General features: G+C 36.5%; 6 protein-coding genes and 2 long non-coding RNA genes across 10 annotated transcripts in view; 6 read left to right on the top strand and 2 right to left on the bottom strand.

Annotated features, from left to right (window-relative positions):
* The first annotated feature begins 2891 nt into the window (after positions 1–2891).
* Positions 2892–7422, top strand: LOC583503 (WD repeat-containing protein 25-like). Its single transcript, XM_030999690.1, has 6 exons — positions 2892–3023; positions 3848–4746; positions 5241–5371; positions 6218–6388; positions 6706–6846; positions 7173–7422. The coding sequence occupies exons 1-6, from the start codon at positions 2959–2961 to the stop codon at positions 7404–7406; spliced, it is 1641 nt and encodes a 546-aa protein (XP_030855550.1). The 5' UTR covers positions 2892–2958; the 3' UTR covers positions 7407–7422.
* An 887-nt stretch (positions 7423–8309) lies between these two features.
* LOC115929552 lies at positions 8310–19741 on the top strand. The gene is made up of 2 exons (XR_004066536.1): positions 8310–10724; positions 19549–19741. It is a non-coding gene; the product is annotated as an uncharacterized LOC115929552 (long non-coding RNA).
* Positions 19742–26780: 7039 nt separating this feature from the next.
* LOC100889010 (tight junction-associated protein 1) lies at positions 26781–128330 on the bottom strand. 2 transcript variants are annotated; one of them, XM_011677353.2, is made up of 8 exons: positions 127956–128330; positions 108349–108413; positions 86406–86575; positions 65452–65518; positions 57973–58005; positions 44353–44460; positions 36262–36348; positions 26781–33500 (listed from the first exon to the last, which is right to left on the bottom strand). In XM_011677353.2, the coding sequence occupies exons 2-8, from the start codon at positions 108388–108390 to the stop codon at positions 32166–32168; spliced, it is 1842 nt and encodes a 613-aa protein (XP_011675655.2). In that variant the 5' UTR covers positions 108391–108413; positions 127956–128330; the 3' UTR covers positions 26781–32165. The 2 variants fall into 2 exon arrangements, with proteins under 2 accessions (XP_011675655.2, XP_003723448.2); XM_003723400.3 differs by lacking the exon at positions 57973–58005 and having other exon boundaries at positions 127956–128327.
* On the top strand, positions 71657–73750 carry LOC115929572. Its single transcript, XR_004066551.1, has 2 exons — positions 71657–72212; positions 73045–73750. It is a non-coding gene; the product is annotated as an uncharacterized LOC115929572 (long non-coding RNA).
* Positions 128331–133303: 4973 nt separating the features above from the next.
* On the top strand, positions 133304–146006 carry LOC755057 (26S proteasome regulatory subunit 10B). Its single transcript, XM_030998606.1, has 12 exons — positions 133304–133396; positions 136816–136895; positions 137474–137513; positions 138271–138391; positions 139008–139122; positions 140468–140555; positions 141030–141091; positions 141502–141687; positions 142527–142647; positions 142970–143050; positions 143885–143956; positions 144466–146006. Exons 1-12 carry the CDS (start codon positions 133312–133314, stop codon positions 144582–144584), a joined length of 1170 nt encoding a protein of 389 aa, XP_030854466.1. The 5' UTR covers positions 133304–133311; the 3' UTR covers positions 144585–146006.
* Positions 146007–146578: 572 nt separating this feature from the next.
* LOC578485 (26S proteasome non-ATPase regulatory subunit 8) lies at positions 146579–154985 on the bottom strand. The gene is made up of 7 exons (XM_778649.5): positions 154840–154985; positions 151344–151416; positions 150794–150896; positions 150211–150304; positions 149859–149957; positions 148691–148876; positions 146579–148137 (listed from the first exon to the last, which is right to left on the bottom strand). Exons 1-7 carry the CDS (start codon positions 154945–154947, stop codon positions 148006–148008), a joined length of 795 nt encoding a protein of 264 aa, XP_783742.2. The 5' UTR covers positions 154948–154985; the 3' UTR covers positions 146579–148005.
* An 88-nt stretch (positions 154986–155073) lies between these two features.
* Positions 155074–166519, top strand: LOC578423 (protein FAM98A). The gene is made up of 10 exons (XM_030998605.1): positions 155074–155202; positions 155807–155955; positions 157631–157765; positions 158426–158511; positions 158923–159114; positions 160781–160897; positions 162497–162596; positions 163427–163509; positions 165328–165417; positions 166297–166519. Exons 1-10 carry the CDS (start codon positions 155147–155149, stop codon positions 166420–166422), a joined length of 1134 nt encoding a protein of 377 aa, XP_030854465.1. The 5' UTR covers positions 155074–155146; the 3' UTR covers positions 166423–166519.
* Positions 166520–221369: 54850 nt separating this feature from the next.
* LOC100889329 (ras guanyl-releasing protein 3) overlaps positions 221370–264829 on the top strand; it is a 50677-nt gene continuing 7217 nt past the window's right edge. For both annotated transcript variants that reach the window (XM_030998569.1, XM_030998568.1), the window contains exons 1-12: positions 221370–221525; positions 225098–225203; positions 241450–241560; positions 254950–255081; positions 255601–255751; positions 256229–256402; positions 257112–257228; positions 258924–259021; positions 261423–261600; positions 262299–262379; positions 262837–262941; positions 264476–264594. In XM_030998569.1, coding sequence (XP_030854429.1) covers positions 221378–221525; positions 225098–225203; positions 241450–241560; positions 254950–255081; positions 255601–255751; positions 256229–256402; positions 257112–257228; positions 258924–259021; positions 261423–261600; positions 262299–262379; positions 262837–262941; positions 264476–264594 — 1520 coding nt within the window. In that variant the 5' untranslated portion in view covers positions 221370–221377. The remainder of the gene's footprint in view (positions 221526–225097; positions 225204–241449; positions 241561–254949; positions 255082–255600; positions 255752–256228; positions 256403–257111; positions 257229–258923; positions 259022–261422; positions 261601–262298; positions 262380–262836; positions 262942–264475; positions 264595–264829) is intronic.

Raw genomic sequence — 264829 nt, 5'->3', positions numbered from 1 at the left:
TATCTCTTCTCGTTTACTTCATCAAACGTTGATATACCAACAATGGTATGATCGTGAGTTTTATAATAAAATGAAAAATTTGAATATTTTCAATTTGCGTGAAGGTAAAACATTGATGATTGGGTTCGTTCAATTTTGTTAAATCTTTGCTGTATGTACTGTTTACCGACAAACAGCAATTGCATAAAATGTAATGTTATGACAAATTTCAGGCATCCAAAACTAATTATATGCCGATCTGTTCACTTACTTATACCTACTAGTTACCATTCTTCCTTTTAAAGCGTACTGGACGTATGTATAGCCGCATCCCCTCCATTTACCCCTATCAACTACTTTCACAATATCAATTAAGCATTAACTGACTTACCCAATTTGAACCCATTCGAAATCTGATTGATGAATTGTACGAGAATAACAAAAATATTGTCAATTCACCTAACCCCCACACCAAACCTGGCTTCTCTCTCTTTCTCCCCCCCCCCCCCCCCTCTCTCTCTCTCTCTCCATCTGTTTCACACATTCAGTTGTCCATGCAATACATGATCCATATAATTATGTGAACAAAATGATTGAAGAAGCAAGCAAAGGATTTAGGTCAATGTGTTTATTACTAGAACATTAATGGACATTAGGCATTTGTCTCAGGCTACCAAAAATGATGAATACTATGAGATGCCCTAAGCATCACCTTTCGACTTAATTTCACGTGAACGCCGAACTATCAAGGCGAGAGGGGTATCATTGATATTTGTATTCGGAGGACCTGTTTCAATTAAAGCGTAGCATTAATCGATACAACAGCGGTGTTGTACAGAAGCTGAGCCCCTTGATCGGGATGTATATGAAAGAAGCATTGGTTCTATGCAATGGCATTGTTATAAAGGTCTTATAACCTTCGGTCAAAAGCATAATTCAAAATGTCAAGAATAATAATAATGTGTCAACACTCTGTTCGTGAAGTGAGATGCAGATACTGCGTGCAGAAACAGGAGGCGTATTCGGTACAGGGTCTAATTAGCATCCTCCTCTCCCTTTCCCGTTTTCAGGATCAGAGAATAGACCAAAATAAAAACAAACAAAACACTGAAAACAGCAACAACAAGGAAATCAAAAGAGTAAAAAGAAGAAAAAAACACACACACCAACAAAACAAAACAACACAAAAACAACTGTACCACCTCCCCTCACAAGGGGGGGGGGGGGTGCGCTGTAGTACTAGTAGTGGCGATTCAGTGGCAATTAAAAAAAAAGAGATGCTGGTGGAAAGACAATTAGATTTGTCATAGACAGGCTTGCTCAGGGCGGTTTCAGGAATCCAGGATTGACAGAAAATTGGAGGTCGAAATTGAAGGTCGAAATTTCCAAACCTTAACACCCCCCCCCCCCCCCCCCCCCTCACAGGAATGGTAAAAGCAGCAAGCAGTAGACGCAAAGCCTCGATCATACATGTTTGTAACAGAGATGAAATACAAGTTTGTGCATTCTGTCTTGACATTATTTTTGGTTCTCTCTGGAAATGGTAGGAATGGGTTGTTGTTGTTGTTTTTTTTTTGGGGGGGGGAGGATCAAATGTAAAAAAAAAAAAAAAGATGAAGGGACATTCAGCTGATAATGCGCCGCATTAAAAAAAAATTATATTTATTTATCTTCAACTAGCGCTCTGCCCACTGAAATGTGTATGTGCACTCCACTATTATTTGAAAACCTTTGTATTCCTAGGGGGGGGCTCCACATCAGTGATGTTCATTGTATGAAAATAATATGATATATGAATAAAAGAATATAAACATAAATGAATAAATAAATACATAAATAATTTGATAATTTGATAAACAGATGAATAAATAACAGAAATCATAAACAAATAAATAAACAAACAAATAAATAAATAACTATATAGACTTAAATGATTTTTTTTTTTTTTAAATAGGCCTACTGGTTGGTTGGTTGGTTCTTCGTTTAGATGGCGCTCTTCAATCTCAAAGATTATTTGCGCCAGTCAATTTCGTGTATAGCTTTGGCGTGGGCTTCGGAAATCAAGCCCACGAGCGACTTTCCTTGGTGAAATGAAATTAATAGTGATATGGTTTTATAAAAAAAAAAAAAGCTGCAATATCAAAATTGCATAAAATGCACATAAAAGGCGAGATGGGAGTTAGTTGCAATTGTTCATGGAAAAACCGCAAATACTTCATTTTATATATTATTATTACAGGATCGACATAAGTTAAGGGGATCCCTGATAGCTTTAAAAGCTATCTAAAACGATTAGTATCGTATATGTAACCCAATAATTCACGAGTAAAAATTGGGTTAGACATCAATAATTGTTTCAGATTGGGGTTGTTCAATTTAATCCTTTCTTTTAAGAGACGTCTATCTTTGTCGTATTTTGTACAATAGAAAATAAAATGTTTAATTGTTTCATCTTCTTGACAAACTTCACAAAGACCAGTATCGTGTTGGTTAATTTGAAAAAGGTAATAATTTAAACTACATTTACCTACTCTTAGTTGTTGTATCAAGCATTCTTCTCTGCGAGATAGGCCTTGTCTATGTATGGGCTTTGAAACGTCGCTATGCAAAGCATATAAAAATCTACCGTGTTCTGCATTGTCCCATTCTGCTTGCCATAATTTGTTATAATACTGTGTGTGTGTGTGTATTTGGGTTTTTACAGACGTGTATCAATCAGATATGATTATTTACGTCTGGGGACCGACTTTTAACGTCACCATCCGAAAGACGTGACTCAGTTTCGAACCTGCGTTCTCGGCTGAATCAGTTTGTAACTTCCACTGATAGCTGGATTACAGGCGCACGCCACAACGCCTAGTTTGCGATAAAATGCAACGCTTGAGGGCGTTGTGTGAAACGATCGCTCTGGAAAAAGTACGTTTTTACGGATGGGCGTCTATTTCCTTCTGGAGAAAATGATCATCACAGACTCTGGAAATGGACAGAATCCAATCCTATGCAAGCTCAGATAGCGAAAGTGGTGATGAAGCATTTCATGAAAGGTATTTTCCCTCAAAAATTGCTTTCCTGTAATGCGATCATAAGCATTAAAGTATTATTGAGATCAAAGCTATAATGAGCCCATGTCCGACTCGTAAGGTTTCACGTTGGACATTTTGTTACTTCTAAACCGCGCGTATATGGTATCGCCTATCGGAGCGTGGAATGGAATGGGTAGGCGTGTGTTGGGGGGGGGGGGGGGGTGTAGAAACATGAACTATAGAAGCTTTTGCCTTGAACAGTGAAAGATAGTAGATTTTGAAATATGTTTTTATACAGATGAAACAAGAGTTATCTTTGAAGTTGTGATGCTTATAATTAATATAAATTATAATGATCGATCAATGTGTGATTGAGATGATTGTTAGTGTTTAATATTCTTGTCAGAAATTTTGATATGAAGTTTGCAATGAAGACGACATGCAGCATGGCACACTAGTTCACAGCTCTGCACAAAAATAAGATACTCTACCCAGAGGATTGTACGGTATTATCGTAGACTGCACTTGAGTGTATACGTGCAGATGAAATAGCATTTTTTTTAAAAAACATGATATAGCCTACTGACTACTTTAATTGCACTGGAAGCAGAAGATGATGATGACAATGATCATGATGATGCAGATGGCTAGATCAGTCTCAGTTTGTTTAGCATAGTCAATCATCTTGACTTAAGAAGTGTGTCAGGTCAAATAAAACTCCTGGCAAGAAAGCCACCTGTGAAGGGGGTAATTTTTAGTAAGATTATTGTGTATTAATTAAGTTTGTTTACGCACTGGTAGGGATGAAAGTATATCTTTGTACAATATTTTTCTTTCTATCCCAGACCCCGGAACAGGAACAGGCATCCCAGAGTGAAAATTGCACTTCAAGAATCTGTCAGCAACGAACAGTCTAGGTTTCATTCAGTCAATGAAACGAGAGGATATAGTACTTTCCTGCATGTCCACAAACCAGAAAGTGATAAACTATCCAATAGAAGCATTTATGGGATAACGAGGAAAGAGAAATCATCTGTTTCTCGTCAACATCATCTTTTACCCAATCATCGGACTGATGGCTGGCAAGGTCAAGAGGTCAGAGACTTCTGGCAACAACCCCCTCCTCTGAATCACCAGTATGACGGCAGAGTCCAAAATGAGATAATTTTTGACAAGCGAAACCAAAGACCACAAGGATATCAACAAAGTCCAGAAAGTATGCAACATCAGGTGCCTGTGAATCAGCAGGATCCACAGCTCAATCAACAATGTCAGAGACAGGAACAAAATATGAAAAGACAAGGTCAGGGATCTGGACTGATGCCCTATGTCCCCAAAAGGTTAAGAAAGTCCAATGACGGTAGCTCAGATGACCATCAAGGACATGGCCATTGGACAAAAAAGGAAAACCCTGACTTTTATACAGCTGACCCTGTCATTGAATCCAACATTGAACAACCCAAGACCGGTTCAAAACCACCCAAACGCCTCTTTTGCAACTTTGTTCTCCATGAGGGACCTGTTACCCATGTTGAATGGAACATTCCACAGTTCAGTCATCTCTTGCTGTCTAGCTCTATGGATAAGACTGTAAGGGTATGGGACTATTCTACTCAGAGGAAGTGTGTGCAGACCCTGAGAAGTCATGAGGGGGCAGTGAAAGATGCACAGTGGAATGCAGATGGTCAGCTCATTCTTAGTTGTGGGTTTGACAAGACGGCTCGACTCTCTGATGCTCGGAGTGGTTAGTCTTTCTATCGTTTTTGTAATCTTTCAAAGAGTATCAGAAATTGTTTGTTTTTTCCCCTACTTTTTCTTTAGAGAGTCATGTGAACTTTCCTTAAAATTACAGCAAATATATATTGTGTATATATTTTTTTATTAGTGTTGATTTGATATTTGTGGCACATTTGATAAATATGATATCCCCTTTTAATCTTTTACAGCCTTCTATCATTTTCCTGATCGTATTACGTAATATCTTACTATTCTTATTATGTCCAAGTCATAGCTGTTTATAATTAAACCCTTAATACATTTTGTAGAATAATGTTAGTGAAATATTAATTCTACATTGTTGGTATTATGATAGGTACAGAAAAATACAAAGTCTATACACTTTTCCAACAAAAATCCTGTTTGAGATTGTTCTCACATTTTGAAAAGTGATTCCGTCTCATAACAGTTATGTGAATTTCCCTTTCTTTATTGCTTTGTATCTTTATCCTTCAAATATAGGAACAAATTTCCAGGTCTTTGACCATTCATCATATGTGACATGCATCAAATGGCATCCTACCGACCCTCAGATGTTCATTAGTGGATCGTACGGTTCCACTATGTACTGCTGGGATACAAGAACAGGCTCTGTAAGTGAAACCAATGTAAATAGAGTAATATTCTTTTTTTTTTAAATTGGTTTTGTAAGTCATCAAGAAAATGCTTTTGCTGGTAGATTGTATTGTGTAGTAATCAATTAAATATTCTGTCCCTGAGAAGAACTAATGATTTAATAAAGTGATAGGTTGAACGTTCATCGATCCTGATATTACATATATTCATTCCTCCAATATGGTATTTATAATTGTCATTGTTTGTCAAGAATGCAAAAGAATCTCCACAAAGTTCTACTGTCAATATTATGTTTGCAGAGGATTGAAGAGATTATCCTTGAAGTCAAACCTGATGACATATTGAAATAAAGGAAATAATATTCAATGGGAACTTGTCCAAACGATATAAGCCACTGTCAGCTTAAATAAGTAAAGAAATTATTGCTGAAAGGAATGATTTTTATTCCATTTATCCACCGTGACATTAAACTCCAGTTCTGGTAAAAAAAAAAGAAAATTAATTCTCACAGAATCAAACGAAACTTACACTGAATGTTCAAGATTACAAATAAATGACATGTGCCAAACAATTTTGGAAGAAAATGTATACTGGCTGAGTAATGAGCATAGAAAGACAAGGAAATCAAGGTAGTACTAGCCCCTACATCATGTGTGTTGTCCCATATATAGCTTTCTGTGTACAGTGCTTGTTACTTTACCAAGACTCTGCCAAATTTATTATGTTTTTGATGACTCCAGAACCTTGCAGTGCACACCTATACTTACATGCTACATGATCAACAGTTTTTTGATCCATTCCACACCTTTTCTTTCACAATGCAATCGCATTACCAGAATTCACCTTTATCTTTAATCTTTTAGGTTGCTCATCAATATGCAGGCAAACTTGGTCAGATCCTCGCAGTGGAGTTCATCAACAATGGTACTGAGTTTGTAGCTACATGTGACACTGTCAGTCGAGACTCTACTGATAGAACCATCATGGTGTGGGATTCAAAGACTGCTGCTCTACTCTCAAATCAACTCTACCATGTAAGTTTGATATTCCATTGAATCTAAGAACTGAAGTGTTTTGTATCCATGTATTGACTGTATTGAATCCCTCTTTCGATTTACATAGTAAAGCAAAAGTAAAATCTTCCATAGTAATGAAATTTATAGCCAACATATGTTCAGAAGCAAAATTGTCACTGGCACAGTTTTCCCTTTCCATATGTTTCAGGGTCTACCTGCTTTATTGGTAATATGTTCTCAATCCAATGTCTCTTGTAATATTTGATATGATAGATATGATTGATTTAGATTTAAAGCTCATGCTTTGGTGATGATTTCTCTTCCTCTTACTTCAGGAGAAGTACACCTGCTGCAGCTTGAGGTCTCATCCTACAGACAGTGTCTTCATGGCTCAGTCCAATGCCAACTATATTGCTCTTTTCTCAACGAAGAGGCCCTACCGACTCAACAAATACAGGCGCTTTGAAGGTCACCAGGTGGGTGTTTTCTATTGTCTCGTAGGCCAGTCTTCTTGAAAGTGAGCTAACTCAGGCCAAGTCTAAACCCTATTTTAGGCTTGTTCACATATGCTGCTTTAAAACGCTTACAGTAGAAAATGTGAATGAGCCATTAAGTGGATTGAGTCAGTATGAATGGGTGCCAAATGCCAACCTCTTTAGCTTGTGCAAATTACCATTTGTTAACAATTGCAAGCTGTCCATGTAAATGAAAAACAGTGGAGTTAAAATTAGAAAGAAGAATTTGTCTACCTTGATGATGCATGTTTCATAGTATAGCAACCCATCTCTCTTCTGCACTGCAGGTTGAAGGGTACAGAATTGGTTGTGACTTCTCTCCTGATGGCAGTCTGGTGGCCAGTGGTAGCTCTGATGGCAAGGTTCACATCTATAGCTACGGAAGCACCAAGCTGATCAAGACCCTTGGAGGGGGCCTGGGGCAGCAGGATGGGGCGTGTACTGATGTGGCCTGGCACCCAGTCCTGCCTGGTGTCCTAGCCAGCTGCAGCTGGGATGGCAAAGTCAATGTCTGGACCTGAAAGGTATTATTTTTTCCCTTTCAAAGTTTATATCTAACGTTAATTTCCCCTTCAACATGTCCGTAATTATTAAACAAACTTTGGAATCTATTTACAGGCCTATAGTAATTACAAGCTCTTGTATTCCTTTTCCTTTAAAAAAAGTACAATAAGAAATATTACTTTTTTTGTTTTTCAAAGAGAAAGAGCTTCAGTAAAAAGTTTTGTTCATGCATAAAGGTGCAAAATATTTTGTTCAAAGTATATGCTACATAGTGCTTTCTTCACCTAAAATGTTAAACTCCACTATAAATTTAGCATTTTAAGTCGCTTGAATTGCTTTCTTATCCCTTACAGCGCTGACATTGCTGCTTTCATGATGCAAGTTCCAGTTCTCAGCACGTTCTCCTTGCAACGCTGGGCAGATGAAGATGATGACCTGCAGCATCTCCTTTGCATAGGCCATCACAGAAAACAAAAGGGTGCCCATCTCATAGGAAAGGATCATCACTTGAGCCTGGAGGAGCATCTCACATGGCGACTCACCACGATATGGTGTTCACAGGTGTAGATTCCCAAGGCCATCAGGGTTATTCCTACATGGGGGTGGAGGCTGTTTGAAGACCAATAAATGCGGGTAGAGGAGTTCTAGGCCTTGTGTATTATTAAGAACTAAAAGATGAATTTATATTGTGCGGTTACAGTATGTTACAGCTTGGTTCCTCTGTGAAGATAAGTGTGTGACAGGACGTCCAAAACAACCCAGTCATCATCAGATTGTTTGTGTGTTCAAAAATTTCATCGTGATTTTCTCTCACCTCGCCCTCGTAACACCCCTTCCTTAAAGATATACTTGAGAGTACAATGACAAACTATGTACAACATACGTGCACTAGTTCTAAATGCTAGGTACAATAGCTTTACATCTCCTTTTTATAACACAGTCATAATATTGCACATAACTAAAGATTTTTTCTTTGTCCTATTTTCTTCTTTGGTTGTGATTTGACCTCATCTTTTACATTTGAGGTGTTTTGTTATGCTGTGTCTTCTGTTCCTACTGTAACTTATAACTACATTACAGAATCACAACAACCAATATCGGAGGCTTACAATCTTGAGTTACTTTGGGTTCAGCCATTTAATCTGGATCCATCTTGTGCACTACACTGTGCCTCACCACAGATGGCGCTATTCCATAACATCCTCCTTTGTTTATAAAACAAGAGAATTTTAGATGCATTGACAAGATTAAACATCTTCATTTTAACTGAGTCCATTCCGTATTAACTGAGTCTGTTTGCCACTTTTCATTCAGTCCATTTTCGACTTTCATAAATGAATCCTGCTGCTTCCCAAGATGATACTTGAACAAGTGATCATTATGATGTCTGTCCATACTGGGTGTCAATTAGCAAAGCCATTTACTTTTTCCTCTCATCCAGTTAATCTAGTGGGATTTGTTGTAACTGGAGGTTGCGCTCCGCGATGCCCTCAGTACCTCTGCTGGTGGTTCAAACCTGTAACAGGGCTCCGATGCTGCCATCTTGATTGTCATGATGGAGCTGAGCATTCCATCTAAGTGGAGGGCATTCCTGGTCTCTGTCTTGTTTAGACCGATGGACGAAAAAACCCTCTCAGCATCAGCATTGCTGTGGGGAAGACAGAGCACCAGCTGAGCCACCTTAGCGAGCCTCAAGAACCTCGGCTGCCCCGTTACCTCGTTCTTCAGCGAAGAAAGGTGGACCCAGAGCTTGTCAATTCTAAGAAATTCAGCTTCTGCATCTGTAGAAGTAAACTCCTTTCACTGCTTGAAAGACACCTCATACATCATCTGATAGTCAGTAAACTCTTCTTGCACCTTGTCCTGATCTCGTGGACTATTAAAGGGCAGTAGATGCTGGAACCTAAAATAAAAAAGAAATGAAACGCAAAAAAAAAACCTGAAACAAAAATACACCTCTTTATTATTGCCTATTAGCATTATTATGAGAGATAAAAATGCACATTCTGAAAATGTATTTGTTTTATTTTGCAATGAAATCTCAGATCTGAAGTAACAATATCTCAAGATTCAAATCATAGACTGATTTGATTTAAAATTAAAGACTAAGACAGGCATCTCTGCATTTTTGATATGGCAATATTGACATACCTGTCAATGAAGAAGAGCACATCATCAATTGACGCTTCCATCTTCTGGTGCCAGTCAACGAAGGTAGCATGTTGTAGGACCGGCTCATCAAGGGGGAGACGTGAGAGGGCGTATGAAACTGCCTCACAGAAGAAGCTCCTTACACCACCAAGGAACTTTTTAACCTGCGTTTCACTAATGTCGCCACCTTCCAACAGTCAGTTTAATGTCCCGCGAGTAGTATGAATTTCAATATTTCAAGACAAGAGTTTAAACTCACCTGTACCGGCTGAAGCCTGAAGTACTGTACCATATGGCCGATCTGGTCGTAGAGGGCTAAAGAGGACGGCCCAGGCCCATTATCCGATCGCAAACACTGAGCCACCCGGGCCGGGCCGGGCTGGGGGTCGGGCGCGATGTACAGCGATGACAGGCCATGGCATCGACACTCGCTTGTCATGTCTCGCACAAAAAAAAACCTCGCTTCATAGTAAAGTGACAACGTCACTCGCACACGCAGGATAAGCCAATCGCAATTCACTATCTTGTCTTTGCGCGGCAAACCGAAACCAATTTGCATTGATGGATTAGCTTTGCGCATGTGTGGTTCAAAACATGTTGAAACTTTCGGCAGGGATATTGAATATCCTATATAATAGACATTCTTTTTTTTTAGTTTCTATTTTCGGGGTTCAGCGTGAGAATTCCTATGATCAGCGTGAGAGCGTGAGAATTGGGTGAATTGCGTGAGACTCACGCAGATTGCGTGAGAGTTGGCAGCCCTGTGTTTTGATATGCTGTGTCTTCTGTTCCTACTGTAACTTATAACTACATTACAGAATCACAACAAGCAATATCGGAGGCTTACAATCTTGAGTTACTTTGGGTTTAGCCATTTAATCTGGATCCATTTTGTGCACTACACTGTGCCTCGCCACAGATGGCGCTATTCCATAACATGAGGAACTTGTTTTCTTATCCTTGTTCCATTTTCCACTTTTCTTAGTTTCAGTGTTTCTTTGTTGTTAGGTATGAGGGTCAGTAAGATTCTCGTAGCTCTTAGCATCGGTATTAAGATCTTGGTAGGTTTGTGCCTTTGTGCCTCTGTGTGTCAACACATAGCCATCAGTAATTCTTGCTCCTACATGGAGACTTTCAAGTCTTTGTTCTTCAAGATATATTTGAACATCCATACACATGCTCAGGTTGAATTCTTTGAGAAGATGTATTTCTCTCAGATCGTCAGAAGTCTTAGCCTGGAGAGACTTACTCCATCGGTCAAACAGCTGTTGTTTTAGTACTGCAGACTCTAAATGAGACTGTGAGTCTTCATCACGCTCTTTGTGAAATTGTTGGTACGCTTCTGGTACAACTCATATGGTTTTAGGATGCTAGTCATGACCTGGTCATAATGTGTAACAATCATGCTCAAAGCTCTATGAAAGGTTAGGGAAAAGAAGAAAATCTTCCCTAAATTCTTCCTTTTTCCTTGCATAGCAATCACCAACTCTAATGTTGAGCGTAGCTCTGGTCTAAATATGTAAGCCCTCGTTTAGAAACTGCACACATTTAATGTACACATTTATCACATGTCCACTTACCAGGAACGTCACTTACTCCTTGGAACGTCACTTTCTGTAAGACCAACATATACTATATGTTAAGAAACCTGGCAAACTATGCATTTCAGACCATTGTCAAAATCTGTGAGAGGATTCTTTATGTGTTTAGGCCACAAACTCCACACAGAAAAACATGGGGCAATTTAGACGTTTGCATTGCAATACTTTTCAAAGGTTAAACTGCATCTTTGCCATTCCTCTTTATCCTCTTCGTATGATGCTCTTTTTGTAGATGATGTGATGTTGAACTGCCTCTTCGCTACTCCGCTTCATACTCTTTGTATGGTGCTCTTTGAGAGGTTCTATGTACAGCACCTCATCTGCCACTGACGGTCCATATGAGAAATGGAACTGTTGAACATAGCTTATCATGGCATATGAATGGTCAGTGATGTCTTGATTCTGCAAGGACCCTTGTAGCAACACAGAACATAGATGTCTACGCCAAAAATATTCAGCATTTGCCGCCATTTCTGAAAACAGCACTGAACCAAATAAAAAATTTGCCAAAAACTGTTTCCAAATGAGAATGGATTTTGTATATCCATTGATACTATGGTGTCAATGATGGGGCGAATTCTATTGCCAGTTTCTTTGACCTTTTTTTTTAAGCTGCTCTATTCACTTGACACTGTATGGATGTCTCTTGTGCATTAGCTATTTTCAATAAGCGACTTGCGCTTGCCGCACATCGCTTATGGTATTCAAGTTTTTCATGAGCTCTGAAGTTCCCAGTAGCCTTCTTCCAATTGGTGTAGGGCCCCGTCACTAAATTCTGGAGTCGTTGGCCTCCAATATTGACTGGCCCGAACAAGGCACAATGTTTGCAAAATGCACGATATTGGAATACGCTGCATTGCCAGCCAAGGCCAACGCTGAAGCCACCAATGCTGAAATTCTAGGTTTCGCTTATTGTCCTCTGGAAAAGGGTGGTCTTTTTCTGGCACTCCGCTTCATTCTCTTTGTATGGTGCTCTTTGAGAGGTTCTATGTACGGCACCTCATCACTGACGCCACTGACGGTCCATATGAGAATTGGAACTGTTGAACATGGCTTATCATAGCATATGAATGGTCAGTGATGTCTTGATTCTGCAAGAACCCTTGTAACAACACAGGACATAGATGTCTACGCCAAAAATATTCAGCTTTTGCAGCCATTTCTGAAAACAGCACTGAATCAAATAAAACATTTTCCAAATGAGAACCAAAGGAAGTGTGAACAAAACAAAATCACAAAAATCTGCTCCCTCAGTGCCCTTTTGGGAATGCACCTGAAAATAGTATGTGGATTTTGGCGACAATTTTGTATATCCATTAATATTATGGTGTCAATGATACTATATAGATGTCTCTTTTGCATCAGCTATTTTCAATTAGGTAGTGACTTTTCGAGTACCCATCTATCTAAGCAAACAGCGGCAAATCCAGGGTGGGCTGTTATGCAGTCTAGTTCTGCTTCTTCATAATTGTCCATCTTGGTGACCACCCGCTCGACTTCCTTGCAACATATCGACTCCACCACTTTCGGCATAGGAGCACAGCCTCCACTACACAAACACCTGCCAGATTCGAATCCACAATGAAAAAATCGATATAAATGCCATACTTTTCAAAATAGACGTGTCTCTATTTCAGGTATCCTTTAAGTTCTCAGTGGCCTTCTTCCAATTGGTGTAGGGCCCCGTCACAAAATCCTGGAGTCGTTTGCCTCAGTTTCCCCGTTCTGTAACTGCCTTGGGTCTCTCTTCCATGGATATGGGACCATCCACTGATTTCCTACTTTCTTGAAAGAATTTCTGATGACATCATTTATACCCTTCCCTCTCTAGCTTGCTTATCTTGCGGGGCTCACATTGAAAGCCAGTTGCTTCTACTCCTTTTGCCAACTTTTGTGAAATGTAACTTTGTACACCTTTTAATCGGCCGCTCATTGCTGCTACTCCATCATAACCCTGACCATGAAGATGTTGGAGGTTAGCCCTTTACCCCTACAATCAAGTTATTACAATTAAACACCTTAAGTTCTTACATATCAATTTATGTTAAGATGTCTTTGTCGAAACAGTATTGGCTGGAAATTTGAAGGTCAAGATTCATTATCAGTCTTCTTCTGGTTGCTCAAGGGACGGACAGGTCTTATACTTGTAGAGAACATGTAATATTCCTCCGCTAAGATGTGGATTGCTTATGAGGAAAGAACCAATTACTTTAGAGAGGTATGGAAATGCATTAATCAGTGTAAAGCCAATTGAAATCTGCATTTTAGTGGTAACTATATTATACACACTTGCCAATCAATATTCATCCACACGACTACAAACCTCCATAATTGCTCTATTCAGCTATTTCTTTTCTTCAAAATTTTAACTAACAAAAATGATCTCAAACACATAATTATACATGTATGACACTGAAAATTTATTTTGTAACAAGTTTCTTTACATAACATAAATACATATATCTGTGGACTTCCCCTTAAAGAAACATTGCAGATTCAATATCCATGTACCGGTAAGTGGACTACATGTACATATATAGTATGTGCTCAAATTGAAGATACTTTTTCTCTAGACATAGAGAAACAAGGACAAATTCACTTGTAGCATCAAGTTCATTGGATCAGTGTGTAGTCAATTAGGTGCAAATTGATGTTGACGTGAGAATGTCTTCATTGATCTATAGATCCATTGATGGAGTTCTGGTGCTGACAGTTTATTTAGAACACTAACAGGGAAGTCTGGAAATTTCAAGACGCTCGATCTGCCAGGTTGTTCTTCAAACATTCTCTCTTAATGCAGCTCCTTAGCCAAAGAGGACACGTCTCTCTCTTAATGCAGCTCCTTAGCCAAAGAGGACACGTCTCTCTCTTAATGTAGCTCCTTAGCCAAAGAGGACACGTCTCTCTCTTAATGTAGCTCCTGAGCCAAAGAGGACACATCTCTCTCTTAATGTAGCTCCTTAGCCAAAGAGGACACGTCTCTCTCTTAATGCAGCTCCTTAGCCAAAGAGGACACGTCTTCTTTTCCAGTTGTTTGATGCTTGGAAGAAGCTTCCCTCACTTCCAGTTGTCGGTCTACATTGTCAAGAGCTTCATGTACCACCTGTGCAGACCGGCTAAGTCTGTCCACACTCTTTTGTGTCACGTTGCCATGGAGTCCTCGAGAATGCTCCTTGAATATCTTGTTGTCGTGTTCCAATGATCTGTCAATCTCTGCATTACTGTCTGCTTGGCCTTTTGTGTTCAAGGTTCCAGATAAGTTCATATGCTAATCTGGGCGTTAGAAAGCACTAACTTGTGCTAGAAATCGCAAAATCTGGTAGCTGTATTTTGGTTTGTTTCCAGCTTTACAATGAAGCAACAGCAATCTGTAGAGTCGAATGATACGGCCTCCGTCACCTACTTGCCTGGCATCATTGAAATCAAGAGCGATCATCCCCATTCCAAGTGCACACTTGAGATAGTTCAGAACTCCATCCTGTGCGTCTGAGGCTGCACCATTTGAAGCCCTACCGACAGCAGGAATCCCATGATGAATACTCCTCTCATGACGGAGAAGGCCTTTTCTTGACATGTACTTCTTGTCGCACTTACTACAGTGGAACACCTTGTCCTCTAGCTTTATGTCATGACTTGCGGGGAGCATGTATGAGTCAACAAACTTGGCCATGACAGCTTCTGCATATTGCTTGTGATCCCCATGTTCCTCAAGATTGAATGTGTGCTTGGTCGGTTCATCAGGCTAACAATATGCTCATCAGTTTGCGTACCCCTTCTTCTATTGTGAACTTTTGTGAAAGTGAACTCTGTACAACTTTTAATCGGCCGCTTATTGCTGCTGCCCCGTTGTAGCCCTGACCATGAAGATATTGGAAGTCGACCCCATACCCCTTCAGACTTTCAATCAGTACGTTGGCCAGACTCTTTCCTGTCAGGTCATATATCGGAACAAATTCCAAAAATTCTTCATGAATGCACATCTTTTCGTCGAAGTATCTAGCACTTGGAGAGAAAAATTCCACGTTCGACACATCGGTGGTTTCGTCTGCCAATATGGAAAAGCACTTTGCAGCATTTAATCGCTTTACAATTTTATGTCTGACATAGATGTTGCAGCAGTTGACTATCTCGTTTTGGATCCTTGGACTTAGGTACGAAGAATTTCTACTGCAACTTTCAAGGTTGGGTTTCCGGGGAAGGTGCAAGTGTAATACAGTCATCAATGTCCACCGGGATGGTGTCCTTAATTGTAGAGATCATAGATGGGGTAGGAGTCAAGGAAGGAAGTGAGCGGGCTCTGTGAAATCCAGGAAGGATAGGGCGAGTGAGGCGATGAGTGATGAAATCCGGGGTAGTGAGGCGTCTTTGATACGGGCTAAAGGCTGATTTGATTTGGTTAAAGGAGGTTCGGAGAGGGGAACGGCTTCGATCTCTAGGCTTACTGTCGCCATGTCTCTCCTCTCTGACAATGGAGTTCTGGTGCTGACAGTTTATTTAGAACACTAACAGGGAAGTCTGGAAATTTCAAGTGGCTCCTGCCAGGTTGTTCTTCAAACATTCTCTCTTGATGCAGCTCCTTAGCCAAAGAGGACACATCTACCTTTCAAGTTTTTTGATGCTTGGAAGAAGCTTCCCTCACTTCCAGTTGTCGGTCTACATTGTCAAAAGCTTCATGCACCACCTGTGCAGACCGGCTAATTCTGTCCACACTCTCTTGTTTCACGTTGCCATGGAGTCCTCGAGAATGCTCTGTGAATATCTTGTTGCGGTGTTCCAATGATCTGTCAAGCTCTGCATTACTGTCTGCTTGGCCTTTTGTGTTCAAGGTGCGGTTCCATGTAAGTTCATATGCTAATCTGGGCGTTAGAAAGCACTTAACTTTTGCTAGAAATCGCAAGATCTGGTAGCTGTATTTTGGTTTGTTTCCAGCTTTACAATGAAGCAACGGCAATCTTTTACCTTTTACATCATTTGTCTTATCCCCTTCCTTCTCAGGTACCCCCGCAGCACGATATTGTCCCTCCTGGAATACTGCTCGATCTCATTAATCGCTTTCTTTTTGTATCGCATTGTACTTCGGCAAAGGCCAAGTCATGTTTTAATTCATGTCCCCTATGCTAACAAATATTATGGATGGTTAGGGTGGATGAAAATTTGAAAACTTGATGTTACGTGTACATCGGATGCAAACGTGAATGAGGCTAAAACTATAATCATATGATACACTGAAATACAATAGGTTCGCAAAGCTCTGACAAGCTTTGAGAGCATAATAGGCTGGAAATTTGAAGGTCAAGATTCATTATTAGTCTTCTTCTGGTTGATCAAGGGACGGACAGGTCATATACTTGTAGAGACCATGTAATATTCCTATTCCTATTCCTATGCTCCCCCGTCAGCCTCCGTGGGGCTCTCCACCTTCTCAGCCATGGTATTGTGTGGTCTTCGAGGAGATGTAACTTGGGGGGATTGGTTTCTTTTGGCCAGGTCTCTCTGAAGAACTGTAGATAGTCTTTGATGTCCTTTTCTGAAAAATTCAAAAAAATCTGCTCCCACAATGCCCATTTGGGACTGCACCTGAAAATAGTATGTGGATTTTGGCGACAATTTTGTATACCCATTAAAACTATGGTGTCAATGATGGGGCAAATTTTGTTGACCTTTTTTGAAGCTGCTCTATCCATTTGATACCGTATGGATTTCTCTTTCGCAACGGCTATTTTCAATAGATGACTTGTGCTTGCCGCACATCGCTTTTGGTACTCAAGTTTTTCATGATCTCTCAAGTTCTCAGTAGCCTTCTTCTAATTGGTGTAGGGCCCCGTCACTAAATTCTTGAGTTTTTGGGCTCCAATATTGACTGGTGCAAACAAGACACAATGTTTGCAAAATGCACCATATTTTGATGCGCTTTATGCAAGCCAAGGCTAACAATATGCTGATCAGTTTGCTTATCTTGCTGGGCTCACATTGACAGCCAGTTGCTTCTTCTTCTATTGTCAACTTTTGTGAAAGTGAACTCTATACACCTTTAAATCAGCCGCTCATTGCTGCTGCCCCGTTGTAGCCCTGACCATGAAGATATTGGAAGTCGACCCCATACCCCTTCAGACTTTCAATTAGTACGTTGGCCAGACTCTTTTCTGTCAGGTCATATATCGGAACAAATTGCAAAAATTCTTTATGAACGCACATCTTTTCGTCAAAGTATCTAGCACTCAGGGAAAATGTTTCCACGTTCGACACATCGGTGGTTTTGTCTGCCAATATGGAAAAGCACTTGGCAGCATTTATCCGCTTTACACATCTCATTTTGGATCCTTGGACTTAGGTATGAAGAGTTTTTACTGCAATTTTCCAGCTTCTTCAAATCTTTGTCACCATGCAGCCTGCAACCAATAACGGAGGAGAGCTCTGAAATTCCCTTCATTCGCCAACGGTCTTTCGTCTTTATTTAGCAGGCCAGAATCTCAGCGCCCTCTGAGTTCTAGCCCTTGCCTTCCACATAAAACTATGGTGTCAAGGATATTGCATGTAAATAAATTAGACATATCTCCCTTGTTAGCAACACATGATTTAGCACACCTATACATGTTCCTTATAACATTAAAAATCTTGCCTTTTACTCCCATTTTAAACATTCTAACCCACAATGCTGCACGGTCAACCAAATCAAAGGCTTTCTTATAATCAATGAATGCTCAATAAGGCGTTTTTAAATTGTTAAATAAACATCAATAATAGACTTTAAAACATACACGTACAGAGTGTAGGCTGAATTTATGTAGAACACTCAAGAATGGAATTTTTTTATTAAAATACACATATAATGATAACCACAAAACTTCTGTTTATTTGAGCTCTATTGAATGCTATGATATTCATTTGCAGATAAGTAAGTATTTAAAAGATCGGGTGTATCCATTTTTGTTTCATTGAGACATATAATATCAAACTTTTTAGAGTATATATCCAAAAGTCCAGTGTCAACTTTACTCTTTAAACCGTTAATATTAAGATTGAGCATTGAAAGATTTGACAGAGGGCCGTATACTCCCTAGCTGGAGACTTCAGTAAACAGGCCAGATTGTTTCAATTTATCTTTCTGAAAAGGTCATCCGGCCTTGTTGCGGTGTTCCAATGATCTGTCAAGCTCTGAATTACTGTCTGCTTGGCCTTTTGTGTTCAAGGTGTGGTTTCAGATAAGTTCATATGCTAATCTGGGCGTTAGAAAGCACTAACTTGTGCTAGAAATCGCAAAATCTGGTAGCTGTATTTTGGTTTGTTTCCAGCTTTACAATGAAGCAACAGCAATCTATAGAGTTGAATGATACGGCCTCCGTCACCTACTTGCCTGGCATCATTGAAATCAAGAGCGATCATCCCCATTCCAAGTACACACTTGAGATAGTTCAGAACTCCATCCTGTGCTTCTGAGGCTGCAGGAATCTCATGATGAATACTCCTCTCATGACGGAGAAGACCTTTTGTTGTCATGTACTTCTTGTTGCACTTACTACAGTGGAACACCTTGTCCTCTAGCTTCATGTCATGACTTGCGAGGAGCATGTATGTGTCAAAGAACTTGGCCATGACAGCTTCTGCATATTGCTTGTGATCCCCATGTTCCTCAAGATTGAATGTGTGCTTGGTCGGTTCATCAGTCAAGTCTGCAAGTCCAAAGAACTGCATTGCAGCAGCAAGTACGAGGGCAGTTGTGCATTTCTCAATGAGGTCTGCAGCACCATTGATATTGGTCATCGGATTCCGGTCAGTGGTGACATTTCTTGCCTCCAGAAAGTTCCAAGCAGCATGCAAGTTTACCTTATCACCTTCAGAGGCAGCATCATATAGATCTTTCCAAATCACCTGAAGGAGTAACAAAAAAGAAAAAAATGAATCGGTTTAGAAATTCAAGATGACCTTCTTTTTAGCTGCTCTATCCACTTGATACCGTATGAATGTCTCTTTTGCATCAGCTATTTTCAATAGGTGACTTGCGCTTGCCACACATCGCTTATGGTACTCAAGTTTTTCATGAGCTCTGAAGTTCCCAGTAGCCTTCTTCCAATTGATGTAGGGCCCCCTCACTAAATTCTGGAGTCGTTGGCCTCAGTTTCCTTGTTATGTAACAAATTCATCTCATTGTACCAGTAAGAACTTGAGCCAAATTACATATTGCTTTATTTGACAGACGCTAAAAAGATGATTGTCATGGGCTTTGACACTTTCTTATCATAGCCTTACCCTCCTTTTTTATACACAGTCATAATATCGCCAGGAACTAAACATTTTTTCTGTGTCCTATTTTTTTGCTATTTACTTGGTTGTGATTTGACCTCATGTTTTACATTTGAGGAACTAGTTTTCTGATCCTTGTTCCATTTTCCACTTTTCTTAGTTTCAGTGTTTCTTCGTTGTTAGGTATGAGGGTCCGTAAGATTCTCGTAGCTCTTAGCATCGGTATTAAGATCTTGGTAGGTTTGTGCCTCTGTGTGTCAACACATTCTTCTTAAACGCACATCTTTTCGTTGAAGTATCTAGCACTCAGGGAAAATTGTTCCACGTTCGACACATCGGTTGTTTCGTCTGCCAATATGGAAAAGCACTTTGCAGCATTTTTCCACTTTATAATTTTGTGTCTGACGTACCGTAGGTGTTGCAGCAGTTGACTATCTCGTTTTGGATCCTTGGTCTTAGGTATGAAGAGTTTCTACTGCAATTTTCCAGGTGCTTCTTCAAATCTTTGTCACCATGCAGCCTGCAACCGATAATGGAGGAGAGCTCTAAAATTCCGTTCATTCGCCAACGGTTCTTCATCTATATTTAGCAGGCCAGAATCTCAGTGCCCTCTGAGTTTTAGCCCTTGCCTTTCACATAAAACTGTGGTGTCAAGGATGGGGCAAATTTTTTTTGCGATTGTATTTGACCTTTTTTTAAGCTGCTCTTTCCACTTGATACCGTATGGATGTCTCTTTTGCATCAGCTATTTCAATAGACTTGCGCTTGCGGCAAATCGCTTTTGGCACTCAAGTGCTTCATGAGCTCAGAAGCTCTCGGTAGCCTTCTTCCAATTGGTATAGGGCCCCAACTAGAAATCCTGGAGTCGTTGGCCTCCAATATTGACTGGTGCAAACAAGACACAATGTTTGCAAAATGCACCATATTTTGACGCGCTTTATGCAAGCCAAGGCTAACAATATGCTCATCAATTTGCTTCTCTTGCCGGTCTCACATTGACAGCTGCTTGCTTCTTCTCCAATTTCACTTTTGCGAAAGGTAACTTTGCACACCTTTAAATCGGCCGCTCATTGCTGCTGCTCCGTCATAACCCTGACCACGAAGATATTGGATGTCGACCCCATACCCCTTCAGACTCTCAATCAGTACGTTGGCTCAATGCCAGACAAATCATGGCGAAGTTTGAAGACTAATCCTTCCCTTATGAACAAGGCCACCCCACCACCATTCTTACCAGAACGACAAACATGAAGGAAAGAATAACCAGGGACTTGGAATGCCTTTAAATCAGAGGAAGGCTTAGACCAGGTTTCTGATATACCAATTATCAAGAAATTATTTTTAAGACAGGACAAGAGCAATACCAGATCCTCAAAAATCTTGTTCAGGCTTCTTGCATTTACATGCAAATATCAAAATGTCCTCCTGTATTACTCTGGAAATCAGCACAATCAAATTACAATCATTTACTAAAACATTAATATTTTCTTGCAGATCGTCATCCATTATGACCAGTATGAGTAGTAATAAACACAAAAGACATCAACACAATACACAAAAAATGTAAGTTAATACCGCCAGTATAGACAAATCAGTCAAGGACTCATCAGTCACACACACAACTTCAAGCACAGCATACACACACACAATCCCATCAACACTCCAGCGCACATTGATAGCAATAAGTGTAAAAGATTCTACAAAAAAGAAAAATTTATACATGTTGGAAAAACAGAAAAAATATCCTATTCTAACTAAAAAGAGAAGTGCAGTTAAAAAGCACAAACGCTTGTGGAACACACCCAAGTTCATGGGCAAACACCAGAGCAACATAAAAAAATAAGATAGCCTCATGGTTGAGCAATATGAAGTAACGTCACCACTATTAGACTACTGTATGAAAAGAATGAAGAGCCTCAACTAACCCTAGCACCTGAGACAAATACAGTTTGAGATAATACAGTCTATAGCTTGCTTAGATCCAGCTGGGTTGTTATGACTTTCTTCTCTCCTTCAACCAGAGCGATAATCCTTCCGTCTGTGGACCACGCTGTTGAGGTTTTTTCTTGGGCTTGGGCATCATGGAGGAGCTTGAAATTCTTGGCCGTCAGGTCTTCATTGATCGTGACTCCCGATCCCTTTAGCTGACAACGATTTCTGATGAATTTCTCTCGAGCATGATATGAGCAAAATTTAACAAGAATTGCTCGTGGCTTTGCAGCACCTCCTTCAGGTTTCCTTCCCACCCGATGACTCCTATCAATATCTGCGGGGGAGACGGCAACGCTGAACTTCTTGGCAAGGTCGGAAACAATATCACTCGTTTTATCATTCCTGCTCTCCTGGACACCAAAGACACGAACAGAGTTTCGCCTAGAATACTGCTCTAGGTGGTCCATCCCTGTCTGAAGCTTAGAGATGACCTGATTCTTGTTGGTCAAATCCTGTTGAAGAGCCTCAATCGACTTCATCTTGCCATCCTTTTCAACCCCCAGGCTCATGATGGTAGACTCCATCTGATCACACCTCGACGACAAACTAACATTGATGTCGTTAATTTGAGGTTTAAGATCATGGCATAGGAGATCGGTCTGCTGAAGGGATTTCTCATCTCTATGAGATAACTCTCCCAGTCTTGGTCAGGAATCCATTCACTCATATGGGAGCCATCTGAAGTGTATTGATTAGCCTCCAAATATTCAATCACTTGAACCCTAAATTGCTCATGATTCAATTGAACATTCCTGATCAATCCCAATTGGTCCGCTAGAGCATGGAACATACAGTTCCCATCCCCCGGTGTTCTAGGTTCTCGATACCTTAGGCCCGCACTGGCTATGTTCGAATCCAGATTCTTTTGATTGTCTGATTTTGACATTTTAATGGATAAACGGAGATCTTTTACAAAATCTAAACATACCCTTCGTATTTCACCTGGGGAGGACAAATTGTATTTTTGACTTGGTTGCTTCTCGGTACTCGTAGTTTGGACCACATTGTGAAAGTGGCACCTCCGCCACTGCTTTTGACAACAAAAAGAATTCAAATTATACTTGCACCCATCTGCTGGATACCTCCGGCAATTTTTATCCGGACACATGCATGCCGATTTGCTATTAATGTGTTCTTTTGCCGTTTCTTGCCTCTTCTTCTCCTCTGCCCTGGTCAGGGATGTAATGTGATTTACTGATACACATTCGTTTACTGTTTTTTTAGCATGGTTGACGTATCTTACTGTATACTTAAAGTTCTGCCTCTTGTTGCAGAGGACGTCGGTCCGCAGATCCCGGCGGACAAATCTGGCGACGATTGGCCTTGACCTGTTTGGCTGGGGGTGTCCTATCCTATGGCTGGTGCTGATGTCAGCCCCCACCACCTTTATGCCAGTAGACGCCATCACCTCGATTACGACATCATTGGTCTTCTCCCCTTCCTTCTCAGGTACCCCCCGCAGCATATTGTCCCTCCTGGAGTACTGCTCCATCTCATTGAGTCGCACGTCATGCTTCTGCAGGGATGCCTGCACCTTCTGGGCCAATTAGTCTCGTCTGTACTCATGTCTGATGAAAATGGACGAACCACGTCCTCTGCAACCTCATGCATTGACAAATCTTTTATAAATTCTAAATCACTAGAATTACTATGAAGAAGACTAAGAAGTTTCAGAGAAGGAAAGGTCTTCTGAAGCCTTCGCTTTAAATTACAAGACTTGTAACTTGGGATTTCTTTCCCTCTACCTCCTTCACACACTTCTTGAACAATGCAAGCAATATCTGTAATATTAACACTGACCCTTCATCACTCTTACATCTACAATTGATTTACAGAAATGATCATAAGACTATTCATACAAATTCTTCTCAAGGTTTTCTTCTCTGTCCTTCTTTGTGAGAAACCTTGTATAATTCCTGTAGCAGCTCAAGTGATATCTCACTTCCAAGGCGACAAGGTCCTTCCCACAAATCTCTATCAGAATCTTCTCATCTTTGCGCATTTCTGCAGCAAGTACTAGCTTACCTGCAGAAATTGTTTCACACTGAGTTAATTTCTCCTTTTTTATTTTCCTTGTAAAATGCTTATCAGCTGTTTTGTCTCTTCTACATATTATACACTGTTCTGGAATAATATGCCGAACCCTTGTCTAAACACAATTGCTCATCTGATTGCCTTGGTCGAAGTTGTCGGATCTTCGAACTTGGGACACCGTATTCTAAGACGGGTCGAACGATGCTCAGGTATATGGTCACTAGATCATGAGGGGTAGGCCATGGTGTTTTAATCTGCGGAGTATGTAGAGGCGACTGTTGCTTCTACGGATCATTGAGTTTACATGCGTGTCCCATTTGAGATTGGACTGAATAAACACTCCTAGCAGCTTGATGACATTGCAGTGTTCGATATTGTGATCAGCAAGGATAAGGCGAGAGGGCATCAAGCAAACTCTTGCAAAACAGATGTCCATGGTCACATATTTTGGGTAAAGCTCTTGTCCTGTTCAGGACCCCAAACAAACGGCTCATTCTTCCTGACTAGCTTAGGCAAGTTCACCAGTCCCAGAAAAATCTTTGGCCCTCAGCTGATGTCTTTGGCTTCCCAGCATTCTTGAGGGCCTCAACCCTATCATTCCTCACTTTTTTCCACCTCTTACTCCCAGGTCCTTGGCCTGTACCTAAACAATGCTTCCTTCTAGCATATAACCGCAGGAGATTGTCCCAGTAAGAATCTGGTCTCCCCGTCTTCATCATTGCTAATGAAAAAACCCAAAATAAATGTACAATAATGATGGCTGCAGTTTTCATCATTAGAAGTGAGATATGAAAGGTAGTCAGTTTAAAAAAAAAATGTTATTTTCGTTCATTTCATTTCATTTCATTTATTGACCATTAGAAAACAACAAAATATACAAAAACATCAATAAAATAGAGGAATGATATCAAAGAACAACAACATAAAAAGTAATAATGGCCAGGGCCCCTGAGAAGACTGCTTGTAATCAGGACCCTACATGCAAGTACATTATAATAGAAATAGAAATTTAAATGCACACAAATATATACAAGCACACACACACACACACTCGTACACGCATGACAGAATGGAGCAAAGATATAAGGAAGAGATCAAGATTATTTAAAGATTTGAATAAATGTAACTTGCACAATGCTTTGGATCTAGACAGTGTTGTGCTATTTCTTATGTCACTACTCAACAAATTCCATTCTTGTACCCCTATGAATCTGATTGAATTACGAACAAAATTAAATCTAGAGAAGGATTTATGTACCGGTAAATCTTTTGGTTATTAAGATTCAGTCAACTTCCTTTGCAAATACTGTTAACATTTCAGGTTAAAGGGATATGATCAGGTTTAGAAGGTGCTTCAGAAATTATTAAGCAAGGTAGAGGAAATTTGAATTTGAATTGCTGAACTTTTTGATGAGATAAGCACCGAATAAATAGGGTCACCGCAGGGCACCTGCCAAAAGCTGCACTCTTGCAGGGTCGCGGCAGGTCAGCAATGGTAAATGGGCCCAGCTCCTCGCCTGCCTGTGAGCATAAGGTTGTGCGATGGAGAATACTCTTTTATTTTCTCAGTCTTGCTCAAGGTGTCATTTTAATAAATGGCTCTATCCATGTTATCATGTATCAGGTTATGGATAATCATAAAATTTGTATAAGTTTGTATAAAATGAAGACACAAATAAATGTATCATGACAGGTTATTTTGAAGGAATTTTTAAAATTTTTATGATAGGCATTTTGCCCGTTTCCACAAGGCCCTTGTATGGATTAAGAAATGGGTAATCCTTTTTTTTTTGTATTTTTAAAATTTTGTTTAAACCTGTTATCAATATGACACATGTAATTCTTTTATAGATTATCTTAATCATAGTAATGAAAATGTTGCTATTGTCTAATAAACTACATGATCAAATTGATGTCTACCAATCTGCTTTATTTTGTAATAAATCTTCTTTTTTCTTTAATATGAGCCATCATTTTGACTGATTTGTCTTTTGTTCCTTTTGTTTCCTCTTTCTAGATCAATTTTTGTTTACCAAGTTTCCTTCTCATTCCTCTTGTCTCTACATTTATATTATTAGCCAATTTTTCACTTTCTGTTCTTTTCATCAATCATGTTTTTCCAGAACTCAAATCACCCATCTCTCTCTTCACCATTCAATCTTATTTCTTGCATCACCCGCAGAACACTTCCTTTTCCTACAAACTCCCACAGCTTCCGTCCACCCACAACTCTTCATCTACATTATCACTTCTGTTTCAGTTATCCTCTTGCTGGTTCTGAAAATGATTTGCTCTCTCGTTTTATATTTTTCATTTCCATTCAACAGTCCCTTTCGTTTTGTATCGTATTGTACTTTGGTAAAGGCCAAGTCATGTTTTAATTTATGTCCCCTATGCTAACAAATATTATGGATGGTTAGGGTGGATGAAAATTTGAAAACTTGATGTTACGTGTACGTCGGATGCAAACGTGAACGAGGCTAAAACTATAATCATATGATACACTGAAATATTTTCTGTGGTCAGTCATGTATGCGACAAAATACCCTGTATTTGCCTGTGGACAAGTACTAAAAATTGTTGGTATTTTTTTATTTTTTATTTCCCCGACCCACAGTGCTTAAAAGCTGCAACCTACTTCTTATATAGTGTTCAAATAATCAAATAAGAGATAAAATAGCAGGGCCCATATTCATAAAGGCTTACCAGGCCAAGTGACGTGTTTGTAGTTTTTGCCAACTACCTGACCAAGAGCTTAGCAAGGTTTTATGAATATGGGCACTGATCACCATCCACATATGTATTTACCTCTTGTTTTCCTCTGTATTTCCTGTCACATATCTACACTCCACACAGAGTAGACTGCTCTTGAGCAAGTTATTCAGCGTCCACAAGACGAAGAAAATCATCCTGATTTTCCTCACAAGTTTGACACTTTCATAACAGTACACAACTGTCCTCAAATCTATTCATACATGTACTTCTTCCTCACGGAAAAGAGACAGAAAGAGGATATTGTAATACTCTATTCACCTGGTTCATCGTTTCAATTCACAAATGCAGGATGCCTTCAATATGTTTGCTATGCCAGGCAATGCTCTGACAAGCTATGTGAGCTAGCTAGCAACCATTGCTGTAATATCTCAGTCACACCGCCAGACTGACTCCACACCGACCAATCCTTTGGTCTGTCTTGTCGGAAGTGACTAAGGTATATTAAGGGTATGCATGAATTCAGATACATTTGTGAACTGATCAATGATATGATATATTGGACATTCAACTCCATTCCTTTCCTCAGCATTTATCTGCAACCTTTTTTACTCATTAAAAATACAAGAATTCAGAAATAAGCTAGACACAGTTCTTTCATCCATGGTTTATCTATACATTATTCATGTTTTTTATTGTGCAGAAATGTCATACGGTACAGTTTTTCATACTAACATTTTGCTGATGAATCAGATTCTCAAATGTGAATTTTACACACCTTATACAATCACATAGATTAGAAAGGAACGATACAAGATGGTAATATCTACGGTTGTGTTAATTGGTAGTCGTATTTTACAGCGGTTGTGGGAAGAATATACGTTCTACTCGTAATGGCATCATATCTTATTAAACATCTATTATATCACCAGTTATGAGAGCAAATGCTTGCAATTCTTTCTTGAATATGAAAAAACAACCTTGTTACATTGCATGAAAAAATATGTAACATTAATCTAATTTCTACTCTAGGTACTTGAATACTACTGATTAATGTTCCCCAAGCCACTACTGTATCCCAGTTACAAGTTCAATAACAGTAGAAAATGTTAATATCATGGTATTAGTATTATAACCCAAATTAAGAAATTAGCTGCTATTATATTCTACTTACTATTTTGACTATTTGACAATGAAATTACTATTATCCCTTCATACATTTACACACAAAAAAGAAATCAAATCAACGATTCAAAACAGATATTTATACATAAACATTTTGAAATATGAGACAGATTTGTTACCATTTGACCATTTATTTCAGTCCTAGAGAGTGCATTGGAAGGACTGGTATACATATTTCAATATTTTGTTATTCATCTTTAAAAAAATGTTCTCTGATATGTCATCAAATTATATACAAAACATAATGTACACATTGAAATAAAAAATATGAATACAATTTTGCAAATAAAATTCAGACCATATGACCCCACTATTCTTTTTTTTTCCTTCAATATATATACTTAACATGAGGGCAGGCAAAAACTGAATACACTATACACAGATTAAACATAGTAAATAATAAATCTCACACACAAATATGATTAAGTACTAGTGTAAAAATAGGACACTGTTAATTTGGTAGTTATGATGAAAAGGTTTGTTTTTCGTTTAGTAAATAAATAGTTGTTAGGTATTACTATCTATATGAGTTTCTAACAATTAAGAAATCATTAAAGGAATAAATCTATCAAAGCTCATTTTAATTTTGGTTAAATTGGCTACATTTTAATACCCCCATCATATAACAATGAAATTTGTAATGAATTATCCGTACAAACTTCTATAAAAATTAAGTAAATTCTCCAACAACTGAAATGCTTCTAGAAGAGTACTGAAATATTTGACAGGGTTTTTACAACAATGAAATTTGTCATAGGAGTCCAAATATATGCATTTTGCTGGTAATACTGATATTCATACAAAATTGTAAACTAAAATGTACAGAAGATGAAACAAAATACATATGTATAGACATGAGTGCACAATAGCAAAAGATATACAAACATAACTATTTAAAAGAAATTATATCTCTATTCAACAGGAATTTTTTTAAATTTTGAATTGGAGATTTAGCCAAACACCATTCTGGAATAAGGTGAATATATATTCTAAAATGTATTTGTATATTAAAGACACTCAGTAGTTGTCAATCACCAGGGTTAGCCTTCAGTTTTTTATGACCATTCGACCGGTAATTCTTTGCTTTTCCCTCACCCGATCCGAAGCGGGATCCGAAGCTAGACTCTCCGAGAGATAAGGGGCAATTCTTGACTGGCCTACGGGTTTGCTGTGTGCAGATTTGTACTCCCATTAATGGTTTTTCCACCAAGTCTGGTGTCAGCGAATTATGGCCTTCTGCACATGGAAACTGACAAATGATTCCCTTTAAGTCATCACTATCAATATCCTTCTAAATCAGTGAATACAAAGATTGACACTAAGTATTTAAATACAGAAACAAATTGGAATTTGGATTTCGAAGAAAATTTATTTCTAAAGTTTTATTTTCTATTTGTTTGTTTTAGGAATCCCACCAACCACCCCCCCCCCCAAAAAAAAAAAATGCAAATTATGATGGTAAACATCCAGAAATCTGTGATCCTTCATTCTAAATTTTCTGATAGAAAGATTACATAGAAAACAGGATGTGTACTGGCTTGTTATTGTCATAGGCCAGTGAAACCCCCAATTGGTCCTTAATGGATGGAGATGATCATGTTTATGAGCATAGTAATCAATGGCATGATTTCTCCTGCTGTAGATTGAGATATATCAACAGTATATACCTGCTAACCAACGAGTCATATGAGATGGTTTGCATTGCTGGGAGTAAAAGTGGATCCTAACATATTTTTTTTTAAAAGTGAGCCAGTCCCATTCCCTTTATCTAGTATACATAATGACACTCAAACCTTGGATGATGGGTTCAGAATTTGAACACATACATGAGCAAAATGTAACAGATAACACTAAATGAAAAGAAAATTGTCCACCCCAATATTAAACCTGCCAAAACTATTTAACTTATACAAATTGGTATATTCGTAAAAATAAATATATACATATAATGCCCCAAAATTGTGTCTTACTCCATGTTAAAAACTTAAATTTCCAACTGATAATGTAGGCTAAAACTAAACTCCAATATACAGTCTATGCTGATCTAGTGTCAAGGGGCAAATGTGCGCCACTCTTTTCAAATGAACTGTGCAGAAATTCCTTGCATAAAAACCTTGGACTAATGAAAGACTACCAAGTATAAATAATCAGTTTACAATCAATCATATTTACAGAAATTTACAACGTAATTGTCAAAATACCAAAAATATTAAAATTCTTGTCTCTTCTTCATTTGGCTAACTCAACACAACTTTCCATCTTTCAAACATACAATGTTTATTGGCATTATAATCACTTTTTGCATAGCTAATATGAACTCATCCAGATCCTCCATTGTAGAACATGCCATTAAAATAAGAAATGTAATACACCTTTACAATGTCTCCTTTTTTTTCTTGTTTCTATGAACGATACATGATTTTTAAACACATAACATCTTATTTCATTACTTTCTAGCATAGCTTTTAGTTGTACTCCGTAAACTTACATGATGAATCAATCTTTTACACAGAATAGGTCCCTACCACTATTGATGGGTACAAATCTAAGACTTTAGGATCGAGGGGAAGAAAGTGGACACACAATCTGTAAAGTTGTTAAGATGAAGGGAAGAGAGGGGAAGAGAGAGAAAGAGAGCAAGAAAAAGGGAAAGAGAGGGAGGAAAAGAGAGTTGGAGAGAGATTACAATCAATACCAAGAACAGAGCAAGTGAGAAACAGAGAAAAGTGGAGACACTTCTCTTTGTACATAATCATAACAATGAGATGTGATCTTCAATTCTGCACGACTAGCACTTGTAATATTTCAGCTACAATTCAAGACAGCATTTAGGTTTTAGAGAAAATCAATACATCATTCTTGAAAATGCTGCTCTAGAATATAGACGGATAGGGATATATTATTTATCTCACTTGCACCAACCATATCAATCAGCTTTCACCTCCCACAAACAAGTCACGTCCTCACTGATGCAACAAGTTAATCTCTTACACTAGGCCTACCCATTGCAGACAGGTACCTGGAAACTCCATTCTGCATTCAGATGTAAATACATTTCTGTACGTCTCTAGACATTAATTTTACCTCCTACACACTTTCCCTGGAAATATACCGCTACATGGCTGTAGTTGGCACTACAGGACGCAATGCGCTCTGCGTTGGGCTAAATCCAAACTTTTCTAGGTACCCTCTGTGCATTCTCTATGGAGCATTGGCTGCATGGCTCTCCATGTGGATCAGCAGTGCAATTCATCAAAACGGCACGCAGAATGCTTTTCGACACTTCCATTAAGTTGATTGCCTGCAGCCCACGGCAAGAATACTCTTTCAAAGGTGCTGACTTGTCTCTCGTTTCGATGACGATGCATCAACAGTCATGGACGTGGTAATTTATCATGAAGCAGACTCAGACAGGGAGAGAAGAGGAGAGAGTAAGAGAGAGAGAAACAGAGAGAGAGAGAAAGAGAAACATATTACATGTATATATACATAGATATATATTACACGGAGAGAGAAAGAGTAAGGGGAAGGGAGAGAGAGAACATGCCTGTGACAAAAAACAAAACAAAAACAATGCAAATACATGGGTTTTGCTCCATACTTTCATCTTAGAGTACATGATGAAGGAGTTTGAGATTGATTACAATGAAAACATGTTAGAACAAGTAAACAAAATGCATATCAAATGGTTGTTGCTCAAAAGGTAAATCCTCTATGCCTCTGTAATCTGTATAGAAATTCTATTTCTAGATCTATTTTCACAATCAACACCTAACTATCATCACCTATTTATGTGAGCAGGCAGTTACAAAGGAATATGTGGATTACTCTAACAGAGATAAACTAGAATGCCTAGCTTGATGAGAAGCAAGGACCTGCCACATTGCATTCCACCGTGGTTGCATTCATAATTAATAGGAGAACTACTCTTGCTTTAAGTGTCTTTGACACTTCATTCATTGGGGATATTTTTGTCGTTATTTCACAGTTTAACCTGCATATAAACACAGAACAAATATCTGGAGCTGCATCACAATTGTCCATGTGCCTATGCAGAGTAAAGCCTGAGAGGATTAGCAAAACTGTTTTACAAAATTGATTAAACAAGAAGCTTGTAACACAGTATAAAATCTTGAAGTAAAAGAAATGTCTTTTAGTGATCTAAAAATGGTTGTTACCATCTCCTTTCAAAGGCATTTAAATCTAGTATTATGCCATAACACTAATTAAAGTTTTAATGAGTAGATGAATACCCTAGTAGAAAATTTATTTCATATAGTAATGAAACTTTCACTGATTTTTCAATGTGCAGTTGAGTAAATTCACATAGTAACTGCACAATATAAATCTCGATATCATTATTATCACATTATGAAATCCCATACATGACATCAATAAGAGCATATTTTGCTTTTACACACAACTTTCTGCTGCAGTATGCAATGTCTTCTTTATAAGTCTTAATTACATTTCATTAAGCATCTAAGCAAACTTCACATGTTACTTTCTACCTACAAGTTTCAAGGGCTAGATCTGCATTGATGACAATAGATATTAAAACAAATGACAATGATACAGAATGGTTTCCACATAAATACTTGGGGATTACACTCTGCATCAATTTGGAATGGAAATGAGACATATAGAAGTACACGGTTAAAAGAGTCCTGATATTGTTTGGATGTCTAAGTACATATCAAAGTGGCATCAAACATACATGAAATCCTTGAACTACGCGGTATAAAAACAAGCATCGAGTATCAGAGTTGTCTTTAATGAAGTTGCTAAATTTGCAATCATGATTTCAATTCAATATATGCATGTTAACCATTACTACTCTACACAGACCCTAGCGTAGCGTCACACACTCGTCTGCATGTACGAAGCCTTTGATCTACCGATAGGTGCAGCTTGGTTGGCGGAGGCACTACCGATGGGTCGCGGCTTGTCTTTCATTGGCCCGTCTTTGTTGGCTAATTTACCTGGCCTTCCACCAGCATTTATTTGTCCATTGATTCTGGGTTTGACGATGGCCGTCGATGTACTGGTCGTCTGAGGTGTCATTGATGTAGGAGGTGGAGGAGGTGAGGTCTTTGGATGCCTTGGTGCCGGTTTATCCACAGGGGTTCGGACTGGACTTGGTGGAGGGCTTGAAGGATCATCATGTTGTCCATCAGCTGACTTGGAGTCGGAATCGCTATTGTAGTGCGAAGCTAATGGACTGGATGCCCCACCGCCGTTGACTTTGTGCTGTGGGCTGCCGTCGCCTTCGGAACCCAACCGTCTAGAGGGCGTGCTTCGTCTTGACACGTTCATTGCAGCATCCGCCTCGGGTTCAAGAGAAGCGATGTCACTGGAAGCAGCTGAATCAGAGGTATGGGTGGTTGCGCTAGAGGTTGCCAAGACATCGTCAAAAATGCCTGAATCAGCAGGGGTTGCAGCATCCTGCGGGGAAGTGGCGTTGCTCAATGGGCTATCAACAGAGGGATGGCTCATCTCCTCTGGGACACCTATAACCAGGTCAGACAAATCCACAAGTGTCTGCTCCTGGGCTGCCTTCTCTGCTTCAGGTGCATCATCCGTTGGTCCATCAAGCAAGTCAAGCAAGAGACTAGTGTTTGACGGACCTTTGGGATAAGGTACCCTGGGAGGTGGAGTGTCTGTAAGATCAAGTAGATTGACAGGAGGTGGCTCTGTATCCTCTTCAATGCTCACATCCACTAACAAATGCTTTTCCTGCTCTGGTTTCTTTTCCACCACTTCCTCCTTTTCTTTCTGCTTCTCAACGGCTGGCTCCGCAGAGGGTTCCTCTTCATCCTTCATGGTCATGCCGCACTTCACACACAACAGCGAGTATTTCTTATTCATTGTCGGCCTGGTGATGGTCTGCGTTCCCTTGTCATGCAGCAGAACGACACCGTCCTTCCCAACCTTTCGTTTTCTTGTGGTCGGTACTAGCTTCTCCATCTCCTTCTTCTCCTCCTCTTCCCTGCGCTGCATGGCCCGTGCCACCACGTGGGCAGGGACAGAGTTGTAGGTCCTGGCAGCAATCAAGCCATTAGAGATGGAAGTTCCTGAGCTTCCTAGTAGAGGATGGTTACTGGATTCTGTAGGAGATGTTGCTGAGGGTTGGTACACACCCTTATTGATCTCACCCATGATCTGGTGGACAAAGTATTGCAGGTCTTGTGGAAGCTGTAAAGACACAAAAAGTTCACAACTATTGCATTATGCAAATATACACTATTGATTATCTCAATTTTACAAATATTCAGGACTACGAATCTGTTCTTCCATTTTTGGTGTACAATCTATGTCATAAGAGCGTGGTTATTAAAATGAGAGAAAAAAAGCATGTCTAAAAATCATCACATGAAAAATACCACCAAAAGAAATCACTTCTATATATTATCCCATTTTTACCTGCATGGTACACTGTCAAATTTTATCAAATACAATTTTACAAGAAATAAATAAGTTGGTACCTAGAGATAACAGACGCAAAAGGTTACAAAAATTAAAAATTAAAGGGCATAACATTCCACCCTGAATACTTTCAAGGACAAAGGTTAAGTTAATTATGGTAGTAAGGCTTCCAGAAAATGACATCAATCCATGCATGATGAGATCTAATTGAGATTAGCAATTGAAAATTGGTGACATTGGAATAGCTGAATTGTGACAGCCTCGGGCAGAGACTATAAGACCTGTGACTGACGAGGGTGCTCTACAGAGAATCTGGGTAATTAGATTGGCAATCTCAAGTAGCTAATCTAATTGCTATTAATCCAATCCTACTGAGGCAACTCAATCTGTTAAGGAAGTGTTTGAGACCATTCAATTTAGATCCAATCAAGCATCTGCACTGCAAGCGATTTTGGGCTGTGTTTCGTCTTTTTCTTTGTCTCTCATGACCCAGATTGAGCAGAGCATGGTTGCATTAACATCTCTACATTTTTCTAACCTTTGCTTTTTTTTTTAAATAATGAATTAGAATCATACCATATCATTTGAAAGTCCAATAAGCAAGAGTGTAATTAAAGTAGCAAGGTGCCTAAAAAACAAAACTTGGGAAAAGGGCACATACTTTAGTTGCAAATGCATGTTTTAACTACCATGACTCTCATCTATAATTCATAGTTTGACAAATTGTTGTTGTTTTTCCCTTATATCAATACAGATTTCATTAACAGTTCACAGTGGTCCATTCACAAGTGATAAGCCTAAAGGTACCAGGTAACGTGAATAGGGATTCGATGAATTGAACCTCAATTCAGAATCAAAACAAATGCAAGCTGTACAAAAAACAACAACAATGTTGTACCTTTAATGTTTATATTGCTATATGTACATTGTCAGCTACAGACTGCACAGTTTCATGGGCAGAGCTCAACACTAACAGGGTTCTAGTGCACATAGGGCCCTCTAATTTTAATCCGGAACCCCCCCCCCCCCCCCTCCCTTGTGAAAAAGTTATTGTAAATCCCTGGTATAGGGCCTTAGGAGAATGTCTATTATTGCCTCACAGGATTCTTGTCTGTATATAAGCCAAATGGTTTCATAATTAAAGATTGGACAACCCCCCCCCCCCCCCCATCCTTCCACAAAAGAGAACAGCTAGCAGAGCAATATCAACCCTCTGTACACCCATCAGCCAAATTCTGACAAGAAAGCAGACTCCACATTCTCCTGCGGGTAATGAAACAAAGAGCACCGAATTGCTCAGCAGCAAGAATACATCGTCAAGTGCTCGGAAAAACTGTAGTGTCTAGGACTCGTATCATGACCATCATCCCAGCACATCGGAAGCTCTTGTAACGTCTACTAAGGAATGATTACGAGTGACATTTGCATTTGCTCAAGTTACAGGATTTATCTATATCGTGTCACTTCCATGCACCAACTTCTTTTCATAATTACCCAAGTATGGTTATAGAAGGCATTAAGGGTGTTAAAGGTAGAATCGGGCATTGAACTAGCATCAGGTAAAATTAGTATGAAATAGGTAACAAGTACATAAAATCTTGAAAATTAACTCAGTAGATAATTTGGTACATATAACTGCTTTTGACAATGAAATTATCTAAAAATGCTTTAAAGAAATAGACTATATCCTTTTATCACCATCTGGGGAAGTGCTTTTCTAATGAAACTCATGTTGTGGACAATTATTCAGGGATGGGGAAGAGAAGGAGAAGTGACTGTAACACTGGTTCTTGAAATACAGTACTATATACCCTCTGATCAGAGGTCTACATGTTATATGTTAGTATATGGATGAACTGGTAACATGAGCTGCAGGAGAAAGAAAGGAAGGAATGGATGGAGGGAGGAGAAAGAGAGGCCATCCACTGAAAAGAGGGGTGAATAGTTTGTCTGTTTGGAGTCACAAGGGCTATGGCCTTTCTGAGTTATTCTCCATTCAGCTGCAAATAAGAGTATGATGGAGAATAATATTGTGAAGCCCTAACCACTTTCCCACAAGGATGGGACCCCAGTGAATATTAAAGGTAAAGACCAATATTGGAAATGCCCCAATTTCAAAAAATGAAATGGAAGCTCTTATTACCAATCATGTGAAAGAATATGTTTTGAATATTACATGATGATAAAAATTTTGACGGGAAACCGCCTACTAATTGATATATTTGGTAAATTAGTGTATCTCGCCTGTTGAGAGATATGAAATGCACGTGTCGCTCACGTGTGTGTAGTCCCATTTACATCTTTCTGTGTACAGTGCTTCTAACTTTATGAAGACTTGGCCAAATTTCTTATCATTTTGATGATTCCAGAACCTTGCAGTACATCTATGCTTGATGATCAACCTTTTCTGATCGATTTCACAACGTTTCTTTCACAATGCAATCGCATGACCATAACTGGTCTTTAGCTTTAGAAGATGATGATGATGATGATGACGATGATGATGAAGATAATGATAATGACGACTTACCTGGCTAACTTTATGTTGCATGTATGCCCCTGACGGTGTACACTGTAGCAGCTGTACAGCTAGATCACAATCTTTCTTGTATCGATTCTGTGTGAATAAAAAATGAACATAAATAAGTTTGAATGATAACTGTCACTTAGCATACATGTACAAATTTCCTATGGTTATTATATTCTCAGGTATACTGCTTATATTAAAATAGGTTATGAACTTTTAACATATTTAAGCAGTAAACATGATTAAATTATTGATTAAGTCACTTCAATTAAAGTCACAAAAGTCACAAACATGACATACATTACACCATATAGTAATTTTCACAAAGCTCTTCTTTTTTGGGGTGATGCTTGAAACATATAAAGCTAAGCATTAGTTCACCTGAACCCAATCATGTGATTATGGGGTAAAAGTTAATTTTTCTTCATTCACACATGTTGTTCATAAGGTAAGAAATAATACCTGTGCCTGTGAATTACATTTGATGCCTCTCTCTCTCTCTCTCTCTCTCTCTCTCTCTCTCTCTCTCTCTCTCTCTCTTTCTCTCTCTTTCTCTCACATTACGTAAAAACAAAATGGATGCTAACTCTTTATTCCCCATTGACTGATTCCGTAGACTGCCATATTGTTTTTTTGTATATACTTTGTGCATGTGAAAAAAAGTCCACTGTGGCAGAACTATAAGCAGATAAAGAGTTCATGCAGCAAAAAGTACATACCTTAAAAGTACATACCTTAAAAGTACATATATCACTTTCTTTCCACAATTGATTGGCATACAACTTAGGTATCTTTATCGTTATACAAATCAACAGCCAAATCTCTTTCAATTCATACCTTCGTGGCTGTCACTAAAAGTCATGTTTTAAAAGAGAATAAACCGCAGAAGTTTTCTTTTCAAAAGCGTACATACCTAGCAGGTAAACCACCATCACCACTGAATTTTTTCACTCAAATAAAGATCAAATTGGCACGTGAAAAAAATATCTCCTGAAGTTTGATGAGAGAGTGTTTTCATATCTACAGCTGATAGTGGTGGTTGAGAGCACTAAGGGCATATCTGTGCCTTAAATATGAGTTAATGCCCTTCTGATTCAGAACAGACAATATATATGAATACAGCGGCAAAAACTAAAGTACTTTCCATTTACAAAAAATGTCTTATGGACTATATCAAACAGTATCTCCACACTAATGCTGCACGTTATGAAAGAGCACTCGAAGTATGATATTGTTCAAAGATTATTGGGACTTTCTGTAGAAATGTGAAACGACCTTTTTATTTTCTATTTTTATCCAACACCTTTTAATTCAGCTTTACAGAGGTAAAGGGCTGTTCGCCAGAATGATTTCACAGCTTACACAATCAAAATGAAACAAAGTAAGAGACAAAATTGCTCGATTTATGCTGTATATTCATATACAAACTGTATACACGTACATATATACATGTATCTGCAACGTAAGAGCATTACCATCACCAGATAGCTAAACATATTATTTCAAATCTGACTTGGAACCTTCTTTTTTCAAAGAAAGACAGCCTCCAACCATATATCTGATTTCCATCTTAATGAGTGTCCTGTAATAACCCTCTGTAGGCCGGTTTCTCTTAGATACATGTCTCATACACATATTATCTCCTCATAGCAATCAACAGTCATATTAAAGGTATCAGTCAGTATTAAAATAGTGATTGCATACCCTACCTTCTTGAACACACATAGAACAAATTTCCTTTTAATCATATAATAATAATGATATACATTTATGATGAATTTCAAAAAGGCAGTCTATTTTGACTTTTGATTTTCAATGTTACAAGTCAGATGGTTCAATATCTTACTTGCCTAAAACATAATATAGAATGTAAGCATGTATCATCTATTATAGAGCACATCATTTACAATATTCACTGCAATGCTCTTTCATCAATTGTTAAAAAGCCGAGGACAACTAAATTCAATTCCAATTCCAGCTCTTTACAAAGCTTTCAAGGTCGAATAATGCGACCTCAAACAATGGCTGCACAAGATGGACGATGGCGGATCATATAGATGTACGTGATAATGCAGGTGTACGCAAGATGGAAAGACTATGATTTATCCTGACGCTTTTGATTTCTTTTTCAACCGATTACCCGTGGCTCCTTGCGCACCACTGACTCATCAAATCGTATCTTGGTCCCCACCACCCGATGTGTCGAGTTCAGCTCTAAAGAAAACACCTCTCTACTCCCACGCCCCCCGCCGCTGAGGGGTTGCGTTGCTTAATCAGAGTGACTGGATATGGCAGAATGCATGGCTTGGGTGTTATCTGGAGATGGGAGATGTATCCCTTTCTTGCTCTTTTTTTCACATGCAACATGAATTTTGAATCTATCTGTGTCTTTGGCGAAGTTACAGTTCATGCCAAGAATCATGTGATAGAATTGTGCTTGGGGTAGAAAAATTCTGCGTGGCGATTGTTTCATCTATGACTAGCCCGACTTATGCTTTAAAACATAACAGATTAAGGACACTGAAGCCATAATTTAGCTTGAACTAAAACTGAGCTTAAACTTTACTAAATTTATAAATAAGAAAACTAAAGCTATGATTCAGCCTCAAATGAAACTGATCTTTAATTTCACCTTGCTTCCCTTATTGAGTACAACTTATCTTGGAATATACTGAAACATTAAATAAAGTTAACTTTAACTCTAACTATACAGAAGTGGTGCTTTGGAAGTAGTCGATAACCTCATTTTCGCCACTCCTAAACTATGGAATTGCTTGCCTCCCTATATCCAGTATTCTCCATCCCTGCACACTTTCTAAACCATATCAAAAACCTACTTAAATTCATATCTCTCGAAGGAACTAACTTTTCTACATCTATCATCTATGCTTTAATTTTGAAGATCATTTTGAATTAGTATTCTATATAATGTATTGTGATTTTATTCCTGTTGTCCTAGCTCTCTGGGTATTAGTACTATGCTTTACCTAAAGGCTGCTAGGACCATAAACATAGTATTAGATGCATTAATCATCTTCATTACTACATTATCAGCCTGTGGGAGTAAAATGAACAGTCGGCATGTGATAAGTGCATCTAGACAAATCACCCTTTTCCCTCTCATCAACAGCAGACAATGAAATTGAAAACAAACGAGGTCACGATTGGAATGACAGCCTCTTATCATCAGTCTCTTGGGAAATAGAAATACAACACTCATAACGTAATTGCTCCATATTCAATTACTTCATCTATATTCATGGGGTTTTTCTTCAGAAATAAAGGAAATGGGAGACAAATTTGAATGATTTCCATCACATATCCAGCTTGTTAAAAAAATTGTCTGGCTCACCTCTTACTTTCCAGAATTTTTTTTTCCTGTTTATTCTGTCACTTTCTTATCTATATCAATGTCACTTCCTATGTATACATCAATGTAATTTTCTAAACATGTACGTACCTATTTTTCCACCCACCTCTACTTTTTCTTTCTTTCTCTTCCTCTCTCTCTCTCTCTCTCTCTCTCTCTCTCTCTTATTATCTTTGTCTATCTCTATCTTCTATCTCTTTTTCACCCACTGTCTTTTCCTCTCCTAACTTTCCCTTCCCCTCACTTCCCCTCCATCCCCTCTCGTCCCCCCTCTCTCTCTCGCCCACTCTCTTCCTTAACTTCTTCATCATATGACTTTGCTTCAGGCTAAGATTGACACCTAAATCTTTCTTATTCACACATTTTCCCCACAGAAGGAAATCCCTTTAAGAATCCCTTCATTTTGTTGACTTCATAACTTGATTTGATGTACACGATCAGGTACATCCCACCAAGCGGATGTCAGAGATGTCATTGGGGTTGCCAAGGGAGATCTCGGAACGATGTAAACATCTCCGGTTTCTCCATTATTTTTACCCTGTTCATACCTCACTAATTATGATTGACGAAACCAGGGCATATCGCCACTATCCAACTTTTTGACACTTTGATTCTATTTCAGAGAAAGGATGTTTTTATATATACATCTAAACTTGTAATTTGCTGTATCCTTATCATCAGTATTTTTTTAAAGCATCACATAAAGTTGTAAACAATAGGTGTGTTTTTTTAGTGTTACAAATATTTCTTGTTTTAATGATGATACATTAAATGTCATCATTCTCTCTATGCCCTTGTAATTACATAACATACAATCCTGTTCTTTACTTTCCAATCAAACTGGAATGATTGACCCCTTTCATAAATTTGTTATTTTTTTTTATCTGGCCTATCTTCCTCAATACAGAAATAATCATTAAGGACAGTTGAACATTGATTCAAGTCCAATAACAAAAATGCAAAAGCACTTATAAATACAATTAAAATTGGAAAATTTCTACTCAAGTTTATTCTTCCTAAACTTCCTGGTACAGAAAGGTTCTGAATTTACAAGAGGCTTTCTACCACAGCTTTCCCTTTACGTACATGAGCTAGATTCCATGTCAGACTCCCACTGTGCCTACATCATAAGCCATTTGATTGCCATTGGAGATTTAAAAAATAATTATAATCTATTCAAGCTCCATCCTCAAATTCTTGACAAAACTACAAAACCAATTTTCATTTGTAATACTGCTTAAAATTCCTTTTCTCCATTCATTCAGTAATGATTTTGACATTTTCCTAGAGACTATGCAAAAAGTATTATCTTTGAAATTCTTTTTGGATTCATTCACTAACATCATACTTCAATTACATATTATTTATGGTAACATTAAACCGGTAGCTTCACCCAACAGTTCCTTCAACGTCTATGAATACATGCTTTTTGATTCTACAAATCGTCGCTGTTTTCACGAAGTGACGGTAGTGAAAACAAATTGCATTCACTTTGCGTTACGATTTTCCTCACTACCGTCACTTCGTGAAAACAAGGACGAAATGTGACCAATTTGCAACTTAACATTCAAGAATTTCAAAGCTAATTTCTGAAGTTTCCTCACAAATGGGATGACAGATTAGATTACACTTTAGGGTTTCATCTCTAATAATACATTCTAATTGATTCAATGCATTTTAATACAGAGAACACGGGCTACACGGCTATTGCTAGAGAATTTAAAAAGCAAGTTTGCATATCCGAATCCCTAGACTTAATTTAATCCATACGTGATATCAGTTTCCCAGCGTGAAAAATACTTGGAAGCTACAATGGCCCAGACGACAATGGCAAGTGCAAAAGATGGATGGATAAGACGGTAGATCAATCGTAGACGGTTGTCAAAACATGAATAAATGTGCATTACAATACGACATGTCCTTCTAATGTTTCCACTTGCCTGCTTCTCCAGGGCTCTCATCGTAATGATGTTCTATATAGCGTATGTGTGAGGCTGATGGAATACTCTGATCGAGCCTGTGGTTTACCATTTCTTCTTCCTTACAAACTCTCTCCACATCTCTCTTTCTGTCTGTCTGTCTCTCCATAGCTCTTGCTCTCTCATCTTCTGTGTAGTCTGGATCTCTCTCTCAACACTTCTTTCTATTTCTCTTTCCCGCTTCCCTTTCCCTCTAAACACTGTCTTATCTGTTCTTTCATTTTTCTTAATCATCTCATTCTTTCCAGATTGCACTCTTTACAATCTCTCTCTCTCTCTCTCTCTCTTTCTCTCTCTTCCTCACCATCTCTTCCAACTACCCAATGTCCCATTCCCTTTAATTTCTCTTTCTCCCTGTCTCCATCTCAACATTCTCTTTCATTATCTCTCTATTTGTCTGTCTTCTTCCTATCTCTTTTTATTTCTCCTTGTCCTTCCTCTCTCTTTCTCTTCCTCTCTCATTCTCTCTCTCATCCTCTCTCATTCTCTCTCTCTCTCTCTCTCTCTCTATCTCTCTCATTCCCTCTATATCTCTCCATCTTCCTTTCCCCTCTCACTGCATGATAAAAAGCCTATTAAAGACGTTCTTGCTCATGTTGCTCATAAGAGTAGCATTATGTCCATGTTACCTTATTAGTCGTGGCGACCCATCAATTACTCTGATCAATTTCCTCATTAACGCAAGAATGATGGCAATATTCTCCCCATGTATTGTTATTTGGTGTGGATGACATGCTAAAATGAATCGGGATGAATAAATAATGGCTGCAAGGGATAAATGATTTCAAGAACAGTGTGATACCTGTAACCGTGTAACAGGTAATTTGTTTTACAGGAAAAGAATCTACCCTCATTTCTGTTCAGAGGTTACAATAATAATCAAGACAAAATAAAGGAAAAGGACAGGAAATTGAAATAAAAAGATGGGCATGAGAGAGAGAGAGAGAGAGAGAGAAGGTGCAGTCAAAATAAAAAAGACAATAAAGAGAGAGAGAGAGAGAGAGAGAAAAAAAGACGGAATAAATAAGGAATAGTGAGAGAAATTAGAGAAGAAAAACGAAAGAGAACAGTTTGCAAAAGAATAACTACAATCAGTGGATTTCACATTGAGGCACTGCACACAAACGTCTCCCATAAAATGCAGGCTTTCAACAATTTTAACACAAATTACACTTTTGGTATAAAGTTCTACCCAGACGATGTACTATGAGTCATCCTTCGTCACCTGATGCATCATCTCTGACCGACCGACCACATAATGCAGCACAGGAAGGAGAAAAGACACATATTCTCATCGGTGTCTGGTGGGCACCCGATCTACAGGTTGCTGCTTTGATGAATAGATGTGAAGGATCCTATTAATAGCAGACCTAGGTGATGCATTTACTCTATAGTAGTGCTATTCAGAATGAATAAGATAAATATAACATGTAGATCACCTTGCTCTTTATATCGACTGCTGAGAGCTAAAGAAGGGTTTAACTCTGTTTTTAAGAATAGGAAATATTAAAGTTCTTGTGATTCCCAGCAGGTATCATTTAAAATGCTTTGTAGTGTACAGGCAAATATGCTGGCTATATATTTTTTAAAGTTATATACATATATGTGAAAATAAAACTTATAGTCTCCCAATCATCGTTGTCTAAGTACAGTGAGCTGCCTTAAAAGAAAAAAGCGCTTACCAGTATTTAAGCATGTGTGATAAAACACACTTTCTTACCCCACTGACATTTTGTTCTGATGCACCAAGTGACAAATGCACCACTCACGGTTTGCTTGCTTCACCGCAAAGATGTGAGAAGTATTGTGCACTGAGTCATTTTACAATGATAATGAAAGCCGAAGGGAAAGAAAAAGAGGTTTTCGAAAATGTCAAGGCCTTGTACTGCTGGGAAAGTCATGCAAAATTGCATTTCGACCCGTTCATGGATGCATGCATGGTCCAAAGCTATTTAATCTGAGTCAGATGATTTCTTCACATTTTCAGTTTCAAACAAAACATCTCTCTATATCTCTTCCTTTTTCTCCCTCTCTTTCTCTCTTTCAATCTATTCTCTTTGTTAGTTTAGTTAACTCATGCCCAAACAAACATGCTTGTATTCAGCTTCAAGAATCGTAAACTCTGCACCTTAAAAAAAGTAGGTGAAATTGTAAAGAACATGAAATAAGAAAGTCCAAAAAGGCATTAGTTTTTTATTTTTATTAATGAGAATATTCTAAATCTTTCTGTCATTCTCCAAACCTCGCTTCTCTCTCTCTCCCCCCCCCCCTCCTCCCTCTCTTTCTACCTCTCCCTATCTCTCTATTTCTAGATCTTTTATCAGCACCACAAGTGTCTTTCTTTTCTTTTTAAAATCAAGGATGACAGAATCACATTCTCTTTCCTCAAAAAGCAAAACTTCGAAAATCTGCTGTATTTTATTCTAATCCAAAGAAATAAAATGAAACAGACACAACATGCAATATTATGTACCCATGTATAAGCAAAATCAATTTCCACCCACTCGTATAACTATCCATAATTCAATAAAAACCACTGTGTCTCTGCATGCTATACGCCATGTCCACATCTTCACAAGATGCCATTGTGGGTTTTGATCACCTATACATAACTCTGATCCACATTTGTAAGAAATTACAACTGCATCACATCATTTGCAGGAACATGTAGTTTGATGCTTTGGTTCCATGACAAGAGCTTAATATAATTAAAAAGTGAATGAAGAATCAATAAAAAAAACTTACATTTTTCTCTTCCAATTTGTTGATTTCAAACTTGGTGTCTAAAAGCTTTTGGCTTAGCGTCAAGACCTCCCTGTTCAGGGCTTGCTTCTCCTTCTCATAGGCTGCAGCCTGTAGAGAAAATGAAAAATAGATTAAAAGATATTAGAATATTGTTTCCATGGGTCATATACATTCTAGAGTGGTTTATGGAGCACTTCATACCTACAAGAAAAGAGGTTATATAAAAATACTTTGTGGAATGGATTGGGCATCCTTGGTAAAGATGCTAGAGAAGAGTAATACAAGGGCAACAGAGAACATACATGTACATGTTATAAGTTTCCTTTCTTATAAATTTGACTTTAGAATAATGTAAAATATACATCAAGGTCTGATATCTTATTGTCTCATAACTCCATACAAGCAAAGTGAAATGCAATTTCATAGATAAATCATAATTTCATTCCATATATTTCAGTATTATCCTGAACATGTACTTTAATAATAATAACAATATCATAAAAATAGGCAAGGTAAAAATAGACTGAATTGAAACTTCTTCATCCCATATGACACATGATATGAACAAATTAATGAATGGATGCATGAAATTGAGGAAAATATGAATTCATATACAGAAATGATTGTAGAGAATGAAAGTACACAAGGATGCACGGAACACTGTATTTTTTGGATACACAAAGCAAAAACTCGCAGCAAATTAAGGATGCATGAAGAGTCATATGATATAGAATGATTTATCTACAAAGAATCCAGGGCTCTCATATGCATATTTTCATGCAGTCTCAAATAATTCATATATTCCCTCTTTTATTGCTACTATTCCTCAAGAGATCGAGCTATCCATGCAATCCCTAAATATATTAGAGAACGTTCTTAATTCTATACTATGGCAGCCTTAACCCCTTGGATACACTGTTGCAACATATAGATCCATACGAAAACACTGTCAAATTCAATGGGTTTAAAAAATGTTTATTCATAAAATGAGAGAGAAAATACTGCCTCAACTCAATTTTTGTTTTGCCTTTACTTCAACTTACTAGTCCTTAGTAATTATGAACTTGCTTTCACACTCATATTGAAGTATTTAGTTATCAAATTTTACTGATTATGACTGTAGTAATTATGAGTTCATAATTTCTCTAAACCTTTTCAATTTGTATGATATCATTAGAAAACATAATGAATCATTAAATTCTAGCGTGTCCATCCTTCATGTAAGTTTTTCACACATTGCAACAAAATAAGGGCATTAGCATCAACTATTTCTACTTACATCAAATTAATTGCTTCAGTATACATCACACAGTATTTAAGTCAACTTTATGACTTTATTCTAGTTATAGTTGCAATAAATTGGTATTGTGCCACATATTGCATTTGATATTCATTACTACCATCAGGGGAAAGGATAGTTATGAATAATATATGATATGCCCCAAAAGGAGGCAGAAATAGTGAATAATTTATCCTACTTGTGTTAAGTTACTTCAATGATGGATTTAGTACTTCAATGATAAGTTCTTAGAATACAGATATAAATGCCCTTGTCTTTTCTTCAATACCTGTATATGAAATTGGGAATATCGGATAGATGAGGATTTTAAAGGGTGTGAAAGCTATTATCTTGATTTTAATGAAAGTACATTTCATCAATCTTTAAGAACAAATCAACATTATATAGAATCCATACAATCTCAATGTATACAGATGTACATAAAAATGTATCCTTTCAATACCAGAGGAACCCCTTTAAAAACAATTTAAGCAATGACGATGTTGACTTTACATGCAATGCTCAGTTCTAACTTTAAAATTTATATTATAAACATGTCTTCCGTTACGAGCTTAAAAAGAGTATTACTTCCTATCGTTTAACACAGAAATCCTTCTGAGTCTCACAAGTGGATGTAAACAAGCAGAATCCATTATCCTGCACAAGAACAATACTCCTCCTAGTACATGAGAAGGCAAGATGGTTGAAGAATGGGGTGAAATCCATAATGACCTACAAGGCGTGACCAATGGCTTGCTTTTAACATGCAAGCCAAGGACGGAACGGTAAGATAAAAAGGCATCTTAGAAACCCAACACCGCCATTTCCCTACCTTCATCGGCCTCTCCACACCACAAAGGAGACGCTAGACAGGGAAATGTGCTAGCCAACCACACTTGGGCAACATAATAAATCAAGAGCAAATAGATGTAGAAATCCAGCACTTTTGTGCCAAGCAAAGAAAGCTTCTATTCATAAAGGCTGCCCAGGATTGTGACATCGGGTCAATGAACGGTATCTGGCCGGCAGGGGAAAGTACAAGCCGTTTAACATGAGCAATGGAAAGTACAAGCTGTTTATTAAACCAAAACGGTGCAACTGTAACAGCCGGGTAGGGCCTTATGACGCCGACACATTGCCCGAGAACATAAAGGCCATTAAGAGGTGTTTAAGACTATGACAAGCTGTGCCACATTGCCTGTGGACAGAGCATTATATTGAGAAGCTTATGTTCTCTTCCTCAGACAGGTTTAAATCCCAATTTCCTTTTCTCCCGCCAGACAGAACCGATTAACCAAAACACCTTCAGATAACGTGGATGCTCTCCAGGGGACATTGTGCAACAAGTACTACTTTCTCTTTATTTTACACATTTAATATTTCAAACCCTTTGTCGATTTTCAAAACTTTCTCTCCTCACTTTGCAACATATATTTTGCAATTTTTGTTTAAAAAAATGAGAAATATCTGACAATAGAAGAGTTCAACTTCTGTTTTCTAATAATTTTTTGTAATAAAACGATCCAGCACTTAAAAATTGGTTAACTTGTTTTCCTGCATCTGTACTCATATATAAATATGGGATATCAAATGACAGTAGGCCATCCCTCAACTTCTAAATTAAGTGGAGCAGAAAATTGATAGTCTTTCTGTGTTTCGTCAATATTTACATGTAACAAAAGAGTACAGTAATCCAAATCCATTCTTGTTATGACTGGTCTAATGGTATCTTGTTTCATAGGACAAGTTGAGTTTCCATTATCATTTCAACAAATACATCCACATTAGTTTTGACAATAAACAATGTATTTTTTCAGAAATCTTTGAACATCTACAAAAAAGAGAATACAGAGGTTAAAAACTTGAAATCCACTGGAAAATCTGTTGAATGAACATAATTCTACTCCAACTTTGGGTTATCAACTTTTACACACATTTTATTAAATTGTCTACAAAGTCTAACATTCTGAAAATTATGGATTTAAAAAACTATACAAAACTATACAGATTTGCTTATACATACATAATCAGTGTATGCTTAATATGGGAAATGGTATATGTTACCTTGTACGTTTTTTTGTTTTGTTGCTCAGTTATGTACATTTCTGCATATCATAAAAAATGACATGGATTTCGTTACACCTACAAATTTTTTTCACCTTTCCTAATATTGTCAGCTGCCTACAACAAGGCCACAAGAGCTTTGTAATGTATTGTCAATGGCAGTAAAGGCCTTCTTGCAGGCAGCCGCTGATATTCTCTAACACCCGTTCCTATAGCTACTATCCCCATCGCAATAGCCTCCGCATTCCCCACCGGCATTAAACACGCACAAGGTACAAAATACCAACGCCTCTATCTAACTGCTGCATCTGAAGGTTTCATCTGTATGACAATTTTCATCAACAATATCAAATCAATAGAGCATCGGCGTGAGTCCCCGCCATTAATTTCACACTAATTCGATCACATGCTTAATTCCATCGCAGAATTCATCGCCATGTTTTTCATACTCGACCTAAGAGTGAGCAAGGACGGCCCTCATTATTGGTGGATGATTTTGTAAGCTTGAATATGATGTACTATGTGACAGGTTTTTCAGCAGAAGCATGGGAGCTTTTACAACTCAAGAGGAGCGGCTCAAGCCAGCAAAATTTAATTAAAACCCAATGAAAGTCACAGTGAAGCCATATTTCAATAAATTACTGGCATGTTTGTCACCGCCACAATACATGCATGCTGTGGTAGAATGACATGAAAAGTCATTATTGTTTAATAACAACCAGTAATAACAACCATTTTTGTTTATTTATGATGATGCAGGATAAAAATTGAATAGATCAAAGGTTTCTGAAATCAATTTTGCATCGGGAGAATTTCTTAAATGTGATGCCTCAGGAATATTTTGTTGGTATTCTTTCTTTTATACAAATGCATCAAATGCATTTGGCTTTACAGATTAAATCAACATAGAATTATATTAATCATGCCTCATACTACATTAACAGATAAATTGTAATAACAATGCTTGCATTGATTAATACATGTAGCATCATATGTGACAAATTACACTGCAACTAAACATTTGAATTAAAATTCCATTCTCAAAATAAATCATTCCTTGTTTAAGAAAACAATATTTACATGATTGAGAGAAAAGCACATTATTCTGTCAAATAATCTGACAAGAATCCATGAAGGTAATCACAATTCCAAATTACTTTTTTAATTCTAAGTGGTGTCAAAAGAAGTCTTGTGTACTAGCTGTCAAAATGACAACTTTAATATGATCTTTGACTGATTATGAAGCCATGACATTTTCTGGTTTTCTACTTCTTCTAATTTGCAATATAAAAAAAATATATGTGTCAAACGTAACATGACAAATAAAATAATGAAATTCACATTTATCACCACCCCTAAGTATGAAACTTTCTTTCAGTGCATTGTATACTCCCTTCTTTTTCTTTCAGTAGTATTTACTCATGGCTCACATTAATCTCTGGATATGTAATATGTGTATATACACAAGCTGCCAAGATAGTAGTTTAATATCTCCAGTAGATCGCTGACACGTTTGTGTGGGGCATTATCATATTCATATTTTATTTTATTTTATTATCAAATCATCCCGCAAGCTGTACTATATTTGTGTGTGGGAAGATGCATGTCTGTATGTATTAATCATTAATCATATCATAATACGACTGCTCACATGCATGGAATAATGAATTCATTTCATCATCAACCCTTTCCTATGACAAAGGTGGGTTGAACCACCCACATTGTGATGGGGTATCTATTATCTTGGGAGAAAGAAAAGATTGCATTTCAAATGGGTTCCAATGATTGTGAATTTAAATATCATGGAATAATAGTGTCTGCGAAAGATGATCAATGAAAAGAGGCCCTAGCAGGTTTTATCACAAAGTCCCTTAGTGATTCATGTCTATAAATGCTCTCATGAATGATGATTTAGAGTACTTTACCGTGTGAGTCTATGAACACTAATTTATCGCAAACAATGCATCCTGTTCATTCAAGCGTGAACACATACCACACAAAAATGGTACGAAATGATTTGGAATAAAATGCTCTTTCATAAGATGTATAATAATTTACTATTCATAGATGATTTTTTAAAATTATTAGACATTTTCTAGGTGTAAACTTTTTTGGATTCACACTGTATTTGCAGAAAAAATGCATTTCAGTAGGATTTGTCTACATTTCTTTCTGTATCGTTTATCACATAATTACTAAGAATCCTTGTTTTTCATTGGGTTGTTTGAAACAGCAAAACATATTAAATGGACTCTAAAGCGCCAACACTATGTGTACATATGTAACAACTTTACTGTATGATCGATCCGCATGCCATAAATATTCAAACAGCTTGGCTACTTCACATAGCCCCATCTATTTGTCCGATTGCAGAATTCATTGAGACCTGAGAAGTAACAACTCCCACTATTTCCTTCCCACTCCAGATACATATGAGATACTAGTACTAGAATCTATAATATTATTGATCCAATGCAGTGTTGAAGAGTGCTGAAATATTCAAACAGCATCACTACTTAACGATTCACAGGCCCTATGTCTTCTCTTTGGTACTATGTTAATTAAGACTCAAGAATAAGCCACTCCCATATCCCCTCCCATTCTCCTATGCTCTCCCTCTCCATATACATCTCATGCTCTTGAATAATCTCATATTATTGATCTAGCTCCCGATATTGAAGAAAGAGGTAATATCCAAATAGCATCACTACTAGAGCCCCATCTATTCACTTTGCTGCTATGTTCATTGAAACTGAGAATGAGCACTCAGCCCCCCCCCCACCCTCATTCCCAAGTGCAACTGAGGTTCTTGAATACAGGAGATAGAGCACTCAGCCCCCCCCCCCCCTCATTCTCAAATGCAATGAGGTTCTTGAATACAGGAGATACTGTCAGCCATTAGGAAAGAGCTGACCTTTCCCCTCCCTTCCTCCTTCCCTCCATCCTTGATTCATGACGGCCATGAGAGAGAGGAAGGCCGGAGCACATTAACGTCAGACTGGAGTGACATTTTGGAATGGTAATCACGGAGGAAAGGGCCGATCGCCTTCACCTTCCACCTGTAAGCCTGGGCATACAACTTGCATCAGAAAACCGATACACAGCGATTCCCCCGTCCTGACTGACTATTTACACTAAAAGGCCTGCAACGACTGACGTTTCTCCTTCACTGCATACAACAGATCTATCAAGCATAAGGAGCAGGAATCTTGTTTGAAATTCTGGCAAATATGGACATTACTTATGTATCGACTGTTTTAAAGGGCTTGTCAGCAATTTCCAATTTTCTTCAGAGTCCCTTTTTTAAAATCATAATCCTACATAATATGTTTTCCATGATATGAATCATGCATCCTGAATGGCCATTTATAATACTTCACTGGAATAAATTTTGTATAATTCTGTTCTAATGTCTGATAGTTGTATATGCATGCATGCATTCCCAGGCTCTGTCATTGGCAGTTTTTAGTTGGACCCAGACATCGAGCATTAGGTCTCAGGGTCGAAACCAAGACGGAGACACCACAAGCAAGAGATCTCACAGCACCATTGGTTATTGATAAGCATGACTGCAGCAGTCTAAACTTTGTAATTCCACACAAAGCAGAAATCAAATCATCATTGACAATTCTGTCGACTAAGCATAAACTTAAAGTCAATGATTTCTCTATTCTCGAAAAGCAAATTTATCTTTCCGCTCTGAGCATTCGCATTCGCATTTCTATCGCTGTTCAAATTATTATGGTCTCTGGTACCAGGTACGCTCGTTTATGTAAGAGAGTCCAGACAACCACAAACATCAATTTCAGGGTTGAAAAATTCATGAATATGAACTCTCTTCAGAACCTGGAGGAGTTTTGAGCAACATTTCACTAAACAGTCATAAGTACAAGTTCGCCGACATCCGATTGAAACACGTGTATTAAAGTTTGCACGCATTTGAACAGGATGTCATTGAACTTGAACTTTTGACGGTTCCATGAAACAATGCCCAGGTGGACGCATCCCCTTCTGAGATCTAGAAGGGGATTAATTACCTCATCCGTTTGGAGCTAGAAGGGTGTTAACTCATATAGTCATACAATTAAAATTATTCATACCCTTACAAAGTGTTGTAATTTTGTTGTAAAGTATGTAATAAATTGATTTGTGCCAATTTATGTTTCTTGAGAATGTGATGTATTGAAGCTTACCGGTACATTTAAAAGTATCAACAAAGGCCCTGATTACGAAAAAATACATCAAATTTACAAGGGGGTATGAATAATTCCGTAATAGAGGTAACCAACCCCCTTCTGGCTCTGAGTGACAATATCATCTTGTATTTGGTTTATACCCTTTTGCCTCTCAACAGATGGAAAGAAGAAAAAAAAAGCATCCGATTACACAAACAATTATATTATTTTTGCACGGAAGTGTAAAAGTATTCATAATCGATGCCAATTTCTGCATATAATTCTCACAAAATTAGATTTACCGTTATAGAATTTCAGATTCATGTCATCACTCCAGGACATAAGAATCATCCAAAATCAACAACAAAAAGGCATGAGATATATATTGTGGTTTAGTGGTTTATATCAATTTCATACAAACATTTATACTTTTTGCACAGAACTGTGACAGTATGCATATTGGCAAATCCTGTATATGTATTTCACAAAGCTAGATTTACTCGCATAGAATTTCAGATACATTTATTCACTCCAGGACATTAGAATCATCCAAAATCAACAACAAAAAGGCATGAGATATATTGTGGTTGATATCTATTTCAGCCACTGAATTTGCTTTACCATCCTGCATCAGTGTTCTTGACATAGAAATTCCAACAACCAATTTTCCAGTAAAAACCAGATCATCAAAATTCATAGAACTATTATCTTTGCACTATTTTCCAGCAAAATTCTGGTTATCTTGTAGGTGATTGAATTTTTTAAGTGGTAATTTCCTTCAGGGCTTTTTTATGAATAGTAATTGACAGAACATTACCCTTTTCATAATGATGACAGCAGTCCCTAAGGAGATGTGTAAGGTCAGACGAAGCATCTCAAATTATATTTTTATAATGGATGTTATATGAGTAGATAATGTTCAGGCCAATTTTAATCATTTAAAACAAGTTTTTTAGAATGATTAAATTTCCCATTACCAGTATGCTTTATATTCATTTATATGTAAAGAAAACATCTTAAGCATGTAATCAAGCTTTCTCTGTGTAATATCCACCATCTCAGAGTAACGAAGCAGGATCTTACAGTCATTTCATAATATGTTTTTTTGATGAAACCTTTATACATTAGTTGCATGAAATTACCACAGCAATGTGTAGAATCTTGATTTTCCTGAAACTCCAGATGAAAGAAAACTTCTGCTGAGAGCCAGACCGGGGGAAGGGGGGGGGATAATTTAGAGAAGATAATCTGAGAAGATAATATGGTCTCTTTAGAGCCAGAATGTGTAACAGGATATGAGTTCCTTCAAATGCTCATCGTTGTTAAAGAGAAGGTTGAGTTCTGGGAAGAGGTGAAAAATAATTTGTGAGCGTCATCATTCTTATTATGCAAGTGTGGAAGAACATCAGATAAGACATGTTCCCTGAAAAGCATGGCTCTTCAAATGCCTTTATATTCTAAATATGTCATGTAACATCGTAAAACTCGGGGGGGGGGGGGGGGGTAGGATTTTTAGGCAACGTGTTCGTGTAGTCCCATATACATCTTTCTGTGTACAGTGTTTGTAACTTTACCAAGACTTTGCCAAATTTCTTATCATTTTGACGATTCCAGAAGCTTGCAATACACTCAAAGTCTTATATGCTAGATGATCAACCTTTTCTGGTCGATTCCACACCGTTTCTTTCACAATGCAATCGCATGACCAGAACTCAACTTCATCTTTAAAAGGAGACTAAGGTTAAGGTTAATGAAAAATCCTTTCTCTTTCTTCTATAAAGCTATCAATCAATCCAATTAAGTTCTTCTGACTACTTTTCAAATCGCCCAGTAGCCACTTCCTGCCTATATATCTTTTTCCTACCCATCACATTTAGCAAGAATCTTATATTCATAGGTTACATTTAGCTTTCACTGGATGCAGAGAGATGCAGGATCTATTATAGTATTAATGACTGCTTTGAGAGAAATAGTTGTTTTATTACGCTCAAGGGAAGGTTAGAATTGTTCTATTCCCCGAGGCTTGCCGAGGGGAATAGCCCAATTGTTACCTTCCCGAGAGCGTATGAGAACAACTATTTCTCGAATATTAAAGCAGTCATTAATACTTTTATATGCCGAAAAAAAATAGACTAAAAAATAAAAAATAAAAAATAATTTACATTTTTGTCGAAGACGGGATTCGAACTCTTGCGTACAACAAGAGGTGTATCGAAAACCAACGCTTAGACCACTCGGCTATCGCGCGCCGTTAACATGCTTGGCAGTTTTCTCCAATATATACATTAAAATGGATTGAAAACGGCTCCGCGTGAGGGATGCTTCGCAAAAGCTCCATGAAACGGACCCTTCTTTTACTTTCGCAATGCATATTGGCACGAACTTAGATCAAGATCTATCGGCAGATGTTGTTTTTTTGTTTTTGAGAGTTAATTTTCGTCTTCATGTCAACAATGCAAGATAAAATTGTCGGTAAGATCGATCGAGATTCAATTGTATTGAAATTGCCGACCAAATTTTCGCACACGTATGGTATCCTCCATCGCTCAAACCATTTTTTAACATGTAAACCTATGGGGTAACCATGGAGACTGACCTATTTTTTTAATAACCATGGTTATTAAAAATATTGAAATGTTTTAAGCATGGTTACCGGGAATTTTACAGGAACAGTTGAAGTTTATGAATGCAATTCGACCAATCAGATGGCTGGATTTCTTAAGTGAGGTATATAAAGTTTGCTAAATGACCTTAAACTAAATACCCTGTTGCGATTGCCACTTCCTGCCATCTCAGGATACATTTCCTTTATTTCTAACAACTTCATGTGGCAAGAATCTTTCATTTATGGGCTAGTTGACTTTCATAGGATGCAGAAAGCTGCTGCATTTACATTTTCCTATGCTGTCTTAGATTTCTCTTTAAAAAAATGCCTTGTAGCAATTGCCACATCCTGTAAAATCAAATTACATTTTCTTCTTCTTCTTTTTTCCTGCAGACCTCACGTATCACTTAAACCTTGCATTCATGAGCTAGTTAGTTTTCATTGGATGCAGAATTACGGCTGCTGCATCTTGAATGTGAATGAGCAAGCATTGTCAGGATGAGGTTTTGGGTTTCCCTGAATGACAACTCCCAAAGGAGGCATAAAGATGGAGACAAAATGGCAAGACTGCATGGGACCCACAACCATCAAGATTCTGTAGTCAGAACAACCCTTGAAGGGGTACAAGTACAACATTTAATCCCTACAGCTAATACCAGACATTTTGTTGTTCACCATGCACAATGCATTGACAGGAAATATACATTTCAGCATCCCCCCCCCCCCCCAAATAAAAATAAAAAATAAATCCAAAATGTTTAATTATTTGAATACTTTTTTGGGAGGTTATAATTATTTGAATACATCTATGCATCAAACTTCTGTAAACTGTCCACATTGTCCAAGTGATTTTTTAAACTTTTGCAATCTAAATTTAAATAGTCTTTGATCTTGACACTAATTTGTGCTCAACCCTTCTCCACCAGCATGTAATGATTCATGTGTACCATATATTGCCTCATCATTATTATATATTTTATTATATACCAAAAATACATGCTAAATACTAATTTAGAAAGGAATCTATGAAGTGATTATGGAAAGACTGATAAGATGAAATATGTTTTCAACTGAAAAAAATATATATATATTAACTGAAAGAAAACTCCAAGAGGGGATATAAAGATGGAGGCAAAGTGAAATAATATCCATCAATAATGGCATACAGTATTTGAATTACAATAAATCAATATCAAATACGGTAGATCAATTGCAATATGATATTTTTAAAAGAAATTGTCCGGTGGGCAGGTACACTCGATAGTACTCTAACAATTAATTGTTATGATAATGTAATTTCCACACAAAAGTATGCCATCAAATTTTCTCTTCTATATATTCTATGAATTGACTGATGATCCCCTTTTCCATTTTTTTAAAACATACCACATGAGCAGTGTAGAATAGTGGTGGTCAATAATTGAATGCTTCGCAAAGATCGTATTAAAAGCAGAACTGAGACGATCATGCCATGATTTTCCCCATCCCTGTACTGAATTTTAAAATGAAGATCCAGGCACCTCAACATGATTTTCCATCAATCTGCAAGTCAGCAGAAAAAACAAAGATACAAGCAGCGGAAACGAATACTGATGCACATCCAATACAGCCCGACCTCCAATACTGCTCACTACCGTCACATCAAAATATGCAAGAGAGGACACTGATGCTCATGCTTATGCTCATGAATCTTTTGAAAAGCTGCGTAGTACATGCTTTTATAACAACTATCAAAAGAAGAACTTGAAGAAATATGAAAAAAGGGAATTTGAAACTTCAATATATACTTTGATACTTCTTCATTATCAATGAAACTGGTAGAATCTGGAAGAATTGTTTTTATGCATGTGCACATATATATATGTCTGCTTCTAAAAAAATTGAAAGCTAAGCTGCACTAAAAATGAGATCATTATTTTATCATCCATTGTATGAAACATTGGGTTTAGCTCTCCTCACTGTTTGGCAAACTGAAATTGTACATTATTTTGCCAAGCTAAAAATACTTTACCCGATTTTGGTTCATCAAATCATGAAAGAATGATACATATTCAGTCATAGAAATTATCTGGGTTTGTTGAATAATACACTCCTAGTGTTGAGCACTTTTTATCCAGTAATTCAAAGGTTGTCAGTATCTAAATTAACAATGTTGTAGCAGCACAGTTTAGTAAATGCTCTTTTTTTGCAGTTTATGAAATAGTAAAACTAAAATAATGGAAAATATTTAGAGATGTAAAAGAGAAACATAACTGCAGTCATTCTTAGAGCACAGGCCATGCTATGATTTTAAGATATTTTGAAGAAAGTTTAGAGAAAGCTTTAATGAGAAAGGAAGTTTATAATAAACAGGGTAAAATGGTGGTGAAGATGATTCCTAAAGAAAATGGAAGAGGTGCAAATAATATAACAAATAATTTGAACAGATGTGGTATTTTTCCAATTCACAAACACAAGTTAAACTTTGATGGTAAAAAGGGAACTTAATGATTTGAAACATGTGTCCTTGGCAGGAACAAGAATTATATTCCAATACTGCATATGTTACCGAGTGATGTTAATACAGTATGTTGCATTTAAAAAGTGAATATAATGGAGGAATACATGTGTTTTTTTTAAATGAATTATTGTCATATAAATAAAGATATTTATAGAATTGTGAGAAATATATGATGAAAATATGATTAGAAGTTATATAAAACTGATATGTTTATGTTTAGATACTTGTAGATAACATGGCTCAATCAAAACTGATATACTTCTTTTGCAAATAAATAATCCCATCATGTCTTGATGAATTTTTGAATGTATGCATTGATAAAGATGTGATGAATTTTTAGGGACATTAGTATGAAAAATGTATTGTTCAAAGAATGAAAGATATGTAAGAAATATTGATGTTGGGAAAGTTGTATGTAGCCTAGCTTAACCAAGCCTATACATTTTGTGTAAATTTTACAACAAAGTATGGAAAACATTATTAAAGAAGAAAATATGAATAATATAAAAATCAAAGATACAAAATCAAAGATAAACAATTTCATAAAAAATTAGGATGAGTATCTCCATGCTTCCAACAAAATCATGACTGCAAACGATACATTCTTTTACGAATTGTCAAAAAGAGGGAAAGTGACACTGTTTTCTTGAAGACTGTAATGATCATGATAATCAGATGCATATGCTTTGAAATTCATGATTTTGCTTTTAAGATTACAAGGGTGGGTTTTCAATGGGAGTATACAGTCACACAACCAAAGATATAAAATAATACATGTTTACATTCACTGACATACCACTTTCAAGAAATAATAGGTCACACAAAAATAATATGATGTTTGAGTGCAAGGTCACAGCATCCATGGAACTTTAAAAAGAAAGTTTGAATTTTTAATTTTGAAATGAGGTAAATGAAGAATAACTTGTTTTTAACATGTGTGCAAATAAATATTCTGATAAGAACAGATATGAGGGTTTGTTGGTTTTGGATTTGTTACCTGGTCTTCATATAGTAGTTGTGTCTCCCTCTCCTGAGAAAATAAGAAATAAATTTGCGTCATAGCTTTTAAAAATTCATCACTGCTTATTCTTTCATCTCCACTTTGCAATCTTTCCAACATAAAATCAAACTGATAGTCCCAGAAATTGAAGAACAAAAATGGACCCTCCCCCCTTAATATTTTGTTCTGAAACATTCTGAAATAATAGCATGCACTCTGTGAGGGGGCATGGTGGAAAACTGTGTAGAAAATATGGACACCACTCCACCAATAATATCTTGAATGATATTAAATCAAATATTTTTCACCTTTGACATTCAAAAATAAGGAAACTATTACATACAAGCTGGATGTTTGATTTTGAACATGATCAAATCATTTGCCGTAAAATGCTAAATATGCCTTTAGTCTAAATGCCATGCACTCAAAATATCTTTCATACAAACTTTGAGTTTGATTGCACACAAACCAAAACAGTACAATCTCAAACCTGTTTTTCTAGTAGTTTAAAAAAAATCCTTCCACAAATATATTTCTGATTAAAACACCTGAAAACCTAAGACAAATCTGCATATTTAACATTTTAGAAAAGACGTCTTCTGCCAAAATATTATATTACATTCATAAATGTCAAAATATTACGTTCATCTGTAAAAAAAACAAGACAGCAAATGTCTAGGCTCTCTGTGGTGCTATTGAATTTAAATAATTGCCTATCCCTTTGATTGAACTTGTTCAAGTTAAACCTACATCAATATATGAATAAGGCCATTCTGAATGTAAATTACAATAACATTCAGGCTATGAATTCATTAAAGAAAATGATCGCAAAGGCTGACAATCCCTCAAAATAATAATTATATTATTGGCTTGGCAACAAGATTAAGTTAAAACGTCCCTAAGCTAGCTCACTTAACTACACTTAGACGTGAATACTGAATGCTATTTTGCTGTTTTGCTGTCATAACTGCTTCAACTACCGTAACTTGATTCCACAATTCAACTGCTTTTAACAAATTAATTGAAAATACATATCATCAAAATAAATATATATGAACTGATCTTGCTCTTCTAATCTTCTAATAAAAACAAAATAATAATTTCTGTTTTGATAGGGACAGGCAAAATATCAGAGTTAAATTTGGTTGTTTTTCTTGGCAAGCCTTTTTTAATACACTTTTATCTGGCAGCTGACTGTGCAGGTACACGTATATTCATTTATTCTCAGGAGATATTTTGAAAGGATATATTATTTAACACATTTCCCGGAACCATACCATACCTCGTGAAAGGAAACGGAACAACACATATGCATCAAAAATCAGTCGTACAAAGCTGCTACGATGACAATGTCCCTAAGATTTTGGATAGATACATGATTGTCTGCTTGCTGAAAGCAGATATTGCTAGTCTCATTCCCTTTTTTGCAATCAGAAATTGAAAACTGTTGCAAAATGTCACCATCTGAATTATCCTTGAAAGCCCATATACTCGTCATTTCCTCACTCAGAATCCAATCTACATACAGTGGCAGTCGGCCGGAATGGTAATTGGCTGTTGTTTTGTTTGTGTATATGTATGTGTGGATATGACAATAATTCACAATAAGAGGCTCAGACGAAATAGATTGCTACGTACCTTCTTTCTAAACCCCCCCCCCCCCCCCCCCCCCCCCCCCGCAATTCCAAGGTTTATTTTTGTATAACACACATGATGTAACACCATGTATACTGAACCGACTGCAGGTTTGTCTACGTGTTCTGTATTTGATGTGTGTATTAATCATGTGCTGGGAGGCAGAAGAGTTTTATCTATGTATTAAAGAATACGAGTCAACATTCTTCTTTTTTTTTAAGCAGACAAATCTTTTGGTTGCAAAAACAAACAAAAAACAAAACAAAAGTGCAGTACGCCACTGAATCAAAATAGGTGGTGCTGAGCAAAGTGTAACTTAATCCATGTTATGACAATGAACAGAATTTTTAAAGGTGTTGTTAAAATCAAAGTTCTTGTAACAAAGATGCATTTCAAAGTAAAACTGTTTAGAAGTCATTTTAAATTATTGTTGACCGTGCAGTTGATAGGCTGATTTGACAAGCAAAGTGAGAAAGGATTGCTCAAACCTTGTTAAAAGTAACATACATTAACACTGTATCTGATCGAAATAGAAATACATAGGACAATGCAGTCTATTCATAGGCCACCTCCATCATCTTTCTGTGCATTTTGGTACGCTACAATTTTCATTCACCCATCGTCTCAACTATTTATAGTGACCTTAATTTAATACTTTCACAAGTGTTTCATTTTTGTGAGAATTTTTTTTCAGAATCCTTTAATCGAGTCCTCAAGAAAAACAAATAGGAAGCGCCACTTTCTGTAGCATTCTGACCTGGACAAGCAAAGTGTGCTGAGGAGTGCATGACTAGTCATGTAATGGGGAAATAACGGCCTCATGGATCAATATTTGGGTGCAAGAGACAGAGCCTCTATCGTCTGGATGCATTTGCACTGTGGCATTTGAGCAAAGCATCATAAATATGCACTTATGAAAGGGAATCTTTATTACTTGTCCTCTCCCTGTCGCCAGCCAAGCTCGAATGTATGTACAAATGACATACACTGCCATGTTCTCACACATACTATGGCTCCCTCCTCTCACATTGTGTATTTCTCAAGCGTCGCAAAAGTTCCTTTTCAGAAGATTTTAATAATTTAGGAGTAAAATACATTGAAAGAGAAATACATGTCTGTCCTATAACTTCACATATTATTTTGTCTGTCATCCCTCTTGACTCCAAATACAAATAAATAACACAATAATACACTTCAATTATTGTGGGATAGCCTGACAACGACTAGAATAATTAATTTCTTTGAGCAAAATTAGTCAGTGGAAGTTGAGACAGTCACACAGAGCGTGTGATAAATACACAACAATTTTTGCCTTGCTAGAAATTACATAAATATTTTTCTGACAAATCAGATATCCTCATTCCCAAAATGGAGCCTAATAGAAACAGACTGGCAAATCAAACCCGCTCGCCCATTTAATGCTAACATCGTAGTGGCGCAATTATATCTAACGAGCCCCAATCAATGGCTCTTGCACAGGTAACGACCGCGCTTTACCGTCTCTCTAATCCCCTCTTAGCACCCGGAGTGGTGGCAGAAACACGATTGCCAGGCGGGGTGTTTGGAATACTAATAACGTGTGACAGAGAAGAGAGGAATAGATAATGGAGAAGAAGTAATCCAATCTGTTTGGCACTAGAGCGCATCAATAATGAACACGATTATGAGCAGACATTGGGAGCCAAATTTGGGTTATCGGCCAATCTTTAGCATGGATCTAAAGCCACCGTCTGAATACGATATGGACGGAGAAAGAGGTATTTCTGTCCAGTTGCCTGGGATCTGTTCGATTCTTATATCTTTTTGTACAAACAGATTACACCAGTCGATCAAGTTCGTACGTTTGAGAATATTTATAAAATGAGAGGCTTTTGAAAGGTGCACTGCCATTAATGATACCACCTTAACCAAGGAAACAATCTAGAATAATTATTCAAAACACTGTAATCTCCAAAATGAATACCACTCAGCACTTTAGCTATGATTAAGATGAGTACTGTAGACTGCCTTCAGGCGAAGGGATTTCTTTCCTGCTTTTGTAATTCTTTACTAATAACTTTGTAATATCCCAATATTCCCATCATTCCATGGATTAGTGTACCTACTCATCGACATCAATAAAAACGCCCTCCATCAAAAAGATGGCGGGAGCGTTAGAGATTATGTTATTATGCTCATCTTTTTACTTCGCAAAAAGAGCGGTGGCATGTTAATGATGTTCTGTGAAAATCATGTCAAGGACATTGTCAATCCATTTGCTATATTGTGCAGTAGTGACAATAATACATTTTGCTAGATTCCTTTTACATTGAATTCTAACCTAATAAATTATTGTAAAATTGAGATCCATTTTCATGTTTATGATAGGACAATGCTTTTAATCTTTGCCATAGCCTTTTCGTACCCTCTCCTTCCACATTCATTTTCTAGAACTCTACTCCCTCTCTCTCGATCTCGATCTCCCTCCCCAATGCTCTTTCCCCATTCCCCTCTCTCTTTCTCCCCCCCCCCCTCCCCCCCCCCCCCACTCCTCACTCTCTCTCTCTCTCTCTCTCTCCTTGTATATCAACCTCATCCCTCTTACAATATTTTTAACAGCTGATTTGCAATGCAAAAATAATGATCACATTTCACATGTTTCAGTTGTGCAGAAATCCTTATTCATCTTTGAAAACCAAACTTCTTGAAATCAGAGTTAAACCAAGAAATAGAGGCAAATCGGCTGTCTTCCTTCCTATAAAACCATCCAGCAAATTATAATCGCCATGGAAACATCTGATGGAGGAAGAGAGAGAAAAACCACAGCTGCATCAAACACTTTCTGACACATTTGCACTGTGGATGAATTCAACCTAGGCAAATTGCATCTTGGGGCCATCCTCCACCCTGTGCAGTCCAGCCGTCTATGAAGCTGCAAATTATGTGCAGCTGGGGTGCAATAGATGGAAATGCCTTGAGACGGCAACAAGATTGCCAATTTGAGATGTACACATGTATTGAGAGAAATGCAGTGATTTTCGTCAGATGAAATGCAAATCCAGCCATTAACATTTTCAACAACCATGTCCATCTTCCCCTCTTGTTTGCAGGTATTTTTGTGAATGTGTTAAAAGAGAGAAAGAACAGGTCTCTGTCTTTTATTTTCGACACGGGTTCATGAAGTTTGCAGCTTGGAGAGAAGAAGCAAATATATTTATTAGAGATCAGTTTCTTATGAGCTTCAAAGTCATAAACAGGGCTCAACACCCACATGCACCAGGGACACATAGGTGCCCAAATTTTAAGTCTAGACCCCAACATTTTTGAATTTTTTATGCAGGGGTCATGCATAAATTCTGTAAAAAGCTCGATTTGGACCCCTTCCAAAAAAGTTAGCGTGAAGCCCTGCATAAAAATATTCACAGGCACAAACATTGGTCTTGTTTCTGGTCTCATAAATTAATACATCACTTCCACGATATTATCAATAAACTATTATTAAATTCTTATTTAGCATTATTTTTAAGAATAAACCAGAGGAAAATGTCGTAGTTTTTCATCCATTTCATCCATACAGCCTTGCTAATGTATATGTGGAAATCAAACTGTGCAATTTCTGAATAAGAAAATGATGAGATCTACAATATGACTTCCCTGCATTTTTCAATGCCATCCGACCTCCCTAATGGCCATTGAATCTGTGGCCCGGCTAATATGTCACACTGATTATCTTTCAAGAGCGTGTTCGAGCAAAGCCAAGCTTGAAATATTTGCCCCAGGCCATTTTTAGCTTGTCCGTTCGAGCAAGGTCAAGTCTTACAAGAAGAGAAGGAGATAGGGGAGGGGTCGCTTCTTCAAAATATGAGGATAATTGGGTAGGGTCACGTGACTGCAACCTGTCAGGTCCTTATCGTTGAATGATGAGTAGTGTATTCCACTACAGTGACTGTACAGGGTAGGAGACAGACCCGTAATTGGATAGGCAGAGGGAGGTAATTAAACTTGACGAGATGCGCGCTTCGGTCGCGAGTGTTTTTCGCAGTCGGCTGCATTCCCGCTTGCCTGTTCTGTAATGTTGTTATCGGCTGGGCTGCCATGCGAGAAGTACACATACCCAGCGACAGAAACTTGTTGATCAAAGAAAGACAGTGAGCGGGATTAAACAGGGTTAACTATCCCAAGGATCCTGACAGATAAAATTCACTTTATCATTCTGCACACAGTAAGATGAGTCACTGTTTCTTTAACATTTTACTCATACCTCCTTTTCTAACTCTGTTTCCTAACCTATAATGTAAAGTGAGAGAATATATGTGTTCGCATAAGAATTTTACTCTGTGCTTTCAAGACCATGAATCAAACAGGTGGTTGTTAACATGAGAACACTCCAAACGTGTTTTTACTTTATTCTGTTCAGCAATTTTGCCCTTGTTTTCTAGGACTGATTATCAATATAACATTTCTGAAAAGATTTTTTCATATTTTACATACTATGCAACTATCCTACCCTTTTCATTTTTGTGTCATAATAACACATGTCTTGTTCCATCGTCTGTTATTCTACTCTGATTAAAATCAAGGCTATTCTAAATATGAGAATAAATCAATGCCCTCTTCAGCCAAACATGTTTGTATTGCTTGTAGATAAGTCCTGAATAATTGTGAACTAAAAAGATGTATATCTTTGAGCTCAATAATGAATCATGGATATTTCCATGATTAATTTTTTTTTCTGAGTCACATTTGTATAGTGCATAATACTGCATTTTTATTAAGCCCTTAACATTGTAATCATTATAACCCTGGTCCTTGGATTCAATTGCTAATTCGCACATGATAGTGTACACATTCTGCTCCCTGGGGAGTATTCTGGCTAGGAACCATTTTACAAGTGCATAAATGCCAATCCAACAACATTAATGTTCCCCATTTCTCATTCTTTCTCTCTTTCTCTGTCTCCATCTCTTCTCTCCTTTCCATCTCTATATAACAAGTCTCTCCCACTCTCCCTTCCCCACTCTCTCTCTCTCTCTCTCTCTCTCTCTCTCTCTCTCTCTCTCTCTCTGTTTTTCTATCCATCCATCCATCTATCTATCTATCTTACTTTTACATCTTTTTAGCACTTCTTACACTCCACTCAGCAAACCCTGTGGTCACAAAGCCTAACTAGTGCATAACCCTCTGAGTTTTTGTGTCCTCGCCAGCGAGTCCGTAAACCCATGCTTGAGATAACATCGAAAGGCATTCCCTGGAGTGTGCTCAGTGCACTGGACGAACAAATTCATTTTCTCACCGGCCAGCCAGCCAGCCAGCGCTTTGCTGCCCGGGTTTAAAAAAACCTGATGTGATTCAGACGAAATTAACCAGCTCAGTGCTCAGGGGCGTGATGACTAATTTTGTCATCTCGTCTTTCAAGATCAGGCACGTGAGACACCAAGGCAGAAAGTCAGGAGCGCTGGGAGATGCCTCTTTATAACCTCAGCATCGTCTCCCAGGGTATTCTAATGTTTAATTAGGCACAAACAAAATCCTGTGCTTATGGGGGAGGAAGAAATTAGCCATTGGGTCCTGGGAACGTAAATTTACAAATTAGGTGTGGGAGTCAAAGAGGGTGTTTGTTTTTCTTCCACAACAGAAACTACTCAAATTCAAGAAGTTAAAATGGGAAACCTTTTCTCAATCACGTACTATACTGTTTATTGCGAGGTAAATTAAAATAACCTCTAACCTTACATACATGTACATGTCATGTTCAAGAGATGGTGTTATTAGTTTTTATATAAAAGGGATGCTATTCGTAGGTGATATATCAAATATTATTAGCTGTTTTGTAGCTGGAAACATGAACAACTTTATACTTACCACATCAAGAATTCTCTCTTCTAGATCCTGGTTTATTTCATGTAATTCCTGATGGCTCTTTTCCAATCTGTAATGGTGAAAGCAAGGAAAGAAAGAAAGAAAAAAAGAAAAATTCAGGATAAGAAAATACTATCCAAGGAGTGCATAAAATGTAAAGACACTGACGAATTGTGTACACATTAATTTGTATACACATGAAAAGAGAACTTATATGTATTTGTTCTATCCATCTCTTTCATATTCCCACAGTCAAAGTAGCAATACAACACAATTAAATCTTTTAATGTGATCTCATATACTAAATACAACTAGAAACAGCTTTGAAGTAAGTGGGAAAAGTCATTTTCAACAAATATGTACAGTCCTGTATGCATATATATCTGTGTCAAGTATTTTTCTGTTTGGGATATAAGCAATTTTTTTAATTTCAGTATATGTCCGTCTGTTAAAAAAAACCTTGTACTACACAAAATAAGATGGACCATACAATTGCTTGACAAGTTTGTCAATATAAGCACTGCATTACCATTACGGTTAAAAAAAAAAAAATGAAATGTTAATATTCTTTGCAATATCTCACATTTGTTATTAAGCTGTTGAAGACAATTTAAAATGAAAATTTATATTTTTCACCATAAATTTCCATTATGGTTAATCCTGAGCAATCTTGGGCTAACATTTAATGTGTTAATCCATGTAAGTCACAAGATTTAATATTTGTTTTTCTCTGGACATGAAAGACAACAGCTCACTTTATAAACACTGCTAAAGAGACAGTGGATGAGGGGGGGGGGGGGTTAATGCCACATACGTCCCAATGGGAGCAATTGACACATTTTACTACCCATCAATTACTTGAAATGGAATACTGGGTAAAGACTCTTCATTCAATTGTCTTTCCCCGATCTTCTCTTCTCTTTCCCCATCAGATCTACTCCCTCTGTATATATCTCTTCCCCTGATCAGTCAAACGAACGTAAGACTTCTTTGATTCTCTGGGGCATGGGTGTGCGATGCGACAATGACAGACGAATCACATACGATCCATCACATTAGGAGCTCCGCTAAACTTGCATCGCATTGATACATTAGTGTTGACGAAGATTCTCCTACGGTAGGCATTATCTTAATTGCAACTTCTGCAAAGGTAGGGCAAGCCGTTAGTAGCACAAAATTCATTAAATGTTTCACAACTAAACTTGCATCGCATTGATACATTAGTTTTGACGAAGATTCTCCTACGGTAGGCATTATCTTAATTGCAACTTTTACAAAGGTAGAGCAAGCCGTTAGTAGCAGAAAGTTCATTTAATGTTTCACAACTCCCACCCCCTATGAAATGCCAACTGTCCACTAAACTTCAAAATAAATTAGACTTGAAAAAGCTTGTCACAAAAAACATCATTAATAACATTTTCACATTTTAAAACTTGCCATTAAAAGTATTTTCCATCACTCCCATTTGACCCATTAAGATAATTACATCCTTGAGAGAGACTTTCATAATTGATTGCCAGAGAGTCTGTTTTACTTGTCCAAGTCAAGAACATCATTTCAGATTTCACTTGGCTTGTTTCCTCCAATGCATCACATTGAAGGCCAATTTAAATGGAAAAATCATAAACGTACAAAGCCTCAATTCGTGTTATGTTTCCATTGAAATTTTACATAAAAGCACCATACTAAGAACAAAATAATGTAGCATGAAACAATGTATAACTATAGGCTATAGCACAGGTTGGGAGCTAGACTACATATACCTTCTTCATGTTAAGGCCATTCAATTCTAATTCCATATAATTTAATTTATTCATTTGATGTGCTTTCTTGTTAGCGGAAATGTTGAGCTCTTGCTGTCTATGGCAGCTATAAAAATACCAGTAATCATCCAAATTGACACTTAAAACCAACACGGGTCTGCCATTTTCCACCTTTCCTGAAATGAGCAAAATGAGTAATCCGGTGTATGATAGGAGTGACCCTAGACTGAACCTAAGTATAGAATAATGTAGTACCATGACCTGGCACTGAACCATTCTGTGCCATGTACTATCTATAAATCAATCTTCTCCTATACAATAGTAATGATGCAGAATAGGATAGCATAACATCCCTGACGTATGCTGGACTATGTTGTTTATGCATACTGGCTAAATTGGGGAGGTAGAGCCATTCCTCATATCTCATGATCTACTGACATCTATGTCCTTAGATGCATGTAAACAAAATTGAAATTCATCGTTATCTATTTTTAATTCACCATAAAAATGATTTATCCATTTTTTAAATACTACACAATTATACAAGTGTATTTTTTAATCATATATACAATTCTCTTTTCTTTTTCCCTTCTGAATAATGGATCAATAATCAATCAACAAATGAATAAAACATTTCTGGATACATGTAAATGCATCTTTTTTCAAACGCTGTCAACAAAATTTTTTGGGAGGGAATTCTACTTCCCACTTTAACATCTACTTTAGATCATAATGATATATATATATATATATATATATATATATATAGGGATTGACACTAACAGGGGTCAAAGGGCAAATTCACTTATGAGATATCTACTTGAATAATCTCAAGGAATCAACATTTCAACTATTCACTGCTTGACTGCTGAGATTCAGAAGGGCATAACTACAATAAAGTGCCAATGAACTATAGCAAATGAATTATTCACATAAGAAATACAGCATGGCCCCTTAATTTTTGTGAATTTGATTAATATCATCCCTATTCAGCGTACAAATAAAAGCAAGCCCTGCATTACTATATGAAGCATGTACATTTCATACCGCCATAGTGTCAATTTCATTCCCCCATTTTTCATATCCAGGCCTACTGCAGCCTATTCATGCAATTTACTTCCAAGTTTAATTCAGCTTCATATCCCGAGGCATACCGCCTTGTGCATCACGGTCTTAGTCATACATTTCTTATGCGAGATGGATAAAAGGTGCATTTATCTCGTTTATCTTTGGAATGTAAGACGATACGTTGGAGTGGATGGGAGGGGAAGAAAAGGGGGTCAGAGAGGTAGATGTTCATCTCTGCATCCAACCACTTGTTTATATGGGAGCAGGGCATCAGGTGATGTCTTAATGGGTTAGGAGGACGAAACGGGAGAGTGGACGGATGGAGGCAACAGAAAATGGGTTGTCTGGGAGCATGCAGGGGATGATGGAGGGGTGTGTGTGTGTGTGTGTGTGAGTGAGAAGGGGACAGAGAAGGTTAATGTAGTTATGTAATTATCTAAGCTTAATGTGCTTGTTCAAAGCATGGAGATATTCTTATATCTCCATGTTCAAAGTATAGTAAAACTAAGATTAAGGGAGAAAGTAGCGAGAGAGAGAGAGAGAGAGTGAGAGAGAGAGAGACAGACAGACAGACAGACGGACAAGAGGCCAAGTGAGGAAGCCCAACCAGAAAGAGAGAGAGAGAGAACAAGAGAGAGAGAGAGAGAGAGAGAGAGAGAGAGAGAGAAAGAGAAAAAATAAAGGAAAAAAGAAAAAGAAAGAGAGAAGGGGGTGAAAATAGAAGATATGATACTTATGACAATTAAGAGATAATCAGAAGGAAAGCAAAAGAATAAAGAGGAAAAGAATAGAGAAGGAGAAAAATTGGTTGTACAAAAACATTGTCACACATGAGCAAACTTGGAGAAAAAATAATTGGAAAAATGAATGACCAGAGAGAACGAGGAGAGAACGAGGAGAGAGAGAGAGAGAGAGAGAGAACGAGGAGAGAGAGAGAGAGAGAGAAGGGAGAGAGAGGGAAGGCAAATTAAACAACAACAACAACAAATTAAACAGAGCCACTACCTGCTCAATTTATCATAAGTTTATGCTGATCTATTTCCAATTACTGTGTTTTTCGCCCCCAGCATGGCCATAAAAGCGCCTACATCAATTTGCTCCAGAAAATATCTTTCCAACACATACTGTCAACAAGTCCATTCATCATACAAAGTGGATCAAGTGACTCATCTATCCATTAAATCCGTCAGATGATGGTGATGATGGAGAGAACCGTGATGGGAAATGGAAACCATGGGAGAATTATTGTGGGTATCATTATGTGAGCCACCAGAAAATATCATCTCATCAAAATCAGAAGGGCATTTAATCTTATCTCTTAACAAAGAGCTGATGCTGTTCTAGCTCTCAACCGACGATACATCGTCATGGCGATCGGATCTACGCTATGACATCAGAACTCCTCGACTCGTCATCATGCTAGGATTTGGGGGGATCCAGATGGGGTTATAGAGATACGACAAGTCTAATCGGGAGTGACACCATTCATCCCATCATCCTTAATACCAGAGCTCATCAAGCCCTACAAATTACCCAGCCAGATAGAAATGAAAATGGCGTACTTTTGAGAAGATATAGGGAACTACGCAGACATCTTATGGTTTAACGATGGCAATTAGTGACCCAACAACGACCCCATTACCTGAAACAACACTCTCATATCTAAGGGCATCCCCTCTTTTAAATCCCAATTTATATTCATTGACATTTGCTTTGATAAGCCTTAACTTTGTTACAATTTAAGAATTGGAGCAATAAAAATTCTTTACTTAGTAAAAAGCTGCCTGCAGGCAAAACATTACAAAAAGATCAAGGTTGTATTTATACATACATGATTTGGTCTAGATGGGCTAATGCATGCATTCTCAGTTCTGTTAGTCTACGCATAATTTCATTTCACATCCCCCACTTTATTACCGCTGAATTTTCACAGTCATTAGCCATGTGGATTGGAGTGTGTAAATCTCAAAGTCAAAATCCAGATGTCAACTTGCTTTTCTTGAAATATTGGAAGAATAAAGTACATTCTCCAAGGTTAATTCATGATGAAAGTCAAATTATATTTAAAGTATAAGCAGGTGTTCAATTTACTTCTGCAATATGGAATGTGTGTTTTATACTTTCTTCCGTAAGTTCCAGATTGTTCTTCTCAGATATAAAATTCAACTATCCACCTCATGACATTTTCTACAGCTTGCCTTGCTGCATGATATAAAATATTCAATAAGCTTGTATCACAGCCCCCTGAAAATGTTTAAAAGTACCTTTAAGATAAAAAGAAGACAATTTTAGAATAAAGGATAGGCAAGGAGATGATCATGATGATAGATTACGGGTAATCACGAAGCAATATCAAGGGAGTTGCGTTGTCAGAGACTAATTGATTCTGTCTCAAAGGTAATCTCCATTTCAAGGTCCAATAAATCATCGTGATGGAAGGAACTATTTAAATGATTCATTTATTCATTTGGGGGTTAACACATCTATTACATGTATGCAATCTTGGCATTGAATACAATCCTTATTTGCTAAATCTAACCCCAAATTGCCATTTCCTGCCACATCCTGTTGTGATGTGGGCGCAACGCAGTCTTTGCTATAGGAACGGTGTTCAGGGTCTAGCCATTCATTGCACAACCTCTGCTCTGAATAGGCTACGTCCAGGAAGGATTTCCCTGTGAATTATTTACAATGCAATGTGAAAATACACCTCGTCCCAAAGGCCACGAGGATCGCATCTTCCAGGTTCATATTATGCAACGACGCCTGTTCCTATACCCGGCTCATGAATTTCTTGTGCAAATTCAAATGCTCATGGGGGATGTTTACGTACGTGCCTTCCGCTGGGACACAGTTTGCAGAAGTGCCCCGTCGCAGCTCATCTCTCGGTGGTTGGAATAGAGAATAAATCCTGAAGCCATGGATAGAAATTGCTGGATGTGTAAATGTTTCATTTGGAGGGCTAGAAAAAGATTGGATCGGGTGCCTCTTGGGAGAAGTCAGATAAGATCAGGAACTACAGTGTGTACACATCAAATTTGTTCACCATCTATCCATGAAATTTGGTTGGACAAAGTACATATGGGTCATTCCATTTAGTTGGGGGCCAGCTGTGTCGTGGGTGGTTTTTGTTTTGAGTTCATCCGTGTGGTTATTTAGAGTGGTGTGGACATTTTTCTTAATCATAATATTTTTAAGTAAGGATCAAAGTATATCACCGGAAGAAAAAACAAAGAAAAAGATGGATAAATAAAGAAAAAATAATGAAAACATGTGACGTGTCTCCAACTTTTTTGTGGTATTTTTGGTACATGAAAAGTATTGTTACTATAAAATCCTACAAAGATCTTGGAAAACAGTTGAGAGCAACAACTTAGTGATTAAATGTATCTTCGATATTGAAGTAAAACATCGTGCGGTTCCCGTTTTTCGATCGTAATGACAACTTGTTTTTTTTGTGCAAGCAAAATTTTGTTCACAACGTAAATGTTCGTGTCGCTAGTTTTACGTATGAAACGGACCTTTTCAAGCTTAAATATTTTCGAATAAAATGTCAACAAACCAGAAGAAATAATACCTATAATATCAGGCCAAATAAGGTCTTAGAATTAAATATGAATCACATGGGTATTGCAATAAAATGAGTCAAAATATTACTGCTACTCTCTTAGTTCACAAATTGGTGTCTCGCCAAAATTTTACGATGTGAATTTTGAGATCGTTCTCCCGACACGATCTGCGCCTTGATGAACAAGCAAATCAGTTGATAAAGAGCCCTGATGAAGCTATCGCATGAAACTACCATGCGGTTCTTGCCGCGATGATACTCCGATTATTTTTTAGACCAAAATTGTTTCGTGTCGCCCATGTTTACGTTGTGAACATTGCGGACGAATGTTACGTTGTGAGAGGCTTTCTAATCAGAATTCAAAGGTAAGCAACATCATTTTTCTGTTTTAACAAGAAAATGACTAGTTTAGACGTTTTTACAAATAATAATCATCTTCATTTATTGTTTTACTCGTAAATATTGTTAATACCGTAACCGTTGTGAAGGACACCAATTCATCACTACGTAAACAAATCGACACGACGCACATCTTTTTCGTGTCTATTTTACGATGTTACTCTGATCTGATCGCTTTGCGGTAGTTTGAAACATATTCCTTTTACATTTTAGAAATATTTCCGTTAAATTATACGTATAATTCGTTCTTAATCTAAAAGATGATAATTTTGGATTGCCTAATGCTCGTTAAATGTGAATTTTAAAGCGATCAAAGTCTCATCGTAAAATGCGTCACGATCGTGCACCCAGTCCCATATATGATATTTTGTGTTGGCGTTTTCAAGTTTAAACAAATAAACAAATCGCACGGGGAAAAGGGCTTTATTTCATCAGTTGATGATTTTAACATGAGACTGCACCGATTCAATGTTGAGTTCTGTATATTTATTAACAGAATATTCAGGACATTTTTTTTTTTACTCAACGGGGGGGGGGGGGGGGGGGGGGGGGGGGGGTAGTGGGCACTTCAATTTTTTTTAATTTTTTAATTTTATTTATTTTTATTTTTTACTGAACAACCCCGCCCCGTTGAGCCCAACAAAAAGAATTGCATACGATCTCCCTCGAAGCAGTTCCCCAAAGTTGACAGCCCTGAATATTTATAAGGATGGTGATTTTAATTATAAAATCAATGGTTCACCATTTCTTTATGTTTTTAAAAATTACTCAAGTTATTGTATTCTTTACTTTTTACAGTGTCATCATCTTCCCATTCAAGTTCGATTCATGCAACAAAGACAGAGGGACCTGTACGACTTTTCATCTGAGTCAGAAGCAACCCATCCTATGTCTGATATTTTTACAGTTATGATCGACCCCTTCCCAGTATTTGATGGCAGAGCTAGCTGTTACTTACAAGTTCACCAATATGATGAACTTGATTGAATTCATTTACAAACTTTATCCTGAAATAAAAAAGCAATAATTTCAGTCTAAACAGGAACAAGAAATATGATCAATTGAAAAGGTTGTTAGTATGAACGTTATATTCTCAATATAAAACTTTTTTGTAATGATTGTTGTTGCAAAGTTGGCTCACTTGGCTGATGGCGTCCCTCCAATCAATGATGACGTCAATAAACACCATAATGTAATAATTAAACAGGAAGAATTGAAGATGGAAAATTAAAGTCAACAATAAACAAATGCTTTTATCAGCTGCGAGATACAAATTTCTGTCTGAACAGGAACAAGAATTATGATCAACTGAAAAGGTTAATGTTAGTATGAACGTTATATTCTCAATATAAAACTTTTTTGTAATGATTGTTGTTGCTATAATGTTAGTTGATGGCGCCCCTCCAATGAATGATGAGGTCTCTAAACATTTAACATAATGTTAATTAAAACATGAAGATGGAGAACTGAAGTCAACATTGAAATAAATCAACACTAAATAAAACTGCGTTTTGTGAGTCTTTATTGCGAATGTCAAAGTATAACTTGACTCATTTAACACTCCGTGGCACTTGAGGTTGAGAGATGACATCAGCATAATAACCTGTGTAAATAATCCAAAACAATATGGTCTCTTAACTTTGGGTGACACAATACAAAGGCTGACATTGTTATTATTAAATGTTGCATGGAACTTCATGAAAAGAAAAACAAAATGCATAACGATTATTTGGAAATGACCACATGGTTGCTGAAATTTGGTGTCCCTTTTACACGTGAAACATGTCAACAATTATGATAATTTGGAAATGTACAATTAATCTGATGATTGTGGAATGATAAAGGGTATTAACACAGATGATGTGATTTGAATAGAAGCAGCAAAATTTGTGTCTGTATGATTATGGAGTTACTGGAGTCGGCCAACTCTTCAATTATGCTTTTATACACTTTTGTATAGTTTTTCGTGGACTGTCACATGACCGAAAAAAACTAGCTTCAAGTACTATGAAGCTATTTATACAACTAAATGTTAATTTGATTGGAATTTGGAAGTTAAATTCAATCCAAATTCAAAGTTTTCTTTCACAGAAATACATGCATTGATTACAAAATCGCTCCACAAAGACTTTGTTTCGTGTGTAAAGGGGACACCAACATTTTTGGTGTCCCATTTACACGTGAAACATGATATTTGAAATTAATGTGTGGGAATTTGCATGTGAACTTGAAAATGAAACTTAATAAGGTGTTATAACATTTCCCAAACTGCAATTTAAAGAGCTTTTTCCAATGAATGATGGATCTCTATGCTTTTCTATCATATATTTGTTCAACATAGCCGAAAATACCCCAAATTTGCATTTTTTGTTTAAAATGCCCAAAATGTGTATTGGTGCCATTTATTTGCATCAAATGAATAGACATTGGCATTTGTTTCATGAATAAAGTGCTTACAACAAAGTATTAACCTGGCAAAAAGACTCCATGATACTAATAACAAGTCACTGATAGAGCACCAAGACACTTTTACTTTGGTGTCCCTTTTTCCCACTTTACACGTGAAACATGCCTTGTGAAGTTCTGTTTCGGTTGATATTAACATCAAGTCACGGGACAAAGGGATTAAATGACCACTTTTTTCTGAAAGTGTGGATGTTTTGACAATTGAATATGACATTTTTCATAAGATTTAAACATTTTGAAAATTTAGGTCCCATGTCACAGTTTGGTACCCTACTAAATGGAAATACCCATATGTAACATCTTGCCCATACCTTTTCCTGCTTACATTGTTTTCTGTTCGTTTTCTTGTTCTTTCTCTCTCTCTCTCTCTTCTACATTTTCTTTCCCATTTGTTCTCCTTTTTGTTTTCATATTTTCATTTGTCTACCCCAATGTCACTCCAACATTTCTCCAACAAAGTTCCTTCCTTCCTTTCCCCAATATGTTTTTCTTTCTTCTCTCTAGTGACAATAATTTGATAAGCATGGGGCAGAATCCTCCTTGAATTGAGGGTAGCATGTACAATATGTCAGCCAGCAATTTCAGTCAGCCCCACATGCCACAGACTCATTGAAAATTGTATTTTTATCACCTTTTTTTCCTCACTGCCGGGACCATTTTCTTTATTTTCTTTACCTTCTTAATACCACTCTATTGTTGAAATAAATTAAATTTCTCTATGCTCTTTCCACATCTTCCCCATCTCATCATTCTCTCTCTATCCTTTATCAGTCTCTCCATCTTTTCTCATCATTTTTATTCTCATCATTTTTATACCCCTCCTTTACTCATCGCTCAATCTTTATTGCTCTTCAATATCACAAAAGTAAATCTGTCGTGTCTGAAATAACTTCAGTGGAGATGATTTATTGGACTTAATTACAGCAATCTGCCAGACATAAACTCTCTTTACCTGCACACGGAGGCCCCTCATACCAATGAAAAACAGTTATTAAATTCAGATGAAAAGATGAGATAGCCAGTCCACCTATAGCAGATTCTTTAATATCATATCTTTTGGAAAGGCAGAATAACACACTTTAACCTAAGTCTGATATAATATAGAGAATGTTCTTGCTCAAACTAACCATACCTATACTTATGCACATTTGCATTTATCACAATTTCATTTGTATGTTATTGATTAAGTCATCAGTGGTTACTTTATACAAACCTTAAACTATTATACAACAATATAGAATTACCGGTAAATAACAAAATCAGATGTAATACAAAAATGCAAAAGCTCAGGATGAGTGTAATGCATGAAATATAAAAAATGTATTTAATTTCTTGCTACTTTAACATCTACCACAGATCAACACAAAACCTATTCGCTTCTACCCAGGAAGTATATCATTTATTTAGAAAAAGGGCATTCACTCATATACTTTTATATGGAGTTAACACCCTTCTGGCTCCAAACCGGAGTCCAATAAACAATACATTCTTTTTTCCCCTCAAAATCTTTCATGAAGGGGAGCATACATCCAATTTGCTTTGCCAGCTCAAACTTAATTCCTAGACTGAGAGAGATTGAGCAATGCTTATTGGCAATCCAAGGAACTGGCCATCTGTATTTGGATTGTGCTTATCCTCTTTGGAGTAGACAGAGTATCCAAGTTTAAAGAGATATACTTGTGAACATATAAAGTATTTCTCTCATATAGCCCTACTTCAAATGACAGCAGATCCACATACCGCATCAAAACAGGTGCACCCCCCTCCCCTAGAAATAAAAAGTAACTGTGTAGTCACAGTCTATGCATTATGGATGATGCCCCCTCCCTCTTCTAAAAAAAACCTAGACCTGCCTCTGATTACAGACAGCTCTCTCTAATATAGAGATACAAACATCAAAACATTTCATTCCATCAAAAATTGCTGTTTTGAGACTCTACAAAGAAGGATAATAAATTAGTGATAAAAACAGCCATAGGAAGCCAAGAGAAAGAGAAAGAGGGATGAGATAAAGAGTGAAAGAGAAGGAACAGATAGGGAAAGACAGGGGAATAAAATGAGACTAGACAATATGTTGAAGGATGCCGAGAGACATAAAAAGGAAAAGAGTGAAGAGAGAGAAAAAAATACAGCTTTCATTAGAAACCACTCAATTAAGAACCTCACAAAATTTGTTCTCAAGAGCCTCTTTTGCGTACAGACTACATCCTCTTTGTCAGAGGGAGAAAGAGAGAGAGAGAGACAGACAGACACAATTTGCTCCATTCTTAATGTCCCTGTCTATCGTCAAATACTCATTTGGACTGAGCACAATATAATGATGAAAAAATCTAAAAAGGTCCCAGTGGACGGAATGCCTTGGCTATATAGTGGCAGGACTTACACTACTTTCTAGACATTGTCTATTGAAACAATGTCATGTCTGCAGAATATTAAAAAATAAAGTACCGGTACGCCATGGCAATGAAATCAGTTAAATGCACTATTTATGATAGACGTCTCCAGTAAAATACTATGTTTGTATGATCCTTAATCAGTTTACAGCCAATTTTTTTTAGATTGATACTGGATTCATGTATTCCTTAACGACTACTCATTCGATCTTTGTGTCATATTTCTTGGAATATTCTCCATTTAAGGTCAGGATGGTAACGGCATGTAGTGCATGTTCATGTATGTGAATTCATTGCATGACGCGATAGAGTATACAAAAGGGTTAAAAAATGTTGCCTAAAGGTTAAGTTGGAATTTACACTATACCAAAAAAAAACTGTCACCAAAACATTGCCTTTTCAATTTCTTTCATAGAGTATAGCTGTTTTTAAAGGAATTTAAACATCATATGCATAGAAATTCTGTATTTTTAAAATTTCCAGCTTGTTACCCAAAAGCAACCCACACACTTATACAGAAAAAAACTTGTCGATGCAGTATAGGGTTTTCTTCATATAAAATACCAATATAGAATTAGATCATGAAATTCACCTGCAAATGTCAGAATTCATGAGACAGGGAAGGCTAGATGAGACGGGCATGATTAATTCTTTTTCGACCAAGCCAAATGCTCAAGGCTCGCAGTGACTCACTTTTACGTAACCTTCAAAATGGATGTGATGTGATGATGAGAACATGGATGATTTCTCTATTCTTTATCTCTGCTTCCACTTCTTCTTCATACTTTATTCTAGAGTTTCTCACCCACAAAATTGCTGCCCATTAGTAATCATATATTCCTCCCATCCCATGTACCCTGCGGTGTGAATCATGTTGACATAGATCGCTAGAACTTAGTTTGAGGAAAAACTAACTCCTTTGGTAACATGATTCATTTTTTAAATCACATACCATATTTGTCATATAGTGTTAGTAATCTTGGATCGTGTCAATAATTGCTATTGACAAATTCTCTGAGCTTGAAAATAATCAGAATGAATGAATCATTTTCAATTAATCTGATATTTTTTATGAAATAATAATTAACAAAAATTTCTCCTTCAAACAATTGCTTTGTAAAATTTTCCAAAGGGGGATGATTCATTTAAAATCATAGAAATCCTTATCAGTCCTTGTCAATATCAAGAAATGTTTTATAAAAATTGCCTCCCCCCCCCCCCCAGTCAATAAAATTGTAAATTTTGCAACACACATACATGCATAAAGGTATAAAGTTTTCAAAAAAAAACAAGAGGTAGTCAATGTTCCACAATTCTTGCTTAACAGTGGATTGCACCATTTGGATATATTCCAAGGAGAAATGTCAGACATTATTGTCTTCACATTCTTTGTGCATCACTTAAAGTAGCACTATAAATGTTAAAGAAATGCTATTTTTCTTCTTCATCACATCATGCCTCCAACCCTGAGCATGTCCAGCAGCTTGGCAGAACCCCCCCCCCCCCCCCTCCCAATTTTATTGGGCTCTTGACTTTTACAAGTGACTTCAAATAGACATAACACTTGTGCATTCTGGTGTTGCACTGAGACTATTTGTGTTTGAGCAGCTCTGCCAGCATTAGGTCGCTCAGTATTCTGCAAACTGACCTACATAAATGGCTAATATGTGGGTCTACAGGGTGAAAGAGTGCATGTATGTGATATTGCAGAAACTGTTGTAGATTTTCCTGTCATATCTGGGCCAATTCATGTTTGAGGAAGAGAGAAACATGGGGAAAGATCTAGTTTATGAACACGAAACCAAGAATGATTTAAAGAGATCCGGTAACTTTGTCTTAGACCCTTTAAAAATAATCCTTGATTTAGCTCATGCTGCAATGATAATTATAAACCTTTATGTCAGTCAGGAACTCCATGACATTTACAAGCCGATCGCCTGTCTGATTATCAAGATATTAATGAATGGAATTACAAATTTTGAAAACCGTTCACTGAACGGTTTTCATAACACTACAGTCTATTGGGGAAAACGAATATGGTAAAACCGGTCACTCAAAGATTTTTACTTTTTTGAGGCACTCCTTGATCATTTTGAAGCACAATTTTTTTAGGGCTTCAATATAACACCATATCACAGACACTGGTAAAATGTAGGACCGGGTATCTCAGATTTAACATTGTTAAACAATCCCTTTAAGGGTACTATACGAAATGAGCCTGAACAGAGATTTGAAATAGATGGCATATAATACTATATAGAGATTGACAGAATCAAAAAGTTGTGTTTATTCAAAAAATAATTAGTTACAGCTATGTTTATCCAATATCACAGCAATTCTGCCCATACAAATGTGCAATATATGAGACAAGGAGACAGGAAGAAATGTTTTATTTGTATTTTGCATAATAATGAACATTTTGTTTCCAAAGCTTTATAATTCTATGAAGGTGTGATTTTCATTTGTAATGCTTATATTCTTTTGTTTTGTTTTAATCAATAATCCTATTTCATAACCAGTTTTACATTGTAAACATGGGGCAATTAGTCCCTGGACTTCTACTATTATTTTTTATATAAACCATATTGACTTGAATTGAGAGAGAAAAAAGAGAGGGGACAGAGATCAATGAAAAAAAATTATTCATACCGCTTGTAAACTTGATATTCATTATTTGTTGGTACCTCAAGAATGAAAGGTGGACTGGTTAGATTAGAGCCTTTGTTGAATACTTTTAGAAATAAGGTTTAATTTGTCACATAACTAACATTCTCAAGAAACATAAATCAGGACAAATCAATTTTTCACATACTTGAAAATATACAAAACTTGGGAAGGGTATAAATAACTTCATTTTTAACTGTTTATATAAACGTCCTATTGCATGTAGAGACATTAAAGAGTAAGAGGAGAGAGAGAGGGGAGGGGAGAGGGGGTACGTAACAGAGAGAGAGTGGGGAGAGAGAGAGAGAGGGAGGGGGAGAGAAAAGGGGAGAGAGAAGGGGAGAGAAAGATAAGGGGAGAGAAAGATATGGGGAGAGAAAGAGAGGAGAGAGAGAAGGGGAGAGAGAAGGGGAGAGAAGGGGGAGAGAGAGAGAAAAGAGAGCATACATCCCAACTTTGAATCCTGATATCACCAATTTAGCCCCCCCCCCCCTCAATCTAACACTCATGCACCCATTCAGAATCATTGATTAAGGATGGTTGTGCCACTTTACAGTCCCTCTCCACGGATTTGTCAAGATGGATTATTCAAAAGGTTAATCAGACTCGAGTGAGCAGATGTCCCCAAATTCAGAGGTTCAAGTAAGGGTCCCATCTGACAATAGATGATTGCTAGTGGTGGCTAGGTAATGAGGCTAGGGAGGTAAACCCCTTCTATTCTTTGGTCCAAATTTGTTTGTCTCTGTAAATTCACTTATTAATTTAACCCTACATATCTCTTGGGCACTTGCTTCTTCTTCAAAAACTATAACAACTAAAAATTAATCTCAGCAAACCAATCTAGTACTTTATTCACATGAGCTTAGCCCAAGGAATTACTTGGTGCTTAATTTTGTCTCTGGAAATTATTTCTGACACCGATTATCGAAAAGGTGTTACAGGGAATGTTCAATTCATTGAGGAAGACAACTTCAGGGGTTAAATATTTTCAGGCTGCAAAACTTTCCATCCTTACCTATTAACATTAATATTAAAATGTTACATCTCCATTCATCTATTATTATTCTCTATCTGCCCCCCCCCCCTCTCTCCCTATATCTTTCCCTCTGTCTCCCATGTCTCCTCTCTGGCCCTGTCCCCATCTCTCTATCGATACTTGAGTGGGTCTCTCTTACCTCTAATTCTCTTCTGCAGTTTTGTAAATTCAAATCAGCATTTCAGTAGCATAAGAACAAGAAATGGTAACGGTAAGAGAAAGAGGGACATGGATGAAAAACAAATATCAATGGCTCTGGGGGGTGAGTTGTACATGCATGAATACTGTTCTCCGGTCCACTTATCCTATCTCAAAGATTTCTCTCAAACTCCATTTTACCCATACTCTCCTTCTCCTTCTTCATGACACATTCATGTCCTTCGATCAGTTCTGTGAGGAGGAAAATCAGAGAGAAGCCTAAGCAACACGTGCCAGCGTCACCCGCCTACTCTCTCTCTCTCTTGAAAACCTCTCTGACTCATCCCTTCTAAAAAGCTAGACAAACACGCTGTCCCATTCCCCTTTCCAACTCGATCAATCGCTTCAACTTCTACCAAAAAAAAGAGAAGATTTTACATGAAGGCCATGACTGAGAACATTCTACACACTTGAATGGAAACAAGCAATGGTGAACAAATAAAAGGCTGTATATTTTTTTTTCTAAAGAAGTGGAGTGCACAAAGGGGCAGGATATGTACTTGTCATAACCCCTCAAATTCCTCTATTTTTGCAGTAATTTGTGTCACCTGTACATACAGCTATTCCTGAAGCATTCGTTAATGGCAAAATTCAGTTTTGTAATTCAGTATTGTAATTCAGTGTTGAAATCTAGTCTTAGCTACATGCATTTGACATGAAAATAACCTGAATGTAATCAAGATCAATAGCCTGACTCTGAAGGAGCAAGGCATAAGATCGGAAATACCCTAAATTTTAAGAAACAAATATTGCATGCATTCGCTGTTCATTATGTTCACTTCCAATTTCATGCAGATGTCCCCTTGTGCTACTTTATCTTAACCTCGGCCAGCCTGCGGCCTCGTTGAAATATAAAAAGCACTCAGGAAATTCTGAATTTGTCAGTTCATATAATTTGTTATATTCAATGCCGGAGCATGCAATATTTGTATAATATCGATCTTAGCAGAATACCATTAGTAGATTAAAACTTGTTGCTATTATATACATGGTGAAATGTATATGCACTCTTAACTGCCTATCTGCATGCATGCACGCAGCTCTATATCGTCGCTGTTTTCACGAAGTGACGGTAGTGAAAAAAAATTGCATTCACTTTGCATTACGATTTTCCTCACTACCGTCACTTCGTGAAAACAAGGACGATATAAAGCCATATACACAAGGACACAAATACAATTAAATTGTAACCAAGCCAAAAGTTGCACTGGGCTCAATTAATAATGCAATAAGTTATCTCCTTGTAGAACGGAAATTAATCCTTTTAAATATTCAATGAAATATAAAAAACTACTTCTAAGATTTAAAGAGAATGTGTTCAGCCTCTTGAAGTTCTAGGTATCTAACAGAAATGTTTACTATCAAAATAGCCATTCAGAATGATTTCCTGAGGACCAAAAAAGTGCACATGTATAAGCATCAAAGTTTAGTTCTTATTGGCTACTGACAGCAAGAAGAGTGTTAAATCTGTAAATGCTATTAGTTAAAAGGATAAATCCACCCTGATATTAAGTTGGTTCTAATAAAAGAACAAAAATGAGAGAAACAGTTAAGTCAGATTTAGAGCAAAACCATATTATTATTTTTTTGAAGGTGTGATCATAGACCTACCACCATCTATGGTGTGATAAATCAAACATATATTGGCAACTCTATGTCTTGTCTTATGAGGTCTCCTCCCATTTGCCCTGTCCTTAAAAATCTTCAGAAATTTATGGTTAAAAAAAAGTTAAACTTTCAATCATACTTTCACCCTAAATATAATTATCACAAGTATGTTTGAATACAACCCCTGTATGAAATAAGTCTATTCCATCATCACAAACTAATAAAATGAAAGTTTATGAAATTTTCTGTACAGAGCAAATTGGAGAGAAGCTCGCAAGGTACATCACAGTGTTACCAATTTATGTTTCACTGATGTCAACTTCAAAAATTCATAACTTTCCTATTTTTAGGTAGATATTGCTCAAACTTTCAATAGTTTGTTTATAAAGTTCGTGTTTTCATTAAAACCAAGATAATATGTGGGTGGACTTCCCCTGAACACCCCTCTAGATCTCAAGACTAAATGACATGAGATCAGGTGGCTAACTATATTAAACCCATCGGCTACGGGAACCAGGTGGTCTCTGTGTTACGTCTATGGGAAGGAGAACATTCAGTAGTCAATGGGTTAAGTACACTGGCAAACAACTTGGCACTCCACACTACATTAGTCAATTTCTATTAACATGAAATTTACTTGGGGGTGATTACATGGCATACTTGACTTAGTTAATATTCTAGATAGTATTTCATTACATATACCGGTAGTAATAATCAATTGTGTCCACACATTTCATACATATTAATGCTCATGCTGTCTTCATGAATTATTTTAAAATTCACACTGTTTTTCTTTCTGTAATTTTTCTTTTTGTAGTAACTGTAGTTACTGTCTGCATCTCTTTAACATATTTAATTCATATTTCATAATATATAGCTGGAAAATATGTTATTTTTTAAATAGATATCTGTTTAGTACACTGATTGAAATGATATTAACTCAATAAAAAAGTACTTCCTCGCCTCTACCAAACCTTGCCCAAATAGAATAAATTGCCAACGGATACAATAATGACATGCCATCTTCATGATCTGAATATCAATTACTTATTTGCCAACTAACGTAGAATATGTATGTGTCATTTACCATTGTCTTTCCTCCCTTTCCTTCATCAAAAGAATAAGAAAACCAATACAATCCCCCTACATCCTGTGTTTTTTCTTCTTCTTACATTGCCTAGTCTTAATTTGCAAGAGCCACATCATTTTTCTCCAATCAAGCGGATATACACCAAAGCTTGAGTGTGAAAGATCTGAGAACGTATTACTTTGGAACGTTACCATGGCAACAGCACTAGAGCCATCACTGCCAATTTAGAATGGATTCCAAAATGCCTCCATGCTATTTTGTCTGACAATACAACTAATCTGGCATGAACCAGGGAAGAGACAGAAAAAATAAAAACCTGAAATGGAATTGCATGTGCCGTGGTAACTTATTTGCGGTCTGCGAAGTGTTATTGCTGTATAATGCTTGAAAAGTATTCGGAAGAAGCAGTGAAGCAAAGGCTCGTGGGTTAAGGGCATAAAGAAAAAATAATATGCAATGGTACTAGTACGCTGATAACTTGATTTGCGTGTAATTGAATTATGAATTAAAATGCTATTCTCACACCGCTCGTAGGGTAATTCAATAAGACAAGTTCCAGGGGTCTGCACATTCACAATATACATTCAGTGACAAGCAAAGTAACATGGTTTCCCAATTCTTAATAACTGTTTTGATGTATAAATCAAATTTATGCAAAACGTGTTAACTCACGTATGATTGCAGGAGAAACTGAAGTACACTCTTGCCTTTTCACATTCATTGTTCTCTCTCTCTCTCCCTCTCTCTCTCTCTCTCTCTTTCTCTCTCTCTCTCTATCTCTCTCTTCAAAGTTTTCTTTGAATAAAATCTGTAAACATGAAGTGTTTCCCAGTCTGATGTTTTCTTTTGTTGCTTGTGAAGAGTGACAAACCCATAATTCATAATAAAAACACATGAAAATTTGTACAATAAGAGTTTAAAGAGTACCTTTATTTCATGAAATGTCTCCTTCTTTTCTTTTTTTAGCCTACACTGCATCATAAAAAAATGACCCACAATTTCCTACAACCTACATCTGGAGGGTTCAAACCATCTTGCCTATATAATCAAAAATCAAATTACTAGCACCTCTAACAAACATTGTTCTTTGATTAAAAAAGTGATCCAGATTTTGAAAGTCTCAGTTCATTAATTCAATGTATGTAACCTAGCCACTGCATATAAACGATCCCTACTTGGACTGGTAGCTTCTCCTTAAATGTTGATTGCTAGTCTTTCCATTGGAAACGACAAAGATAAATTTGTCTAGACGCATGCTCGTTCTTAAATTTGGGCTTTATCATTCCTGCATTTATCAAGTCTAAGAACCTCTCAGTCTCAAGTCTCTCAGTAAATGACAACTAATGAATAAGTCACCTTGCCAATGGACAGTATATTTGCTATATAGAAAGTCTTTTCCAAACTGCTGTCTATAAAAGATGCCAAATCGACTCTATGTACACAGCACTCAATATGGAATTCTCATAACTTTGCTAGTTTCAAGTTGGGTTTGACTGTTCATTCCACCAAAACAACCACCCCCCCCCCCCACCTTTTCCACCAGACTCATAAAAATAAAAATGATAAAAAAAACTAAAAAAACTACTGCTAAGATTTATGCTGTAACATTTACTCCCCCTTTCCCATTTGTGTATGCATGTGGTGAGGACCATATTTTACTTTTGCTGAAACAGCCCATCTCTTCCTCACAATGATTGATACATGCGCCCTTTTCTTTGTTGCTTAGAAGGGCAATGTATAATGAATTTCTGCATAGGACAGGAGAAATCAATACACTTATTTCTAACCCCACACTAGAACCTTTGCTCGATATCGTCTCACAGTATGGTGTAAAGATAATGATGTGCTCCCCAGACCATCCAAATGTAATCTCATGACTACATCCTTCTTAAGAAACTGAAATCCTCCTACTGATTATAAACTGAACTCATCCCAACTGAATGTTGACCTCAAACTACTTCGAGTCACAATACAAAAAGATCCAAAGTGGGATTTACATATCTCAGATATTGTAACGAAGGCATCTCGAAGACTGTAATCACTATGCACCCTAAGGAAATCAAAGGCAAGTCTGTCGGATATGGTAACTGTTTACACCACTTACATAAGACCCATCCTTGAATATGCTTCCCCTGTTTGGCATACTTTAATCACCCGTAATGAGACCCATACATTAGAATTTGATCAAAAATGAGCACTCAAACTAATTGTGGGATACGATTTATGCCCTTGCCATGACTAATCTTCCTGCTCTTTCTTCTATATAGAACAGATTTACTTTTTTCGAGTTTTTGATAAAACTACCCTATTATGATAGCATGCATGCCTTGATGGTATGCTTTATAATAATGTTTTGATATGTGAATGTAACTTTTTATATGCATCTTCTACACCTTCTCACCTATACTCACACATTATATTTACTGTACTCCTCCCTGAACTACCGAACCCTACAACATTTGATACCTGCTCCCTAAGAGAAAAATGATTATACTTGCACATAGTATTTTTGCTGGAATTTACAGCCTGTTCTCCTCCTTGCACTACTGAACCTTACAACATTCAATACTTGCTCCTTAATGAATAGTTGATTATACTCACACATAGTATTTTTGCTGGAATTTACAGCCTGTACTCATCCCTGCACTATTGAACCTTGCAACATTCAATACTTTCTCTCTAAGAAATATTTGATAATACTCACGCATTATATTTTTGCTGGAGCAGCCTGTACTCCTCCCTGCACTCGTCCAGTTCATTCTCTGTGTAGAGAGTACTCTGCAGGAACTCGCTCTCCATCAGGTTAATCCTCTGTTTGCTCTCTTCTACCCGTTGCTTTAGAGTGTAGTACTGTTCCTTGCTGCAACCGCACACCTGTAAGAAGACATTAAAAGAGACAATTATATATATATATATATATATATATATATATATATATATATGTATATATATATATATATATATATATGTCATAAATGTACAAAGTGCTCATACTCTTGCCCACTCCTGCGACTAAACAATCATGTGTAAAAGGTTCTGGGACAAAGGCTTTGATGACTTTTGTTCTTCTGTCACTCTCCTCTCCCTCTCCTCTCCTAGATGCTTCAGGGTGTATGCAGTAGACTTTATCGTTCCTTGCTGCAACCATAATTATAATCAACAGAAGATAAAAAGAACTGGACATATGTACACACTACACAGGAAGATACTGCATTATTCATTCCTTATCCTTTTATATTCTGTGATCATGATTCTAAAACAAATGCTCCAGCGACCATTGATGAATAGTCACTTTCCATTAAGTTTATTCTCTGTTTGCTTTCCTCTACCCGTTGCTTCATAGAGTACTACTGTTCCTTTCTGCACCTGCACACCCCCATTACATCAACCAAAAGAAAGAGAATACAACATTAAGTATAGGCACACAAGACAACAGTGTAATTTGTGCAAGTCTATTTTCCTCATTTAGTGATGTGTACATAGAAAAGGGCATTCAAAATGAAGTATGTACATTAGACGAAATTATATTTTCGATAGAAGTAACGATGTCGCTTTCAACCAACATGAGCATAAAAAAGAGGAAAAAAGACTGAAGAAAATAGAAACCTTAGAAGATAAACTGCATGCATGAGCAGGAGTCAAGACAGTAATCATGTGAGAATTAAAAAAAAAAAGACCATTATTAGATACATGAGCAGTAAATGCACTTATATGTGCTATCTCTGCTCCAGAACACATTCTCTTTGTATTTCTTTCTTTATTTATTCATTTATTTTTTCTTTCTTTTTCATCTCTTTTTCCAGACTTATTTCTTTACTCTCTTTAGTCTTGTATTGATCATCAAAAGCTTCTGTTCCTCTTTACAGTAGAAAGTATGTGCTCAGTTTATGGGAGGTGGTGACTGTAATGAGGATTCAAGTAATCATCTTGTGCAAGGTGTCCAAACTGTATCTATTGATATCATGATGACTAAATCTTGACGAAGTGCCTTGAATCTAATACATGATTTAATTTAAAAACAAAACAAAACAAAAAATAAAGATGAAATCAAGGCATTATTATCATCTACAAGAGTGGGTTTAGATAAAGCTTATGAAGACCTTTTGTTATTCTCTGACTTTTATGAAGGCAATATTCTTTTTAAAAACAAAATATTAATCTACAAGTAAAAATTATATATATTGTTCAGGTGCAGTTTGGATATCCCTGTGCCGTGTTTTTATAAAAGTTGAGATTTTGTTTTTGATACTTGGGGTAACCTTTTCCTTCACAAACATCTCTCTCCTCATCTCTCACATCATGATCCATCTACATCTTCCATCATATTTTTTTGTCATATATCAAATTCATATTGGATGAAATCTGAGACTTCAAGTGTATACCTGAAACCCAAATTTAAACGCAAACACTCCATGAAACAGAATGAGATGCACGCAGAATAGCTGGCGGCTCCTCTGAACGGACGACGATCGAATAACACAACAACCCCCATACCCTCCACATACCCTCTTGCACGCAACGGGGACATACATAATAGGGTTTCTAGCATCTTCTCCACGAATACACACATATACACAGGTTCTTACACACGTCTCCCCCTTACGAACAGAATCGTGGCTTAATAAAGATGAGGACAAAAATGAAAAGGCAGGAGCGGTACTGCACTTATGCACTCCTTCTGATGGGGTATGACGGAGTCCGCACACTGAATCACGTCTAATCAGGGCTGAAAATCAATGAAGACCGGCAGATTATGCCTACTGGCAAAGAACAATGCTTAGGCTTTGCCTGGCTTTAGATAGCATGGGTGTGGGATGAGGCTCAGTGGCGGCACTAGCCCTCTCTGATTTTTGTTGCAATGGGGATGCTACATGTACACTGAATGAAAGAGCAATTAAGCCTAGATGCAAATACTCATATCATGACTACATTTAATGGCTTGGATTTGTATGCTAAGATGGATATCCTTGTTTATTTCGTCAGAAACAAAAACAAAGCAAATCAAAAAGACTCGAACTGAAATGCTGAATATAATATATCTTTAAAATTCTATAATTTCAATTATAACCAACAGTTTAATAGTATTTCATAAATTGACACAATACTGAGAAAGATGTCTTTAAAATTATTATGTGTTATCTACTGCTGATGTAGAAACACTATGCAAAAACTCACTCCCAAACCTTTGGGCATTATTTACAGTGATTGGAATATCTGTTGTGGGTGAAAGTAATCCACATGTCTTGATTTTGATTTGATTTGATTAATTGGTTTCATCCCGATGCATTTAAACTAGGAGGTAAAAATCAAATACAGAGTATTTAAAGAAAAAGACAATCCCTCTTTTCATAAATGACAGCAAACAGTTTCATATACCTGCTTCTTTCCCTGACAATGCATTATTTAATTTATTTCCAATTAATTAATAAATCTGAAATGTTCATTATTTCAGGTACATTATCTCATTTGAACTATTTGGGCCATGTATGCTACACTGTGATATATCTTTGTACATCTATTTCCACTGTCTATATTGATTATGAAATAAATACTTGAGGTAAAGTATACAAAACATCACACATTACAGCTAAATACTCTGAAGAGTAAAACTTCTGACTGCTTTTTTCAAATATTTAAAAAGAGACTCGTATTAAAGGTTGCTTCCACAGTGGAGACTATATGACCTTTCTTACAACAGCCAAGAGTTTTTCATTTCCTAAATCGTCCTTCTCCCTGGACAGCTATTAAGTTAACCTGCTTTAAGTTTCAATACATCAAATCATGAAAGATGGTGATTACGGGCAAAATAACATTTATCAAAGGTACCTTATAACGGCATAAAAATGTCAATGTTGCTCTTCCATATTCGTCTGCCTCAAGGCAAAATTTGATATAATAGAATGTCAAATATATATTTAGACGAAACTCCTAGAGCATGAATTTAAATGTATACAGGTACGTGCAGTATATCAAAAAATATGTTTTTCATATGTTTTTCATGTATTCCACCCCCCCCCCCCCCCGCCCCAATAATAACCAGAGCTACTTTGGCGGCATTGTGCTCTCAAAAACTTATCTATTTCTATCAATTTTAAAAGGAAAAAAAAAAGACTTACAAAAGTTACATATGGTAATATGTGTTACGTGGTATTGTTATCTACTGCATAACAGAGGCCCAATAGCATACTATCCCACCATTGAAAGTATATGACCCTGTTTGAATATCAGTGGCCATGAATGAATAAATAGATAAAACATTATATAGAAGAACTTCATCTTCTAAAATTTTTCACATTTTCTTTGTAGAGGTAAAAGCAAATACCGGTAGCTTGAAAATATAAAAATGCGTAACTTGCATAATTATTAAAAATAAGTAAAAATGATATTCTAAAATGCATAAATACTTTGAGTTAAACTCCCAATAACTAGATGGAATAAACTTCAAAATGTTAAATATGATTGATTACATCTATAATCAGGTGTGAATATTTATTTGTTTAGCAATGGCATTGGTCACTAAACACTATGAAAAAAAAGGATATGATGTAGTCATTCTGGCTCTTATTCAGGTTCATTATCTTTTGTATATCATTTTTTAATCAAATTAATCAAACAAATCTGTTTAAATAACCTGATTTTTATTCCCAACCCTGCTTTAATTCAGTTACATTTCAATGACCCCAACATTAGGAAGCAAGTACAACTGAATTCAAAGTCGGCCATTCTATCGACATGTTCAACCTGCCAGGCATGCATGTCTTACACAGGAGGTGTCATAACGCAATGGGGCGCAACAAAACATCCCTCAACACGGCATCCATACTGCTATCTCATTATCGCCATTTTAGAATAAGCCTCGACGTAAGCCACTGATCACTGTTCATTCATGAAAATGTCCTCATTAATTTGTAAGGCAATGTGTCATCAAGTCATCCACCAAAGGAGATGGCAGATGTTCGTCAGGGGGACTCGTCTGGAGACGTTTCCACACAGAACATTCACGGTCTGGGTGCCGAATGAGAATGTCTGTTTGTTTCGCTGTTGTGGCCAGGTCGAGGCACATGTTTAGATGCTGTTGCGTATCATGTGGAACCAATACGATACAATTAGAATGGTTCATTTTTGCCAGCTATTTTGAGAATTACTTCCATGATTATATGAGGTGTGTTGCACTGTACAGTACCGTAGGTGCTTCAAACAACCCAAGTTTTTATGTTGTCTTTACAGTCGCAAAGAAAAGCTTGTTTTGGGGGGTAAATTCAAAAACAGGATCATAGTTATTGAAATTATATATCATGGCACAATGTGTTTCTCAATATGAACATGCAAAAAAAAGTCACAATAGTTGAAACTTATCTCAAAAAGACATGTGATATGTTTCAAAACATAGTGGCATTATCCATTAGGGTGAAGTTCCTATACTTTCACTGGGAAGAAAATGAAAACTTAAAGATTTTTCACCATGAAATGAAATTTAATTAGAAATATAATTGAATCAGACAAAACATTATTGTAGCTTTGCTTGCTCCTCTTTGTATAATACTGATAAACAAATGATGATTAACAGTTCCAATACTTATTCATGAGGTGGGAATCGATCAGACTGCAAATCATAACCAACCAATTAACAGCAGTGAGTTCATATTTTGTACAAAACTCTTGACTTAACATTAAAATTGCAATATGTCCATTTTTTTAAAAATCATTTAAATGTCAAAGAGAACCAAAGCATATTACAGGTTATATTCTGTGTGTGCAGAATAAGCTTGCCGGTTAAACAATGCTTTAATGATTGATGCTTAGAATTCATGGAATTCTCAACAAGTTACATGAAATTCCTTTAAATCCGACGTTTATATTTTCCTGAGAATACAATGTCACTGCCCAAAATAAACATGACTGTACAGGCAGTGAGAAAGTATGATGCTACCATCAGTGAAATGACGTGGGGATATGATGATGATTAAAATGCCATCAAGGAATTTAGTCATCTTTGACTCATTAACAGTAATGTGAGCCGAGATCCGGAGGGTCACCCATTGGTGTTCTAAGAGAAGCATGTTCACACACACAAGTATATTTATCATCATCTGAGAGCAAGAAGGTGCCAACTTGCCTATATTTATATTATTTTCATTATAACATTTTTCATTCTGTACACTATGCTCCCAATGTTTCAAAAAGAAAGGTCAAAAGGAAAGGTCAAAAGGAAAGGTCAAAACAAAATTCAAGACGACATCTTTAGAAATTTGTTTGTTAATTCACTTACATGGACACCAGCCAAAAAAGCAAATATTTTCTTTTTTATGTGTCTGCGGAGAGCCAGAAGGGCATTAACTCCTATCACGTTACATAAAGTTGCCACTCCTCTGGCATTTTCTAAGAGCTAAAAGGGCATTAATCAAGGGCTTCCACACAGTTTATAACACCCTTCTGGCTCTCATTAGAAGACTTGGCAAATGTCATGTTTGATAATCTGCTCGTCTGAAGTGGGTAAAGAAGGATTTTCAAAAGATTGAATATATTCCCCCTATTAAATTTTGTCTGAGGCTACTAACAAGAATAAAAACATGAAACGACAAAACTTCCATCAGACAAGTATCAATCATAATGATATACCTCTTCTCATTTCAACCTCAAGGTTCCATCCATAACATCCAACTTTGCAATTCATGAGCAGTTTCAAATTATTTCAAGGACACAGACAGCCATTTATATGTTGAATATAAAACCAGGCCTGTTTGATGCAGATTCCACCACCTGCAGTACTGAAAGGGTTAAGGTATACAGTATATAAGCATATTGATCATCAATCAAATTCTAACCTACAAGGATAGCATAATACCTTGGAGGAAAATGTAGATGCATAATCAATATTTAGCACAAGTGTATGGTGGTAAGGAAATGCATAGTGTTTCTACATCAGCAGTAGATAGTATGTAATGTGAATAGACCTTCTAGATTTTGTTAAACAATAAATACCACAATTTGAAATTGTGTGAATATCTTAGATGTGTGAATATCTTAGATGTGTGGATATCTTAGCTGTGTGAATATCTTAGATATGTGACTGAAACAAGGAAATTCTTGACATAAAAAAAGATTAATGAATATAGTCAAAACGGTTCATTTAAAATAGGTGCCACAAATAGTATGTCTAACTCTCTGTCTGAGCTGCATTACATTTGATTCATATTTTAAAAAAAATTCTTCCATTTCTTTATTCATATCAAGAAAACAATCAAGTAATAAATCTCTACATAGATCATGACATAAGTATCAAACAGAGTATATCAACAGTTTTAACACAAGGAAGATGGTGTACTTCCTCAAAGACAAAGAATGTAGAAGAAAAGGAAATAACATGAAAAAAGTAAAGAAGAATACTGCTTTCACTATCAAAATGGGAAGAAAAAAAAATCATGTTGAAAACTTGGTCTCAAGGAATTATATGTGTATTATGATCTGGTAGGAATGTACTGGTCAAATCACAGATAACGCTATCTTAGCGATATACATCTCTTTTAAAGCAAAGTAGTACATTGCCAATGCAACTTTCAAAAGACAAAAAAAGGAGGATTTCTTCAACTCTATAAAATGTGAGGCAACGCATTAAAAGTGTAATTCAAGCTATTGATAAATAAGATATAAGTAAAAAAATAAGTTTGTATATTTGGAACTCTATATACGTCACAGGGCTCACAGAACAGGCACCTGTGCAAATGGAGACTGGATGAAAAACAAGAGAACATTCTCCCACTTCATTAAACTGACTTCCTTTCCTCTGGGATGGTACTTCTGGATGAAGGAACACCTCTGACACCTGATTCATTCGTTTCCCTGGCAACGGAATACGGGGAAAGGAAATTGGAGTTGGAGATGGGGCTTGTGTTTTTTTATGAGATATCTCGCTAGCTTTATCTGCTTGTCTGGTCCAAGGGAGGTTTTGATTCAACCAAATTCACAGACTGGTGTTTTAATCAGGCAGACAGCAGTCTGTGCACTTGAAACTTTCAGCTTATTTTGAATATCATCTCCTGAGAGAGACAACAAAGTTTGCTTCTCACTTTATTTTAAGTAATTACCCTTCCGGCTCTCAGCACACTATACTGTCAGCTGAGAACCAGAAGGATCTTAACTCGTATACTTTTAAACAGAATTAAAACCCTTCTGGCTATCAGCAGACAATAGACTCTGAGCCGTTTGGATTCTATGAAATAACATGAATCCACATGTCATGGGATTTGATCACAGACTGTCTTCAATTGTTTAATAAATATCCTTAAGTGATCTTCAATGTCTTATATCAAATGTGACAGCAAGTACTTATAAATCTCATTGCGTACGTACTATGTCGTCATTATTTGGCAAGGGGTTTTTCGCAGATAAATTGATCGAAGTTTCTATGAATTATAAATGGAGGTGAAGCCTGTAAAAGACACTAGTCCACTTTCCATTCTTAAGCTACTCTTAGACACGCATGTGCATATTTGTCAGCAATAATCAAAGTCTTTCAAAGAATAAGAGAATGAAAATATGTCGCCACTGCATGGCTAAGAAATCATCATTTCAAGAATAGTTTTGCAAACGACTAATGAGAACAATCTGAATTTGACACACTGGCTAAGAACGTTGAATTCATGAGACATTGTAGAGCAAGCATCGATTATGAGCACCCAGCAGAGGCGGATATATACTGGCGCTAGACATCATCGTGAGATACGATACTATTACAGAGTGCAAGAGTAATTACAGTTTCAAATGTGACCCAAGATGGACGTTAGTTCCCTGCCTCATAGCGATCAAAATTACATCAAACCTTTCTGCAGGAAACCACATTATATCTCAAGTACATCACAGGGAAAATGAGCAGTGACATTTTGCTGTAAACTTTGTTTTTATGTGGCAGTAGTCCCGCCCGCCCATACTAAACCACAGACAATCCACACCTGCCATTATATCTCCATTACAGACAATCACACAAGTGAGAGCACTTCATTCTGAAAATTACTGCCAGTAAAATTTACAATTTTCTTTCAGGATATGAATTATGTCAGTGCAGTTAAATTGCATTAAACCGCTGAAGTATTTTTTTGTGTTTAATTTGTAATTAAGTCCAATAGATAACCAGTTTCCTGTTTCTGCATGCAAACGTGTCGATTTTAAAGATAAAGTGGCAAGCCGGGCTAATTAACAAATTTGTCCATAATTCTTCTTGTAGCATTTACCTGAATGGACTAAAAGGTTATTTGACATGCCTTGTCAATTCCATTACTGTAACATGAGAAAAATTGTGGAAAATTATTGATGCTGTAATCACACAATATACGACTACATGCAGCATGAACGATATAAAAGGTACTCCTTATTCCTTCATAATTTTGGTGTGTATATTACAGCTAAATTATATCAAGTACAGCATTTACTCTAGATAATTTAGCTGAAATAAAAACTACAAAATTGATTAGAATTTTAACATGTAAAATTATTTAAAGGTCACTACATGCAATGGAATAGAATACAAGCAACTGCTAAGATAGTGTTGTATTTTTCTTTCTTTAAGAGTGCATACCGTACCGTTATTCTAATCAAATGTACATTATTGAAAGAACTATGGAAAGAAAATAAATACAAAGACATGCATATACAGTAACTCTTTCTGAAAGAAACCTCTAATAACATCTGTAAAGCGCTTAGAGGCGGTATTCCGTATTAAGCACTATATAAATCCAAATTATTTGAATTATTATAAATTTAAAATATATGAAAATGTAGTATTCAATTCACCCATGATTCATGATCTCTAGATTAAATTGGATGACTGATTACTTGTTTTCATTCTACTAAAAGTTCTCCTACACCCACATGCATCTCAATTTTTAATGTAATTGCATCACATTTTGATGGCATTTTAATTCCCATGAGCATTTCATAGTTTAGAAGTGCACCTATCATCTAATTTTCATCTTGTTGCTAAGCAACATATATAATGCACTCTGTATGCCGCATGAGTCATCCCTTTGCAACCTCCATGGCAAATCACTTTAATTATACATACACGTACATCTCAACATGTCTAAAACTAACAGAGTGAAAAGCAATCTGTGATGCGACAAATTATCCTTGCTCAGGCCATTTTCTAGAATTGAGGTGATTTCCATCACCATCATACAGCAAAGGAAAGCTGATTTTATGGACGCGAGAAGGACGGGAGTTGAATTAAAGATGAACTCCCTCTGACATGCACGGAAAGCACCCATCAGGCATACGTGTTGGTAATACCACAGCCTGTAAAGGCAGCGTGTATTACACAGCGCAACTTAGCATCCAATACACATCACCACACAACATCGCACACAGTGCATGCAGTACTATACAACCCACATGTTGATCAATACCATCTCAGCTCATTCACCCAACCCATAAATCAGGCCATCGTGTAGTACCCCATCAAATAAAACTCACATCTTCTAGGATTCTTAATGTAGACACCACAAAGGTGTATGAATTACCCACATACACAGTTACATGCCATGCCTATCTTTCTATACTCACCCCCAAAATATGACAGCCAATTTCTCCTTGGTTATTGCCTCAGCCTGGTACCCACTTTAGCAGGGAGGAGATAGCATAATTTATTCTGCTGCTGCGTGCGCTTTATCAAACCGACAATGCACCTCGGGCTCCATTAGGGGATACCCGTAAGCCAAACAGTTATTTGTACCTTGTATGAAACACAACGGCTTCGAGAGATAAACAGCATCGGATCAATTATTCTAAATATCTACTATCGTATGATTCCACTAGACTGGTCTGCGTATTAAAAGCTGATTAATGCACCGAGTGGAAGACTACTTGTCCCTCGACCCCGTTTAATTTACATATTAACCTCCGCGCTGTTAGTCATTCGTTTTCGATCAGCTGAAGTATTGATGAATTTGATGAGATTAGACAATTATAAATGTCTACTTCAGCATGCATTTCCCATAAACTGATTAAAAAGTTGTTTTTCTTTTTGCAGATATGGCTGAGAGCAATTACTGAGATTGTGCAAAACTGACAGATTCTCTGAGATCATAGGTTAAGAAGTCTTAAATTTTATCCTTTAAAGATCAATGTCCAACATTAGATTAACACAAGCTTTAAATATCTGCAACATGGATATACATGTTCATCGGAAGAAACCAAAAATTTAACAGTACAGCCAAACCAGAAAATAAAAGGAAAGTAGCAAAACTATCATGGGAATATCTTTAGAATTGATAATCTAATTATCATGCTTTTGGTAAATATGCATGAACAATTACCATTCAGTAGTATGGTTTCCTGGAGAACCCCTAAGTAATTGAGTTTTCAGATTACATGTACATTTATTATATATTTTTACATGTATCTAATCCCTGTCTGCATACCAAACATTATAGTTTTATCATATTATTTCTCCAATTAGCAAATACTGTACAAGGCACTGATATCACTGAAGAACTTACAATTCAATCTTGATCTTTATTACAGTAAAAACAAGTCCAATCTTAAAATCATAAAAGCAATTTTTATTATATTCATATTAATGAAACTTTTGTGAACATAATACAGGAAATGAATACCAAATAAATTTAATTTTAGCAGCTGCAGCTAGCTTCTTTCCCCTTTTATAGCACATTAATGTCAACAGAATATGAAACAAGTCATCATACATGTTACCTGCTGATAGCTAAAAGGCAGTAACACTTGTATTTCTACACAGAGTTACATGTAATTAATACCCCTCTGACTCTGAGCAATTGTATGCATATTGTGCAAAGTTCCGCACCTACACGAAGAGTACACAGTTTTAATACCAAAAACTTGCAAAACTGATACTATTTGTAAATATACACATATTTATGTTAGCTTTAAAACAAAAATTCCTCCAAGCGATAAAATTTTAAAAGCCTTCCAAGGGTAGGCCTCCATGCAGTCATGTAATATTGATTGCTACAGAAGTCATGCAGCATGCAAATTTACCTAAGTGACTAATCTGCAAAGAGTACAAGCAGCACCAGAAAATATTGATTAGTCATGGGTAATAATTTGGTATACAAAGTTTACTACTTTGCTACATTGATCATGACAGTGTATAATAATTAGTCATCTCCCTGATGTGCAATACTGTCGTCTGATTAGCTTGTCACACTTTGGACTATTATAAATCATTCTTTCTACAACAGTTTTTGCACCCAAAACTGCCACAACTGTTGTTTTTTGTTTAAATAATTTCTGAATGTATTTTCCTTTAGAGGGAGAAGGTATACAGCTTGACCCTCTCATTAATTCTACAAAATTCTAGTCGATGTTTTGTAACAAAAAATTAATTATAAAAATAAACAAACAAATTAGAAAATAGATTGTAAATATGGGGCTTCAAGTAGGATCAGGATGTAGAAAACAAAGGCTAAAAAATCTCTCTCAAAAAGGACACTACAAAATATAGGCCTATGTGTTTTTCAAAATAGGTCCATGACCAATACTGTTTGATAGGAGCTCAGTTAGAATTCACATCACATGCAAACAACAAAGGTCTTTTATCCTACAAAGACTTCAGTTTTTCCCCTCAAGTCTCTACAGAATAATCCAAGGATATTGTTAAGTAAAGGTTTATGTGCATAATTTTAATTAAAAATGTTTGAGTCATGAGGCAGATATCAAGTGCGCATATATATTACCCCAAGAGAATATTAATTTGGCATTGAAAGCCACTTCTCAGGTATCAGCATGATATTTAAAATAAATAAACTGTACCTGGTATATCCAAATCATTATGGCAGTGGCATGGTTTGTGATTTCTTGATTATTAGTATTAAATTAATGTAAATATAATAAACTCTAAGTTCATGATTTACATTACATTTTTGTTTCCAAGTTTGCATTAGTTGTACTGCTGAAAAGAAAAGGATTTTTGATGCTAGTGTGTGTAATTCTCACAACATATACAAATATTGCAAGAACCGGCGTTCAATTTAACAAAACATGAGAACTAACAAATTCAAGAATTTCTTGAGTAGGTAATATTATATTTCGCCGCAGGCCAAGGTTGAAATGTAGTGGCACAAGGGAAATTCTGAATATACATTACATTGAACAACAAAAATGCAATGTTTGTTATATAAAGGCCCTCTTGGTTACAGTTCAGGTTGCCTCCGCGTCAGATGCCTACAGCTACAGACAATGCATGCAACCAATGGGTAGAGGGAAGAGAGCTGTGCATTCCATTCACTTTTGTATGTGTTATACCTAGCAAAAAAAGGTTGTTATACTGCACAGTTATATTGCACGGTCATGCACATATAATATATTGTTGAGTGTCACATGACACTTTTTCAGCCAACAAGATACTTGCTATCAAATACATTTTATTGCAGTGACAAGAATGCTTTTTGGTCAGGATGCAGATTTCTTGGAGAAAAAACAAAAACATAACAAATATCAGAGAAGAATATCTCTACTTGGAATCTAAAAAGGCAATTTGTAGCATGTCTGATGGCCTGCCACAAGATGGCCCTTTACATTAGCGTTGTAACCCCATCCTAAACCATCATTGTTTGCAGAGGAAACAGCATTCCACGTCAGCCGCGAGACAATTAGTGTTCTCAGGTAACACACCTGCTCTCCTATAATGATTCACACCCTCTACCTGGTCTCATGACCCCCTTCTCCTTCAGTCATCACTTATGATATCAGCCAAATGAGCCAAGATATTATCAACAGTAATGAAATGGGGGAACAGAAGAGGAGTGTATAAAGAGAAATGAATACTTACAAAAATGTATTAACAACGAAGATGCTAATGTCTATCGAGTACATATGTATCATTGCACTATCTAGTATCATTCCTCTGGCACTATCATCATTTGCAACTGTGACACTGACTGTGTTAAAATGTTGTGCTGTTGTTGACCAAGAAAAAGTGAAGAAAGAAAGAGGGAGGTCATGGCCGTGAAGATGATGAGAGGTTGAAATGGGAAATTTCCAACTTACTTCATGTCTGTCTACCTCCTTTCAGAATATAAGAAAATCAACAAGCATATATTTAAATATAATATGCTTCCTAAAATGGTTCCTTTTTTTTTAATAACTTCACTGTTTCTTTATGATTTCTTTCTTTCTTTTGACTATATTTGATCCCCTGGGAAACTTATTTTAACTTGTTCTAGGACTTTGACTTTGCTTCATTTTGCATTTTCAGGGTTAATTGGGCATTAAGGGAAACAAAGAAGATAATGTTTAGAGGGCAGTTGATAAAAGCACCATCAATCTTGTCTAAAAATCACGCCGATACCTTTAGGCACAATTATGTAAACAGATATACATGTAGCTCATAATCCTCATGGGAGAAGGGAGTAAAATCATTTGATATTCATTATATGCGTATTCTTCAGCTTTCACCTGATTCCTTTTACACAGCCAGTGATCATCCAGAATACGATTCCTCATCGACAACATGAGCCCGGGAAACCGGGATGAATTTATTTTGAAGCGAAACCAACCCCAGGGTCTATACATGATTCAGTAGATCTCACACCTTTCTCCTTACCAGGACTACCCCCAGAGGAGAAACAATACCTCTCGCACAACAATCCATAATTCCACTCCCGGATCCCAAAATTGAAAGCAAATCATGAATTTTTCACTTGCCAAAACCTTGCCAGATTATTCTCTTTTCCCCGAAGCGACTGCCCTTCTTGAGGGAGGGGGGCGATAGACAGATTTCTGATGGACACTGCAGGTAGAGGCACGATTCCCAAGTCACCCGAGTATTACTTTCTTCCGCTAACTGCTCAGGCGATTTCTCCCTCTTGCTTCGTCTTCGGGACAGAATTGATTCTCGGATGTCGGGCGAAAATCAATGCCAAGAAGAAGGATTTGTCTTCATTACTTTGATCATCTAGTTGCATTCGACTGACCAGACGCTTGTGCCCTTGCTATAGCTATCAATTCAGAGTGTGGGTCAAGTTTTTCATAGTCGCAGTCTGCACGTAATTCCAAAATAAAAACAATTCGCTGCTGAGAGAGCACACCCTCTCATTTTGTCGATCATGGCTGACATCTTGATCAAGACAATTCAGGAATTTTTGGTTTACATGACACTTACAAGCAAATTATTTTTAAAATGTCCAAAATGTGTTACCTTCCTATTCAATACAAGTCCAAAATCCCATTGATAACAATATTTCTAATTAAAAGAAATAGTTAATCTCAACAAGTATAAATACAAGTCCAAGATTCCAATTCACAAATAGTACAGTATTTCTGTTACTGGTAGGATTGTTCCCTGTTTGTACTACAAGCCCTCATATACGCTAACTGATTTATAGCATTTCTGTCTATGATCACCTCTTTGATAAAGATTCATTGACATTACGCTTTAAGTTTAAATCATATTTATATTGTATTGTCAGAAACGTTATTGCAACTACAATCCCCAAAAGAACTAATTCTATCTATTTTGCATGTGGTAATAATGGTTTAACCCTTAAAGCCCACATTCCCCACCCCATTAAAGCCATCAGTTTTATTTACACAAATATTAATTACAGTTGAGTATTTCTTAGACCTTTTCAGTATTTAATTTGGCATGTGGTAATTCATTCTCACAAGCAAAAAAAAACATACCAGTAAACTTATTTTTGTTAAGGATTTCCTTTCAAATTTCTTTTCTATTCTCCTTTCTCAGTATGAAACCCAAATAAAATCTGAATATAAAATGTTCTGCATCAAGTACTTAAGGGCTAACCATTACAAGCCCTATAGAAGCCACTGATAATAATTAGAATTTCTAAGTACTGGCAGTACTGCATCACTTCTACGCCCAACATGAATTTCTCTGAAACAACAAAAACTGGAATCAATACATCCCTTGAATGCTCACTTCTGACGCACATGTCAAGGTAATAATTCTTGAATCCATGATGAAAACCATTTAGTCTTCAACTTTTGTCATGGCAGATAGTGCAAATTACCTGAATATCATGATCAAGTACCTAAGGGTTATATTATCTTAGATTAAAGCTAATTACATTAGTGTGGCATTGCATGATGTATTGTCCTATTCACTTGTCATAAGAGATCACGTATTAAATTTGATGTGTATCATACATTTTTATCATGAAACATTTAAATGTTTGTTGATTATCGCATGATGCTACTACATACATTTATGTACATGTATGTACATAATTTATCAAAGGCAAGGTTCAAATTCCTTCACTGTTTTCGATCAGGTGTGAGCTATGTGTAGTGTTATATGTGTTATGACAATATAAGAACACGCTTATATCTCACTTTAGTATTGAAACTGAACATAAAGTCAATTTATAATCTAAGGAATACAATTTGAGTTGGGCTATTTTGGAAAAAATTCAAAAAGGTATGTAGGTCAGTCAATAAGTAAACAAGAAGTCATAAAATAGAAATTAACCACAAATAAATGCTAAATTACCTATCAAACCCTGAAATTTAATCAAAAAACCAGTCTCAGCTATGAACAACTGGAAAAACTTCCAACCATATCCCCCTTAAAAACTTGATCAATGGAACAATCCCTTCTTGTGAAACCTGGCCCACATCCCTATGTTTGCATTACACTGTGTATTCTGTGCACCTTTTCCACACAGTTCATGGTCTGTGCAGCATTTGTTTTCATTAGTCGGCTCTCCACTCTCTGTTTGAATTGAAATGAAAATGATCACCCTGCTCAAGAACCAAACAAACATCCAAGATCGAAAAGCAAACAAGACAAAGACAAACACAGCGTCTCCTTATTACAAGCATAATATTTATGACAGAAATCAAATGAGGGGAAATAAAGAATGGGTGTTTTTAGCCTATGCATGCATGAATTTCTTGAATATCACCTTCTGTATAAATATGTACAGGACATATGTACGTCTCTCTAAACTCTATAAAAATGAGTTGAATTGAATATTATTTTTCTACTTTCTATTGGGAAATATCAAACAAAATACTTTTTATTTCGCATGTGCTCTATTCAGAATTGTAATTGTATAGATGAGATTTCATCTAGATGGAATTAAAGCATTTTATGCCTTCTTTGTGTGAGTTCTTATGGGGCTTTTAAGAGCTAAATTGCTCTTTGTTGGTAAATATTTTCCTTTTTGGCAGGCATAATTCCATGGTTGGACAGTTTTAAACAGTTTTATAGCAGAGGAGGAACCAGAGACATTATGGACTTATATCTCAGAGGGATACTTAAACGTCTTAAATCCCACCAGTAATGAGCTACTGCTTGAACATCACTGCTTTAATGCATTATATACCAACCTTTCATTTTGAAATCTATGTTAAGCTCAATTTAAGTGGGCACTTTACAAAATCAGGGGGACTTCACCTCCAGTCCCGGCCTATATGGTTCTTTCTAGGACATCTTTGAGCTTAGGGTGCAAACAAGGGGGAAATGCTGTACTGTAAAGAAGTTACTAAAGATGATATATGACGTGCAATCTAATATACAAATATTATATATGATTTATCCTGCATATAGTACAGTCCATATATAGTACAATAGATTTATGTGAAGTCTCACTTGACCTTGATAGATCAAAGTCACATATTGTAAACAGAGCATCTGTCATTGAAAACAAGATGGATAACAAAGGTTAAAGTCTATCAAGGATGAACCATACATGTTGAAAGGAGGATATTTGATCTGCTGATCTGGCAACAAAATTTCAAATCAATGTCAGTGTTATCGGGTAAATCTTCAGGACTATTAAATTTGATTGCCAGAGTTTTAATGACTTTCATTGTCAAGTAAACACGATCCCTTCCATGTGAATTGATAGATGATTTGATTTCACTGGTATTGTTACTAGGGCTTGTTACATTGTTCTGCATGCATGAACCGTAGATGTAGATGTACATGTAGCTAATGTATTTCAATCTATACATAATACAAACCACCCATCCCCTTCCCCATTGATTCAACACATTACCGGACTAAAACTTAATGGACATTACCAGGTAACCAAAATATTTGGACTACAAAAAAAAATTCTCATGTTAAACTATCGCATTTGTCTGTTTTTCTCACATCCAACTCCCGATAACCACACACAAAAAATCCAAATAAAAACTTAAAAACCTAGAGTGTGGTTTTTTGAAACGCTTGCAGACATTTCAACATTTTTTGCAGTGTAAATGTTCTCTCTCAAAACATTGGTGAATCATACCAGGTTTTGGTCACATGACTCTCCATGCTTCTGTGTTAATGCTTGCAGGACATTGACAAGTGATACATGTGTACAACTCACACACAAAAATTATCAAATACCAACAATTTCTTACATGCTTTTTAAGTACCAATGGCAGTTTAAAAAAAAAAAAAAAAAATCAAAATGGTTTATGGCTGTGTAAATGGTCCTTATATATATATATATATATATATAGAGTTTCTGTAAGCTGATATATTTTCAACTTACAGATTACAACCATGAAGTTTATTTATATGTATATGTATCTAGAGATATAACTTTGGGGGATAACAACAATATTTGGAATATACACAACTGCTACATGCTTTTTCTTGTGCAAATCAAACTATTACATTTGTTGTTGGTGAGAGATAGCTTGGCATATTTAGTCAAAACACCTTTTAACTTTTGTTTTGAAAAAATACAAAGAAATCACTTTTGTGTAAGCTGATGCATTTTGAATTTATAGAAAACAATGATAACAATCTCAATGTTTTGTTTGACCTTGACAGAGCTGTCACATGTGATGTGTATCTAGAGCTCTAACTTTGGGGGGATAACAAAAATATTTGGATTAGAATCACTTGACACAATTTTTCAAGGCACTTTCTCACATATACCAAACTATTACTTTTGTTGGTGAGAGATATTCTGATATATTTTCTCAAAACACCTTTTAACAGAGTTGAACAACAAACAAACTTTTGTAAGCTCAGTGATAAAAATAATAATAAATTCCAAGGGGGTGTAAGAGATGCCCGAAGCTAAAAAGGAGAAAAATGGAAACTGATTATTTTAAAGAGTACAATTTGTCACCTTGACATGATTCCCCAATCCTACAGTTGCTCCTAAATATAACCAAAAAATTCAATATGCAGATATTTTGAAAATAAATTTGATTAAAGTACATACTGTAGGGTATCTCTTCAATATTGTGAATTATTTATGATTTAACAAACAACATGTTTACAGTACATACATGTATACATGTAGGTCTTTTTTGTGGGATTATTCAAAACAAAAATAACAATTTTCAAAATATTCAAAATTTGAACAGTGTGTTTTCATTTGCTACAAAGTACTTTGCAACACATTTGTTATAGCGATATGAGACATACTATATCAATAATACATATTTAGCAAATGCTACTCAACAAAAGGTTCATACAGTACATACATTTAAATGTGATCAAAGACAACAGAGCTGATTTATCCCCTTCTTTTGAATGAAGAATAAACCTTTAAATTGCATAATGTAATACAAAACGTGGGAATTTGATGGAGCATGTGACACATATTGAAATCCAGACCGTAAATTGCCAGTATGCTCAAGTGTTGTTTTATACACCTCTAAGTATTGGTTATCATGAAGCATAAATAATTAAAGCTATTCCACAATGCTTCAATTTTGCATGCTCCTCCTTCAAAATGACAAGCTCAGAAGAAAACGGTAAGTGTTTGACACATTAAAAGTGCCGTGTGATGTAAGCAAAGTTTTCAGTCTTTGATTAAATTTAACATTAAAAGGTGATTTTCATGAAGACCCTCCTCTAGTGTTTATTGTTGGCTGATACTGGCTACAATTGTATCAATGCAGTGAAGCCCTGATATATCTCGGGTTGGCTTGAAACAAAGTGGAAATAAAACCTTAATGAATAGGTTAATGTCAAGGGATACGAATGTACATGTACAATTCTATTCCAAATAATCTTCCTTTTTAAAAAAAATATGCTCTAGAAGCAATGTAAATGGGGTGTATTAACTTTCTAGAATATCATTATAATTATTAATCACACAAAGGCCACAGGTGAAAAGGTGTTCAATCTGCAACACATCTCTTCTTTTTTTCTCTCACAGGAATTTTCTGAATGTATCTCTAAGTTGAGGTTGTGAGCAATTGTGATTATGTCTACATTTACAGTGTATGACTCTGATAAGAAGTTTGTGACAAATTATAAGGACTGCTTGGAGCCTGAAGTGTGTTAACTCATATATGCTTTAACACAGAGTTAATGCCTTTCTGGCTCCAGACAGCTGATATAACAAAGGCATAAGGAATCTGATCTACAAATAAGTGGTGACTATGGCTTGGTAAAGAAGAGTACAGGAAGAGTACAGGGTCTATCACCAGACCATTTTGAAAGGGGGAGGGGAGAGGGGGTGTTCAACCACATTTGTAGATCATTAGGGTGCAATTTTCTACCAAACTAAAAAAAGTGGTCATCACGTTGTGTAATTTGCCAAACGAGTGATTTGTCCAAATTAGCAGACATGGTATACCAAATTTGGTAAAAGAAAATTTTCATTTAAGAGAGGGAGGGGGGATTCCCATCCTACATTAGCTCTCCCCTCCAGTGACACCGCTGAGAGAGTCTTTGGAACTCCAAAGTCTACACTTGAGTCTGTCCACGGTCAGATGAGCAAACAACTCAGGTCTCCAGCCCGGAGGTTGAGGGGTCGCCGTGACGACCACATCCCAATCAACGCCCTGACAGCCGAGTTCATCTCAGTCTGGATTAGTCAAATCCTCTTTTCCCACATCCCGATGGAAATCATCCGTATAAGAACTTGGGATTATCATCTCAAGAGTTTCATACTGAATGGGAGAGGGTTTGTTCATCATCCAAGCTACTGCAATCATGCATGGTATTGGAACTACATGCACAATGGAATTGACTTGGCTACAAACTACTCTCAAAATGGAATGTTGTAATGTTGGTATTCTATCTATATTTCAACACTTATCATACATCTAATGATAATTTCAATCCATTTCTCTTTTGTTTGTGGGCCAATCCGAGGATTTTAAGATCATGCAATATCGATCAGTCACGCATTTGGTTGACAGAAAACTTTTACAAGCATTTTTGTTTTGGAAAGTACTAAAAAATAGAAAAACATCAATATTTCTGCACACTACATTTGTATGATTTCTTGATCTGGTGTCCACATAGGCTTGTGCATTGCACTTGCTAGGGTTCGTGAAACCAGAAGAAAAAAGAAAGATAAAAATTGTGGACCTGCACACTAAACTGACAGTCTTCATCTTTTCAAATTTTGTGAACGACATATATATACATGTAGGTGATATACATGTAGGTGAAATGATATTTTTGTTTTTTTTAAATCAAAAATATTCATGTTCCATAGTTAGGGATCATGCACGGATATTGTATACTGACATGGTATACTGACACAGGTAATAAGGTAATAAGTATTAAAGTCTCAAACCCTATATGTATGAAAGCAATGCAAATAAATATTTGCAGAGCTGGACCAGATATTGAAATCCAATTTCAGCTGGGATCAACAGAAAATTGTGGTGTAGTCATTTAATTTCCTCCCTGCTTCCTCACATCATAAACAGAAAATATGACTTATATTGGACAATATTCTTCAATTTAGACTTCATGGTTGGTCACTGTTAGTCCTCCGTGATATTGGATTGGTATTTGATAGGGAAAACATGATGTAAATTGATGCAGCCCTTTTTTTAGATTACAAGGAACGAGAAGTTGATAATGTTCCATTGCTTGAATAGTAATGTTATTGCTGAGCATACATGCAGGCCCTGAACTCAAACAGTACAAACAACTAGACTGATCAACCTTTGCAATAATAAGTAGAAATGGCATTCGATTGGGGCCCTATTAAACAGAAGTGATTTCGCTTTCATTCTTGATTAGTGAAGTCTCGACTGCATGGATTTAACGTGTATGCATGTGTCTAATGGTGTGTACATACGCATGGCTTTTGGTACTTTTTGATACCACATGGACTTGATGAGCAGCATTATTCTATATAATCAATACAGCGATAGAGCAGGAGGAGCAACACCTTGGGAGTTGGAGCAGTGGTCTTAGGACCACGTGGAGATCCAGGGTTCAAACCCCAGTCTGAGCTCTAAGTATCTTGTGAATAATGGCAATTCTATTTACATTTAGTAATCAGTACAGTAGTCGATCCCTTTGAGAAAACTGTTTGCAGAAGGTCCCCATGTTCCTTGTCAATTAACAGTTGAATTATTATGAAATATATAACCTTGATGCCAGTCAGGTTATAAATCTGTAAAAACTTTTAATAGATATGATGAAAGTTGAAATGAAAGATTGTGCTATTTAGCCACATTTTATGAGGTGCTGCATATATACAGTAACAATAACTTATCATAAGATGATAATCATAAGATTAAAGACTATAAAAGAAGAAATGCACCTACTTTCTTGCGGAGTAAAGCCAACAAAAAACAGATTAGAATGTTATGAGACAAAGACAGCAAAATTCAAGGCCAATGTTCCAGTGCAGAAAATAGGAAAAGAGATCAAGAAAAAAAATTTAAAAAATAATGAAGAGTCGATTTCCCCCCAAAAAATAGTTTTCAATTTGAAATATACTTACATGACACTTGTCATGGTCAGGAGCTCCTCCCATGTCCCCCATGATGTATGAGTCCTCCAGCTTGACTGTCAGAGAGAAAATAGAAAACAAAAAGAAATGTAAGTGGGATGAACAATTCTCTAGTGAAAGAGAAAGACCTTATTTCTTTATTAGACCCTGGAGGTTTAATTTGCGTACACACTGGCTTGCATCAGAAGGGTTGTAAAAGGGGAAAACCCTGTTTAAATTCCAGTAGTAAGTATAACAATAGTAATATTAGGTTAGCTGCCCACATAACCTTAATATTTCATTTTTGTTGGCCTTTTTCTTTTTGCTATATGTTCTTGAGATTTTGCTGTTGGCCACTCTTTATTTCACCTCAGAATCAGCTATTTAAAATCAACTTAAAAGATCACTTAATGTTCAAAAGAAGAACAAAATGTGTATCTTTCCTATTAAAAGAGTGAAGAAAATGAACACACACATACAAACAAAAAATGTCTTTTTATACACCTGAAAATTGCCAAGGTTTTGATCAACCAGTATAGAAGTAGCCCCTATATTCAATGAAACCTTATTTCCACACACCATTGAAGCTGTATGTAACTTTGTAAGTGGCAGCACTCATTCATGAGAGAAACTTCTAGCACAGAATTTATTAGATTTCTCTGTATTCTTGAATTTGAGTGCACAGCATGAATATTTCTCCAATTGGTGCCATTTTGCTGCATTCGGCACCCCATAGGGATCCACACAAGTAAGAATATTCATGAAATAATTGTAGAAGGCAGTGCCTAAATACATGTAAGTATAACAGGATTATTCTTTCCTGCAGCTCAGCTGGTATTACAAGGTAACACTATTATGCAGCACAGTGAATAGCAGCTGATCATGCTACTTATAGATTTAATAGCATTGTGACGACATGAATGGACAAATAAAAAACATTTTGAAGAAGGAGATAGTATCTAAATCGGGGTTATTAAATGTTTTCAATGGAAATTTGTCATATATGTTTGTCACTTAAAAACTGTCAGACTTTGAATACATAGTCTGATGAGAGAAAAATGGGTATTACCTTTATGTACAAGTATGTGAGTTGATGCCATTTTGGCTCTTAGCAGACAATATGCCTTTAAAGGTAAAGATCAGTTATGGTCATGCGATTGCATTGTGAAAGAAACGTTGTGGAATCGATCAGAAAAGGTTGATCATCTAGCATCTAGCATCTGCAAGGTTCTGGAATCATCAAAATGATAAGAAATTTGGCCCATTCTTTGTAAAGTTACAAGCACTATACACAGAAAGATGTATATGGGACTACCCTATATCTCTCACAGACCATGAGAGAAACAAATTTACCAAATATATGAATTAGTAGGCGGTTTCCCGGCAAATTTTTTTTCATCATGTATTAGTCAAAACATATTCTTTCACATGATTGGTAATGAGAGCTTCCATTTCATTTTTTGAAATTGGGACGTTTCCAATACTGGTCTTTACCTTTAAAAATAGTATTTGTCATATCATTTATTATGAACATTTCTGCCTACTGTACCATGAGCTTTTATATTGTCTATTCTTTATAGTTTCAGTTCAAACTTAACATCAAACATCAACATTCTTGTGTAATCATTACCAACTGCAAGAGTGTCTCTAGGTACCTTGAAGTTGCAATGTCTGGCAACTCCTTGGTACATAATTGTATGCACATTACCGGTAGATATATTCTTGCTGTGCTCCATCCATCCATAGTTTCATTCCAACAAAATGTACCCGGTATGTTCATGTACATGTAAATGTCACAGAAAAAAACTAATCAACCCCCATTAGAGTTTATTCCTTATGAAAATATTTACTTTGGTTGGTTTTTCAAGTGTCTTTCATATTCCTTTTGTTAGCATACCTCCCGGGGTCAACCAACGGAAGTGGGTTGTGGTTTATAAAGATCTCATGTACATGCTCTTGTTGAAGCACACAAGGACAAAGAGCACACGCTTCAATAATTTCAATATTAATCAAACATATCTGGTTGCTGTAAAATAAGAATCTTTGCATGCATAATTTTATGTTCACAAATGTCATAAGTGATTCATTTAAATTTCCAAAAGATACATGCCTCAAAATAATTCAATCACAACTGACACAGCACTAACTTTCCGGACTTCATAAAGTTTCTTACCATGCAATTGCTTGTTTGTAATTGCAAAAGTTCTTGGTTTTCCAGCCATTAAAGAGCGATTCTGTTCAAGCATTTCCCTAGCTGCGAATAAAATGATGGTAGTCATTCAACACTCATCGTTGCCTTTAACTACACAATTATGTACACTTCATCAAATCATAACCTCATGATAAAATTCTAAATCTCCATAATCCCTGCCTCACCTACATACCCTCAAAGACCCACTCCCTATGAAAACAATTAGTATTCAACTTCACGCAAACCTCCGATACTGTGGAAGGAATAATTGCATGTAATACATGCATGTATTATACTGAAACAGCATGAGATCAAAACGTAATGTGTACGCTGTCAGGAATTTTTCTAATGATTTTTTTTGCCATAACAGAGATGCATTCAGTCATGGATGTATGGTCTATTTTTGTTCTATCACACTTATATCAACCTTTCTAAAGATACATGTAGGTCACATTTCAATAATATTTGGTTCATTTGATGATTATACAGTTCATAAGCTTATTTGTGTAGGAGTTTGGGATTTTAAATAATAAAGACTGGAATGCCATGCAGGTTCCTTTTAGTATGTATCATCTCAAGAAGGAAATTATATGAGAAATTAAAAATATGACACATTGTACACATTTTTTTTTAATTCTTTGAATACATTGTAGGTACAAGAAAAAGGTAGAACGCGGTAGATTTCTATATTTATTTATTGAAGTTTATTGGTAAAATAATGATATTTGTCTCCTATTTCCATCTTTGCAAAAATCAGCTAGAGTATATTTTGCTTTATGATGAAAACAAATGATTCATTGTTTTCCAAATTCTGAACTTCAAATGTAGGCCACGCAGGTTGGAATTATGATCCTCCAATTTCAATGGGTCATGACATACTCTACTTCACATTCTCGAACAAACACAATCACATTATGCATGCATGCAATATACAGCATTTCCAGAAAATTCAAATCGTAACTTGACCCTCAGTGTCAGAACCCGTGCTATACCAACAGAAGGCCTGTCTTCATCAGCTCAAGCGGGCCAAATAGTCCGCTATTTCTGATTTGAGAAAATTAGCCCAAAGTTACAAATCGCGTCTTCATCAGCTTGAAACGCTAGCTCTAGAAATTTGCTCAGTGTTCGCGCATAGTGCTATATAGTCTTCGGGCTGGTGGAGACGGACCGGACAAATTACGGACTATTTTGCAAACTAGCCCAAGATATCTTGGGAAGATTTCCTAAGCAAATAGCCTGCAAATAGCCTGCTATTTGCGTCTTTACCTACCAAATAGCCTGGTATTTCGTGATCGGGCAAATTTCCTGAATCAGAAATAGCGGGCTACTTGGCCAACTCAAGCTGATGAAAACAGGCCTAATACAGACCAAAGAAAAAGAAGGGAAAAAACGGTCCCATTGTAAATCAGCTATTTGATCATTCAGCAAAGCAAATTCCTGCTGAGTTGGGAAACCGTACACCGCTGAATTATTCCTTTTTACTGGCTAAAAGGTTTTCATTTTCCATCCCGCTTGGTGAGGAGGATCTGTGCCTCGTTTGCGGGTGCTCCCACTGGCCTCTGAGTAGTTCAAGTTACCCACCTGTCATGGGGTCCAGACATAAAACATCAACTGATCACAAATGCACTACATACAGTCACTTGCATATGTATGTATGCCTACATGCAGTATACAATGTCTATGTATCATTCATGAGAATATACGTAGATTGTGTACCAGACTTTATATACATGCAGTCCCATCTATGCTCTTTCGTGGTGGGGTACTTTTCACTTCACATACTCCAGTCAGCAGATTTACACACTAATTTTTATATTCAATAACCAGAAACTTCTTTATTAAGGGACAATAGCAATTGCCCTACTACTGTAATGCCCTACTGGGTGCACAGGAAATTTCTCTTTCCATGCATGTTAAGCTTTTTTTTCATTATTTTTCATCAATACATGTAGCTCAATGAATGACAGTTTAAATGAACGTGAAAAGCAAACAGTGTTTTAAGTTTGAATACAATTAGTTTCTAAATTTAAATACTGATGGTATGAACCGTTATCATCTTTATACATTTGGTGAAGCATTATTATCGTGTTATGTTACAATTTCTTCTCTTTTCTTAATTCTAAGATCTCGAATATTTTCATTGCCAACAACAACAAATGAAAAATGTACACATTTATGACATTTAATGGATTTACCAGAGGCAAATACCTGCTAGTAGTTGTTTGTACGACAATGCCGATATTTCATTTATCATGATTCTCTCATACATCTTAAATTACAAAACAAGATACATAAGACTTTGATTAGAAAACAAACTGAACAATCTCTCTAGATTATCTGCTCAAAGCTAAAGGGAATTAGGCCAAACTCATATAAAATAGACCTAGCTAGCATCCTCCTGGTGCTCAACAGATGGGATTACCTACAAGTATGTATCATGAAAGTACGCAAGTAAGCAATATACGGTCAACGGCACCATGTCCATTCATTTTCTTTCCGTGCATAAACTACAAATCAGTCAATCCCTCAACAAAAAAAAGTTATTCCAATTGAACGATTCATAGGAGATGCAGAGAGAGAGAGAGAGAGAGAGAGAGAGATCAGCCAATGAATCTTCTTCTCCCATCGGGGATAGCATCTTCTCTCCCGGTCATAAACTTTAGATTCTATCAATTGGTAAAAGGTCAGTATGCCAGAGATGATAAGTCTGTTCGGTGCCAGAAGGGCATCAAGTCATATCACTTTACACAGATTTAATGCCCTTCTGGCTCTAAGCAGACGATCCGATGGTGAAGAGCACATGTACAGGTGAACAATTGAGTGCCTCATCTTAACCCAATGAATCCTAAGCCAAATTTATATTTGAATATGTCTATGGAGAATGCATGTTATAGTACAATCAAATCTATCCAAGGGGTTAAAGGGTGAAACCACTTTATGAAGATCAAGGAGCAATCCCTGGACTCGAGATTCCAGGACATGAAAAGATTGAGTGACTGATTACTTTTGAACTTGAGATGTTGAACGTAAGCATTATATTTAGAAAATCAGAAGCAAGGCCTAGTTTGTAATGCCCTGTGTGGCAAACTCTGTGACAAACTCTGTGACAAACAAACATACTTTTTTTTCTCAACTGTAGTCCTATTTATATCCGGCCTTTGGACTTCAGGTAACATAAATCCTGTATATGTAGCTTTGTAAAGCCCACATACTCAATTTATCAGATTTCTTTTAATTCAGTTCTGAAATAACATTCTCTCAGTCCTAAAGCAATGGTTCCTTGATACAGCTTTCCTTCGAAAAAGGAACATTGTCCAAATAGAATAGAATAGGTAGAATTATTTAGTTGGCTTAAAGAATTTTTGCAGATAGAGTTGCATTTAAACAAAACTGAACAAACACAACTTGATTTGAATCAAAAGTCCTGGATAATGAATTAAGGGATTGCATAAAGTATTTGGAGTTATGTTAAATGTACAGTGTAAGTTCCTTGATAATTTGGTTGAAACCCATGTTACTGTCTGTTTACACAAAATTATAGGTTGTCCATGAACATCTAAATCATGAACACTGGTCACACCGCATACCATTTGTGTACGTAACCATAACGCAGAATGAATAATTACTGGCCTCCATTTGTTTCCCAAACTTGCCAAAGCAACATGCACTGATGAAAATATTGATTTTGCCTTGGGTATATAACTGACAACTGTCAAAATAAATGGAGAACTCTTAAATACCTTAGAAAATATGGATTGGTAAACGGGTCACCAAATTAGGCAGCATTTATATGGACCATTAATTGTGATAATATCTAGTTTATGCCTAGTACTTACAGAGATTGGAATGCCCATTTTGGTAAACATTCAATCATTAATGATAAGTGTTGACTTCTGGTTATCATCTTTTTTTATTATATTTTCAGTACAGGCAGTGACATAAATTTAGATAATTTGTTATTAACACATTGCCCACATGAACCAAATATCTCCTCTATCTGAGCCTATGGAAATAAAAAATTCCAGTAGTAGGCCTATATTGGTTAAAAAATTTGAGATAAAAATAAGATTACTATCTTGGAAAAACTTTAATCATAAAGTGCTGAATTCTGTTTTCCTGATCACGTTACATAAAAAGATGTTTATATTATGGAATAGAAGTGGTTAGATTAGAATCTTCATACACAACTAGAAGATATGCATGTCAAGACAGCTATCATGTTGCCATTCTGCCTTGGGCATACCTCTGAACTTCAATTAATCTAAATACGGAAGTGTGTGATCTACATTTCCCTATGTTTAACATACGCTTACTGACTGGCTGACATGGACAAGTGCTCAGGAATCAGCAGGTATTAAGTGTGTGTCTCTGAAGAATACAATATTTAATTTTATACAACACCTACGTGGATCCTTGTCATTTGATTGGAGGATTGTTGGTCACATGATATTCAATAGATGTTATATTGCACGGTTGTGCATTTTTGGTTATATGCATTTTTTGGTTATATCCCTGCGTATATCTGACGTGAAGGCAATCTGAATGTAATCGAGAAGGCTTGACTAACGTTCTACTAGATCTTCTTTGATGTTGTATAAAACAAATAATGAAAAGGTAACATAGGCCACATGCTGAATAACTTAAATATCATGTGACAGTAAAGTAAAATGCTAACAGAAGATATAAAAAAATAAGCAAATTAACAGATCTTTATGGCCACAATTAGATTATGCTATACATGTACATGTACAAGTCTACCCAGGTTTGACAACTCCTTGACCGAAGTTTGAAGACCGGCCATAAAAAATCCCGCCCTCGCCCTTTGGTCGCCCACACAGCACTTATGCGACAACCTGAATAAGGGGAGCGACACAGCAGAAATGAGCCATCAAGGGCCGACACTCCAAAATGACATGGCACATAAATTCTGCACCACAAGGGACTGGAGTAACAGTAGAATGTAATACTAGAACATAGGACAATGACAATCTTTCTTTGATGGATTGGAGAGAGATAAAGAAGGATCATGTGAACTTACCAGGGGCAAAAGGGAAAATTCAGACACATTGGCCATTTGCAGTCATGGTTAATATCAAAAGCAAATGAGACACTATAACTTCAAAAATTGAGTATTGTAAGATAAGTCAAAACTGTGTTGAAAATATGTTGAGGAAATATTTTCTGGAGTTGTCCTATAATAATAATAATAATAATAATCCGGTTTTTTTATATAGCGCTCAATACATCGATCCAACGATGTGCCTCAGCGCTTTACAGATATATTATTACCCCGGTCATCGGATTCAGGCTTACCGCACACAATGTGTGCACATTTTCCACTCCCTGGGGAGCATTCCAGCCAGTCGCCATTTTACAGGCGCACACTTGCTCGTCCAACCACATTGAACGTTCGCATCCTACCGGGTACCCATTTAACACTTGGGTGGAGAGTAGCAAGTGCAGGTAAATATCTTGCCATAGGATATTAGTGACGTGTCAGGATTTGAACCATCGACCTTCGCATCTACAGTCAAGCACCTTAAACCACTTGACCACGACACTCCCACTCCCACTCCCACACTATATACTCGGAGGGGAATTCAGAAATGTGTAACAAGAGACTCTTCATGGTCCAATTCTGTCCAGCCTCCAGAAATATGAACATGTGAAATAACAAGCAGAGGTAGGTGTTCTGAATCTGGATGGTACAATCAAAACAATTTGATAACTACAGACTAGATTAAACATTAACTGAAATCCTGCTTTGTTTTGGCAGACATGTTGGAATGTAAAACTTGATCCTCTTCAATACAATTTGAAACAAATCCATGAGTAAGTTAATTAGTGTTAATTTAAAAGGAAGTGAAGAGATGAGAATATGAGAACACAATTAAAAAATAAAACAAAAGTAAGTCAGCAAATAAATTAGGTCTTCCCTGTATACTGAGCCAAAGGGCATAAACAAAAATATCTCTGATAATATTTTGGACATACATGTAGCCTACATGTATGTAAGGACTGAAATGTATTTTGTAGATCTTGTCTACAAAAAGGTGAAAACTTTGGAATGTATTTTCTCTACATTGAGCCATACATACTTTGTCTGGGAATCCATTACATCCTTCTAACAGGCACACAATAAACTCTTGGTAAATAATAGTGCAATCAATATATTTAAGTAAAATGAATGGGAATGAATTTCTTTCCTTGCTTTCCGGTGCTGTCCATTAGCAATGCCAAAAGAAACACTTCATCCATTAATGCATGTATTGCATGAATACCGGACCTGTACCTAATACTGCATGTGAAACCTATTTCCTTCCTAAAGAGCCCACAACCACCTCTCCACATTATACCATTCCTTCCTACACTCCTCCCATAAACTCATCTGCCATCTTATGAACTCGGCAAGCTTGATGATGAGATAATGATCCAACCATGCTCCGAGATGGATGAGGCAGACGGAAGAGAGTCTTAAAGTGACTCGGTAACATTGCCTTAGATTCTGAAACAAAATCCTGGATTTAGCTCATGCTGCAATCATAATTATAAACCTTAGGTCAGTCAGGAAACCCATGACTTTTACAAGCCGGTCGCCTGTCTGATTATCAAGATATTTACGGTTTTTAAGATACCACAGTCTATTGGGGGAAACCAGTCACTCAAGATTTTTACTTTTTTGAGGCACTTCATGATTATTTTGAAGCGCAACTTTGACACTGATAACACGTAGGGCCATGTATCTAAGATTAAACATTGTCAAACGATGCCTTTAAGATGGGTGTCTTCACATGAGCCTGCACTAGCACAGGATTGAGATATTAGACAGAAAAAAGATGTGCACTGTAGACATGTGTACCCTTACTGCATGTATTGTAAACATATTACCTTTCTAAGAGCTTACAACCACCTCTCAACATGATGGATGTGCTGCTCTAGGAATAAGTAAACGGTTTACCCTGTCCCAATTTCCTCAGCAAAGGTAAATACCAGCTAGAGAAATCACAGGAGATGAACCAGTGCATCTCAAGAAATTAGTATAATGCTGATGTTCCTCATTTCCTATAAAGCCTGAGACAAGCAATGCCTGCATTTCTATATTTTCTACAAACTCATTTGAGGAGTTTAGGAGACATGAGTTTACACTGCATGTTAACAAAAAATGAACAAATTTATAAATGGCAGTGCATGCCAAGATCAATAAACAATGTCTACTACATCTTCACTATGAATTACTGGGCTATTTTAAGGTCGGGTTTATTTCCCAAAATCAGATGCTAATAAAGAAGCATTACCACAGAGTGCTGTTGCCCTCTCGTAGCTTGGGAGACACTGAACTCTTTAACCACATTGCTCTCTCTCTCTCTCTAGCCCAGGCTATGGCTTAAGATGGGTTTAGCAGCTGTGTTGATAGCCAAGATCATCAGTCATCTACCACCTGTGTCTAGCTAGTCAACGCTTCTCAGAGGAGGAGAGGGTGTGAGTCATTAGCAGAAGATGTGAATGCAGTTCATCGGTCTTAACCCTTACAGTACCAAGTTGAAGGTATACCGATAACTAGGATCATCAGTGATGTATCACCAGTGTTTCAAAATTCAATGCTTCTCAGAGGAGGAGAGGGTGCGAGTCATCAGCAGAAGATAGGAATGCAGCCCATTGGTTTTAACCCTTACAGTACCGTGTAGGAACTGTCTCGATAGCCAGGATCATCAGTGATCTAGCTACCACCTGTGTCTGGATGGTCAACGTTTCTCAGAGGAGGAGAGGGTGAGAGTCATCAGCAGAAAATGTGAATGCAGTTCATCCGTCTTAACCCTTACAGTACCATTTAGGAACTAGCTAGGATCATCAGTGATCTACCACCTGTGTCTACATGTAGATGCTCAATGTTTCTCAGAGAGGATGCAAGTCATCAGCAGAGATGTGAACACAGTCCATTGGTTTTAACCCTGACAGTAAATGTAGGAACTGTGTTGATAGCCCGGATCATCAGTGATCTATCACCGGTGTCTGGATGGTCAACGTTTCTCAGAGGAAGAGAGGGTGTGGGTCATCAGCAGAAGATGTGAACATAGCCCATTGGTTTTAACCCTTACAGTACCATGTAGGAACTGTGATGATAGCCAGGATCATCAGTGATATATCGCCTGTGTCTAGATGTACATGTAGATGCTCAATGTTTTTCAGAGAGGATGTGAGTCATCAGCAGAAGATGTGAACACAGCCCATTGGTTCTAACCCTTACAGTACCATGTAGGAACAAGCAAGGATCATCAGTGATCTATCACCAAGGTCTAGATGTTTAGTGTTTCCCAAAGAGGGTGTGAGTCATCAGTTGAAGATGTACACACAGCCTCTTCATTTTAACCCTGACAGTACCATTTTTGTAACAACTTAGCCAGGATCATCAGTGATCTACCACCTGTTTCCGGGAGTTTTTTTAGAGTGTTTAAATATTCAGTGGAGTAGGGGTGTGATCGAATCATCAGCTGAAGATGTGAACGCAGCCCACTGGTTTTAACCCTGACAGTACCGTGTAGGAACTGTGTTGATAGCCAGGATCATCAATGATCTATTACCGGTGTCTGGATGGTCAACATTTTTCAGTGGAGTAGGGGTGTGAGTCATCAGGTGAAGATGTGCACAAATTCCACTTAACCCTTCCAGTGTACATGTATACCATGTAGCAAGGCAATGTACTGTATACATAAAAGGTACATGCCATGCAACTTTCACAAAATATGCAATGAAATCTCAATATATGTAATAATATTGATCACCTAAATTATGAAGAGAAGTGTGTTCCTACTTCCAATTCATGTTCTAAACCTTGGTAATGACATCAGTACCACATTCAGTCAATATTATTCTGGACTTGCAGTATCACAAGGTCCCATCAAAAAGCCACATGTGAACATGCTCTACTGGTCTGATTTATACATTCTCTATCAAATTTCTTTAGTAGATTAAGGTTTGTACCTCGATCATTGTGGTCTTGAACGTTCAGTGTATATTTGTTGGAATCTGTAAGATTTCTGTCTTTGATCATTACCGGTACATATATCGGAAATCAAAACTACACGTACCCGATGAAGGTGACAAAACTCGCTGGCGATATGTATGCACCGTGAGGTTCCTAGGTTCACATTCGGTTAGCATTCGCACCATCTCTGACCATTGAATCATCACAGAGGTGTGAATGCTGGTGTGTAATCCTCTCCAACAAGGTGGTGGAGAATGGCTTCCAATTTCACTTGCTTTACTTGTGCCATATCAAAGGCTGATAACATCAATCGTATTGGTCCACATACATAATACATGTCAATAACAGGTTGTTATAAGATGATCCGTTAGATGTAGATCTATATTCAAACTTGAGAAATCCTGAGCAGTATATCATTGTGTGCCCAGCAGGATGGTGCACAGCTAGCAGATGGACATTTCTAGAAATAAACGTATTTTGACCATACATTGACTACATTTACAAATAAATCAGTCAGCACATTTTTGTCTAAATTTAACAAATCAGAGGCAAAATTTGTCTACATTATTTCTGTTTCCTTTCAATATAGAACAAATGAATGGAAATTATTTTTGTAATTTGTTTTGTTTACACCCTTTCTGGGCAATATAGTTGATCTAGGGCAGATGTGAACATTGTGACTTTGATCAGAGCATGGCCTGTCGCAGCTTTGACGATCACATGCAATTTAATCTAAAGTGAGTTTCATAGCTTGATTAATCAAGTTCCTTATTCACTGTACTCTTACCTTGAAGTTTAATTAAGCAGACAAGCAGGACAATTGAGACTTCACCAATTTTGGCGAGCATTTTGGGCATGTATATTAAAACTGGTTAGGGGGAGAGTACTTAAAGAGTATATATCAGTGAACTTAGATGACATGAATACTGTATACAACCAATACTATTATTTAAAAAATCCTATATGATTTGCCCAATCACAAGTATCGCATTTTAAAAAATTGCCATTGACAACTGCCTTTGAAAAATTACCTTTCATAGTTTCATTGCAAAAATACAATTGTAGTCTGAAATGAGCCCTGAAATGTTAGCTTTCATTTTCTGTAACTTCCAAAAAGTCATACGATTCATAATGATTTTAAACGATGATTAACATGCTGTCTTGTCATATTTACAGACTTTTATTACTTGAATACCAGTTCAAATATATCCACATTGTATGTATTCATGTACATGGAAATGTAGGTCTATGCCAATATAAAATGCATGATGAATTATCTTGGCTCTATCCCTGAAACACTTTCCTGCCTTCGAGGTAAATGTAGTCCTACTAAGAAGGATTTTTCTAATATATTTTCTCTGCACTGGCCTCAGGCACCAAAACCCACACAAATTTTGTCTGTGCTAAGAAAAACTTTGTAAAATGGAAGGGTTCTGCAGAATGATGAGGATAATTTGCCAGGATAGGAAGTCTGTAATCAATAACGTACTACCATTTCTAGGTTATCCCAAAAGGGCAATACCATTAGCGAAGGGCAATTTTCAAAGTAAAATCATGGGGTCCGTGACAAATTTGTCCTAGCTAGACTCTACCATCTACAGTAGGTTGATAAGGACATGAGGGCATCCTAAATGTTGTCTTTTGAACTTGAAGATCGATTTGTAACGGGTGAAAGAAGACTAGTAATCCTTTTTTTAAGAAAAAAATTGTAGGATGAGGCTTGTAAGGTATGGTTGACAGAACCTCTAGTTTTTGTCTCAATTCACACAAATGATTTTGTAACTTCTTAAAATTGGAAGTGAAAAAGCAAACATAAAAACTATTTGATTGGTCAATTCAGTTCTATAGTATTCATCAGTATTTTACAAGATTTTGAAATGCAGCTGATGGAATTCAAAGTGACCTTATACATCAGATTGGAATATGACCTACATTTCTCTTCTGCATTTGGAAATAAGCATTTTATATGGGCTTACATTGCGGGTGATTTAGACATGTATATTCAAATCTTTCTCCGTAAGTTTTAAGGAAAGGTTTTTCTGTAAACATACATGCATGCTACTGCTACTTCAAATTAACTAACTTCACCCTCAAAGGGTAAAAGCAATGCATGAAATCAGTCTATATTCAATCAATCCATCAAACATTGTACATCCACTCTCAGGCAAGTGTGGTGTAGCAGATAGAACTGCACCTTTAACACAAGCGCAGTGTGCACTGTGCGGCTCTACGGAGTCTGGCTGTCGGGGAAAATTCTGGCAATGTATCTGCCACTTTAGCTCCCATTCGTTTGCTAATCTGCATTCATGGATTCAGAGATTGGAACCCGAGGAGCATACTCAATAATCAGCTCGGTAATAAAGGATTCCAGAGGAATCGGGGAGTTTCTACATCTGAGCGTGTTCCTTATGGTCAGCGGTAAGGATGTGTTGATGGGAAATGGAGTGTGTGGAGGAGTAGGCTCAGCTCAGGGCTGTGGCCATGGATCCGTTAGATTATGCATCACGCTATCTGTTTAATTAAGAGGGTAACCTTGATATGGTGAGATATGATGGACATATGAGATAATATGACGGACAAGTATGCGCGATGCGATATAATGAAGAGATTATTTTCAATACAGTGTTTATTTTATAGCCTTTTGGGCAGAATGCATACAGTTGCACACATTCGACATGTTGCTTCCATCCTCGTAGAAATGGTCGGAATGCACATTTATAAGCTTAAATTTATTTATTATTTATGGGCAAGTCTAAAAGTTTGATTAATTTGTTTCTGCATCTTGTACTTCTCTTATTAATATGATATGGACAAAGAGAAAAACTTGCTATAAATTTTGCAAATTTACAGTTTTATTTCATTTATTTTTATTAGAAATAGAACTGGGACATCTTACCATCATGACAATATTAATTGCATTACACTTACAGTCCTACAAAATGTCTAAATAAATATACATGTACTTGTATTTCTTTCACTCTTCATATACCTATAGAGCTTCATTTACAAATCAAATAGAAGGCCACTGGAAGGTCAACTTATTCCTCTATCAAAGTATCAATGAAACCTTCCTCCTTGAACTCTGCATGCTACAAAAAGGAAAGGATACCCCATCTTCTGTGTTGACTGAAGCTTTAAAATAGACCCTTTCATCGCACTTGTCTAAAGTAAGAAGATGGAGACTGTCGGCTCTCATTTCAGTCACCTGTACGGGGGAGTAATTCAACCTGGCCAATCTCTCCCCAGCTTCTACCATCAAATACCAAATCTGGTATGACATTTCGCCATCACAAGATCATTCGATTAATCTCTTCTACAAACTGCTTTAACCTTTCGGCAGGCTGCTAAAAAAGTTGGGGTCGATTTTTAAATTTTATCCATGAGAGGAGGGCTTCTCCCCAAATATTAAGAGCATTGCGTTTGAATGAATTATCAATCAAAATGAATGTGATCCTTTATGTTCTAAATGCACTTATGTTTATCAAGACAATTCAAATTATGGCATGCTTTCCTTTTTTATATCACTAAAGACAATCTATTCAAAAAAGGAATAAACAAAATAAAGATTCTTCAATGATAAGACCACTGACAAACTTTTCCTTTATATGGTGCATTTTTCTGTACAGTAAATGGCGGGATATTAGTTGTTCATGCAATTATTATTATTTTTTTTAATTAGCAGTGATTTAAGAACAATTATTTTAAGATAGATATGTATGCACACATTTTTTTCTGCTGTTATAACTGTCACCCTATGAAATGTATATGCCACATACCAATTGCACCATTCTGACAGTATACATGTACATGTGGAGGGGGTATTAGTTGTTGTTGTTGCAAGCAGTTTTATTTTTGTTATCTATAAGATCATTCCTTAATGCATGATTCCTGAGTCACACTGAGTATAATCTGATTTATCATGAAGTAAAGAAGATTTGTGGTAAAAATTAAGAGCAAGCTCTCCATTGAAATATTGTACAGTTATATTGACATTATGTAATATGGTGTACTTTCTTGTACATAATTTTACATTAACATTATGAATTTCACGCCCCCCAGTGTGTATGACAGAAAATGTGGACTATTAACATCCCACAGAGTCCATTTTCATCAAATTGAAATACATACAGGCTACATTTAGACAGCATAAATGGGAGGGGTTTACTCAACATGTACATGACGGACCAGTCTTGGGAGAGTAGACAATGCTCTTTGACATACTTTGAATACAAAGAAAAGTAAGATTAGAAAGAGGGTTCAGTAGAGGTCCAACCATGATTTGCATGAGAAAAGAAACCACACAGCTGGTATTCTGTTTTCATTGTTGTGCATTCTACCATACTCTGTACATTGTAGAAAATGGTTCAAAGCTTCCTACACACAAGCCCACTTCCGGAGGTATTTTTAGTACATGTCTACATGACACGTGTAAGATAAGGGTTCACAAAATGGTGTGGGATTTCTCTCAGAAGATAACACTTCATACATTGATGTGGTGGTGCTCATTTAAAACTTGAAATTCAAAATACAAAATCAATAAAGAAGTTGGAATAATTTTTCTTTCTGTAATATGTCGACATAAATTATAAGAGTATCACTCTTGTTTGAACTTATAATTTTACAATAATATACATGTAAACTTGTTGTATACCGGTAGTTGGTAGTTGGTTTAAGAAGGCTACATGTTTTGAAACAATACATTGTAACTTGCAGTAACAAGTTTGTCAATGTTAAATGTTCAAAATATAAAAAAGGATGGAGGCCTACAGTAAGTACATGTACTTGTATATACATGGGAGCTACATTTTAGGAAAAAGTTATCATATATTTAGAGTCAACATAACATTGTATACCGGTACTGGTAACTGAATTTGTAGCCTACTATACCATTAGTAGAAGGAACAGTAAATACTTTGATGTCGAAAGCTAAAAAGATATTATGGAATTCAACATTGCCAGCGAAATTCTAAAAATACAGGCCTCCTAATGTTGCAAATCTATCATGCAAGATCATGAGCTATTGATGATTAAGTCTGAAAAGATCATCTGTTAATGGTAAAATTAGACGTGCAGTCCATCATGCACTTACATAAACAAGCAAGCCATAAGATCCAAAGTCCATTTGCTCTGATTAAATACCCAAATCTAAGCACCCTACAAATGCCTTGAAGAGCTAGTACACACAAAAAAATGATGACTATCTCCCTACTAAGAATTCCCCACTATAATACCTCCATTTGTTAAGAAATGGACTACATGCTTTGCATATCTTATGTCTATGCATACCAACATGTACAGCTAGTAGCAGGAGAGTAATGTCCAGGTACATGCATAAAACAGTAAGCAGTAAGCACTGATGACAAAAAATGCTACCATATTTATCATTCTTTATCTTCCTTTTGTCATGATCATGTTATGATAATGTAATACCCTTGCAAAATGTCAGTATCATTAAAAAGACATTGAAATTGTGTCAGACTAACAGATATGTTTACATTCGAAGAGAAAGAAAGAAACAAAACACTTACATTGTACACTTTGTTCCATGGATGCAATATCTCTATTATTATGAAGATATTTTCAAGTATAAACCACCAATATTGACATGAAATAACAATACAATTCACTCTATTGTTTGCTGTAGCATTGTATATGATTTTTGATGTTGACTTTACATGTTTTACTACTCAAAAATCAAAGCGGGCCCCATGATAACCATGTGCATGCAATGCCTGATAATATTCCCATGCAAATAAAATGCACAAACAGATTTCTTTGAGGTTTGGTGATTCTAAGCTCCGAATTCATGTTGTGTACACATGCGTTAAGTCACATTTTAATGTAAGAAAACATAAAAGTAAATATAAATATGTCTCCAGTGTCTCCTCTCTACACTAGTCAATTACATGTAAGTATTTATGAATCAAAGTGAATTACTACAAATTATATGTAAAAGAAAAGTATACCCATCTAAATAATTGATCCCACAATAACAGTACTTCTAGCATCTTTATTAGTTCACTGCCATGTTGTTAGATGGACAATGACATTTAGAACATTATCTTTGTAATATTACCCCTTTAGAAGGCTAATAACACCTTGTGAATAATCTGTGACTGACAAAGTCCACGGCCAATGTTCACATTTTATATTGTCACAGTTGCATCCAATTGTTTTCAAGTTAGAGTTTGACCCTTGTACATATAACAAGATTTTTTTTTTACTGGGATTTAATGACTCTGTGCACGTGACGAACTTTGCCAAAGTACACGATACACCAATAGTTTTCATTCAACAACACTACCATAATTTTTTTTTTTAAAGAACAATGGTCCACTTGCTAAATGGAAACCAAATAAAAACAAAAATTCTCAAAACTTATTGTTCATGTCATTTGTTATATTTTGTTATTATTTATTTTTCTACTTTGCTTGTTTAGAGAAAAAGCTGGCAAGGTTTTCCTTTAACCACTTTGCTGTGATTTCTTATTCTACTTTTCTTTAACGTCAAATTTTATGACATTGATGTTTGGAGAAAAAAAGGAAGGGAATTCAGAGTGTAAATGAATGGAAATTGCACCTGCTGTATCCTGTTCAATTACAATATAGGCCTACTGCACTGCATGGCTGTGTACATAACCCAATATTCACAAAGTCCTTATTACATATTGTGTTCATATGTGATATGAATGACACACTGGTCTTTGACCAATATTAGGCGGTCAAAAACAAAGTTCTTCAAAGTGATACGCACAAATGAAGTGATTCAGCACTATTTCACTTGATCCTCTTTAAATATGATGGACCATAACTACATGTATGCATGTAGATACATGTATACTAATTTCAGCTAAAACCATATACTGTGAATGAGAGGCAGAACATTTTTTTTCTAACTTCAAACACTGGACTTTTATTGCGTTGTTGTAACTTGTAAATGAGACAATGTTAGCCTTTTCAACCTTTTGCCATGCATTTTTAATTATTATAAATAACCCAAGATTGAATGGAATTAACTTTTTAACAACAATCTTTTGTACAGATCTTATATACAGTATCATCCTTTTATACATGATGACATTGATGATGATGATGATGATGACATCATCATGTTATCATAATCATCTCTAGGAAGCCAATTGAAGCTGGAAACCATTGTTATTTATCCCACTGTTATAAATATACTGTAGTGCATACATGTAGTTTTCAACCTTGTCACCACTACTTCCATTTTCTCCCACATCCTCCCTTTGTATTATACAAGTACATGACATAAAAAAAATTCATGATTTACATGAACATCATCAAACATCTTAAATAATCATTGTCAATATCTTCCTCTTCATTATAACCATCAGTATCCACCCCCAATCATCTACATGTACATGTACATGTATACATGGATCCTCCCCGCCTCTTCATCCCTCAAACTTTTTACCCTTTTTACCCTCGCCCACCCTCTTCTACTTTTATCTCTCTTCTCTTCTTCTCTCTCTCTCTCTCTCTCTCTCTCTCTCTCTCTCTCTCTCCCTCTCTTAGCAGAACTCTTTATTATGTACTCTCCCCTTTTCAACTTCCACTTTCAAGTTAAAGCTACTCCTTGCTTCTTTGCACAATTTTCATCCTCCATCCTCTCCTCTCCCCCACCCTCTTGTTCTCTCTCCCTCTCTTTCTCTCTCTTTTGCTCCCTCACTCTCTTTCTCTCTCTTTTGCTCCCTCACTCTCTCTTTCTATATCTCCATCTCTTGCTCCATCTAGCATGAATCTCTCTCTCTCTCTCTTTTTCTATGTCTCCATCTCTCTCTCCATCTTTTTCTCTCCGTCTCTCTGCATGTCTCTCTCCTCCCAACCCCCATGGACCACCCCTATCATCCCCCTCTCCTGTTCATGATCTGGCCATACCTCAATAGTCATTATTAGGTCTACTACATGTAGGTCCAATCATCCATCTACATAATCACCATTGATATGATACTCGTCATCAATCTCTATTAATTACCAGGGATATTCCCATCCCTCTGTAAATAATACCCTCAAATCTCTTTCAATACATCTTCCTGTATGTTAGCGAATATCTCATAATCCTACTCCTTCTTTTCATCAGGTTATTCACTATCATTAGCATCTTCTGCATCTTTTTTGTCCTCTTTCATTTTTCATCTTGGTTGGAATTTCATCTTGGTCCAGATACTTTAGGCCCACATCATCTCATAACACTAGAAATACATATTTCATGTTGATAGGCCTAGCCCTAGACCCTATATAATGACTAGCATACGCACTAAATCTCACACAATTTCACAGTGGCAATACCAAAATGGGAATTACCCCCCAGCTCCCGATAAATTCACCCCTCACATGCAGAACCACCAAGCCCAAGCTTCGGCTGACACACGACCCGTCACCACCCTTATCATCCGCTGCCGATTCCATAAAACACATTTACCTGTATTCCAATGTAAAATCCCGCGGTGATAATCCAATTCCTGTCCCGAATTCCGATCGGCCAAGGCGGGTTGCTCTCTAATCTATCCTCCAATTTCTAGAATGGATCCGCTTGATCTTATAATTTTCTTCCTTAATCCAGTAACGGTGCTGAGTAGTGCCAGAACGATGGTTCCTTAAGTTTTTCGAACGGTTCCGCAGGTGGTTCTAGCATTGACGATAGCGGATTACACGATCTCCGACTCGACTGTCGCCTGCTTCAAGATGCATTTCATAACACACAAAATGAACGGAGCGCCGCCGTAGAGCTCTTGCACCAAAGTGTAACAGCGAACATTGTTGGCCGCCTATTGTTCAAGATCACACTTGCAGTTCATTCATTCATTCCGATGGCCGCTATAGAAAGTTTATTCAATGAGTCACTCGATCGGCTGCCTGTCTGGAAGCGTGGAATAAAATTATTGTATGCTACCTTTTTTCCGTACAGACGGATAAGCGTCGATCTTCTGATTAAATTGGGAGGCAGAATTCAGAAAAGGGGCTTACATTTAAACCTCTCTTTTTTTTTCGTCTCAAGAGTCAGCTAGGAAGGGACCACATCTATACCCCCATTGTCACCGAGCCACTGCATGCAGTTACTGAAAAACGGGAAATAAAAAAAAGGCACTCCCGAAGACACTTTTCTCAGAATCTCAGTTATTATCTAAGGGGTCCAATTTAGAAGCTCTGCTTTACAGTGGATCTCTCAATTTCCATAGAATATAGAGCAGGTTTCAATTGTTATTATTCTGCCTCTTCTTTCTCGTTTGTAAATTAAAGGACAATTCTATACCTTAACAGCAAACCACTCTAAAAGAGAGCTGAATTGAAAGTCAAAGAAGCAGACTGGTGAAAGTTTGAACGAAATATGAACCCCCAAAATAAGAAAGTTATTCGTTTTTGAAATTGTAATCAATTATGGGAAGTTCAAATTGGCTGGATCGATAATGTCGCTGTGGTGTATAGTGGCTCGATACTGGCAAACAACTTTCCCATTTAAAAACAAAAATTAGTGATATTTTGATATTACACGACAAACGGGAGAGTTATCATCCGTCAGTACGTCACAATCCACTGACAAAATTGCCACTTTGAGATTCGCATATAACTTTCAAACATTCATAACTTTCATATCTCAGTCTCACTGGTTTATTTCAAACTACATGATTGTATGGCCATCATCTGTTTCTTTGTTTTGTTTAGCTTTCATTCGAATGAGCTTAATATTACAAGGGTTGGGTTGTCCTTTAATGTTTGTATTTCTAAGTGTAATAACATACTGAATAATTTTGCATAATATATCTTTATCTTGTTCGATTTGTTTTTAAATGAATGAATAAAGGAGGAAAGGAAGAAAACTAAAAGGTTTAGGGACCTGCATGTAAAAATGAAAATAAATGATAAGACATTTCCCAGTAAGAACCCCTTTCCTTTTAAAAAAAATATTATAAAAATGTAAACCCATGACAACGAACTATATACAAGGTCTTAGCGGCATCTGTTATGTGCTGTGAAAAGGTACTGGCATGTGCATGTCTAAACTATAGTTTTTATTTTAGTGGCCCAAAAGAGAAAAAAACGGTGTACATGCAATATTATTTGAGATATTATGTGAGATATTGTTTTTTTGTTCATGTGTTTGTATTTCTTCTTTTTTCTTCAAACTTGTTTTATTGACATTGACGTCGTAAACTCTTTCATTTTGTGAAAATGAATGTTTCAGCAACTTTCATGCTGTAAATGAATGCTTCAACTTTTCAATTAAATGAAACTCCAACCCGGCCTCTAACATTGATGGCAAGTTGCGTTGATAAAATCAGACAAACTAAAAGAGTACGCATTAATGAAAGCATCAGAAATCTCATGAAATTCAAGACCTTTTAATGGACTTTGTGGAAATCTCAACTTGGCAAAATGATTTGATAAAATTGTTTACCATCTCTTCGTTCACTGTATAGCCTAAACGCACATACAAAAGGTACGACATAATAATCGTTTATAATTATGGAAGAAACTACGGAAGCGTGCCCGGATTCTACTGGCGACATGGCAAGATATTTCATCTTGTCAAGTCGACTTGTAAAGATATTTCATCTTGCCATGTCGACTTATCAACTTTTAGTAAGTCGACATGGCGACATAAAATATCTTGCCATCGCGACATGAACTTTGTGCAAAGTCGACTTGGCAAGAACTTATGTCGCCCTGACGACATGAACTTTTAGGAAGTCGACTTGGCAAGATAACTTATATGCCGAGAACTATATGTCGCTATGTCGACTTGTAAAAGTTTATAAGTCGACATGGCAAGTTAAGTATCTTTCTATGTCGACATAATATGGATATTAAGTCGACTTGACAAGATGAAATATCTTGCCAAGTAGAATGGCTCTTTAACACTTTCGTACAGAACAGATACCGCAGAAAGTTTTACTTTAATATCTCTGGGTTTTTTTCAAAGAAGGGGATAGGCTATTATTTTTCCTTGCGACGGTCTGCCTCTCAATATTCATCCTTTAGTGGGGGCAATATTTTTGGATAGTCGTTACAATGATTGGATCACAATTGAGTGAAATGATCAATTTATCAACTTTATAAGATCCTTATTTTTCATTGAATTCAATCATTACAGATTTCAACTGCTGTTCAACGTAACTTTCTTGTCGACTTTTCATTTTAGGCAATGCGTTGTAGCCGGTTATAGCATTGTAAGTTTGCCCCCAAACCGTTGTTTTTACTCTTCTTTATTTTTCTCTCTCTCTAGATCTCCTTTTCGGGCCACGTATTCCGTTTTTAAAAACGTAATAATTTAAGTTAGTTGCAAACAAAAACATGAACATCAGCCATCATCAGCTCAACCATTATAACCATGCATTTAAAATGCGTTGAAAGAGGGCGCTAATTCACATTCAAATTCAAGATATTTAGAAAATTGTTTATAAATATTATAGGCCTACTTTTTAGGAAGAAAATTCCGTCATTAACAAAATCTATGTTATCCTCATTAAAATTACAGCTAAATTGACTATTTTAAAGAAAGTCGAAATTGTATTCCGAAATGTAATGTTTGATACATTAAAAGACGAGGCCTTTGTTTGTTCATGCTTTCTTAGAAGTCATGTAAAACAAACAAAACAAACAAACAAACTGACCTTAATTTGTTCCAAATGCCTCACTATCTATTAAAGCCCAACTGCATTACTTATCGCTACTTGCGCCCTCTATATAGCAAACAATGCCTAATCGGTGAACATTGGTCCTCCATGCATGGTCCCTTTATTTTATGTTAAATAATTGAGAGCTGATTTGATAAGATAAGCCACCTGTCAGTGACCATGCAGAGAGGTCTAATCCCCCCTGGCCAAACTAGTGCAGATTGGGTTTAAAAGAAAATTATTCTTGGAGTGGATTTAGCCTATAAACATTTTTCTATATTCAATTGTATATACCAAACTGCGCGACTGAGAGAAACAGAAAATGTCTGCAGATTTTCATAAATTTCTGCTAAAGTTAACCCAAAATCATATACAGCCCGCCCGCGGGAGCGGCGTGCAGTTAATTACCATATTCTTGGACCAAGTGGGGTACGAGGATTTATATAAAATGAAAACAAAGAATATTAACAAGGTAGAGAGGAGCGGGCAGAGAAGAGTCATTCCATGAAGCCAGTGCCCCCTTGGGGACTTGATAACATTGTGCAGATGAGAAAACAGTAGCGGATACAGGGGGGGGGGGGGCGGGGAAAAAACGTGTAAAAACACGTACATTTTACCTTTTGGGGGGATGGGCCCCCGCCCCCCCCCCCCCTGGCGCTCAAGGGGGGGGGGGGGTGCAAAATTTCAAACTTTCGAGGGCCAAAAAAATAAAATGTGCTCTACTACCCCCCCCCTTTCCCCTCCCCCCCCCCCCCCCCCCCCCCCCCCCCCCACTGAGTGAACTTTTTCGACCGGCGCGATTTTCAAATTTTAGGGAGCAAAACAAAAAATTGGGCCCCCTCCCCTGGATCCGCGCTTGTGAGACAGACCATTATTAATGATACAAATTTGCAAAAACTAATGGGATCGATCCCTAAATTTTCCCAAGTAAATTATTATAAATAAATTAAATTTGTAAGTGAATGTATATCGTCACAAAGCAATGAATTGGCTCTTTAAACCATTCCAAACATTTAAGTGTTAATATATTTGTTAAAGCCTGTTTTATATCTTATTTTCATGGGAAAACGATTGGAATAATTCAAAAAATGGTTGGGAGAATTTACTGATAGAGGGAGTTACACAAAACGCCTTTTAAAAAAAAACCCTACTAACATTTATGTGGTTTGGAGAAAAAAAAAATCAGGATTTGTTGCATGTTATAGAGGGTTAGCACAGTAAAAGGAATAGGTCTACAGAATAGTGAACGGTTCACTTTAATGGCTGGATACACACCACGCCACTACATGGAATTAAGCACTTCACCACTTGTTAATCTAACCCAGCAGCTGGATGGGTTCTATTGTATATCCACATCTTGTACAAAACTATTCATTATATTAAAAATGTATACAGGCCTACTGATTGTCCATAATTATTTTTCAAAACCTGTATATACAGTATACAAACCCAATCTCTAAGTCATTACGATCAACAGATTCATCCTCATTCGGTCTCATCTTGCAATAAAAATTTGCAATATAATTATATTTATAAATATCAAAAATATCACATCTATATAAATGTGATGGAATAAATAAAAACAGCCATACATGTTCTGAAAGTTTATAATCTTCCGTGAATGTATACTAGAATGTGATTTTAAATGATTTAGGTAACATGGACATCGACCCCCAATGCTTGTAACCCGTGTCCCCGAATCCCATCTTGAATCTTAAGGCAAAAGCATTTTGGGGGACAGGAAAATGATATGTAAAGGGGATGTTACGTTTCATTTCCACACCCCTTATCAACGGTCCGTTTATAATTGCAATCCATGAACCGCAGTACCGGTACGTGCTCCCCCCCCCCCCCCAAAAAAAAAATATATATTGAAAAAGAAAAATATAATAATAATAAGGTGGTGCACCTTTTCCTGCTACACCACTGGATGTAAGGACAAAAATTAAAGAACAAAAATTGAAGGAGATTTTTTTATGACACTATCATATTTTTTTAAAGAAAACAAGGTGTTGGTATTTAACATGGCCATTATATGGGGTACCGTACCCGAGAGGAAAATGAGACCCGGGGGACCAGAGCGGAAGAAAAGAAAAGAAAAGAAGAAGAAGAAAAAAGATATCGCCCTCTGCGGGCTATTAATGATATCTACAGCATCTCATCATGGCGGATCCTAGAGAAAAAGCGATTCAAGATTACCGCAAGAAATTGCTCGAACACAAGGAATTAGATGCTCGTTTGAAAGAAAGTGAGTATCATTGGCTTCATTACAATTACTTGTATATAACTGGAGATTTTCACTGAAATGTTATTTTAATTTATTCTCTAAAATGTCGTTGGAATGATTAATGTTCAAGCCTGTTTTCTGCGGAGTCACGGTCCATCTCTCGTTTCCATGCGGCAGGTGACTGTATTCTCTCGCTGACCCGTCGGGGAGGAAGAAGTCGATTCCCGCTAGGCATGAATTAGTGGTGGAGCCCGAATCACTGTTCGAAATCCGGCACATCACCATTCACAATTTCCCAGACATAGACAGTCTTAGACTTCGTCTTCTCCTCATAATCTAGTTTAATTAGCTCACTCAGTTAAATCGTGTAATTTGTGCATTTTATTTTGAGATATTTAAGACTAAGAGTCGTACAACTTGTCATTAGGTCTAGTCTAATTATAATTTTGAAGAAGAAAAAAAAATCACCTTTTTAAATTGTCAATCATTCATGTGTCAATTTATTTTCAATTGAAAATTTCATTTTATCGAAATTAAGTAAAGGGTATATGTCCTTGGTCTGTTGGTGAAGTTAAAGGTATTTTTCGTCAGTCAGAAAATTATTATTTTTTAGAGAAAAATATGACTGGAAAATCATGTTGAATATTTTTGTGTTGTGTGTGTAAAAATGTAGATTAAAAAAAGAGCACCATATTTTGTAGTTTTGTTTTGTTTTGTTCATGCTTAGTCATAATAGTTAACGTAAATTAAAGCTAGGGCTTGTATTGTGTAGTAAATGCTGGCAAACTTAATTTTGCACAAGATCACAGGGTGCTACAAGAATTTTTTTCACCACTTGCCCTGTCGGGCAAGTGGGTTTTCAATTTACTTGCCCAAACAATATTTCCACTTGCCCAAAACTTTAAAGCGAAAAAGGACTCGAGGTTAAAGCATTTATTATCTCGTAATGATAAGTTAGTGTTTTAGATAGCAAATTAATGCACATACATGTACAGTGTAACTGTACTGAATAATAACCTAATATGTCAAAGAAAATGGTCAACAAAGGATGGTTGAAGGTTTAAAAAACGCATTTTATTGATTCTCCATAAATAATCAGATTCACATGAATCTCGGCAAGGTAGAATGGTTCAAGCAGGTTTAAGTTTTTAATATTCAGTCATGTAAAAAAGCATAATGACCCTGTTGTAAAAAATATGATACAAACATGTCATTAATGGTAGCCACATGTACCATGGTGCAACATCACATGTGTGTCTGTGCAAGCCGCTGTCATTTGGAAACGTAGGCTAATTTTCAGCTGTTAATAATTTGGGTCAACTCTTCCATCAAGAAACGTCATGTAAATAATGGGTAATCAACTATTTTAAATAAAGTACGGACATTTTTATTTCATCATTCACTGCTATAAATATCATGCCAAAATTTGTAAATTCTTACTAAATAATAATATTGAAGATATTTTACGATAAATCTCGGATAAGTATGCGAAAACTAGACTAAACAACGTCGCTAAAACCATGAAAACAAAACAACAACGGCTTATATTCTGGGGGTCTCGATACTATTATCAAAATGACTCGCTCGGTCGGATCTTGAGACCGCAGTAATAAATTGAAAACGAGACAAAAACATTCATCTGATTTATATGAGCAGCGAGTTTTAAATAATATGTTCACAATCATTAACAGTCATTATGAATAAATATCAAACATTTGACTTTTTGTACTTACTAGAAAATCCCTGTTGTTTATTCCATTCCGATTCGCACGTGTTCATTTCCCTAGAATAATGACGTCATATTTGGCGTGATTCAACCAATCGGCAATCAGAGAATAGCAAAGGCCTGTCGGTGCGGCCTGCAGAGCTAGAGAGAGAGAGCGCGAATAAGCTCGCAGCTGGTACGATCGCGCTAGCTGTCTCTAGCTAGCTCACGGCCGGCCGTGCGTGGAGGCGGAGCGGCATTCATGGCTTGAAGTGTCACTGTTGCATGCGCGCTGAGCTAGCTGAGCTGGCTAGCTGTCTGTGAAGTTTTTTCGAAATCGGAACGATCGCTTTTTTGCTTCTGGATTTTGACGACGGGTAAGAAGTTGACGGGTGAATGGTAGAGTTCTTGGACACTAGGAAATTACTGTAAAAGTATCACTTGCCCGAATCGGGCAAGTGATAATTTGATTTACTTGCCCGACGGCTCAATTTGGTTGCCCCGGGACGTCGGGCAAGCGGGTTTGTCGCGCCCTGGATCAATATATCATGAATTTCAAATAATAATAAGACATTAATTAATAGATAGACTTAACAATAACATGTTCTTTTCTGTTAATCATTTTCCTTACCATGCATACAGGGCAGTGCACTCAACTATTATTGCATATTATAAAATGGCTCTAGTATTTTAAGCATCGTGATTGGTCAATACGCGTCACATGGCATTGACAAATTTTTGATGCAAGCACGATTTTGCAGCAATGAGTGCAGAAAAAGCGCAGCAAAAAGTTATATTGCACGGCACGTACGCGTGACCATGGAGATCCAGTGCGCGCGCGTACGCGTAGTACTAGTACGCTCCCTCGAGTGCATATGCATTGTACATGCAGGCTATAGGCTACGCGTAGCTAATATTGTACGCTCCAAGATCCACCATGATCCCCAGCGCAGCGTACGCGTAGCTTAGCTCTAACTGTTAGCTAGAGCTAGAGCGGGGTATTATTAGAAAGCAAATTTTTGTTTTACTTTTGCCTTGGATTAAGACCCGTTTTGACTTTTGGATTTTATAATGAAGCCAGGAATTTCAGCTGTCTGATGTAGACTCGTCTCTAGACACCCTATGCATTTTATTTTTAATCAAACAATGAATCCCGTGGACTTTTTGGTAAGCCTGCAAGGTCTTTCTTAGACCCTCATTTTATTTCTAGAACCAAAATAACTCTAACGTTAGATCTAGATCGAACTCTGGTACTTAAGATCTAAACTTTTGTTTGTTGCTGTTTGTGTCGCTATTTTATAAAACAAATAACGCACTTGACCCTGTTGTGCGAAACGTAAATGCAGTGTTCGCTCGGTTTCTTCAGATGGTTCGCACTGTCAACTCATTCACCGCTATTGCACTCTGGGACGTGCGTTATTTGTATATTATATATGAGCTACTGCTTTACACAGCTAAAATGGAAAACACAACATTCTGAAAATTATGGCTATCCTTTCAGTTATATAATACAACTGCTTGAACTAGAAATTATTTTTTTAGTCGATAAAATATTATAATGACAAGAAGATACAACTATTGTAGGAGGATTCTATTTTTGTTTTTATCACATTTTAATTTTGGCATAATTTTCCATGTAAGTTCAGACAAGTAAGTAACCAATAATTTATTCATTATAAAGGGAGTTGTGTTCATTTTCATCATGCCTCTTTCTCCTTTGTTTCATGAAATGCAGTGAGAGAGCATCTGAAGGAGCTGACCAAGAAGTATGACAAGTCTGAAAATGATCTCAAGGCTCTCCAGAGTGTTGGTCAGGTAATTATAGCCTCAATACTTTCCTACAAAAGAGACGGTGGAGGGGGATACAGACAGGCACAAGATCAAAAGGGATTAATCAGAACTACCCCCTCCCCCTTAGAAAAAGTAATACAAAGAAATGAATAACTTTGAGAATATGAGCCATTCAAATGGTGAATAATTAGGAGTATAAAAGGGGGAAATAATAATTTCGACCTGCATGTCATGGTCGGTTAACTCGTAGTTGTCTTCTTTGTTTGCCAAAGCATATGTGCTGACTTTTCATCTTACAATTTGCTTTAATGATGTAAGTTTGGTATTTAAAACTGGCAATTTCTCTCTACAGAAGTACTGCAGAAAGTTGAATATGGAACCCCAAACATCTGAAACAAAATAATATTTGATGATTTATATCCTTTAGCAGAAGGAGGGATTGATATAATGATCCTATATAAGTGTAGGATCATGACCAGGGCTTTATATTGTGGGGTTCAATGAATAAATTGTGTTTTATTATGTATTATATTCGGGTATGACTTGTACATGTACTTGAATCATAAAGTTCATGATACATCAATTTCCATTATTAATTGCAGATTGTGGGAGAGGTCCTAAAGCAGCTGACTGAAGAAAAATGTAAGTATGAAATCTCTTTATTCATGTCCTAAAACAATAGGATGAGTTCAATGCAAGGGTTGTTTCATAAATCGTTGGACATAACAGCAGCCACTGTATGTGTGGATTGAAGGATCATGCATAAGTTACAGGAAAGAGCGATACAAACAAAGGTCAACGGTCATCAACATCTAAACTAAACATTTTTTATTTGTTTTCAGTTGTTGGCAAATGACATTTATATGTAGCCCAATATATTCATTATGATGGTAACTCATGAATCTTAACAATATCAGCTTTGGTATTGGTACATGTATCTATATGTATTGACTAGATGTATATGTGCTTATGTATGTATTTTGAATTAATTGTAGATTGATTAGTATATATTAATTATAGTTATTGAATGTATTATTATCTAAGTACAACTTTGTAAAGCGCTTAGGAACATTGTAATAAGCGCTATATAAATATAATGTATTATTATTATTATTATTATCCATTCCTATTTTTATACTTGTATAAATGTTCACTGGTTAACTGGTGTCTATTATTCTATCCACATACCTGTTAATTCAATACTTTCTGTTTGGCATTCTTTCTGCTTATTGTATTGACCTTTGTTCATACTATTACTCTCTGTCCATTTCCTTGTAAGGTTCACTCTTCACTAACTAGAAAGTTAATGTAGTAGTCACTTCAAAAAGATATTGCTTACATTGCATTATTTTGCAAACATTTTGATACCATCATTTCTTTATTACCCTTTCCTTACCAGTCATCGTGAAGGCAACGAACGGACCTCGCTATGTAGTAGGCTGCAGACGAGGTCTGGATAAAACCAAGCTCAAGCAGGGTACCAGGGTAGCTCTAGATATGACAACATTGACTATTATGAGGTGAGACAAACTGTACAGTCAAGTGTTACTGATGAAATCATTCTTTAACTCCCTGTATGCATTCTAGAGCTTTGGTTATTCGGGGTTCTTTGTCATTGATGTGAAAGAAAGTTATTATCAGCACTGATAAGAAAAGATTAATTTGAAAGTGAGGTTTTTAAGGCAATGTAATGCAATTAATTAATTAATGTAAAGTTCTTAAATGTTGGTAACTAACACACAAATCATTTATGTAGGACTTTCAATAGAATGTGTTATGTATTGAAATATTTGTATTTGTCTCTTTTGTTGTTTGTTGTTTTAGTTTTAGGTTTAGTTTTGTTACATTAAAATAAATAATAAGTGGTCATCATGTGTTTGCCATACATTTCATGAATAACCATCATCTGGCATTTTCTTTTTCTTATTCTTATCAAAACTTTATTTAAAATTGTGGCATAGGTCAAATCAGAAACAAATGTTTGAGAAGCTGTCTAGTCTCAAAGTTCACTGTTCTGAAAAAACAGAATCACATAGGATAAAAAATATGTCTGTTTACACGAAGTAGAGAAGTTCAATTATGCAGTACCGGTATAGATGATTTCACATGTTTCATAAACTTGTTGTAACTGCACAGGTATCTACCAAGGGAGGTTGATCCTATGGTATATCACATGTCACATGAAGACCCTGGTGATATCTCCTACTCTGCCATCGGTGGTCTAGCAGAACAGATCAGAGAACTCAGAGAGGTAGGTTCAGCAACAGTGGAATGTTTAAGATTGATAATGTGACTAGTTAATGTCTGACTACAAAACCTTTGAATCATAAACTGCAGCTGTCTTTCTGTTTGAAGATTGTGAATATATTCGAAGACTGGGTATGCTATCTTTCATTTTTAAGTGTGGGGGGAAAAAATGTATTGATTTCTTGTACTTGGCCGCCATTTTTTTTTTTTTTTTTCTTCCGCCCATTCACCTGGCACTGTCCAGGCCGACGCTTACCCATGCCCAGTGCTCCCGGGTTTTTAAAACAGCATTGTTTACTTTTATTATTATTATTATTATTATTATTGGGGCCTTCAACTGCAACTCGAAGTAAAATTGTGTGAGTTTTCAGAGACGGACCTGGGATAGTGCTTCCTTTTTTTTTAAAAACGTGGCGACCGAGTATTCGCCTGTAATCCTGGGAGTGTACTCGAGTACCTCATTACACAGTTATGCACAGCCTTAACCCTACGTTAACTGGGGGGGGGGGAGTCAATTTGACCCCCCCCTGTAAAAAATTTGCGACTACTCCGAAACCGCGGCAGATGTAAAATTTTCCTCTCATGACTTTTTACTTTCGAGTCTTACGCATCTTTTAAAACAATTTTTTTGAAAATCGGACCTACGGTTACAAGGTCGCGTGACCTTTTGTCTTTGCATGTCAGCCCGAAAATCGCTCATTTTCTTGATTTGTGTACAAAACATATGTAAAAGTCATTTTTCCTAAAAATAGATAAAACATTGGTAATTCAGTCTTGTTTAAAGTTTAGATGTTTGTTTTGAGGTCAAAATAGTTGAATTGTAGTTATAAATGAAATAAAACAACAAAAACAATAAAATACATAAGTTAAAAAAACAATGAAATACATAAGAAATTATAAAAACAAGAGATAACATAAGGAATAACCTGGCTCTTCCAATTTTTTGTGTTGTATTATTATTCCAAATGGTCTAATAAATATATGTAGTGAAAAAGAATACTTAAATATGAATAATCTGTGATTTATGGGCCGAAATGTGAATTTCATGACCTTATTTGCATAAATTACCATAAATATGCAAATGAGTGAATTTTTCAAAAATTTGAAATTACCATAGTATTCTATACACTTCACTTGACATGCATGCAAATTTTCGCGGCGATCGGCGGTGAAACGGCTGAGATCTTAGGGGGGGGGGGGGTCAAATTGACCCCCCCCCCCCCCAGTAAAAACCTGGTCTGAAATAGCCCAGTTAAAATAGGGTTAATGTAAACCTATGTTTCCCCTACCTGTAGAATCAGTTTGTTTTATGAATTGTCGTCTGTTCTGCTGTCTTCAATTTATTTTAGGTGATTGAACTGCCGTTGTTGAATCCAGAACTGTTTGAGAGAGTTGGTATCACACCGCCCAAAGGCTGTCTCTTGTATGGAGCACCAGGTAAACAACTTTTCCTCATTCTTTCTTTCTTTCTTTTTCTAATTTATTCTGATCATTTGTAGTACTATCAAAATGCATGAAAAGAGTACACATTTCCACTTGCCAATTAGTGTGTCTATATCAGGAAATGGCATAATTTTCATCATCATCGCCTCCTTTTCTATAAGTACACAATTAGAAAATCATATACATGACCCATCACAATCAAACATAATTTGATTCTTAATTTTTTGTAGAAGAATAAAACGATATGAGGATCTTTTGTTACCATAAATGCTAACATATTGAGGTATTGAGTATTTGTTTATTGAATAGTGATGAGGAAATCCAATTGTAATGTATTCTAATCAGATGCATATGAAACTAACTAAAGTTAAACATAGTCGCATGAACTGTGACATACCAGAACACATTCACATATTTGCTAAGATTTCAAATGATATATCATGCTCTCTAATTGTTGCTTTATTTCAGGTACTGGGAAGACCTTGCTTGCCAGAGCAGTGGCCAGTCAGCTGGATGCAAATTTCCTCAAGGTACAGACCATTTGTGTAATACAGGGTGATTTTAGTTGTGGCAACATTCTCTCCCCAAAATATCTAAATTCTATAAAGCACAGATTTCTGCATCACTGAATTTCGTGGTTGGAAAGAAAATAAACAAGTTTTTACCTGGCATTGTGATCATAAGTCAACAATTATGTGTAGTGAAGTATCCCATACATAATTTGTTTTTAGTATACTCTGCACAATTTTTTGTGTAACAAAATTTATTTTTATATAACAAAATATTTTGGGTTGATAACTGTATTTCCCTTTATTTCTGTGCCAATTTTCAACATGGAATTCATTAACATAATGGTATTTCTCTTTGCATATGTAATTTCAAGGTGTTTTCTTGTTTGATTCATTGGATAATTTGAAGTTGTCTCTTTTCTCGTTATCAGGTTGTTTCCAGTGCTATAGTAGACAAGTACATTGGTGAGAGCGCCCGTCTGATCAGAGAGATGTTTGCCTACGCTAGGGACCATGAACCTTGTGTTGTCTTCATGGATGAAATCGATGCTATCGGAGGCAGGAGATTCTCAGAAGGCACATCGGCCGATAGGGAGATCCAGAGGACCTTGATGGAGGTAGGTCTATCGTTTGGTATCTTATCAATGCACTGAAGTGTGACGTCTATAATTGCCCAAGTTGTCAAAGTTGCTGGTTCCAAACAATGGCGTGCTAAACAATGGCGTGGTGATCACACAGGCGCCAAACACTGAACTCGCCCTACTACAGCCGTTGCTTGAATGGTTTCAAATGAACCTCGAGTGCAGGCCCTTTTGTTTGGAGTATTACGTTAGCACTTTGGTACTCTATTATGTACTGTATACTAACCATGACATTACCATCCACGAGCACAAAGTAAAATTAAACATTGTAATATGAGGGGTATCTATGTATGTTTGCATTTTAAACATTTAAAAATGACTTGTTCCACAAACAGTTGGACAGAATATAATGATGATGGTCATATAATCAAAGGACACATGTCCAACTCTAGAGGTGTTCAAGATGTGTTATATTATTTAACTTGAGTTGAGTTCTTAGGCTGAGATATCCCAGGCTAAAGTTTGTTGAAATAGCATGTTATTCCAAAATAAAATATTCCTATCAGATTAACAAAACAAATGTAAATTTGAATCAAAGAAAAAGAAATGTAGTTGTTAGCAAATCAGACATCTTCCTTTGAATGGCCGAAAAATAAAAAGCCTTGGTGACCTTTCAGAAAAATAATGAATACAATCAGTAAAATGGGTTTTAGTACATGTATATGTCTTGTTACTCATAAGTGATTCTACAACATGTTGCAATGTTTCTGTAAAGGGAGTCAAATGAATATTAAAAAACTATCCAGCCAAAATGACAAACACGATTATGACTTCATGACTTCACATATCAATGTTACTGTCATTCATCTTCACAGCTGTTAAACCAGATGGATGGATTTGACACTCTTGGTAAAGTGAAGATCATCATGGCGACCAACAGACCTGATACGTTAGATCCAGCTCTACTCAGGCCTGGTAGACTTGACAGAAAGATTGGTAAGCTATAGATGAAAGAAACTTGCATGTTCTGATATGGTGATGTCATAGTTATGAAAAATTAATGAGGCTTGGGTTCCTTGCACAAATCATTTATCCTTTATTTTTATCTATACTTTGTAACCATTTACCCTTGGAAAAGTCAGATAATGGATTTGATGTCAAATTTATTACATACTGACTGTACTCAAATCATTTATATAGCTGATCGATCCTCTTTAACAGTCATTAATAATATAACAGTTTACCTGTTTTTAGCTTATGATTAGGATTAATGTTAAGTGAATGTTTAATGAGTATGGTTATTTCTCTTCTATTCTAGAAATCCCACTTCCCAATGAGCAAGCCAGGCTAGAGATTCTGAAGATCCATGCAGCTCCCATCACCAAGCATGGAGATATAGGTATGGCACGTCTTCAATTCTCATTGCTCATCATCTTCTCCAATCCCAGTTCATGAAATACAGATATGGTCACATTTCAGTCAAATGGTAGCAGTAGCCCTTTTTATCACTTGAAAAGTCTGTTTTGATGTCCATATAAAAATTATTGATAATTTTCCTCATTTTACTTATTGTAGTGCAGCTGAATTTAGCTGAAAGCTATGGTACAAATGCCTGGGGAGCTGTTTAGCCAGTAGATGATATCATTATAACTTTAAATTTAATCAACTGTTTCCCCTTTTTCTAACTTTTGTTACATTTATTAGTGCATATTAATGTCTACGTGTTTGTACTTGTATATTTGTATATATATATATTTTAATTGTTATCTATTATGTGTGAAAAATAAACTTGAAAAATGAAAGAAAAGGTGGATGATTGAATTTACTTGTAGGTGATTGGAGACTCATAATTACTTGCTTTACACAGTAATGATAATACCAAACATAAATGTGCCGCTACTTTAATCCACTGTAATTGCAGGTAAATGATCATGATTTTCATGGATTCCAGTGTAGATATTGAAAGGTGTTTGTTTCATCTTTCCCCCACCCTGAAATCTCTTATAGTAATGATATTGACAAATTCAAGCTTGTCATTTTTTGTTCTTTTTTTTCTTCATTTGTCATTGTTTTATTTTATTTTATTTTGTTTAATATATGTATATTTTATTATTATTATTATTTTTTTTTTTTTTTTTTTTTTACTGTAAACCACTTTCAGTCATTCCTCAACATTTTCATTGTCTACCTTTGATCACTTCAAACATCTTTATGTTATATTTTTCTTTGATAGATTATGAAGCTGTGGTAAAATTATCAGATGGATTCAACGGTGCAGATCTCAGGAATGTGTGTACAGAAGCAGGTAAATATCGTGTTATCAATGTCCATCTTGTTTTTATTCTTCTTTTGTATGTACTTGTTAATTTATGATATTAAAAAAAACGTGGATTCTGTTTTAATATCTATGAATCCATTTTATTTGATTTGATTTTATCCATTGCCTGACAGAAGGGTCTTAGCAGGGGCATTCTATTAGTTGAGTGTAATAGAAACCCCAGCTTATGTCTTTCTGGCAGGCAGACAACTTTAAAGAAACTGCGGTTATTAGTACAAGGGCTATGCACCAGTCCATCTACAAACTAATTTGCCCGATAGAAAATCTAGGACACGTATTGGCCACAAATTGCATTGTTGATGTTGGACAGAAAATATTTAAATCAAGTGGCTTTCATTACTTTTTTCAGTCATCCAGATACCATAGAAGAATATTTCATCATTCCGAGAAAAGACAACGTAACCTAAAATTTCACCTGACCTTGAAAGTCACATGACCTTGTTACATTCAGTCTTTCAATGTGTTTTCTCTTTCAGGTATGTTTGCCATCAGAGCGGAACGAGAGTACGTGGTCGACGAGGACTTCATGAAAGCCGTCAGGAAAGTCTCGGATAACAAGAAACTGGAAACAAAACTAGACTACAAACCTGTATAATAGTTCGCAAGAAGTAGTATAAATTCACCCAATCTAATGTGATGGTATGCTAGACTATCGTATATTAATTCCAATTAGTTATAGCTGGTAAACAGCATACAGGAGATCAAGAGTTGAGAGGATGTCTTGTCTGTTTAGAGCTGCAGGGTCATGTAGTTATACACTCAAACAGAGTTAATGTTCCTCTGGCTCCAAACAGATGATATTTTAAAAAAAGCCCAAACTTATTCTTCCACTCAACGATAGGTTCTACTCTGAAGATGCATATGCAGATTTGGTTGCAAGATGCCACCATTGTAGCCCTTTTAGGGACATTTCATGATCTATTCACAGGAAACTATTCCCAAATCTTATTTTTCATGTGATCGCCATCTCAAATAAAATCCTCTGCACCTGAAGACAGGTTATCATATGTGTTTATGCTGACCAGTGCATGAAGACCACACATTACCTTTTTCTAGAAAAACACTGCTCAACTTGGTCTCTATAGGCAAGTGGTCTTTATATATGCTAGCAGGAGTACTGTATCCTTGAGATATGAATTACTCATTTTCGCGTGTAATAGTCAATTTATTTGAAAGCATTTGTAAAATTGCATGAATTTTGCAAATATTCTTTACTGGTATAATTTTGCTTTTATTTTTATCCCCTCAATGATTTAAACAGAGATATGATTTTTTGTAAAAGAATAAAAGTGATCACTGATATTTCTAGCCAGTAATAAAAAAAAAAAAAAAACACTTAAATTTTGGTGTAACAACATTCAACAAGTTAATGCATGTTGAAAAGTATTTGAAAGCTACAAGTCAATGGAAGTTTGTAGGATATTGTACTGATCTGATGTGTCAAAGAGATACCGAAGTGCATCATGTAAAATGGGAGTTTCCTTCTGAATTTGAGATCAGTAAATTGCCCATTTTCTAAAAGATGCATGTGGCAAAGATCATGGTACCAGGCAGGGCCCATTGCACAAAACTTACCATTGACGGTAACTTTGCCATCAATGTTAACTACCATGGAAACCTTGATTTTCATTGGCTGTTGAGCCCTGTTACCATGGTAGTTGCCATTGATGGTAACTTTTATGCAACTGGCCCAGATGTGAAAACACTCACATATACCTCTTTTTTTTTGGGGGGGGGGGGGGAAGGGGGAACAATAAGGAGCGCTCTGTTACTCATTTCTTGCTGAATTTATGCCAATTGTAATTTCCAGAATTGTTATAGTTTCCATTATGATGGTTGAACATTTTGATAAACTTATGATGTGAATAAATGCCATTGTCTTGAATACTTAAGATTGAGTTATTAACAAAACACATGTATAATTTGTGTTGTATTCCAGTTTCTCGAGGTAGGGTATAATATTGTTTGTCACATTTTTGTTTGTACATTGTAAGACATTAAATTTCTGTACATGAAATCTTTGTGATTTTGTTTTTTCTGTACTAAGCATGGAGTTCTTTTGTTATATAATTTTCTTTATGGTACCCCAGGGAATTGTTGTCTCATGATCTTTTGGTGTTGATTCAAAATATTGTGTCAGATTTTATTGGAGCCCTTTTGGGACATAGGTTGGGATTCAGTTGGTTATTTCAATGTTATTAAACATATTTAGCCTGCATTCAATAAAGTGGACTACCAGCAAGATTTTAACCTGGCTGAATCTGGTTCACCCATATATGAAGTACAGGGACCCATTTCATAAAACTTAATATTGATAACTAACATGTTACAATACTGTTGTAAGCTACTGAAATTGTGGCATTTGATTGGCCAAGAGCAAATTTGTGATAGAATGTTAGCATTTGTTATTCATAACAAGTTTCTATGAAATGGGGCCCAGATTGTTAACCTATCTTGTACAAATTACTGTAATTCTGTAACAAAATGAAGGGAAAAAAATACATGTCTATTCGGTTACAGAATTATGGTCGTGTAATAAATAAATCAACGCATTCCTGATAAGTAAAATACATGAGGAAAAGATCAGTCTGTCTTAACATTCCATTGTAATTTATTTCATGTACAAGAACAAAAATTAAAACGTGTACAAAAAATAAGATGAACAAAATATGCCTGCTTTACAGAAACCTTCCAAGAAAGTGGTATTTTGAAAGGAAAAAGAGAATTAGTAATCAGTATAAAATTGGTACTCTACAGATGCAGGTAGATTCCACAAGTGAACATCACAACTCTTTAAAAAGGAGATATTTTCATGACATGTTATACATCAAATTTTGGCTTTTGTGTGATGGACTTCACATAAATATGCAGAATCATAAAACTGGTCTCAAGTGAGAAAGCCAAATTTCAAGTAAATATCTTTGTCTGAAAACAAGTATCTCTGATATAAGATTCACATACCACTTTTATTTTGAATGCTATCACAGGCAAGAAAAGCAGATGTAATACTTCTGCTTGTAAAATGTCAGTGAAATATTCACTGTAGCAAATGCATTTTCTACATAATACATAAACTTTTATCAAACTCAAGAGATATGCGTATCTGAAAAATCCATCATCAATTGCATATTTTCTTGCTTGTTAAAAAAGTGTGTTGCATGAATCTGGGAGGAATTCTACTCATAATTCAAGTTAACAGAAAAAACAGATTCATGGAAATGAATCAATTTACCCGATACCACCAAGAGAATGTGTTAAACTTTTTCTGCTTCAAATCATCATACAAATTAAGTAGATATCTGACTTACAAAGATTTCAACATTCTTCAAATCATTTATGATTAACTTGTACCTTGTTTAATGTTTAACAGTATTAGAAACCATCTATTACTGGACTGTCCCATTTTTATAGGGTCCACAAACAAAATTAATTTACACTTACTATTATGACATAGAAAAAAAAACATGAAAACAAGTAACTGGCGCAAAAAGTACTCTTTTGATGTTTATTGAAAAAATGTATTTTAAGACAATGAACAAAAGCATTCAATTTTGCTAATGATACTAGAGACCCATAACTTTGATGAAAATATAGTATGTCCATCTATATAAAGCTATTGTTTTGTTTTTATCGCAATATTAATTGCAACAATGGTTTGCCTCACAACGGGTATGTGAATTTACAATGTGTGTGTACTAACAATTAGACAATACCTTTGTATGAATGTACGCAGACTTGTGTTTTCAGCAAGGCTACAACGTCCAGCATTGCAAATCTATATTGGGAGCATGGAAGGTTTCATTTCATAATACAAAAGGAAATCCTATTTCTTTTTAACATTACGGAGAGATAGTTGGCAGGAGAGAGGTAAATTGGGGTTTTAACTGAGCAGGCACATGACATAACATAAAAGATGATGTATCATGTTACAAATTGGTGATTTCTGTTACACAGAAATGTGTGTTTGACTTTAACATTTTACAATATAAATACACTGTACAAGAGTGCTGGCCCTGTTATACTATCATCTCCAACTCCTTGGCGTAGTCTATGGCCTGCAGTGCTAATTCATAAGATGGGATCGCGTCATCAGTCTTCTTCTCCTCCTGGAATTGAAAGCAGTTGTCACTTCCAAGCTCCCAGCCCCTCTGCAAGATGCAACAGAATATGGAGAGAGGGAGAGAGAAAAGGAGAGAGAGAAAGAGAGAGAGAGAGAGAGAGAGAGAGAGATGATATGTTGATCAGATATAGGACATTGAGGACAGAGACAGGGACAGGCAAGTGGCAAGATTTGAGCAGAGGATAAAGTAAAGAGACAGCAAGAAAAAGGGGAGAGAGAATGAAACAAATGTTATAGAACTTAAGTCATTTCAACACGCCTGGAATTATGAGAGTGAAATTTGTATGGGAATATTGACTTGACACAAAGGAATTTAAAACCTACAAAATATCAAAACTTGACAAAAAGCTTTTAAGAACATTTAATACAAAACTCAACTTTCATGGTTTAATTAAGAATATTTTCTTCAAAATTATTCAAGCTATACTGTAAACAAAAAAGAAGAAACATATTTCAAGTCAACTGACAATATCAACACTAAGTCCCAAATGACTTGCATTCTTAATTAGAATTCCAAACTGGAGATGTAAAAGACTATGAAAGAGTGTAGCATACATAGAACATTTCAAATGAGATCTCACCTCTTTTGCAAATGCTTTGACCTCAGGTAATGATGATAGGAAGAGAAGTCTAGCTCCTTCTTGGAATGAGATCTTGGTGTAAGCCTTCTCAACACACGCTGCTATCTCCTTTCTGATCGTCTCCAGTAGGATGTCCATGAAGACTCTATAGCTGTCTGCAGGCACATTGCCCTTGGCCAGGAATACCTGCATGAGGATGAAATGTTGGAACATGATGACGTTGGGGAAACTTGATAGGTTTCTCAGTTGAGATGCTTGAATTTGAGGAATTCTGAATTAGGACTCTTAAAGGTAAATACTGGTAGTGGTAAGGTTGCGGTTCAAGGGTTTGGGGTGCAAAATATCCATTCAATGTCGTTTAAATATTGCCTACAGAGGTTTAGATGGCAATCCTTAAGAAAAAAGCAGAAATATATGCCGAAATGTTCAATGTTGAAGTGCATTTCCGATATCTATCCAGGCCGGATTGATATGATAATTTACCAAATACATCAATTAGTAAGTGGTTTCCCGGCAAAATTTGTATCATCACATATAAGTCAAAACATATTCTTTCACATGATTGGTCATAAGAGCTTCCATTTCATTTTTTTGAGAGGGGGGCGTTTCCAAAACTGGTCTATACCTTTAAGTTTGAGGCTTCCCAATAAAGACTTAAGAGTTTAGGGTATTCTCAACTGAGATGCTTCAGTTTGGTGTGTGTTCATGAAACTATTGGATTTTCATCAAAATCAAAAAGCTCCCCAGGGAGTGGAAAATGTGCACACATTGTGTGAAGGTAAGCCTGAATCCGATGACAGGGGTAATAATATATCTGTAAAGTGCTTAGGCACATCGTTGGATCGGTGTATAGAGCGCTATATACAAAAACGGATTATTATTATTATCAACTGATTTTGCAAAAATGAAGTTGAAATGCTTAATACACAGGTGCTGGCAGAGGCTATGTTTACAATGTAATAAACTTTATTTTGTCCAAACAAAGCTAACAAAAAATAAATGATGGCTTCTCCCATTATCATGACTTACTGGTGATATCTTGATTTAAACCGATTAAGAACAAAAGCCGAAATACAACTTTTGCCCAATCATCACTGTTAAGGCTGCTCATGTAGCAACTCTCAAAGCATAGGTTTGGGTGGGAGAAGAATACAAACTATATGTTTACCTTGTTATAGCTGCCTTCCATGAGGTACTGTTCTATTGATACGGGATGTTTGATGTAGATATTACTCTGAAGATCCTTAGCAGGCAACAACTCAAGCTCCTATAGGAAAAAATAAATGACATAAAGAATTACAACCATACATGTCAATATCTGCTTGGCTATAAAAATTAAGACTTTAGAACAAAAAATTAATTTTCATCTTGATACAAAGTAGAACATTTCCAACAATAACAATAGTGTACCATTATACAATAATAAAAACACAGAAGATAATGTACAATAAAATGTAATTGTATTCATAACATGAACGATTATGATCTTTAAAATTAAAAAATGTGAAATAGATGCTCACAGTGTGAAACTCAGCCAGTCTGTTCTGAGACAATAATCTCAGGAGATTTAGTCCAAGTAGTTCATATCTGTATGGTGAAACTGGCATGCTTTCCCTACAGAAAAAGAACATGTCACATCATTATTATTAGAACATGAGAAAATGAAATAAGAAGTTGCAATATTGAAACAGCTTTATAAGCAGCAGCAGCACTATAGAGAAGAAAAATCAAGAGCCAAAAGAGGAGACATTCTGTTAGTGAACCTGAACTCCTTTTAAGTTACATAGGATATTTGGTTTAAAGGTCTCATCACTTATGTCAGCTGCTGTAACTGTTTTTCAATGTACAATAAAAAGGAGAAAATGAAAAAAACAGTAAGAACAATCTCCAAAGAAATATGAGAAAAATTGAGAACAAAACATGATTTCCTCACAATCCAAACATAATAGGACTTAAAATAATCATAAAATTAACAAATGTATTGTGATATTTCACTTTTGCTGTCAAATTATACCTTCATATATATATATATATATATATATATATATATATATACATATTCTGGTTCTTTAACCAAATTTCTAGTCGCTTCTTTTAACTCACCTGAAGTCAAAATAGTACGGCTTTAGTTGTGCTATGTATCTCTCAAATGATTGGACATCTCTCTTGCTCACACTCCATTTAACACCAATCTCTAGAACCTCTCCTATCATAGCAAAGAGAGAAGAGGAAGTAATAATTAGAAATAAAAACAATTAGGGAGCAAACTGTTAAGACAGTTGAACTATTTCTCCTATTTTCTAAACTACAGCTCTTCTTAAATTTCTTTTTTCCATCAAATCTCATCAAAGCTAGCATTCGAGAAGCCTTATTCAGGCAACTGGCAAGTTTAAAATTTAACTGGACTGGGGTAGTCATTAAGATCTTACATACAGATGAAAACCACATATAATACAAGAGAAATTCTTGAATCTTTCCCATGTTCCTTAATCTTCATATTACAGTTGACTTAAACTTTCTAAATACAATAAAGAGTTACAACATTTAGTGCACCTGCACGGGAGACATACTTTAAGCACTTCTCAGCTTTAGGACCTCTCGCTGTAAACTTCCAATAGGATGTAGAGATTTAATGGGAGATCTTTCAACTTACTTGCTATTAATAATTCTTTCTGGCTTGGTTGACTGCTGCTTGTTGGAAGAAATGAGAGTTTCAGAAGTGCAATCTGTAGTTTAAATGAGACGAAAAATGGAACAAAAAGATAACACCACTTTGCTTTATATCTTGTCAATATCAATATTGCCAAGACAAATGTCTTGCTAGCAGTCCGCTTTCAGCCCGCTGCGGCACTTGAATTAATGCCATTCCTATTTTGTACTCTCGATGATATGGTAGTGCTGTCATATCTGGCTAGCTGGATCAGTAATTTCAGTCATTCATAGATTTGCACAATATAAATATTTTGGGTTTTTTTCTTCATTTTTCATGTTGGTAACTGGTAAGTAATATATTTAGTATGATGAGGGTTGGGTGTCCGGACAATTTCCAATCATAAAGACTTCTATTTTTGCCTTTGAATTCAACAGAAAATATTCATCAAATTGAATGATGATCATTCACATACCCTCTTAATAATAAACAAGAGAGAGAGAGAGAGAGAGAGAGAGAGAGAAAAAAAATGTTATTTGGGTTTCAAACCAATTCATAAAAAGACAAAAAATAGCCTGGAAATAGAATAGTTAATGCACTAATTAGTTACTATCAATACCTCCACTTCTCGGCCGCCGTACTTACACACGGTTAGAAAAAGGGTTGCATTGTTGTGAAAAAAACACCTAAAATTTCAACCAGATGAGCTTCAATGTTGACTTTGGACCAATGGACTAGTCATTTTGCATCAAGTCTTTTCAAGAAGCTATATTTCATTATTTCATCATTTATAGCATACCTGTAAATGATCATCGGATCGGCCCCCGATACCGATCCGATCAGGGGTGATCGGAAAATAATTTCTGATCGCCGATCAATTGAAATGATCGGAAAAAAATTGGCAAAAAAAAAATACCTACATTATAATCCAAGATGGCGGACCGCATATTTTGCCTCTGCTCTTAGACCAATATTACTAATTTCAAAGTCATGAAAAGGCACCAAATATCAACAAACATGGTCTACAACAATTCCAAATGACAAAATAATTCCAGCCATTAATTTTTTTTGAGCATTTGATAGCCCAAAACTTGAAAATTTTCGTCATTTAAAAAAAAAAAAAAAAAAAAAAAATCGGCCGATTTTTGTTGTTGATCTTCCGATCCGATACCGATCATAGGTGTGAGGGTGTCGCTCCGATCTTTCGATCTGATCAGAGCCCCAACTTACAGGGTTACTTGTAATGGTGCTTTACAGCAATTAAAAAGATATGACGGGTTCGGAGCAGTGACAACTCATTGTCGCGGAAGTTGTCGCTCATCTTGGCAAAGACGGCTTCATGAAACACTTAGCTGACAATTTGCGTGACAGTGGCGAGATGTCGTTGATCTTGTAGTTATGACGGTTTCGAGAAACAGCCCCCAGGAGTCACAATATATAAAGTGGCTGAAAAGGAGAGAGAGACCGCTCCAGCAAAGCATAGACTCAATGCTAATCAGTATGGGCGCTGATCCGAGAATAAGGAACGTCTTCGTAAACACGGACTGATGCGTCCTCAAAAAAAAGGATCATCTGCATTTTTGCAGACGTTTCATATTTTTGATCGGCGCGCTGGCGATGTGAAAATCGGATTTCGCGATGATTTTCCTGATGCATTTAACATTGACTTTGTACAGAGACTTTCACATTATGAGCGATAAATCCTCGGGAAGACGGACAACCCATAAAAGTAGACGGTGACCTAAGGTTATTTTCTCACGGGGAATCCATTTTTTGCACCGAAACCCGCAGAGCGCTGATGAAAAAAAACGTCTGCAAAAATGCAAACAATCCTTATTATTTAGGACGCATCCTCTTCGCGTTTATGAGGATATCCTCGTTTATGAGGACGATCCTCATTCTCAGACCAAGTATACAGTATACTAATGCACACAATGAATACGAAGTGGCTAATCGGCAAGTTTGACAGTAAACTCACGATTTGAATTTTCAAAATATTCTTTCTAACATCGCCATCGGTAAGTTGGAAAGATACTGCTAATGCTATCTAGGTGTCATCAATTGTCACTAAACTAAAGTACCGATTTTTAGTGAACTCCGTTATTTGTTGTTGTTCGTTTGGTATTATAATGGCTATTAGTCAAATTTGACTATTGTTGCCAATTTCATCGCATCTCTTTCTTTTAATGTCTTGGTAAAATTATTATTTCTTTCTTTCTTAAGTTTTGTACGGTGGTGCTTGAAATGTTGAGAAACAATAGAACAGTTTTTTAATACACAGCCAGGATAGTAATGCAGCTATTAGACAGCAATAACCATCTGATTTGGGTCATTTCTTTAATAAAACTGACATTTGTTGTCATTCCCCAATACAGATGGCAACCCAGAGATCTCGTACCGTGGGGGTAAATTAGAGCCACAGCGTAACAGCTTTTCGTTACCGACATTTCTCCCCCGATTTTCTTTATTTAGATCTAATTTCCTGATTTCTAAATCAGATGTAAATTAGGTCGATATGTCATTTGTCCTAATTACAGTTATCAAAATTTGATAACTTAATATTAAATAAATAATTTACGGACTTACTTATATGAATTATCCAATTTGTACCTCAGAACCGCGAAGCAGTACGTTCATGCATTCGAAATATTACCCGGCGGCCGATATATTTCCGGGTCCACCTACCAAAACATAGCCAATGGCCAATCAGAGCACTCGTTTCGTGGGAGTTCGTTGGTCAAGCCGGGCCGACTCGTATGTAGCTACGGTAGCTATTGGACGTTCGAAAAGAAAAAATTAATATTCATCAACTAAAACCAAGACGGATAATGTTGACGACGAGACTTTCTCGGATTAATCATTAATTTAGGATCTAAATGAGCAAGCTATCGTAAGTCAAATAAGCTATTTATATGTTATTTTTAATTAGACTCTAGACTCTAGAGGTCTAATTATTGTCATATTGCAGCATGTGTGAGGATGTAAAGAGTGAAAATCTCGTAGCATATCTCATTCATCGCGGTCCTGCCGAACCGAACCATTGGTTCCGTACAGTCCCGATAGGACAATCTTCAGTCTCTATAATCGGAGGTCTAGTGGAGCCAGACGTAGTCTCAGTGGAACAACCGAAGATTAGAGAGACTGAAGTTTTCGGTCTATGCAGCTATGTGTGAGAGAGACAGACAAAATGAAAATGAACAACAATTGAAATGAATTGAAATTACAATTATTAATATTTAGAAATTCACTAGCGTGCAGAGGTTGAATAGTAATAAACTGTTACTCTGTGCAAAGAAAAATGTACAGGAGGTGCTAACGAACAATGAAATCATGAATGAATGAAAATATTTGACAACTGGGTATTTTCCAACCTGTATCCTTACGAACGGGACTATACAATCCGTCAATGAGTCAGCTCTTCCAAGCCACAAATACTGTCTAATATCTCTCGAACTAATAAAGAACGATACAAAAAAATCAAAGAATCATAGAGTCTAACCTTCAACTTTCCCAATATTTCACCGCATTTGTTTAGATCGGGCGTTTTCTTCTTCCATTCCTTGTTTAATTCTTGATACATCGTCACTGTTGCTTTCAAAGACGCCATTTTCACGTTTCTTTCTTTCGTTATGGTCTGCTGCCATCTGCGGTTGCAAATTCTACTAGCGACCCACAGCTGCTGACAGAGTTTACAGAGCTAGCAGCAGAATTTAGCCCTTTTCGACGATCGACGGCTTACTAAAATCCGACGTCCCGTCCGCAAACAGCATTAAACGTGGCGGATCAGCTCCTTATATGATACAATAATGGGGTCATTAAGTGCTCAAAATTGTGACATTTTGGACAGTTTAGGCGATCTTGGGTAAGTTTCTGTCTACTCAGAAGTTTAGAAAATACAAGCCAAGGTAAAACTGAGCCAAGCATTCATAATCTTAATCATGAGAAAAGGCCGGTGAATTAATTGACAGGAGAAGGAGGAGAAGATGGAACTGGAGAGGGAAATAGGAAGAAATCAGGCGCGTAGCCAGGGCTGCCCCCCCCCAAAAAAAAACGGTGCCCAAAAATTAGGGGTGTGCCGCTCGAGCCTCGAACCCATTGGGGGGGATTTTCCTCGAGCCCATTTTTCACAATTTTTGGATGTTTGCTATTTAACACTAAAAAATATTTGGAAATTTTGAAAAAATGGACCTATGCTTAGGGCTATTTTTGTTGAAAATGGGACCCATGTTTAGGGATTTTTGTGCCCCATTATTAGAGCGGCACATCCCGTATGACTAGACTATGTGAGTACCCCCCCCCCCCTCCCCCCCCCCCCAGGAAATATAGGATTTACCATGACCACATTAGATACCGGTAAGGAGTTCGAGTTTGTATATACCCTAGAAACCTCGTACGTTAGATGAGTGGCAGTGACTACAATTTTAGAGAATACCCAAACAATTACTTTTTATTGTCACATTCCATAGGTATGAAGGACTACTTTTAGATGAGAGCCTGTTCCTGGCTTCTGTAGAAGCAGGTCCAAGTTCACCAGACTTCACTGGGGTAGTAGCATGGATGTCTTCTCAGCTATGCAGTATTTGTGATCTAGAAGCTTCTGTATCACCAACTTCCTGTAAGTCATCTAGTCTTGGGATAGGCTATCACTCGAGGCATTCCATTATCCTTTGCCTCTTTCTTCTCTATACTCCTTTCTTCTCCCCTTTCCTCCCCATCCTCTCTTCCCCATCCCCTCCTCCCCTCCTCCTTCTCCCCATCCCCTTCTCCCCATCCCCTTCTCCCCATCCCCTTCTCCCTGTCCAGTCCCCCTCCTCCCTCTCCCTCTCCTCCTTCTCATCCTTCTCATCCTCATCCTCATCATCATCACCCGCCTCCTCTTACCCCTTCATCTTTTGTATTAACTTGTAAGAGGGATAATTCTATTTGCTGTACTGGAAAATGTATTGCATTGTTGGCCATAAACTGCTGTTTTGTTGTCCATTCATGGTTTATAGTAGGGTGTCTGAACGATTTTTCAATTTTCAATTTGGGATCGTTTTTCACCATTTTTGTTTGATATTTGAATAAAAGATGTTATCAGAATAATACATTTCAAATTTCAAGTCTCACCGATGTTTCTATCTAAAGTTACAGCCCCTCCAAAACGCTGGTATATTCATATCATTTTGGTCAAAATCGACGAAAAAGACGTCTACGCAGAGTGATGTTGTTTTGCTAAATTTAGCCAAACGGCTGTATCGCGCGATATGCAAGCGTATGCATATCGTACGCATGCTGCTAAGCCAATCCGCGACTTGCAGCTTGAGCTACGCTGTCTCCGCGACATGTGCCATTGACTAGTATGGTTGGCGTTCGTCGCACAATAAACCCGGAAGTGAATGCACGTTATAGTCAATGGCAATATCGCTGAGATATTGCCATTGACTATAACGTGCATTCACTTCCGGGTTCTATGCCGCGAATGGCCACCCATACTTGAATTTGGGGTTTCGTTCGTGCGCGGAGATGTTACGCGATGTAACCATGGTTTGGACTGAGCGGAGCGCACGCCCCCTAATTAGCTGATCCACCAAATAGCGAGAAGGGTATTTTTAAACTGTTATCAGTTGTGATCCCTGGGGGCTAGCGAAAATATAAGCACATAGAATTGTTCCTTAGGACTGGGACTACTTATCGATCGGGGCGTCATATCTCAAAAGTGACAAACCTCAGAGTTAGCCAGGACACAATGTTTCAATTGCTGTTTTGACCAAGATATTTTTAGAATTTCGGGGGCTACGCCCCTTTAGAAATATTGGAATTTACCTGCTCTTTCATATGACACCTCATTTATTGATTATCACCTTCAGGATCACAACAGATAAAGGTTTGAATCTCGAATTGAAAAAAAAAAATTGACTTTTTTTGCATGGTCGCGCAATGCACGTAGACTGCATAGGGATGCGTGTAATCTCTATGGGAAGAATTTTAGCACACAACATCGGGTGCGCGATCAGACACCCTATTTATAGTTGCTATACAGATGAAATATTCAAAAAGCTTATTCTGTGTTTTATGATACAAACATATGTTGAAACAAACTATTTAAAAAGAAGTTTAATACACTTCTAAAAATGCATATCCCCTCAGTTAAAGTTAGCTCAGATGTCTTTCCATGTATGTGCTCAATTACCCAGAGCAATAGAGAGAGAAGGGGGGGGGGGGGGGTGAGGAGAGAGAGGAAAGAGGGGGAGATGATCAGGTGGACAAATCTCTTATATTGTATTCCATCTTTGATAATTGATATGTAGGTGCTGAAGATGCGGACTCCTTTGAACTGGAGCTCAGTGGGCTCCTGAAGGAGCTCTACTGCCCATACAAGGTCCTTACACAAGGAGAAATGATCAACAGACTGGGCAACAAGATTAACAGATTACTACTCTTAGGTGAGGAAAACTATTAGTCATTTGTATGCGTCATTCTTACATACAAGTGTGCTGTATCATATTATTTTAATATGAAATAGTAAAAAGATTAGTGTTTTTAACTAGCTCATTTTTTCAGATGATTTGAGACAAAAACTCTGGCAATATAATTATTTTTGGTCAATGTAGTCTCATTAGATGGTTTGTTAAAGGCCCACTGCACTACTCATAGCTACCTGCGCCCTCTATATAACAAACAATGCGTAATCGGTGACCCTCGGTCCCCCATTAAGTTAATTGAGAGCTGATTTGATGAGAAAATCACCTGTCCAGTGACCTTGCAGGTGATCCAATCCTCCTGTACACTAGTACAGATGGGCTTTAAAGGTAGTATTATAAGCTGTTCACAAACCATATTAGGGGTATAAGCCAAGAAAGGTGCAAAATAGTATGCAAAGTAATTCTACCTTTGATTTTACTTAGGCAAGCTTCTATATATTAAGAGAAAACATATAGCAGTGCCTATGTAATGATACTATTCCTGCAGATACTTATACCAGAATACTAGAACACTGTCCTCCGGGCTCCAGCATTGACTAGGGTTACATGAATACATCAGAAACTGGGAAAGAAAACTATTTCAGCCATTTTTTGTTCTGTGTGATTTCTTTTCTTCTCCAGATTTCCTTATAACGGAGCTACAGTCGGCTAAAATGATTCAAGTTAGACAACCAACTAAACCTTCCAGTACTGCACCGGCTGAAGATGTAAGCTAATCATAGTTGATCTTTATATTGTTTATGTTTTGGAATTTGGAAATCAGGAGTTGAACTTACAAAATTTGGAGTCTTTGAAATCTTAAGTATTTTTCTGAAGTCAGAAGTTTTCATACTTTTTAGACTTTCAGGAAGCACTGACCAACACTTAATTTTTTTAATTCGCAAAAGTTCTTGCTGTGAAGATCATTGTTTACAATTTGTGAAAGTTGAATGTCATGAAAGTTTGAATTTATTCAACTGGATAAAAAATTCATTTTTAAAATCAAGAATAACCAGTCGAGTATTGATCAGTATCAAGCAAGAATAATCAGCGGCAACATACAGAGAACCACCCTGCTGATGACCAACTTCAGAATGTTCAGAATGTTTTTGTTCTTCTTCTTCTTCTCCAATTGGCAGGCACACTGGAAGGCCAGCAGCAGGAGCCTAAAGAATCTCTGCATGCTCCTCAAACTACCTAAGCCTCCACCCAATGTAACCGAGATCACGCTCTTCACAAAACTGGAGGTTACACTTAAGTCTGTCATCGCCAGCTCCAAGCATGCTGTGGGAAAGCCCCTCTTCAAGTGGAATCTAACGTCAGGGCAGTGGGTGAGTGAGTTCTTCAAATTCTTTGCCTTCTTGTTGGCGGTCTTTTAACTTCCATAGGTGTGTCAATTTTCTATCTAAGATCTTCTTAAAGGTATTACAAAGTTTTGGTATGGGGTCATGAATTTGGTTCAATTTAACATATTGGAAGCATATGCGTTCCTACAATATTCATTGATCGTTGTCGCGGTTGAAATCGAGTCTAAAGTTATGAAATTGTAAATAATTAACTCTTTATCTTGTATAGCTCCCTCACAAGGTCAAGATCTTCATTTAGCTATGAAACAATGTTTCTTGACCAAAATCGACCGATTAGCTATTCCCGTTCGGAAATTGTGTATCACAACTACATATTCTGAGATTTTCATGGTCGCAGCTACCATTGTACGGCCATAGGCGCTATTTGAAATTTATCAAAATTTACCGGGAGTACCGGTAAATTTTTATATTCAATTTTTCTCGAAAATAGAAGTATTTTAGGGGCTAATTTTGTTGGTGCTTATAATCAATACATCCACAGGGGCATCCAAATCTATAAAAATTGTAAAGATTCACTATACACCCAATTTTCAAAATTTCCCAAAAATATGTATTACCTTTACCTGTCTTAAACAATTTTGATTTTGTTTTTGATTTGGGGGATTCTCACAAGCTGGATGGTGTCTCAACATGATAAATGTGAACCTTTATTTATTTCTGATGAGCCTTGCTCAGAGTGATTTGCTCCTCAAACGTTTTCATTCAGTTCTCTGGAACTCCACAACTCTTCTAATCCTAGCTAATCTTCTAAACATTAAAGTTTTAATCAAATAGTTAATGTCATGTTGATTTATTCCTTCAAACCTTTGAGCAGCTATTCTGAGGTGATTCAAGATGCCACCTGAGTTGTGACGAATGTGATACCTCAAATCTTGTTCAAAAAGCCCAGTTAGTGTGTTGCTTTCATAGGCAGGTTTAAAGCCCCAAATCTTGAATATGAAGACAGAGGCATTACTGATCACTTTCTTATTGGTGTCTGATACATATACTTGTCTTTGCAGCTTCTTGTTTGTCTGTGATTAATTCAATAGTGAATAGAGTAATGATAAAATAGAATTTGACAACACTGCCACTTTGTATTTCTTAAAAAAAGTCATTTCATTCATTCAAAACATTACTCTCAAATTCTAATTGGACATTCTTTTGCACCATCATACTTCAGCATGTTTAGTATCTAATGCTACACAAGTGCTCTATCATTAAAGGGGCACGTTCCCGCCAGTGTAGTTATCGGAACATGCCATCTGAGTAAGAGCTGTTGGTGTCAAGAGGCAGCTATAGCACCGTCCGCCAGCGCGTACGTAATTTTGAACGCCCTCTTTAACAGTTTGTCTGTGGCAACTGTTCATAATTGTGAGAATAGTAGCATAGTATTGTGTTAGATATATTAATTTTCCATCTTGATTTGTATGTATTCCTTTTATTTTATTTTGTAAATTGTATATTTTTAGCTCTTGGGCTGCATGTTCGATGTTTTTTTAATCATAATAAACTGATTCAAGATTGTGCACAGCACACTGCAGATTTTGTTGACAGTTGATATGAGGCAAAGATAGCTAGCTACCTGTATGGTATCTGAATTTGTCTTGATGATGTAACACATTTATCCTTTTGATCTTACTTTTGGCAGGGAACGTTGGACACCATCAACGAGCAGATGCGAAGAGAATACAGCATCAGACGTCAGATGTTGTTGAAGCGGCTTGATGTGACTGTCCAGTCCTTTACATGGTCAGACAGAGCTAAGGTATGGTCAAGCTTTGATATGCAAGGGCCTTTTGTGGGATTACACCTTGGTTTTGACTCTTAACATGGTAACTATCTGACAGAGATGGAACATTGCAGTTGTATACAATCCAGCTTTGATAGCTAGTAAAGTCAGAAAAATATTTTGTAGTGAGAGCTTTGATATATGCGACTAATTGTAAGAAATGTATATTTAATTTGAAATAAACGATTGTATATTCCTATTAAGAATTAATGTTGAAACTTATTTATTTCTCTCATCTTTCATCAGTTTATAAAGATAGCTGTGTATCACAGAAAATTGTTTTCATACAGCTACTAGTTTTGGGTGCATTCCTTGTATTCATTATTATTGTTTAGTAGGCTGTGCAATTCTCTCTGGAAATGAAATAGAATAAGAAAAGAAATTGTAAATGTTTAGAACCAGATTTATGTAACTCTTCACCCAAACAGCAGGACAGTAGCCGCGAACAAACTCACCAGTTGCCTCAATGAAATCAAAACCTGGTCTTTTGAAAACTGTCTCTGCCTTAATGATTCAAAATCTGAAATGATTCATATTACTTCTAAATTTCGGAACTCAGACCCCTTTCCTGATCTTGTTATGAGTGATGGCTCTCTCAGTTGTTGTGCTTCTGTGCGTGACCTTGGTTTAAATATTGACAGCAATCTTACTTTCAAACAACACATTAGTAATATTTGTAAGTCTGCTTCCTTTGGTATATATAAGATCAGTAGAATCAGGAGGCTACTTGACCGACCCACAACTTCAAAATTAGTCCATGCTTTTGTCTCGACCCATATCGATTACTGTAATTCTTCTCTTTCTGGCCTCCCTCAGTCACATCTAGTCCCACTTCAAAGGGTACAGAATAGCGCTGCTCGGCTTGTGACTCTCTCGCGTAAATCAGAGCACATAACTCCAATATTGAACTCACTACATTGGCTTAAAATTCACCACCGCATATCCTTCAAAATTCTTCTCCTGTGCTACAAAGCTATCAATGGCTTAGCCCCCTCTTACCTTTCCGATCTCATATCCTTACGTTCCCGTACGTCGTCACGAACACTTCGTTCATCTTCCACATTACTGTTAACACCTGGACCCCGCACTAACACCCGGTATGGTGACCGCGCCTTTTCAGTTATTGCCCCCGCTCTCTGGAACAAACTGCCCGCCTTTATTCACTGCGCCCCCTCTGTATCTCAATTCAAATCTCTACTCAAAACCTATCTTTTCAAATTGTAAATTGCAGTTGTGCGTCGGTCAATGGAGGTGCGCACCATATTTGTCTTTATTTAGTTGATTGCCACTGTTTTTCTTACCTTATCTATGTTACTTTTGTATTTTTGCTTTTTCTTCTAATTTAATTCTACGGGTTATAGTCTTCTCTTAATCAGAACACTGTGCGCTTAGAAACATCAGTATTAAGCGCCTAATAAATGTTATGTATTATTATTATTATTAATCATTAAACTTTTGAAGAAACTAATGAAGAAAAAAATATATTATGTAGGTATTATGTTATGTTCAAATTATTAAAAATATTTTTGTAAAATCAAATAGTGATGTTATTTTTTTATTTTGTATGTTTGACAGAACAAAGAGAATGAATTTTCCCGTGTTTACAGAAGTAGAAGGAATGGGCTGACTTCAGAGAATACTGTGACCATTGCTAGCATGATGGCTGCCAGAGAAAGTAAGTGTCACAGCCTGTAACCTTCCAAAATAGTTCCAAACTAGTGCAACATTGAGATATGATTAGAACCATTTTGCCAAACAGCTAAATATTTTTTATCGTATCCGGACACCTACCCCCTGGATATCCAACCCCTGGATAACCACCCCCAGTCAACTACCCCCTAGGACAGCTACCCCCCCCCCCCCCGACAACTACCCCCTAAGACAACTACCCCCTGGACAACTACCCCCTGGACAACTACCTCCCCTTCCCCCTGGACAACTACCCCTTACGGCAACCATCCTCTGTCCCAGGGGGTAGTCATCCTAGGAGGTTGTTGCCCTAGGGGGTAGTTGTCCTTGGGGTAGTCATCCTAGGGGGTGGTTGTCCTAAGGGGTTGTTGACTGGGGGTGGTTATCCAGGGGGTAGGTGTCCTAGAACCATTTTTTAGACATCATGTAGTGGTAGTGTTTGTAATTTTTCAGACTTTAATTCTATTATCAGACTGCAGAATCGCAGTGCTCTTGGTCCTGAAGTGCTATGCAAGAAGAAAAAAAAAAACTTTCAATAGGCATCATATAATAGCCCCGGTTTTAATGAGTGCCATTGTGCGGCTTATTATGGAAGAATTTGTAGCATACATGTGATATCCATGTCTCAACCGTGACTATTGACTTTTATTTACAGAACAGTGTACAGTAAGGGATATGAAAACGGATCAATTCAGGGTATGCATATCAGTTCAAACTCATTCGATTTTTGTCTTCTTCAATTTTGAAAAATATACTTTGTGCAATCTGTGAACTAATTCCTCATCTCTTGTCCAATATATTCCATCGCCTCTACAGACCTTGCCAAGATGAAGAAGACCAGTAGTGGAGCAGCCAGAAAGAACACACAGTGCGATATTAATAAAGTCATGATGGGAACGGTAAGTTGGCCAACTGAAATACCGGATGTAACCTTACCTTCAAATTTATATTTTGCAGGCCTGCTAATTACCCAATTTAAATCGGTTTCCTGGTTTTTTCCCAATTTTTTTTTTTTTCCCAATTTTTTTTTTCCTCCTAATTTTACCCCTATTATACCCTTTTTTTCTAAATTTTCTTTTTGTCCCAAATTTTCTTAATCAAAAGGGGGGGGGGGGTGTAATGTTAGATGCCATATCCATTGTCATCACCTAGACTTAAAGTTTTTCCTAATGTTGAAAGAGAAACAATTTGGGTGTAAATAAACAGGCATTAAAAATAGACCCCCAAAACACATGATTCTGATGTATTGTGAAGCCTATCAAATGTATGACTTGATGTGATATTATTATAATTGATGATGAAAATACAAATCGTACCAGAATTGTTTTCCTATATCAACATTATTTTTATGCCTCCGCCACCGAAGGTGGTGCCGGAGGCATCATGTTTTCGGGTTGTCCGTCCGTACGTCCGTACGTCCGTCCCGTTTGACCGTTATCACAATATCTCAAGAACCATTTAAGATTTAAACTTAAGACTCGGGAATAGTATTTATCACCATAGGAAGACGATCTGATTAGATTTTGGAGTACGTAGGTCAAAGGTCACAGGTCACAGAGGTCAACTTATGAAATTCCTTGTATTGAGTTTGTTAGCGCGATATCTCAAGAACCATTTGAGATTTAAACTTCAAACTTAAGTATAGTATGTATCACCATAGGAAGACGATCTGATTAGATTTTGGAGCACGTATGTCAAAGGTCAAGGGTCACAGAGGTCAACTAATGAAATTCCATACATTGAGATTGTTATCATGATATCTCAAGAACCACTGGAGATTTAAACTTCAAACTTAGTGATAGTGTGTATCACTATAGGAAAACAATCTGATTACATTTTGGAGCACGTAGGTCAAAGGTCAAGGGTCATAGAGGTCAACTTATGAAATTCCATACATTGAGATTGTTATCATGATATCTCAAGAACCACTGGAGATGTAAAAACTTCAAACTTAAGGATAGTATGTATCACCATAGGAAGACGATCTGATTAGATTTTGGAGCACGTAGGTCAAAGGTCAAGGGTCACAGAGGTCAACTTATGAAATGCCATACATTGAGATTGCTATCATAATATCTCAAGAACCACTGGAGATTTAAACTTCAAACTTAATGATAGTGTGTATCACCATAGGAAGACAATCTGATTAGATTTTGGAGCACAAGGGTCACAGAGGTCAACTTATGAAATTCCATACATTGAGATCGTTATCGCGATATCTCAAGAACCACTGGAGAATTTTCACTTCAAACTTAATGATAGTATGTATCACCATATCATAATATCTCAAGAACCACTGGAGATTTAAACTTCAAACTTAATGATAGTGTGTATCACCATAGGAAGACAATCTGATTAGATTTTGGAGCACGTAGGTCAAAGGTCAAGGGTCACAGAGGTCAACTTATGAAATTCCATACATTGAGATTGTTATCATGATATCTCAAGAACCACTGGAGATCTAAACTCCAAACTTGTTTAAATTGCTCTATGGCGGAGGCATCATTTTCGACTGCGCGCAGTCAAAATTCCATCTAGTTTTTATATAAAACAGAACTGGGACATAAAAGATGACTCCCACTTTCACCCAAATCTTTCCATAACAAAGTTGATTTTCCCTGTATCATTTTGTTTTTTGTCTTTATGTTAATTAAATGACAATTCATGAATTAATTTCAAATAGCTTAATTTTCTGATTGTTCTTGGTCTTTTATCAGGTTCCTGATCGGGGAGGGAGACCCCAGGAAGCTATACCGCCCCAAAAGAAATGCCCTCATTCAAGAAAAGACAAGAAGGGGGTGGCAGAGGTGAGATTCGGCTTGTCATTCTAATGAAATTAATCAAAATTTATTTTTCATAATACCAATATATATTCAGTGGTTGTAAGCGAAATACTGATTCTGTATCACTGTATTAGAAATCAGTTGTCTAGATCTATAGGGCTTGTGTTAGAACAGCAATGATATATGGTTCAGAAGTATGGAATGTGAAGACAATAGGAGGTATCTTGAGGAGAACAGAAAGAGCCAGGATATAGAAGATGAGTGGTGTGAAAATGTCCGATCGAAAGAACAGAAGTGAGCTCATGGAAAGGTTGGGTCTGGAAGAAGCTGTGGTAGAAGTGGTAAAGAGAAGTGGATTGAGATGGAGGGGTCATGTGTTGAGAAAGTAAGATGATTAACTTGTGAAAAGAACATGGAATCTGGAAGTGGAAATTCAGCCCGTAGATTTCATGGAAAGATATGGTGAAGAAAGAAAGCAGTTAGGATTGTCAAAATGAGGAGGATGCTCAAGACAAGAAGAAGTGGAGGGAGTGGGTGTCATCATGGGGTGAGAGTCAGTAAACCCTTGTTAGAGAGAAAATGCTGATTTTAATAAATGATGATAATGATGATACTTCACACACAATCTTTGATAAGTGTTTGTTTCCATCACATTTTACCTGGCATGCCTCAGATTACTCACTTATGTTGTAATAAATTTGCCCTATCTTGATATAGTGGAAGTGGATTATTCTTCATTATTAATTTCAGACTAGATAGATAGCTGCAGGCTGTACCCTTTTATACAGAGAATGTTCTCAAACTATATATTCACAGTGCTTCTAATCTTGAAACAGACCCTTGAAAATACACTCGGGATTGAGCAACATGGTTTCATTTTCTGTTTTTTTTAAAATTCTACAGGAGGTAGAGGAGGAGGCAGGGGAGGAGGCGGCAGAGGAGGAGGGAGGGTGCAAAGTGGTAAGTTGTCAACTACAATTCAGAGCCTTTTGGCATCTATATTTAAGTTTTCATCAAGAATTTATCTAAGTTTCGCTCCAATGCAGACCCATTTCGATTGACTTTTCATGTGGCTCGTAGTAAGGCAGGAGATCGCACATTCACTGTTGCAGCAGCTATGGAGTGGAATAAACTTGCCTTCAGTATAAAAGCTGCTCCATCAGTGGATGTCTTTAAGAAACTCCTTAAAACCTATTTATTTCCTACTTGATTCGCTATTATTTTTGTTTGTTCAATGTTATGTTAAAATTTGTGGTTATATTGTTATATTGCATATTATTGTAAGCGCTGTGATATAGTGTACTATGAATAGCGTAGCTAAATGCCTAATAATATTATTAATAATAATAATAATCAAACGTAAGATCTGTGACTTGAGCTGAGATAAGAATACTCAGATTGAAGGTTGAGTTCTGGGAAGAGGTGAAAAATGATTTGTGAGCGCTATCATTGTTATTTTGCAAGTGTGGAAGAACATCAGATAAAAAATGTTCCCTGAAAAGTATGGCTCCTCAAATGCATAAAAATCAGGACAGATTTTTATGCCACACGTTCGTGTAGTCCCATCTCCATATTTCTGTGTACAGTGCTTGTAAGTTTACCAAGACTGGGCCAAATTTTTAATCATTTTAATGATTCCAGAACCTAGCAATACACCAATACTTTTATGCTAGATGATCATCCTTTTCTGATCGAATCCACACCGTTTCTTTCACAATGCAATCGCATGACCAGAACTCAACTTTATCTTTAAATGTCTATATATCAAAGGCTGCTCTATCAGTAATTATGGAGCGTCCCAGTAATCCTTTAAAAAAAAAAATTCTATGAAATTATGACTTGGTACACCATACTGTTATCATATCATTTTCTCAATATTCTATTCTTCCAATACAGGTTGGTCTGGAGGTGGAGGAGGAGGAAGGGGTGGACGAGGAGGAGGAGGAGGAGGTGGAGGTGGAGGAGGAAACTGGAACCAGGGAGGTGGGGGTGGTGGAAACTGGAATCAGGGTGGAGGAGGGGGTGCAAATTATAACCAAGGAGGTGGTGGAGGTGGAGGTCACTACAATAGCCAAGGGGGCGGAGGAGGGTATGGTGGTCAACAAGGGGGTTATGACGGTGGAGGGCAAGGGGGCGGTTATGGGGGAGGAGGGCAAGGGGGCGGTTATGGGGGAGGAGGTGGTGGTGGTGGTGGTTATGGAGGAGGTGGGGGAGGGAGAGGAGGTAGGGGTAGAGGTGGAAGGAGGGGAGGAGGTGGTAGATATTAACATATGGTTTGACCATTTCAACTTCAAATATTTTGTAATTGCTTATAAACTATATCATTTTAAGAAAATGTATTGTTTGTTGAAAAATTGTGTTTTAGAAACACCACAAATAAAATGTAATTTAATTTGTTTCTTTACTATATGATGTATATGAATGGCCCTTGTACATATGGGCTGAAATACAGGATCCAGTCTAACTTTGCAATAGGGACAACTTGGACTTTGTAGAAAATCAAGGCCAAGTTTGCCAGGAGAGCTTCAATAGATTGCATGGGTTGGTTTCATCAGGCAGTTATCTTTATACACCAGTTTTCAAAATGACTCGCTTGAAGCTTATAAAATAGTAATGGGGTAATGTTTAAGCGTTTAGCATGGGGGGGGGGGGGGGATAAATGAATAGGAATCTTCCCTCATCCCATCATGAATTGCCTAACCACCAAATGTATGAAATGTCTTCGAAAGCATGGCATGTGAACTTGAAATGACCCTAGTTTATTAACAGATCCCGAGTTGTTATCAGAAGTGTCTGTGTAGCTAGCATTTGAAGTGCCGAGTAGACCCTGATGCCTGATAAGCCTGATATCATAATACTCCACACATGGTTATGTTTAGAGTAGTGTGTACGCCCTCTGGTAATTTAAAAAATAATCTGACATTTATCTGTACCTGACGTTTCTCTGTACCGATTTACCTGCTTATGGTCAAATTTCTAAAGCTTGGTCTCGCTCCGGCTGTGACGATGAGGGAGGGGACAAATGAAAAGGTATCCCACCTCACCCCATCATGAACTGCCAAACCCCAAAATGTATTACCGGTAAATTTCTCTGAAGCATGGCATGTGTGAATTTGAAATGAACCAAGTTTTTAAACAAATCTCGATTTGTTAACAGAAATGTCTGCTGCTTTCCTCCAAAAATTTCATAGATTTATTAATGCTTTTTAGAGGGAGAACAATTTATGACAGACCTTTGGAATATAAGTAGATACTTGATAGGTAGAAATATTTAAAAAACAGACTATTTAATCAACTTAGCCTGTAAGGTCACACAAATATAAAAAACTTAGCCTGTAAGGGTTATGGAAAAGTCAAAATGCCCCATCATGAGTATAGGGTAGAAGACTTTTTAAAAGATTTACCATCGGTTCAATCGCACAACTATTTGTGTGCTGGCTTTAAGCTTGTGTTATCTTTTAACTTATTTTCATGTTTCGTTTTTTTATTACAATGAGTGACAAAGTACTGCATTACTACAATCATGGAATATGTCAAAGACATGGTATTAAATATTCTTTTTTCAACCAAAATTGTTTTTCACTGTTTCCTCAATTGTGTTCTGATTTCAGTTTCTGTTTTAAGGATCATCTTTCCATTCATTTCAACTTATGATAGAGAGAGGTAGAGGGAGAGAGAGAGGTAGAGAGAAAGAAAAACATGGGGGGGGGGGTGAGGGACAAAGAGGAATTGATAAAAAGAGGTGAGAGAGAATGAAATAAGTAACAGTAATGAACTGGAACAATGACTTCCATTTTAGTTGCCCTGTTTATTTATGAACACTTGTAGACAACATGTAGTTCGTGAGAAAGAAACAGTGTGGGAAGGGGTTGATCTTTGTAGTAACCCCCCACCCCCCTTCCCCCCACCAAAAAAAAAAAATAGAAATAATATAAATTAATAATCGTGATAATAATAAGAATAATAATCATAATAATCATAATGAAAAGAAGAAAAAAAATGAAATTAATAGATTTAGAAAAAAATATCAGAAATGGAAAGGGAAACGGGTAGAAAAAGGGCCCAGTGACTGCATTGATGTGATTATTTTCCCAACTTCTCTCATTTCTGAAATCTTACCTGTTCTAGTGATAACACACATGCATATTACAATACCTTATTCATAACTTTCATTCTGAGATAATGAATTTACAGAATGATAGTGTAACTGCCTTGGAACTGGGTAGAGGTGTCTTGGACCATATAATTACTGCCTCATATCAGCTGTGAAACGAGTTGTATTTTATTTATTTATTTATTTATTTATTTCTGATATTTATACAGGGTGGCACATATCACCAATTTGGTGGTCTTCCGTGAGGCCCTGTTTGGTAATAATAAAAACAAATAACAGCATAAAAACAAAATAGATAAATACACAAGCATATAAACAGGTAAAATACAAATTAATTGGTATCCCCTTGAAATAACTGATCATTCACGAATCATCCTTGATCATTTACAAGAAATAGGTGAATGGAATTTTCAAATTAAATACATGAACTCCATTTCATTAAAGGGAAAGTCAAACCTGATATCACGCTAAATCACCCCAAAACATAAATTATATGCATATACGAAACAAATCAATGACAGAAAAGATAAGGAAACAAATTTTGAAAGAGAATTTAACAAAAGTTAAGAAATAGAAGAGAAAATGTGTCAACAACACCTAAAACAAAATTGCTTTGCTGCCATCTACGTTCAGTTCTGCGTTATCTCAACGATCTCTCCATAATTGGCTTTGTTTCGCAATTCGTCGTGTGCTCCGTCTTGCAAGTTGATCAAGAATTACCACAAAAAACAATAATATGCAGCCTGAGAATTAACTTCATGACGGAATCCCACTCAGCTTGGAAATATCCACGAGGAGATCACTCTTTGCTATCGGAATTTGGCTTCTAATAAGCATTTATGATACATTCTATTTTTTCTTTGTGACTTTATGGACTCCGAGGAGGTACGAAACGAAGCGAGTTTGCAACGCTGTAGTTTCGGCTAAGCGGATGTTAAGGGTCCCGTGGGGGTAATATCCGGATTCCTCGATCGGCTGGGCGCAAGCCGATGGTTTCATATATCGTCCACCCAAGCCAAGGCCGAGGGATATCTCTCCATCAGGTAGGCAATTATTGTTTTTTTGCAGGTGGTTCTTTTTCTTTGCTTAGCCATTTTCCTTTTCACAGGAAGGATTGTCATTGTTACCAGACATGCCTGGGAGGTCTTTTGTGTAGACCGAAAGTTTCAGTTTCTGATATCGAGAGACGAGAGTTCCAATGAGAGTGAGACTACGTCGGGATCAGGCCAGGTTCCACCAACTATGGGGAAGGTTGACAAAAACTTCCATCTATTCTTTCTATTGCTGTCTTTGTTACTGTATATGGACAAATGTAGACAACTCCAGACAAATAACAAAATGCATGGGTTTTTACATGGAATAATGTATTTATTACACAATGTGATGTATTGATCTAAATGATTATTTTCAAATGTTTAATTACAGCAAAACAATAAAATAAATTGTGTAAACTAATTGAAGGTACTACTACAAGTATTATTATGCCTGTTTATTTAAATACTAGCTAATTTAAAAGCTTTGTTCTGGATAAGGGCGGGGGGGGGGGGGGGGGTGCTACTAAAGTGATGCAGGAGGAGTGGGGAAACTAACACGGTCCAGAAGGCAAAATTTATGTGAATGTGAAATTGGCATAATTGTCAACAATTTGCAAAAGCTGCTATGAACATATCTTTAAAAAAAAATTATTAGCAAAAAGAATAGTTTTGGAAATGTATAGAATACTTGAAAATGCAAACATTCATATTTCGTGACTGCCCCCCCCCCCCCCTAAGTTAAATTTTTTTAATAGAATCATATTAGATCCGTCTCCACTCTCCTCTGTTCTCAAACAGAGCCTCTGGCTACTGAGTGAAACAGGTTCACGGAGTAGTAGAAGTAGCAGTACACGGTGTAGTAGATATTGGATTAATAGATGAACTAAGGATTAGTAAACCTTGGAATTCATTCTAAGATAGCAAGGAGTAACTCTATAGTAGGAGGAACAAAGTAAATGAAATTTAAACAAAAATGAAATTTAAGTTCACAAACATGCATTGTACATTACTTTGGACACTGAACAACAGTCTGTGTCCTTGCCTCGTTAGGGTCTGACCCAAATAACAAGAGATAGTTCTTGAAGACAGGAAGTACCACTTGAGGTCAATCAATTAGTTGGGCATGCTCGTCTTTCGGAGTAATACAGGGTCATTATGGGTTCCTGTCTCCAGCCCTAGTCTATCTAAACATGTTGATCTTCTTTCAGGTTGTTTTTGTATGTCTAAATTTCTGGGTTTTTAAAATATGTATTTGTTATTAGGAATTTCTTTTTTACTATAATGAAATACTGGTATTGATTATTTGATTTGGTCATCATGGTCTTATGCATGTACACATACTGCAATGTTCGACACTCTTTTGTCCGGACCCTCAGTCAAATCAATTTTTTTCTTCTCCAAACTATGCAAAACTTGTTTTTATTTACACTTCCTAAGTCAAACTATTTTTAGTGTTCCCAACAGGTTCTACTTACAGGTGTATGCAGAGTTAAGTGTATGTTAATTAGTCCAGCATATATAATAATAATAATAATAACGTTTTATTTACCCAAGGTAGCCACTTCAGTTATGAAACCACTCTTAGTGGGCCCTGCATAACATAATATGTTGTTACTACCCTTCTCCAATCTAATATGCTGAGCGCCTAACTAGAAGGCAGAAGGTCCCATTGTTATAAGTCTTTGGTATGACTCGGCCGGGGTTCGAACCCACGACCTCCAGTTCATGAGGCAGGCGCTCTAACCACTGAGCCACCATGCCCTGTATAATATATTGCTGTCTTATATTAGGATTAGTACAATTTCCATCTCCAATCCAAGTTTAAACATGTTTTTGTTATTGCTGTTTGGGTGTGTCTTTGTAGGGATAAAAGTAATATTCAATTGATCGATATATTATATATATTATATATTGATATATTCATACCCTTTAATACCAAGTTTTGTAATTTTTGAAGTACATGTAGGTGAAAAAATATGTGCTGATTTATGTTTTTTGAGAATGTGACGTATTAAACCTTGAATCTAAAAGTATTCCACTTACCATTCTTGAGTTATGAAGACACCTCAAATACCAAATTTACAAGAGGTTTGAATAATTCAGTTGAAACTGGAAGTACCACTGGAAGTTAATCAATTAGTCCAGGATATTCACTATTGGAGTAATATGGGTCATTATGCATTCCTTTGTCCAGTCCAAGTCTATCTAATAGTGTTTTGTTTTAAGATATTATTGTCTTTATAAATTCCTTTTGTCCTAGTTGTTTATTAAGTGTGTCTTATTTCATAGATAAAAAAATGGTTATTGATTGATTGATACACATAGATCTAAAGATATAATTGGTTAAGTACATTAAAAATTGAAGAATAGCCACGAATACAGACATACTAAAGCTTTTCTTCTTGCACTCATCAGAGTAAATCGCAAGAATGAAGAGAAAGCCAAAATTAGGCAATTAAAGCAAGAAGCTAAAGGAACAAGCATGTGAGAGATTGCGGGCTGTGATTGGCTGCTGGAAAGCAGACATAATGAAAGCGGGCTGTAAAGTGTTTTAATTTTTATGAAATATCATTATTATCTGACTGCGAAGAGCCAATAGGACATTTACCCATCTAGTAAGTTCTGGTTCTAAACAGATATATTCAAGTAATCCTTATTGATTTGTTCAACTCTTATTTTGTAAGTACCAGTCATATAAACCTTACATGTAGCTATGTGTGATCTACTTACAGCCAGACAGGCATTAACTATATCAAAATGATATATTATAAGTTAAAGATAAAGACCAGTTACGGTCATGCCATTGCATTGTGAAAGAAACGTTGTGGAATCGATCAGAAAAGGTTGATCATCTAGCATATTGGTGTGTACTGCAAGGTTCTGGAATCATCAAAATGATAAGAAATTTGGCCCAGTCTTCGGAAAGTTAAAGCACTGTACACAGAAAGATATATGGGACTACGCACACGTGCGCGACACATGCGTTATATCTATCACGTCCAAATAGATAAACTAATTTACCAAATATATCAATTAGTAGGCGGTTTTCCGGCAATATTGTTATCATGTATTAGTCAAAACATATTCTTTCACATGATTGGTAATAAAAGCTTCCATTTCATTTTTTGAGAGGGGGGGGGGGCGTTTCCAATACTGGTATTCTGGCCCTCCACACAGGCTCCCAATTTTCATACACATTGCAGTTTGCACGATGTAGTTCTGTTGTGGCATGTTTCAGCTCTCCTTACGGGGATAACCTTGTCAATGTTATATACCTACTATAAAACAGTGGAGTCATAATGGGTTTAACAGGAGTGGTTATGCCCAAGGACGTTTGTTCTAACATCGGAAGTACATGGCCACTCTGGAAAGCAGTGTATGTGACAGTGAAACATGAACAATCACTTTCTGCTTGATATGTTACAAATATAATGGTATGATATGATGGAGAGCAGATCCCTTCTTTTTCCATCTGATATGCATATATGACTATGTAGGTCTTGGTTTATTTAATAATTATTAAATTATTCTGCGCTCATAGTAAACTAAACTTGACTAATTTGGCATTTGTTGTCAACTTGAGTCAAATTAAGTCGTTCAATTTTGTTGATGCATGAGTAGTTCTTTGTTTGTGTGTTCTAAATCTTCTCTTGTAAATAGCTGTGAACAATGCTGCATTGTCTCTCTTATCACACTTTCATTTTCTGCTCATTTAAAAACATCAATGTATTATTTTCCCAGACATACATGTAAAGAATCATGTTTTGTTGTACACAGTGTATGAATTGTTTATTTTTAGTCATTTTTGTATCGTGACAGTCTCTCCATTTCAGACAGGTAGTGGTGTTTTACCCTGCCATGCCCTGCCAGAGATCTGTTATTGTTTCTGTTCAGGCTTGTCATATAATATTATTTGATCTTCAGGTGCTTTCCTATTCAGCTTAGATTTTTAAGATAGATAAGCGAGGCATCATGCTACTATTTCCCCTTCTGTTTGAGCAGAGAGGAAATTCACGAGCGTGATGGGAAACGAAAAAGAACGTGATCAGGGTCGCGACACACGTTTACCTCAGACCAATTTTTGACACTGTTTGTTTCACATTGTCACAGATTTCATAGCTCTTTGTATGCTTACAAAATTACAAGTGTTATATATCAAGAGTGAGAAAGTGACTGAATTTTGAACTGAAATTTGGAGAGTGACCTTATCACAATATGTTCCTGCTCGAGCACTAACGATGTCTTTGTAGCGTCCTTCGTTGTCGGGGAATCCTCCACCGACAAAACAGGAGAAGTGACTCATGTTCGGCTCTTTGTATGCAAATCGTTGTAAGCCGGGCGACTTCCCTCTGTTTGGTTAATAGGCTGAATAGAGAGTCCAGGCTAGGGATCATTGTATATTTTAAAGTTTATACCCTCTGGAAGATACATGTAGGATCTTAGTGGATTATACTTAGGAATATGTCAAGACGAGCCATCGAGAAGCGCAAGAAAGAGGAGAATGGCTTTGGTATGTGAGACAATCTTTGCCTTATTACTTTTGTATTTTTGTGTATGCATGGTGCTGAGGTGCGTGTCACAAGCGAACAGCCCTGGGGTTGCGCAATACTCTTATCATGACTGTCACCTGTTCACATGTGGACAAATGTCTAGTTACGTAGAGCCTACACTGTATGTAGGTTTTCCAGACTTTTTCTGTTTATTTCATATTCTATAGACTTGTTTTCGATCTTGAATGTGACATTTTAATTGTTTAAGCTTTCAGTGTTATGAGACATTAGTGAATCAAAGCAAGACTTTTAATTTTTTAGTGTCACTGATGATAATCATAATATCAATAATTAATTGTAATAATAATGATAACAATAGTTGTTGTTTACCCCATCATTAGATGATGCTTCTGATACACCATTTATATTAGTAGTCAATCAGCCATTATGTAGTGCCTTAAATCAGGTAGGCCAACCCACTTTCACCTGTATAGTGGTGAACGGGACTGGGCTAGGATTTGAATTATCAACCTCTCACTCAGTTGAAAGTCAAGTGATTGAAGCACTATCCCAAGATACCTCCTCATGTAGCATCTATTATGCCAGATAAAAAGCACTTTTGAGATATTATCCCTGTCAATACCTCAGGTAAAGCTCTTCCACTGGAGACACTTGTAATATATATGGCTTAATTAATCTATAACCAAACTTATCTGGCTATAAGATGGTACATGTATCTTGTACATTGTCTGCCAGAAGGGCATATATCTTTAAACTTAGATTTGAATGCCCTTTTAGCTCTCGGCAAGTAATAGGCCTATGTTTTTCTAAAAGGCAGAGAGTAACACTGCAATAATTCCCCAAATAAAACCCTAATAGACCAGCTACACGTATATGCATGAAAACAAAATTGGGGGGGGGGGGGGGGGGGACATCATAAATCTCACCTTGAAAAATATTTCTCACCACAAATTAATTTGAGAAACTATTATTTGTATAGTTTTTTACAAATAGGATATATAGCTGTAATGTGAATGCAACTCTTCTGGTCCTTTCCTGTTTGTTTAACATGTGTGATAATTGAGGCCATACCGGTATGTTCTGGTTTCATTGGGGAAATCATCAAACGTCCTATAGCACGGCAGAATAGAGGAAAGAACAGTGTTGAAGAGAAAAGAAATGAGAGGTTGAAAATATATTCTTCATTTTGATCAAGTTGTAAAATTGCTCAAATTAGTGTTTCATCTGATTTGTTGAACAAGAGAAGTTAGAGGTGGAATATGTATTTCATCATTTTGATCAAGTTATAAAATTAACCAAATTAGAATTCAATCCATAGAACAAGGCAATAATTTTAAGTACATTTAAAAAAAAAAATTCAAATGTACTGTAGATACATGATTTAATGCCTTTCTGGTTAATTAAATGGTAACAAAACATTAAAAGCATTGACAATTAAACAGTAATTTAAATCTCAATAAGAAAAATGTGCATAATACAAAAGAAAACCCTGGGAGGAACTGAAACAAAACTAAACAAGAAAATAGCTACAATCAGAAAGATTCATGACTTTGCAATGAAATGAGTACAGGCATTAATTTTATGTTATATTGGGTATATTATTAAAGCATTGGATTTTAATGAACAAGATATATACGATGCTGCTTGTAAGTATCGGCTTGCATGGTGATATATAAGGTTTCTCAAATGGCTTTTATATGCCTAGTATTTCAATTACACCTAGTATTTCAGTTACACCTAGTATTTCAATTACACATTGTTTATAAAATGAAAGTTGCTGTAACTCATCTACAACTAACTATAGTTTGGTGACCAAATTTCATAATGCATACATTTCATTTTCACTGTTGATCATTTCATATTACAATATAGACTTGGGCGATTATGCAGAAATAAGCATTACATATTGTGTAGCACTATTCAAACTGCATTTTTGATAAGGAATTCCCCTTTATTTTTGTAAAACCATTATGTCGTCACCTGTTTAAAGATGGTGTTATGACTATGTCCAAATGTTGACTTTTAAAAGATGTTCCAAAGTTTGTTTATGTTATGATTGGCGCTGGTAAGATCATATGTCACCATCTATGGAAGATGTTTCCGTAAACTAAACCTTTTCGTCACATGATTTGGGGTGATTCAGATTTCAGAAGGATGTTTTTCAAACATTGGTATCCAAAAGTTTTTTCATGATCATTCCCTCATTCCCTCATTGCCAATCAGAGCAGAATGGGAAGTTATGAAGGCCAATATAATATTAGGGAAGGTCTCAGTTTCATTTTCAAGTTTACAAAAGGAAGTGACTATAGGTTTTTAGAGCAAGTTATTACCTTTGGTATAAATGATATGGGTGTAAATTGTAAAATGTATTGGAAACAATTTATGTACATAGTAGATTTGATTTTCATATCTTGTCGATTATTTTAGCATATTGAATATCAAATGGATGTTTCACTTATTTTCATCTAATACACCTGTTTGTTGGGCTGTGTTACACAGTGGATGGCCTTACAACACTATCTCCGCCCTCCTAGGAAGTTTTTGTTTCCAGTGGAAAAGACTGGAATATGGATACTTTATTTGATTGCTTTGGGTGGGGTGGAGTAGTCTCTGGCTACCGTTCCCTATCTTTTGACCCTAATATTTTGGGGGAAGGGGTAGAATTTAAATACCCCCTCCCCTCACCATTAACCATTTATTTGGTTGGGATAAATTAGTCTCTCCCCTTCCCACCCTCTTTTATTTAACCTTCTTTGTTCAGGATGGGGGTATGGAATCTGGATGTCCCCTCCTTCCCTCTTCCTTGTGATACATTTTCAGGGATGTGGTAAAATAGTCTCCACCTACCGTGCCCTCTTTTAACTAGTTTAGTGCAGGATGGGGGTATCTGAATCCCCCTCCCTTCCAAACCTCCCTCTTTGAATCATTTCTTTGAGATTGGACGAACTTATGAAGTTGTCTCTGGCCACCCCATCCCATCTTCTGTTAACCTACTTTTTTTGGATGGGGTAGAATCTAGATCCCCAACCCCCTTATGAAAAAAGTTTTAGGATGGGATGGGTAGGTCTCTGGACACCACATCCCACCCTGCCCTCTTGTAACCTGCTTTGTTTAGGATGGGGTATCTGAATAGTGAATACCCCTTCCAAACCTCCCTGTGAACCACCTTCCTCAGTAACCATTTGCTCAGATGAAGGATGAAGCCCTCTCTGGGTACATATCCGACCCTCTTTGAACCTACTTTGTTTTGGATGAGGGAGAATCTGTATCCCCTACCTCTTCAGCTCGGGGAAACATTTATTGAGGGTGGGATTAATTAGCCTCTGGCTACCAGCCAATCCCACCCTGTCGTGAACCTAGCTAGCTCCTTTGTTTTGGACGGGGGTATAGGCCTATACAGAATCTGGACGCCATGGATCATGATTCATTAGTCCAGACAGGATGTCCTGTTTCCTCTTGATAGCATCCATGGTCACTCTCTCCAATCAACCTGTCCAGGTTAATTGATTCTTCACTACCCTGAACTTCAGCTAGGTCTAGCTTCCTAGATCCTGTTTGTTTGAGGGTAAGTCCAAGGTATTTGGTCATTCGCTGGTCAGTGCGTGGTCAAGAAGTATGGGAAATGAACACTTGTTTGTGTTTACTCTGTTTAAAAAAAGTATACACATTAAAGGGAAATACGCACTTCATAGCAAACAACTCTAAAACAAAGCAGACAAATCAGAGAAGTAGGCTGGTGACAGTTTGAACAAAAATCGGACAAAACGTAAGAAAGCCACACTTTTTTTAAAGTTGTATATACATTTGTATGCCTAACAGGTGAATGCAATTCAGAGAAAAACATAAATTAATGATATTTTTCTACAAGACAAACAGGAGAGTTGTCCGTGTCTACATCACAATCTACTGACAGAATTGCCAATTTGAGATTTGCATAGCTTTAGTGATCTCATATTTCAAACATTTATAACACTCTTCTTATTGATCCAATTTATTTTAAACTTTTGCTGTTCTGTTTTTCTTCTTTGTTTGCTTTTATACAAATGAACTTATGTCAAGGGTTGGATTGCCCTTTAACATCCTTATGCCTCTCAGCAGACTAATTAACCCTGAAAATGTGAATTTTCTTGAAATTTAGTCAACACCAAGCTCTAGCAGCTAGGGTTAAATCCACTTGAAGCTGATATGACCATCAGAGGTACTAATGTAGTTGATAACATGTGTGACATATTATCTTGGGGACTTGCCTTTACTTTTATGAATTGTGTGCCTGCTAGAAGAGTAAAAAGAGATGCTTTGACAGTTTATGTGTATTTTAAGAAAAATGCCCTGATGTAAGGATATGAGTGACTAAGCACTAACCTGGATAAGGTATATGTTTACACTAGCTTCAGTCTTACCTTCATATATCTCTGGCAGATTCATGTTTGGGAATTGAGAAAACGCACTAGATCTGACCATGATAAACCTTATAATGAGGGGATGGGTAGAGATGCATCTGAAGGAAGACATGTTTACACTATCTTTAGTTTTACTCTTGAACGGTTAAAGTTGAATCGAAGAACATGTATGGACATACTTTAGGTAAAGAATACCAGATTTTCCTTGTGATAAACCTCAATAATTTAAAAATAATGACTCAATTCAGATATAGGTCTCCCTCAAGATCATGGGAAGATCTCAAACTGTGAAGGATATCTTCCATTAAAAAAAGCAGGTCTCTTCAGGAACCCAGGGAGATGAGATTCAGGGAACTTTGACTGCTCTTCACAACTGATTTACCCTGATAAAGTCGGCGTTAATGAGGGGCTAATTGAAGGGTAGGTATTCCTCAAGGTTGCGGGATGTACCCGTACTTACTCACCTGCGGTATATAGGTGTGTCTACACTACCTTCGGTTTGAGTAGTATTGCAATACCCTGAGAATGGGAACATTTGCAGTGGGAGAATCATTCTAGATGCTACTTCGACAAAACTAAATGACAAACTACCTTGATTTGCTTTTGTTTACATAGGCTTGTATTTTGCAGTTTGTTTGTCCTTTGATAGGAAAGGCAATATAATCTTCAGGGCTCTCTTCAGTGTTTGTGTAGTTTTTTTTGTGTGGAATGCTTTGAGAGATACAGGCATACTATAGCTTTTTTGATAAGCATTTTTCTTTTCTATAGAAAGGGACAACATATGTCATTGTTGTTGATATCATTGTTGATATTAACATTGATAAAAGCAAACATGAGAATATTCAAAGAAGGAAGAAAAAATTATTAAGTGTTGTTTTGAGTTTTTTTTTCTATTTTAATGCAGTGGCATTTGATATTAAGTTGATGCAAGTGCCATGTATCTTTGTAATTGCAAAGGGAGATAAATTTAGCTTGAATGAAAGAGGGAAAAAAGTAGGCCTAATGGCTATAACTCTGAGATGTTTAATAAATGAATGTTTGCATAGTAACAGCGTGTACCTTGCACATATACACTGTATGTATATGGTGACCATGTGATTTTACCAATGGTTTGTTGATTAGACAGTTCAAAGTAATTTACGGTTTCCTGCCAAACAAACCTCATTTTTACGAAGCGCTTGTCACTTGTTTTGTCATTTGCAGCTGGCTAAAGAGTAGAGACTAACAATGAATGTAAAAATCAGCAGGCTTATTTTTGTATAGTGTTTTTTGCCTCAGAATGCCAGGTCCAAAGATAATTAAAGCTAACTGTAACTATGGTTGTATGTAAAGGTACATTAATTTTGTAGTTGATATTGTTTTGGCAATGGCGGAATTTCTATCCAAAGTTTTAGGTTACTAAGAAAACAATTTTGAAAATTATAGGAGAAATACATATTTTTCTTTGAAATGTTATTTTGTGGTAAGTTTGATATTTAATAACAAGTGCTGTTTTCTTTTCTTTTTTAAAGCACAATCAGAATACACATGTATTTTCAAGCTATCTGAAATGAGTTTACGGTATGCATAATTATTCAACAAAATTAATTTTGCACAAAAACAACTAAAAAGAAGGTCATACATTTTTATGCATGAGTATATACTGGTAGTTATGAATATTGTTATATAAAAATGTTGGACCTTGGCTTTATTGAATGGAATTATCTCTCTATGTCATTTAATACCTGTGCACACCAAGCGATTTTAAAACTCATCATTTTTATGCGGGTCTTAACTATTTTACTGTTCTCTGGAGTTTTGAAGAACTTGCTTTAGATGTAATTTGTAATTTTTCTAAGGTGAGAATAACATTTCCCCCAATATAGCTTGTCTAAAAATTTCCACCAAGATTGCTTGGCAGTCTATATATGCTGTAACTATATAGCTTGAAAATTGCTCACATTTTACTCTGTGCCAGGCTACAGAAGGCACCTCACAAACACCTGCAAAGTTTTGGTTCTGTTTACCCCTTATTAGCACGCTAGCTTTGCCGAGACACAGCAGTTTGTTGTTCCCCAGACAGCGCAGTTCCTCTCCCCTGCAAACTTTTCACATGCAACGTGAGCACATCAGCTCACAGCGGATGGGCTTCAACGTATATGTGGACCTCTAGAGTTGAGCGCTCGTAGAAAATTGGGGGAAGGAAGTTTGCTTGAGTATTTTTTATTAATCTCATTTCCTTTTTGTGTACGCAGAAGTAGTAGGGCTGTCCTAGACACTCCTAAACCATGGGTTGTATATCAGGGTAAAGTGGGATTGACAGGGCTTGTGAAGATTAGGGGAAATTTGGGGTGTTCTACTTTTCTTTCCCAAGATAGTCTGTGACTAATGTTCTTCAATTCTTTGAAAATGTCGTACATGTAGTCACATGGTCGTGGAACCCACTTGTTTCCATCGTAGGGAACTGCCTCGGAATTAGATTATTTTAATGAAGATCACAGCACAGGCCAATTAATACCCTTTCTAGCATTCTTTCTCTCTCATTCATGATATGCATCTCCCTTCTCCTTTTCTCTCTTTCTCATTCCCCATTTTCTCACATTATCATTGTAAGTGGCAAAATAATGTGTTTTGGTCCTTCAGCTAAACTGTTTCAAACAGAGAACACAGAATGACAAAACAGGTCAATTTTCTCTATATTTATCAAGGATATCAAGCAGGCCTATCTATATTACATATAATTGATATACTTCCTCCTTTGTGTCTTTGTATTTCTCTCTCCATATATTTTAATCACTTTTGAAGCTTCTGTTAATATCCATCTATCTTTTCTTATTTCCTCTTTCTGTATGTCATATTTTTCTCCATCTCTTATAAGCTTTTACTTTGTCAGCTTATTTGTGTTTTTATCATCTTCATATCACTCTATCATCCTCCTTTCCCTCAGTTTCCTTTACAGTTATTTTCTATCACCCTCTGTTTATCTGTCTCAGTCTCTATCTCTCTCATAATAACATGTTTCTTATTTACGCTGGAGAGCGGAGTGAGAAAAGGCAAAGACTGCCCTCCCTCCCTCCCTTTCTCCTTCATCCATCTCCCAGGGCAGTGGCTTGTCGGTGTTGCGTGTCGTCGTCTCTCGGCCCTTGTTGTCTGACTGCGTTGTCTCACTGTCGTAATTACCTTGGAACAGTGCCAGGCCGGTTGTAGTAAAACGCTTTCTTCTATAGTGGCGTGCAGATCGAGCGCTGCCTGCCTGGGAAGGGATCGTGGAGAGGGAATAGATGAAAGTGGAACCAATCAAAAGCATTCATATACCAGGCATGCATGCTCTGAATTGCTTCGTCATGTTTTACAAGGACCTTCTAAGAAACTGCTTGTATAGATAGGTTTGTGCGTAGAGCTTTAATTTGCATGCTTTCCTGCATGATGTAAAAGAGTAAAGGTAGATCCTGAACGTTAGTTGTAAATCGGATAAAGGGAATTCTGAAAGCTAGAAGATGGAGTGCTGTGCCCAGATGCCCAGGGTCCCTATTCATTAAACTTCTTTGTCAAATGGTTACAAGTACAAGAGTTTCTTAACAAATTTGCTCACAGCCATTAAAACATCCATCCATTACAGCCAAACATCCATTACAGCCAGTATATAGCTAATTTGTCAGTTTTATGAAATCAAGCCCAGACGGACGGAGAGCTCTATTATGAGACTAAACAGTCAACTTCTGGTTTGGTCAATATCAGGATATTGATGGTTAGGCCTTATCAGCTTTTTCGTGGTGCATCATACAGGCAAATAATAAATGATTTTCTTTTAGACAATCCTCTTACAAGAGTCCTCCAATACTTTTAAAGGTTTATTTTAGCATTCATTTTAGGGCTATCATAAAAGTGGATGTGTTGTAGGTATCTAATCAACCATTAAAATCAAACAACTAATGACATATTTCATTAAAAAAATATAATCTGGAAAATTTTTGTATCCCCCTCCCCCGGCATATTTACTAAATCATGAACCTAACGCCTCACTTTGGTGTTTCAGCAACGACACCAAGTTAAACATTTTTACATTGTGCTGATCAAGCCATCTCATGAGGATACCGGTACTTAGTTAATATCTGATCAAAAAATTTAGCCTCTATACACTTGTAAACAGTTTCCATGGAAACGCTTTTGTATTAATGAGAAAACAAAATTAAAGATTAGCTTTAAAGCCTCTTTCAGATATCACATGGTAAATCACATTAAAACAAAAGACAAATGCACTTCAATTTTTACATCCTATAACACGTTGCTCGATGAGAACGCATAGGTCCTTTCTCACGCACAGCTGCCATTCATTTCCACTCTTTAAAAAATCCGCCATGGTTTACGGCTTCACATCTGAATGAGCCCTAAGTCTTAATTGCAATTAGGAGGAAAAAAGAAACCTCCAGATACCAGCAATGTCTTATCTAAAGGTCTATCGTCCAAAGAAAGAATCAACATCCTGGATTAGAGCCAGATCCTTATGAATTGCTTCCTGACAAATGAGGAAATGACCCAAATATCTCGGGTTTCGTTCTCTTATGATGCATGATATGGACTGCTGAGAGCCAGAAGGGCGTTAACTCAGAATACTTGATCACATAGTTAATTCCCTTCTGATTCTGAACAGACTATATTGTACACTGAGAGCCAGAAGGATGTTCACTCACAATATGTTAACATGGAGTTAATGTCCTTCTGGCCCTGAAAAAATGACACCATGTCTGTTTGGAGCCAGAAGGGTGTTAAACCATACGCAGACTCTACGCCGCTCTGGCTCTGAACAGAGGATGTAATGAGTTAGATGCACTTCAACCGGCCATTCAGACATGGAAACCATATGATAACTGTATAGAACTACAAATCATATATGCGGCAGATAATTCAGTTTTTCTTGTGCACATTTTCATGTGACAAAAACATGTAGTAGAACTGAGGTTTTTGCATTAGCAGCACAAGATAAAAAGACATAGACAACTTTAATGCCTCATAAATGTTTCATTGTTAAGAATTGTACACAATCATGCAATTCTTTTTTTTAATTAAATAAGCTATAAACATGAGAACTATCACAGACTAGACTAGAGTAGTTAGGTAAGATTTTAAAACAACAATTGTGAATGCATCCTAGAAATATGTCTAAGTGACGATGTAACCACTTTTTCAAAAGTGATCATGGTCGAAAGTGTTTGAGTTGGTTGCAAATAGTTCATATGATTCATTTGTTCTGTTGGTTTTCTGGCTGTATGTAATAAGGCTAGCCATATATGTTACTTCCAAAGAGACCCAGCTGTACTCCTTCTTGTTTATATAAATTACATGTACATATTGTGAACAGATGAGTTTGTGTCTTAGAAGCAAATTAATTTATCACTTAAATCTTTGCTTTGCACTATCATTTAAATAAGATATCAAACACTAGTACCGGTAATATTATTAAGCAGGAAAGATGTGCCAAAGCCCTGTGAAAATGTTATATAAAATCATTTGAGGAACTAATATGTGTATGACAGACAAGACAAGTATACTTGTTTACATCAGTATTGAAGATATTGCTTGGTGAACGTCCCTTGGTCCCTTGCAAGGTATGTAACTGCCGTTATGGATATATGGATAATGGAACACAAATCGCTTTTGAATGATCAATAATAAAGTGATTAGCAGATTGCTTGGAATAAATTGCCTACAGTGGTTGGAATACGGATATGTCATCTGTACATCACGTAGTATCCAGTACAGAGCTCATTTACCATTCATAACATATTTAACATTATTTGATTGAATTATATTTTCTCAAACTGTTGCTCTGATGTTTTTCTCTCATATTCTTTCATAAAAAGCAACTTGTTATCAGTTACTACCTGAAAATCTCAATGTGGTAATCTGCTCCAGATCAAAGCTAATCTGTAATTTCGGGGTGATCATATAGAAGGAAACTGCATTTCAAAACAAATAGGCTTACTGTCATTTTAAATTTGTCATGCAATATATTGGTGACTCAGTAACAAATTAACAATGATTCAGAATAAAGTCAAGAAACAAATCTTGAAAAGCTCATAATTTTGTCATCTTTGATCACCTGAACATGTACTTTCCCACATGATATGTGTTCATAGCTGCATTAGAGCAGCTTTATCTTTATTGTTTCAATGTACATGTAGTAAAACAGAGCCCTCCAAAAAAGAAAAGAAAAAGATATTCATTTGTTTTTAAATTGTTATATTGGAATTGCTTGTGTTTTTAAGGGTCACCCATAGCTTGTTAATGATTTTTTGAAGTTCACAAGCCAGACTAGATTACTATTTTGCACAATGACCTACAGCTCTAATTCAAGAGGGCTTGGAGAAAGACTAATCCAGGCAATACCTGGGATTCTATTGTAAAGAGCTTATATACTGATAGCATTTAAGCATCATGCATAATGGAAGCATGTGACAGTCATGTTAATACTGGAGGTGCCTGGTTGAAGTTTAGACCCAAGATTATTTTTTTAAAGGAACATTTTTTAGACTGAAGTGATGACAAGTAAATTATCCACAGATTCCAACGAAATGAAATGTATTTATGAAAATGTCAAAAGTGTAAATAGAAAATTATTCTGCAAAAGAATTCTATGAAAACATGGTTAATTTTAAGTTCAATTTTAACTTTGTTTTTACGTTATTTTATTTTTTATATTCGTAATTTCAGCCAGCCAATTTGGACAAACAAACAATTTCAATGATTTAAGAAAAAACAAACATTGCATGGCAGGCTACAAGAGTAGACGCAGGTATTCACTCTTGAGATTAGTATAGAAAGGGACATGTAATTCAAATATCGCTTACAGCATGCATATCTAATCAGTCTCTCTGTTTCATCTGAACGCACCGTGCGCATCTCTATGCTCAGGCTCGTTATGAAATAAAGATCTCGTAATTAGAGCAATCGACTTGGACGGAGGAACCTGTCAAATGCCTGAGCAAATATTGACTAAATCTACACGGTCACAGGTGTTAGAATGTTTTGGGTTGGAATCACTCTTGATTAAAAATCAAACCGTGTTTGGGAGCAGGAGTCTTTATGCCAATTTGATGAGAGCAAAAGGGCTGTAAAAATGAGAAGAAAATCCGTGAGATAAAAAAGACAAGAGAGAGAAGGAGGAGAAATAATCTTTTCATTAGTTTTATTTCGAACGTTGTTCTTGGTCATTGCCCTATGATTCCCTGGTGTTCTTATAAAATATTTTTGCATTGGTCTTGTACATTGCCATCTGTTTGTAAATCATTTCATGATGTTCACGTCTCATGACAGATTTTCAGAGAAATTGCAGTTATTTTTAGGAGTGACCTTCAGAGTTCATATTGAACTTTCGGCTATCTAAAGTTCAGATATTACTCTCTTTTTTTTAATGGAAGGTGTAGCGTAGTTTACTAAATAACTGCAGCTAGCCCTGACATAGCAACAAATATTTTACCAATCTGTGATGGTTCTGCGATGGAATAGGGTTTCTGTTGATTTTTTCCTTCAATTTTTCCCCTTTCTAGGTTTTAGTTTAAAGACTTAAATGTGTATTTGTACATTTTGAATTTTTTTTACTTTACTTTTGGTTGTACTCATTGTTACGTTAGATTATGTAAATACATGAATGCTCTGCATTAGTATTCATACAGTGTCCCTTGACTGAGCATATTACTTTGAACTTTTGAATTTGTGCCCTCGTTATGTACAAAATATGATGACAGTCAAAGTTTTCTTTAACTCATAGCCTGCCATAAGGCTGCATGCACGCTATCGTTATAGTGCTTTGTACATGCGAGAGATCCATCGCTTGAGTGCCATGTGCGTGCAAGGGCGCATTCGTAATAGCAGTTATTGTTGAGCTGCTGTGTGTTTTGCACTTGCTATTCATAGATCCATCAAGTTAACCAGATTATCTCCAAAACAGCCTGGCACGGCGGGATTTGGGGCTTGGCACAATGCGGATTACCCCTGTGGCATGATAAGAGTTAATAGCAGCCACCTCTCTATAAAGACCACCTGTCTATAGTGGCCAGTTTCCTGTTTCCCTTGGGTGGCCTTTATAGCCAGGTTTGACTGTATATCAAAATCTTTGTTGAGAAAATAGCTTGATTGACAGTCAAAATGAAAATACCTGAACTGACACATAATTCCCCTGTGTCTGAAATTATGAAAATCTTACCCAATAACGCACTGTGTTAAACTAGTAATAGAAGAATATGTGATAAAGTGGACTATAAATATGCAGTCTGCTTTTGGGTCAGTAGGGAAAAGGGTACGCAGAATCAGAGAGTGTTTTTGCTTTAGAGCGCTTCAAATGGCCTCTAGCAAAGTAGCGGTAAATGCCAAAAAGTGAGAAAAATACTGCAAGCTAATTTCCCTTGCACAAAAACTAATTTGATAAGAGCGTCAAAAAACAAAAAATACCACACTGTATTATGTTATGTCTAATAGGCAATTAAAGCTAAACAATGAAATGCAGCTTTGTCTTGAGAAATATTTCTATAGATAAAATCAATCATTAGTTTTGAGAAAAAAACTGAATGCGACTCTAAATTGTTTTGTCATACTTAGTGCTAACTTAGTGCTAAACAAGTGCTCAATTCAACAAATTTTAATTCTAAAAGCTCATTGAAGTCCCTGTTTCCCACATGCATGCTATGAGATGCATGCCTGTGGTGTGCGCACAGTCCTTTAAAATGGGGTGTTAAAAGGGATGTGGTATTCTGGAATCTCTGTTAGCAGTCAATTAACCTTAAAAAGATAAGTACTTAATGGGTCTTATAAAAGGAAAGATATGAGGAGCTGAAAGAGACTTGGTATTTTGAAAACTCAGTTAGCAGTCCATTAACTTCAAAAAAGATAAAGGACCTAGTACATGTATCTCTTACAAAATATAAAGTAAAGTGAGCGTTCAGTATACCGCCCCCATAATTCGGGCTTTTCTTTCAAACAAGATCATACAGTGCAAGCAATTACATGATTTCCTTTTTAAAAATTCTTTTGACATGGAATTTTGAATTTTGATGCGATTTTTAGAAATTTGATTTTAATTCATTCAGTTATATATCAATCTAATAAAAACCTTCATCTTAATCATTCTTTGTTAGGGATAGGGGCAGAAAAGGCCTAAATAACTTGGTCTGGAGTCTATGTAACATGCATGTTATACCAAAAATCAAAAACCAAAATGGTATATACATTGTAATGGGTTAGTTAGTGGAGCTCTTTTTTCTTTCAGGACCCTGGAAATCCCTGCAATCTAATTAAATTTTCTATTTGAACCTTGAAAGGTTTTAGAACATATCCTGGTGGGATTTACAACTCTTTTGAACAAAGGGAATGAAATCCTTGCCAAATCCAAAATGTTGAGCTTGGCTATGATATCTTCTTTCTGCTGATATCGTACATAATGTTGTGTTCTATATATAGTGTGGAGTTTTCTGGAGGGAGAAAATTCATGAGATTGATTCGTAATCCAGATAACAGAATGCTGTTCAGGTGGCAACATGAGGGAAGGTGGTCTACGTCGGGGACGTGTGAAAAACACGGATCTGATGGCTTAGTAAAATAACAAGAAGATATGTAGACAATCTTATCAAAACAATCTTAGGAGATTGACAGTGCACAATGTTCTGACGTATTGTTAAAATTGTTTTTGCAACATGATTGGAAAGATCTTCGATAAGTCAACCTAAGGCCAATTCAGTAGCCTTGCACATTATTTCATAAAATGGTTGTCATAGTTTTCATGGGATATACCATAGGGTATTGAAATTGCTAATGATTTTATTTCTTGAGAGTCTTTGTGATTCTGTTTTCTGTGCATTCATTGGTGGTACTTGTCTAGGTGAATGACACATGCTGGAGAGGAGCAACCTGGGGTTCTGGTGGTGTGGGGGGAGACATATATAATTTTCTTCTCACATTTCCCCCTCTCCCAAACTTCCCCCTCTCCCATACTTCCTATCATGCTCTCTCTCTCTTCTCCCTCCCCCTTTCTCCCTCCCCCCTCTCTCTCACTCCCGTGATCTCTCCTCCCTGATTTCTCTTGTGTAGCTTTTCTCTTTCCCCCATTTCTATACATGAGACCCTTCCCATCACTTACCTCCCCCTTTAGTTTATTTGCTCTTTTACTCAATCTCAAAGAAAGTATTGTATTTCCCAGGCCTTCCTGGAATGAGTGCTTCCTCCAAACTAGCATTTTTAGAGCAAAAAATCAGCATCTTTGGGCTCATGTATTCTGTACAATTCTAAAAATGATGATATAATTGAATTATTGGAAGTTTATGGGGCTGAAACCGCAGCTTTATCCATGCTTTTCTAGCATCCTTTACTGCAGAATGGCGTAGAACAAGAGGCTATCTTTAGCTCCTCTCTCATCTCAAATGCATTCTTGTTTTGAGGGAAGAGGAGAGCCCCGCAAATGGCTGTGAACGCTGTGATGGAAAAAGCACCTCACCTGATCAATAATGCAGGAGTGAATCAGAGATGGAGAGAGAGAGAGAGAGAGAGAGAGAGAGAGAGAGAGAGAGCGAGATGGCCACCTTCCATCGTACTCATCTTTTATTCTGTTATGGCTGCTTAAGAAAGTGTTTTATGTCATCGCTGTAATGATGATGCAAGTGACGCGCCAATTAAGGGAGCATTTCATAACATGTTCTTAAAGGTACTAGATAATTTTTGGAAATAAAAGTTGAAAAGATTATGGGAAGCATACAGTTAACCATTTGATCCAGGCTTTATTTCATCAAAGATGTAGTGTTAATGTTGAAATTGGGTTTTACGTCAGGTTAAGGGTTAGGATTAAATACTGTTAGGTCGAAGCTGAGGTTGGAGTTAGGAGATCAATTAAGGGTTGAAAATGGACCTTGTAGGATTAACAAATGAGCAGGTGTCGTAGAACCTGAAGATCGTATATGGTGGTTTTGATTGCAGATACTCCTGTTAGATGCTGCTTGCTAGGTAGAATTTGAGGGATATAAACCATCTTCAATGTGGTGTTGTTTATTCTGAGTATGCATCATACCTGTACAGAAAGACGAATGGAGAAAGTGGTCTTTGTAGACAGGTTTTGAGGAAGGCAATGTATTCACATCTTCATTAGATATGACTGTTGTTGTTGTTTTTTAAACAAGGTTTCAGAAACATATATAAGGAGATGATTTTATTTATTAAAGAACTTGAGAGAGAGAGAGAGAGAGAGAGAGGGAGAGAAAGAGAGAGAAAAAGAGAGAAAAAGAGAGAGAGAGAGAGAGAGAGAGAGAGAGCGAGAAAAAGGAGGATGGAGGGGGAAAGAGGGGAGGAACAAAAAATTGGATAGAATGATAGAAAAAAAGAAACGGACAGCAGTTGAATAACATACAAACATGGACGGCTAAAGAGAGAAAGATCAAGGAAGGTTAATGACTAAAAGGAAAGATATTGAGCTTGGAAGGAGGCTTTTGCATCAGTTTGTTGTTATGGAGTCATTATAACCACTTTTGGTTGGTCCTTTAACCCCAGTTCGACGTGTTATGTCTCTGAGTAGAGCAAGAAGCCATACTTGCATCAAGTCAGCCCCTGCGCTTGTCAAACAAAAAGAGCTTTGATGAGACCCCAGGACCCTTGATGGCATCACTGTCAGCTAAAATGGGTTTCATGGCACTAGAAAAAGCTTCGTCGGCGACCCCCGCTTACCGTGAGCACTCCTCGAGCCTCCTCTGCCAAAGCCAGTGTTCTTCATGCCCCCTCACTCTAGTGCGTCCGTTCGGTAAATATGCGCAGACAATGTAATTTTGCCACGTTTAGCCGAGGTGTAATTCCAAGCACTGTACATCAAATTGTCAGCGGTCGGGTTTTTTCTTCTCAAGTGCTCAGTTGTGCAGAAGAGAGGTGGGGTGGTGAAGAAAAGCTCTCGGGTGAAACGATTGCTTGCCGCTTGCGTGCAGCTCAGCGACATGCTAGCAAATCATGGGATGTCGTTAGCGACGCATGCATTATCCCCGCCGAGGGTCCCACTAGGAAGCTAGAATACTCTTATCCCGGAGCTGCTCAATACATCTTCCCAGTCTCTCTCACCATCAACACTACTCTTCGCTCATCTGCTGCCTCCTAAACATCGGAGCTAGTAGAGGCGAGCTTAGCTTGCTCGTATGTCTTTCTGCCTATCGACAACGAGACTCCTTCCATCATCTTCTGCCTCCTAAACATTTTGAGCTCGCAAGGGCAAGATCGCTCATTGGAATATATTCATGTGGAAGGTTTTACCGTGAGGGCAAGCCGAAGGAATTTGTAATTTGGGTGTATACCTCGGAGGATCATCGGTGAGTCTTGTGGTTGTTTCTTTTCTCCTGTATTTGCATTTGTATCAAGTCGAGCTCATGTAGTAAAGCAAGGACACTTTTAAATTATTTCCTCTTTCTAGCTTTCAAATGCAGTATTTATTGTGTGATTGTTTCATTTCTACATTTGAATTTGCAGGAAACCCTGCGTATGAAATGAGTGGGGTAAAGTATATAGCAAAGTATGGCAATTTTAGTCTAGTCTTTGGCTTTCATCTTCACATTTTTAAGGTGCAAGAAAAAGCATCCTCAATTCTCTGTGTGTCAAGATGCATTAATGTGAAACACATGATGCTCTTGTCATTTATTTGCTGTGATGGTAGTTCGGAGGCACCGTATGTGTGAATGATGCTGAATTAGCTCTCTAAGGAACTAGACATTGTTAGCTTCCAAGTGTGAAAGGCCCTTACCACTTTAGCTACATCTGACCATTGGAATAGCTCACACTGATAGGATATACATGCAATAATATAATGATGTCCCAAATATTCTTTCTTAATCTATCAAGTTTCATAGCCCCCCAAACGTTCTATATTACCTCAATGTTGATCTGTTCGTAGCTGACCAGCAGTGTAAAAGGCCTAACCACTTAAAGCAGCCACTGGCCCTGGGAATAGCACATACTGAGCAGATACAAACACATTCTGACGTACTAAACATTCTTGATTAATCATTTATTGTAGCCCCCTCCCCCTCCCCCATTTTACATTGTACTCACATTAAAGTATGGCCCTCTCTAGCTGGCAGCAATAGCCTGAAGCAGTGTGAAAGGGGCCTTAACCACTTAAGCAGCCACTGACCTTGGGAATAGCACACTCTGATAGGACAGACATGCAATGACAGGTGCATCTCAGGCGATGGGCATAATGAGTTTGAATTCTCAGAGTCCATCCTGCCTATCCTCGCTCTCATCCTCATCTAACGCATCCTAGCTCATCTCATATCACCACGGAGCTTCAAACACAGCATCCCCACTCAGCTCCTTCCGAGGCAGTCTTATCCGTTCAAGCTCATGTATATATTTTCAACATCAAAAAGCACACATGCCCGATCGCTCGTGCAATCACACCCACTGTCACTTTTATTTTTATTTTTTCTTCGTTGTTTTTCATTTATCATCTGTGATTAATAGCATATTTTTGATGAGATGAATTCTCAGAGTCCTTCCTCGCCCATGACATCCTCAACCTCACCCACACTCATCTAAAAATGTTTATGCATAGTTACAATGCTAAAAAGCAAACATCACTTATCAACTACATTCTCACACTTACAGTAAAAAAATTACTTTCCTTTTGTCATTTCTCTTATATTGAATCGTTACAAATCTAGTTACAAATCAAACGATCTTTTATAAGAAAACACATATTCAAAGATATGACATGTACGTCGATATAGAATTTTTCAATGAAATGCTTCTCAAACAAGAGAGAGAAACAAATATCTTGACACAGACTTTAAGGGGCTAAGTGCCACATCTAATTAAGTGAACGTCTAAAGATGGGGGTAAATCTTAAGAAATACAAAGCCATTATTACCTGTACATGAAGGATGAAAAATTAATGATGTGACCTAATTCAATGATAGTGATAATAATAATGATAATGATAACTAAACGTTTTACAGAACATAATACAGAAGGAGTGGAAATGGTGCATTGGGTTCATAATTGTGAGATATTTAGTGTATGTTCTAAGAAATACCCATCATTCATTATAGAATCAAAATCAAAATCTTAAAACCAGAAGTTAGCAGCATGATATATCCCTCATGATATTACAGTAGTTCACATAAAAAAGAAACAGAAAATGGCTTCCAATGTCAAGGTTACCCTGTGCATCCCTGCACGTACATGTAGCTACATCCGCGGTGTACATTATCTGGAAGCATCTTGCCCCCGTACTCCTTAGCTGTAACCTGCTTTATGCATGCACCACACAGCCTGACCGAGTGGGTGATTTTGAGGCACTGAATCGCGATCATTTCTGTCCATTTACCCATGAACGAGGCACGGAGTTTGCGCTGTCAGTTTTACCGCGGTGGGGTCGTTCCACCACATTATGAAGAGTATTCGGGAGGGGTATATTATGTGATGAATGCCATGCACAAACGGACTGTGATAAAAGTGTGGGTTACAGTTTGTCTTCCCCAAATGACCTTTAATCAACAGTGCAAAAAGAATTTTCCTTTCCTTTTTTGTAACTTTTAATATAGAATGCTGCAAAATTTAGAGCATACAAAGAAGAAAAAGCACTGCAAAATATGAATCCAGTCTTGTTGCAATACATGAAATTGTTGGCTGAGTAAATAGGATATTTATATAGAACAAGAAGCATATTAATGAGGAAGCTCTTCATTGGAATCAGGCAGAATTTCTTATTTTAGACTTTGCTAGGCCTTTGTATATTAACAATACATTTTTCCTTGATTCCTTTCTGTATTAAACTAGTTATTTTTTATATCCTTTAGTTTTCTGTTTTTAAGTCATTAGACAGAGATGGAATCATTTGAGTGATAAGTTAGCTGACTGGGAATGTATAGAGATGAAATCCAAGATTTAATTTTTACAAAGTATATGAGAGATTTGCTTGCCTACATTGATTATTTGACTAAAATGTTTTGAATTTGTCTAGAGCTAGAAAATGAAAGATTTGCTATTATTGATGGAAAGATCCAGAGAAAAATCCACCTTTTCTGAGATATTGGGAAATATAATTGTCTTCGGTAGTCATATTTTTCATTAACTGGCTTTGTCCTTTAAATAAATGCTTGGGGTAAAGATTGATAAAGTCTAATTGTATATTCATGTTCTGAAACATTGATACAAACCACACACCAACACCATTTGCACTATTTGTCACCCTTCCAGTATGCGTGCTACATCTGTTTAATCTCTGATATGCCAGTAGAAAATTCAACATGACAGTGGGTTTAGATGGATTACGGGTTAACGATGCGGTTGGATTCAAATGAATACATGATGTGACCAGGATAGAGGGATAGATGGGGGAGGGGGGATGATATACCCTTCTTGACCCCTCACCCCTCCCCATTGCCCTTTATTTCGTCACACCTTATTAGAAGGTGTTACACCGTGTTTATGTTTACCCCCGTAATTTCTCCACGCTGATCCACCTGACGAAAATAGTCCGCCGAAAATTCAGGAGCCATCATTTCTATTTCGGGGGTGGCATGCATGCGCCGAGCGCTAAGTGAATTAAGCCAAGTCGTGATTGATGTGTGTGGTTTAACGTGACTAAAATATGGCCGACGTGCTCTCTCTCCCCCTGCCTTTCCACCGCTCCGTCAGGCTGCATTAGTGCAAGAAATAATGATTACAAATATTGTTATTGTCTAGTTTAGGGAGGCATATTTAATTTTGCGTGAGTGATGGGCGGCCGTGATGGCTTTGACGAGAAGACCCTAGCTGATGTCATGGATCATTTGCTAGGTACTTGGTTTTCTGAAGATGCATGATGATATTTATGGAAATGAATTTCAAGAATGTTATTATTTTATCAGATATCGTGGTGGTTTTGCTGTCTTTGATGTTTGTTTATGCCTGAAGCATGATGGGCAACCACTTCTGTTTATTGCCTTATCATTTTTTTACATATTCTTTCCATATACTGTGTATTACTACTACTACCACTACTACTACTGCTACTACTACTACTACTACTACTACTACTACTGCTGCTGCTACTGCTACTACTACTACTACTAATACTACTACTACTACTACTACTACTACTACTACTACTACTACTACTACTTCTTCTACTAGAACTTCTACTACTATTGATTTTACTACATTCCCAAAAAGAATAGGAATTGGTTGTATCATGAGATTTTTAATTTAATGATGAAATAAATGGATAAAAGTCATTATGTCAATAAGAATGGAAAACACTATGCAAAGGTTGAGAGATTATGGCAAGAGAGAGAGAGAGAGAGAGAGAGAGAGAGAGAGAGAGAGAGAAGATACATATGAGATAGCAATTCAACCGCCTCCTCCAAACTATATCTCTCCATGTCCTGGAGATGTCCCGAAAGCTGAGAATTGATTTCCACACTGGCCAGGAGTGGTCGGTCATCAGTTCTCAAGACGTGAAACCCGATCGTGACATTCTGTGCATTGACTCCCAACTCTCCCGCGTCTCGGTCGGTCTGCGTACGCTTGCAATGTGCACAGACGGACCTAGATAAATAGCACGGAAATATACAGAGCACAGAGCCAAACAAACAGACAAGGAGAACCCTCCACTGCGTGATACATGTGTGATTGGAGATGAGGGAGAGGAGGGAGATTGAGAGAAAGTAGGGAGAAGGAAAGCAGAGAGAGACAGAGAGAGAGAGAGAGAGAGAGAGAGAGAGAGACTGAGAAAGGATACTGATAGAAAAAGAAATTAAGAGAGAGAGGGAGGAAGAGAATGGGGAGAAGAGAAGATGGAGAAAGACAAAGTAAGAGACAGTGATATATAAAAAGGGGGAAAAGGAAGAGAGAGAGAGAGAGAGAGAGAGAGAGAGAGAAAGAGGAGGTAAGAGCTGGAGAGAGATAAAGATGGAAAGAAAGAAATGGTGGGAGGGGAGCAAGGGGTTGTGGGGAGTTAGAAGAGAGACATTGAGTTCTCTAAAGACTGTAATTATAGCTTGTGAAAGAAAGAGAAATGTGCAACATAGGCTCCTTTATCCAGAGTAAGAAACGCATTTTACATAATATATTTTATTTTATATATCACCCATCCATCTCCCTCTTGTTCCTATTGTGAGAAGGAGACTTATTATTGATGAGCAAATAATTTCTGTTCACAGCTGTGATTGGAAATTCACCAAACAGCCTGACCTGTTCAATATCTCAGATTTATCCTAATGAAATTGAATAAATCTTGAGATTATTCTGAATGCGTGATACTATCACAAGTAAGAGTTGTTTGGACATACAGCCTTTTCACACACAGCTAAAATTCTATAAACATGACTAGTATAAACGTGTTTCGAACGTGTTTAAACTAATCACGAGCCTTTCACACACAGAAATTTCGGTGCGATCGTTAATTGTTTCGTGATTAACTACTGCTCGTAAAATGCTCAGTAGTGCCATTGCGCATTGAAGGTCATGTCATGTCAATCAAAGCGCACGCTCCATCCAGTTTAAACACGTTTAAACAAGAATTTACTTTCACACACAAAATGTCAAGCTCTCTAGATACGAACTTCGTATCTGCAGCCTGCTTTTAGGGGCGTATGGATCGCGACTTCGTATCTATCCCAACATCGTATAAACGATGTTCACACTGGGAAATTTTGTCTATAAACATGTTTAAAATTTTACGATGATTCTAATCATCACTAGATACGATGAATTTTAGCTGTGTGTGAAAAGGCTGTTAATAGCACCATTAATAAAGAAGTCATCACATCCTCAACTGAAATCCTGTAGCCTACACTGAAATACAAGAACATGGATATATGGATGCATGGTTGTCTCGTAGAACCTTGCGATGACCTTGCTCAACTGATTAAAATTTGAACCCTTAGATTATATGTATTTAAAGATGTACAATATAGCCGCTTTTACACTACAAGCAAAAATCATTGGTTTTTCTAACATTCCGGCATATCGTCGGAAACCGCAAGGCAATTACCGGCAAATCAACATTTAAAAAGTCCACCTCTTGAGTGTGTTTTGGGGGAAATACCAGCAGAAATTAACTGATTTTTGCAGGGGAAATGCCTGCTCTGGAAAATGACTCCAGTTTTTGGTCACCTGACTTTCCTAACTTCTGTGCTATTGAACGCAGAGCAGCGACAAGTCACGCATGTGCACTACGCGTTAAAAAATCAGAAAGAGCAAACACCAACAATTTTAATGGGTTTTCCATTAGTGTAAATGGCAATCCAAAAAATCAATGGTTTTTCAAAATGGTATTTGAGCTGTGTAAATGGGCTTTTATCAGTTTGAAGAAAAAAAGGGAACAATGTTATTTACTTGAAATCTGGAGATAAAAACAAACAGCTGATTTTCTTTGAGACAATTGAACATATATTTAGTATTATGTGTTAGTGAATACTTCACATTTATGGATTTCTCTTTACAGACTATTTTTCGGATGTACTTTTAATTGAGGTCTTTCATTTATTATATTTGGAAATTTATGCCTGATGCAAAAATCAGACACGCAAAAGCCAATATTTGGCCCTCCTACATGAACAAATGACATATCATGTTATGTAATGGAGCTCATGTATATGTAAACATGCACAATTCAGCATTTTGGCTGCGAGGCATTGTTTTTTAATAAAACCATTATTGAATTGAATGAATTGAATTGAATGCATAATATTTGAAAAAATGTGTTTCTCTGTCTGACTCGAATTCATTTTTTTTTTCTTTATTAATGATGTCCAGAATGGCAAATTGGTAATACCAGGGATATGGAAATAAATGATTTGTTGATTTGATGTTTGAGACAGAGTGCCAACCTTACAACATTTAGAAGGAATTCATTAACGTTTTAAAGATTGATTCTGTTTTGTAGTTAGTGATTGTCTTAGTCTTTCAACACTTCTAGGAATCAAGAAAATGCTTTACAATTGATCATGTTTGATAGATGCAGGGAGATTCACTGACTATCTCCCTGATAGATGAGTCCAAATTGTTCCACAAAAATGTTATTGGGGTTTAGATCCCATGACAAAACTTTTAATGGAACATGGTGGTTGGGTTTCTTGAAAATAACTTGTTTTCCCCTCCTTTTCTTGGAATTTTTGTAGAGAGGGTATTCCCTTTCCAAAAAATGAGAATGCTAGATCAGTCTATTGCAAGGAGATATTTGAATTATGAAATTCTGGCTGACAATTCAATCAAGTAGCTTGAGTGAGATTGTTGAATTCATGAAAAGTATGACACTCCCATCAAATGAGCAGTAAGATGCCCCATAAAGACATTTGTTCGTATAAGGGTGATATAAAAATATTAAATGACGTCTAGCAAGAACTGTAGTAAAAATACAGAATAGTACTTGGATCGATTTCATGAATCTCCATCTAAAAAATATTCTTGTAAAAATAATGTTTTTTTTGTTGATTTTAGCAATACTGGTATATGATTATTATAATAATGCTTAACAAATGAACATTTCTTGTGCATTAGCAATTAGGAAAAAATATTGATGGGTGAAGTGAAAAGGAAGGGGGGTGAGAGAGAAAATAGGAGGAGAAATGTGAAAGCTGCTAAAAAAAAGGATGATATTCTTTTATCTACGTATCAATTCATGTGAATGAAGAAAACAAATCTAGTTAAATTTTAAGATGTTTCACAAACCTTGCATATAATGCATGAATTCAAAAAGAGGCATTGATGTGTCTCATTGTGATTTCTACTTCTCCTGGTTTCATTTGATCTCCTGAATTATATATATATATATATATATATTGATCATAATTTCCTGGTTGTATCAGTCTCCCCGGAGTCATCCTTCCAATTGGTATTCAGCATGGCCTTCAAGAAAAGGCACCCCTCTGACTAACGATGTTTCCATCCAAACCTTTAAAGTTGCTTTCTTGCCCCGCCCTGCTCCACTAATACTTTTAATCTTGCCTCTCTTCCCCCTAATGACTTCTTCATCCCGCCCCACCACACACACGCTCCTCATCTCACATGCACACTGGGAGTGGTATCCACATTAAGACGGACCGTGACGTAGATACTTGCGTCTTTTGTGTGCAGTTTGTCTGGTTTTGAGCTTACCGCGCTGTCAGAATCCAGGACGGGGCGACAGCAAGTGCTGCCGGCCCAAAATAACTTAATCTGCCATGGTTTAGTGTACTCGATCACAAAAAGCAGTTTTGCTCATTTTGCCCTTAATTCTTTTTAGATGTGTGTGTTTCCGTGCTGCTGCATCTGAAGAAGATAAAAAAAAGTCTTTGAGATGTTCTTTGTGGAGGCTTTGCGGAGGTTTAGGAAGAATGGATCTTCCAGGTAATCGATTTGCGAAGATATGCTGTCAGATGTATTAGCAATAAATCCTGTAAGTTACATGAATAAATCTTTTCTCATTCCATTCTGTTGGAAGTCATTAAATCTCCCATGTCACTCTTACTTCTGTCATAATAGTAAGTAAGCCTTCATGAATAATTGAATACACCCTCACTGTCATTACAGATTTGTGATCTCAATTGTACATATATTTTAATTTGGAATGGGAAAACCCCTGAATTTAGGATATCGCCTGTTGAGAGTCGGGAGGGCATCATCTCTTTGTTCAAATATATGAGTTAATGCCCTTCTGACGTTAAACAGACGATATGATCTCACACCCGACACTTTTAAATACTTTTGCTGTAAATCTACCTTCATCTGATTACTTTTTATATTGTTAATGTCTTTTTAAAGCTTTTCCTAGGGCAGTGAAATATTAATTGAGCAACAAACAATATTTGTTAGCCTCTGCGTGTCTGTGTGGTGAAAGTTCTATCCAAACATAACAGCCATCTATAAATGCATGTGTGGCAGCAGTAGCTTATCCATACATATTGTTGTTATAACATTCAAAGTCAATTCAATTTGATTTAATTCAATTAAAATAATTTATTTCAATTCCAGCAAGTACAATAAAAATACATAGGTAAGTACATATATATACAAGTTTTAAAATATATATACAGTATTATACAGTACAAATCTTACACGGTATATTAGGAATTAGGGTGGCCAAAAACCAATTGGGGGACTTGTCGAGACTGCCAACCGAACAAGGCATTGTCGTGATCGCAATATTTTCCTAATATGGTTAAGAGCAATAACTCTGTTAAAGTATATGACTTAACACCTTTCTGGCACCATACATACCATCATTTTTAGAATTTCTGTTTCGGTTTAATAAAATTTGGAGTGGACTATTAGGCTATTATTATTATTACTACAGATAAAACATACCTCCTCAACACCCACTTAACACCCCCGAATATATAAATATATGAACATTAAATATTGGAACACATGACACTGTGATTTTTTTTCCCTGAATGCATTGAGTGGTAGCAATTCATAAATTTGGTAGTGCATATTGAAGGTCCATTTTAATTGTCTGGACTAATGGATTTGCAAACAGAGTGGTAATTCTGATGCTTTTAATATTGATCAGCCATTTTGAAATGCATGGTGGAGAAAGAAAGGGAGATTATGAGATAGAGAGAGAGAGGAGGAGGAGGAGAATGAGAGATAGAGAGGGAGAGACAGAGACAGAGACAGAGACAGGGACAGGGGGAGACAGACATACAGAGGGGGGGGGGGAGAGTGAGAGAAGAGAGAGAGAGAGAGAATGAGAGAGAGAGAGAGAGAGAGAGAGAGAGAGAGATACAGCATGCTTAATTTGTCTGTATGCATATCAAAAGTCAATACCATGATGAAGCTGTTTGGGTAATCCAGCGGAAAATTATGACAATAATTGCAATAATCACTCTGGTAACTGGACGGATGCTAGCAAGATCATCTATTATTTAATCCAGATATTCCCATCCTAAAAGCCTTGTAGATTCGAAGCACTAAGCTTCATTTACTTTGTGAATATTCTTTGGTTTCTAAATGCTCCTTGGGATGAAAAGTCGCACGTTTATATTGACAGTCGTTGTCCGTGACATACATAATTGTAGGTCACGACATTGACTCCCTGAAAAATGTAGTTCACTAAGTTCAGTAGCCTTTGAATAATTTTGGAAGCAAGTAAATATGTGCGCTACAATATGTCTGTGTATCTGTGAATGCAGTGTTATCTTTTGTACAATGGATGCCAGGATCCGCTAATATCCTGATAAAAGCGCTTCATACCAGAAAGGGAGAGGAATACTTCCCGGCAGAATGGAGTCCTGTTAATGTACAAGCATTAAATAAAAATGATGATTTTATTGTATGTTAGCAGATGACAGGTGTCTTCTCAAGTTCTCATTCATATGTGCGAATTCAAATTGGGAAGAAGAATGTGTTCAATGGATTGTCATTGTTTCTACCAAGCATTGGTTTAAGTCACATTTTCCACCCCCCCCCCCATAATCCCCTTTACTTCCATTTCTCTCTCTTTCTCTCTCCCTCTCTCTCTATCTCTCTCCCCCTCCTTCTCTGTCAGTCTCTCTCCCTACTCCCTTTCTCGTCTCTATCAACTCATCTCTCCTCCCCCTTCTCATTCTCTCTCTGACCCAGTCTTTCTCCATTTCAGTCTCTCTATCTTTTAATACCAGTCTTTTTTACCCGTTTCTCTTCTCTGTCTCTCTCTTTCACTCTCTCCTTAGTATCCCTCTCCACTTCTTACTCTCCCCTCTCTCCTCTTCCTTTTTATCTCCCCCTCCTCTCTATTTCCCCCTCCCCTTTCCCTCCTCCTCCTTCTTTCTCTCTCTGTCTCTGTCTCTTTCTCTCTCTCTCTCTCTCTCTCCCTCCCCCTCTCTCTCTCTCTGCCTCCCTCTCCCTCCCTCTCCCTCCCTCTCTCTCCCCCTCTCTCCCTCTCTCTCCCTCTCTCTCTCTCTCTCTTTCTCTCTCCCTCTCTCTCCCTCCCTCTCTCTCCCTCCCTCTCTCTCCCTCTCTCTCCCTCTCTCTCTCCCTGAGCTTCCCATCCAGGGCAGTCCACCTATATGCGGTGATGACTGACGTACGCTGCCAGATCTGGTTCCCTATGTTCTGCTAATACGCTGTCGTCACTCACTCCAAGCAGTGATAGTATTGAGTAGCCCAGGGAGTCTATCGCCCTGGCTGTTTCTCCGTTTGTCTTGCTTTGCGTAGATCATTAGTCGGTGGCAAACAGCGTCGGCAGCTACGACAGACAATCCCCCCTTTTGATTTCAGTTCACAGTTGTCTCTGCCTCCTCATCAGCTAGGCACGTTCTCTTCTGGATTGCTCTAAAAGGCATTTTCCCCCTTTTCCCTGCCTTTGTGGATCAGAGTGTGGGAAAAACACCAATATTGATTCAAATCGTGAATGTATGTTTTCTTTGTTTTTACATGCTCACTTTAATATCGGTGCCTCTCTCTCTGTGTATAAGATTAACATTCATCATTGTAAACATTCGCAGTTGGATCATGTTACTGTGGCAAGGAGTGCATTGCTGCATGGAACGTCAGTGAACCTTTATTCAAATTAATATTGGATTACAGCTTTTGTGGATCAGTCTTGGAACAAAGTATATTGACAATGCTCCAACGTGAGATACTAAGCTATAGAGTTTCTCTGAGCTGAATTGAAATCCGCTTTGGGGTTTTGAGCACTGATTTATTAGTGTTTTTTTGTTGTTGCTCAGCTTCTGAATGGTTAACATTGGAGTGATCATGTGCTGTGTGATATAAAGCCGGAGAGAATTTATCATAACATTGATTGAAATTCAGCAAGTAAGTATGACATTCTGCTTCTGTGAGTGTTTGTCTCAGGTAACTCCTTCATAGCATCAGCTCCTACTCTTTAGGCTCCTCTACCCATAGGAACATATATTTGCTTATTTATACTTTTTAAAGAAAGATAATTCATTTATTTATTTATTTCAACCATGAGTTGGATTTCACTTTGAAGACTCACATTTTCTTGCATGCATTAGTGTTTCAAATTTGTATAGTATGTTGGCCTATAGGTGAACCAACTCTGCATGTAAAGCGCACAGACAATTAATCATCATGCACTTCATTGAACATTATCATTATCCTTTTCATTGATCACAGATATCTATTTCAAAGCAAAACAATTTTTGTTATTGAAAATCCCTGATTTCTTGCTTTACCCTTTACTAATTTCTAGCTTTACCCTTTATTAATTTCTAGCTTCTCTGTATTTTGTTTTGATCTAGGAGCTATTCTGTACATTGATATACAGATTTATCCAAATTTATACTGCCCAGTTACACAAGCAGGTACCAGAAACTTATACTTTCAGCTTCCCTTGGCATATAGCGTGCACACAAGAAGAATAGACCTGGAATCAAAACTGATAAATGTTGATACATCACTACTAACATACATTAAAAACTAAAATACTTAGGCTTTAGTTTCGATTCATCATTAATACTGTCAATTTTATGACATAAAGTATCCACCATACATTATCAAGTATGGAAAGTTAAATGAAATGGTACTGGACTGGCAATTAACATGTGATGTTTTAATCTTGAATATGTCATTAATACTGTCAATTTTATGACAACAAATTGCTGTATAGTATTAACCATATATTATCAAGTATGGAGAGTTAAATGATATGGTATTAAACTGTCAATTAACATGTGATGTTTTAATCTTGAATACATCATTAATACTGTCATTTTTATGACAAAAAAATTGCTGTTTAGTATTGACCATATATTATCAAGTATGGAAAGTTAAATGTTTTGCTATTAGACTGTCAATTAACATGTGATGTTTTAGTTTTAAATGCATCATTAATACTGTCAATTTTATGACACATAATTGCTGTATATAAGTATTAATCATATATTATCAAAGTTAATTGAACTGATATTAGGCTGTCAATGAACATGTGATGTGTTAAAGGAGATTAAATGAAGAAAAATGACTGTGCCCTCTCAAAATGATTTTTCACATTTTAGAACTATGGCAAAATATACATTCAAATTGCTTGGGACATTAAGTTTACCAATAAAACAAATATTCATTAATTTCTTCAGTAATTTTGGCTCTCACCATCAAGTGCCTTTACAAAGTACATGACGTGAATCATCTGATTTATGTCACTCTCCTGTTCTACCGTAAGTTTTTGCTTGAAAATGATCAATTATCTTCAATTATCATATTTTAAGCAGTTTGAGATATGTTGATGTATATGTAACCACATTAACTGCTAAAGTTTAAATGTGATACGTTATGTTTAAAGTGTTACTGCACCTGCAGCTAATTACAGAGGTATTATTTTTTTTTAATAAATATGTTTAAACTAGAGGTATTATTGTGTAAGTTATGTGCTGATATTATCATTGTACAGATATGCAAACTGATTTTGAATTTTTGACCCATTATCTCCCAAAGTGCTTCTTGGGAATTACGAGGATGGGGATTGAAGATCTTACTTGCCTATTAATGTCACCCCAGTAACTTTTAATGTGCTGTTTGGTGGGAATTGCAGAAGTTGTTATGTTTACCTTGCCTGCTAAATACCATCGTTCATGATTGCACTTTTATAAACTTGAAAAACAAATATTACGAAGCAACTTCAAGGAAGTGCATTATTTTACTTACCCTGGTACCTCGTAAAGAAGTGCTGTTTGATGGGATTTGCAGAGGTATTAGTTATACACTGATGTAATACCATTGCATAGATATGCACTCTGATGAACTCAAAGACAAATATTACGAAGGAAGTGTGTTATCTAAGCCAAATGGAGATTGTTTATTTTCAAAGCAGGGCTAAAGGTGTAAGCATACCAATAGGAGCATTGGATTTTATACAGCAATGGACATAGATGTAATGGTGCTTGCAGTCTATTTCAATCAATATGTAAACCGCCTAGAGGTATCGTTGATGTATTATGCACTATATAAGCCCAAAATTATAATAATAATGTTCGCATTATATATTAATTATATATTATATCATTATATGATAATAATAATAATAATATTATCATTATTCCGCCAAACAGGATCAAGTCCCTAATCTATTCTTGGAAGACTTTTCTGTAACATAAAACAACTAAGTTTTATCAAGTGCAACTTAATATTATACTCTATTGTTCTACTGTCCAAATGTTTTCTGAATGAGTCTCGTTGTGCCCAGTACAGCTGCCTTTTCTAGGTGGTAGACTTGTAAATTCAGAAATAATATTATGTTTCATACTATGTTTCATACATTACCAGCTGAAATAGGAAACTCTTTCGTGCATAACTTTTGTTTCAAATAATACTTGCAATTATCTAGCTCATGAATTAAGATTTTAAAATTTGAAAAATTTATAAAAATGGAGCTTACCCTAATACCATTACTATTTGTATTTAGGTGCTTTGATCTGTAATATTGATTACAATACCCAATTAAGTACACTGCACTACGCATTATTATGAGAGAATCACAGTTTTTGTTATATCAAATTGTGAATGCTCGCATTTTCATAATGCAATGATAAGATGATGAAACCATATTATTCAAATTTCATTTGCAATGACTACAACTACATGGAAGATGAGTGCTTTGTTCAGAGAGTTTATGCACCATACCAATTGACATAAACTTTATTTAATATCCATTTTCCCCCTCGTTTATGGTGACCCTTTTTAAAATTTCAGGCCTGAAGGGCCCTAAGGGGGCAAATTACCCAGCCCTGGACTAACCTTTTGACTGTGTGCATGGAATTGCCCATTGATATTATTCAGTAATATTGTAAATAGAACGAAGGCCTAATTGCTTGGCCGACGATGAGCAAGCGAGGGAGGGAGGGTGCTAGCACTTGAAATCCCTTGTTAAATAACTGGGAGTAATCAAGATTAATCAGGGAGAGGGTGGCCAGATCAAGTTGAGAGAGCGAAGCTGAGCTCTGCCCCAGGGTGGGTGGGTTGCTGGGTGGGAAGGGTTGATCAAAGATGGTTACTAGATGAGGTACGTGAGTGAGAGAATGAGAGAATGAGAGAGAGAGAGAGAAAGACTGTTGGTAGCTGTAAAAATACACTTGCAGAAAAAAAGTGATTCCAAGAGAGTAGACATTGATATAGGCAAGAGAGAGGGAGAAGAGAGAGAGAGAGAGAGAGAGAGAAGATTAAGTGAAAGAAAATAAACAAGAAAAGAAAGTTACAGTAGTATAGATGAGAAGAGAGCGAGAGAGAGAGAGAGAGATAGACGGGAGATGGATGAGCGCGTTCGGAAGATGCCGTGTAATGGGTATGTAGATAACAAATGAGATAAGCTGACATAGTGGCAAATTGACGAGCATTGTACCTCCTCAGTTGATTGGGTTCTGTCGTTACCAATCTTGCCTCTTATTAAAATGTAAATTGCTCATTGTCATGACAGACAAGATAAGCTAGTATGCGATGATTCCTACCCCCTTTGAATATGGCAGGGGCGTTTTTTCCATTACTTCTAATGTCTCTTTGTCTTTCTACATGATATCCTCATTTGCATCATTCTGTGTGCACTTTTTTCAGTTAACAGAATTTGAAGAAAATGTAGGGTTACGTGAAAGGTACTATGTAAATTAAAGAAGAAACATTGGGAAAATCAGTGTTAATAGTATTGGGAAGTAAGATTAAGAACCTTGATAATTACTCCTATATTTGTGATGATATTTATGATGTTAGGGTTGCTTGTAGCATAGTAGGCCCATGCTTTTAGTGGTATGAAATTATGGATGTGCTTCTCGTTAGTTTTATCGGAAATGACTGTTCATTGTTACCCTACTATTTTTTCTTATTTTCTTTAAACATAAATCTGAATAAAATGTGTTTTTTCTTACATTCCAGGTCAAATTATTATTAAAAAAAAGTACTTTAAAATAGCTTAATCATTTTTTTTAATCATTATCCTGACCATGAAGGCCCAAAATGTCATCTTCAACTCCCCCTCAATTTTGTTACTTCTCCATCTATAATAGCTATGATTAATTAGAAATTCTATTTTAAAATTAGTAGATGAAAGGTTGTAATTCTGTGATACTATAATAGTTTGAAAAATCCTTGATTCAGTATCATGTTATGATGATTCTTCTCATGCACATAGAATGACAGCATGATTGAGAGTTGTGGGAGAAAAACTTGATCTTTTCAAATCTTCATCAAGCCTTCAGAAAGATGAGTGTCTAAAAAAAAAATGTTTTGCTTGTTCTTTTTTTGAAAATTGCTAATACTATGAAATTTTTATTTCATTTGCAGCTGATTTCTATGGATTTATTGAGCTCAATTTTGCATAAAGTCATTAAGCATCTAAGCACTGAAAATAACACTGCCCACATATATCCATCTACATGCATTTTGTTGTTGATATCTGATAAGTTAGTGATTTAATTTTTTTTTTTTTTGCATTACCTGTATGTATTTATTGTCAATCAAACATGCTATACCTTACAGATGTTGTGGTACTATCTCCATTATTTTAATGTGGATCATATACCGTATATCCATGTGATATTTGATTGTTTAGCAAAAACAATTAAAAAATACATAATTTTTTATTGAATGTTAATCATACCAGCTATACATATGATATCCATTTATATATAGGATTTTGTGGGATCATTTAAGATCCTCCACTACATTAATGAGATTATTTTAATATACAGTGTATTGATTGTTGATCCTACATGCTGTAGTTCATTGCAATGTCTGCAAAGGTCTCTATGGGGTCATGGAAGCTTAGGGCGATAATACAACTCATGCATTAATGCGTGCTTTTTTTTCTTTTTCATGACAATATTATTTTCATGATAATCCCCAATGCATACGATTTACATAGGAATCATGCAGAAAGAGAGACCATTAACCCAACGTTGTATCTCTTGGTGTACCTTTCACACAAAGAATGCAAGCACATACTTTTTGCTGCTGCAAGTTTTCTCATTTTCTATCTATTTGAAATAGTTGCTATGATTTATTTTGCCTTGAATTTACAGAGTATAGTTATATACTATTGTTCACAATGATAATTTACAGCCCCTCCTCTCCTCCTTCTTTAAGAATTATTTAGATATAGTTTTCTTATCTGTTTTCTTTTTTTTAAGGGGGGGGGGGAATGAAATGCTATTTTTTCCTACTTCAGAATTGAAATTGGGGTTTTCTGTAGATCGTCTGTTTGGAGCCAGAACAGTGTTAACTTGAACTTTAGCACAGAGTCAACAACCTTCTGGCTCATAGCAGATGACATATACCTATGTATTTGTAGGGTCTCTGCGATGTGGAGTTACCCCTCCTCCTACCTTTTTTGAGAGACTAATTGCGCTCCGTCAACTACACAATTGAACTCCGAGCAATGCCTGGCTCAATTGAATGGCTATTTTTAATTCCTATCTGTTTGATGATTATTGTATTGAACACCTCTATGTTTACCTAGACTTATTCATTGACACCTTTTCACCTGCTTATTATTTTTCTCCATTTCTCTCTTCTTCTATTCATTGAATCATTTCCTTGTCATTGACTGATTTTCTTTCTTACATATCCCTTTCTGTCTCTGTCTCTGTCTCTCTCTCTCTCTCTCTCTCTCTCTCTCTCTCTGTTTTCTCTTCCCTTTAACCCATTAACTCATTATATTTCTTCCTACTCATTAATTTGTCTCCCCATTCCTCTCCCCTGCTCTTTATCTCATCACCCTTTTCATCCTCTTTGTTTTCCCCCATTCTTCCATCTCTTCACCCTACCACTTCATAATTTCATCTTGCCCCTCCCTCTCTCTCTCTCTCTCTCTCACTCTCTCTATTCTCTTTCTCTCTCTCTCTCTTTCTCTCTTTCTCTGTCTCTCTTTGTCTCTCTTTGTCTCTCTCTCTTTCTCTTTATCTATCTCTCTCTCTCTCTCTCTCTGTCTCTGTCTCTCTCTCTATCTCTCGATCTGTCCCTGTGTCAGTCAGTACTTTGAGCCATTAGCGAATTATGACTGGTAATCAATCAATTTGTTATCATCGTCATGGTGACATTGTTTTCAAGCCACCAGCCTTGTGTTAAAAAGCCTTCAATGGAGTAGTAGCGGTGAGCAGTAATGAGAGTCAGAGACCAATAAACTCAACAATTTAGATGCAACTCCTTGTCTTGAATTCGACGAACTGCCTAATGAATTAATTGTTTCTGTGTTAAGTATTAGAGGGGGTGCCTGGGGATTGTGGTCTGCAAATACTGGCTCTAATTTGACAATTGAACAGAGTGCATTGTGTCTTGAGTTAAGCCTGAACCAGCTAACCACAGTAAATTGACCTTAACTTATAGTCTACAGGATCGATAATTCAAATATTTATGACATGTTACGCGTAACAAGGGTGGTATGTTTTCATTGATTATTATAAGCCAACTAAAATGTTAATTATTAAGCTTTTCCAATAAGTCTAATCACTCTGACAATTATTAAACAAATTTTCTCATTTGAAAAACTGTTAGTGATATAAAGGAAGTATTTAGTAGATTTGACTTATATCATTAATATGGTTTTGAAGCAATTATCTGCATGAGAGAGCAATTGCAAAATGATACTACAATAGCAGAGTAGAGGTCGAATAATGATAGTATAGATGTCACAAAACGATAATAGATTTTTGATAACGCATTTAGATTTTTGTTTGCTTTTATGATTTTTCCTGCTTTGTGAGGGAGATGATAAGATACAAAATTTGAATAAGTTGCCAAAGTGATCAATTGTAGAACAATGGTGTGTTGCTAGTCTTCTAACAATTGTATCTGACCCTTTTGTTCAGCTTTAGCTGTATTTTGTATAGTCTATATGCTCACATTGTTATCGGCAACAATAAATTCAAGTGCATTTCAATTATTACTGTGTAATGCTTGATATGAAATTTATTTCACATAAAAATGATGGTTACTTTCTTACTACTGATATCCTTCCAATGAAAGGGCCTCTTTTTGAACGGGAAATCTGGTTTTATGTGTCAGTTCAAATTGATATGGGCAAAATTACATAAGCTCTATGGATGGTGACATAATAAACCACTGATGCACAAAATTGATATTTGTGATTATAATTGGTTTTTAGGAAATGGGATGAACCAATTATTTTGTGATATTTATACTACAGCCTCACTCGAATAGACAAATTATCTTTTTTTTCTGTGCAGAGAGCCAGAAGTGTATTAGCTCTATGTTTATTTTTTATATATACATGCCCTTCTGGCTAAAAAAAAAAAAGATGATTTGTTAATTCATCAAGGATCTCTTCAACCGAGGTTGTATAATATAACTAGCAGTATAAATTAAACGGTCCACAAAATACTGCTAATATTTTTTTCTATTTGGACTTCGATTTTGTTTGATTTCACAAACACATCTAGGTAATACTGATATGATTCTCATGTACACTAATTTCACTTCCTGACAAAAAATGGTGAAAGGTCAGTTAATGGGTCAGTACAGCTGTTATAGTAATACCAGTTATCCCGAAGGCAAAATTGATTTAATGGATCCTTTTTTGTGATTTTGACTTTCAGCCTTTCACAACCAAAGATTATTAAAAGGCAAATTTGACATCTAAAAATGCCTACCGTGGTGTCTGTTTCTTAGGTAAATGAACATGATAAACATCAAAACATATGAAAAATGTTATACCAAAATATGAGAAAACAATTAAACCAAAAATGTAATGTTGCTGTATTTCTAAATATTGAATATTGAGGAATATAAACCCATACCAGCATGTTGAAGAAAAAAACTATTTACCTAGATGAAAACTACACCGATTTTGTAACCTTTTACAAAGCCTGAGCTGATCTCAGTCTTGTTCAGATTAAGAGTTCAAAGCCTTCACCTTAATTTCTATTGCAAAATTGCACCTACAAGCTAAAAAGGTTGCTTCACCTTAATCTACGTTTACTGCAGTAAATTGATATCTGAGCAAGAAATTCAATATGGTTTTGATGAAGTATATTCATTTTGCTGGCAAGGTCGACCATCTATAGTAGATGTTGAAGGAGGGATTAGGAATGCACAATTTAGCTTGATAAGCCCCATTTACATTGTAAGTAAAAATTATTTTTTCTCACGTTCCAGTGTTTTGTCGATGGTTAGTAAGCAACTAACACGAAATCCGACGAAAAACCGAAATCGTAAGATCCACCTCTAGAGTAGTTTTTTTAAACGTTGGCAGAATTTTCAATGATCATTTTTGCAGTGTAATTGCCTGCTCTAGAAACATTTGTGAATGATTCTGTTTTTTTGTTTTTGTTTTTGTTTTTGTTTTTGTTTTTTTTGGGGGGGGAGGGGGGGGGGGTCACATGATTCTCCTCGCTTCTGTGCAATCGCATGAAAAGCAGTGAAAATCACCCCCAAAAATGGGAATGAGCAAACACCAATGGTTTCTTATGGGTTTTTCCATTAGTGTAAATGTCAGTCCCCCAAAATCAATGATTTCTTTCAAAATGGTGTTTGAGCTGTGTAAATGGGCCTTCAGTGTATTTTATCACATTTCTCAAGGATGAATTCTTGCTTTTTATTGCCTTCTAGCCTTGATGATCATTTATTTACTGGCTTGCCAGTATCTTGATTGTACGATTAATTGAGTAGTGTGCTAATATTGCATGCTAATGGACGCAATGGAGCGCATATGTATAAGTAATGAGGTGAATGTTATGCTGTTCCCTCCCACAGTATAGTACAGCCGCGGAGTAAAATGGAGCTTTGAGTGTTACAGAAAATTGTGCTCTCTCTTGCTTATCCCCTTTTATCCCTCTCTCTCTCTATCTCTCTCTCTTCTCCCCTTTTCTTTATCTCTTAACATGGGCATAACAGTATTGGATATTTAGGGGAGTCAAAAACAAAAAGTACCAATGGTCTCAATAATTTTGTCCCTTTCTCACTCCTACTTTTTTTTTACTCTCTCTCTCTCTCTCTCTCTCTCTCTCTTTCTTTCTCTTTCTTTCTCTCCCTCCTTTGTTCCCTTTAAAACTCTCTATCTCTCGAATTTACATCTATCCATCATTTCTTGCTTATTCTCTCATTCAGTTGTCCCTGTCCTGCTCTTTCTACCATTCTTTATTTTGTCTTTCATTTTTCACTTTTGTTGTCTTACTGTTTTTTCGTCCCCTTTTCGTTCTCTCTTTTAGTTCCATCTATCTGTCTCTCTTTCCTATATCGCACTCTTTCTGTTTCTCTCTCTTTCTTCCCTCTCTCTTCCTTCCCTCTATATATATATATATATATATATATATATATCTGTTTTGTCTCTTTCTCTCTCTTTCATGTTCTCCCGTCACCCTTCAGAGTGTTCTTCTTACCGATCCACTCTGCCCCTCCTCACTATACACCAGGCTCAGTGTATGCACACTACATGACCTGTAAATGGAAAATCTCCTGCATCGTGTACACAACGGTACATCAATACATGTCTATGTAAACATGCGTTCCATGCTCATCTGTATGTACAGCACCCGGTAATTCTCGCAGGCTAGGCGAGGGCTGTAGCTAATTGACTTGCCCCCCACCCCCAATATCAACTTGACGTAACGGGCAAAAAAATAGAAATTGTCATGAGCCATAAGGGCATTAACTCATATACCTTAACCAGAGGTAAGAGCCTTCTGGCTCTCAACGGACAAACTGATCGTTTTGTTCTCTGTTGACATAGGATGGTATTGTAAAATGTGGGGTAATGTATTTGCATACATTAATTGCTGTTTTGAGACGGAGTGTTTTTATTCCAGGCCAGTATGATATGGCAGACCAGTTACTATATCACCAACATTATGCGTCATACATATTTTGCCATACCACAAGACCGAAGAGTGAACTTTTGCATTCCGGGTACATATTTTTTACATGAATTTTATACGTTAAGTGCATTTAATGATAGTGTATGCGACATGTACATATTGCCGATTCTTTTCTTAGAGCTCTCCAAAAATAACAAAACAAGCTATACGATTGCTAACATAAACGGAAGTAAATCGTAAGCATATTTAATAACACTAAATATTCTCTTTCGCATATAGAATGTACTAGTGTATAGCTTTAAATGATTTTCTTAATGTTACTTTTGTCAACGGGGGAATCACTTAAATTCATAGCTTTTGTCCATGTTTGAATGTAATTGAAAATTATTGCTTATATGATAGGGAAAGAGCTGCATTTTCATCAAATTATGTTAAAATGTTTCAGACAGATGTAACATTATCTGTAATGTGTACAATATATTGATCAAGCTTGTTTGACAGGGAAAATATTAACTCTTTTGGGTTTACCAATATTTTTAGTTACTTATTATTTAGTTTATGACAGATGGTCAAATATCGTTAGGATCCAGTTTCAAATCTATAGTTGAATCATGGAACTCCAATATTTTTCAGATACTTCATGACTCATGACATTTCTGTATGATTTTGCACCAAATATTCAACTTTTCTTAGATACTACATTTAGGCATATGACTCGTTAATTTTATGCATAAATAAAATACACATCTTTGACTGCATTGACCAACAAATTATCCATTTTATTTCGGTAGATATCAAATTGGCATACCACAAATAAAACTATTAAGTTGTATTTATACAGGTTCCCTTCCACAATATAGACAGATGCAGTATTGTGTTTGAAGTACATTTCTTTGTATACTGTGCAAATTTGTTGTCACTGACATCATAAAATGGTGTACTATCAGTGTTCACATGATGGATACGTGTCAAACGTGTATTCCAGTCGTTATATACAAATGCAAACTACATGTATATGAGCCTTTAGAGTTAAAATTTGCTGGTAGGTAAGCTCAGCAGATCAATTGCACGTCTCATTTCACTAGAAGATTAGAGACGGGAGCAACCTTACCCTTCAATGAAACTTAATCTAAAACACAAAGATTCCATGTTTCATAATTTCATTTTATTATTAGAAGCAACTGTATTTCATACATTACCAAACAATACCAAAGTAAATAAATGAAGCTTGGCCACCTTTCGTAAAGCATTAAATAATTTTCTTTTCATTTTCACAAAAATGCTTCTTTTGCACAGAGCATTGTCTAAAAACATAATTGCAGAAGCATACTCTCTCATATATGGGAATGTGTAAGAAAATTGACATAGTTATACATCCTGTATTGTAATGTCAAATAATATGAATGATAAAATGGTGCAAATTCAATAAATAATTAAGATTTGCAAAAGTTTCATGTTGTGAAAAAAGTGAATAACCCAGATTTTTGGTATTTCGTTAAGGTTTTTATATTGCCACAAAAACAACCATCAACAATTTGTTTAATAATTTCTCATCACAATAGCTTATTGTTTTACAAAAGTGCCTCTAAGTTATTCAATTATTATTTCTATTTGGTAATACAAGGAAGGGTACTGAAATTTGCTCTAGAATAGGAGTTTTCGGTAAAATGTTTATGACCTTTTTTTGGTATATTGCATATACAGATGTACGTCAATGCTAAGATCATCTGTATTTATCATTAACTTCGAAGAGAGCAATGGGAAATGAATCACGGCACCCCCCTCTGATTTTGTTTGGGATCAAATATCTGCGGTAACCTCAGGGTATTTTTTAAAAGTCTGTTTAACTCATCAAATCTCAGCGCATTATATTTTTTTAATGTGTTTTTCTGTGTTTCAGTCTCATACTTCATTTCTCACACCCCTTGGTCCATAGTAGGTAAACAACAAAAATTGAAAAAAATAAAATAACGGATCCTCCCCCATCAAGTATACAATATAAAAATCTGAAGTTTTGTCAAAAGCGTTCATATATTCTCTGATCATCTGATTATTAAGATTTTCTGATGTGATAACAAAAGAAGGTTTCGAAATTGTGCAATTTTGCTTGTGTATTATTTTAGACATCTGATATTTTTAACGAGAAATACAAAGCGTCTGTGTGCCTTGTGACTTGAATGGCATGCACTGAAAGAAAGGATACATAAAAAAGAAATTCTATACATTCTGCATAATCACTAATCATTAAATGATGTCAGTATAGCTCCCAATGTTAAATAACACCTTGAAATTTGATTTTGTCATAAATATTCAAAGCACATATTTACGCTTAATTTTATCCCCGCTATTCAAAGTCTGAGATATTGTTTCCTGCGAGGTCCCGACCGCTTTCAGATTTTTCCAATTACCCAGGCTTTGCATCCCCAGGCAAGTTCAAATTCCTTGTAGAGTTGGATAACGATTGTCCAACAAGTTCCTTTGGTTTTAGGACATCAAGCCTTTCTCGCTTGTCAAGGACGCTTTGTCGAGTCGTGGAAGTTTTTTTTTTTCTTTGCGCTTGGCCAAAGCAAACTTTAAGGGCAAGGATGTAGGCTATCGTCCTGCAGGATATAAGAATCAAATTATACTTTTCTAGGAAATACTAAAAGCATCTTCTCATAATTGACAGTGTTTAGCTTATCTCCTTGTATAATATTGTCTCCTTGAAGCCAGAATGGCATACATTTTATGTAAATATAAATGAGATGTTCTCAGAAGACAATATTTGTTGCATGCTCTGCAAACTATTATGATAACATTTAACACTTCGCATAATTAAGATGGTTTGCAAAACTAGCATGACTTCTTCATACCAACAGGACCAACATGCACAAACGTGTATTCTATATTAGTGGGTGTTGATTTAAAACAACTTAAACACATTCAAATATGCTTCAACAGCAGCATCGCTATATCTTGTTATCATACCTTGCATTTTTCATGTGGAGTACAAGTTCATAACATAGTACTGTGGACCTAGAAAAGAGTCTAGGTTCATGGTTATATGCCTATGTAATGAGGACTAGGTTAGTGGGATATTCTGTTTCAGCTGTATGTTCTTTTTCCACGTCGAAAGCTGGAAGCGTAAATGTGCTGGTAGGCTGTCAAGTTTAATACACACCTTGCATGATACTCATTCAGGAGTTAAAGGTACCAATGAATTCTTTTTTAATGAAAAATATTGATCTACTTTAAATTGCTATAAAAGTTAATTGTTTCATGATCAGCGATCATTGTATATCATTTATTTTTTATAGCATTTTGTAAACATGCTGGTGGAGATAATTCTCGAATCGTGAACGAATAATTTGCCTGACGTGTGTCTGTTTAGTTTTCCTTGTTCCAAACACTGTGGACGAATACTTTGTTTAAGCCTTCAGAATGTTGAATAGTATCCTCAAAATTAATTACTTTGTATGGATTTAATGAGGAGAAGTAAAAGAAAAAAGGAGGAGGAGGAGGAAGAAGCAAGGAGGAAAAGGGAGGGAGGGAGGGAGGGAGGGAGGGAGGGAGGGAGGGAGGGAGGGAGGGAGGGAGGGAGGGAGGGAGGGAGGGAGGGAGGGAGGGAGGGATCGAGGGAGGGAGGGAGGGAGGGAGGGAGGGAGGGAGGGAGGGAGGGAGGGAGGGAGGGAGGGAGGGAGGGAGGGAAGGAAGGAAGGGAGGGGAGGAAGGGAGGGGAGGGGAGGAACCCAATGTGAATAATAGTGTTTATAGAGATTATGTGTAGCTATGTTAAATGTCAACGCCTTCAAATCAAAATGTTTTCTCTCTGAATCTTAATTACTGGTACACTTACGATTAAGTTAACTTGTTTTGAAGTCAAAATCTGCTCTATTCCCCACTAGTACATACATACATAATTGTAATAGTCAGTAAGAGTCATCTGTATCTTTAATAAAACAACACCGGCCAACACATACAAAGGACAGCCCATAATGAAGTTGCATAGTTCCAAGAAACATAATTACTTCAAAATTGAATGTCCTCAGCCTACATCTTAATGATCTTCGTGACTTACTTGACATCATGTGAAAAGCCGTTATTGTTCCCTTTTGCGTCTTTACTCTAGCTACGTGACCAAAATTTATGTATATAGGGGAAATTGCTTCATTTGTTGAAACACAAATCTTGTCCAAGTAGCATTTCATTACTTGAATGGGTATGACAATTTAGAAGTAATTCATTTGAAAAGCCATCCCACTGATGTATTTAAAGTAATCATTTGACCAACGTGAAGAATGTATGTATAATGCGCAAGATTCACGTCTTAAAGGAGAATGATGAGGCTATGGGGAAAGTGGTTATGGTTCGTAGAAATCCAAATCTCTTTAAAGCCCCACTGTCCTATTTGTAGCTACTTGCTCCCTCTATATAGAAAACTTCCCCAATCGGTGCCTGTTGGTCCCCCATGATCCTCTTTTTCTTATGTTAGTTGAGAGCTAAGTTAATGAGATAGCCACCTGTCAGTGACCTCGCTGTGTGGTCTAATCCCTTCTGGCCCAGTAGTATTGATGGTCTTTAAAGTAGCACATCCTAACCCTTGATTTTAGATAACACTCATGGGCAATTCAGACTTCACTTGAAAATTCTGCAGACATACAAACAGATTTTTTATGAATCTGGAAGATGAGTTTTATGGAAAGTGCATAGTTAATTGAAATGAATTGTTTGACTACTATAAAAGGTTATGAGTAATTCGGACTTAATTTGAATACACCACTTCACTCCCTGCTACACATTCAAAATATCAAAACAATATAAAAGTGTAATGAGTAGGATTTGAAGGGCAACTTAGCAGAAATAACATAGTTCTATAAAATATGGAAAATTAAACGTGCTCTCTAAATCTTTTCAAAGTCTTTCGATAATCCAGACTTCATTGTGAAGTACCATCTAATTATTACTTATACATATATATCCAGGTACAAAATATCCATGAACAGTGTTTATAATCAATATGAATTTTTTTCAAACAGTGATTATAAGAAAAAAATATATGAAGGGTAAAGTTGTAATGGAAAATAGAAATACCATATTTCTGTGAAACAGAAGAAATTGAACGCACTCCATGAATCTCATGAACATTCATGAATGGGCTTAATTAGAGTTCATGTAAAAACTCCACCCGATTCCCACTTTCACACCTTCAATCGTATAAAAAAAATATACATCCCTAATGCCTCAGTCACACCTTTGCATATTTGGCTTGCGTATTGCTGCGTATTTATGGCAAACTGTTTTAACATTTATTCCTATTTCTGATATCAAGACAAGAATTGCCATTGCTTTACAACAGAAAATCATTTCTTGATATCAAGAAAAAGGAATGTTAAAACGGCTTGCCATAAATACGCAGCAATACGCAAGCCAAGTACGCAAAGGTGTGACTGAGGCATAACAAAAGGAAAACACATCTGAAGGAATAGCGATAAACGAAATTGCGTGGTTCTGTGAAATGTTTATCTCTTCACAAACGGGATGACAAGGAGCCTAACTCTGAATCGCTCATCTCATATGCATAAGGGGATCGTCGGGGCATTAGCGTGGGGGATGCAGTCCGCACCGTTGCTCGTTCATGTGGAATTGATGTTGAGAAATACATGCAATGACCTTGGCACTCAGTGGTTTGATGCATTGAGAGGGACTGGTAAGGGAGATTGTCTATCTTGAGACGTCGTCGTCGACTAGCCTTAATGTTAGCACCGTGCAGTATTTGTTTTATGCATATAGTGATATTTAAGTGGATAGTGAGGATGATGATGTAGAGATGATGATGGTCGTGATGATGACGATGATGATGATGATGATGAGATGATGATGTTGATGATGACGATGAGGATGATGTTGATGATTTAATGTGATGATGATAATGATGACGACGACGATGACGATGATGATGATGATGATAATGATGATGATGATGATTTAAGATGATGATTATGATAATATTGGTGATGAAGATGTTGATGATTTAATGTGATGATGATAATGATGATGACGACGATGACGATGATGATGATGATGATAATGATGATGATGATGATTTAAGATGATGATTATGATAATATTGGTGATGAAGATGTTGATGATTTAATGTGATGATGATAATGATGACGACGACGATGACGATGATGATGATGATGATAATGATGATGATGATGATTTAAGATGATGATTATGATAATATTGGTGATGAAGATGTTGATGATTTAATGTGATGATGATGATGATGACGACGGCGATGACGATGATGATGATGATGATGATGATGATGATGATGATGATTTAAGATGACGATTATGATAATATTGGTGATGAAGATGTTGATGATTTAATGTGATGATGTTGATGATCATGATTATGATAACAATAGTACATTCCATTTGAAAGTGGGTTTTGATAAAATATAAAGAGAAGAGAAGGGAGGTTCAAGATTTGTTGCATTTGGAGATGGTATCATTGGCAGAAAGTGAAAAAAAATCATTTCAATCAGATGATATTTCTGTTCATATATAAATAATGAATCTGTAATCTGCAAATTTATACTGTTCATATTGGTTGGCAAATATTATCTGCGATATCTTTAGTCTCCTGTGGTAACATTGCTTGGGCAATATGTGGGCCAGTTTGGGTCAGTGTTGTGTTGTTTAGAGCAGTTTCAGTTGGTTTAGAGAATTTCAAATATCAAGAGGTATCCAGTTGTTCAAGATGCTGCATTTCTTACCAGATTTATAAGAGTTGCAGTCCGAAGTAAACCATTATAAAACATTTAATTATGAAGGCCACCATAGAACAGGCAATATTTCTCTGAATATGTTGGACATTATAAAGTGATGCCTCCAACGATGAAGTTTGCCCTAAAAAGGATACAACATTTAAAGATGACAGCATCTCCTCAGAGTCAAATGTTTGTTAATGCTGCAATAACATCAGTTCACATCATTATGGTTCTTGAGCAGATGATAATTCCTTGTCAATACCTGGTTTTCATAACTTCACAAATTGTATACTTATTCCGGGGGAAAGGCAAATTTCCAGAATATGGACAATAAATACTCATTTCAATTCAATTCAATTTAATCATTGATAAACACAACAGCAATCTAACATTCCGAGGCACTCACAAAGCAATTATCCACCCACAGATATGTTCAAAAGTCTTGTAGCAAATCTAAAGGCATCTCAGGGTATGGAAAGGATGCTGATGCTTGTACTTGCTGATAAGTAGAGATTCCTCGGTGATGCCTGGCATATCTTGTGTGTAAGCAAAGACCGTTGAACTCCTCTGTAAGCCATTGTTTCAACGTCATTTCAAATTGAGGTCATCGGAATCTGATAAGTACGCAGGCACGGACAGAAGAAGAGCATGTTGATTCGTTTATCTAGGTGGAAAGCAAGGTTATATCAACTTCTAAGATAGATATGCTCGCCATCGTGTACCAGATTTAATCATTTGTTTCATTAACAGAGCGCTTTAATTTCAGGCTTGTCAGTAATGTACAATGATGAAGCATTGAGCAATATTTTTCAGGTTCAATCACAAGTATATTATCGAAAAATGTGGGTATATATTCATATGTTCTAGAGCGAGGTGGGTATTAATATGTAAAATTAATCAGATTTAACACCCTTCTGGCACTGTGCAGGCAATAGACATGTATATCCAAAGATATCCTCCTTGGTATATATATTTGTATTCCTATGAAATGCTCACTGTCAGGTGTACCCTAATACAGCAATATCTAAGGAAAGTATTGGCTTTATCATCAGTTTTATATCAACTCATGTAGCTTGACCCCGTAGTGTAAAGGTAGAAATTCTTGTGAAAATGTCATCGATGGTCGATCATGTTGGCAATGAGGGAAAAAGGTTCTTATGGTAAATAAAAGTACCAAAATTTATTTTTTAAGAGCGCATGTATTGCTGAGCTGTTGCTTTAAAGACAACAAACTGAGTTTAAGCTACAGTGTAGCTTATGTGATGGAACAAATTGTGAGCACTTTGTGACTTCAAGGAAAGGCGCTATGGCATTTATTCAATGAATTGACTTGGAAAGCTAATTAGAGTGTATATATTGTTAGCATTTCATGCATTTTTTTATTCGATGCGGTTTCTCCTGTAAAGGTATGAATCTATATATAAAGCTATAGATTGGATACAGTTTGGGACGATTTTATTCAACTCAATCATTTCAATTATTATATCATCCTGTCCAGGTATAGGAGTCATGATGCAAGAAGCCAGCAGCCCGCGGCGTAAGAAACCGCTCTCGCCGACCTTTGACACCATGGAAGATGATAAGAGCGCCATCGCTGGTCTCAACCTGCGGAGCGCTCCCATGGACAAACTAGCCAATACCTGCGTGGATTGCTTTGGTGAGTGTTATTAAGAGAACAGAGGAATTAATGGCTACTTTGTCAAAGAATAGTGGTTTGAATTCAAGAGAGAAAGAGAGAGAGAGAGAGAGAGAGAGAGAGAGAGAGAGAAAGGGAGAGAGACAGAGAAAGAAAGAGAGGAGAGAGAGAGAGAAAAAAAGAAAGAAAGAAAGAAAGAGAGAGCTAGAGGCGTAATTTAGTGTTTTTAGAAAGTTACAGTTTTACCCATATTCAAATATTGTAATATAAATTCAAGAATTTTGTAATTCGTGGATTTGATGCAATTTGGTACATCAACGAGACCAGAACAAAAAAACACTATGATAAAACCACACCCCAAAATAGTGTTGCCATGAGAGATTCCAGGGCTTCCTTAGGATAAAAGTGCTATGAAATGCCAATAAAGCTACCCTGGATAAATTACATTAGATAAATGTATAAATCAAATGATTAAATTGTACATTCATTTGAGATTGAGATGTGAATGTAACCTTGACTGTAAAATTATGAGTTCCATTATAAAATGTATCGAACGCTTTGATTCTCTCTCTCTCTCTCTCTCTCTCTCTCTCTCACTCACTCTTTCTCTCTGTCTCTTCTCTCTCCCTCCCTCTCTCTCTCCTGATTGTGTGATTATGTCCACTCTGGATTAAAGGAAATGCACTTAATCTGTAAACCACTGTAAAGATTAAATCACTGTTGAACTGAAATCCTTCAGTTGGCAGCATTTTCTCCTTGTTAAAACAAAACTCATGGAAACACACTGTTTTACTTTATGATGAGACAAAACCACAACGAGTGATAGTGGAATTTTCGCATAATTTTATAGAACTATACATGTGTCTACAAATACTTTCATATTGCATGCTTACTGAAAATAGAATTTACAGTGAACAACTAAATTATTCAGACCTTTACCAAGTTTTGTAATTTTTAATGTAGTGAACAATAGATTTGTCCTGATTGTGATTCTAGAGAATGTGACATATTAAAGCTTACATATGTAAAAGTATTTATCAAAGGCCCTTATTCAACCAGTCAACCTTTCATTTTATAGTTACAAAAAACACAAAAGCATCAAATTTACAAGGGTTATGAATAATTCAGTTGTTAAATGTATATATTTGTAATTCATGATTAAATGATCTGTTTGGAGGCAAAAGGTCATTAACATTAAACATATAATACTGTATTAAACAAAGAGTTAATGCCTTTATGGCTCTGAACAGACAAAATGTATTGTCTAAATAATAGTTTGACATATGATATAGCAAACTATGTATGTTTGAATGAAGATCTTTTTACTGCATGACTTAAAATGACTAAAATGGAGGATTTTCACTAGATTTTCCACATCAGTGTTTACCGTAGTCATTTATACATGTTCTATCTCTCTAGCTAGAAATATATGCTGAAAGTGTTGTCTAGAAAGGCCACCTGTCTGCAGTTTGCAACTGTTAAATTTACCTTGTGTGACCTTAATAGACAGGTTTGAATGTAAATGTAATTTAATTAAATAAGTCAGAATCATATTTATCTTAAATTTATTTCTAGCTTCTCTCTCCGTCAATATCCTTCCCCTTGCCAGGCAATAGTATACTCTGTCAACCACTATTAAACTGCCTTACTGATGGCTGATTTACGTCGCTCCAAATGTATTCCATGATCAATTAATATCAGCGCCTTAATCAAATAGTTATTACGAGTCATTAAGAGATGACGAGCGATCAAATACGTGACTCTGTCAGCGTCGGAGCGATGATGGACGCTTATTGTTGGCTATCCAGGGCATGAGCGAGGCACAGATTTGAGGCTCCATCCACGCCGCACGTCTGTACTGATGAGGTCGACCAGCACGTTAGCGATGTGTCTTATCAAACGAGGACTGTCTGGCTGATGCGCGATGATTAATTTGTCTAAATGACTCTTTGGATGATTAAGCTATGATAAAGGGAATACTAGTAATGGGGGCACTATCTCGCTCTGCATCCATTCATTTTTATTTCAGTGATATGTATTATCTATGTTTGAAATGTTTAATTTACATTTACTACACAAGGAGTATCCTTACACAGGCAATTATCCAGTGAACAAAAAAAAATCATGAGTGCATTTTTTGGTTCAGCATCATAAAATTGAGATTCCCTGGAAGAAAAAATATAAATGTATTTCTTTGTCTTTATAATAAGAGCTTTTTAAATTGTTCAGAATCCTTTCGTAGCTTTGCTATTACATCACTCTTCTATCCCTTACCCAGGTATTTTTTACACTGGCAGTATAATTTTTTTGTAAAAGTTGTATTTGGTTTGCAGGTATTTTTATCATGTATGAGATGTATACAGCTGGAGAACCCCACCCCCCCCCCCCCCAAAAAAAAAAAACAAACATTGTCCTGATTATATTTGTTATCACATGATATGAAAAGCCTGTGTTCATTGTTTATTAGAAAAAACAGATCAGTTGAAGTGTTAAAATAATCTTTACAAAAAATCTGTATGAATCGGCCTATAATTAGTTGTGCTCTCCATTCTTATTTTCCCTTTTTTTTTATATGTTGTATCGTACTCGAGTGTTACTTTTATGTATAGTGCTTTTATTTAGTATCATCTTTTGCACTACTGCATTGATTTCAAGTGGATTAGAGGCCATACAAATCATATATATTATATTAAGCAGCATCTATATTAGTATTGTTGTTGTTGTTGGCCTTTTAATCCTCTTATATATGTTTTTTTTTGGTTTGGTTTATTGAGAAATCACATCAAACAAGCAGCTCGCCGGCTGAAAATGTTCAATTTACAAACAAATTAAAAATATAGAGAGATATAAACATATACAAAACTAAAATACATATTGTAAGTCATTGTAAGATGAAATCGAAATTGCGAAACAAAGTTATACAGTAATGTTATAATATACTTTCATGTTGAAGAACCAAGACGGTGGGAAGGAGAGAATGGAGAAGAAAAAAGGAAGTTGTTTGAGTGAAAGAGTTGAGAAAGTATTTAACAATTGCTAAACAAACATTTCTATTACAAAAAATGAAATTAAGCATTAAAAAAAAACCTATGGGATGGGATGAAATTAAACCGTAAAAGTCAAAATGAATAGAGATTCCGTTTTCCCTTTAATATAAATGTAATGACAGCAGTCATCTAGATCGAGAAAGTTGTTCAAATAAAATTAAAATGAGTATTTACATAACAATATAGTGTAATTTCGAATTAGATATTGCACATTACTTTGGAGAAAAAGACCCAAGTCAAAAAATTGGCAAGGGCATGAACTTGTATTAAAAAAATATATATAAAAGAAGGGAACACTAATGACCTAATGAAACAACGGATTAAAATATGTTTACAGTTTTAGGCAGTCTGAGAGTAAATTGGATAAAAGTGTATATTGCAGACGAATTATTATACCGGTTTGTTTAAAACCAAATATCTATTTGTATGTATCATTTTGTATGTATCATAGTTAATATCTAAAAATTGAGGGATTATACCAATATACCCATTGCGATTCTCTCATTAAAAATGGGTGTGTCTGTTTGTTTGTTTTTGTCTTTTCAGATGAGCATGGTTCGTTAGTGGAGGAGACGGCATTTCCGAGGGTCCTGTTTCTCATGCACAAATGGATCATGACATCAGAAGAACTGGGAAAGCAGTTCAAGATTCTATATCCTTTTCAAAATTGTCAAATTACAAAATAATGTGTCTGCTAAGAGCTGTAAGGACATTAATCAATAGAGTTAAGTTAACACCCTTCTAGCTGTCAGCAGACCCAACAAGGAGAAGTATCTGCAAATACTTCAACAATCATTTTTTATAATAATCTGATTTTGATGTTTTATTCCATAACATATTTTTCTATATAATTTGCTCTGTTTTGAAGTATATAAGTGAACACTCTTCTAACTCCAAGTGGATAATATATTGAAATATGTCTAGTCTAGTTTCTTGTACATACTATTGTATACCTGTCATTATATTATGATACATTTTATAAGGTATTTTTCTGTCAGGTACATGTATAATTCCATTTTTACTTTCTCTTTTTTCTTCTTCATCTGCTTGCAAGAGTTTCAGTTCATAATTTGTGCTTTATTATCAGAAATTTTGGAGCCAGTTTTCATTACTTTTATTCACTGAGTTGTTATTTCATGTATTTGTGTACCAATTTTGATAGAAAATCACAGACATCATCGATCTTGCACCCCGCTAGCGAACAGAAATATCTATGACCACAATCATTTGCATCCTACTTCATTATGTTACAGTAAAATGCAAGTAGACCCACCCAGTCTGATTGCAATTTTCTCATCCTCTGACATTCATCTGACATTTCAAACATGCCCTGCTTTTTTCTTTCTTTTTTATTTTGTTGTAATTGCTAACAAGGACACAGACTACTACACATAAAGTCGCTTTTCTTCCGAGCAAGAATGGAACGTTAAGAATTGTGGATACCTGCATCTCCTTTCAGACCGTTCTTTAGATCTTGAAAATGTAGAAAGTGGAGCACTTATTTATTAGAGCAAAGTACCCGACATTTTAATATCTCGAACACAGAGAAATGTTTCCACCGTTTTCCCTTCATGAGCTCCATTTCTTTATTCACAAAATCATCATTTTCCCCAGCACTTGAATTCTTTCATGTCTTTCCGGGTCGCCATGGTGATGTACTTGAATTTTGTGGCAAAAGTTGCGCAAATGAGTTTCTTTCCAAATTCTTTGGATGGAAATGTCATCTTTTATGAGCAGCAATACCATGAATATTGGGCTTAGTCAGGTTTTTAATGTGTCATTTAAACAAGTTATTATTTTCATTTGAACTGCAAATAAATTGCAGTATATTTTATTGAAGATATGTGCTGCCCCCCCCCCCCCCACCGGAATTATGTCATGAAATGAAATGAAATGAAAAGAAAAAGAAAAAAACATCTCTTGTACTGAAAATCAAGAAGTGAATATGCCTGCTGACAAATTTGAATTATTTGTCAATTTTTAACCAAATACATAGGAGCTGCTTTGGCAGTGGCGACGGCGGCGGCAACATCAAAAACGTAACCTTAGGTTAAGTGTTTGAATTTTTAACATAATTTTTTAAAGTATAAATTCTCATTCAATAAAACTTAAGACTAAAGGATTATCAAGTATCCGCAATGATGTGAGTAAAATTTCAGGTCACTTAGTCAAGGTCAAAGGTCATTTCAGGTCATTGACTTGGATAATGTTTTTACAACTTAATATGAGAATAAATAAACTTAACTGTATTTTAATGAATTTTTAACATAATTTCATAAGTGAATGTTGAAATTCCATGAAACGTTTTCCCCATGAGTTATTAAATATCACAAATCATATGACACAAATTCCAGGTCACTAAGTCAAGGTCAAAGGTCATTTCAGGATAATGGATAATGTTTTAACAACTTAATATGAGAATAAATAAATATTTTTTTGTTATTTGTACATATTTCATTAAATTTATCAATCTTGGTACAAGTAGTAGTAAATAAATCTTCTGATGATTCTTAGTCAATATTCACTTCAAAGTGCTGATTATATTCAGAGGATTTCATTTTAGGGGGCCTGCTAATGGGCCACCCTGCCTATAAATGATGTCCCAACATCAATTTTTCATCATATCGAATTGTGTAATGCAGACGAAACCGCCTAGAGCGTTTCCCTTGTTTAAGGCAGGGAGAATCCCTCCCATCTCCCTGTTTAAGGTTGATTTTTATACTAACAAGGAGTTTGTGCCTGCAAACTGACACCTGGCCTCATCAATGCAAATGTGAGCCTCGCTATTCATTGAATCTGATTTCAAACAGGATTTAGTTATTTTGTCTCTATTGTGTTGGTCTAAGCAACCCACCTGGTTCAGGGTAAAAAAAAAAACTATTCGGATATACTCCGAGTCAGTTTCTCGCAAGATGGAATTCTAATACGACAGCTCAAGATTAGCTGTAATTGCAAATGTAGCTCAGGTGGCTTTCCTGGGCTTTTCTTCTTCTGTTTATACTTGAACGCATGTGCATCTTTATTTAGGTGTATGTCTTCGTTAGAAAGTTCCTTAATTTGCCAGGGGGATTCTGTTAAAGATTCTAGTAGTGATTATGTAAGGTACCTGACGATATCTAATTTACCGTACAAGGAAAATAATCAGAATCCTGATTCTGTACTGATAAACAAGAAGAACCATTGTAAGCCATTTTACCTCGTGTTTTTGTCAGCTGTAAAGGTTAACGAGGATTAGATTATCAATATATTTATTACAGAGATTGTGTGAGATTGGAATTAGCTTCATGTTGCGAGTGGCTCTGCAGTCTCAGAAAATGCAATGAAAAAATCAAGACCGAAAGCCCAAATTACTTGGGGAAAAAGAGATCTCTACCTAGATTTTATATTGAGACCTTTTTCACATTTAAGCAGATCCTGGATTCACGAAAATGGTTAAAATTCTCTACCTGGATTTCTTAATGAGACCTCTTTCACATATAAGGAGATTCTGGATTTATGAGAAAGGTTAAAATTCTCTAACTCAATTTTTAGTTGAGACCTTTTTCACATTTAAGCAGATCCTGGATTCATGAGAATGGTTAAAATCGCTAACTGGATTATTGAGACCTTTTTCATATTTAAGCAGATCCTGGAATCAAGAGAATGCTGGGTAACATTCTCCAACTGGATTTCTTATTGAAACCTTTTTCACATTTAAGCTGATCCTGGATTCATGAAAATGGTTGAAATTTTCTAACTGGATTTCTCGTGGAGTCCTTTTTATACGAATGAAGAAGAAAAAATGCTCCAAAAAAAAAAAGTCAACAGCATTTTTGACAAAACATGTTTGCTCGTCAGCTGGTTCTTTTTGAGGGAGCATTTATTTGTGTCTTTACAGAAGTGTGCATATTAAGCATGCAGATTGACTCCTAACAGTTTTATAGCAATAATAAAACATCCACTGTATGAGAGTTTTGAAAATGGCGTCATGCAATGCCTGCAATCTTCGAGAACATTTTGTTCACGAAAACTATTTCCTTGAAAATATTGGACTGTGCAAACCCCCTCTGGACGTCGTAGCAACCAGACGGGAGATGAAAACAACTTGCCCGTCATCCGTTTGAGATTTCAAGTGGGTTTCAGGCTAGAAATTTGTTGATGTTGATCTCAGAATAGAAACCTGACTCGCAGAAAAGTAGCTTCCATAAATAGCAACGCCCTACGACGACGTCGTTCAGGGTCTTGCTCGGGCGAAGGATGCATCAAAACAAACTTATCGCTTTACCCATCATGCATGCTAAGAAGTGGTCATAATCGGTTTGCTTGATTTGTTAACAACAAGAAAAGAAATTGTGTGTGATAATGCTCTGAGCCTACGACAAGTACATCAATTTATCTGTCATTGTTGTGTAACCCTTACAAAAAGATTTCCAAATGTAGGAGTTTATAAAATAAAAATATGGATCCCTTCTTTCCATTGATATTGTTTGACTAAATGGTGACAAATTCTAAATTGAGTTCTTCTTGCATTTTTGGGTCACCCTGTGCAGAAAATTGCTCCCAGATGACACAAAAAAATCACATCTTTGGGAAAATATTATTTTTCTTATTTTAGAACATATTATGAAGAAGAGTAGTAGGATTTTATAGCAAGGGAATAGGTTGTTAAGTTTGTAATACCATTTAGTGAATTACTGTCTGGAATTAAATTATACTATTTTCAGCTCCTTTTAGAACATGTTGTTTTGGAGAGTAATGTTTTTATAGGAACTATATAGCAAAGGAAAATGTCAGTACACTCTCAGATAAAATGTGATAATTTCAAAAATTCAAACTTTCTTTCATTTTTCTGGGTTTTTATTTTCAGCTTTGCAACAACAGCTCTACAGCCATGACATCCATTGGGAAATATTTGAAAGTTTATATGAGGTTTTTGACATTAGGGAAAATTGAGATACCAATTATATTTCAGATCAGGAAAGTCATAATGTAACTTTTTTCGAATGAGCAAAATGAATATTTCACCAATGGCAGTTTGTCTTTTTTTTTGTGACTTTTGTTTGTGATATTGCTATCTTTCTTCCCCTTTCTTTCTATATTCGTCCTCCCCCACCCTTTCTCATAAAAAGATGCCATTCAACTGCAAACACCAACACTTGTTTCAATCAGGAACAAACAAAATCCATTCTGTTTTTTCTGGGCTCTTCAATTTGAGTATTTCAGTGTTTTTTAATTGATCATTTATCCTTGCCCTGAATGTCTACTATAAAGCAAAGGATTATAATTATCAGCATCAGCATCAGCATCACTTCACTTGTTTAATAGTGTGAAATCTGTTCATGTTTTAAATTAATGAAACTCTTATTATTGAGAAATAGTTCTATTGAAAATGTAGTTCATTAGTTATAGGACGTCATCTGCTTACGTAGGACTGGTCCCTGATGTGACATCAGGGATCAAAACATCGCTAAATTTCTGGAGAAGCGCTCGTATCCCAAATCCTGAGAGGTACTTTTATTTGTGTTAATTTTGTTATTGTCTGATACACAGTTGACCTAAAACTAATCTGATTGTCAACTATAAGCTTCCTGATTTCCAGTGATACATTATTGGCCATATTTGTGATTTTCAATGAATGTCTACTTTAATGAAATAACACCTAAAGCAATTGTCACCAGAGCACACAGAAATGGAGACACAAAAGAAGGCATGCATTAAAAACAATAATTTGGGATATTATTTTGATTGATAATTAATTTTTTTTGGTGAAAATGTTTTTCTTTGGGTTTGAAAGTGAAGAGGATATCTTTTCCTTGACACTGGTGTAACCTTGGGATCCGAATCCAATCGATAATCCTTGAATCACTCTTGTTAATGCCTGATGACTCATTCCCAGTGGGAACATCCCTATTAAAGCAATCACTGGCTGTTGGGAGGTCAGAACACATCCCTTAAAGTCATGTCCATATTCAAAGAGAAAACCTTACTAGTGCTGACACCCCTCAGTACTTGTGAGAAGGTTAAGGACCTACCTCTGTCGAGTCATGTTCATATTTGAGGAGAAATTGTTCCAAGTGGGAACATCTCTCAGTGGTTTTCTTTTATTAGAAGGTACGAACACACCTCTGTTAAGTCATGTTCATATTCAAGGACTTATTGTGACATTATTACTGGTATTTTCTTGATTATCCCCTTCCCAGTAACCTAACTCAAATCATTCATGTTTACACAGAAGACATTGTCTTTTTGTTTGAGTGGACTTTGTACTTGCCTGGTTCAGAAAGAAGAATCTCTTGAAGGAGTGCTTAAAGTCTTCTTTAAAACAAAAATAGGTTGAAAGAATGTTTTACTGATAAGATGAACACACCCCTCTAGCCCTTCTCGATATTCACATAGTCATATGCTCTCACATGATTTTATTTCTATCTTTAGACTGCCAAAATTACATCGTGATTTTCCTAATTACATCTGCACAAATAACCTTTAGATTATTTCTACACCCCTAGGCCATATCATTAATGCGGGTAATGTTTTTTTTTTAGCAGGAACTATATCTGTATTATCAATTTTAGAAGCTTTACTAGGAAGTTTGAGCCCCATAATGTGGGGGAAGCCCTGCAATATTTAGCAAAGATATTTCTGGAGTATTTCATTCCACACTACCTCTTTTTAGAAATGAGCTTGGTCAGAATGTACTGAGAAGGAAACTTCTCTTTCGTAGATTAAAAAAACACGTTTAGAACGTGCAGAAAATTTGAGCATTGAGGCAATTAATTTACAAATAACGGAGACTTGATATAGTATTGGTTACAGATGAAATCCATTTATCATGAAAGTAAACAAGTTTTTAATGAATCATTGCAGAAGAAACCCTGATTGTCCTTTTTTGTGTTTTGAAGAGTGTATCAGGTACATTTAGTTCTACAGAATAGAATGCACTTTGATGAATTTTGGGCATTTAAAGGTTATTATTAAAAGAACCGATTGCCTCGATGTAAACTGACCATGCAAACCACTGCCCACCATTTCTAGATACAGCGCTCTGTGACTAATCCTTGCTTTCTGGAGGTTTTAATCATAGATTCCTTGTGTCATCTCATTCATGTGATTTATCGATTCTCTCCCTATCTCTCCCTCTCTCTCTCTATCTCTATCTCTCCCTCTCCGATCCTTCTCACTCTAATCTGTCTTCCCCTCTGTCTGTCTGTCTGTCTGTCTCCTTCTCTCCCTCTGTCTTCCCACCTTCATGTCTCCCTCCCCCATCTCTCTCCCTCCCTCTCCCTCTTTCTCTCTCTCTCTCTCCCTCTCTCTCTCCCTCTCTCTCTCCCTCTCTCTATCTCTCCCTCTCCGATCCTTCTCGCTCTAATCTGTCTTCCTGTCTGTCTGTCTGTCTGTCTCTCTCTCTCTATCTTTCTTTCTCTCCCTCCCTCCCTCTGTCTTCACACCTTCATGTCTCCCCCCCCTCTCTCTCCCTCCCTCTCTCTCCCTCTCTCTCTCTCCCTCCCCCTCTCTCTCTCTCTCTCTCTCTCTCTCTTCACCTGCATTCACCATTTTAAAAGTCATTCATATATATAGTAGAGCTCTAAAGGTAGGATGCCCCGCTGTTAGCTTGGATTTCTTATTTTATTCAAGACTTAAACTAATCACTTAATCACCAGTTTGGAAGAAATATGGGACATTGGCATTCCTTGGATTTTATACCTTAATTCATTATACATTCAAAAGTCTGTAGATTTCCAATAATTGATTTATGACTAAAAAATCTTCTGTCTCTGGCGAGAAGAAACGTGAATGAACAGGGAAGCATGTTGACAGAAGTGATGAGAAAATTGTATAGTTAATTACTTTTGCAAATTTGAAAACTCTACAAAGAAAGTGTCACATTAATGCATTAGCATTGTGTACTTTAGTATAGATTATATATTCATCTTTGACTTGTTGAAAGTAGATTTTTGGGCCATGACTACTTGTTTGTCAAAAGGTAATTTTTATGAATATTCAGAAATTCAGTTAAAATAACAGACTATATCTTTGTGAAAGGAATGGGATATGAGACTACATTTATACAGACAGAGAGGTTTAGTGAGGAATGCCATAGAAAGATGATGAGAGAAAAAGAGATGGAAAGGGAGAGATGGAAAGAGAGAGATGGACGATCAAGTGACCCAATTTCAATAAAAATGTATGAGGTAGAAAATAGAATCCCTAAAATAGAATCTTGAATAATTTATTTGGCTGATTATTGGGGAACCTTTGAAATAGGTCATATGCTTGTGTATTCTATACCCATTACTTTTTCTTCCTCTCTTCTCTCTCTCTCTCTCTCTCTCTCTCCCTCTTGCTCTCTCTCTCTCTCTCTTTCTCTCTCTCTCTCTCTCTCTCTCTCTCTCTCTCTCTCTCCCTCTCCCTCTCCCTCTCCTTGGCTTGTTGGTGAATCTCCAACGATGATGATGATGATGGAGCTGTGCAATGACTATGGAGGCGTATGCGATTCCTTTTAATCCGTTCATCCCTTTTCCCAGGCCTGCAAGGCTGAGTGCCCTCCCCATTTTCTGGCGCGGTGATGCGCGATGATCCGCCAGCTTAGCACCGCAAACTCTCCGCCATTCCTGACCGCGACCTTCTCAACCCTCAATGATGACATTCAATCATATTTTGTGCTTTAAAGGTAATCTAGATATCTTGTTAGGAGATAAAGAAAATTCTCAGATGTTTTTAATTTTTAGGACAGAACATCTCACTTGATACATGCATTTTGCACAGTTAGTGTCACTGCAATGTACATATTGCATAATATGTAAATTATCTGTTATTTTTCAAAAGTGGTATGTGCAAACTTTTTCTTGTGTCTGTACTCATGAAAATTTCAATTGAAATTTTACCCTCTTTTCAGAACACATTCTTAAACTTTTCATGTGTCATCGTTTTTAAATTATGAAAGTAGATATATAAATTTTCTTTTGAGTTTAACAAGAACGATATATTTTTTCTGAGTTGTGTATGCACAAAATATTATTCCGTAAAGGTCAAATTTACACTTCCATAATGATAATACAAATAAAAATTTTAATCATCTTTCAATTTTTAGGATATGCTTGGCACTGATATTATATCCTGCTGTTAACCACTATAACATTACACACAAAACAATGTACAAGGAACTAAAATATGAAAATAATATACAGATGATCTCAGGACGACATGGTCCATGGAGCATATTGTAAAATGCTTGGTGTCTGTAAGGTATAATACGCTGATATGAGATATCGAATGGGACTGATGACCTTTTAAAATCACACATTCTATGAAATATCGTACATCTATCCACAAATATGAAATATTATATACTTTGATTTGATCTAGTAAAGAGATCATTGTCACCCCGCTCATTACAGCAGCAGGCAGCAGTCCTTCCAAATGCCAAGGTTCTGTTAAAGATTCCCAAGTATTCAGAGAGATGTATTTATAGATTTTTTTATATTCACATATTTCAAGAAAAGCATTCATGTAGATTGAACATAGTCACAAGTATTCTCTGAGGTATTCATAGATTTTTTTATACTCACAGATTTCAAGAAAGATATTCATGTGGATTGAACATTCACATGTATTCACTGAGTTATTTATAGAGTTTTGATATTCATGGATTTATAAAGAAAGGTCTTTATATAGATTTAAGTTTCAAAGATATTCAGAGAGGTATGAATTGAAATTGTTATAAAGATTTCCAGGTACGGTAGATGTTTTTATAGATGAACAAACTGCAAGTTTTTGGAGAGGTACAGTATAGAGTTTTGATCTGCACATATTCCATAAAAAGGGATTCATAAAGATTTGGGATTCGTATGTAAATTGATTGAGGATTGACATTTACTTTTTGCCAGAGAAGAATACAGGGCAATTTAAGATTCATAGACATAGGCTCTAGGGAAAAAAAATACTTTAAAAATTTCGGGGGCTACTTTTCAAGCTTGCTGGCATGAAAATAACACTCTTTAAACGTGTTTTGCATTGAACTCTATGCAAATTTTGGGGCTCTTTTATGACTTTTGGGGGCTCTTTTGGGTATTTTGAGGGCTAATTTGCCCCGAGCCCCCGTGTATTTTTTTCGGAGTTCAATATGCATTCGTAGAATGGTGTTCTGATTGATTTGAGATTCTGGTATATTAAGATAATTATTTATTGATGTTTGATATTTACAGATTTCCATAGAGGTATTCATGTAGGTTTAAAATTTGTGTATGTTGCAGGCACATGATTGCTGCGGTCGCGTCGTCCGTAGTCGTATTATACCCAATTGGCCTGAGTCAGGCCACGGGAAAGACACATAGTCTCGTCCGGCTACACTCCCTTTAAGATTTACTTGTAATCAGGGATGTATTTATGTAGGGTTGTGATATTCCCAGATTTCCAGAATTGCATTTATTTGAGTTATGGGATTTGCAATTTTTAAATAATTGTTATAGAGTTGTTGGCCTCACAGGTATTCAGAGCTGTTGCGTTGACAGTGATTTAGAATTCACATGCATCTGTTACAAAGAAAGCCGATTGAAGGTAACTTTTAGGATTCAAATGCATTTTCCCCAAAAAATTTGATTAGAAGTGATATGAGATTTAAATGCAATCTTTAAAATATTTATATTATAAGAAAAAGAGGCAGTCAATTTTTGAATCCTTCCTTTACTTCAACTGCAGCTATACGCTGTCTAATTATTCAGTACTATGCAATGTCTCGAAATCAGGAAAATATTAAGAAATGGGGGATAAATAATGTATTGGGAGTGATGAATGCTGTCTAGAACTATGTAATTTTTCACATGATGAAATTTTAAAACTTTGTATATTCTTAAATTCTCCCTTGGGAATGCTTTATGTAGCTCACTGTTGGAGATTTATGCTCAGGAGGATTAGTCTAAGTCTAGTTCCAAACCACTTTATTTTGATTTTTATTCTCTCAGTGATTTTTTGTTTGTTTTGAATTCCATTTTCTTTAGTGGCCTGGAGTTGTGCATGCAACAAAAAATGTATAGAAAATATATTAAAGCTTAGTTTGTGACTTTACTCTGCTTTGCAGTTACAGAATTTTCAGATCAGCCACTGGTTTGGTTTGACTGTTGTGGGTTAATGGAATATTTTGAAACAGCATTAAAAAATGTAAATACTGGATTAATTTTGCCTATCATTATTCATGAAAAAATTGAATGTTAAGAAGTGGATTTTCGTGATTGATCATGGTATTAAAGATAAAACTTTCTTGTGTAAACCTATCCAATGATATGTTGAGTCGAGTGCAGTAGGAGGAACGAGAAAACAATATATCCTAGTTATCAAAATAAATCCCCCAAAGCCTTTGAATTTTCAGCGGATAAAATGAGATGACAGTTAATGTCACCAATCACTATTGATTAGAAAGTTTTGTGGAAATACAGACCTGATGTTATAATTGGAAGCTGAGATAGAAGTGAGATTCATCTTCTTCATGTAAAACGATGGAAATTGTATACTAAGTTACCAAGTTGTGTGCAGTAAAAGGTATATGCAAACAAAGCTAGAAAGGTGATAATTCATTAATTCTCTACATCTAGCTAATGCCCTTTTTTCAGTAGATGATTATCAGATATAAGTTTTCCAGTTGTCCTGAAATTTTATAGAAAAGGAAGAGGGCATCTAACCTTCAGAACTATACAAGGTGTGGTATATGAATGATTGAGATTGAGAGAGAAAAAGAGAGATAGAGAGCGAGAGAAAGAGAGAGAGAGAGATAGAAAGGGAGAGAGAGAGAGAGAGCAAGAAGGGCATTAGCTCTATGTAAATGTGATAAGAGTTGACCCCTTCTGGCAGTCAGCAGATAAGATAGAGAAGTACTAATTGGATAGCTGTGCCAGATTTACTCCAATTTGTTTAGCATCTGATCACACCGAGCTAAATTTGGGGTCTTAATCTTCAAGTTAATCATGCAGCTATCGAGCCAATGCTCATCTCTTCTTCTCCTCTTCATCTTCTTCATTTCCTTTTGGGTCACCGTTTCTTTGGGGAGGGATGGGAGATGAGGGTCCTCCCTGTGTTGTGTGGATGTGTGAGTGAGTCATTGAACTTCATTCTTTCTGATGCAATTAAAGCAGCGGCCTTTAATCAGATAAGCAGCCATCTTGATTGGATTTGCTGGGTTTAGAATGCAGCTCTCTCTCTCTCTCTCTCTCTCTCTCTCTCTGTCTCTGTCTCTGTCTCTCTCTCTCCCTTTCTTCCTCTATCTCCTTTCTGATTTGGACCGGTCCATCAAGGAGCAGCTGAGAGTTGGACTGGATGAGTTCATTCAGAAAGAAACAAGATCAGAAGGTCAAAAGAACCAGGATGATCAAGGCTAATTTGAGGAGGCAGAGTTGGGATGCTGACAAGGGGGTTTGGAGTGGGAGGCAGCGAGGACGAATGAGAGGGTCTGGAGATGAGGGTGTGGGAGATGGTATGAGGGGAAGAAGTAGGATATCAGAGGAGGCATGCATGAGGTTGTGTAACTTGTTTTGATTAGGAGGTAGGCATTGGGGTATGTTAAGTAAAGGTCCGAGGTGTGGGAGGTAGTGAGGGTGATGGTGGGGAAGGGGCGGGGGGGGGGGGGGGGGGTAAGATATGGTATAAGGGGGAGATGGTAGGCTGGAGGAGTATTAAGTGGGAGGTTTTTTGTCGTGGAGGATGCATTAGATGGGGATGTGCATGGGAGGTAAGATAGCGAAGGGAGCCGGTCTGGAGGACGGAGGGAGTACCTAGAGAAAGGACTTTGATGGTTTTGGAGTGAATAGCTTAAGTATAGATTAAACAAACATGAATTAATGAATGAAAATAAGAATAACAGATGTTGGCATTTTTGCATTTAAGTCATGTAGAAAGCATAAGTATTAAATGTGGAAATTTAAATGTTTGTGATAAGAATCTGTCAAAGATGAAGAAAGAGTGCCAGCAGAAATATTGAAAAGAAATCTAGATTAATTATTTTTTATATTTTAAGAAATTTAGCTTTCATGAGGGTATGAAAAATTGATTTACAAAAAAAAAATTCTCCAAAAAAGAAATGGAAGAATCATTATACAGATAAGCAAGTATTTGTTCAGTATGGAATTTCTTTGAGAAAAAAATATCTAGGTACTCCCCAGAGCTTTGTCTTCTAAGAACTTTAACATGAAAGAACATGTTTGTTGAATGATTTAACATTTAATCATCTTGGTCTGCCATGTGTGTCTTGACCGGTGTGTCTTGGAAAGAAAAAACAACACTTTGCATTTGCTTGACATGATACCCATACAAAAGCAAGATAATCCATAGTTTTTCAATTTTAAAACAAATTCCAAATGCTTTTTGTTTCAGACTCAATTGAATAAGTTGACAGTTGCATTAGGTACTAGCCATGTATCTTTAATATGATCTAGAGAGGAGCAGTCAATATTACGAAAGATTTCCAACATGTTTCAAAGCTTGATATAAACTATCTTTGAATATAAATAGGGTTGGGAATTTAAAAAGAGGTCGGTATCAAATGTGAAGATGATGAAGCATATTCATTTCAATGTCACCTTGTTCTTCTACCAAAGAAGATAACAAGTCATAAAATGCCAATGTATTAAAGGTAATAACAAAAGAGTTTTCAGATGAATGCTATTGCAATTTCGGAGGGGTGATCTAGAACGTGTAGATGCAAACTGCCAATAAGCTACCCCTTTTTCAATGCCTTTTCAAGTGCCGCCTACACAGACTGCTGCAACGAGTCGTTTCATCATGATGCGACGCCAGAGATGTGACAATATTGCGGCTTGTAATTTTCCTTGTATGACTCTTGCGGAGGAGGGCTGATATTGTAGAGAAATCTTTTCCATTTAAAGACCAGTAAACTAGATCAGTGGACAATTCCTGATGGAGATGTTTGTCATGAAGCGAAGAGAAACATTTGGTTCTTTCGGTAGAGGAGGATTGCATAAGGTGTTGGCTGTATGTAGGTCCACAGGTCATATCTTTCTTCAAAGGACCTTACAAATGGTAGCAGAGATAAGGCTGTGGTGTGGGCGAAGATACATTACAGTGGAATATGGAGAGGGAGAAAATGATGGGAGGGATATGGAAGGAGGAGGAGAAAGTGGGAAGGGGGTGTGGAGAAGGAGGATAAGGAAACGGAGCAGGAGGAGAAAGAGGGGGGGGGGGCAGGGGGCAAGATGATAGATTTAGAGCTAACTTGACAGTTTGGGTGACAAAGAGCTAGAGGAAAAGAGAGGGAGAAACGAAAAGTGAAAGTGAATGTGAGAGAAAGGGAAAATATAAGAGGATAAAATAAATGAAAAAAGAGAAAGAGAGAGATAGAGAAAAAGAAAGAATGGACAGACAGATAGGGAAGAAAGACAGAAAGTTATACTATATGAAGGACAGGTGAAGGACGGAGAGAAAAAGAGCTGAATTTTGTTTATGAAATAGAAAGAACAAAAGGGGAAGAGGGGTGTGGGCTGGGCAATAAATAGAACAACAGAAGAGAAAGTTAATCGAGGTTCTTTTCCTTCATACAGTGTAAGAAAAATGACGTAAGGGTGTGTGTAGGTGTATGTCGGCTTGCATCACATGGACTAGAGCCTCGTAGCCCCGGCCATCCAGGGTTGCATTGCAGAGCGGTTTGACTCCGGCGCACTTCTTTACCGCATCACGCTGAATAGAGTTACGAGTGGGTGTAGTCCCATGAATTATGCGCGGCGTCTGCTAGCGTGTGGAGCGTGAGCAAGCCTTGCAAGCATGCATGCTCACCCCGTAGTGAAAAAGAGCACTTTGTTTATTCATATATGTTCTCTGGAAAGCCTGTAACGAGGCCATCATCGTTTCCTCCCTTTTGATGGGGGAGGGGGGGGGGGAGGGGGGGAGGGGTTATACCAGTTGAAGTGAGCAAACAAGACATCATGGCTTTCATGTTGTGATGAGATTTGCCTGAATTTTAAAGGTTCAACATTATTATTGACATTGTCATCAAAGTAGTAATATTTTAACCTTTTTAAACATAGGATGTAAGAAAAATGACCTACAAACTGTCATGAAATGTTATTATATATTACAATGTTTCATTTATAATAGGAAAAAATACTTGTTCATATTCTATGAGAATATTCTATTTGTACGAATATATCAAGTCATGAATATTTTATTGATATTGGAGTCATTTTTAAGGAATTTTATCAGACTGCATCAACACATATGATATTGCTCCCCATAACATTTTGAACTGATTTGCCTACATTAATTAAGAAAAAAAAACCTAGGTACTTCCTTTAGAGGTAATATTTTATGTGTAGAAAAAAATGTCAAAACGTCTCTTTGGTTGTGTAGCCTAGTTATTTGTCCTTTAGATATGTATGTTAAAATGAGTAAATTTTAAGAATCTGGTTAATTCAATCAATAAAATTCATTTTCACTACCATTGCCCAGTGCTATCTGCAGTAGATTTGAACTTATTATTATTTCTGTCCATGCACCTGTTTGCTGCTCTGCTGCTGTGCACAGGAGCAATAGTTTTTATGAAGTGAGAAAAAAGTTTCTTACCACCAGTGTACTTATTCCTTTGTCTGCTTTGGCCAACTAATGGAACACAAAATGAACTGCCACAGTTTGCTTTTGTCGCACAATGTGTATGCAACGTATACACTCAAAACAATGCAGGTAACCCTTTGCCTGCTTTGTCCACCTAACAGAAAACAGAGTGGAATGCCGCTGTTGACTTTTGTTGCACAATGTGTATGTAACATACACACTGAAAAATGTGACAGTCAGGGGTTTCAGTCTGCTTCAAATAAAGATTTTTAAGTCACGAGTGCTTTTCATACAAGTTTACTCTATAAGTACTGGTACTTCTTTTCCTATTTGATGAGCAAAAGCGATGTGTTTGTATATTTACAAGTGATTGAGATCAAAGTATGGGCATATCTTTACAAAGATAGAGATATAGATAGAATACCGTACATCCCAAAAGTTTTATAGATCAAGAGAGATAGAAGCAGAATATATATTACTATCATCTTGATGTAGGCCTGCAGTCAACAGTTGGGAACAATCACCAGAGAGAAACGGTTGAATGAAATTTAAAAAAAGTAATGTAGTACCTTTCCTAGAGTTTCATCCTACTCTGATCGTAATTGGTTCAATAGATAATTGATCTGCTGATTGATTTACTGACCGACCGCCCGATTGACCGACCGACTTACCGACCAACCATCCAACTGTCCGACTGATTAATTAGCAGGTCGGTAGGTCGGTCATTTGGTTAGTCGGTCAGTAGGTCAATTGTTATTGATAGCATGGTTGGTTTTTGCTCAAAGAGATGTAATTGAGACATTCATTCTCTTTTTTTTTTGCATGACTCATCGATATACAAGTTTAACCCTTTAAAGATGCCTACACCAGATGCCTTACCTATGTCGTTCATTTTTCAAAAACTATCTAACTGAATTTGTTCATTTATATGAGCCTATGATCTGTTCATGATGGTGAATGGATGCATCCTACATCAGAGTTAGAAGCTTTCATATATTTCATTTGTCCAGCTTTTCAGAGTGACCACGTTTTCACCCCAAATAAAATGTGAGACAACTTCTCAATCACATAGCCCTTTTTTAGTAGAACCATCATACATTTTTCTTTCACAATATATGTACCATTTTAAACTTCAAGAATATAATTTCAAGACTTTCGCTGTCCATGTGTAGTACATACATTGTATCCAGAATGAAGGTATAGTGTAGATTGATTGCTTGTGGCAATGAAGAAGTTGAGTACTCCATATTTGTCATAACTTCACCCATTGCCTACGGAAACCTGTAATTCGTGTATTAAGCCTATGGGAATGAAAGAATTTGGTAGTCAAAAGGTTAATGTGGTCATGGTTGTTTACCTTAACTCCAACACACATATCAGAGTTGCTCCAAGGCATCGTGCACTAGGAAATCTTGCTCACATTCTGCAGAAGACAACGAATGCCATGTCAATGCCAAGAAGAGGAGGATATGCCATGCATTAAAGTAAGTTGCAACACACACACACACTCTCTCTCTCTCTCTCTCTCTCTCTCATTCTCTTCTCTATCTCTATCTTTATTTCAGTCTTTTTGTCTTCTTTTCTGTGTTTTTCTCAGTTTTGTTTGTACATCTGTGGGTTTTCTCCCTCCCTCCCTTCCCTCTCTCTCTCTCTCTCTCTCTCTTTCTCTCTCTTTCTCTTTCTCTCTCTCTTTCACTCTCTCTCTTTATATATACCCATATCTATCTCCCCCTCTCTTTTTGTCTCCAAAAACTAATTTCAAAGATTTTATCTCAGTAACTGCATCCTCTCAAAAGATGTGTAACCTATATGAATACATTGTCTCTATGTTAGAAAATATGAATTTACACCCTTTTGCCTCTCAGGAGATAATATTGCATTTTTATTTTAAAATTAATTGGGTAGAGAGGTTTTCTCTTTAAGCTAAGAATTAAGGAATTTGTCCCTGTCACAACACTTTCTCTTTAGGAGAGTCGTCAATGAATTGTTTACGCATGAGAAGAAAATTATCTTATTCCACGACGATTGATTACCGATGTTGGTTTGTTTTATTGCTTTCTACGACTGAGGGTAATCGTTGTTTGTGGAGTTGATGAGAGTCATTAATTCTGTGATGACATTAGGCCAATGAAAGCTCCTAATTGTGATTAATTGCTGGAGAGGCTTGTTCACTTGAAGTGATCGGTGGTTGGAGAGGTTTAGAAGTTGGTATGGAGACGGCAAAATTGAGGTCATGAGTCTAAAGTGATGGGAGTAATGATAATTTTTTTCATATGACATTCTAGTATGAGGGCAAGGTTGATAGTGAAGTGGTTTTATTTGTGTGAGATTTGATAAATCTAAATAATTACATGAACCTTGAAAACAGTGAATGGAAGGAGGATGATTGAAAGTAGGTTAAAATGAGAAAAAAAGGTCGTAGATGAAGTTGAGAAGACAGGAACTAATACAATCAAAAGGTATTCTTGTAGGATTGTACATTGATAGTAATTGAGAGACAAAGAGGAGAGGAGATAAAAGAAACAGAGAGAGGAAGGGGAAGAGGGAGAGAGAGAGAGGAAGAGAGTGGGAGAGTGAGAAGGAGGGAGAGAAGAAAGAAGAGAAAACTGCTATTGAAGCTCTTCATATAAGAAGAAAAGTATCTCAGAAAATGATGAAGTGGGTCATTTATTCACCTTGTAGGAAGGTACACTTACTTATTTTAGAATAAAGATAGAATTTACAATTTCCAGCTCCTTCTCCTGCCCTGACATGGCCAGCTCTGGATAGCAATTGCTACAGCAGAAAGACGTGTATTAGTCAATTGGTACCCTTCAATCATAAGGTACAAAGGGAGAAACATCTTGTCATTGAAATAAAGTTAGAAAGTGAGGCGGAAAGAGAACGGGGGGACAGTGACGGATAAAATGAGAAACAAATTACAAGCTCTGATGAATAAGTAAGTACCTGCATCACGAAGAGTATTTAATGGATCCTCTGTTTGGGCCAGAGTGTTCCTTTGCTAATTAAAACCAAATGCCATTGGCATCGGCATGTTTGCAGTGCAAATACATCCAGTCTCCTTTTTACGCAGAAAAACTGATGCTGCAATTAGCAGAAATTTGTGGAACCGCGGGGGTTTCGCGTCATTTCAGCGTTGCCTGCGTGTGACTGCAAACAACTCACTGGGGAGCTTGCTTGTGGTTTGTTTGTCGTGAATTGAAGTTGTTTTTCTGTTTGATTGGAACGATCTATACAATGTTTTTAAAATTTCCAAATAGAATTCTTATTTTTCCTAGAATAGAATAGATTCTAGATTCTTTCTTTGAGCTCTCTAATTGCAATTTCCTTAAATGCAGATCCTCAAATTTGTTTTATTGAATTAGTAAGAATAATACATTCTGATCAAAAATAAGTTTTGATTCTTAGAAGTATTTACAAAAGCGTTCCTTCTCAATTTCAACTGAGGTTTTGATCATTAACACTAAATATATATAAAAAAAAAAAGAATTTATGGGATAAAAGAAATATATACCAAAGAAATGCCAAATTCAGACTGAATATTATTAACTTTCAGTGCTTAAGCACTTTTGTTATTTATGTCTTCATACACATATATGTTTCAGTTGCTAGTTATTGTGGGCAATTGAAAATAGTAAGTTAAAGTTAGTAGTGCATGAGGAAAAATACAGCCCAGAGGATCCTAATCATCATATTCTGAAAAAAGGGATCTTTTTGTTGAAAAATTATATTAAATGCTGTAAAAAATAGACACTAATCATTAGTACTTGCCCAGTTGTCTTTGTTAACTGTACACACATAAGCAACCAGCTTGGCACCGATGTTAACCACTGGCTTGTTCTAATTTCGATTCTTTATGGCAAATGGCATCTTTTTATTATTAACATGAAAGTTAAGATAGTTATGTGAATACCACCCCTGCAACTGCATGCAGAAAATGGGTTAAAGCATGGAGCCTGTCCACCCACCCAGTCAACCCACTCTCTGGTTGGATTCTTAGAGACACACATCCATAATAAAAAAAAGAACAGAGAGGAAAAAAAGAAGTTTGAGAAACTGGATCAAAATCTCCCAAGTGACGCACAAATTAAATGTTTGATTGGCTGTCTGTCGTGGAAGATGTAGTCGAGTAGCATGTCTCCTCCAGCGCCCGCCAAGAAAGCAGACATCTTGTGTGCAAAGATGTTAAATGGCCATAGATTATCGTGTAAAGTAAGACGAGGTCAGCGTTTGTGTGTAGGAGAGGGGTTGCATTGTTGACCCGATTCCACATGCTTATGTTCTAATTCTCGGTATATGTCTCGCCATGCCAGCAACCTTTTTCTCTGTCTTTCTTGCCGTCTCTGTTGATGTTTCTCTCACAATAGTTTTACTTTTCAATTGCACTCTCTCTCTCAGCAGCCCTTTTTTCCATTTGTCCTCTTTAGGTTATGTTTCTGGTGTGTCTTTCTTCTGCTTTCTCTCTAAATGTCACCTATTAAGTTTCTAAAAACATTTTTCAATTTTTCAATTCGAGTTTCTCTTTCTCTTCACTTTTCTGTTTATAACTTCAAAGTTTCTATTATCTTTAGGTACTTTCTCTTCCCTACCCCCTCTTTCTCTCTCACTCTCTCATTCTCTTTCTCTCTCAGTTGCCCAGCCCATAGAGCCTCCTTATCTCATCAGAATCTAATTTGTCCAACACATTAAATCAATGTTGAGAAATGAATTACTTTTTGTTCACAACAAAATGAAATAAATATTTAGAATGATTTTAAGTATTCACCTATGACATTCATTTTCATTTAAAACACTAAATGTTACCTTTTTTAAGAAATGGAGGAATTTCAGTACATCTAATGAAGATATGAACTCATTGAAATATTTTGTTGTTGTACCTCATTCGTTTAAAGGATCATTCAAAACTGTGCTGAAGGAGAGGAGAAGAAATGCACACGACATTACAATATCCATTTTGATTAGTAAAAAGGAGCTATACTTTATCATAGTTAGCTCTATAAGTACCTTTGTAAAATAGCCATTTACAGTTTAAAATTTTATATCACTAAACTTAAAACTATTATGCTCCCAGTAAAGCATATGAGAAGATGAATTTTCAATCATATTAAGGTTTCCTCCTTAGTACTTCAGAATGAGAGAAGAAGACTTGGAACAAGAGAAGTATGCTGTCGTACGTGCAAGCATGGTGATATGTGCTCCTGATGCATTGTTGGAAGTCCTTGAAATTAAATCTCTGATGTAATAACTCATAGTTCTCTTGTTTAGTAGAAACAATGTACCCCGGGGGTGGAGGGATCCTTTTCCTTTTGTAAAACCATTCCAAGCAAAGGGAAATCACAGAAAGCATCTTCCTTATCTGATCCTGAGTGCGGCGAGAGTGGGTACCTTGCTCCCTCCGTCTGTATATGGTGGTGTCAAAGAGAAAATAGAGAGGGAAAGGCCAAGGGATCCCCTTCATCTGTAATCTATCACTAGCTCGCCCAGCCTCCTTATCTTTATCTGCCCCCAAGTCATTTTATCATCATCGTCCGTCGCAGCTCCTCTCGTTCTCTTCCAGACCCCCCCCCCCAAACAAAAAAAAAGAAGATCCAGGGACATCCAGGGAAAGCTGAAATTGTAGTAGTCTGTATGCATAGTCTGTTTCTAGAATACCAATTGTTGTGAGCTAGAAGGGCAAGATATTGTATCAAACTATGGGTGCCTTGGTGCAGCTTCTTTATGAAGGAGTTAATACCTTTCTTGCTATCAGCAGAAAGTCTCTTCCAACTTAGCATTTTCTTCACTTTGTTTAAAAAAAAGAAGGACATCCATTTCTTGGCTTTGAATAGTAATATTGATTTGCTTGTGTCTGTTTGAAATCGATAGAAATCATTGAATTATTGAGTTGAAAGATAAGGAACATGAATGAGTAGCAACTACTAAAGTAAAAAATCTGAGGGGATATGAACAATTTTCATGATGCTTACAATAATACTAATAAAACATGAAATGTTAAGCATTTATGATAAATTTGTGATACGTAATTTTGTCTGAATATACATATGTAGTACTATCCAAAAATAAGCCAGTTCCATTGTAAAGAATGCTGGATAAAGTGAAAGAGAGTGAAAAGAAAAAGACAGAAAGTTACCCATAAATAGTTTACACAGCATTTCTGTACACAAATAACAGAAAGTACCAGTAAATTAGCACTATTATGTAACATGTCGGTGATAAAAGTGAAGGAAAAAATAACATGTTAAATTGGCAACATTGCAGAGACCAGGACCTAGTCCTCAAGCCACTGGCTTGTCTGCATGTAGACGTCGACGAAACAGGGTTTCACGCATGTAAACTAAGCACTGGTCTGGTTTGGACGGAGGTGTGTTCGTTGCCGAGAGCGATGTGCGAATTCCTCCGAAATGGGGCACACTTGATCTTTAGCTGTCTGTCTAGGGTAGACGGATTGCAAGTCCCAGGGCAGTGGGGGCATTTTTAATGCCTCGCCACCAATTGGTTAGGGATGATCCAGTGTTCCATCACTCTGGCTGAGCTCTGTGTAGATATACCAGGAGACTTGATAAAAATGAAGGGAGGAGAATGATTTATTGTCTTGTTTTTCCTGATAAAGATGATCCTTGGTAATGACAGAAAATTAATTTTCACACAATTGAATAATACTTGCACTATTTGTTCAAGATTGCCAATAAAAAGTAAGGAATTCGTAATGCCCTGCCATCAATAGGTTAAGGGTGATCCAGTGTTCCATCAATCTGACTTGGCTCTGTGTAAAAAGATGACGAGAGTTGTTGAAGAGGGTGGGAGGAAAATGACTATTGTTTTATCTTAAAGGTAAGCTTAAGTTCTTGTAATGATGGAAAATGAATCCTATTACAATAAAAAAAAATATTTGCACTCAGTGTTCAAGACTGCAATTATTATGACTTGTGCAGTTTGATTGTGGTAGAAAATTGAGTAATTAGCAAAATAGATTTATAAGGAAATCAAGCTACGGTAGTTGTTCAAGTTCATAACACAGAATGTTCAACGCTGAAAATCGTGTTTATCGTTTTAAAAAAATCAAGCTTGTAGTTGGAGTGCAGGTGTGTACTGCTACTGTTTGATAAACAATTCAGAATCGGTTGAAGCCACTTTCTATTGAAATGCAGTTCTGTTACAAGAAGTTTAGTAAGGTTATCTTTTAAGATGGAATCTCCTTTTCTCCCCTTTTCTCTCCTTTGCCATCTTTCTATCCCTTCCAATGCCCCCTACCCTCGATCTCTCTCTATCTCTCTCTTTCAATCTTAACCCTCTGTTTCTAGTACCATTCCTGTTGTGTGCTCCTTTTCCATGTCTCTTTTTCTCTCCTTGGATATTCCCCTCCTATGCCTCCTCTCCCCACCCCCTCTCTGTCCCCACCCCTTCTCTCTCTCTCTCTCTCTCTCTCTCTCTCTCTCTCTCTCTCTCTCTCTCTCTCTCTCTCTATCTATCACTCACTCCCACCTCCTTTCTTTCACACATACACACATGCACTTTATTTCTCTCTTTCAATTATCTCTGTCTCTGGCACCTTTTCTCTAGAAACTCCTTTACTCACTGTCTCTCCATCCTTCTCTCTCTGTTTCTCCCCTCCTACGCCTCCACCTCCACCTCTCTCTCTTTCTTCCTCTTTCTCTCACGCTCTGCTCCATCCAAGGTCTTATTTGACACCAAATCACAGACCAGAGTAGCGTGTGACTCAGCTGTTATCACAAGCCATATTACATGAAAGTGTTATTCCTTAATGCAGAAACAAATTGACCTTTTGTGGTCTTACAAAGCGTCTTATTGATTTGTCTCTGGCGGGTGCACTTTCAGCGTGCAATCTCCAGATATGAGTCTATGCTCACAGCTTCGGGAGAACTTTCGTAAAAAACAATAAAGGTTTTTGCTTTATGTGCTTGTGATCTACAGTAAGGGGCCACTTGTTCCTAATGTGCTTGTTTGCAAATCAGCTATGCTTTATGAGATAGCTGATAGATAACTTATTTCAATATAGCTACTAGCAACTTTAGTTATTCTGTGATATGAACTCCATTAAAAAAATTGTTAATCAAGAAACAGTAAATAGACTATTATTAACATGATCAATGCATACCATTCACAATTTCACATACCCCAGAGTACTTTGTGAAATTACATTAGTGTGATATGTAAATTATATGAGGAAGATTTTTTTAAATATGAATGATGCATAAGAATCATTTATGTAATACTATGATAAATTGTGAAATATATAAATGTAACGGATCACTTTAGAAAGCTGTTTTGATGTATCTTATGTTAAAAGGTAAATTATTGACTATTTTCATCTTCTGGGAGTCAAAAAGGGATCAAATGAAACAAGTTCATGCCCTTTTGGCTCTAAGCGGAGGATGTTCAAATATCAACCCAACATCTCCACGAGATGTTAACTTACCCATTTAATATGTTGTTTAAACATTGTATCTCAAATTCAAATCATTTTGTTTGTAGTGACATTTGACCTTTAGTTGTATGCGTATGTTTGTGAAGTTTGATCTTCCAAACGATGGAAAGATAAATGGTGTCATTACAGCAGAGAATGAAAGAAAGAAAGAGAGAGCGAGAGAGAGAAAAAAAGGATTCTGAAAAATTAGGTTTCTCAGTTCCATCTTGAATACATCCTTTACATTCACATATTACCACATGCCCAAGGACTGCTTGCCTTTTAGCTTGCAAATTAATGGACTATGGTTCCTACCCTCCCCCGGCTTTATGCTTTCTTCTTCTTCCATTTTCCTCCTCACTGCGAACGTTTGAGTAAATGGTGCCGAGTAGAAATAGGCCATGACATAAAAGCCCTTTCTCTTCGTCTAAAAGCTCTGAGCCGCATGCTTCACAAATTAAATTGATGTACCCATCTTTTCAATCCCACGAGCCCTAGGGATTTTTTTTCCTTATCATGGTTGTGGTCGTTAATGTTGATGGTGTTCTTAGTGTTACAGTGTATCATTATCAAACTAATAATGTATAGTGATTGAAGTGTAATCAACATTTACTGATAAGGTAGAGAGCTTTCTTCTTGCCCCGTTTCTTAGATGTGTTTGATTAGCACATGATGAGTGCATTTTTTCGTCCATGCTCTTTTTAATTAACGTATTCAGAGGTATAATTTTATTGTGCATCGATGTTTAGATTTGACCATAAATGACACTTTAGTTTGAGTTTTATTTTTAACGGATAACAGTCACACTTTCACTCATCCGATGTTAGCAGACAATAGCAATCTTACAAAATTTTATTGAAATTATATTTTTTTAGAGGGGGGGGGGGGGGGGGCTTTCTTTGAACAGTGTTTCTCATTGAAGGCTGTTTTCTAAAGAAGCTGCACCTACACATTATTTAAAGTTAAATATTGTGATTTTAATCATTGATTTTAATCAAATTTATAAACAAATGAAATTTTAAATCCCTTTCTATAAGAATTCAATACAGTGATTTTAATCAGCATTCACCATTTTCCCAGGGTGGAGGGTTTCAAATTGTCCTCCATGCAAGGATGGAAAGTAAAATTGTTTCAGCAGTTCCCAAATACCTTTTTAGCTTTACAAAGAGAAATATAAAAATTCAAATATTCTACTGAAATGGAGGGCACTATAGCTAGGTTTAAGAAACCTTTTTCATGTTTTTATCCCCCAAAGCTAAATCGTGTGGAAATGAATACTGATGTAATGAGGCACATAAACACTATAAACAGCAGCTGGTAATAAATTCCAAACAATACAAACACCACTGGCTGTAGAAAAATCCTCTAATTAAATCATGCGCTTCTGCTGGTATGTGTAAGGGAAAGTACCTTTCATTTCCCCCTAAATAATATTACAAGGTATATTCTAGATAGCTCGAATCTTTATGATGCAATCTTAATTTAAATGGTGGGCCTTTTGTTTGCTCATGCATTGAGTGATATTAGTTCCCGATGTTACCTTGTTCACAAGAGCGGTTGTGTGATTTTCTATCATAAACAAGATCTCGCAGGTATTTTTATGTATTACATAGGTTTTTTTATCAATATTTTTTACCGGGGTTGCTTTGAGTAGAGCACTTTCGATGGATACCAGATATAGTCGCAGTCATTTTTTATTTTGGCCTTTTTTACTTTTCCTTACTTCGAGAATCCGGAGGAATGAGCAAAACAAGAAGAAGAAAAAAGGGTAAAAACTCTAAGAGAAGCTGATCTGGGCTTCAGGCCTACGGTTTCTTGTTGTCTCAAAAAGAAAATGTGAGGTGGTATTGCAATGTCTGCATTATCGTTTGCTGAAAGCTAACCAGAAGGGCACTAACTCATATACTTTAACACAGAGTTTAACACCCTTCTAACTCTTAAAAGACAGTATTTCCATCGGCAGGGTTCATAATCATACCAAACTAGTACGACTTGGGAAATGCATTAGACCTTGTGAGTTGAAGACCTTGAAAGGACTTATGATGATTTCAGTCTTGCGATTAGATGTGTATGGTCCCAGGGTAGCTAAATTCATGTACTTATGGAAGTTAAGCGGAATATATTCAATGATTTGATACACTCACCGTAAGATTGTGTGGTTTTTGCCGTCATCTATTTCTCCAGGTTTGTGAAACATCAATGAATAAATGTGCTGTTTTTTTATTTCCACAAAAATATTGTAGCAGGGTTTATTTGTAATTGAGAAAAAAATCAGCTTGGTTTTCAGTGATTGTGTTTGTAATATTTATTTAGTTAAAGGGACTTTGTAACATTGTTCAGATGAGAGGAAATGGTGCTAAGATAGTGACTTCAATGTTAGATGTACAATTAAAGATAATCTGAAAAAAGACCATTATTAATAATAAAAATGGGAAAAACTGATCTGATCGATTCCAAAAGTCTCCCAACTATATTATTACAATTTAATTACATTTTAGATGAAATTACATCGTCACAAAGCAATGAATTGGCTTTATATATCGATTTTGTTTGAAGTAATTTTGATTTGTGTACATGTACAGCGCTTTGAAACTTTTGTCACAAGCACTATATAAATTTGTCATATTATTATTTTTATTTTTTTTATTCCAGTCATTCATGTGTTGAACGATTTTTAAAAGCCTGTCTTATGTCTTATTTACATGGAAAAACGGTTGGGAAAATTCAAAAATGGTTGGGAGAATTTACTGTTAAAGGGTCTCTCACAGTAATGCCTTCAAAGGAAACCATAAATATATTTATGGTTTGAGAATTATTAAAGGATTTTCTGCATGTCAGAGGAATAGTACAGTAAAAGGAATATAATAAGTAACATTTCATACAAAAATTACGCATTTTTTTCATCAACCTTTAACAATGTTACTGATTCACTTTAAAGGTGTGTAAGACAGAAGGGACAACCAAGAGAGAGAGAGAGAGAGAGAGAGAGAGAGAGGGAAAGAAAGAGAGAGAGAGAGAAAGAAAGGAAAAGAGAAAAAGATAAAGAGAAAAGGAAAGAGAGAGAGAGAGAGAGAGAGAGAGAGAGAAAGAACAATACATATTCCATGCTTATGATTGCGTTTTTTTGTGTGATTTATCTTGTTTTCATTGAAAAATATTTTTGTTTGTATGCATCTTATTTAATGTACTGAAAACTTTATAATTATGTATATTGAAGAAATGATTTGTAATGTATGTATATGATTATGTACCATAAAACACAGAAATAAAAACAAAACAAACAAACAATAAACTATGTGTTTAATACAGCGTGCACACTGTGGTGTATCAGTTATCTCCTTCACTTTGATCATACGCAAATCAAGTTGTTTTCTTTAAAAAAGAGGAAGAAATGCTCTTAATTCTTTGAAGTTTGATGCTTTAAATCCTTGGATCCCAGAGTACTATATAGAATGGCATGTCATCCTTATAATATTATGGTTTAAGATCCTGTAACCACATATAAGAGGAAGGAGGAACAAATGGTGAAAACTGAAAGAGGCAAATAAACATGGTCACCATGACAGTCACACAAAGCAAAGGAAGTTCACACTCATATTCTTTTAAATGATAACAGCTCCAGGATTCACACTTTAGAAATACATAGCAACGCACATGTAGGTTATCAAAAGCAACTGTAACTAAATATATTATTGTAAATGTTTCACTTCAGGAGGCTTGTGTGACAGGCTTTCACAAAATCTTTGACAAGTTATAATCGAAACAATTGCTGTTTACCGGTATGGTTCTATAATTCGTCTATATCTTCTATATTCTATATTCTATATGTTCTATATGGTCCTATTTTCACGAAGTGACGGTAGTGAATGAAAATCGCATACAATTTGCGTGCAGATTTTCCTCACTACCGTCACTTCATGAAAATAGGAACAAATTATTTTCTAGCCATTGGATGATGTATAGATTCTAGAGTCTTGTCAATTATTCTACCCTGTAAATTTATTTCCAGATATAGTTAATCTCAGGCTTAATTTTTCATTGTTTTTGTATTGCTGTACTCTGGAGAACATGCTGAGGGTGAAGTGGTAACAAGACCACTGTGATAGTTGGCAGAGTATGATTGTTTTTGTTGTGTGTATGTATGTGTGACTTCTATGTGGGAATTCAACAGACTACATACTATATATGAATATCAATATATTTTGCAGTGGAGTTCAAACTCCAACACGTATAGCATTTTATTCTATATATGCAAAGAATTGACATCAAAGGCCGTGGAATTATGATAATAATGATAGTAATTCTGGAATAATATGGCACACTAATCTGCCTGAAATAGGCACCCAATTGATGAATTATAAGTTGATACAAGCATAAACAATTAATAAGTTTACAAATTTACAAAGACAAAACAATTTGAATCATGTAGATCAGTTGCTGATTGTACCACTTATTAGTACTGCAAACAGTGAAGTACAAGGGACATTTTTGTAACTGGGAATCTGTGAGAATGCTCAAAATATTCACCTTGGCTGTGGACGTACAGTGTAACTAGGAGAAGAAAAAATAAAAATGATGTAATTGGAGATTAATTTGTCCTAGAATGAACCATTTCTAATGTCAGGATGCTCAAAGCATTGGTCATAAAGTGTTTCTGATTGAATTTCATACTTCACAATGCCTGCCAGGGGGGAAAGGAGGCTGTTAAAATGATGTAATTGTCTTTCAGAGCAAGAAGGATATTGCCTTTATGTTGAAGTAGATGAGTTATCGCCCTTCTGGCTCCAAGCTGAGGAAATGTACCTAGCTTGATAAGTACATGATCAATTAATGCTGATTGTAGTAACCAAAACTCTACTCTGTGGCTATGAATAGTGTAATGGGAGAGATTTGTGAAAAGGCTGTAAAGTGATATGTTTTTATAATATGCTTCTTGCGATCAATAATTCAATGAGTAAAATCATGACGATGTAAAGTAAGAGCCTCTTATATAATGGAAACATATTTTTAGTTTATTACATTTTCAGACACTTGAACACAAATGCAAAGATTTCAAACTAAAGTAACTCCAACTGGAAGCAATTTCCATATCTTTGTGCGTCACCTATTGTAACGTGTGAACATGACAGTGTCATGTTGCATAATCTGAAAATGATTTCTCTAGGCAATACAATAGGGTATTGAAATTGCTCCGGAGTTGATTTCCTGATAGTCTTTGCGATAGTCGTGTTCTAAGAAGAAAGAGAATAATCAAGTATTATATTATTTCATTTGAAATATATAGTTTAATGTTAAAGATGTCAGGGAACTTATTGTAAGACGCATAGTATGAAATAAGATGAATCCTTTACACGCCCCGCCCTTCAACAAATTCATTTTCAAAAAATTTGTATTTTGTGGGGAGTGGAAATATTTATCAAATGCTATTAATGTGTGGGGGTTGACTGAGATAGTCATAGGTTGTTTTTATTCTTTAAAAAGTGCATATATCATCCGTTGGGGGCCAGAAGGGTATAAACTCCTCATGTAATTTTACACAGATTTAATGCCCTCTGGCTCCAAACCGACAATTCATGTATGTCATTATCCTGTGGCTGTGTGAACACCTTTCTGGGATTGAGTTATACTTCCATCCTTCATTTACTCACATGATTATACAAATGGGAATAAGTTGTGTGTGACTGGTTGCAAGGCTAGATATTCGGACCCTGGGATTCCAGGATACCGCTGAATGTTGCATCGAACTTGAAAAGTATGTACTAGATAGAGAACAAGGAAGTGGGTAGAAAATGTTGAAGAGAGAAGGAGGGGAGAAAGGGGGAAAAGAGAAGGAAAGAGAGAGAGAGATAGGGTGGAGAGGGAGAGAGAGAGAGAGAGAGGGGGGGGGGGGTTAAGAACAATGAGATAAAGGAAGATGTATTGTAGACAAAGGGAAGGAGAGAGATATGAGAGATGGAAAGGGGGAAGAGAAGGAAAGAGAGAGGGAGAGAGAGAGGGTGGAGAGGGGGAGAGGGAGGGAGAGAGAGAGAGAGAGAGAAAGAGGGGGGGGGGGGGGTTAAGAAAGATGAGATATAGGAAGATGTATTGTAGAACAAGGGAAGGAGAGAGATATATGAGAGAGATATATATAGGTAATAAACAAAAGAAACAAAAATATTGAGAGGGAGAGAAAAGGAGAATGGGGGAGGGATGATCTGAGAAATAGTGAGGATGGGGCAAAGAGAAGAAATCGGGAGAGAAAAGTAAGTGATGGATTTTATGCACGGTAAAGTAGAGTGATAGATGGCATGCATTAATTGAGAGCTTTCGGGCTTAAAGGGAAAACGTCCTTCTTTTTTTTAAGTTAGTATGTGATACATAATTAATCAGGACAATTGAATTGTATTTATAGTGGTATATGAGCCTTATATTCTATTCATTGAAATTTTTTCCTATTTTCTGTTTCTAGGTTCTGGATTAATAATTTCCCCATGCACTTTGACCTGGACAAGGGCCTGGCAGGGGTCATGAGTCAACTCCAGAAAATCATCCAATCAGAAGGGAACACACAACTTAAACAAGTTGTTGATATTTCAAATGTGTAAGTATGATGTTAGGTCTAAATTCTGAATTTTGAACTGACGAAAGACTGATATTAATCAAATTATGATAATGCCGATGATCATTATAATATTTATACTAAGAATTCATCATTCATTCATCATCCTTTGCAATTCTCTTTTACAGTTACATTCATTGGTTATTTAATTCAAATTAATCAACATAAATCTATTTAATGAGATGATGACTGTTCAATTTCAATGTTTTATGTTGTTATCATTTGGCAATGAAAATTAAAATATTGTGGATGACCCTTTTTGGAAGCATTCTCCTTTTCTTTTCTTTTCTTTTCTCTTCTGTGCAATTAGAGGCTATTGTCAGTAACAAAATCAGTCATTATTATTATGACATAAAAGTGATCATGTTGAATTTTCAACCAAAAAAAGGGGAAGAAGTCTTAAATTTGAGATTAGAACTTTAAAAAGCCCCCTTGTCTAGTTATCATTCTCATTCTGTTCTCGTCATTAATTTTGTCTCTATCATTACCATCGTCTTTCAGGCCATCGTATGACTGGATGAGGGTGATATCCGTAAGGAACCCATCGGTACGGACCAATAGGAAGGTCTCACTGGTCTTCAATCATCTAGAACCCAAGGAGCTGGCGGACCATCTCACATTCCTGGAATATAAGATCTTCAGAAGATTAAATGTAAGTGTGGGTCCTGTGGGAAAGAGTGCTCACATTTTATTCAACAGCAAAAACATGTTTAATATAACTCTTATGTTGAATGTGTGAGATTCGGGGCTATTCTTATTCAAAGTGTGTATTAATATGAATTTACTGTTTCAAATTTTACTTTGAATTCTTAAATTTAAATTTGAACTTGACAATCCTAAAGACTTCTTTATCCATACAGATGCTCTCTTTCATAGTAGATAAATAAGTTGTTACCAGGGATTTGTGAAGTGTAGAAATTGATTTAAAAAAATTATTCAGGTGTATATAAAAGAAACAGAGATATGGTTGATTGAGGGGGGAGCCACTGGATAAAGCAAGTTGCTCAGAGTATTTTGAAGTTTTATTTACCATCAACATAATGCAACTATCATTGGTTTCTGCTCTTATTGAGTGTGCTCTACGTAGAAATTATCGAACACCAAAGTTTCACTCTTCTCTCTCCACTAGTTTGCTGACCTGAAGAGTTACGCCCTTTCTGGTCAGCTGAAGGACAACTTAAAGCTGGAGCGGTCCATTGGTCTCTTCAATGGCCTTTCACTGTGGATAGAATGCATGGTACTAAGTAGACACACTCCCAAGCAGAGGGCAGAGGTCATTACAAAGTTCGTACATGTGGCAAAGGTCAGTTGAAAAGTCCTGCACGATATTTATAAATGAAAAGAGAAAAAAATAGAGAAGCCGATTTCACAGGTCAAGACAGTAATGTGATTTTTTTTTCTTCTGATTTCTCGCCCAAATTCCTGACCATATTATTCTTTAAGAGATAAGTGTTTAAAAAAGATATCACTATTAATGCTTTTGGTATTACAGACTGCGATTCAATACTATTCCAATATCCCAGTTTTATTCCCTGTTCGAGAAAGAAAGAATTATATCATCTCTGATCGAAAATTGCATTAAATATGTGTCTAAAGATGTGTGTAAGAATTATATCATCTCTGATTGAAAAGTGCATTGAAAAAGTGTCAACAGATATCTGTACAATATTCATCGATCATAACCAATTGTTTTGAACCAAAAATTATGAAGAACATATATATTTTGTTTTTCTTTTAAATTTTTCCTTCCAAATATTGTTAGGAGATCGGGCATTTGCATGTGCAGGCTTAAAATTATGGAATAACTTAGCAATTAGAAATTGGGAAATCACCATCGTTAAGTACTTTTGAATTGAAACTAAAAGCACATCTTTTCATTTAACTTTATGTTGTAGATTTTAAGTACAGCAGGAACTCATGCAGCACAGTAGTATTTATTTGCACAGTGTCAGCACTTTATGAATGTACATTATCATTATTACTACTTAATTGTGTTTTTTGTGGATTAACAGAGGTTACGGCAGCTGAATAATTTCAATACCTTGATGGCTGTGGTAGGAGGTCTGAGTCACAGCTCCCTGGCAAGGTTACGCCAGACGACTGCTCATGTCTCGTCAGAAACGCAGAAAGTGAGTTATCAAGATCAGTGTTTCTTTTCCCTATTTTTGTTAAGTCACACTTGCTAATAATAAAAAACCTCAATTTTAGTTTCCCTTTAATAATATTTGATGTTGAATCTTCTATTATAAGGGAAATTGTGCTTTTATGAAGACTTTTCCTGTCTCCCTTGAGTATACAGACTTGACTTTTTTTCCATCAAACACAAACAGAGATTGCAAGTGAGGCATCAATTACTTGCATATTTCAATTTCATCCTAACATAGTCATTAGATATCAACAATTATGACAAAGGCGTTGAGATAAATTTTGAGAGGCCTCTCTTGAAGACAATCTTTTGCTATTTACTCTTATATTCATGACCAATGTCAATGATGGTACGCTGCTCTTTGAAAATTTTCTTTTAAGTTTTGTTTGTCGTTTGATGAAGGATCTGTAAAAATATCTCCTAAATAGAGATATGTACCGGTAGTCAGATCTTAAATTACGCATTTAACCTTATCAGTTTCCATCCAAATTATAATTGCTTCATTTCTTCTTCTTCACTGATAAATCACATTCTCCTTGTTTACAAATTATGGCCTAGAAATATATTCTTGTTGATTTCTTGTAGAATCCTTCATTCTGATAATGTACATTGAACCAAACTTACCATTGTCACCTAAATCCTTATATGATTTACACCTGTCAGGCAAAGGTGCATTACCAATCAAACATAACCAATTTCTAACATCTTTCTATCTTAAACCATCAAGAGTTCAAGTTGGCAAACTTTCTCATACAACAGTTTTAAAGGTACTATGTCCCTTTTGCAGCCAACCTCAAATTCTGTAGAACTTTGCAGGAATTATGAATATGTCATGTATGTCCTATCTGTGAAATTTGAACATTATCAGTGTCCTCATATTCAAATTATGCAAGGAAACCCGTTTACTTGCTAGACGTCATTGTCAGACACTATTGAGTGACTGACTGGCTTTTTCCCCTCTTTGGTAATAAAATGAGCTCTAAAGGGTACATGAGCATTTATCTACATCAATAACCCACTTCTTGTGATGGCCAAAATTAAACTGATTGAATCTTTGCACAGCATAAAACGTATGACCATTCAGTACAATGGTCTGAAAATCAAGACTCTTACTTATTGGCTCTAGAGCTCCAAAGTCAATTTGACAACTTGAAGACATTTTCAAGCCCCACCTTTTTTTAGGGAAGTTCTAAATTAGTATTATCTTTCAAATGCCGTTGGAATTTAACCTTTTCATTTTTTTGGCCTGCAAATGGGACATAGTACCTTTAATGGATGAAAACTGAGACTTAGGTGGAAAGTGCTCTATAAGCACTTTTTAATAATTTTTATGGATGCTTTGTCCACTCCAATAGTGATAAATTTGTTCCACTACTCTTGCAACCATAATGTAAATGTATTCAATACAATGTTTCTGTTGTAATGATATGTAAGGGTGTGGATATGGTTGGAACATTTTTACAATCCCTACCTGTGGTACTAACAGATTGTATAAGAGAGCTACATTGAATATATATATATGTATATGATTGAGACAAGTTCTGTGTTTTTTGTTGTTATGAAATGGTTTACCATGACAACAAGCCATCTTGTAATAATAATAATAATAATAAGATATTTGTATACCGCAAATTCCAAATTGCCTCTAAGCGGTTTATCTTCTATTCTACTCTTTTAGATCAGCACAGAGTTGTCGGAAATGTTATCATCTGCAAGTAACTTTAGCAACTATCGCAAGGCTCTAGCAGAGGCCAGAGGATTCAAGATTCCAATCTTGTAAGTACAATGAATCCTGTAGATAGTTTGACCCTTTCGGTCTCATGAGCAGTTAACCTCTTTTATATGCCACACAAATAATGTCCCTGTGCCGTATTCTATTTATCATGGGTAGATTTACTGATGGTTTCAAAATTATTTAACGATAAAGACCAGTTATGGTCATGCGATCGCATTGTGAAAGAAACGTTGTGGAATCGATCAGAAAAGGTTGATCATCTAGCATATAAGTATTGGTGTTTACTGCAAGGTTCTGGAATCATCAAAATCATAAGAAATTTGGCCCAGTCTTGGTAAAGTTACAAGCACTGTACACAGAAAGATGTATATGGGACTACGCACACATGTGCGACGCGTGCGTTATATCTATCTGGTCCAAATAAATATAATAATTTACCAAATATATCAATTAGTAGGCGGTTTCTCGGCAAAATTTGTATGATCACGTCAAAACGTATTCTTTCACATGATTGGTAATAAGAGCTTCCATTTCATTTTTTGAGAGGGGGGGGGGGGGGCATTTCCAAAACTGGTCTTTACCTTTAACTGTTTTCAGTGCAAGATTGATTTAGTCATTGGTAGTGAATGGGTTGTCATGGAGCTAATCAAGACCTTAAAGTTGTAAATTTGCAAAGCAATCCTTACAACAATTGTTAGGTTAGATGCTGCTTGTAAGTGTCTGCTTGCATGGTGATGTAGATATACAGTAGGCTTGCGGGTGCACCATGTGAGAGAGAGAGAGAGGGTTGAGGAGTCACTCCTGACGACGGATAGTCAACCTGTTCGAAACCTCGAGCCACTCATCCTCTCCAAGCGCTATAGTTCTCCTTAGAACTATATGCTAAGAAAGATAACAAACAGTCCTTTTCAGGACTCCTCAACCCTCTCTCTCTCTCTCTCTCACATGGTGCACCTGCAAGCCTACTGTATAGTTGTTAGGTTGTTGGGTTTCCTCAGAAGCTTCATTCTTATCAAACCTCAGGAAAGTTAAACGCCTATTTTCAATGATTAAATGTATTAAGAAATAATCTTTTCAATGATTATAGAGATTAAAAAACTCTCTTTTTAATCCTAACGTTTATAGATTATGATAAGTCTTCATCAAAATGTTTTTATTGGAGGAGAATAGGAGTTTTGGGTTTCGCTTTCATATGAATGCTTTTTCCTTGACGTCATTGAAACCTTTCAAAAGCAGCTGTATTTGAGCATCTTGGCCTAATGATTATGATGGACAGTTTGATTGGTTTCTTTGAATTTTATTGTACCATTTAAAATTCATTGTCAATTTTAAGTGTTTTGCAACTACCAGTATTAAATGTAACATATAAGGCTTCATTGAAAAGCTCTCTCTTGTAATGACTATTTTACTAACATTGTGGCTGTGTTTCTAGTTGGAACCAACTATCTGAACCAACATTAAACATGTTTCAAGCATGGTCAAATTCATATATATATTTGCTGATCTATTTCTAGACTGCAGAGATACATATAGTGCCTGGAAATCAAGGCTGCCCCAACAAATTTGTGTGTATTCTTATAACTCTCATATCTCTTTCTTTTCTGTAATCCATCACGCATTTATAAAAAATCACTTGCTTCTAAACTAGAGAAGATTCATGCTCTACATGCTTGGTTTAATGAGGTAACATTAATACTCTTTCCATTCTGATTGTAATCCGCTTAAAGGCGTGGTTCTATGGTATAATTAATCCTACTTATTTTCTTCTGATTTAATTCCCTATGGCTTCTCTCACGCTGCCCCCTCTCTCTCTACTCTGGTGTATGCATATATGCAGAGGTAAGACTACTAATGTCATATTTCAAATGAAATGATAACAAAATACTGGTACTTTTAGGGTACAAATTACGTAAAAGGGAATAACATTCTTTCAAATGATTTTTAGTAATTTTCAGTGATTCTACAAAACTTGTTTTCAAAACTTCTTATTCCCATATCTCCTTTATAATGTTTCACAGACAGGAAGAGAGAAACGGAGATGGAAAGGTGTTAGGCATTTATATATAAAATCAATTATCCAATTTATTGTTCATTCTGAAAAACAAAGGACCAATTCTATTCATTTACTGTTCTATGTTGTTCAAACAGAAGTTCACTACCGAAACAATGTGGCTCAAAAAAGCAATAATTATTGTTTAAAATATAACCATTTGATATTGTTACCAATCAGTAATATATTATTTTAAGTTATTAAGTTATTAAAAGTTATTAAGTTATTCAGTTGCTATCCCATTTTATAAGACAGGCAAGATTTCATCAAAGCGACTTTTATATATCATATTTGTTTTACCAAAGCTCGTTCTCCGTTGTTCAAGAGCTCTTTTTTAGCTTACCAGAGCTGAATCACTCACCACACCCATGAATGTTTTTTAATTCTTTCTCAGGGGTGCATTTGAAGGACCTGATCCTCCTCCACACGGCGCTCCAGGACAAGACGGAAGACGGTCACATCAACATGCGTAAGATGGCCCAGCTCTCTCTGACCTTCGTTGAGCTGATGCAGCTACAGAACTGCAAACCACCCCTAGCAGCCAACATGGACCTTGTCAACATGCTCAGGGTAAGACCAAGAATTTCTTCTGGTGGGACAGAGCGAGAGAGGTGTAGACTCTGTGTAAAATATGTGAGCTATTGTCTTTTTGGCTCACAGCACAGCCAACAAATTTCTGTCCTTCTTTTTAACTAATTTAAAATTAGACGATATTCTTTAATTGTAACCTGAAAGAAAAAAGAATAAATTTGTACTGACCTTTTTGCTATGGAGAGGTAAGGGAGTGTAGCAGAATCTTCCATCATTTTCATTCACTACTATTGCAGATATTTTAATTCCAAACCATACCTTTCATTGCTGATAAATCTGTACCCAGGTTATTGTGCAGAGAAAAATATTTCAGCTAAACAGTATAGATACTTTTGGAGCGTATATGAGGCCTGGGAGGTGTTTCACAAAGACTAAGATGGACTTTAAGTTGGACTTAACTATGGCAGGCCGTTCATGCCACTGTTTGCTCTCACCATTATGATCTTGAAATAATATTTTTCCTTTGAATAAATTATTAAAAAATGTAAATTCTGTAGATATGTACATGATGTGTACATCCCTTGAGAAAACAATGCCAGTAAATGGTGAGAAAAAACAGAGGCATGAACCGCCTGCCATAGTTAAATCCAACTAAAAGTCAATCTTAGTCTTTATGAAACATCCCCCTGATTGAGTAGTGTGATATATAATGTGATGTTATGTTCTTTTATCTCCAGGCTTCGTTGGATCTACAGTACACAGAGGATGAGATCTATGAGCTATCCCTGGCAAGAGAACCAAGAAATTCAACCAGTACTGTAAGTAAATTGCAGCAGGAAATGTACCCCTGCCCCCTGTACATTTCTCTCTCTCTCTCTTTCTCTCTTTCTCTCCCTCTTTCTCTCACTATTTCTCTTTATCTTTCTATGTCTCTCTCTCTCTCCCTCTCTCCCTCCCTCTAGTGCTTTCTCTCTGTCTTTTTCTTGCTGAAATTTCTCCTCAACTCTCATAATATATTCTTACAGAGGAAATGGGGGGGGGGGGGGTGAACATAATAATCCTCCACAACCTCTATCTTAACTCCCATCTGACCGCATTCTCCCCTCCTCTCCCTCTCTCTTCTGTTTGTATGGTATTGACTTATACCCCAGTACGACAATCACAGAAAAAACATCAAGATTTTTTTTAGATATTGCCTGCTTCAGGATATTACTATTTGACTGATTATGACGTTATATAGCAACAACAACTTTTCTATTTTTGCATCCCACACAGCCCCCTACTCCCACCAAGCCAGCCGTGTTTGCGGAGTGGGCAGCCGGTGTGGTGCGGCATGCTGACCAAGAATCCATCGCCAAACATGTGACTGCTATGGTAGAGGTAAGGAGAATTTTACTACTCAGAAATACGCCACTATGATCGTATCACCCCACCAGTTAATCTCATCTTGCTTTACAAACTACGCCAATTATACCGTGGTTCATCTCCAAGATGGACAAAACTGAAAACTTGATATGAAACAGATTTTTACATATTTTCATATCCCAATTATCTTTAAAACGAAAGACATAATTTTACAATAATAGAGTTCACACCACAAGCAATCATCCCACAACATAATCTTAGTATATGACATTGAGAATAGCAACCTAGATACATGTACAAATACTTCTACAGGTTTTTTTGCTGTCTACATGGTCTAATCTTGCTTTATTTGAAAAAATGTAAACCAATTATACTGCAGTTGATATATGTTGCTGACAGAACTCAAATATTGATATGAAATTGCTGTTGAAATCCCAGTGATTTTTTATACATGCAAGTAAGAAACCTAGATGTACACTACAAGCATATTACCTCTTTGCATCATCTTATCTTACTTTAGGAAGTAGGCCACTCGTACTCTAGTTCAAGTTTGTTGCACATAGAACTGAAAGATTGATACAAAATTGCTTTGAATACTTTCATACCCCAATGAAAGGAATAAAAGTGACAAGATCGAAGTACACCACAAGCATACCAACTGTTGAGAGCCAGAAGGGCATTGACACTGTGTTAGAAGTATATGAGTTAACACCCTTCTGGTTCCAAACAGACAATATAAATGATCTCACTGGGTAGTCTCGGTATAAACCTTACAGTTGCAAACTGAGTACTTCATATTTTGTCCTCTGAGCTTCCAAAGAAAATATCTTCAAAAAGGATGTTTTGAGAAGCAAGCTAATTCCATCCTCTGCTCTGGCTGATCTTGTCTGGTTTAGACTGTTCTCTCGAGTGCCATTCATCATCTATAGAGGGAGCATTACGGCACGTATTCGTAAACATACTCGACCCACGCCCTAGATTAAATGTAGAATGCACAGTGGGGATTGCGAGCGAGAATTAGGTTGCCACCCTCAAGGTCATTCAAAGATTATACAGCAGAATAATATTTGTGTTGTGTGTCTCTTAGCTGCTTTTGTCATCTCAAATAAACAAAGGCAAAACATTTGTTGAAATTGTTTGAATTAGCATAAATGCACTTACATTAACAAATGCAGAGCATTAGAACATTATCTCTAACCAATAGACTATATATACATTAAAAAACAATTCCAGAAAGAAACAATAGGCATTGGCCATTTCAAGTATTATATTTCATGTCTTAGATAACTTGAAAACAAAAGTAAATATGGTGTGTGGGTCACATTCCAAAGAATTGATTACCCAAGTGCAAAAAGAGTCTCTTGAGTAACATCATGATTTCTGAATATGCACCTTTTCTTGTAATGCTTTTAGATTGAAAAATGGAAACTGCAGCATGACACATTATGCTTACGGATTGTGAAGAGGTATTTTTCCTGTGTATTGAAAACAATTGCTCTGTGTGAAAGCAATTTTTATTTCTGTCCCCTCTTCTTCATTCTTATTGTAGGCTGTGTTCAAGAATTATGACTTGGATAAGGATGGTTACATCACATACACTGAGTTCCAGAGTATAGCGACCAGCAACTTCCCCTTCATGGGCTCATTCTGTGTACTGGATGCAGATCGGTAAGAACATCTTGAAATATCAGGGCCCTGTTGCATAAAATTTACCACTGATGGTAACTTTCCCATCAATATTAACTACCATGGCGACATCACTCAACAGCCAATCATATCAAGGTTTCCATGGAAGTAATCGTTAATGGCAAAATTACCAACAACGGTAAGTTTTATGCAACAGGGCCATCAATATTATCCCTAAACTCTTGATCCCTACCTCAGGGTTTTATACTGCTGATTT

Source organism: Strongylocentrotus purpuratus, unplaced genomic scaffold, assembly GCF_000002235.5.
Source record: "Strongylocentrotus purpuratus isolate Spur 01 unplaced genomic scaffold, Spur_5.0 spur5_scaffold_5, whole genome shotgun sequence".
Lineage (NCBI taxonomy): Eukaryota > Metazoa > Echinodermata > Echinoidea > Camarodonta > Strongylocentrotidae > Strongylocentrotus > Strongylocentrotus purpuratus.
This window is presented reverse-complemented; position numbering and strand designations above follow the sequence as displayed.

Coding starts and splice junctions, on each gene's coding strand:
- LOC583503 (XM_030999690.1), top strand. CDS start 2,959: ATGGACAGAATCCAATCCTATGCAAGCTCAGATAGCGAAAGTGGTGAT. Junction 4,747..5,240: donor ACTCTCTGATGCTCGGAGTG/GTTAGTCTTTCT, acceptor CTTCAAATATAG/GAACAAATTTCCAGGTCTTT. Junction 5,372..6,217: donor GGGATACAAGAACAGGCTCT/GTAAGTGAAACC, acceptor TTAATCTTTTAG/GTTGCTCATCAATATGCAGG.
- LOC100889010 (XM_011677353.2), bottom strand. CDS start 108,390: ATGGGGGACATGGGAGGAGCTCCTGACCATGACAAGTGTCAT. Junction 44,461..57,972: donor AACTACTATATGAAGACCAG/GTAACAAATCCA, acceptor TTTTCTCTACAG/GCTGCAGCCTATGAGAAGGA. Junction 33,501..36,261: donor TGCAACATAAAGTTAGCCAG/GTAAGTCGTCAT, acceptor GTGTCTTTACAG/CTTCCACAAGACCTGCAATA.
- LOC755057 (XM_030998606.1), top strand. CDS start 133,312: ATGGCGGATCCTAGAGAAAAAGCGATTCAAGATTACCGCAAGAAATTG. Junction 139,123..140,467: donor AGATCAGAGAACTCAGAGAG/GTAGGTTCAGCA, acceptor AATTTATTTTAG/GTGATTGAACTGCCGTTGTT. Junction 143,051..143,884: donor CACCAAGCATGGAGATATAG/GTATGGCACGTC, acceptor TTTCTTTGATAG/ATTATGAAGCTGTGGTAAAA.
- LOC578485 (XM_778649.5), bottom strand. CDS start 154,947: ATGGCGTCTTTGAAAGCAACAGTGACGATGTATCAAGAATTAAACAAG. Junction 148,877..149,858: donor TGGAAGGCAGCTATAACAAG/GTAAACATATAG, acceptor ATCCTCATGCAG/GTATTCCTGGCCAAGGGCAA. Junction 148,138..148,690: donor TCAAAGCATTTGCAAAAGAG/GTGAGATCTCAT, acceptor TGCATCTTGCAG/AGGGGCTGGGAGCTTGGAAG.
- LOC578423 (XM_030998605.1), top strand. CDS start 155,147: ATGGGGTCATTAAGTGCTCAAAATTGTGACATTTTGGACAGTTTAGGC. Junction 155,956..157,630: donor TTCTGTATCACCAACTTCCT/GTAAGTCATCTA, acceptor ATTGATATGTAG/GTGCTGAAGATGCGGACTCC. Junction 159,115..160,780: donor ATCTAACGTCAGGGCAGTGG/GTGAGTGAGTTC, acceptor TACTTTTGGCAG/GGAACGTTGGACACCATCAA.